This window comes from Oncorhynchus masou, chromosome 18 (genome assembly GCF_036934945.1).
Source record: "Oncorhynchus masou masou isolate Uvic2021 chromosome 18, UVic_Omas_1.1, whole genome shotgun sequence".
In the NCBI taxonomy this organism is placed as follows: Eukaryota; Metazoa; Chordata; class Actinopteri; order Salmoniformes; family Salmonidae; genus Oncorhynchus; species Oncorhynchus masou.
Genome location: NC_088229.1, coordinates 56,069,275 through 56,313,117, shown reverse-complemented (window position 1 = coordinate 56,313,117; position 243,843 = coordinate 56,069,275). Strand labels below are relative to the sequence as shown.

The 243,843-nt window shown below is 43.6% G+C and overlaps 9 protein-coding genes across 16 annotated transcripts; 7 read left to right on the top strand and 2 right to left on the bottom strand.

Annotated features, from left to right (window-relative positions):
• Positions 1–2,284: 2,284 nt before the first annotated feature.
• Positions 2,285–16,755, top strand: tbc1d24 (TBC1 domain family, member 24). 3 transcript variants are annotated; one of them, XM_064923810.1, is made up of 8 exons: positions 2,342–2,391; positions 3,426–3,545; positions 4,811–5,924; positions 7,573–7,731; positions 10,515–10,578; positions 10,968–11,063; positions 13,842–14,109; positions 14,386–16,755. In XM_064923810.1, the coding sequence occupies exons 3-8, from the start codon at positions 4,930–4,932 to the stop codon at positions 14,547–14,549; spliced, it is 1,746 nt and encodes a 581-aa protein (XP_064779882.1). In that variant the 5' UTR covers positions 2,342–2,391; positions 3,426–3,545; positions 4,811–4,929; the 3' UTR covers positions 14,550–16,755. The 3 variants fall into 3 exon arrangements, with proteins under 3 accessions (XP_064779881.1, XP_064779882.1, XP_064779883.1); XM_064923811.1 differs by having other exon boundaries at positions 2,373–2,391; positions 3,436–3,545; XM_064923809.1 differs by lacking the exon at positions 3,426–3,545 and having other exon boundaries at positions 2,285–2,391.
• A 14,750-nt stretch (positions 16,756–31,505) lies between these two features.
• On the top strand, positions 31,506–44,411 carry atp6v0cb (ATPase H+ transporting V0 subunit cb). Its single transcript, XM_064923807.1, has 3 exons — positions 31,506–31,788; positions 42,826–43,009; positions 43,306–44,411. The coding sequence occupies exons 1-3, from the start codon at positions 31,716–31,718 to the stop codon at positions 43,508–43,510; spliced, it is 462 nt and encodes a 153-aa protein (XP_064779879.1). The 5' UTR covers positions 31,506–31,715; the 3' UTR covers positions 43,511–44,411.
• A 1,140-nt stretch (positions 44,412–45,551) lies between these two features.
• On the bottom strand, positions 45,552–51,450 carry nubp2 (nucleotide binding protein 2 (MinD homolog, E. coli)). Its single transcript, XM_064923808.1, has 7 exons — positions 51,134–51,450; positions 49,608–49,726; positions 48,203–48,404; positions 47,812–47,969; positions 47,451–47,561; positions 47,161–47,230; positions 45,552–45,911 (listed from the first exon to the last, which is right to left on the bottom strand). Exons 1-7 carry the CDS (start codon positions 51,147–51,149, stop codon positions 45,772–45,774), a joined length of 816 nt encoding a protein of 271 aa, XP_064779880.1. The 5' UTR covers positions 51,150–51,450; the 3' UTR covers positions 45,552–45,771.
• Positions 51,451–55,018: 3,568 nt separating this feature from the next.
• LOC135504881 (serine/threonine-protein kinase WNK2-like) lies at positions 55,019–69,336 on the top strand. Its single transcript, XM_064923805.1, has 7 exons — positions 55,019–55,085; positions 60,061–60,187; positions 61,346–61,535; positions 61,890–62,077; positions 64,757–64,859; positions 64,977–65,102; positions 66,631–69,336. Exons 2-7 carry the CDS (start codon positions 60,068–60,070, stop codon positions 67,995–67,997), a joined length of 2,094 nt encoding a protein of 697 aa, XP_064779877.1. The 5' UTR covers positions 55,019–55,085; positions 60,061–60,067; the 3' UTR covers positions 67,998–69,336.
• On the bottom strand, positions 69,309–72,936 carry LOC135504883 (probable crossover junction endonuclease EME2). The gene is made up of 8 exons (XM_064923806.1): positions 72,188–72,936; positions 71,794–71,915; positions 71,613–71,705; positions 71,403–71,527; positions 71,231–71,303; positions 70,917–71,032; positions 70,326–70,515; positions 69,309–69,921 (listed from the first exon to the last, which is right to left on the bottom strand). Exons 1-8 carry the CDS (start codon positions 72,660–72,662, stop codon positions 69,766–69,768), a joined length of 1,350 nt encoding a protein of 449 aa, XP_064779878.1. The 5' UTR covers positions 72,663–72,936; the 3' UTR covers positions 69,309–69,765.
• Positions 72,937–74,452: 1,516 nt separating this feature from the next.
• mfsd1l (major facilitator superfamily domain containing 1-like) lies at positions 74,453–80,742 on the top strand. Of its 3 annotated transcripts, none has more exons than XM_064923804.1 (13): positions 74,457–74,675; positions 75,259–75,283; positions 75,521–75,630; positions 75,713–75,768; positions 75,959–76,102; positions 76,326–76,484; positions 76,877–76,992; positions 77,220–77,320; positions 77,701–77,812; positions 78,118–78,255; positions 78,984–79,123; positions 79,246–79,357; positions 79,699–80,742. In XM_064923804.1, exons 3-13 carry the CDS (start codon positions 75,584–75,586, stop codon positions 79,834–79,836), a joined length of 1,263 nt encoding a protein of 420 aa, XP_064779876.1. In that variant the 5' UTR covers positions 74,457–74,675; positions 75,259–75,283; positions 75,521–75,583; the 3' UTR covers positions 79,837–80,742. The 3 variants fall into 3 exon arrangements, 2 of the variants coding, with proteins under 2 accessions (XP_064779876.1, XP_064779875.1); XM_064923803.1 differs by having other exon boundaries at positions 75,183–75,283; XR_010450194.1 differs by lacking the exon at positions 79,699–80,742 and having other exon boundaries at positions 74,453–74,675; positions 75,183–75,283; positions 77,701–77,862; positions 79,246–79,354.
• Positions 80,743–82,974: 2,232 nt separating this feature from the next.
• On the top strand, positions 82,975–189,069 carry si:ch73-103b11.2 (centrosome-associated protein CEP250). Of its 4 annotated transcripts, XM_064923800.1 has the most exons (26): positions 82,975–84,414; positions 91,942–92,019; positions 95,143–95,208; positions 143,457–143,608; positions 148,627–148,711; positions 153,124–153,340; positions 154,780–155,305; positions 156,666–156,813; positions 158,570–158,680; positions 163,047–163,103; positions 163,241–163,309; positions 163,442–163,531; positions 165,954–166,066; positions 166,222–166,260; positions 167,694–168,501; positions 168,600–168,716; positions 169,597–173,472; positions 174,461–174,608; positions 174,723–174,828; positions 180,018–180,177; positions 184,265–184,372; positions 184,463–184,549; positions 184,805–184,967; positions 185,122–185,207; positions 185,419–185,491; positions 187,655–189,069. In XM_064923800.1, exons 1-25 carry the CDS (start codon positions 84,295–84,297, stop codon positions 185,449–185,451), a joined length of 7,563 nt encoding a protein of 2,520 aa, XP_064779872.1. In that variant the 5' UTR covers positions 82,975–84,294; the 3' UTR covers positions 185,452–185,491; positions 187,655–189,069. The 4 variants fall into 4 exon arrangements, with proteins under 4 accessions (XP_064779872.1, XP_064779870.1, XP_064779873.1 ...); XM_064923798.1 differs by lacking the exon at positions 185,419–185,491; XM_064923801.1 differs by lacking the exon at positions 185,419–185,491 and having other exon boundaries at positions 82,976–84,414; positions 154,780–154,924.
• Positions 189,070–192,112: 3,043 nt separating this feature from the next.
• cog7 (component of oligomeric golgi complex 7) lies at positions 192,113–208,421 on the top strand. Its single transcript, XM_064923797.1, has 19 exons — positions 192,113–192,395; positions 192,485–192,707; positions 193,813–193,961; positions 195,716–195,832; positions 196,224–196,392; positions 196,517–196,599; positions 196,715–196,837; positions 197,828–198,026; positions 198,464–198,591; positions 198,925–199,079; positions 199,583–199,699; positions 202,310–202,375; positions 202,566–202,752; positions 203,073–203,213; positions 203,302–203,385; positions 203,631–203,745; positions 204,129–204,272; positions 207,592–207,779; positions 208,132–208,421. The coding sequence occupies exons 2-18, from the start codon at positions 192,545–192,547 to the stop codon at positions 207,756–207,758; spliced, it is 2,307 nt and encodes a 768-aa protein (XP_064779869.1). The 5' UTR covers positions 192,113–192,395; positions 192,485–192,544; the 3' UTR covers positions 207,759–207,779; positions 208,132–208,421.
• A 750-nt stretch (positions 208,422–209,171) lies between these two features.
• Positions 209,172–235,016, top strand: LOC135504875 (ubiquitin carboxyl-terminal hydrolase 31-like). The gene is made up of 16 exons (XM_064923790.1): positions 209,172–210,616; positions 217,610–217,747; positions 218,168–218,256; positions 218,524–218,616; positions 218,867–219,002; positions 222,412–222,559; positions 223,005–223,188; positions 223,375–223,486; positions 223,573–223,667; positions 223,923–224,000; positions 224,299–224,428; positions 224,525–224,644; positions 224,947–225,172; positions 226,869–227,027; positions 229,592–229,744; positions 230,069–235,016. The coding sequence occupies exons 1-16, from the start codon at positions 210,068–210,070 to the stop codon at positions 231,649–231,651; spliced, it is 3,993 nt and encodes a 1,330-aa protein (XP_064779862.1). The 5' UTR covers positions 209,172–210,067; the 3' UTR covers positions 231,652–235,016.
• Positions 235,017–243,843: the final 8,827 nt, after the last annotated feature.

Genomic DNA, 243,843 nt, shown 5'->3' with positions numbered 1-243,843 from the left:
TGGCCTCCTTTTCTCTGTCCCTAGGCCTCTGGGTACGCATCCTGCGGTTGTCAAGGAAACCTGATTCCCCTCTTGAGAACACAATACCCATGGTGCTGCTGGGGCCTTTCACAGATACAATAGAACTCACGCTATTGGGTGACACAGCCTCTTTCAGCCCTACCGCCCAGAATAAAAAGCCCTATTTGTGAGTGGAAACACAACTGAACTGGGGACTCTACTTGCTACTCCAGCCTATTTGAATGTCTTAGAGGGCATAGTATGAGATTTAACACATAAATTAACTAATTTCATTGCCAAAAGCAATTAAATAATAAAAACACAACGTTGTGCCTCATGATAGGCTAGCATATCAATAATATTTCTCTCTATTATTCCAGTTTACTCACACACACCACTTCAGGTCGCACACATAAGACATTTGAAGGACATCTGGCCTTAGAAATACCAAAGAGAGGAGTTTAGACTGCAGGAGACAATTAGTAGTTGGACAGATATAGTATGTGCAGTTCTTCATGCCTGAAGAGGGCAGCATAGTCCCAGTTTTGATAGGCCTATTTCCTGTTGAAGGTTGGGAATGACCCTCCTTTAGGTTATTTTTGTAGGGGAAACTCAACTACCATTAGAATGAGAAGACTAAAGATTATATCCCTTTCAGTTTGTATCCACATGTTTAAAGTTTTTAGTGTAATGAAATAAGGAAATTAAACTAATGTCCCATTACCACCCTCCCCTGATCAGAGGACAAATTTATCAATGTGAAATGTCAATGTCACTTTAATGTCAAAGGGTCTTTATAGTAGATATAATATGGTCATTGTGACAATTGTACCGAAACTGGTAATGCAATTAACATTGAACATCTTTAAGTTCAACTTGGCAAACAAACATCTCACTTAAGTACGTCCGACCTTGACATCAGCACTTGACGTGACACCTTTCTTCAAACACTGCAAGGGTGTGTGTGTGTGCACGTGTCCATGTTTGTGTGCGTGTGTACGTGCCTGCATGTGTGTGCGCGCCTGCCTTCCATAGGTGTGATGTCACAGTGTGTCGGAGCGGAAGGATTTGATGAGCATAAACCCCCCATAAGCTTGGACCTCAAGGCTTACTGGCTTTAGATCCATCTGTCTCTCTCTCCCCACCTCAATCTCTCACCAAACAGTGGTATTCTCTGTCCAATCAAATAGCTCTGAGGTTAAAGCGTGCTATAAAATGTTGGGCTGGCCTGGCTCTGAATACAGCGCTAAATGTGCTGTAGCCTTAGCTCGATAGTCAGCGTCCTATGGATTAGTGTACCTCACATGATATGAATACTGTCCACTCCTACAGTCATGTCTGTTGGACTGATGCCAGCAGCTGGCATGTAACAAAGGCTCCATTAACCAACTCCATGGTCATAGAAAAGCTGGCTTTGAGACAGACAGGACAGGGTAGACCTGAAAAGACAGGTAAACACAACAGAATTACACAAAGAGTAGAGGGGAAGTACTGTTGTGAACAGTGTATTTAATGTATGTCATCATTGTGAGTCATATGAGTGGGTTATCATTCACAAAATACAGTATGTCTAAGGTCTTCTCAGAAAATGATGGATGGACATAAAATGATGAGTGGACATAGCGTGGACATTTGACAATTTGTTTTTTCAGGTTTCATCACACACATTGGCTTGTTGTTGTTGCAAGAACACCAAATGAAGAAATGAACAACATAATGAGAGAATACAAAGCAAAAACACAAGGCCAGAACCATATTGGAGTGGCAATGATGGCCTAATTGAGTTATCTGTAATAACTGTCATGTGCTGGGCGTTGTTTTTGGCGTGTGCTTTTGAGTAGGAGGACAAAGCAGGGTTTTGTTAAAATTGCCTGGGTGCCTTCCAGTCCTTTTTCCAGTGCCCGTAACCACTTTGACAGACATCCAGGCTTGTAAACAAAGCTTGATGAATCAGATGATATTGCCTCTATTCCACCACTCCCAACTGGCTCACTCACAGTAACTCAGATGTTGCCTAAAACAGCAGTGGCGCATCTTGTTTTTCAAAATCTTCTCAAGTTCTTTGCACTCTAATGTTTGGTCATTAGATTTTAATAGTAGGCTAACGGTTGTTTCACCCTGCTATATTATGTGTTTGAATGATTTCTGGACTTGTATATAGCTATAAGGTTTTCCCCATCATTTAAAGCAGATGCCAGTGCAATTTCATATATCGAACAAAGCGTAAAGACTAAAAAAAAAAATGGCATAACAAATCCCATAAGAATTGCATTCTACACTCCGCCATATGGCTCCTGCTAGTAGTGGTTAGAGGAGTAGGGATACTGCGCATGTCCGAAACTGACAAATATGACTGCAGCTCCAACATCTCAAGACATCTGACCAAACCAGGTAGGATAATTTCATATCTTGACAGGTATTTTTCATGTCTTGTCGTTTCTTCAGCAGTTATTAACACATGCGCAGTCCTCTTGCATCGTGATAATATTAGTTAGCCCGCTCGCAATGCAGGTTCAACAACAACCAATGTTGACAGTGAGGAAGAGAATTTGTCTCGCTATCTTGTCGCTAGTTAGCTAGGTTAGCTGGCTGACTATCGCTCTGCATCTGAAGAAAATGCTTTATGGTCGTCGCAAACTATTTTGACGTGATAACTAGCTAGCTATTCTAGCTAATGTTATGCTATGCATTGACCTGGTGATAACACTGATCAGACAATGGACTAATGTCAATTGCTAACGTGAATGGAAGGAAACCGCTTTGTTAGCGTGCGCTCTGTCCGCATTTCTAGCTAGCGCTACCTGTCACCTTTGCCAGGGTTACCACTAACTATCAGTTTTCACGGCGTTCGGGGGTTCTAGCTAGCTGAGCAACTCAATTTAGTCCGTTTTATTCCAGCAATAAGAATGCATTTCTTACCCAGCCCCATATAGCTATGCAGAGTTGTGGTGTCGGCACCTTGTCGCCTGTCAAATGAATTATCCTAGTCAGTGTTGGCTAACTAGGCTGAACAAAAATATAAACGCAAGTGTTTGTTTCATGAGGTGAAATAAAATCCTATCCCTTTTTCATACGCACAAAAAGCTTCTTTCTCTACATTTGTTTTGCACATTTGTTTACATCCCCTGTTAATGAACATTTCTCCTTTGCCAAGATAATCCAGCCACCTGACAGGTGTGGCATATCAAGAAGCTGATGAAACAGCATGATCATTAAACGGATGCACCTTGTGCTGGGGACAATAAAAGGACACTTTAAAATGTGCAGTTTTGTCACATAACACAATGCCACAGATGTCTCAAATATTGAGGGAGGGTGCAATTGGCATGCTGACTGCAGGCGTGTCCACCAGAGTTTTTGCCAGATCATTTCATGTAAATTTCTCTACCATAAATTGCCTCCAACGTTTTTTGTTTTTTTTTGAGAATTTTGCAGTAGGTCCAACAGGCCTCAACTGCAGACCACGTGTATGGCGTCCTGTGGGCAAGCAGTTTGCTGATGTCAACATTGTGAACGGACTGTCCCATGATGCCGGTGGGGTTATGGTATGGGCAGGCATAAGCTACGAAACAACGAACATAATTGCATTTTATCTATGGCAATTTGAATGCACAGAAATACCGTGCCTAGATCCTGAGGCCCATTTCTTTTAAAGTATCTGTGACCAACATATGCATATCTGTATTCCCAGTCTTGTGGAATCCATAGATTAGGTCCTAATGAATTTCTTTAAATTGACTGATTTCCTTCAATAAAATGTAAATCAGTAAAGTCTTTGAAATTGTTGCTCCCAAGTGACGCAGCGGTGTAAGACACTGCATCTCAGTGCTAGAGGCGTCACTACAGACCCTTGTTCGATCCCGGGCTGTATCACTTCTGGCCGTGATCGGGAGTCCCATAGGGCGGAGCACAATTGGCCCAGCGTCTTCCGTTTTAGGGGAGGGTTTGGCCGGGGTAGATTGTCATTGTAAATAAACATTTGTTCTTAACTGATTTACGTAGTTAAATTAAATATTTTTGTTCAGTATAGCTAGCTGTCTTGATCACATTAGCTGTTATCATCAGTGTCCCTTGCTGGCTGATCCTACACACAGACAGTTAATTTAGCATAATAATAATCAATATAGTTATATATATCAATATAGTTAATCTATAGCCAGCTAACTAAAGTCATTTAGTTTTAGCTGGGGGAATGACTCAGCTCCATCTCTGTACCTGGGATTGCAGCCCTCTCTCTGGCTTGAAGTCAGTGACCCAAGATAATCCCATACTATAGTGTGGTTTAGTTCAATAATTCTATCAGTTTCTGTCATGCAACATAATTTTTCTTTGCTGCTTAAAACTATAGACATATTTACCATCATTTGCCCTTAATTGCTCACTCAACCTTTGCCCTGAGACATGGCTGTTTAGACTAGATGGTTGTGACTAGATGTAGTACATCTATGACCAGAAGTCAGTTTTTGTAGCAGGAGAGCATTTTACCTAACCCTATTTCTAACCTTATCCTAACCTGCTACATTAATTCTCCTAATCTGCTATGAAAAAGTAACTTCTGGTCGTAGCTGTATAGTACCTAGTCAAAACCAGTCTCAGCCGGTCAGAGCAACCTTAACCTATATAGCCAGTGTAGGTTGCATATTTTTAGCCTACATCAAAGGTCTTATTCTGCAATCGCTCACATACAGGCTAGCTTATACAAGATTCCCTTTACTTTGTCCCGCCCTCCCCCTGCATTAAGTTCCAAATAGCCTGTCAAGCAAACCCATATGTTTGTAACAATGTTCTCATTCTTTTCCCTTCTCTGTAGTAAACATCATGGGTGGTTGAGAGACACCCTGGACTTATTTGTTGTGAAGAGGACAGAAGGCTAGTTAGGCTAAGCTATACTCAAGACCCCTCAGCCGCAGTCCAGAAGATACTGCAGCCATGGCTGAGGAGGACTACGGCTGCTTTGTGGACTGGACCCAGATGGGGGACCTGGCCAACAGCAGTGGCCCTTCCAAACTGGATGTCAAGGACCCATTGGAGCTCAAGAAGCTGGCCAGGCAGGGCCACTGGGCCAAGAACCACAAGCTTCGTGCCCAGGTTTACCAGCAACTCATCAAGGCCATCCCCTGTCGCACCGTCACCCCCGATGCTGAGGTCTATCGTGACCTCATGGGGGACAGCACAGGTAAAAAAGCCTCGTCCGTCATCCCACTGCCGGACTTTGTGGACGGCAGCGCTGTTCCGCACTACTGCCTCAAAGCAGACGCAGTGACCACCGTCCACCGGGTCATCTCCTGTCTGGCTGGCCAGTTCCCGGACATCTCGCACTGCCCGGCGCTGCCCGCCATAACGGCCCTCCTGCTGCACTTCAGTGCTGACGAGGCGCAGTGCTTCGAGAACATCAGCCGTCTGCTGGCCTGCAACGAGCCAGGCCGACGCTTGGTGGACCAGACCTTCCTGGCCTACGAATCCAGCTGCATGACCTTCGGCGACCTGGCCAACAAGTACTGCCCGGCCGCCCACAAGTTGATCGTGGCCACAGCGCAGGATGTGGTGGAAGTGTACTCGGGCTGGCAGCGCTGGGTGCTGGGCGACCTGCCCTTCAGCCACGTGGCCCGGGTACTAGACGTCTTCCTGGTGGAAGGATACAAGGTGTTGTATCGCGTGGCCCTGGCCCTGCTCAAGTTCTATCGCAAGCAGAAAGCCGGGGCTGGAGCTGGAGCTCAGCCATCAGAGGGCCAGAAACAGGACTCTGCAGAGGTCAAGGCGGAGATCCAGGCCTTTGTCAAAGCCATCGGCTCCAGCATCACCCCGGACAAGCTGCTGGAGAAGGCCTTCTCCATCCGCCTGTTCAGTCGCAAAGAGATTACCCTCCTGCAGCTCGCCAATGAGAAGTCGCTGCAGCAGAAGGGTATCACCGTCAAACAGAAGAGGTGAGTGAGGGCTAGAGACATAGTATGAGCTCTATTGGGTGTAATTGAAATTGGAGAGATAATTTACTTCTAGAAAAATGAATGGATATCAATGAGGCAGTGGACACTAATACCTCTGCTAATGCTATGCTAGCGCTTTAGCTAATGGCAAGGTTCTACGTAGGCCTTCCGAGTGGCGTAGTGGTCTAAGGCACTGCATTGGAGTGCTAGCTGTGTCACTAGAGATCCTGGTTCGAGTCCAGGCAGCCGGCCGCAACCGGAAGACCCATGGGGCGGCGCACAATTGGCCCAGTGTCGTCCGGGTTAGCAGAGGGTTTGGCCAGCAGGGATGTCCTTGTCCCAATGCGCTCTAGCGACTCCTGTGGCGCCCTGGGCACAATGCACGCTGACACGGTCGCCAGGTGTACGGTGTTTCCTCCGACACATTGGTGTGGCTGGCTTCCGGGTTAAGCGGGCATTGTGTCAAGAAGCAGTGCGGCTTGGCGGGGTCGTGTTCCGGAGGACGCACGGCTCTCGACCTTCGCCTCTCCCAAGTCCGTACGGGAGTTGCAGCAATGAGACAAGACTGTAACTTCCACGACATTGGGGAGAAAAGTAGTATTTTTTTAAAGACATGGTTCTAAGTTCAAAAGCCATGAAACAATTCAGAATGGTATGCTACAAATTAGAGGCATGCACTCAAAAAAGAAAACATTTATAAAATGTGCATGACAACTTTAGCCACCAGTAAGGGTCTTGTTGAGAAGGAATGTGACATTATGCATTTTAGCTAACACTAACCATTTTCCTAACCTTAACCTAATTCTCCTAACCGTATGTTGTCCTATACTGCTACAAAAAGTAAATTTTCAGCATCCTATCTAGGCAAAACCACCAGTGAAAAGTGGCTGTCGTTCCTGGCTTTATAAAGCCGGTACGACCTGCTGCTAAAATCATTTGGACACCTGCCGCTAAAAGCATTTGGATAGTTAATTAATTTTCTGTTTTTAGTTCACTCACACTTTTTCCTGTTGTGGCTGTCTGTGTGGCTCTTTTCTCACCATTCTGTTCATAGTTTTCCCCCCCTTTTTTTTGCTGTCCATTTTCCATCCACCGTCGTCTTCTGTTTTCACCTTGACTCCTGTGTCCATGTGTCTACTGCTCCTCCATTCTCCCATTTGCACTTGGCTCTGTTAGTCTGAGGTAGGTGTTTCTCTCTCTCTCTCTCTCAGCTCTCTCTTCACCTATTAATACTTGAGCTGATCTCCCTCATTAGTGATAAATTGTATTAGAAACCGTGTCTACATTCTCTGTAAACTATAATTTAACTATAAGTGACCAGGAAAACACGATTTGGACATAGAACACACTACCATAGGCAAAACCAAGAAAGTGTGCTGGTTTTTGCTTCTCGTTAACACTCAATTGAATAGGCCTAAATAAAGTCCCAGACTGACTCACGCTGTGACCCTTGAGGTCAGGAGTTGTACAGTAACTACAACAACAACCATGACATATCCAGGCAAGCTCAGAAAATGCTATATTAACCTTCCATTACCACAACCTCATGGCCCTACATGCTGTACAAAGACTTTGACTGACCGATCAGGAGTTTGTGTGTTACTGACAAAGTAGTCATCTCCTTCCTGCCCGGTTACCATGGCTACAGGCGCAACGTGCAGCTGGCTCTGAACCCGGACACCTTCTCCTCGGAGGTGGTCAGCGCCAAGGAGATGAGGGACATCTGGTCGTGGATCCCCGAGCGCTTCGCCCTGTGCGAACCGCAGCTTCTCTTCACCACGTCCACCCACGGCTGCAGCCTCAACCGGTACCCACTTTACCAGTCTTTAGCCACCCACTGCAGCCTAGGCAAACCACTAGACCAGGGGTGTCAAACATACCGATTCCGATGTGGGCCGCATGTGTTTTCTGCGAGGAAACGGTCTCTGTCTATATTGGAATACCTAAAACCAAATTAGAAGTTGGTGGAAATGATAATGGACCTACATTTTTATACAGTCTCTACACTATGTCCAGATTGCTAACAGTCACCGAAACAAAAGCTAGACAGTCAGGGAGCATTGACAATTCCATTTACTAGGCTATTTTTGGCTAATTATAATCAAATTTCAGTGCTGTCCTTTGGACCTCAGTGGAGACCGAATGTGGCCTATGGGGGTAAATAAGTTTGGTACCCCTGCGCTCTACAATTTCCTGTACCCACTTTATCCTTCGTCTCAGGTTCCACACCAACCTAACCTTAGAGAGACAACAAAGCTTGGGTTATAGTGACATTTTCATGTCATCGAGATGCTATATCACTGCATATATGCAACATTATCGCTGATATGCGATTAATATTGCAGACATTTATGCCGCAGATATGCTATAATATCGTCGGTATGCTGTAATGTACCTGAGAAACTGATATTCTGCCCACTTTTTTCATCCTCAATGGTACACTTTACCCTGCACTGGGCCCAATTTACCATAAAGCTTACTCTACATTTCGCCACAGTCTTGGCTACCATGCCTACTTTACCACAAAGGGGCAATTTGCAATTGGTACGTCAATTTCTTTACTTTTAAATGTGTATCTACACACTACCGTTCAAAAGTTGGGGTCACTTAGAAATGTCCTTGTTTTTGAAAGAAAAGCAAAAAATGTTGTCCATTAAAATAACATCAAATTGACAGACGCCACACAAGTCTCAACATCAACCGTGAAGAGGCGACAACGGGATGTTGGCCTTCTAGGCAGAGTTCCTCTGTCCAGTGTCTGTTCTTTTGCCCATCTTAATCTTTTCTTTTTATTGGCCAGTCTAAGATATGGCTTTTTCTTTGAAACTCTGCCTAGAAGGCCAGCATCCCAGAGTCGCCTCTCACTGTTGATGTTGAGACTGGTGTTTTGCGGGTACTATTTATTGACGCAGCCAGTTGAGGACTTATGAGGTGTCTGTTTCTCAAACTAGACACTCTAATGCACTTGTCATCTTGCATAGTTGTGCTCCGGGGCCTCCCACTCTTCTTTCTATTCTGGTTAGAGACAGTTTGCACTATTATGTGAAGGGAGTAGTACACAGTGTTGTACGAGATCTTCAGGTTCTTGGCAATTTCTCGCATGGAATAGCCTTCATTTCTCAGAACAAGAATAGACTGACGAGTTTCAGAAGAAAGGTCTTTGTTTCTGGCCATTTTGAACAGTTTTCAGCTATGCTAACATAATTGCAAAAGGATTTTCTAATGATCAATTAGCCTTTTTAAAATGATAAACTTGGATTAGCTGACACAACGTGCCATTGGAACACAGGTGTGATGGTTGCTGATAGTGGGCCTATGTAGATATTCCATTCAAAATCTGCTGTTTTCAGATATATAATAGTAATTTACAACATTAACAATGTCTACACTGTTCTGATCAATTTGATGTTATTTTAATAGACAAAAAATGTGCTTTTCTTCAGTGACCCCAAACTTTTGAACAGTAGTGTGTGTGTGTAGATAGATAGATAGATATATATAGATGAATATAACTTAGAAATGCCTCATGAGCTTAGTTCAATCAACGCTTACCCTACCAGTCCCCAAAATATAAGCTTGTTTTACTCCATTGTTTATAAATGTAATTGTACACAAACACTTCATATCCTAAGAAATGCTTAAATCTATACATTTTGATATCATGGATGGTCAACCATTACATCTGTCTATTAATTTGAGACCTCAATACATTTCTTCAGCCCCGTCCCTCAACTATTTACCAAAACAGTGGCGGGTCTGTCACTTTGTTATTGTTTGAACTGCAGATTTCCTCTTTAAAAGGAGGGGTAAGGGAATTCTTGGACAGTAAGGTCACCCATTTATGTCTTTGTGTTCAGCAGCAATCGAACAAGAATATAACGTTTGTTTAGTGATGAATCAGCAATGGCCCATGTTCAATATTCCCTTGCCCTTGTACAGCCTCGGGTACTAAATCCATCACCCTCAGGCCAAACGGAAGACTTAGTTCAGGGTCATATTCATAGCTCACACAGAAACAGAATCTTGTTTATAGAATGCAAACCGTAGCCTGACACTTTTTCCCCAGGGACAGGTTTTAAGGATCAATACTGTAGGTTGAGTTAATATTTACCCACCTGTATTGGTTTACTGCTCATCAGCTGAGACACAGGTGAGTATCAGAGCTATCCAAAGTACATCACTAGGGGCCATAAAGACTTTCATTCAGCTAGTGAAAAAGGCTGATCTCTGACTTAAATTCACACATTTGTTTTTGTTTTTTTCAATAGGAATGAGTTAACTTTCTGAATTATGCTACATAGAAATCATTGACCAAAGAGAAACTGCAGTATGTTCATAAAACCAAGACTGAATGTAATCTGACCTTGTAAAAAAAACGCATGGAATGTATCGCACTGTAGGCGAAGTGTAATGTTGTTGTCAGTTAAAAGTCACCCCTTCCTTTTTGCTTCTCATCTTTTAAGATGCATTATGATTGTTAAAGGGAAGCTGATGTGTGTGTTTTTTCTTCTGGTTCATTTCACACATGCAAACATGGCCAGATTGTGTTAAGTGATTTGTAATAGAGGTTGTCCATTCCTTTTGTCCCAGGTTTTACGCTCATGTTGAAGGGTATGAGCCCACTCTGCTACTCATCCGGACCTGCGAAGCTGATGTAACGACCTTACACACACACACACACACACACACACACTTACACATTGTGTGTGCATTACCACCCTTGTGTAACAGTATAATGACAACCACAGCAATAGACAAGTAACTCTCAAGCTCACATTATTATGACACTGAAAAAGTAAGCATGGTGTTTTAAGTCTCCAGTTTTTCAATCATATTGATATGGTAAAGACCTATGATTTAATGACATCTATGAATACATATGCAGTATCTACTTTTTATAATACCGAAATTTGAGTGACTAAATAAAAAAAGTAGTCCTTCTTTGCCTTTTGACATTGTCCCATCCTTCTATTTCCTATCCCACTTCTCCCTTTGATTCTACTGTAATACACCCTCTCACCATGCCCTGTATTGTCTGTCTAGGTATGTGGAGCCTTTCTCTCAACCGATTGGGAGGAGCGCAAGCGAGGCGGGAACAAACTCAGCTTCTTTGGGACTGGAGAATGTTTTGTCTTTAGGGTGAGTTGTGTTTACTTAATTTTTCTCGTCCAATTTATTTTTGAGGAGCAAGGTTGAGGAGCAAACTAAAACACACTAAAGTAAAAACTACAATTGGAAAAACTATTTAGGAAACTGAGCGTGAACAATGGCGGCAGCAAACCCAACACCAGCAGTGGTCGGACGCAAAAGGCAAAGCTCCGTATGGGATGATATTGAGTACATTTTTGGAAAGGACGCAATGGTCGAAGGCACTGCATCGCAGTGCTAGGGGCGTTACTACAAACCCTGGTTCGGTCCCAGGCTGGCTTCAGGGTTAAACGAGCAGTGTGTCAAGCAGCAGTGCGGCTTGGCGGGTCGTGTCGAGAGCCATGCGTCCTCCGAAACCTTTGCCTCTCCTGAGTCCGTACTGGAGTTGCAGCGATGGGACAAAGCTGTAACTACCAATTTGATATCACAAAATTCAGGACAATTTATTTTAGTTTTTTTAAATATGGAAAAACCCAACCAACCTCAAAGTTCATCTGAACAGCACCCACAAAGAATGTCAGGATAAAGACAAGAAATTTGGAATTCGGTCAGGATTTGACTCAAATCAAAATAATTGTGCCACATGCACCAAATGCAACAAGTTTAGTCTTGTGAAATGCTTACTCATAAGCCCTTTCCCCACAATGCAGTTAAAAGTAAGAAAATGAACAAATAGATAAAATGGTAACGCAATAAAATAGCACACTAAAATAACAATAACAAGGCTATACAGGAGTGAGTGTACGGCAGTACAAGGTAGTTGGGACGATTGAGGTAATGTGTAGATTTGGTTAGGTGATTGATTGATTGATAAAAGAAGAAAGTCCAGGGAGCCATTTAATGAACTGTTCAGCAGTTTTATGTCTTTGGGGTAGAATCTGTTCAGGAGCCTTATGGTCCCAGACTTGGAGCTCCGATACTGCTTGACGTGCAGGAGCAGAGAGAAAAGTCTGTGGCTGGAGTATTTGACCATTTTTAGGGCCTTCCTCTGACACCGCCTGGTATAGCAGGAAGCTTGGCCCCAGTAGATGTACTGGGCCGTACACACTACCCTCTGTAGCGTCTTGCGGTCGGATGCCGAGCAGTTGCCATACCAGGCGGTGATGCTTTCAATGGTGCAGCTGTATAACTTAATGAGGATATGTGGGCCCATGCCAAATCTTTTCAGCCTTCTGAGGGGGAAGAGGTGTTGTCATGTCCTCTTCGCGACTGTGTTTGGACCATGATAGGTCGTTAGTGATGTGGACACGGCAGTCTCCGCTACAGCACCATCGATGTGAATGGGGCGTGCTCGGCCCTGCGTTTCCTGTAGTCCACGATCAGCTTCTTTGTAGACTCCTGGTGTCATATGAACACAAGTCGTGGACATTTTGTAGAATTGCAGGACATAAGCTTTAAAATGTCATTTTCTCTGTGCTCAATGGCATAATGTGTAGAATGTCAGAAAATGAGCTTCAAAACTGTTCATTTTTCACTCTGCCATCAAGAAGGGTGTGACTGGGGTTTGCCACCTAGGACATTTGTGTGACCGGATCATCTCAAATAGTACTTGAGTACCCCTGATATTTTTATATATTTTTTTACCTTTATTTAATTAGGCAAGTCAGTTAAGAGCAAATTCTTATTTACAATGCTGGCCTACCGGCGGGTGAACTGCCTCGTTCAGGGACTGAATGACAGATTTTTACCTTGTCAGTCAGCTATCCAGCAACCTTCTTATCCAGCAACCACTTACCTGCGGTTGGCCTACAACACATAAATGGCTCTTAGCCTCCCATGCATAAGGCTACTTTCTGTCCCAAACACTAAAAGGGAATATTAAGTCATATGAAATAGAAATGTTTGAATGACATCTAGTAAATCAAGTCTGAAAACTAACTGAAACTGAATTTCAAATGAAAATCCTAAATTAATTTTAAATTTAAAAGACGAATAGAAAATCACAACTATAATAAGCTTGTTGGGGATTAGAATGTTATGAGGATTCTTTTGGTGCGTCCCATATATAATTTTGCCTCCGAGATAGCAATTTGTGACTAAGAGTGGACACCAGGGGGTGCCATTTACAAATAGTTTCTTCATCCACTGTCACAATACTAAGCCTCCTTGTCACCAGTCTGGCCTCCACCCACACTGAACAGAAAAGCATGTCAAGTCCAAAACGCATTATTTCTTCTTGAGTGGTATAGCTGATAATTTAACAAACGGTTTTGTACATTTTTAGAGAGGTTTTGCTGAGTGTATCTGGATCTAGTAATGGCCTTCTTTCAAACTCATTTTCCGTTTAATTATTAAAGTGTTGTGGTGAGGATGATGCACAGCTATGTGCTCTGACCGTCTGCCTGTGAATACCGCCCTGCACAGGCAGAAACACACACGTGCTCATCGGAAACTCCTGTAACTGGAGCCAAACGGTACAGTAGCACTTGATCCTCACTTGACACCACATACATTAAAAATGTTAGTTATTTAGCAGACTCTTCTTTTTCGTACTGGTCCCCCGTGGGAATCGAACCAACAACCCTGGCGTTGCAAGCGCAATGTTCTACAAACTGAGCCACATGGGACAGGAACACGGAACAACACACTGTAAGATGGGGGTCGAGGTCTATTAGGCATGCATGGGAGAAAAAAAACACCAAATATGACAATCTCAGTATCCAGTTTGTGTCTGGATGATTCAAGGTAAACCCCTCAAGTGTGTGTAAATATATGAAAATAAACACTCAAACGTGATCAATGATTGTTATTCTCTGTTTGTCCATATAGCTGAAGCCGGAGATGGAGAGGTATGAGTGGGTGGTGATCCGCCACCCGGAGCTGGCTTCCTCCATCAAGGCCCAGAGCAGTGAGGACCCTGCTGAGGACGAGGCTCCCACAGACAGGCAGAGCTCTGATGACAACAGCCTCCCCGTGGAGAGGCCGGCCGCGGACCCCTCCAACCGCCTGTCACCCTTCCTCTCGGCCCGACACTTCAACCTCAACTCCAGAAACACCTCCATGTTCATGGCCGGCAACGTTGACTCCATCATAGTGGGTGAGTGGAAATCAGTCCTTCTTAACCAGCATCTCTTGTTCTTAATCAAACAGACTGTCCAGAGTGAGTAGATTGTCCTCATCAATGACTGATGTCGACCTGACAATGTTGCATTTAAACTAACATCTAGGAACTGAGGATCCCTGTGGCCCTTACCTGTGCCTCTCTTCTCCCTCAGCGTCTTTTTAATGTTTTATACATCTCTCAGATCCAGTGCACTCGCCTAGATTCAGCTCATTTTTCTGTCTTAACTCCTGCTGTTCTGTCTCCTGCTAGGGGGAGGAGAGGGCAACGCGCTGTACATCGACGGCGAACTGAACCACGGGCGCACAGCCCGCTGCACCACCTTCGATAACCCGCCGCTCTGCTCCACCGAGAGCTTCCAGGTGGCCCTGCTGGAGGTGTGGGGCTTCAAGGACGCCATGGCCTCCGATAGATAGACACATACACACAGTTAGAGATACACACACACACACACACACAAAACCCCACCAAAGGCCTGATGAAGGTACCTGCAATATCAGAACAAACCCCTTTCCATCCAGCAAATTAATTTATCCTTTGAATTCTATACATAAATGTGAAATATTTGTAATTATTAATGTAAAACAAGTATCGTATTCTGAAAGTATATTTTATTTGTGGTAATTTTTTTTACAGATGTTTAATTGTTGTATTACTCTTTTTGTTGACTCATTCGGGGGATTTTAATGACGAAAAGCAGCTCTGTTGTTTTAAAAAGGCTTTGTCTGGCATTTTTATCAAATGCCATGATTTTACACACTCAAGTAACTTGTTTCATTTCTATATTCACTTTATATCCACTCATTAATTTGTGCAATCTGGTTAGGCGCTTAACCAACTGCCAAAATCGTAGTTAGTAGGCCTGTAAGTCTAAGAACATATGCCGTCTACCCAGCTGTCAGAGAACTGGGGTCTATGAAAATGAATTGCACAAAATGAAGTGTGTATTTGGTGAAGAATGTTGAATTGTGGGGTCTTTGCAATCAAAATAGCAGAGTTCAAATAATGCAGTCGTGACCTAAGTCGTGCCAGGTTTCATTGTCTTTCATCAAGCCCCGTTGTGCTTTTCCCTCTGACTGTACATGTCTGGGAGTTATTACTCTATATCAGATTAACTGTGGTTCTGTTGGTGGATACTTGTGTAAACTTGAAGTTTCAGTGTAGCCTGGTCCCAGATCTCATTGTGCCATCTTACTGAACCATCTCCTATGGTTATTCATTGTCCTAGCAAACATGACAATTGGCTATACGGTACAAACAGATCTGGGACCAGGCTAGTTTCAGTCTGGCTGTTGTGCAGATCATATTCTCGCCAGATGTACTCTTGCTTCTGCACACAGCAGTAAATTAGAAAAAAGACTCCTTTTAAAGAATGCGAATATCGTTCTTTGAATGTTTTTATTTAATTTTTTATTGATACTGTAAAAGTGTGCGACGAAGACCATATCCACGTCCCTCCCATTTAGGTTCACAACCTGTAGTTAAACTATGTGTAAGTAATGCAGCATTCATCTGTCTTTCTCTATCCGTCCCTCTCCTTTAACTCTGAAACGTTATCATCCAAAAAGGAGCAGAAAATGTCAGTTATTTGGCAGAGACTCAACTGTATATCATTGAATATCTTTGTTGTGTTGAATCCTCCAGTGAAGTATCGATTTAAAAAAAAAAATACAGATGTATCAAATATGTGAAAGTAATACACTTTGAAACAAGTAATATGTCTGTCATGTTTAATATTCATTATTTTTCACTTTCATTGTTTGTTTGTTTTTGCTAGCTTTGCACGCATGTGCCCCTACCCATTCGACTGTTCTTTCTCCATGACTTCGGGGTGAAAGGAGGGTAGTAGTCTTGAACCCTGTCACATAAACGTGTCAGTTGCCTTTCACAGTCCCAGAATCGAACCATTAGCCTAGCCTGACGACTCGCTCTCTATGCTGCCGCTTCTCTGTGGTTTGCGACACGCTTTAGTCTGAGACTGCCATCATTGAAGTCGTTTGTGGTGACGAGGGGTGTTGTACAAAAAAAAAGTCATCAGCGACTGGATCAGCACGAGCCAATAAGAATATCACAGCCAATGGTGAATTTTCAAACCGCTGCTTTACCCAAGTGTGTTCTGGCTCAACCCATCAGATTCTGGACCAATCAAGCAGCTCCGAATGTATTCACATTCGGTGAAGGGTCAGGGAGGTACTCAGATCCAGACACACTGGGCGAGTTTGCGTGGTAAGGCGGAAGTCAAATAAGTCAAAGGAAGGTATACGACAATGGCAGACATGTTTGCCTTCTTTTATGCCGATGAAATTGATGCTAGTGATATTCCACTTCTACACAAAAGCTGAACGTGATCAACATGTTCCAAGGAATGAATATCCTGATAAGGAAATTAGATACCAGCCCCAAGCTCTTTCACAAGTCTTGTTCTATATTTCTGTGATGGTTTTTCACAAAATATTACCTGGTAGTGAGTGCATAGGCTACTAGAATGAAATCATATCAGTATTTTTGCAGCATATGGGATTTGCTCTGTTTGTCATTACTTCATGCCCTTGTACCTTCCTCATTATTTGTGATTGTGCAACATGGAATTGTAACATATGTCATTAAATGGAGTCCACAAAGCTTCTTACTGTATGGTAATTGATTGCATGTTAGCGTCACTACAGGCTGTAGTGTATTTCTTTCATTCTCAACATTTGTTGATTTTGTCAGTAAGCATGTAAAGAACAGAATTTGATTCAATCACATATAGACAAAACACTCACTGTACAGAAAAGTATTAGACTACATGTACTGTACATCGGTTCACATAAGTTACTGGGTAAACAATATGCACTTGGTGTTGATTCCCTGGGGTACTTGATCATTGAGTGCTGATTTCCTGGACAGATTAAGCCCCTATAATAGTGTAGCCTACAATATGTATTCAATTTTATTCACACTTAATAGACAATCAACACATTTGTTTGTTGACATTATTACAAACCAGACAAATTGTAGGCTATAACATTACAGTAACATCTAGAATGTAACCAGTGCACTGCGAGTCGGGAAGCAAGTTCAGGGAGTGAGTGTTTTAATAAATAAAAGAAACCATGAACATGAAACACACCGATGTGAAAACAGAGTTGGTAACACCTGAGGAAAGAACCAAGGGAAATGACGGATATAGGGAAGATATAGGATGTTGACATCAGCAAACCGCTCTCCCACACAACGCCATACACATGGTCTGTGGTTGTGAGGCCGGTTGGACATACTGCCAAATTCTCTAAAACAACGTTGAGGTGGCTTATGGTAGAGAAATTAACATTAAATTATCTGGTAACAGCTCTGGACATTCCTGCAGTCAGCATTCAAATTGTGCCCTCCTTCAAAACTTGAGGCATCTGTGGCATTGTGTTGTGACAAAACTACACATTTTAGAGTGGCATTTTATAGCCTTTTATTGTCCCCAGCACAAGGTGTACATGTGTAATGATCATGCTGTTTAATCATCTTCTTAAATTTACCACACCTGTCAGGTGGATGAATTATCTTGGCAAAGACGAAATGCACAACATTTGAGAGAATTAAGCTTTTTGTGCGTAATGGAACATTTCTGAGATGTTTTATTTCAGCTCGTAAAACATGGGACCAACACTTTACATGTTGCGTTTATATTTTTGATCAGTGTACATTCGCTATATTGACACAAGTAGGATATTTCATTTATATATGTTAGAAATGTGGATCACATGTAGGTCTATGTAATCAGATTGGAAGGATGAAGATGTAGTTAAGATCTAAATAGTCATCCACCCAAAACAGTAAACATACATTGATAATAACCAGTGGTGACCTCAACCATTTATGAGCATGTAGCATCTTTTTTTAAATGTATTTAACTAGGCAAGTCAGTTAAGAACAAATTCTTATTTACAATAATGGCCTACCCTGGCCAAACCCTAACCCAGACGACGCTGGGCCAATTGTGCGCCACCCTATAGGACTCCCAATAATGGCCGGTTGTGATAGCCTAAAATCAGCCTAAAAACGAAGCAAGGTCTGTAGTGACAGCTCCAGCACTGAAATACAGTGCCTTAGACAGCTGTGCCAATCGGGAGCCCAAAAAACCTCCCAAAACAGAAGGTTGCCCAATGCCTTTGTTCCGACTTCAAGATGCAGTTGGCGAGGAGCAACTGCAGAAATTTTCAGTCGACTGCAAGCGAAAGTTTATGACCTTTGATCAGAGGGTTGTTGTAAAGTTCATGCAGTTATGTAGTCACAAGTTGGATCATTTTTATACCCATAATACAACACAATTTGAAAGGCGGTGACCAACGTTGATCAACATCTTGACAAAAGGGATCTGCTCGAATGCGCCCATTGCGTAGCGTTTAGCCGGAGCAAGGAGTAAGGTTAGCCAGGCAACCATTAGCCCCTCTAAATATGAATGGTTACAACATACAGTCAAGAAACAGTCTTCTTCTAATACATTTTAGCAAAGTCTTAACTGAGTTTAAAAACAAATGTTCAACAGAAAACATTATTGTTGGTGGTCATTATGATGTTGCTCATGATGACTGGGTGGATAAATATCCAACTAGGCATCAGCCTATTGTTTTAACTTAATACTTTCTGCTCTAACTTTAAACGTTGTGATATTTGGCAATCTCAGAATAAAATTTGAAAACATTTGTATTGGTTTAAATCTACAACTAGTCGAGACAATTCAAATCTATAATTGATTATTGCTTGGTATCTTCCAATCCTCTGTATCTTGTCAGTGAATGTGATATTTCCTCAGCTCCGCTGACAGACCATTGTTCCATCCTTCTTTCTTTGGGGTTAATGATAAGAGCTTTTTTAAACCATACTAGAAATGTAACTATTTTCTTTCAAAGAATTAGTATTTCTGTTTACAGTCTAAAGATCTTATCAGTGAGATCGATCTCAATTCTGCACTTTCTGCTATTAGCAAACGGGTAATGATTAAATAAATAAATAAATGGTCTTGCCATCACTTATAAAATGCTAGCTCCAAACAGATTCTCCAAACAGATAGATATTATTGTTGATATTAACAGGCTGAGCAATAAACTTGGTTAAAATGTAGATTAAAAAAACGAGCTTGCAAAACGCCATTGTGAACTGGATTACATACAGTGCATTCGGAAAGTATTCAGACCCCTCGTCAATATACACACAATACCTCATAATGACAAAGCAAAAACGTTTTTTTAGAAAATTTAGGAAATGTATTAAAAATAAAAAACTGAAATATCACATTTACATAAGTATTCAGACCTTTTATTCAGTACTTTGTTGAAGCACCTTTGGCAGCGATTACAGCCTAGAGTCTTCTTGGGTATTACGCTACAAGCTTGTCCTTCTAGAAGGTTCTCCCATCTCCACAGTGGAACTCCGGAGCTCTCTCAGAGTGACCATCAGGTTTTTGGTCACCTCCCTAACCAAGGCCCTTCTCCCCCTATTGCTTAGTTTTGCCAGGCGGCCAGCTCTAGGAAGAGTCTTGGTGGTTCCAAACTTCTTTCATTTAAGAATGATGGATGCCGCTGTGTTCTTGGGGACCTTCAATGATGCAGACATTTTTTGGTACCCTTTCCCAGATCTGTGCCTCGACACAATCCTGTCTCGGGGCTCTACGGATAATTCCTTCAACTGCATAGCTTGGTTTTTACTCTGACATGCATTGTCAAATCAAATCAAATGTTATTTGTCACATGTGCCGAATACAACAGGTGTAGTAGACCTTACAGTGAAATGCTTACTTACGAGCCCCTAATCAACAATGCAGTTTAAAAAAATATGGATAAGAACAAGAGATAAAAGTAACAAGTAATTAAAGAGCAGCAGTAAAATAACAATAGCAAGACTATATACAGGAGGGTACCGATACTGAGTCAATGAGCGGGGGCACCGGTTAGTTGAAGTGGTATGTACATGCAGGTAGAATTATTAAAGTGACTATGCATAGATGACAACAGAGAGTAGCAGTGGTGTAAAGAGGGGGTGATCGGGGGCGTTCCGGTACCGCTTGCCGTGCGCTAGAGAAAGAACAGTCTATGACTAGGGTGACTGGACCATTTTTATGGCCTTCCTCTGACACCACCTGGTATAGAGGTCATGGATGGCAGGAAGCTTGGCCCTGCCTTGCGGTCGGAGGCCGAGCAGTTGCCATACCAGGCAGTGATGCAACCAGCCAGGATGCTCTCGATGGTGCAGCTGTAGAACCTTTTGAGGATCTGATGACCCATGCCAAATCTTTTCAGTCTCCTGAGGGGGAATAGGTTTTGTCGTGCACGACTGTCTTGGTGTGCTTGGACCATGTTAGTTTGTTGGTGATGTGGACACCAAGGAACTTTAAGCTCTCAACCTGCTCCACTGCAGCACCTTCAATGATAATGGGGGTGTGCTAGGTCCTCTTTTTCCTGTAGTCCACAATCATCTCCTTTGTCTTGATCACGTTGAGAGAGAGGTTGTTGTCCCGGCACCACATGGCCAGGTCTCTGATCTCCTCCCTATAGGCTGTCTCGTTGTTGTTGATGATCAGGCCTACCATTGTTGTGTCATCGGCAAATGTAATGATGGTGTTGGAGTTGTGTCTGGCCGTGCAGTCATGAGTGAACAGGGAGTACAGGAGGGGACTAAGCACGCACCCCTGAGGGGCCCCTGTGTTGAGGATTAACGTGGCGGATGTGTTGTTACCTACTCTTACCACCTGGGGCAGCCCGTCAGGAAGTCCAGGAACCTGTTGCAGAGGGAGGTGTTTAGTCCCAGGGTCCTTAGCTTATTGATGAGCTTTGAGGGCACTATGGTGTTGAACGCTGAGCTGTAGTCAATGAATAGCATTCTCACATAGGTGTTCCTTTTGTCCAGGTGGGAAAGGGCAGTGTGGAGTACAATAGAGATTGCATCGTCTGTGGATCTATTGGGGCGGTATGCAAATTGGAGTGGGTCTAGGGTTTCTGGGATGATGGTGTTGATGCGAACCATGACCAGCCTTTCAAAGCACTTCATAGCTACAGACGTGAGTGCTACGGGCCTGTAGTCATTTAGGCAGGTAACCTTAATGTTCTTGGGCACAGACACTATGGTGGTCTGCTTAAAACATTTTGGTAGTACAGACTGGCCCTGCGGCCTTGTGAATGTTGTCCTGTTTAAAAGTCTGTGGAGAGCGTGATCACACAGCCTTCTGGAACAGCTGGTGCTCTCATGCATGTTTCAGTGTTATTTGCATCGAAGCGAGCACAGAAGTAGTTTAGCTCGTCTGGTAGGCTCGTGTCACTGGGCAGCTCTTGGCTGTGCTTCCCTTTGTAGTCTGTGATGGTTTGCAAGCCCTGCCACATCCGACGAGCGTCAGAGCCGGTGTAGTATGATTCGATCTTAGTCCTGTATTGATGCTTTGCCTGTTTGATGGTTCATCGGAGGGCATAGCGGGATTTCTTATAAGCTTCCGGGTTTGAGTCCCACTCCTTGAAAGCGGTAGCTCCAACCTTTAGCTCAATGTGGATGCTGCCTGTAATCCATGGCTTCTGGTTGGGGTATGTACGTACGATCACTGTTGGGACGATGTCATCGATGCACTTATTGATGAAACCAATGACTGATGTGGTGTACTGCTCAATGCCATCGGAGGAATCCCGGTAATTATTCCAGTCTGTGCTAGCAAAACAGTCCTGTAGCTTAGCATCTGCTTCCTCTGACCACTTTTTTATTGATTTAGTCACTGGTGTTCCTGCTTTAATTATTACTTGTAAGCAGGAATCAGGTGGTTAGAATTATGGTCAGATTTGCCAAATGGAGGGCAAGGGATAGATTTGTATGCGTCTCTGTGTGTGGAGTATAGGTGGTCCAGAGTTATTTTTCCTGTGGTTGCACATTTAACATGCTGATAGAAATTTGGTAAAACGGATGTAAGTTTCCGTCAACTGTGGGACCTTTTTTAGACAGTTGTGTGCCTTTCCAATCAATTGAATTGACCACAGGTGGACTCCAATCAAGTTGTAGAAACATCTTAATGATAATCAATGGAAACAGGATGCACCTGCGTTCAAATTCGAGTCTCATCGCAAAGGGTCGTAATACTATGTAAATAAGGTATTTCTGTTTCTTATACATTTAAAAATTTCAAAAACCCTTTTTTTTGCTTTGTCATTATGGGGTATTGTGTGTAGATTGATGAGGGAAATTTTTTTATTTAATCCATTTTAGAATAGGGCTGTAACAACAAAATATGGATAAAAGGGAAGGGGTCTGAATACTTTCCGAATGCACTGTATTGATAAAATTAATCTTGTGTCCTCCAGCATCTTCACAAGGTCCTTTGCTGTTGTTCTGGGATTGATTTGCACTTTTCGCACCAAAGTACGCTCATCTCTAGGAGACAGAACGAGTCTCCTTCCTGAGCGTTATGAGGGCTACATGCTCCCATGGTGTTTATACTTACGTACTATTGTTTGTACAGATGAACGTGGTACATTCAGACGTTTGGAAATTGCTCCCAAGGATGAACCAGACTTGTGGAGGTCTACAATTATTTTTCTGAGGTCTTGGCTGATTTCTTTAGATTTTCCCATGATGTCAAGCAAAGAGGCACTGAGTTTGAAGGTAGGCCTTGAAATACATCCACAGGTACACCTCAATTGACTCAAATTATGTCAATTAGCCTATCAGAAGCTTCTAAAGCCATTACATCATTTTCTGGAATATTCCAAGCTGTTTAAAGGCACAGTACAGTTCATGTATGTAAACTTCTGACCCACTGGAATTGTGACACAGTGAATCATAAGTGAAATAATCTGTCTGTTAACAATTGTTTGAAAAATTACTTGGGTCATGCACAAAGTAGATGTCCTAACCGACATGCCAAAACTATAGTTTGCTAACAAGAAATTGGCGGAGTGGTTGAAAAACGAGTTTTAATGACTCCAACCTAAGTGTATGTTAACTTACGACTTCTAATGTATGTAATGGTATATGTATCTATGTAAAGAAAATAGGGATCACAATGGAAATACACTACATGAGAAAAAATACGTGGACACCCCTTCTATTTTGTGGACTCAGCTATTTCAGCCACACCCATTGCTGACAGGTGTACAAAATCGAGCACACAACTATGCAATTTCCATAGATAAATATTGGCTGTAAAATGGCCCGTACGGTGACTTTCAAAGTGACATCGTCATAGGATGCAGTGCCACTTTGAAAGTCACTGCTAGAGCTGCCCGGTCAACTGTAAGTGCTGTTTTTGCTCATGGAAACGTCTAGGAGCAACAACAGCTCAGCCTCGAAGTGGTAGGCCACACCAGATCACAGAACGGGACCACTGAGTGCTGAAGCATGTTGCGATTAAAAATTGTCTGTCCTGTTGCAACACTCACTACCGAGTTCCAAACTCATTGGCTGGAGGGGTGTAATGCTTGCCTGCCATTGGACACTGGTACAGTGGAAACAAACTGTCTGGAGTGATGAATCATATGCTTCACCATCTGGCAGTCCGACGGACGATTCTGGGTTTGTTGGATGCCAGAGAAAACGCTACCTGCCCCAATGCATAGTGCCAATTGTTAAGTTTGGTGGAGGAGGAATAATGGTCTGGGGCTGTTTTTCATGGTTTGGGCTAGGCCCCTTAGTTCCAGTGAAGGGAAATCTTAAAGCTACAGCATACAATGACATTGTAGACGATTCTCATTTTGGAATGAGATGTTTGACGAGCAGGCGTCTACAAGGTAGGGAGGGATGTTTTTTCTGTTTGCCAAGACTGACATAGTCTATTTATTGTTGTGTTGGTAACACAAACCATGATATTGAAGTCCCCGAAGTCGGTATGCTTTGTTCATTGGTTGTGTGGTTTTTGGCACAGAAACCTGTTGGTGGAGAATTTGTTGCATATATTTTATATATTTAAAAATATGTAATCAAAATGTTGAAAATCTGATTTCCCCCTAGCTGATCATTGTCTGCAGCCGGCTCTGAATGTAGTGTAATGAAACGGGCAGGGAGAGTGAGCTCGTCTGTGGTGGTCGGCGAATGCTCAACCCGTAGCCCTGCGTGGCATGGTCTGTGCCACAAAAGCATGCTAATGAGGCAAAGCTAATATCCACATTTAGAAACACAGGGTTGTTAAAGTTATTGTTATTTGTAGTCATAAACATTATTTTTTAGCTAATTCTATGTGTGTGTGGGGGAGGGGGGGGGGGGGGTTCAATGAATTTCCTCCCAGTACATTTTGTTCTGGCCCTAATTGGTGCAATATCAGCTGATGCTAGAAGTTAGTCATAGGACTCACTGGCAGTGTATTACATCTATTTTCTATTTTTAATCTGTCTCGTGTGGACTGTCATGACAATGCCCTTTATGTCTGGAAAATTACATGTGGTGAAAATGAGTAAGATGGAACAGTTATACATTTGAACTAAAATTACATCAATACTCACTGTTCAATAGCCTGTGAGTCTAGGCTATGCCTATGATACAATTAGTACTTAATCCAAAATGTAAATATTATTAGGATGGATTCACAAATATAAAATCAAGTGGGTATTGACAATTGTCAAAGTTTTATATTTTTAAAAAGAGAGAAGAGGCCACTGCTGAAGAATACAACATAAAATGTCACATTTTAAAAGCTTTCCGGTTTAACACACAGAATCAATTCAAACCGTCACCCCATACAAAATGCATCACAATCCATTTGTTTTCAATGGGTGCAGTTCTTTTTAAACATCCAGAGGGGAAAGACAGACAGACAGACAGACAGACAGACAGACAGACAGACAGACAGACAGACAGACAGACAGACAGACAGACAGACAGACAGACAAATATAGACAGATAGATAGACAGACAGTATGTGGTAGAGTTTAAGTATGTCTTTCCCTAAGTGGCATTGACTTCCCCTTCTTGGCAAGGCCATGCTGTTCATTCAGGATTCTCACCCTGCTAATCGCACATGCACTCCTATTTTTAGCCCCTCCTTTGGGTGTTGGAAGGTGCGGATCCTGAAATTCACGCTTTCCAGCCTCAACCAACCAGTAAGATAGATAAGATGCTTAAGTGTTTAACACTACACTGTGTCTGTCTCCATGGCTGCTGCCCAGCCCCCTCCCCTAGACGAGGAGTGGATGAGGGATTAACGTCCAAACCAAGGGTCTGTCAGATATTTGTTTTGGCTCACAGGGAGAGACAGTGTTACAGGCGTGTTTCCGTTTTCCATGGATGCCTTTTGTCAATAATAAATTGCATCACTAACTGTGCTTTTGCTGTTTTGTTTTATCAGTAATATGAGTTCTGATAACTGGTATATTTGGTATAACCAGAGTCCTTGATTAGCCCATATGGTGCTATTAAATAGAAATAAATAGAAAAGCAAAGGTAAGGCTACTGTGCTAAACTTATACTGTACTCAAATGCACTGTGCAGATACAAATATTCTACTGTTCCTCTCAGTTGCGTGAATACAATAAACCACATCCTGAAAGGATGAAATCTCATAGATTTGAACGAAAGGACGTTTCGTCTTAAATATCTCTTTTATGAAATGTGAGTGATTTTTACTGCCCCCAGTGGCATTATTGGATTGTATGAGGGATATATTTTGGGTTGCATTCTCACACTAACCCAACATTCACAACGGATCAACACAGCACTGTTTTTTTTTATTCCACCTTCCCCTGTTTCTGTAAGGATGTGGACTGTGTGAGGGGATGACAGAGATTCACCTCATAAGACACTGTTTAATGATTACTAATGGTGGTCTTAGGCTCTTATAGCTGCCAAAGCATCACCCAGGTGGGTACTAGTCCAATGCTCTAACACTTACACTGCCGCCCCAATGATTACTAATGGTGGTGGATGTTCACAGGTGGGTACCACTATGTTCCAGCCTACCTACAGAGGAGGAGTAGCCGTGATCTTCCTAGACAGAGGTTCCTGATGAAAAGCCTGTCTGATTGATGTTCTCCCTCCTGGCTGTACCATTGACGCCACCACTCAATTGAACTCCTATATTGAACTGCATTATCATGTAGGTTTGGAAGACCTTCTTCCATGAACTGTCAACTCCCTGAATTCGCTATTTTTTGTTTGTCAAAGCGCTAAATAAATAAATACAGAATTATTATTTATGGGCCAGATGCTAAACCTGAGAAGCTTAGCTCAGCTACTTCCTTAACATTAGGTTTACAGTCCTGAAATTGCCTCTTGCGTTATAGTATCAAAAATAAAAATATGCACATCCTCTGTGCAAATTAATCTACCCAATCAAAAGGCATTTAAAATGTCATATGCCACAAAAACAACAAGTGTAGATTTTAACGTGAAGTGTTTACGTACGAGCCCTTTCCCAACAATGCAGTTAAAAAGTACGAAGTACGAGGATATATATAGCACAGGCTATACACAAGGAGTACCAGTACCAAGTCAGTGTACTGGGGTACAAGGTAGTTGGGGTGATTGATTGAGGCAATATGTACTTGTAGGTTTGGTAAGGTGATTGATTGATTGATTGATTGATTGATTGATTGAAGTACTATGTACATGTAGGTAGGGGGTGAAAAGCAGAAAGTCCGGCTAGCCATTTAATCAACTGTTCAGCAGTCTTATGGCTTTGGGGTAGAGCCTTTTGGTCCCAGACTTAGCACTCTGGTACCACTTGCTGTGCGCATAGCAGAGAGAACAGACTGTGACTTGGGTGGCTGGAGTCTTTGACCATTTTTAGGGCCTTCCTCTTACACCGCCTGGTATTGAGGTCCTGGATGGCCGCCTGGTATTGAGCGTCCTGGATGGCATTTCCATACTAAGTGGTGATGCAGTCAGTCAAGATGCCCAATGTGATGTACTGGGCCATAGCGCACGTTGTCGTGCCCTCTTCACGACTGTGGTGTTGTGTTTAGACCATGATAAGTCCTTAGTGATGTGGACAATCAGCTCCATTATCTTGCTGATGTTGAGCGAGAAGTTGTTGTCCTGGCACCAGACTTCCAAGTCTCTTACCATCTGCCTGTAGGCTGTCTCATCGTCGTAGGCTGTCTCATCGTCGTCGGTGACCACCGTCGTGTCATCAGCAAACTTAATGATGGTGTTGGAGTCATGTGTGGCCTCGCAGTCATGGGTGAACAGGGAGTACGGGAGGGGGCTAAGCACACACCCCTGAGGGTGCCCTGTGTACCGATGTGTTGTTGTTGCCTACCCTCACCACCTGGGGTGGCCTTCCAGAGTCCAGTATCCAATTGCAGAGGAAGGTGTTTAATCCCAGGGTCCTTAGTTTAGTGATGAGATTGGAGGGCACTATGGTGTTGAACCCTGAACTGTAATCAATGAACAACATTCTCACATAGGTGTTTGTTTTGTCCAGGTGGGATAGGGCAGTGTGGAGTGCAATAAAGATTGCATCATCTGTGGATCTGTTGGGGCGTTATGCAAATTGGAGTGGATCCAGGGTGTCTGGGATGATGGTGTTGATGTGAGCCATGACCAGCCTTTCAAAACATTTCATGGCTACAGATGTGAGTGCTACGGGGCAATAGTCATTTAGACAGGTTACTGTGGTGTTCTTGGGCACAGGGAACTATGGTGGTCTGCTTGAAAAATGTGGGTATTACAGATGGGGTCAGGGAGAGGTTGTAAATGTCAGTGAAGACACTTCAAGGTACAAATCTGTCGTTCTGCCCCTGAACAGCTGGTCAGCGCATTGAAAATAAGAATTTGTTCTTAACTGACTTGTACACGTCCTGGTAACCCATCTGGCCCAGCAGCCTTGTGAATATTAACCTGTTTAAAGGTCTTACTCACATCGGCTACGGCAAGCGTAATCAGACAGTCGTCCGGAACAGCTGGTGCTCTCATGCATAGTTTGCTTGAAGCGAGCATAGAATGAATTTAGCTTGTCTGGTAGGCTCACATCACTGGGCAGCTTGCGGCTGGGTTTCCATTTGTAATCCGTGATAGTTTGCAAGCACTGCCACATCCAACGAGCATCAGAGTCGGATGGTTTGTCGGAGGGCGTAACAGGATTTTTTTAAGCGTCCGGATTTGTGTCCCGCTCCTTGAAAGTGGCGGCAGCTAAATGAGGAGGTTACTTGTAATCCATGGCTTCTGGTTGGGATATGTACGTACGGTCACTGTGGGGACTACGTTGTCGATGCACTTATTAATTAAACCGGTGACTGATGTGGTAAACCCCTCAATGCCATCGGATGAATCCCGGAACATATTCCAATCTGTTCTTGCGAAACAGTCCTATAGATTAGCGTTCACTTCATCGGACCACTTTCCTTATTGAGCGCATTTCTGGTACTTCCAGGTTGAACATTTGCTTGTAAACAGGAACTAAGAGGATGGAGGATGCCAAATTTGACCATAAGAGAGCTTTGAGAGCTTTGTATGTGCTTTGTATGTGTGTAGAGTAGAGGTAATCTAGAGTTTTTTCGCCTCCAGTTGTACAGGAGACATGTCGGTAGAAATGAAGTAAAATGGCTTTCAGTTTCCCTGCATTAAAATCCTTGTCCGCTAGGAGCACCGCATCTGGGTGAGAATTTTATTGTTTGCTTATGGCCTTTTACAGCTAGTTGAGTGTCAGCATTGGTTTGTGGTGGTAAATAAACAGCTAAGAAAAATATACATGAAAACTCTCTTGGTAAATCGTGAGGTCTACAGCTTATTATGTGGTATTCTAACTAAGGCGAGCAGGACCTTGAGACTTCCTTAATATTAGAGATTGCGCACCAACTGTTGTTGATAAAGAGGCATTTGTTCTGTCCTGCCGATGTATAGAAAAAATACATTTCCCATGTCCTTGTTCAGCCACGACTCTGTGAAACATAGGATATTACAGTTCTTCAGATCACGTTGATAGGATAGTCTCAAACGGAGCGCATCCACTTTATTTTTAAATTATTGAACATTTGCCAATAGAACGGAAGGTAATGGCGACTTATCCACTCGCCGTCACGGTCTCGATAGATATCCCGCACGCCGACCTCTGTAGCGTTGCCTCCTCCTCCTCCAAGTGACAGGGATTTGGGCCTGGTCTGGGATGAGCATTATGTCCTTCAACTTTGATTTATTGAAATAGAAGTCCTCACCCCAATCGTGGTTAGTAATCTCTGTTTTGATGTCAAGAAGCTCTTTTCGGTCATATGAAATAGTGGTCAAAACATTACTTAGAAAGAAAGTTGGGATCAGAGCAGAAAAACACAAAATAGCAATTGGTCAGGGGCCTGGAAAACGGTGGCCATCCCCTTTGGTGCCATTATAGTTTTTGCAACAAACCCTATGAGTGTATAATGACAGCTCGCTCCTGCTCAGAAACAATCCCTAGCCCCTAAACCTAACATAATTTTACAGATCTGAAGAGATCGGCTGGATAAACAATATGGTCATAGCTCCTCCTTGCCCTCTGATAGGCTTGCCATACTGCTTGAACCTATCCAATCTTCTCAGATCTACACATATGCCTGGGGGGACAGTCACTTTGAATCATGCCCTTGTGAGAATGTTTCACATGATTCCCTATTTTGTGAGTTCCCCCTATCCATGAAACAGATGCACAGTGGAAGTCACTGTCTTTTCTCTGATTAATCTCTACTGTCAGAGACCATGTCTTGCTCGATGAACGTGGATCCACAAATCCTGACATTCACCAACACACACGTGAGCGTGAGTTCATATGACAAAATGTTCAGGCAGGGAGTTGCTGAGTATGCATCACAGATATGCTATCGTGATAAACCTGCCGTAATGGAGGAGAGGTTACCTTTAGCTGCCTCGCAAACATCACAGTAATGAGATTCCTGGATCAATAGCTGTTCAGTCACCCGTGAGAAAATAAAACAGGACACAACTCATATCCATTCAACTATGACCTTTATGTTTTTGATGCATCCTCTTCGTGTGCATCTGTAGCACAAAATAATGTATTTCTCTGCAAGATAATGATAATTGTGAACCTCAAATATGTCAGGTAGCATGTGGGCCTATAGTATGATGCCAGTCGAGGAAAACGTAAACTAGAGAGAGGCCTGTGATGCTGGTGTAGAAATGACATCACGGGTGAAGGGGCTTGGTGGGGGGAGGGGTTGCTCTGACAGCCTGCCTGCCTGTGAGGATAATGGGGATGTAGAGGGGGTGGATGGAGGGATGGAGGAAGGAGGTGGGACTCTGCACAATCTCTCTCTGACTCACACACTCAGCGTCACTCCCTTGCTGTCCTCTTGCTGTCCCTGGCTCTCTGAGCCTGCAGTTGCTGGGAGCGATATAGTGGGATTCTCGGCTCCCTCCCCCACCACACAATCTCTGACACTCACGCTCCACATGACTTCTGCATATCACAGCTTACTGTAAACGACCCTCTCCTGCATGTTATCCAGGTACAAAATGAACAAATTAATTCACAACGGAATTATACGTCTTGAATTTGTGTTATTGTATCATGTGCAAATCACTTTAAGAAATGCATGATTTCAAATGCATTATGTCTGTTTTGGAATGTAGTCACTCAATATCTAGGCTACTCTTAATGAATACAAAATGCATTGAGCCTCACTTCCAACAATGCAAGTAAGAAGCATATTGTTGTTGAGCAATAGTGAGATGTATTTCACTTAATTTTCAAGGAGAAAGGCATAACCCCTGAGCATCCACACCCTTATTTCACTCATTTCATTCCTCATTCTGAAGGAGGGTGAATGCCTAGATAGCAAAGGGAAAGGGTGCGTTCCTCGGCCCAGGCGTTGCTGGCGTATGCCAGATCATACAACGCCTGGATAGGTATTTTAAGCTTCAGCTAACCAGATCACAGGCTATAGCAGTCTGTCAGTCGATGACACCAGTGATGACGTGCATGCAACCGTTGGTTGATGCATGCAACTTCTGAGCATGGGAACGCGACGGTTGTCGCTAGTTACCACAGCCACAAAGTCAACATTTCGATCACATTTTTGGTCGGCATTTAATGTTAAGGTTAGGCATAAGTTTAGAAGTGTGGTTCAGGTAAGGTTATGTTTAAAATCAGATTTTCAGAAGGTAAATTGTAGAAATATGCGGGGTTTAGACATTTGTGGCTGTGGTAACTAGTGACAACCGAACGCCACCAATGCCTGCAGCGGAGCACACCAAAATAGATTAAAATAGGGGATGACCTTCAAAAAATGAAATACAGAATCTGGAGATAAACCATTTACTTTGCATGGGTTTAGTCGTAAATGTATACAATTGTTTTTGTCATTTTAATTATGTTAGATTTGTTTGTTGTTGTAATTTTAATTATGTTTAATTTGCTGCAGTAAATCATTATAGAGTTACTTGTGAGCGCCTCCCCTACACACAGTTGATGATGGGTTTTATCCATATGACCAGTCAGGTGATCTTTTCCACTTCGCCATTTTGTGCTGCTGCTACGCCGGGTATTTATCTGAAGATTCGTGACTAGTCCATTTACATTGCTAGTTAGCTAGGTGTTATTGTACCTTTCCCAGTTTACAGCTAAAGACCATTGCCTTCGATAGGTTTAGTACCTAAACCATTGGGAAACATAGTAATAGCCGTTTTGTATTATTTAGTTTACTGTGTGAGAAAGAATGTCGTCCGAAAGCCCCGAATACTCTCCGTTCTTCGCAGTGATGGGTGCCTCTGCGGCTATGGTTTTCAGCGGTAATTATCACACAATTCAAATACTATCTTTATTAGCTAGCTGCATTTAAATTATACATTGTATGTGTAATTTGTCAATTTTCACAGCATAATTCTCGTTATTGCTTGAAACGAGCTAACGTTAAAGGAGCCCAGGCAGAAACTGTCATTGATGTAACGTTATTTGACATTTTTAATTCACTTTAGCTAGCTAATATACTTGTCCAGTATTTTGCTAAACTGTCATTACCAATAACCACACCTTCAGATCAACGCATTTGAAGTGAGAGTTCGTTCTTTCTCAATTTTAGGCGCTTTTCGTTTTACGCTTTGCGACATGCGCCACACTAAGACACCACCAGATTTGAGCGTAACGTTACTGGCATCTTCGGCGAGTTGGTCATTATGAAGGCAGGAGGCCTATTGATTGTGAATATTGACCATCCGTGTCAGATGTTGAGTATAAACAACTGATACTATGAAGAATACCAGCTCAAATTGGTTATAGATTTGTGCAATGTAACATTAGGCATAACCAGCAGGGGAGCACGCTCATACGATGACAACCTAGGGAATGGAATGCCATCGTTTGGTCCACGTCATACGAACAATTCCATGTACATTCGGGTGATTTTAAAAGGCCACTGCATACGAATTGGGCGCTTGTGGACCAATTGTATAGGCCTCAGATAATTGAAATGGAAATAAACTGCACGAGACACCTTAGATTCAAGGAAAATGGCATTTGCATCAATATCACATGACAATCACATGATTGGACTTGTGATTTGGAATGTTAAAGTAGCAAAGGATTTAGGAAGTGCACTTGTGGTGTAGACCTATAAACAATATACCACTATAACACGATTAATATAGAACATTTAATCAGATTTATGATACATTTGCATGTCTAAGAAGACAAATTGTCAACTAAGTGCAATAATTTGATCTCTGGCTCATGTTCTGGATGGCCTCAGGTCCAAGTGAAGGTGTAGAAACGACGGTCCAGTGATCTTTCACATGACAAATGAGAACAGGGAGGACGATGATGCATCAGTATGGTCTTAGGATTTGTTTTATTGTCCTGTTATGTCTGATGTGTTCACTCAAGCATTTTGAATAATATACTTCCTAACAGCATCCAATTACCAACCAACTGTGCCATTGACTGCAATATACATGGTTTGGACTATCACTAGGCCAAAATTAGCAATCAATGTTTAAACATCCACTCCAGCAATCTTTTTAAACTTTTTTTCCAGTGGAAAAACAATGGCACTAAATACAGTAATGTACACACTTAGACATGTTCTGGAACTTTATCTTTATCTACTCCTGCTGTGATCTGTAAGTGTTAATGTGTAGCTCATACATGCAGAATTACTATCTCACCTCAATTAGCCACAATCTCTAGTTTGAAAACAACAGTTTTTCTGGAAGCTGTGGTGCCATTTTCTTCCCCCCCAATGTGGCCCCAGCCCCCTAGCATTTCGAGTTCAAGCAATGAGCTTCAACCTCTCGCCATATGAGTGACAGCTAGCAAGATGCACGTTGCACCCACAGCAGGGCGAGACAGGTCAATGATGTAGTTCAAAGTATCAATTATTTAGTACAAAAGTATGTGGACACTCCTTCAAATTAGTGGCTTTGCCTCGTTCAGCCACACCCGTTGCTGAACGGTGTATAAAATCACGCACACGGCCATGCAATCTCCATAGACAAACATTTGCAATGGCCTCACTGAAGAGCTCAGTGACTTCCAATGTCAGACCGTCATAAGATTCCACCTTTCCAACAAATCAGTTTGTCCATTTTTTTTTTGTTGCCCTGCTAGAGCTGCCCTGTCAACTGCAAATGCAGTTAATGTGAAGTGAAAACACTTAGTAGCAACAACTTTACAGAACGGGACTGTTGACGCGCATAGCAAGTAAAAATGGTATTTTCTCAGTTGCAACACTCAGTACCGAGTTCCAAACTGCCTCTGGAAGCAACGTCAGGACAATAACTGTTCTTCGGGAGCTTCATGAAATGGGTTTCCATGGCTGAGCAGCCGCACACAAGCCTAGGATCACAATGCCAAGCGTCGGCTGGAGTGGTGTAATGCTCGCAACCATTGGACTCTGGAGCAATGGAAACACGTTCTCTGGAGTGATGAATCTCGCCTCACCATCTGGCAGTCCGACAGACGAATCTTGGTTTAGTGGATGCTACCTGGGCTCGAGCCAGGAACACATCGACAACAGCCACACTTGAAGCAGCGTTACCCATCGCTCCACAGAAGCCGCGGCCCTTGCAGAGCAAGGGGAACAACCACTCCAAGCATCAGAGCGAGTGACGTTTGAAACGCTATTAGCACGCATCCCGCTAACTAGCTAGCCATTTCACATCGGTTACACCAGCCATTAGGCTGATAGGCTTCAAGTCATAAACAGCGCTGTGCTTGCGAAGAGCTGCTGGCAAAACGCACGATAGTGCTGTTTGAATGAATGCTTACGAGGCTGCTGCTGCCTACCATTGCTCAGTCAGACTGCTCTATCAAATAATAGACTTAATTATAACATAACACACAGAAATACAAGCCTTTGGTCATTAATATGGTTGAATCTGGAAACTATTTCTGTGAAATACGGAACCGTTCTGTATTTTATTTAACGGGTGGCATCCCTAAGTCTAAATATTCTTGTTACATTGCACAACCTTCAATGTAATGTCATAATTACGTAAAATTCTGGCAAATTAGTTGAGCCAGGCTATCCAAACTGTTGCATATACCCATATACCCTGACTCTGCGTGCAATGACTGCAAGAGAAGTGACACAATTTCACCTGGTTAATATTGCCTGCTAAACTGAATTTATTTTAGCAAAATATGCAGGTTTAAAAATATACTTCTGTGTATTGATTTTAAGGCATTGGTGTTTATGGTTCGGTACAGTCGTCCAACGATTGTTCTTTTTTTTCACAAATGCGCTTTTGTTAAATCGTCCCGCAGCGCTGCATCGATTATATGCAACGCACAACACGCTAGATAAACTAGTAATATCATAAACCATGTGTAGTTATAACTAGTGATTTATAATTGATTTGATTGTTTTTTGTAAGATAAGTTTAATGCTAATTAGCAACTTACCTTGGCTTCTACTGCATTCGCGTAACAGGCAAACTCCTCGTGGAGTTCAATGAGAGGCAGGTGGTTATAGCGTTGGACTAGTTTGAATCCCCAGAGCTGACAAGGTGAAACTCGTTCTGCCCCTGAACAAGGCAGTTAACCCACCGTTCATAGGCCGTCATTGAAAATAAGAATATTTTCTTAACTGACTTGCCTAGTTACATAAAGGTATAAAAAAATTAAATAATCTGCGCCCAAAAATACAGATTTCCCGATTGTTATGAAAACTTGAAATCGGCCATTCCAATGAATCGGTCGACCTTAAGTTCCAACATCTAGTGGAAAGCATTTGCAGGACAGTGGAGGCGGTTAAAGCAGTGACAGGGGGACCAACTCCATATTAATGCCCATGATTTTGGAATGAGATGTTTGATGAGCAGGTGTCCCCATACTTTTGGTCATATAGTGTAGGTGATGTAGTACTCCATTTTCGGGGACCACTTTAGGCTCGTGAGCTTTTTCAGAACTACTGACTAAAGTATACAAAAGTACCAGAGAAATGTAAGGATAAAACAAATGCTCAAAACATGTTATTTTTATTTCATTTCAAGGAGTAGGCCATTCAATTAGTTGGTCTGCTGGTGCCTTCTGTTATCGGCCTTCCTCTTGTTTGCGGGAACAATAGAGAAACCCCCCCCACACACACACACACACACACACACACACTTGTGCCATATGAGGATACCTGGACCACCTATTGATGTGCCTTAAGTAAATTTGGTGATAAATTAGGTGAAAAGCAGACACTAGTAGGACTTTAATTAGACTATTTCACAAATTTTTGTGCCCTTTATCAAATGACATTGTGTTCTTTTAGCACGGCTTAGGCTGCATGTGGCAAAGCTGATTTTGGACTGATGCAGCATGTTCTAGAAGTAATTGACTCTGCTAAATTGTCATGTTATATAGGGCATGACCTAGTGGGGATTTTAAATCATGCAGCTTTTGCTAGTAGGGCTGGCACATGGTTATGGATGAAGACTGTCATGAAAATAATAAGTCTTAACCGTTAAAATAATATAGATAAGAGATATCTGAGATTTTTTTTTTTTAACCAACAGCTGACTGAAGACAGGAGAGCCAGGCATTAGTGCGGTTGAGTCCGTTTCTGCTGTATCATGGATTCTTAATGTGATAACTTTGTTGTGCCCTGCTGAAACGAGCAACAAATTATTATTTTCATGACGGTCTTCATCCATACCCCCCTCCCCTCCCCAACGTAGCAGCTCACTGATGTGTAATGAATAGAACAGGCTTGGGTCTCCTGAGTGGTGCAGCGGTCTAAGGCACTGCATCTCAGTGCTAGAGGTGTCACTACAGACCCTGGTTCGATTCCAGGCTGTATCACAACCGGCCGTAATTGGGAGTCCCATAGGGCGGCGCACAATTTGCCTAGTATTGTTAGGATTTGGCCGGGTAGGCTGTCATTTTAAATAAGAATTTGTTCTTACCCTAGAGGTTATGTGGGACGCCAGCGTCCCATCTGGCCAACATCCAGTGAGATTGCAGAGTGCCAAATACAGAAATACAAATTTATAAAAATTCAGAAAACAAAACATTTTTTACATAGGTTTAAAGATTAACTTCTTGTGATTCCAACCACGGTGTCAGTATTTTAAAATGCTTTACGGCGAAAGCATACCTTATGATTATTTGAGAACCTAGCCCAGTTGACAAATTATTACTAACAGTAACTAGCCAAGCAGAAGCTTTACAAAACTCAGAAATAGAGAGAAAATGAATCCCTTACCTTTGATCTTCATATGGTGGCACTCAGAAGACATTCATTTACTCTAAATGTTCCTTTTGTTCGATAGTCTCTTTATATCCAAAAACCTCAGTTTTTGTTCAGTAATCCAAAGGCTCAAACTGTCAAAACAGGCAGACAAAAAAATCCAAATTGTATCTGTAAAGTTCATAGAAACATGTCAAACGATGTTTATCAATCCTCAGGTTGTTTTTAGCCTAAATTATCTATAATATTTCAACCGGACAATGTCATCAATATAAAAGGTAAACAAGAAATGCACTCTCTCGGGATTGTGCATGAAAAAGCTCTGACATGTCAGGGTCCACTCATTCAGACTGGTCTTACTCCCTCATTTATAAGAATACAAGCCTGAAACCATTTCTAAAGACTATTGACATATATTGGAAGGCATAGGAACTGCAAATTGAGTCAGTGGATACTGTTAATGGCATTGAATAAACTACAAACCCCCCAAAAAAAAACCTTCCTGAATGTTTTTTTTTCTCCGGTTTTTGCCTGCCAAATCAGTTCTGTTATACTCAGACACTATTTTAACAGTTTTGGAAACTTTAGAGTTTTCTATCCAAATCTACCAGTTAAATGCATATCATATCTTCTGGGCCCGAGTAGCAGGCAGTTTAATTTGGGCATGCTTTTCATCCAAAATTCTGAATGCTGCCCCCTACCCTAGAGGTTAATTGACTTTCCAAGTTAAATAAAATTAAATGTAATGTATTTTTTTTGTAATGTCAGTTGAGTTGAATGAACAGCTGATGAAGTCACTGCACTGGCAGTGGCGACCGATGTCCTTGCACGTCAGATAGCACAGTGATGCCATCTGACGTAAAACAATGACAAGTCACAGCACTTATTGACGTGTACACTTCCTGCTTTAACTTCATTCTTTGCCCCTTCTGGGTACTCTCGCAATGGCTGCCTTCATTGACTTGAATGGGGATGCCCATTATATTTATTATATTTCAATGGCAGCACATGCAGTGAAAAGAATGGTTTGCTATTCAAATGGTTATTTCGGAGACCATTTGGCTGGCCAATTACCTTCATCCAAAATTCAATTTCTGTCACCTTCCAGCTACTAGCAGTTAGGGCTGTATGGGCACTATTGGCTCCTGTACTGTGTGGTTGGGTGGCATCATGCCACCTGTCTGTCAACCTGGGCATTTGTATTGAGTAATAACCAGCATCTTAACCATTTAGGCCTAACTGCACAATTGAGAGCAGGTGTATGACAGCTCATATTTGGGGAAATGTTGTCTTTTTTTATTTTTTCACAACTAAAGTGAATTGGTGACTCTAGCCTTACTGGCTGTATTGTAGTTCCGCTTTGGTATTGAAAATGAAGTCATGGCCTATAGAAAACATGGTTCTGTAATAACGTGGATGAAGGGTGGCCTCAGTTTTACTCCTGTCTAGTAAATTAAGTCTACTTGTACTCCTTTTCGCAGCCCCAAAGTTCAGAAATGTGTATGTCCCTCTCACCTAATGTTTCTGTGAACACTCCATACATGTGGAAACTGATTGCCCTCAAATAGACCATAACAAATATGTGTAGGTATGTAGGAAGCACACTAGCTAGAGGCTAACCTAACTGGAGTCGTATACATGTTTAGTGCTGACTCTGTGCTCCTATGGATAGTGACGGCACAGGGCAGTGCGGGTAGCCCCTGTAGCTGGCAGTGGGCGTGATCTGTGACGGGCAGGGTGGGAAGGAGTGACAGATGGGGAATTAGCCAGCTGAGAGGGCTGCTGGTGGGTGGCGCACCCAGTGGAGGGGGCTGATTAGGGATACCGGTGATGATGGCCCAGCAGCATTAAGCATCTTACAAGGTTTATATCCTACAGGAAACGTGAGCCTGCCATCTTGTGGTGTCTGCACCACCACTACCACCATACTTGAGATTGTGAAACAATATGTAAATAGACATTTTATCTATTGATTTTAAATGTGTTTTTGATCTACTGGTTTGTGTTTGTAAACCATTGCCTATATTGTGCTTCATGATCATTTTAAAGTGCATGCAGCAGCCTCTGAAGACCGTCTCTCGCTTATTTCACTGTTGCCGTTCCCAGTTATTTTCTTTCATGTCTTAACTCTGTGTGAAGGGTCTGCTTTGGCACGGTGGAAGCACCATGATGGAATCCAAAATATTGGTTAGAAGTCTCACTTGTAACAGAGGCATCATGAACAGCCTTAGAACATCACCACCATGAGTTGTACTGTAGAATTTTAACATAATCGATAGCCTAATTTGATAACTGGTTGTTGTGGCTATTTTTCATTAAACGACTTGTTACTTTCTGGTGATAAACTGAGGTTGCTGCATAGGGCTCTGACGATCATGGAATTTTGGATGACTATAATTGGCCAGCCAAATGACCGGTCCGTAATAACCGTTCGAATAGCATACACATTTTAAATGCAGATTTCTCCCTTTCCATGTGCTGCCATAGGAGGAGATTGGGCGTCAAGTCAATGATGACATGATGGGTGGACTGGCGGCCATTGAGAGTGTACCCATAGGCGCAAAGAAGGAATTGGAGTAATGGGTTTACTAGTTGAGTTGCCATGGTTAGAGGTTCCAAGCCCATTCTATTCATCGTTTGCTACAACACCTTGCTCATTTCGGCAAGGGACAACAGTTTAATCACAGAAATTGTCTCAACTGCACTAATACCCGGCTGTCCCGTCTTCAGTCAGATGTTCGTTCCCAAAAAATAAACGGTTATTTTATTTTCATGATGGTCATTGTGCCAGCTCTAGTGGCTGTTCCAAGTTGCTCGTCCTCAGTTACGCTTGCATCATCGACTGGTTAGTAGCGTTTTGGGCTGTTATGTCTGCAGCCTTCACTGCTTGAGGCCTCTTCTCTTGGTTGGTAGTCAGTACAGGCTCTGACTGGCTGTGACGAGCATGGTAGCGATATCCTTCAATGGCACTGGCTGACCCAGTCTACCATAGTGAGCTGTGCTGCACATTATCTCAGTAGTGCACACCCTAACCCTCCTAACAACTACTAGCCTATTCATGGCACTGGAGGAGATGCTTGACTTCAGAATTTATAGTGTTATATAGTCCAAAGTAGGGGCATAAGCATAATTTTAAAATGCTTGACTATTGCAGATGACGAGTTAAAATTTAGCCTTATCTACTGGTGTATTTAAGACCTAAAAGCCTGGTGTTGTATTAAAGTCATCCTTTTTAACTGAGGTGGATTGTGTCCTCCCTACTCTCAAAGCTAATCTTTTTGTGTAATGAGTCAACCTATTGATTATTTACTAGCATTTTTGTTTAGTTTTGTTCTATTACTGCTCATGGCATTTTCTGTTGGTTGGTTCAATAGATTTAGGAGTAGCTTTATATTTTTCCATAACATCATGGAGAGTACATTATATTCTAATGGTTTTATTTACTCCATTTGACCATTTTTGATCCCTCACATCACTACTAAACCCAGATTCAGCTCCACCACATTTTGTTCAGTGTCTATAGACATAGTTTAGGGATTGTTTGCTCAAAATATTGAATTAGATGGACCAGTATGTTGTCTTTTTAATTTTTAGGCTAAATAAATGGGTGCTATATTGCAAAGCAGATGTAGATGCTTGGGCAATATCCCTGGCTTCACTGCAATACTGTCCACTACGGTTTCATCAAGGTAGCTTACAGTTAATGTGCTCTTTAAGACCAAGAGTTGGCTATATTATGCTTCATATTAAAGTACTGATAAAGGGCTGTTTGAGCATCTTTTTCACTGAACATCAGTTTGATTACTTCCGTCTCCACAGTATCTTTACATTGCATAGAGTCTGAGGCATCAGAGTGTAGTAACATTAATGAGTGATCTGGAGGGGGGAGAAAAAAAAGAAAGCTCTTTACCTCTGCAGAGGATTAGGATTAAAGCACAGGGGTTCTGTCTCTCATGCCACCCATTGCAGCAGTCCTCAAACTCAACATTTAATCTTCAGAGAATAAAGCCATGGGACCTTGTCTCCACTAACCTGCATGTTTATTTACATTTTTACCTTAATTTAACTAGGCAAGTCAGTTAAGAACGTTCTTATTGTCAATGACGGCCTAGGAACAGTGGGTTAACTGCCTTGTTCAGGGGCAGAACAACTTTTTTATTTTTTATTTTTTAACCTCGTCAGCTCGGGTTTTCAATCTTGCAACCTTTTGGTCCAACGCTCTAACCACTAGGCTACCTGTAGATCTGGGTCGTGTTCAGTAAAGCACACCATAACAAAAAAAAAATCAAACTCCCCAATTTTTTAGAACACTGATTGTAGTTTTACTAATTCTCTAATTTCACTCAACTATTTCTCTACTGAACATGACACTGGTGGGTATAGTCTCTTGATCTACGGTTGTGTTGGTCTTCCTTAATTAAAGAGCGGGCATAAGGGCCAGCTGTTTGGAGAGGGTAATTCATTGTGCTTCAACATGGAAGTCATTACATTAACCATACACCACCTCAGGTCAGAGTGGGAGCTGCAAGATGGTGCTTTAGTGGTTGTGGCATGAATGATCTACTGTATAGAACCGTTCAGCGGTTGGAAGTGGTCTTGTCTTGGTCTCTGAGGTGCTGTTGTAACATAAAGCCCTTCAGTCTATAGACTTCCCTCTCAAGTGAAATTGAGAAGTGCTTGGCTATTTCGTAAAACCAATCACCAAGACTCATTTGATGGGGAAACTCGAAACCAATATGCAGTAAATGCATTTGGGTATTGGTACTACGTTGTCTTAGAAATTGGCTAGTGTGCGGCACTGCCTGCCTGACCTTTCGAATTTTGTAAATTGTCTCTGGTTTGACATTCTGAACATGACTGAATGCCTCACTCTGCTATCAGAGATGTAGGTCCAGACAGCATCCACTTTAAGTCACTGGTACTCAGGGGCTGAACAACTCTTCTCTATATGGCCTGAGTGATTAAACCTTGCATCGACAGAATGTTGAGGGAGTAGTGGCCTGACAGGTGGCTGGCTGACTGCCATGTGCACATTTTAAGGATTGGCCAGCCACTTCCTCCTCTCTAGAGATTATATCCACTTCCTCATTCTTTCCCGTTGTCGCATAGAGATGTATAGAGGTCACAATGTTGTATCTGTCCTACTATGGTGTCTGAGAGCACGGGCAGTGCCATTGAGATGGATGCATTGTTTGCGATCTCTATGCTACAAAGGGGAAAGAATGAGGGAGTGGATAGAATCTTATTTTTATGATTATCAGTGAAATTTATAAAATGTTGGTTACTATGTATGCAAGACTATAAATGACCAAACACCCAGCTTTTGAGGAGCTGGTTACTGCACTGGCAGACTTCCAGCAATTGTGCTAAGCTAATGATATGCTAACGTCACACTCAACTGCATGCAGAGACTCATTGTATCCATGAGTTTGTCTGACTCTGAGATTTAGGTAATTTATCTACTTTCCCAATCTTGCAGTATTTTTTTTTTTAGATGCACCATTGCATTAATAGTGAAATGTCCATATGGCTCTCTGCCTCATGGTCTGTCTGTCTGTGCTGACTGCGTTCTGCGGGGCCCCTACCGGTTAGTGCTGTCATAGAAATAGAATGGACAGACTCAATTTCTATGCTTGGTGCTGGTTTGTGTCCCTTCTACTGCTGGTTGCCTCTGGAGGGATGTGGCATCCTGCTGTCCTCTGATGTCAGAAGCTTCCTGTGTGAAGAGCCTAATGAGTTTTTCAGGGAGGCGGTGTGATTTAGAACACTGCAGCTCTGGCACCCAGCCATGAAAGGGGTTAAACTGAGCTCCATTCCCTGTTGGGAGCTATGGGTTGAGGCGAGTAGAATTAGCCTGAACCGTAGCTGTAAAGGGGAATGGCTGGTTTGAGAACCGCTGTTGAGAACATCAGTGGCAAGCTGCTATTTTGGGGGGGGGACGTGATGCTGGTAATTTCCTCACACAGGCAGAATTTCCCAGCTTGTAGCCATGTTGACCTTGTTTGTAAAGGGAACAGAAACTGATTACATTACGATCTTCAATTTCAGTTCCTCATGTTGCTCAACCCTGTATTCTACTGTATTTGTACATTGATCTAATCACAGAATGAAGTAGAACACTATCTAATACTCTACCTCCTTTCCACTCCACCAGCCTTAGGAGCAGCCTATGGGACGGCTAAGAGTGGCACAGGGATCGCTGCCATGTCGGTGATGAGGCCGGAGCTCATCATGAAGTCGATCATCCCCGTGGTCATGGCGGGTATCATAGCCATCTATGGCCTGGTAGTAGCGGTGCTCATTGCCAACAACATCTCTGAGAAGGTCACCCTCTACAAGTAAGCCTAACCCCTCTCATGACATCTCTTACATCTAGAAATGTGCTCGAGTTGCATTTCCTCTTTCCCAATACTACAATGTGAGGAACTTAGAACAGGCTGGGAGGCAACTGGTCCGTCAATCCATAACACCTGACATTGACATAAGATCAAATCTTTATACTGTGGAAATTGTAGTTTTATTGCCAAATGTCTTATTGAAAACATCTCTGCTTGCTTTTGTCACTGTTCATTCTGCATCACATAGTAACCCTGTAAATTGTATTGATCCTATTGTAATCCTCTCTCTGCTGTAGGAGTTTCCTCCACCTAGGTGCTGGCCTGAGTGTGGGCTTGAGCGGGCTGGCAGCTGGCTTTGCCATCGGCATTGTAGGTGACGCAGGCGTGAGGGGCACGGCCCAGCAGCCCCGGCTTTTTGTGGGCATGATCCTCATCTTGATCTTCGCCGAGGTCCTCGGACTCTACGGTCTCATTGTGGCCCTCATCCTGTCCACGAAATAAACCACCAACTTCTCCACCAAAATATGTCCTATATGTTGCTGCTGGAGAAAAGAGTAAAACCAGAAATAAAATGTAAAGGAAAAAAAAAAAGGAAAATGTATGACAAAGTTTAAAAAAGAGAGGAACGTGGAAAATAATTACATAATTCAAAATGGCTCCGTAAATATGGTCTTATCTCTACAATGTGTACAGTCCAGATTTGATAGTCAAACTTCTTGTAAATGCGCAATGTAGTGATTTTGTCTGTCGTGTGTGTAAATGTATGGAGATTCTTTTCCCCCCCCTGGTTTAACGACATTCAGGTGCGCCAGGTTTCTTGCTGGTTTCTGCCTCGTCTTAGATCCTCACCAAAGGGCCCCACTGCATTTTTTTCCCTCCACATTCAGTTGGGAGTTCACATGATTTCTGTGTTGTCTATGGGGATCTATTTGTAAAGAGAATTGTATGGACTTAGCTTTGTTTTTTTGTTTTTCCACTGGTTTTATTTATAAAGAATTGTTCAATGAATCTGTTTTTAAATGGAGCAAAACTGTTAAATTCCCTAGAAGATATATATACATACATACAAATATCTATAGATTTAATGCACTGTGGGTTAATTGTGATAAGTGGTTGGAATTCCTCTGGATGTATTAACGTACTTGGTTAAAAATTAAGATTGCCTTTAGTGTGTGACTGGTGGAGTGGGAGTTGTGTAGTTTAATCATTACAAACATTCTTGAAACACTTCAATGTTTTCCTGTAGTACCGCTGTTTTGATTGCATTAAAGGTGTGTGTGTGCCCCGTGTTGGGTCTCGCAAGTGTAATTTCCAAAACTCATCTCCAGCTTCTTCATCCACCTCATCTGTAGATGTATGCATTCTCACCACAACTCTCCCATTAAATGTGCATGGAGCTATGGTTTTTGGTCCAATTCCTTGTACGTCGCCATACTCACTGTGCCATTGTGTAATTCAAATAGGTAGCCAGGTTATTTTAATTGTAGAAATGTCACTCAAGTATTGCAGGTGTTTTCCTTGATTTGGGTTATTTTAAAGGTGATTTAATGTAACGCCAATGCGCTACACTGAACAAAAATATAGATGCAACATGCAATTTAGAATATTTTACTGAGTTACAGTTCATATAAGAATTGGTCAATTGAAAGTCAATAGGCCCGAATCTAAGGATTTCACATGACTGGGGAAACTGATGCCTCTGGTCACAGTGGTTTAAAAATACAAACTCCTTTGCATAGTTCATTGTGCCCTGTGGAACGTTGTCCCACTCTTCAATGGCTGCGAAGTTGCTGGATATGGGTGGGAACTAGAACACGCTGTTCACATCAATCCAGAGCATCCCAAACATGTTTCATTGGTGACATGTCAGGTGAGTATGCAGGCCATGTAAGAACTGGGACATTTTCAGCATTCAGATCCGTGTGGCGGATGAATGGCACGACAATGGGCCTCAGGATCTCGCCACGGTATTTCTGTGCATTCAAATTGCCATAGATCAAATGCAATTGTTGTCCATAGTTTATGCCTGCCCATACCATAATCCCACCACCACGGGGCACTCCGTTGACATCAGCAAACCTGCTCGCCCACACGACGCTGTCCGCCATCTGTCCAGATTTGAAATCGGGCTTCATCTGAAGCGCACTGCTCCAGTGGCCATCGAAGGTGAGCATTTGCACACTGAAGTCAGGTCAAGACCTTGGTGAGGACGAAGGGCACGGAGATGAGCTTCCCTGAGATGGTTTCAGACCGTTTGCAGAAATATTTTGGTTGTGCAAATCCAGTTTCATCAGCTGTCAGGGTGGCTGGTCTCAATGCGTTTCCTCATGAAGACAGAAACGCACTCGTATGCTCAAACAGGACTCAGCTGCTTAGAACGGAAAAACCTAATCATGTTAATTGAAGTTTGTCTAGTGGAAGAGAATTTAGTAATCGGATTTATGGTTATAGACAGAATGTTCAGCTGTCCATTCGTTTACCATAATCTAAATGTCTGCTGGCAGCCAGGTAGTGGTGAAGCGAATTTCACTCAGTTCTGCTCTCAATTAAATATCAGCCCACTTTATTACATTTGTGAGTATTACATGTGGGTAGTTTTCTGAAGCTTTTACATACCAGTAGTATGACAAGATAGATGCAATGTAAAAATGTCTTGTGTGGTTGTGTGTGCCTGCATGTGATAATATATCTCAACATGATTTTACAAAGGCTAAATACTACGATACTGTATTGCTATTGAATATGCAATGGGATTTGAATGCTCAGGGATTCTGTATGCTTGTTAGGAGGGTCTGTGCAATGCTGTTGATGGCACTGAAGGTGGCGCTGTCTGGGAATGTCTGGATGAAGTCTTTGCCCTCCTCTATACTGGTCGTGAGCAGAGGGTCCAGGGGCACAGAGCCTGAAATGGGAAACACACACAATGAGGCCTTCGCAACCATTGACAACAATATACAAACACAAGCAGCTAACACACTGGCCTACTTTAGAAAACAAGACACTATGGTGTCTTTTGAGGTCAAAACTTGAAAAGATCAAATGCTGTTAACATTACATGCAAAGGCTGTGTTCACGCAGGCAGCCCAATTCTGATCTTTGGCCAATAATATGGTATTTTGACCAACCGGATCAGATCTTTTGCTAGTAACTGCGAAATATCAGAATTGTCTGCCTGTGTAAACGCAGCCATAATATACTACATACCATACATACTATCTACCCAAGGGCTCTCTAACCCTCTTCCTGGAGAGCTAGCCTCCTGTAGCTTTTCACTCCAACCCCAGCTGTAACCAACCTGATTCAGCTTATCAAGCAGCTAATTATTAGATTCAGGTGTGCTAGATTAGGGTTGGAGCGAAAACGTGCAGGACTGTAGCTCTCCAGGAACAAGGTTGGAGACCCCTGGTAGACCCAGTAGTCCTCACAGTCGACATCAATGGTACACAGTTCTCTCAAAACCTCTCCATCCACAGCAGTACTGCAGTTGGCTGAGAACAGTGCTGTAGCCTTAAATATGGCTTCTCACCGCTCTGGGCTTTAGCTACATTAGCCGCTTCATTACTCACAGATTGGTTTCCACTCTTACAAAGCATATGGTCGTTGAGTGTTAATGGTGAAATGGTCAATAATATACCACTTAGATTGATCCCCATCGCTTTGACTGAAATGTATCAGCTCTAACCCCCAAATTTTACAAGCACTCCACTGCAATGAAGACCAACCATTTTATCAGTGCAGCTCTGCTGTAAAATGCCTGCTAAATGGCGACAAGCAGTTTCAGAGTGCTGGAGTCGGTTGGGTTAGAGTGACATCTAGTGGCTGTTTAATAAAATACCCATCATATCCCTAAAAGCCGATTCGGAGGCTCCGTACTGAGGGTGTGAAGAGACACATTTTTGAACAATGCGGAGGGCTCCGTATAGCTCTGCATTGATATGATTGGACAGTAGGTGCGGGCTGTACATCCTGTATGAACACAAATACACTTCCTTGACAACTTCTTCACATAAGCTCTGCAAAGTGTAAGATGTATGAATGCCCAGACTTCTGCAGAGGCCGCATCGCAGGAAATGCTGTACGGCCAATGCAGACGCCGGAATGACCATAAAATAAAACACACACACACACACAAAAAAAAAAAATTATTTTACCCAAATATACTGATCCTGTCAACTTGGCCAGCTCCTCTCCTCCTCCCTTGGAGAAGATATTACTGCATTCCTGTAAGCAAACATATTATATTAGAATGGTCAGAACTGACATATGCTGAGATTCTAATATGACAAAATAGTGACACTATACATTTTTAAATGACACCGCTTCAGACTGACGATTGTGTCCAGCGAAATAATGCACATGAAGCTAATCTAAAACTAGCTGGAGACCTGTTTGCAACAAGCACAGATGGTGTGTGTGTGTCCATGCATATTGGAGTACTCACAGAGCAGTGTGGACACACAAATCCACTCATGTTCTCTACAATCCCCAGGATGCGCAAGCCTGTCTTCTTACAGAACGTTATCTCTCTCCTGACGTCCCCCGTCGATACTGCCTGCACAGAATAACAGCATATCTAAGTACAATATAATGTAATTAATACAATGGATCAACCAGGGGGGAGTACAAGTGAGCACTTCAGGAGAAGGGTCGATATTTATCAGAACAAAAGGTTTCCTGTTGCCAACATTTAAGACCCACCACAGTGAAAGCTATTTTGTTTCTCTTCTAGAGAGGAGGCTGATCACTGATTAAATGCAGAGCGCAGTAGTTGACACAACTTCCAATCTTTCCTTGTACTGTACCTGCGGTGTAGTGATCAGAATGGCTCCGTCCACTTTGTGCTGCTTCTTCAGGTTTTCCAGGACGGCCAGGTGTTCGTCTGACGTCCCCGGGGGCGTGTCCACCAGGAGCACATCCAGTTCCCCCCATGCCACGTCAGACACAAACTGCCCAATCAGAGCTGGGACGTGACCATACAGCAGTTGGTGGGGGAGAGAGAGAGCCAGAGAACGTGAGAGGATATTGATGAGACACCACAGTCCCACCCAGTAAGCCCCTACACTCTTCATGTTGATCAAGGGGCGGTATACTTCAAGCATCTCAAAGGAAGAGTGCTGATCATGTGATCTAAACTTTTTTTTTGTTACTGTGGAAGCTCCACCTTGGCCTCTAATAGTCCAATGTAGACTGAGCATACCCGTTTCTTTGGACCCCTCCAGACAACTGCTTCGTCTGGGTCCTCCAGCAGGAAGCCTATGGACATGAGCGCCAGGCTCTTCTGGGCATCTGTGTAGACGGGCACCCAGCCCGAGTCACACTGGTGCACCTCTGGCTTGCCCACACTCAGCATGCGGGGGATACTGGGACCACACAAGTCCACATCCAGGATCCCAACCTGATTGATACATACATACATACATAGATAGACAGACGAGACGAGACAGAGATAGGACAGAGACCACACATGTAGGCATGTGTGAACATGCACATAGTTATGTGGGCTCAATATTCTACACAGGTCCAAAATACCAACCTGAGAAAAAGATACTGTGCAGTCTCACACATACATGGTTGGACAGAAAACTAGGAAATGTGTAATCAGTAACCAATACATTTACAAGACAAAAGGTTATTAGTAACAAAATCCACTTTATTACTCAAAATGAATAGCATAATCTGGTATTGGTATTTTATTAGTATCCCCATTAGCTGTTGCGAAAGCAGCAGCCACACTCATTTGGCAATTAAGTAATCGTGAAAATAATTGGCAACATCAAATGGTTTTGTGATGAATAAGCCATCCGAGTTGAATTTGTCTTTCTGCCCATAATTTCATTTAAAGTAGTTTTTTTTCTCCATCATTCTTTATATAATTGATCTTGGCTTCATAATACTGTTTTCTTTTTGTTGAGTTTCTGCAGTAAGTCAGCCAGTCAAATGTGCAGCCAGACAATCCAGCCAACTTGACAACTGTGAGAAGCATTGGAGTAAACATGGGCCAGCATCCCTGTGGAACACTTTCGACACCTTGTAGAGTCCATGTCCTGACAAATAGAGGCTGTTCTGAAAATGGTTAGGGTTCCCACGTGGCCATATTTCCATGTTACTGCGCTTATTTACAGAAAACAGATGGAAGACTACCTGTGCTAATTAGCTATCTGCGTCTCCGAACATGTAACAGTATAACTTTACGTCCGTCCCATCGCCCCGACCTGGGCGCGAACCAGGGACGCTCTGCACACGTCAACAGTTACCCATCGCTCCACAAAAATCACGGCCCTTGCAGAGCAAGGGAAACTACTACTTCAAGGTCTCAAAGCGAGTGACGTCACCGACTGAAATGCTATTAGCGCGCACCACCGCTAACTAGCTAGCCATTTCACATCCGTTACACAAAGAGACATCTTTCCCCAGCACAGTGGCTATGGCTGGGTCCAAATACCCATGTTTTCGATTCAAACAATTTCATCTCTCTCAAAACATCAGCATCTTCTGTCTTTAGCATAACAGAATGGAGCTGTGTTGACCCATCAAAAATGCCCATTTGATACAAAGATCCTGATGACATACACACACACATGAATGTTATGTCTCCCACCTTCTTGCCTGCGTGTCTTAGGGCCAGGGCTAGCTCTGTGGTGAGGGTGCTCTTGCCCACCCCTCCTTTTCCAGACAGGATCAACACCACATGTTGGACCTGGGCCAAGTTCCCACCTTCTGTGGAGAAACAAGTTAGTGAAATATATGGCCATGAATGTGTAACAGTATACCTTTAGACCGTCCCCTCACCCATACGCGAACCAGGGACCCTCTGCACACATCAACAACAGTCACCCACAAAGCATCGTTACCCATCGCTCCACAAAAGCCGCGGCCCTTGCAGAGCAAGGGGAACCACTACTTCAAGGTCTCAGAGCAAGTGACGCCACCGGTTGAAACGCTATTCAGCGCACCACCGCTAACTAGCTAGTCGTTTCACATCCGTTACAAATGCATGAACAAATACACAGAGAGGGTATGTTCAAGTCCTATTACTGTGAAAGCAGCATTTACTAATTATATCCATTAAATCTCATTACTGTGTGTTCACTGACACTGAAAGATTCTAAGGACCCAGTCACGTTTTATCACGCAGGTTGAAGTTTATTGTCATGAGTCTTGTCCTGGAGGCAGAACTGAGCGATGTCCCCTTTCGGAATGTGAATATTTGCATGAGCTCGGCAAGTATGCATGTCTCTCGTGCATATATTTTTATATTTTGAGCATGCTTCGGGTGATAGAAATCTGAACGCACTACGAGCGCTTTGACAAGTTTGTAAGTATACTTTCATGTGGATATATTGTATCACATTCCTACCGAAAAAAAGTACCAACCAGTAAAGTACATTAAAATATAATTTTATTCAACATTCTGGCTTGTAGAGGTCGTGGCTTTTCTGATTCAAATGCCTTTTCTGATTCAAATGCCTATTTCTGCCCAACGAATAATTCAATACAATTCAACATCAGGTTTCCAGGCAAAGCCGGCTGCAAAGTCAAAAATGTGTTAATTAGTTTATTAAAAAAATTGTTTTCTTGTCTTAATTCAATGTTAATCCTAACAGTGTCATTAGGGTTCAATTTAAAAGCTGATGTTTAGACTTAGTGGCTGTGCCAGCTAGTGATCACTCTGCATAGCTGCCTCCAGAACAAAGATTCTTGACGAAAAACGCTAACCTGCTGTCCATACACATTTTAACCAGTCAAGTGAACGTATTGCTTTGCCAGATAACGAATTGCACCATTAGCCTAGCAAAAATTCGATTTGAAGGTAACTAGCTAGCTAACAGTAGCTACTGAACTTCAAGTCGAGTTTTGGCTAAGCACTGCCACTAGCCTTGCACATGACAGCTTCTCGAGCACATTAACCCACTTATGTATAAATATTACGGTATCTAGCTAGTTATCGAACAGATTAGAGCTAGTTGTTAGCTAATTACCTAGATAGAAGCTAACGTTAGCAATGTGAAAACAACGTGACAGTTTCTCGTTCTGACAAACTCATAATATAAAGATGTCTTATTTTCAAAGAAGGAAGCTATATACACATGCATATTAACTGGCAGCGTAATATGGTTTTCATACCATTGTTTTCTTCCATATTTGCTTTATATATCACTTTTTTGTTGTTGGAGTGTTCCGTATACTTCCGCACTTCGTCACATGAGCACCAAATATCCAATGGAACGAATGGGATTGCGTGTTGCGCTCGCCTCCAGAAATAAGCAAACAATCAGTTGCCTTTACGTCTAATCTGTTATGTGCGCAAGCGATCCGTTTTGAAGTTCAGGGCTCTGAACTAAACTCCTGGATCGAAGATACCTTTTCTTCAATATATGCTAGAGTTAGCTAGCGTCTATGAATAGGCTAGTCCTTGATCATGACTCTCAGTTCTATTACATTATGCAGTGCATTCGGAAAGTATTCAGACCCCTCCCCTTGTTCCACATTTTTTTTACATTACAGCCTTATTCTAAAATTGATTAAATAAAATATTTTCCTTATCAATATACCCATAATGTTAAAGCAATAAACAGGTTTTTAGATTTTTTTGCTAATAAAAACCCCTAGATACATTATTTACATAAGTATTCAGACCCTTTGCTATGAGACTCGAAATTGAGTTCAGGTGCTTCTTGTTTCCATTGATTATCCTTGAAATGTTTTTACAACTTGATTAGAGTCCACCTGTGGTAAATTCAACTGATTGGACATGATTTGGAAAGGCACACACCTGTCTGTATAAGGTCCCAGAATTGACAGTACAAGTCAGAGCAAAAACTAAGCCATGAGGTCGAAAGAATTATCCGTTGTGCTCCGAGACTAGATTGTATCGAGGCACAAATCTGGGGAAGGGCACTGAATCATGTCTGCAGCAATGAAGGTCCCCAATAACACAGTGGCCTCCATCAATCTTCAATGGAAGACGTTTGGAACCACCAAGACTCTTCCTAGAGCTGGACATCCGGTCAAACCTAGCAGTGTCCTGGTCAGGGAGGTGACCAAGAACCCGATGGTCACTCTGACAGAGTTCCAGAGTTCCTCTGTGGAGATAGGAGAACCTTCCAGAAGGACAACCATTTTTGCAGCACTCCACCAATCAGCTCTTTATGATAGAGTGGCCAGACGGAAGCCACTCCTCATTAAAATGCACATGACAGCCCACTTGGTGTTTGCCAAAAGGCACCTAAAGGACTCTGACTATGAGAAACAAGATTTTCTGGTCTGATGAAACCAATATTGACCACGTCTGGAGAACCACGTCTGGAGAAATGGTGGTGGCAGCATCATGAAGTGGGGATATTTTTTCAGAGGCAGGGACTGGGAGACTTGTCGAGGGAAAGATGAACGGAGCAAAGTACAGAGACATCCTTGATGAAAACCTGCATCTGAGCACTCAGGACCCAGACTAGGGAAAGGTTTACTTTCCAACGGGACGACGATCCTAAGCACACAGCCAAGACAATGCAGGAGTGGCTTCGGGACAAGTCTCTGAATGTTCTTGAGTGGTCCTGACTTGAACCCGATCGAACATCGCTGGAGAGACCTTAAAATAGCTGTGCAGCGACGCTCCCTATCCAACCTGACAGAGCTGGAAAGGATCTACCGAGAAGAATAGGAGGAACTCCCCAAATACAGGTTTGCCAAGCTTGTAACATCACACCCAGACTTGAGGCCGTCATCACTGCCAAAGGTGCTTCAACAAAGTCCTGAGTAAAGGGTCTGAATACTGATGTAAATGTGATATTTCCGGGGTATTGTGTGTAGATTGATGAGGGGAAAAAATGTAATCAATTTTATGAGGCTATAATGTAACAAAATGTTGAAAAAGTCTAGGTCTGAATACTTTCCAAATGCACTATACAGTTGAAGTCGGAAGTTTATACATACACCTTACCTTACATTTAAACTGAGTTTTTCACATTTCCTGACATTTAATCCTAGTAACAATTCCCTGTCTTGGGTCAGTTAGGATCACCACTTTATTTTAAGAATGTGAAATGTCAGAATAATTAGTTGAGAGAAATTATTCATTTCAGCATTTATTTCTTTCATCACATTCCCAGTGGGTCAGAAGTTAACATACACTCAATTTGCATTTTGTAGCATTGCCTTTAAATTGTTTAACTTGGGTCAAATGTTTTGAGTAGCTTTCCACAAGCTTCCCACAATAAGTTTCGTGAATTTTGGCCCATTGCTCCTGACAGAGCTGGTGTAACTGGGTCAGGTTTGTAGGCCTCCTTGCTTGCACACACTTTTTCAGTTCTGCCCAAAAATTGTCAATTGGATTGAGATCAGGGCTTTGTGATGGCCACTCCAAAACCTTGACTTTGATGAACCAGACTTGTGTAGGTCTACACTTTTTTTTTCTGAGGTACTGAGTTTGAAGGTAGGTATTGAAATACATCCACAGGTACACCTCCAATTAACTCAAATGATGTCAATTAGCCTATCAGAAGCTTCTAAAGCCATGACATCATTTTCTGGAATTGACCAAGCTGTTTAAAGGCACAGTCAACTTAGTGTATATAAACTTCTGTGTGTTAAATAATCTGTCTGTTAACAATTGTTGGAAAAATGACTTGTCATGCACAAAGTAGATGTCCTAACCGACTTGGCAAAACTATAGTTTGTTAACAAGAAATTGGTGGAGTGGAGTGGTTGAAACACTTAGGTTGGAGTCATTAAAACTTGTTCATGTAAACTTCTGGCTTCAACTGTATATAGGAGTCATTGGAAGAAGGCATGATTTTGGAAGCATAAGGACCTTCTCTTTCATATATGTCATGCCCTGACCTTAGAGAGCCTTTTTATGTCTCTATTTTGGTTTGGTCAGGGTGTGATTTGGGTGGGCATTCTATGTTCTGATTTCTATGTTTTGTGTTTCTATGTTTTGCCCGGGTATGGTTCTCAATCAGGGACAGCTGTCTATCGTTCTCTCTGATTGGGAATCATACTTAGGCAGCCTTTTCCAACCTGTGTTTTGTGGGTAGTTATTTTCTGTTTTGTGTCTGCACTAAGCAGAACTGTTTTGTTCCACTTTGTTATTTTGTTTCAGTGTTCAGTTTGAATAAATTATCATGAACACGTGCTGCGCTTTGGTCCTCTTCTTCAGACGAGCGTTACAATGTCAGTGAGAAATAATATATTTTCTTTAAGTTTAAATTGATACACATCTTTTTATAGGGTTAGGGTTCCCACACAGCCATATCTTTATGTTACAACGCTTGTTAACGGAAAACAATAGGCGACCACCTGTGCTAATTAGCCATCTAGCATGCTCCGAACACCTGTGTGTAAGCGTAACACAGGAAATGTTTCAGTTTTTTGCCGTTGGGTGCACAGGGTGTCTGAGCATAGCATGGAAACTACTTGATGCTGTTAAGGAAGCTTTGAAGCCACATACTACAAGTGAAGTCATGCAGCCTTGGCCTCTATTGAATTTCGCAATTATGATTTCTGTACCTACCCTAGAACCCTTTCCCCCACTCACATGTGAATTTTAATAACTTGCATTTTCTCTAAAACAAATGTTTAAATATCGCTTATGCTTTGGCCCTTGACGTTCAGGAATTCCACCTTTCTCATTTTGGCTATAAAGGTAATTAATTTCCCTTGCATATTTCCTGATGTTCATAAACTTAAATATATTTTTGTAATAGTATCAAATTCTGACAATATTATCAAATGAATATTTATTGTTTGTTCCGAATTCTCATGCTTTATGTAACCAGGGCAATGAGAACATGCATCAATAAGTAAAGCCTGTTAATACTGACACAAATGACACCTACATAAAGCCACAATACAATTTCTACCAGAATTTTATATCTACCCTATTTAGATAGGGAAATTAGCATATACTCCTCCCTTTTAGCACACTTATCCAATCAGTGCTAGGTGTGGGCGTGTATGGGTATTGTTGATGTCTGGCATGCAGGGAACTAGGTCATAGAGCAAGTTGCACCTGTCACACTCAGGAGTCTGGTATAGAAGACCTAACATGCAAGATAGTTCATAAGAAGACAACTATAAGGTAGGAACCTTTTCCTAGTTTAATGAAAGTAGGGGGGCAGGTAGCCTAGCGGTTAAGAGCATTGGACAAGGCACTTAACAATAATTGCTCTGGATAAGTCTGTCTGCTAAATGACTGAAATTTAAATGGCTATTGTGTTATATATTTGACAGTCCTTAGATATCAGTTAAGTATAGCCAGCCTATGTCTTTTATGTGAATAAAAAATGTGAACTTTATTAACAGTGTACAATGACAAATTTCACTTTTGGTTCAACTAACTGTATTACTATGTAATGAATAGATAGGACATCATTAGGGACTTATGGGTTGGAAAACCGATATTTACTTAAATTCAGGGGGAAACTACTTACATATAAATGTTTACTAAATAACCCATTGCATCTTGGACAAGGAAGTAAGCTAAGAGCAATTCAAACTTGGCTCTGAATAAAAATGTATTAAGAAAATAAACAAACTATGTGTTTGGTGCTCGTGCATAAAAAAAGAAATGGGTTGAGCTTGTATCCAGATAATATTACATTAGATTTTGATTGACGTGGCGCTATGGATGCAGCCTGAGTTACTCAGATGACGGCGATAGAGTATATAGGCTAAGCACTGTTTAAGTGAGGCACATCAGACTCTCTTATCTAAACCATTGGCAATTATCTGGTGCACCTGTTTGGACAGCAGTCTACCCAGCTGCTACCTGTTTTCTGTGGAAACATTAGGCCTAAGCAAGGCGTGCCATCAGCTACAGATTCCATGTCAGCTCAACTCCGCTGACCATACATTATTTGACCCCCAAATCAAATCCTTAGCATAGGGACATAAGTGGGCCTCCATCCCCATCCCATTCCCCCAACCCCACCCAGGGGTTGAATAATTTATGATCACATCACTCGATGCAGTCAGTGGGTCAAAAAAACATTATCACTGTTGATCTCGTAAACCGGCTCACAGACTGCAGACTCGCTGCCAAAGTGGCACACTAGAAGGCAGGTCTGATTTTTAAAGGTCAAACTTACATGTGGAAACAGTCCATATGGATCAACAGTACTTCAACCTCAGACAAGGGAGAATGGAATATAGGTTAGCAACTCCAGAGTTCAGTTTGTGTGTTGTTCTGTGGAGCCTATATTTTTCAAGCAGGTTAGGGGTCAGTTCTATTTAAATTCAGGAAGCTAACTGAAATTCCATTTCAAATCAGTTAAATTCTTATTTCAGACATTCTAAACTTCCCATAGTTAAATCAACGTTGACTTCACTGTAAAAACGGACTTTTGCACAAATCAGCTGTTTTGACCACTTCCCCAACAAGTTAAACAAAAACTTAGAGCACATGAAATCTTTACCTATTTTTTTTCTACTATTCAAATCTGGAATCGGATTAGAGAAATATAATTCCAATCCAGAGGTTACTTCAACCAACAAACACTGTTTTATTCCCTCAGACATCATAACACATCATGCACATGCGATAGAACAGCAGAGTATGTACTACAATGTTTTTGTTTTATTATGTTGCTGGATGCTCATTTCCTTTTTCTATGTATTTTTTTTTACCCCCCCTTTTCTCCCCAATTTCGTGATTACTATCTTGTCTCATCGCTGCAACTCCCCAATGGGCTCGGGAGAGGCGAAGGCCGAGTCATGCGTCCTCCGAAACATGAACTGCCAAACCACGCTTCTTAACACCAACTCGCTTAACCCGGAAGCCAGCCGCACCAATGTGTCGGGGGAAACACCGTTCAACTGACGACCATCGTCAGCCTGCAGGCGCCCGGGCCGCCACAAGGAGTCGCTAGAGCGCAATGAGACAATTAAAGCCCCCCTCCCCTAACCCGGACAACGCTGGGCCAATTGTGCGCTGCCCTATGGGACTCCCGGTCACGGCTGGTAATGACACAGCCTGGATCGAACCACAAGTTGTAGTGACGCTGCAACACTGCGATGCAGTGCCTTAGACTGCTGCGCCACTCTGGAGGCCATCATCTCTTCCTTTTTAAAGAACAAAATGATAACAATAACAAATGCGCCTGGGGCGACCAGTAGCGCTGTTTCACCGGTCGCGGATCTCAACTGGGGAAGCACATAAGACTGATTATAATCTGGGTAGTTTGGGTCATGGATGCTGAATGGCTTAAACAGTATTTAACAATATATATAAGTATGACAAAAACTCTTACCATTGTTGGTAACCAGTTAATAATAGCAGTAACGCACCTTGGGAGCTTGTGGTATACTCTGCTTTGCGTCAGGGCATAAGAACAGCCCTTAGGCGTGGTATATTTAAGCAATAAGGCCCAAGGGTTGTGGTATATGGCCAATATACCACGGCTAAGTGCTGTTCTTAGGCAGGACGCAAAGCAGAGTTATTGTAAGAGGTGTGTAACGGGCTGCAGGGAAGTCAGGCGCAGGAGAGCAGAAATGGGTAACAACCGGAGCAGTTTAATGCGGCAAAACAAACTACACCCAGAACAACAAAATACGGGTTGAAATAACCCATCGCAAACCAGTCTGAAGTGCACATACACTTTACAACAAACAATTCCACACACAGACATGGGGGGAACAGAGGGTTATATGCACGTCAAGTAATGAGGGAATGTAAACCAGGTGTGCGGGAAAACAAGACAAAACAAATGGAAAATGAAAGGTGGATTGGCGATGGCTAGAAGACCGGTGACTTCGACCGCTGAACGCCGCCCGAACAAGGAGAGAAACTGACTTCGGCGGAAGTTGTGACAGTTATAATTAAGCAATAAGCGTGGGGGGGGGGTGTATATGGCCAATATACCACGGCTAAGTGCTGTTCTTTGGCAGGATGTGAAACTGAGTTATAATTAAGCAATAAGGCACGAGAAGGTGTGGTATATGGTCATTTTACCACAGCTAAAGGCTGTTCTTACGCACAACGCAACGTGGAGTGCCTGAATACAGCCCCTAGTCATGGTATATTTGTAATGATCGACGCTGGTAGACGAGAAACAAGTACAGGGAGTGAACATTTTAATTAGCAACGGACATGGAACAGGACAAAACAGCGTCTGGACATGAACACATAACGACACTAATGCTGACACATGGAACAAACTGAGGAGCAGACAGAAATAGGAAAGGCAATCAACAAAGTGAAGGAGTCCAGGTGAGTCCAGTGATTGCTGATGCCCATAATGATGGTGACAGGTGTGCGTAATGAAGAGCAGCATGGCACCCACGAGCTCCAGAGAGGGAGAGCGGGAACAGGCGTGACAATATTGGCCATACACCACAATCCCCGAGGTGCCTTATTGTTATTATAAACTGGTTATCAATGTAATTATAGTATTTTTGGGGGGTCATATCCATGGTATATGGTTTGATATACCACGGCTTTCAGCCAATCAGCATTCAGGGCTTGAACCACGTGGTTTATAATGACCATTAGCCTGCCATTTAGCCTACTTATCAACACCAGTAATTATTACTGCTGCAGTGTAGTGCTACAACTACTAGGCCTACTTCTACTACTGGCCTACAGTCACTATTGCAACAGTCACTATTTCCACCACTACTGCAGCAGTGCTGTAAAGTACTTAAGTAAAGTACTATTTATAGTTTGGACTACTTTTACTTCACTACATTCCCAAAGATAATAATGTACTTTTTACTGCATACAATTTCCCTGACACCCTAAATAATGAATTGCATTTTGAATGCTTAAAAGGACAGGAAAATGGTCCAATTCATGCACTTATCAAGAGAACATCCCTGGTCATCTCTACTGCCTTGGATCTGGCGGACTCACTAAACGCACGTGATTCATTGGTAAATGATGTCGGAGTGTTGTAATGTGGCCCTGGCTATCTGTAAAAAAAACTTTTGAAATATAAGTATATTTAAAACCAAATAATTTTAGACTTACTCAAGTAGTATTTTACTGGGTGATTTTCACCTTGAGTCATTTTCTATCAGGGTAGGTTTATACGACTAAAGTGGTATAGTGAAATAAGTGGTATGTATGTATAGGGTACTTTTTCCACCTCTACTGCAGTCACTAATTCTGCTGTTACTTTCCCACCACACTAGCCTCCAACAACTTCGACAAAAAATACTTTTGGACAGCTGAAGCAAGTCACACAATTTTTCTTGAAAAATTACCCTTTTCTAGTTTGTTTAATTCCTGAATTGAAATGGTATTGACCCCAAACCTTTATTTCAGTGCTGTCTCAAGGACTGGTTTTGGGCTCCCGAGTGGCGCAGCGGTCTAAGGCACTGCATCTCAGTGCAAGAGGAATCACTATAGTACTTGGTTCGAATCCAGGCTGTATCACATCTGGCCGTGATTGGGAGTCCCATAGGGCGGCGCACAATTGGTCCAGCGTCGTCTAGGTTTGGCCGGAGTAGGCCGTCATTGTAAATAAGAATTTGTGCTTAACTGACTTGCCTAGTTAAATAAAACTAGTTGCCATCTTGTATTGCCGATAGAGGGTAAGGGGGTAGGGGTGAAAGAGGATACAATCAACCTAGTTTGTGAGATAGTTGAAATGAGCACTTGCTCAGTATTTGAAAAACAATCTTGTCATTTCTTATGCCAAATGACATCCCTATTTGGAACATGTACACCAAAATAAACCAATAAAATCACTGTTGTTTCCAAATGTAATATATTTTATTAGATGCTACATCAATGCCAATGATATTTCAACTTCCCCACTACATGTGACTGAGTATTTTAACTGATCATATCGTTCCCACCAGCAGGGCATATAAATGATTCAAGTTCAAATAGCTTTGTCAAGTTGAACGTGTGTGGTGTGATCTTCTAAACATATTTAGCCTAGTTTCAAGTAGGGCAATGGGATGCACATGTCTGCCAACATAAGTTCACCATGCTGAAATTGTGGGATATAGGTTATACAATTAAATTACTAAGGTTTTATGACAATCCTTTGTATTGTGTATTATTTATGTGATATTTCATAGATTCTTTTTCCTTCCTGTCCCTTTAGAGCGGCCATGCTACGGAGAAGCAGGAACATCCGAGCTCCGCACTACGTGTGGAGTGACATCCGACGAGACATTGACGCCGTGGTACTGGTGAATGACAGAGAAGAGTGGGGCAACGAACACACACAGGTGAGAACCGGGAGAAGGGGGACGGATGGAAGTGGGGGAGAGAGAGTAGTTTATCTTTACCATTGTAAATACAACCTATATTTATGTTTATTTATTTTCCCTTTGGTACTTTAACTATTTGCACATCGTTACAACACTGTACATAGACATAATATGACATTTGAAATGTCTTTATTCTTCTGGACATTTTGTAGGTGTAATGTTTACTGCTCATTTTTGATTGTTTATTTCACTTTTTTTTATTATCTATTTCACTTGCTTTGGCAATGTAAACATATGTTTCCCATGCCAATAAAGCCCTTATATTGAATTGAGAGGAAGTGGGGTAGTGAGAAAGATTGAGTGGGGGAGTGATAGAGATGGGGAGTGATAGAGATGGGGAGAGAGAGAGAGAGACAGAGGGAGGAGTGGGGGATGGAGAAAAGAGGAGTGCAGTGGTGAGATGTAAAAGGAGGGAGGAGTGGCGCGAGGACTACAGGTGGTTCGAAATAATAAATAGAAAGGGTGGAGTGATGAAAGGTAAGAGTGTGGAAGTGTGTGTTTGGGGCAGACCCAGAGAGGAGTTTGGGTAGAGGGGGGGGTGATAAGAGTTGAAAGAGCAATGGGAGAATGCTGAGACAGAGAGAACACGAGGCCACGGCATGATCGAAAATATGACCTGGCTAGAGCCGGTAGTTTTCCATGGTGGGTTCAACTGTCTCAAAATGGCTGTCTCTACTGAATGGGGACTCCTAAGGCATGGATGGTCTGTATTTTTGGCACAGGTCTATTTTTAAATGTTGGCATACCCTGCTTGTGCTCCAATGGGAATGCAAGGGCCTCTCTTTAGGGAAAGGGTCAACCTATAGAAGCTTTAAAGAACCTGAACAAGCTCGGTGCTTTAGTTGAGGCAACCGACTGAGGAGAGGTTGCAGTGCACAGTATTTACAGACTTTTTTAAGCTAGTTTTTGGGTTTGTCTTCATTTAAGCCAAGCTAGTCGGTTTTTGTTTTGTATTTTGTATTTTCTCTTTCTTTCTGAAAGCACTCCGGTTCTCACAAATTAGTCTTCTCAAGTGTGGTTCAGTCTACCTGTTCTCTCAGTTAAAACTAGGGACATTCTCAAATGTCCAACTCCTTCGCCTTCACCATCTCTGTCTATCCCATGTGCGTCAATCAGATCAGCGACTCGGACTCAGAAGTGGATTACCTGGCCGTCACCCCGGAGGTGACAGACGTTGTGCCCGACACGGTGCCTGTGACAGGGGAGTCCTACTGTCACTGTAACGCCCAGGAGGAAACAAGCCCTGGGGCTCTGCTGCAGGGCTTCCAGCCCCTCACTGACTGCCTGTGTGGAGAGGAGGACCAGGGTGTGTAGTGGGAAGGGTCAGAACAGGGTTGGGGAACTATGGATCTGTGTATGTCTTTCAACTTAGTCTGGTCTGTGTTTACTGTATAGGTGAATTAATAATTGTCTCCTCTTTGTACTGTCAAGCAATGTCAGTTTCTGTGTTTTGACTCCGACTGGATGTGGGCTGACAATACTGTGTGCGCAGTATGTGCGTGCATGCACTTGTATGTCCACGTTTTGAATGGATTTGGAGCTATTATGTATATGAGCATAAACCGTATTGCTTAAACAGTGTACCTGGGAAATGTAGCAGGTGTTATCAATGGATGGGTCATGAATTAGTGTGGATAACCATCATATTGTCTCTCTGCAGGTTTCGACTGGGTGTGGGACGAGGGCGTCAAGTCCAATGCAGCGCTCCTGAGCTGTGACAACCGCAAGGTGAGCTTCCACTCTGAGTACAGCTGTGGCACAGCCGCCATCCGCGGCACCAAGGAGCTGACAGATGGACAGCACTTCTGGGAGATCAAGATGACGTCACCCGTCTATGGCACAGACATGGTACGTACGCAAAAAACCATCCAGGCATCCAATTACCCTAAGTGGGTTAACCTTAACCCTTACATGTTTACAGATACTGTAGGCCCATAGTATAGGTGCAGTGTAGACAGGGGTCGATTTGTTAAAAGTTAACAAGTGTCGTGGAAATTCAACGAAAGTCTGTAGGACTGTTGAACCTGTAGAGACTTTTTAACTAAACTTAAGGCGACACGTTATTGTACTCCCAATGGCGTTTTCATTGATATCCCAAATGATTCTAAACCGAAAATTCAACCACTCCCCGAGACTCAGTCAGAAACTGGCTCTATTTCCCAGTTTATCCCGTCTCAGATGAGACTTATTATGGACAGAGTTCTCCATCTACAGTGGACTGATAGACAGTGCCAGCCTAGTTATAATACACGTTGATGCCAGAAAGTTTCCCTCTTCCCTTCTGAATTGGCCGATGTGTTTTATAAATTTGCCGCATTGCCTGCTAATCTTAAAATAAGAGGCATTTAATAAGTGTGAAGCAGAAAGTGAATATCCGACAGAAATTGGTAATACATATATAGAGTAACATTGCTAGTGTAGACTAAAAGGAAAACAATGCCTTCCGATATGGAGAAAGTTACCATGTTTGTTTTTAAACCTTACAATAGGGGTAAAAGCAGAACATTGTTTGAGAGTGATCCGTGTGTATTAGCAGTAGTGAATGAGGGCTGTCAGTGGGGCATTCCCATGGTACTGTTACTTGCCCTCACTGCTGTACCCAGGGAGGAGGAAGCTAGGGGGATCCTGGGGCATTTGTTATGTAAAAGCAGTTAGTTGGTCAATTCTGAGCATCCCTGGGAGGCTTAGGCCTATGACCGGGGTGGAATTAAACTAAAATCACAAGTTATCGGCGGATGCGATGGATTGCGACGCAGCCCATTAAAAACCCCCAGATATCTCCAGTTTAAACTGACGTATTTTGATGGGGATTTTCTTTTATTAGGCCAACTAGATTTCTGCAGGGGCACGGACATCGACTTTAGGGGGTTAAAACAGTTGCAGAGTTTAATGGCGGTGATAGGAGCAAACTGAGGATGGATCAGCATTGTAGATATTCCACAATACTAATCTAATTGACAGAGTAAAAAGAAGGAAGCCTTACAGAATTTTGTCTTGAATACAAAGTGTTATGTTTGGGGCCACTCTTCATACCACTCTTCATATTTTTAAGCTTGGTGGTGGCTGCATCATGTTATGGTTCTGCTTGTCATCGGCAAGGACTAGGGAGAATTTTTTTAAGTGAAAATAAATGGAAAAGAGCTAAGCACAGGCTAACTCCTAGAGGAGAACCTGGTTCAGTCTGCTTTCCAATAGACACGGGGAGGCCAAATATAGACTGGAGTTGCTTACCAAGATGACATTGAATGTTCCCAAGTGGCCTAGTTACAGTTTTGACTTAAAATCGGCGTTAAGATCTATGGCAAGACTTGAAAATGGCTGTCTAGCAATGATCAACAACTAACTTGTCAGAGCCTGAACATTATTCTTTAAAAAAATGTGTAAATATTGTACAATCCACATGTGCAAATCTCTTACTTACCCAAGAAATATCCACAGCTGTAATCACTACCAAAGGTGATTTTTGTTAGAATTTTTCTTGCACTTTGACAAAGCAGACATTTGTTTTTGTAGATTGTTGACAGAAAATTACAATTAAATCTCTGATTCAGAGCGGTTGGGTTGAATGCAGTCAGTTGTGCAACTGACTAGGTATCCCCTTTCCCTATTTTAATCCCACTTTGTAATTTAGTTTCCTGAAATTCATGACATCTTTAAGGTAGGCTATTTCATGATACAGAATTAAATAGGGGGGACATAAAGTTGACTATTTTCACAAATGTTATTCCCCTAATAAATATGTTATAATATTGTCATTTATTATCAAGTATCAATCAACTATCAAGTATCAATTTAGTTAAACATGTTATTTTTCAGAAAGGGATTAGCTCTATTGATAGCGAGAGTCACAGACATTACTCCCCAAGCAGTGTTCTTCTTTTTTCTTTGCTCCTCGACATTAGAAAAACGTAGCTCAGCCTCTGAATATTACAGAGACGACCCAAAGATATCCCCATGTGCATCAGAAGCATATCTTCCTTGTGAAAGCTTGATTCTAGCCTAGGGCACTCTAGCCTAGGGCACTCTAGCCTAGGGCACTCTAGCCTAGGGCACTTACGCGTCATTATAGATCTCTGTGTATAATCAGGATACATCTTTCCCCTTTAAAATCTTAAGCTAACAAGCGGCATTTCTTTCACAAGGTGTGTAATTCGAGCAAGGCAAGGCAAGGCAAAGCAAGGCAAGGCCAACCAGGCAGACAAACAAGGCCAGCCAACCAGGCAGACAAACAAGGCAAGGCCAACCAGGCAGACAAACAAGGCCAGCCAACCAGGCAGACAAACAAGGCCAGCCAACCAGGCAGACAAACAAGGCCAGCCAACCAGGCAGACAAACAAGGCCAGCCAGCCAGGCAGACAAACAAGGCCAGCCAGCCAGGCAGACAAACAAGGCCAGCCAACCAGGCAGACAAACAAGGCCAGCCAACCAGGCAGACAAACAAGGTCAGCCAACCAGGCAGACAAACAAGGCCAGCCAGCCAGCATTTAACATTGTTACCTACTATTGTATGTTTTGTCTTCTATGTAGATGGTGGGCATCGGGACCGCTGAGGTCAACCTGGACAAGTTCCAACACAGTTTTTGCAGTATGCTGGGGATGGACGAGGACAGCTGGGGACTGTCATACACAGGTGAGGAAGTGACACATAAATGTTATGAATAGGCGTTTTATACATAGTATGGATGTGACGTTTTATACATAGTAATTCACTAATTTGCCTCCGGTTTTTATTCATTTCCCATTCAAGGTATGCTTCAGCACAAAGGGGACAAGGTGAATTTCTCATCCCGTTTTGGCCAAGGCTCCATCATAGGGCTGCACTTTGACACGTGGCATGGAACCCTTACCTTCTATAAGAACCGCCGCTGTATAGGTGAGTGACACCTTGATTCAAACTATACTGAACAAAAATATAAACACAATATGTAAAGGGTTCGCCCCATGTTTCATGATTTTAAAATAAAAGATTCCTGAAATTTTCCATACGCACAAATTTGTTTACATCCCAGTTAGTGAGCATTTCTCTCCATCTACTAGACAGGTGTGGCATATCAAGAAGCTGACTAAACAGCATGATCATTACACAGGTGCATCTTGTGCTGTGGAGAATAAAAGGCCACTCTAAAATGTGCAGTTTTGTCACACGACACATTGCCACAGATGTCTCAAGTTGCGGGAGCGAGCAATTGGACTGCTGACTGCAGGAATTTTGACCAGAGCTGTTGCCAGAGAATTGAATGTTAATTTCTCTCCTCGTTTTAGAGAAATTGGTAGTACGTCCAACCGGCCTCACAACCGCAGACCACATGTAAACACATGCCAGCTTAGGACCTCCACATCCGGCTTCTTCACCTGCGGGATGGTCTGAGACCAGCCACCCAGACAGCTGCTGAAACTGTGGGTTTGCACAACCAAAGAATTTCTACACAAACTGTCAGAAACCGTCTCAGGGAAGCTCATCTGGGTGCTTGTCGTCCTTGACCTGACCTTGACCTGACCTTGACCTGACCGGCAGTTCGGCGTCTTAACCTACTTCTTCAGTAGGAAAATGCTCACCTTCGATGGTCACGTGCACTCTGAAGTGTGCTCTTCACAGATGAACCCCGGTTTCAACTCTACCGGGCAGATGGCAGATGACGTCGTGTGGGCGAGCGGATTTCTGCCGTCAAAGTTGTGAACAGAGTGCCCCATGGTGGCGGTGGGGTTATGGTATGGGCAGGCATAAGCTATGGACAATGAACACAACCTCATTTTACCGAGGGCAATTTGAATGCACAGAGATACCGTGACAAGATCCTGAGGCCCATTGTCGTGCCATTCTTCCGCCACCATCACCTCAAGGTTCAGGATCTGTACACAATTCCTGGAAGCTGAAAATGGCCTGCATACTCACCAGACATGTCACCCATTGAGCATGTTTGGGATGCTCTGGATCTTCGTGTACAATAGCGTGTTCCAGTTCCCGCAAACATCCAGCAACTTCGCACAGCCATTGAAGAGGAGTGGGACAACATTCCACCAGCCACAATCAACAGCCTGATCAACTCTATGCGAAGGAAATGTGTCGCGCTGCATGAGGCAAATGGTGGTCACACCATATGCTGACTGGTTTTCTGATTCACGCACCTACCATATATATATATATATATATATATATATATATATAATATAAAACCAACAGATGCCTTTATGTATCCCCAATCATGTGAAATCCATAGATTAAGGCCTAATGAATTTATTTCAATTGACTGATTTCCTTTTATGAACAGCATATTTTTGTTCACTTAAGATTGTTCAGATGGCTGACATCCTACCTCAACTGTAAGGGTAACATTTGCTCTAGATTTACATGAGACCATGTGCCTAATGTCTCGGTCTCTTCCCTTCTTCCTGTTCCTCAGGTGTGGCCGCCACCAGGCTGCAGAATAAGAAGTTCTACCCTGTGGTGTGCTCCACTGCAGCCAAGAGCAGTATGAAGGTGATCCGGTCCTGCTACACGCCCACCTCCCTGCAGTACCTCTCTTGCTCTCGCTTGCGCCAGCAGCGGCCCGACTGCCCTGACATCCTGAACGTGCTGCCCCTGCCCCCGGGCCTGCGCCATCTCCTCCACAACCAGCTTGGCTGGGTGTTCACCCTCAGTAACGGCACCCCCGAGCAGTCTGAAGACTTGATGGAGGACTTGAATGAAGACTTCTTTGATGACTTTGCAGTGGAGTTGCCTGATGACTTGCCTGAGGAGCCTAGTCCATGCCCAAGCCCCTGTCTCAGCCAGGTGCCCACCCTAAGTGCCTGCTCCTTCCCTAGCCCTGTACCCAATCATGCCAATGCCCCTGCCTCCTCTCGTCCAGTTCCCAGCCCTGCCTCTCCCTGTGCCCCTGCCTCCTCTCGTCCAGTTCCCAGCCCTGCCTCTCCCTGTGCCCCTGCCTCCTCTCGTCCAGTTCCCAGCCCTGCCTCTCCCTGTGCCCCTGCCTCTCCCTGTGCCCCTGCCTCCTCTCGTCCAGTTCCCAGCCCTGCCTCTCCCTGTGCCCCTGCCTCTCCCTGTGCTCCTGCCTCCTCTCGTCCAGTTCCCAGCCCTGCCTCTCCCTGTGCCCCTGCCTCCTCTCGTCCAGTTCCCAGCCCTGCCTCTCCCTGTGCCCCTGCCTCCTCTCGTCCAGTTCCCAGCCCTGCCTCTCCCTGTGCTCCTGCCTCTCCCTGTGCCCCTGCCTCCTCTTGTCCAGTTCCCAGCCCTGCATCTCCCTGTGCCCCTGCCTCCTCTCATCCAGTTCCCAGCCATGCCTCTCCCTGTGCCCCTGCCTCCTCTCGTCCAGTTCCCAGCCCTGCCTCTCCATGTGCTCCTGCCTCCTCTCGTCCAGTTCCCAGCCCTGCCTCTCCCTGTGCCCCTGCCTCCTCTCGTCCAGTTCCCAGCCCTGCCTCTCCATGTGCTCCTGCCTCCTCTCGTCCAGTTCCCAGCCCTGCCTCTCCCTGTGCCCCTGCCTCCTCTCGTCCAGTTCCCAGCCCTGCCTCTCCCTGTGCCCCTGCCTCTCCCTGTGCCCCTGCCTCCTCTCATCCAGTTCCCAGCCCTGCCTCTCCCTGTGCCCCTGCCTCTCCCTGTGCCCCTGCCTCCTCTCGTCCAGTTCCCAGCCCTGCCTCTCCCTGTGCCCCTGCCTCTCCCTGTGCCCCTGCCTCCTCTCGTCCAGTTCCCAGCCCTGCCTCTCCCTGTGCACCTGCCTCTCCCTGTGCCCCTGCCTGCCCACCCTTCCAGGGAGCAACTCTGACAGTGAGGACATGACTTTTCTTTTCAAATATCCACTCAGAAATGTTAGATAAAGTTGGCACTTTATCTATTCTGAACCTTTCTATAAATGCCACTACCATCTACTGGTGGAAAAGTCCACAAGAGTGAAAGAGTTTTATCTTAGCTCAGATTTCTAAGCACTTTAAGACTTTCTGAGTGGAATGCTCGCTCACCCTCGAGACTGTCCTTCCAAACTTTCCCCAGTTTGCCTGGCTGTAGGGAAGGGGAAGACAGCCACCCCAATATCCACCACCCCGTTCAAGTCAGATGACTTAGTTCTAAATCTGTTATCCACTGTATGTACACTCCCTATACTGAATGATTGGATCCCTTGATAAAGATGAGCAAAAAAGACACTATAAAATATAATACAAATACTGTGCTATATTGTATGCTACATTTGTTTTATTTTTTACAATATTATTTTATACTAATACTTTTGCTCAGAGAAAGAGATTATATTTAACAAGTAATAAAAAAAAATCTCTAATAGATAGCGGTCAAAATGATTGGATCCCGTTTTCCATGCTGAATCTTTCCAAGATCCTTGATATCCTTCGTCTGCGCTTATGGACTGCTCTCTTCAACTCAAACCACAGGTTTTCAATGAGGTTCAATTCCGGAGACTGAGACGGCCATTGAAAAATGCGCGCTTGGGGTTATTGTCTTGCCGGAAGATCCACTTTCAGCCTCCTGGCAGAGGGAACCAGTTTTTTGGGGGGGGCTAAAATGTCCTGGTACTTGGTAAAGTTCATGATGCTGTTGACCTTAACAAGGACTCCAGGACCAGTGGATGCAAAATAGCTCCATAACAAAGATCCACCACCATATTTTACAGTAGGGATGAGGTATTTTCTGCATATGCATTGTTCTTTTGAAAGTCAAACCCACCGCTGTTATGTGTGGCCAAAGACTTCTATTTTTGTGTCAGGTGACCATTATAGCACTGGTTTCAATCCAAGTGCCAATGCCATTTAGCTGAATCCAGGAGGGGCTATGGTCAGATGACATGAAAATAGGTATTTGGCCACACACACACCAATGGTGGTTTTGGCCTTTGAAAGAACAATGCTGACATACAATTAACATTATCTAAATGTTTTATACTGCGCATTGGTGGCCATGTTCTTGTGTTCTCTAATAGCGCTTTGCTCTCCATGTTTTTCTGATATTTTGCAGTTTCTGACTCATGCTTTACTTATAGTAGCTTATAGTCACCATGTGATGTGTCCTGCAGTAAGATATGTTTATTTTCTTGCCAATTTGTTTAACCTTTCATGCTGAACGCAAATGAATTGTAAAAAAAAAACATGTAAAACAAACATTGTGTTACAAGCATTTAATCATAATTTACTTTTTCATATACAAACCTACTGCCATCCTCTCTTAAATATACAAAGTGCTACAGTACTATACTTCACTCATTTTGATAATCACCCCATGTGCAACCAAGGCCATATCTAACTTATGTAAACTTAAAAGTTCTGCATGTATTTAAGTGTTTAGAAAAGTTGTACACCCAAACTGACCCCAGGCCTGAGGCACTTAGGTACACCCGAGCGAATTGAGTGCCTAAGGTTAAAGATGGAGTTCCACAGGGTTTGGTCCTTAGGCCATTATTGTTCTGATATGCTCCATCCAGCCCATCAAAGCACAAAAGATATTACTAATACTGCTGATGCATAGACCTACACAACATGCCAAAGGGACAATTAGGAATTCATTAGGTATCAATTAGTTACAGTGACGCCAGAATGGTCAACTAGTCCAGGACCAGCTGGGGGTTTTGAGCTGTGAGGTAACGGTAGACTCTGGCTGAGATTTCAGGTCCGATGCGTCTCTCCTTCCCTCCAGTCTTCACTAGTAGGCCTGCCAGCAGCCCCCTCTTCTCTTCCTCAGACTCTAAGCTACTGTAGGCCTGAAGGTGAAACATTAAACAAGTCAACTATCCACATTCAAGACAGACCTGTGTCAAATATAGATTGACATACAGTATAAAAGTATGTATTTAATTTATGCAGTTTGTTGATATCATGTCAGTGATGTGACCATGTCATACGCCAAACAAATTTCAACCTGACCCCAAAGAAAACCCATAACTTCTGGTCATCTACTGTACCAAACTCCTATAGTTTTTTTGCCCTTATATGCAATGAAAGTCAACCCATTATATAAGAGCCATATAAATGATTGCTAAACATATAGCCTGCAGGTATAGGCCATTGTGGTACATTTATAATGAATTGTAGGACTTACATTGGTCATAAATGCTTATGTTATGTCAATGATCCTGACTAAACAGACACGTAGAACGATTGCTACCTGCAGTAGTATCTGCGGTGAGGGGTAGGCTGTGGTCAAAGTGGAGGCCACTGCAGGGCTGACCCTGTTGAGCTGTGTGATCTGCCTGCTCCACACCTCGCCCAGCCCAGCTCCATCCCGCTCCACACGCACCCCACTGGCCCATGAGCCATCCACACAGAACGGCAACTCGCACCTCTCCGTCAGCAGTCTGCAGTGGCGTGGAAAGGCGTGACCACAGTTTAAAGATTGTGCTCTACAGCAATGGACTGCTCACCAAGCCTCGTCAACCCTGGACAGCTACGGGGTTTGCTGGATTACGTTTCAGCCTAGCTCAAGCACACATTAGAATCGAAATCATGAAGTCGATCGGTATCTCAGGTTTGGTACTGCTGGGCAGGAGCAAAAGCCTGCTTGCTTTGTAGTTTCCCCACTGTATCCAGCACAAAAGTTAGTTACCAGACTTAATGTTTAATCACAGTAAAGAAAGTAAGCTAGCGATGCTCAAAGCCTGTCCTCATGGCATGGCAGTAAATGAATTCCAACTGATAAGATTCCTAAGTTGAATAATTCTTAATGATGTGGAATATGAAGAGTTCACTGGGTTCATACTTGTAGGGCCGTTTGGACAGGGCCTTGGTGACGGCACATACATGGTCTGTGACATCCTGCCAGCTGTCCAGGAAGACCACAGTAACGTTCCGGTACAGTTGCAGGAAAACCAATACCTGAGGACAGATGAAGACAAGTTAGGTGAAAACCATCGAGCTCCATGACACGATGGGTAGGAACCGTTCGAGGAGACAAGTACAAAAAGCAGCTTGAAAAATGGTTCATTTCTGCACGACACTGGAAACGGAAAAACCAGCCGCTACAAATGCATGTGTTGAAGTGAGATTGTATAGTATATCAGAAAGAGACCTTACCTCCTCAATGTCCAGATCCTCCATTCCCAACTGAGATCTTTGGCTCAACTCGGGTACATCCCATGTCCCAGTCCTGGTGACAGACCAACATATACATCCAGTCTCTTCTCATACAGGGTGTCTCAAGGACCAAGGTTTAGAGACACATTCTTAAAACAGATCTCATACGAACCAGCTATTTGCGTTGGATCCCATCACTAAAACAGTGACCGCCATCTTGGCATCTCGGTTGAGGCACTCGGACAAAAGCTTGAAGAACGACTCCACTGCCGATTCCTCCCCGTTGCCATGCAGTGTCTGGGTGAACAGAAAATGTGAACGTTCGCTTTGCACACACTGGTGGAGACACCAGGGAATTTGTTGAGGTTTAAAAGTCACTCACCTGTTTGACTGACACCACCATGCCCATGAAGTCAGTCAGACCCAACACCAGCAGAACCTGCTCCTCCTCCAGTGGTCCACTGCTGTCTTTCTCCTGACAACACCAAGACATTATCTAGTCAACCTGAGGGGCCGAGACAGCGTTGTGGTGCTCGTATTGTCTGTGTGTGATGGTATGTTACCGGCGGAAGATCTCTGGTCCAAGTGATGCTGTGAGGGAGCTGCTGTGTCTCAATGCTGCTCCTCCACTCAACTGCAGACAGAGTTCCCAGCAACACATCCGATCCATCATCCTGCAGTAGAGCTGGGGAATGGAAACACACATTTAAAAATGTCCACCATCCTTTAGTTGTGTCGGTGGTCCTCTGATGTCACATCTTATTTACAGTGTGCCTTTGACACGGAGGAGGCTGGTGGGATAAGCTATAGGAGGACATGCTCATTGCAATAGCTGAAATTCTATAAATGGATCGGTATCAAACATATGGAAACCACGTTTATAGCGACGCCCACCAGCCTCCTCTGCTTCAACGCCATCTGAACCCCATCCACCTACATTCACAAAGGACCAATTACCTGGATCAATACAGACAGTCAGGCACTTCAAACAGTTCTCAGGTCTGAGGCTCTTTTGATGCTCTGCAGCTTCTTTTCTCCTTTGTTGATCTTCTCGCCTCTCCTCCTTCTCTTCGGCCCTCACCCTCTTGAGTTTCTCTCTGGCCTCCTTCCTCTCCTCAACTCTCTGTCTGTCTGCCTCTATCTCCTCTTTGGTTCGGCGTTTTCTCCCCGGACTTGCGGTACCGGATCTAGCGGGTCGTGGAGCCACCAATGTGTCACTTGGTTCGGTTTTGGCTGTTGACTTGCAATCTGTGTTGTGGTCTTTGTTGTCCTGTTCGAGACTGTCAGTAGGACTATTGGCCGTCGCTGTTTCATTGTTATCGTCACCGTGATCGGTAAATGCAATGCATTTGATTGAAGGTTTAGTTTCAGCATCGCTTTCGCCCTCAGATTCAGATATCTCCCATGTTTTGGCTCTTTTCAATACGGACATATTTCTATCCAAGACAAAATAATGGAATGCCTTTTCATAACAGAATGCAATATTACACAAACCAAATCTAAGACAGTAGAAGAAACCTAGCAATAACGTAATACACCAGCCTTAGTTTGAACTTCACTGTTTTCAAACTGGTTATATTTATAATGCGGGTTGCAGCTTCTGGCAACAACGTATCACCTTCTGGACGGAGTGATACGAGGTACAAACATCAAATCGTTCTCCGTGCACAATTTCGTAGTCCGCCATAATATCCCAAATCATGGTGACCAACTTACTGTCAGGAGGCTGGTGGGCGGAGCTACAGGAGGACGGGCTCATTGTAATGGCTAGAATAGAAGAATGGAATGGTTGGACTCAAACATTTGTTTTCCATATGTTTGATGTATTTGATACCATTTATTTATTCCATCCTAACCATTACAATGAAGCGGTCCTCCTATAGCTCCACCAACCAGCCTCCTCTGCTGTCAGTATTTAACATTCTATTTCTAATGGTTAATCCTACAGCTATACTGCACGTGCCGTGTGTGTAGGTGTGCGTGTGCAAGACACAAACCATCATTGGATTAGAATTCTTTAACTGGAACAGCAGATGGTGGACAGGCTGGCAGAGACACGTCAGCTGTCATGATCCTTGTCTTAGCTTGTACAGAACAGTACACTTGAGGCATGTTGTTCATAGACCAACTGTCTCTCACAGGTATTTCCTGATTGGATTGTATGAATGATGGCTCAAAACCACATCTCTCTCACACACACACACACACTGTATAAATAGCATTATAAACTGGGTAGTTCGAGCCCTGAATGCTGATTGGCTGAAAGTCATGGTCTATCAGACCGTCTACCACAGGTATGAGGTATGACAAAACATTTATTTGTACTGCTCTAATAACTTTGGTAAGCAGTTTCTAAAAGCAATAAGGCACTTCAGATGTTTCTGGTGTATTCTCCTGAAAAGTGTGTATTTTTATTGTATTTTTTACAGACATAAGTGTTTGGGTTGAAAGAAAACATGTTACCTGTTATTGTAAGTACAAAATTGCCCTCTGAGGTGGTCATTAGGAAGTAAATATGAAAAAAAATGTACATTACAGTAGGTGAAAAACATAGTTGTGGCATCCGGGTGTCCACTACAGAGGACATTTCTTGATAAACTCTACTTTTAACTATTTATTAATCTGAACAAATTATTACACAGTTCTGATAACTCACATAACTATTCCTGAGCTATTCACTTTCTAGAAACAATTTGAATATCAAACTTACAAAAATTATAATGAATAATTACACACACACATGTGATATCATTGAAAAGCCCAGAATGTCCTCTCAGAAGGACAACAGGATTTAATAAAGTGGCTTGTATGACCAAGAATTTTAATGGACCACGAACTGATGTCCACTAGGCACTCTGCGTTGCTTCATGCGAAGAACAGCCCTTGGTCGTGGTATATTAGCCATATATCACACCTCCGCGGGCCTTATTGTTTAAATACAACATTTATAATAACACAAAACTATATAATCTCTTGATTGGGCATTATTGCTTAAATATAACATTAGAATAACACAATTATAACTTGGGCATGTTTCTAGAGCTCCGACTTCCCGACCTGAAATTCATCGACATTCTTGATTTTACCTCGCATTTTTTTATTTGACAATAGCTGGGGAACCAATCCAAACGAGGAACTATGTCAGTAAGGAAGTGACGACGGCGCACGAGGGCAGTGAAAGTTCTTGCCATTACACCTCCGAGCCCTTGCGCGCGTTCTGCGACTTGTAAAGCATCCGTGTATTCGAAAAGTGTCTCACAATCTATCCATATACTTTAAAGTGTGCGCAATCTGCGTAGTTGCAACTTGGAATACGGCGATTTATTGAATAACCGTTCGGTTCTTCCGACCGACATAAACAGAAAACAAATGGGTATTTACGTTTAGGCTACTTTAGTTTTGTGGACCTCGTTTTAACTTACTATGGCGCAGCCGGCAGAGAAAGGTATGGGGCCCAGGGTATTCTGTTTTTTTATGTGGATAAAGAGAGATCATCAAATTCAGAGATCCATTGCCAAGAAACCCCTCTTGAATTGTGCAAGATCACAATTTCTTCTCGTAATTGCTTAGTTGGCAAACTTGGCTTACTGCAAACTCCACAAATATCTTCTGTTTATATTTATTATGGTTATTTATAACATTTAATTAGTTATTGAATATTCATTATGTTGGCCAAATCTATAAAGTGCAGTGGTCGTGTTGTTGGTCCTGTAGCTCACACGTTGTACAAGCTCTTGTTTCCAGCCCAGCATTAACTCAAATGATTCAACAAATGAACTGCTCATCAAAACCCTCATTAACTGACTGGAGTGTGACAGTGCCGGGCTGGAACAAAAAGCCTACACATCCTGTAGGTTTCCAGGACCAGGCTTGCTGACCACTGGCATTTAGCAGCAACGTTTTGTGACATGGCTGTTCGTCACGTGTCATGCATCACACTGTCTTCTCACAGCATACTACCGCTTTCTGGTATTGTTCTTCAACTGTCTGCTCACGTTTGGCTCCTACTTCTGCTTCGACATCCCTAGTGTCCTCCAGGACCAGTTCCAAGGGGTGAGTTGCAGGAGTAGCCTATATAGGCCTTTGCACAATGAGAGTAAAGTAGCCTCTGTCACTCACACTGAATGCACTCATTTCACCACAGAGCTTAACTAATAGTTCCACACATTGACCCTCATTAATGACACACTTTGTGATGGAATCGTGAATTACACCGTGTCAAACGTATGCGGCAGAATCGGGTTGATAACAAAACACTGTTCACCCCCCCCCCCCACCCCCCCCACAAAGAATTTGACGTGTGCCAATACAACCGTGATCAATGGGACAGTGGACTGTGTGGAGGGACTGGGGATGACCCCTCAGGAGTATAATCTGCTCTATGCCATCTATGCCTGGACGTAAGTGTAAACAACCCCTATATATATTCATGGAATAATTAACTATAGGCCCGATGTCTCACTCTTTTCTCTCTGTCAACAGTAATGCAGTGGTGGTTATAATGGCTGGGTTCCTTATTGACAAACTAGGCAACCGCTGTAAGTTGATATTGTCTAGTCTACTCCACTGCACTAAACTGAGATTCAAAACTCTTGACATTTCTAATCATTGAACTCACATTGATTGATATGCTGGAACAACCCATGTTTCTATTCTCTGGTGCATGGTGCTGAATGTTCTGTTGGTTCTCCTAATGTTCTCTCTCTCTCTGTCTCTCTGTGTGTGTAGTTGGTGTGTTCCTCTTCTCCTTCCTGTGTGTGCTGGGGTCAGCCATCTTTGCTCTGGGTTCTCACTTCAAAGGAACAGCCTACCTGCTCCCTCTCATGCTCACCGGCCGTTTGCTGTTTGGCTCTGGCAATGGATCCCTCACCAGTAAGGCCACCTTATTATCTGATTCACACGATAGGCTGCCCTGGTTCCGCATCCACCATAGTTTCTGGAACCGTGCTGGAAAGAACAATGTGAAAAGAAAATGCACGACCCAGGCCAAGCACAGTGCGGAGTGAGGCAATATACTGCTACGGGCCGAGTTCCAATACTTTCAAAGTCATCCTTCCTGCATTTGAGAACTAAGCACCCTATCCCTCCCCCTCAGTTGTCCAGAACCGGATTACAGCGTTCTGGTTCCGGGGGAAGGAGCTGGCCCTGGCGTTTGGCCTGACCCTGGCCTTCTCCCGCCTGGGCTCCGTCCTCAACTTCTTCCTCACCCAGCGGTTCCAGGCCCAGTACGGCATGCAGTGGACCCTATGGGGAGGTAGGACATACAACGGCTGCACTTTATTTAACGGCACATAAAGGACCTGGTATTTATGTCGAAGTGACATGGCAAAACGGTAGAGGCACAATAATAACCTGTGAGACCTTTTATTCCTAAGGATCCATTCAAACAGGCAACGCAAGGCACTTTTTGGTATAAAGTATTTGGAAATTGTGTTGAAATGGGTGCGAGAGTAAATACTAGTGGAAACAGTAGTACTACTGGAATATCAGGTAAATATACTAGTGGGAAAAGTACAGTAAATGAAAAGTGCTCAAATATAACTGTATAATAAAGCAGTAAAGCCAGACGAGGCTGTGATCAATCCTGCATTGTTCACAGCTAAGGGGTGTGTGTGTGTGTGTGTGTGTGTGTGTGTGCGCGCACAGGTGCCTTCCTGTGTGTGCTGGGCTTCATGTCTGCCATCACGGTCAGTGCCCTGGACAAGGTGGGCATGAAGCAGCTGGGACTGGATGGGGCCATTCAGGAAGAGTCACGCAAAGTGGTGAGTTGAATGGGCTTGGGTGGTATTCATAAGATGCCAAACGGGAAGAAACCCGACTGAAACAGGGAGGGACGACCTGAACTTGTCCAATAAGAAATGCTAAAGATATCCTTCGGGGTTGCAAAACATTTAAAAGCATTTTCCATTGTATGCTCTAATGAATAATACAATCGTGTTGACTTGCCTTTGTGCCTATTGACCGGATAGATATGTCTGTGTCTGTGTAGAGGTTTCAGGACGTGAAGCTGCTCTCTCTCAGATACTGGCTGTTGGTTCTCACCATCATGTTCTTCTACAACGGCATCTTTCCCTTCATAGCTGACGCCAGGTATTGATTTACATATGCATGCACAGTCGCACACACACACACACAGTCGCACACACACACACACAGTCGCACACACACACACACACACACAGTCGCACACACACACACACACACACACACACACAGCCTACATTTTCACACTTCACCCTCGGAGACCTGGGTTGCAAAATTCCAGTAACTTTCCTAAAATTCCCCGGTTTTTCCAGAAATCCTGGTTGGGCGATTCTGGATCTTATTCCTTCCTGACTCCAGGAATCTTTCAACCGGGGACATCTGGACAACCTGAGATTTTTTGGGAAAGTTAGCAGCATTTTGCAACCCTATAACTCGCACAGTTGAATATTTAAACAGTATGTGAGTCCTCTTGTCTCCCTTTCCAGTAAGTTCATACAAGACAAGTACAGTGACTACAGCCAGAAAGAGGCAGCCTACATCGCTGGTGCCGTATATGACAGCTCCCTTGTCCTCTCTGCCACTGTCGGAATTCTCATCGTAAGCCTCCGTTACTGTACAGCTGTGTTATGGCAACCTTACCTGAACCAGTGAATACCTCATTCATAAATCCTGCTTTCTGGTATCTGAGGTAGTCACAGCAACCGTCAAATTCTAAACTGTGACAAAGTGCTTTTCAGTAATTGGCTTAGACCCCAAAACAGCAAGCAGAAGTTAGAAGCAGCACAGTGGCCAGGAAAAACAGGCCTTTGACCACCAGATCTGATGTACTGTATATATCTGACTCTCTCTCATTGGTGTGCCTGTGTCTCTGTTGTTGCAATTGTTGTGTGTTTGTGTTGCAGGACAACGTGGGGTTGCGTGGGGTCTTTGCCGTGTCCTGTGCTGTCCTCACGCTGCCTGTCTTTGGCCTCCTGGCCTTCACTTTTGTCCCCCCTCTGGTATCCACCATCTGGCTGGGGGTCACCTACTCCTTCGCTGCTGTGAGTAGCCCTATCGAAGAGTTAAATTGAATATTGTAATGTACTGTCCGGTGTGGCTGTTGGTTGAGTATGGCGCTTGCGACGGCAGGATTGTGGGTTCGATTCCCACAGGGGGACTGGTATGAAAATGTTTAAACTCACTACTGTAAGTCTCTCTGGATAAGAGTGTCTGCTAAATGACAAAAATGTAAATGTATACATTGTGTGAGACCTACACTTTGACTATACTAAGCCTGCTCTCAAGTAGCTCTGTAATCCATTGCACATTCCACCTATTTTTCTACACTTCAGCTAGTATCCTTCTGATTTAGGATGAACACCCTGGGAAGATCTCAGTTGCATACTCCTCGCGTCCTCTCTCCTCGTCTCCGTCTCAAAACCCATTGGAGGAGAAGGTCAGAGGGGAGGGACCTCTGGCTTTCTCATTCAATGGGATTTGGGAAGGAGAGGGGGCGGGAGGAGTATGCAATTGATCTTCCCCCTGTTGTGTTTGGTAGTGTATAAAACTGCTCTTTCGAGTGGACATTTGCTGTTAAGTTGCATATTGTATCCAGGTTGGAGGCGATTCACATACAGTAGGTGACTCAATTGGTCTATCGGCAGTCCCCATTGAAGTGTAGGAAAGGGATTGTCTTGTACTTCACTGTGCATTTTCATTGAAGCACATTACAAATACACTTGCAATGACACACGTGCTCTTTCTTAGATGTATGCGTGTTGTTTTTCAGGCAAGCATGTGGCCCTCTATTCCCCTGGTGGTCCCTCAGGCAACTCTGGGGACAGCTATGGGCCTTGCCACCTCAGTACAGATGGTAGGAATTGGCATATCCAACCTCGTCGTTGGCCAGATCTTGGGAACCAAGTCAAGGTAGAGCTCACTGCAGCACAATGATGATGTGGTGTTAACAAATTGACATATTCTTTTTCTTCCCTCGGCGTAGTGTTATGGCATGTCTGTATGTAAACTGTGCTTGTCTCCTGTGCGGGTAGTGACGCTAAGATCCCACTGTGGCGCTGGCAGCAGATGATGATCTTCATGTTGGCCAACACCATCGCCTGCATCGTCACCTCTGTGGTGCTCAACATCGTGGACCACCGCCAGGTCAGACCAGGCTCACTTTCTTTCGGTCTCCCTCCTCCATTTCCTGTTTCACTGCCACGACACGTGTCCGCTCTATAATGAAACTCGCCCGTCTAAAATAATGTGCTCCTATTGTCCGAAGTAATTCTAGCACTTGAAATCAGCCCATTGAGCTGAAATGGTTTGCTTTCATGTCAAATGGCTTGTTTTTATTAGATACCTAGAGCAACACAACTGTTTGTGTGTCTGTGTCACCTCTGAGGAGATCCTTTAGTCAATGTAACAATGAAGTTGTATTATTTTCTACATTTGTTACATTGTGTTGTTACATCAGTAAATGTTCTATTGTCCTGTATCCTCAGGGTGGGATTCTGAATAAGACGACCAAGAGATCTGGCTCCCCGCCCCCCAGTGGACCTTCAGACAGAGAACCTCTCGTGGAGGGAGAGGAGGGGCAGAATGACGAAGGGGCTGTTCGCTTTCCCTCCAACAGTTCCTAATCACCTCCCTCTCCTCTTAGAGTCTGCCTCAGATAGTTGTACTGAAATTTGTACACAATCGGATTGAATTGTTTTCTTTCTATATCTCTTGAGCCCTTTTTTTGGGGGGGGGGGGAGTTTACAGGATTTGTCAAGTGAAAACACTTCAGGACTCTGCCTATTATCTGAAAATGGAGGTGGTCGGATCCCCTCCCCTCATGGTTCACTAATCTTGAAGATTATACTTATCAGACAGACACTAAATATTGCCTTTTTTAAATCATGGTTTGTGTCAATGGAGCCTTTGCCCAAGTACACGGCTCATGTTATTGAGTGCTACGGCAACAAACAGTGAACAGTATTGAAGTCAGCAAAATCATGTCTTCACACTAAAACAATCGGAAGCTAACTAATGCATGTTTTTGGTTTTGGTCCTTATTTCAGTGATCCAAAAGTTCTCCTTCTTTTATAAGGTTAAACATGTAAGTTGGTTACTAATTTAATCACTATTAATAAGGAGTCAACAATAACCTGTTGCATAACTGTTTTATATAATTCTTTCAGTGATATTTCTGCACATGTTTCTGTGATGCCAATAATGACATCTTTAATTTCAGATAGCAGCAACAATCGCTTCGGATTACATGAGCTCTCTTTTAAATGTATTTTTATTTTTTATATGTGGTTGTGACGTTTGGTGTTAGCAGTGGTCCAAAATGCTCAAGTTGATGTAACATGCAGCAATTTCTTCTGGCAGTTACTGCCTTTCAAATCAAACACACCATTGCTTTTACTACAGGTTTCAGTCAATAGTGACAATGCATGCAGCGGTTCAAGGTCCGCCAGTGTGAACCTTCTATAAGGGAATGGGACCGATTTGCTTTATACTGACAAGCTAGCACAAATAAAAAGGTGTCGCTACAGTAACGACTGGTGTTGTTGTCATAGCTGTATTTTCACCCATTTCAAGGGCTTTTTGTACAACTGGCTGACAAAAAGAAACATTCAGCTGTTGCATGGTGGTTTCCGTCATTTACTGTACACCAAATTAGCACATCTCGCATAATGATTAGTGGAAGAACAATAAAGCCATTCTAGTAGGCCTTCAGCAGATTAACGGGGGGTTATATGATGTCATTAAAGATGTTGACACCAGGCATATTTAAATCATATACGCAACCGTTCAAAAGTTTGGGGTCACTTAAATGTCCTTGTTTTTAAAGAAAAATCGCTTTTTTTTGTCCATTTTAAAATAACATCAAATTTATCAGAATTACAGTGTAGACATTGTTAATGTTGTAAATGACTATCATAGCTGGAAACGCCAGATTTTTATGGCATGTCTGCATAGGTGTACAGAGGCCCATTATCAGCAACCATCACTCCTGTGTTCCAATGGCACATTGTGTTAGCTAATCCAAGTTTATCATTTGAAGAGGCTAATTGATATTTATGTTAGCACAGCTGAAAACTGTTGTCCTGATTAAAGCAGCAATAAAAACTGGCCTTCTTTAGACTAGTTGAGTATCTGGAGCATCTGCATTTGTGGGCTTGATTACAGGCTCAAAATGGCAAGAAACAAAGACTTTCTTCTGAAACTCGTCAATCTATTCTTGTTCTGAGACATGAAGGCTATGCCATGTGAGAAAATGACAAACTGAATATGGTTGCTAATAATGGGCCTCTTGTATGCTTTTTTACCCCATTCAAAATCAGCCATTTCCAGCTACAAGTCATTTACAACATTAACAATGTCTACACTGTATTTCTGATCAATTTGATGTTATTTTAATGGACAAAATGTACATTTCTAAGTGATCCCAAACTTTTGAACAGTAGTGTACATTTAAAATTAATTAAGAAAATAAATAATAAATTTACGGTGTACAGTAGTTATTCTCTGTATAGCCTACCATGCCTGAGCAGTCTCAGGCATTGGCCAGGGAGCCAGAGAAAAATCCGTGGGCAGACCTCTACTCTGTGGGACTGGCTGAAGACCACAGCGCCCTCTGTTGGCATATAACAGATGCTGCACCTGCAGACACAGCGATGTCCTGCAGCAGCGAGATTCAGACACCAGTGTGTATTATTGTTAATTATGTCATTTAACCTGGATCTATACTGGTTTGTCTCATTGAAATAAACATGATTTTATAACAGGGATCTTATGTTTGGCTGGTAATGGTTCTCTATGTTGTGTGAACACAAACTCAATGGTTCACTGTCACTATCAGGTTAGAGTCACAGTTGTTCTGTGGAGTTTAAAGTGCGTTTATATTATAGGTCCAGGCAGACGAGTTCCTCATGACGCTGTCATTAACCATCATAACTGTCATCGACCATCAGCAGAAGAAGCTGGATGGAGCGCTTGCTGAAGCTCTCGTTGAGGGTCTCTCCACCAACCAGGGATGCTCAGAAGTCACACAGCAGTCAAAAGGAGGTCAGGTGCAAAGATAGTTGACAGACAAATTACATTTGACCAATCACAATCAATGATTTCATGTTCCATGACCAATAATTTGACACTATTGTATTTTCTCAATTGTTATTTTGTAGTTGGGTAATTTTAGCGACCCGATAAGACTGTACTGACCAAACACATGGAGGCGCTGTCTGGGAAAGTGGAGCGTCTCCGCAAAGCCAAACGGGAGAACCTCAAAATGGGGTACTTTTTTTTTTTTTAACTAGGCAGGTCAGTTAAGAGCACATTTTTATTTACAATGACGACCTATCAAGGAACAGTGGGTTTACTGCCTTGTTCAGGGGCAGAATTATCGATGTTTACCTTGTCAGCTTGGGATTCTATCCAGCAACCTTTCGGTTACTGGCTCAACGCTCTAACCACTAGGCTACCTTCCTTCAGTGCTGGTAAAGTCACTCAAATGTTTTTCTAAGCTATTGTCACTTGAAAATCTGACCATGTTAAAAATAATTTGTTTAAGCAGGTGTAGGCAGGAGGTCTCAGGTACACACAGTGTGATTTCCAGAGGTCATACCTCGAGCTGTCAACGATGAAAATGTCGTCAAACAATGCACTATATATTTCTCAATAAAGATGAATTCCATGGAATTAGAATACAATTACATCCTATATGATGAATAATGCCATGTATTCTCAAACTCGTTTTGATTGTGATACACTTTCATGTTCAACTAGTTTAATACCACAGGAGGGCGTTACATAGCTACGTATGATTGCACATGCCAGGTAAATTCAGTCTTAATTGATTCAAAGTGGAATACAGAGCCTGCTTTCATTAAATTCCCAATTCAGAAAATGTAGGGTAATGTGTAATATCCAATTGACAATTCCCTGCTACAAAACACTGTTAAAAAACACTTACAATACTACAAACTTGGAATACTCCAACTGAAGCCAAAGACCTTGGGAGCCCACCTAACTTGATCCGTGTTGTTCCATAAAATTGGCAAGTGTTTCTAATATTTTCTATTGGACACACATCAATTGAAGTCTTAGTAGTGGGCGTGTTTCTTTTTCTCATTGGTACGTTTTGCTGACAGTCAACAGCTCATTCGTTTTCAGCACCTCCTCTTCTCTCCGCTGACTGGCTCCCGGTGACTTTGCTTGAGAGTGCGTTTACAGTTTTCAGCGCAAGCTACGTTCTTATGTTGCTACCACGACCACAGACCAAAATGCGTTGGACATGGCTACAAACTACAATTCCTGACGAAAGTTGGATCATTTTGATCATGGAGAATCAATTTGAAGGGAACAACAAGCGTTAGTCACCTGGATATAGCTGCAATGCATTCCGTTGGCTACTTATTTGAGAGATAGGGGAAAAACTGCAACTCCTGTTGTGGTGTTCATGGAGGCTCACGGGACCATTTCAGTGAGCGAGAGGACCGGCGAAATGTCACCTGTGTAGTGTTGTTGTACACCTTGTAGTAAAGTATTTACCAAGACGAGAGTGCGGAGTACAAAAGCCTGGATCCCCATATTCTGCGTCAATTTATAAATTGGCCTGTTCAAATGTGAGCAAAAAAAGTTATCACGACAGCAGCTGCGCTGTGGGAGGTACCTCGCGAGCAACAAGATGATAAGATCATTGATATGACCTACTCCTTTATCCCGTTTAGTAAGCATTAGTCGATTATAATGAGCTTGTAGGTATCAAAGTAAAAGGTGGACGTCGCTGTGGTTTCAAAACACCTTCAATTATGTGCTGGACGAGCTTTTTGATCTGTCTAGGCTACTAAGACATTCAGACAGTTTTTCCATTAAGTAGTTTTCAGAATTTTGAATGAACTCTCATATCGTGTTGTGGAATTTGGAATGACTTTATGTCATTGCCGCACACACCTTGGACCAGCGTCTAGAGCTCCAACGCTATTGACTGCAACCCACCCGGGATAGTAGGCTACACAGGAAGAATTGCGCAGTTTCAGGTTTTTGTTTGTGTAGTCTTTTTACGGGTTCAATTGGCACCCATTTAAGCTCAGCTGGGTATTTCAACCATGTCCTCGAAAGACAATCCATGTCGGAAATTCCAAGCCAACATTTTCAACAAAAGTAAATGCCAGAATTGCTTTAAACCAAGAGAATCTCATTTATTGAGCGACGAAGATTTAAATCAGGTAAGCAAGTGTTGCCATATGTTTCACAGTCATGGGGTCATGCTCATTGGCGTAGCGCAGCTCCCGCTAGGCGTGGGGGGGCCACAAGCTTTGGGGGTACTCACGGAGGTCGGGCCCCAGCCCCCAGATAGCATATAAACACGTCATAAGCCATGAACAAACAATTTAGACAGACAGGAAATTGGCTTTAAAGCTGAAACATTTTCTCTCATGGCAAAATCTGTAGAATCACAGGAAGTTGGCTCAGGGATTCTATAAAGTCGGTACGATCCTTGTCCAGCAGGGAAACTATTTTAATACTAGCAAAACAGTTTTATTCAGCCTTAATTTACCTTTAGTATAATTTTATAAGGGAATATATTTGATTTAGGAATTTTGAAAGTACTTGAAATATTATTGAATATTACAGCCTGGTCTCAGACTAGACTAACCACAGTGAATGTAAATCCGGGACACATTTGTATGATATGTTACTTTTGGTATGGTTACTTAAGGAATAAACGAAAGTAGGGTTGCGAGTTCGAACCTCATCACTGACAACATTTTAACTACTTAACTTTTTTGTTACTTTGCAACTACTTAGCACGTTAGGTTACAGAGTTGAGGTTAGGGTTAGCTAACTCCTGAACTTAACCCTATCCCGTAAACTCTAGCCTAGTTAATGTTAGCTACCTAGCTTGAATTCTTAACATTTAAATCAAATCTTCTTCGGAAAGAATTGACTGCTAGACCTCTTCCACATTTTGTTACATCCTTATTCTAAAATTGATTGAAATTGTTTTCCCCCTCAATCTAAACACAATACCCCATATTGAGGTTTAGGAAGTTTTGCAAAATGTAATAAACTGAAATCACATTTACGTAAGTATTCAGACCTATTACTCAGTACTTTGTTGAAGCACCTTTGGCAGCGATTACAGCCTCGAGTCTTCTTTGGTATGACGCTACAAGCTTGGCACACCTGTTTTTAGGGAGTTTCTCACATTCTTCTTAAGCTCTCAGGTTGCATGGGGAGCGTTGCTGCACAGCTATTTTCAGGTCTCCAGAGATGTTTAATTGTGTTCAAGTCCGGGCTCTGGCTGGGCCACATTCAGAAACTTGTCCTGAAGCCACTCCTGCGTTGTCTTGGCCGTGTTCTTAGGGTTGTTGTCCTGTTGGAAGGTGAACCCTTGCACCAGTCTGAGGGCCTGAGCGCTCTGGAGCAGGTTTTCATCAAGGATATCTCTGTACTTTGCTCCATTCATCTTTACCTTGATCCTGACTAATCTCACAGTCTCTGCCACTGAAAAACATCCCCACAGCATGTTGCTGCCACCATGCTTCACCGTTGAGATGGTGCCAGGTTTCCTCCATGTGACGCTAGGCATTCGGGCCAAAGAGTTACATTTTGGTTTCATCAGACCAGAGAATCTTGCTTCTCATGGTATGAGAGTCTTTAGGTGCCTTTTGGCAAACTCCAAGCAGACTGTCATGTGCCTTTTACTGAGGAATGGCTTCCAACTGGCTACTACTATAAAGGCCTGGTTGGTGGAGTGTTGCAGATATGGTGGTCCTGGTTGCAGATATGGTGGTCCTCTGACATGCATGTACTGTGGGACCCTATATATTGACAGGTGTGTGCCTTTCCAAATCATGTCCAATCAATTGAATTTACCTCAGGTGGACTCCAATCAAGTTGTAGAAAAATCAAGGATGATCAATGGAAACCAGATGCACCTGAGCTCAATTTCGAGTCTCAGACCAAAGGGTCTGAATACTTATGTAAATAAGGTGTTTATGATTTTGAGTGGCAATTGGAAATTTCAGCAAAGTTCCAGTTTCCCAATACAGAAAGTGTACATTGTGCAGTAGAGTTTCCTGTGAGTTAGCCATCTGTCAAATAGGCATAGTACAAAGGTTTAGTTTAATTGGATGTAATTAGTTGTTAGCCCCAGGGTATAGGCTATCATCCTTAAACTAATCTGTGCACGAATTAACTCACTGACATGAAAGAGCACAATGTATGAAATGGCACTGACAGTTTTAAAAGAAGTCAACGAGGAGCATGCATGCATGCATGCAGGATACATTTTGTTAGGCTTGTCAAACACATTGTGGTTGAATGAAAAGCGTATTGAATCAAATCAAATGCATTTATAATGCCATTTTTACATCAGCAGATGTCACAAAGTGCTATACAGAAACCCAGCCTAAAACCCCAAACGGCAAGCAATGCAGATTCAGAAACCCCAACTTAGTACTTTTCCTATGGTGAGAATAGAATCATTGCTTACCTTGCACATTTTACATTGTTGCCATCACCTTGACATAAGAGAGCTGGCTAAGAATGGAAATGGTATAGAATTAAGTTGTTATATTGGTGAGAAGTGCCTGCTCTTTAACAGGGGAGACACCCAAAAAGCCATATAATTTTGATCAGAAGACTACAGGAATAGCTACGCAGTGACAGTGCTGATTTTCTCAACGCTGTACACCATTCGTTCGAGACATGTCAGAGGTTGTTAGGTCAAATCTAGATATTAGTCTTACAGCATGTACAGCCATGGCATTTGGAAAGCTCTTAGAAGCAGGTGGTCCTGACTCAACACTGAAACACGTCATTATGACTAAATATGTGATTGACTCACACACGTTGCATCCACGGACACACGCACACACACTCATTCACTCTGTCTGTGTCTGCTTGACTTTAGGAGTAGTTTGTCTCTTGACTGGACATACATCTTCAACTGTACACAGCGCCACATCTATTCCACGACATTGACACTAGAGACTGACACCTTTAGCAAGACACAACATTACATCTATTCCATGATATTCACAACTGACTGTCGTCCTTGCACGGATGAAAATAGCTCTGTACCAGACTCTTACCTAGTGGAATTCCTGACCAAAAAGGCTATCAAAAGACCTCATTGTGCTACTAACTTGCAAACTCTAGTCTCGTTAGCCAGGAGTCTCATTATCATCAACACCAAAGGCCCAGCACACATTTTATACGAGAGTTTTGCTCCGTAAATCTCAGAGAGCTTTGGTCATTCCTTTAGTATTTGACCCCCCCCACCCCCCCACCCCACACACACTCATCCCATCTAGCCCACATTCTCTCAGTGCGGTATTACATAGTCATTATGATGGGGGGGTTGTGAGATGAACGCACCACACAAATGACTGCGTTTAACCATTGAATGGTAAAAGCTGACCTAAATCCGTCTTGCTCGTCCCTTCTCAGGGGAATTCAGCATAGGCCCCCGGTCTGGTCATGTGAAGAGAGATTGCTCTTTTTCTCTCTCTAAAGCGCTGCTCTCTTTTTCTCTTGTTTTTTTTTACCTCTTCTCATTTTCTAGGGGCAGGGGGTAACATTCTGTAACATTTCTACATTGTCTTCTTCCATCTGTAATATAGTCAGATATCGGCTTAATCGGAATGAACAGCCATTATCCCAGAAATGCCACAATGGATTCCCTACTCAGCCCTAAGATGGTGACTTATCAATATTTTAAGGATATAGACCACACACTTAAGTGGCTATCTGAACTCAGATGTTGTTAGTGTAAAGAGACTCATAAGTTCCTTTTTGTATGCTTGACCTGTACTATACAGGTAACTGCCAAAATAATGGAAACACTTGAGTAAGTGAGGGGTGCGAAGTATATTGAAAGCTGGCACTTCCACACTGATGACTGTGTATATAAATGGACAAAGCCATTGATCACGTGACTTCATTCATTTTTTTTAACCGCTTTTTCGTGATATCCAATTGGTAGTTAGTTTTGTCCCATCGCTGCAACTCCTGTATGGACTCGGAAGAGGCGAAGGTCGAGAGCCATGCGTCCTCCGGAACACAACCCTGCCACGTTGCACTGCTTCTTGACACACTATTATTTGTACCCCTTTTTTGTGATAATGTAGAAAGTACGGGTGACCATTTGGTTATTTGTTCAGCTGTCTTTTATAGTTTGGGGGTAGAAGCTGTTAAGGAGCCATTTGGACTGAGACTTGGCGCTCCGGTAGCACTTGCTGTGAGGTAGCAGAGAGAACAGTCTATGACTTGAATGACTGGAGTCTTTGGCAATTTTTTTTGGGCCTTCCTCTGACACTGCCTAGCATAAAGGTCGTAGATGGCAGGAAACTTGGCCTCGGTGATGTTTTAGGCTGTACACACTACCCTCTGTAGCACCTTATGGTCGGATGCCGAGAAGTTGCCATACCAGGCGGTGATGCAACCGTTCAGGATGCTCTCGATATGCAAGCTGTAAAACATTTTGAGGATCTGGGGACCAATGCCAAAACATTTCTCCTGAGGGGGAAAAGGTGTTTTTCCCTCTTCACGACTGTCTTGGTGTGCTTGGACCATGATAGTTTGTTGGTGATGTTGACACCAAGGAACTTAACTCTCGAACTGCACCACTACAGCCACGTTGATGTTAATGGGGGCCTGTTCGGCCCTCCTTTTCCTGTAGTTCACGATCAACTCCTTTGTCTTGCTCACATTGAGGGAGAGGTTGTTGTCCTGGCACCACACTGCCAGGTCTCTGACCACCTCCCTATAGGCTGTCTTGTCAGTGATCAGGCCTACCACTGCTGTGTCGTCAGCATTGAAGCTGTTCTGACTCATGGTGGTCCAACCCCATGTTAAGAGAGTTTATGTTGCTGTTTCCTTTAAGTTGGCAGTTACCTGTAGCTATCGCTGTTTTGACATTATCTTGCCTTTCATCGCGCCAAGCAGAGAAACATCCAACATTGTAATCAAAGATAAAGGAGCTTTACATTGGATTAGAAATAACATTTAGCGGGGGGGGGGGACTTTTGATCTTGATCAGAGTATATTAATGTGGGACATTTAGCTCTCTCATTGTCACACTCAACAGTGTCCCCTTTTTAAACTTTTCCATAGCGACATGATGGATTTATGGAGTTATAACTGAGCACTTTCCATAAGCCAATTTGATTGTTTAGGTTTAATGGGAGTAGGTAAGCATAAATCCCTTTTAAACATGCTCAACAAAACTCCAGCAATGGCTATATACACAGCGAGACCAATCCAATCCCTTCAGATCAAGTTGGAGCTCAACAGGCTTTAGTAGTGTTGTTGCCTACATAGCCAAAATCTGATTTCACTAACTGCTGCCTGTGTACGAGTTAACTGCATGTTTTAATTTAACACAGTGAATGAGAGTCCTGAGTCTTTTTTTTGTGTTGAAGAGAACAGATTTTTGTCACACTGCTTCTCCCTTCCTTCTCTGCTTCGCTCCTCACTTTCTTGCCCGCCCACTTAGGGGGATCACAGGGAAAATCACGTGTTGGAGGCTATTTCCCCCTTTAAAAAAAGAAGAAAAAAGGCAGTACTGGTGCTTTGGAATGCAGCCAGTTAGTGTGTGCAGCCTGAACACCGCTCACACAGCTGGTCCAAACAGCCAGCCAAAGCGTGCAACTTGTACACAATCTATTGAAACAGACAGCCAGTGTGTCGTCAGATTATTCTGGGACATACTTGAGTAATCATCCAGGGCTCGTAATCATGGCCGAATACCAACCAGGCCCCTGACCTCCAGGGGGCCCACATTTGATTTTGTTAGTCATTCTCACTTGTATCCTATTATGACGGCACGGGTCATTACAAAATGTGTAGAACTTTTGTACAATTTTTTTATTTTTTTTTATTTTTTACAAAGGTGAGGCAGTGCCAAGATGGAGGGTGCTTCAAAACCCCCTGTCAGTCATTTAGTGTGTGTGTGATAGATATAGATAGATATCATATATATCTCATTGGCTGTGATGGTCATGGAATTTTGGATGATGGTTATTGGTCAGCCAAGCGATTCCGGTCAACATAATAACCTTTTGAATAGCAAAAAAAAAACCTTTTCATTTTTTAGATACACATTTTCTCCCCTCCTCTGCTCCTTACTTCATGTGCTGCTGCAGGGAATGGGGGTGTTGGCTAAGCAACCGAAGACTCTCATTTGCTACAACGTCTTGCTTGTTTCAGCAAGGAGCAGCAGTTTCGTGACATAGAGTCCATGTTGCAGTAGAAACGGACTCAAATGCACGAATGCCCGGCCGTCCCGTCTTCAGTCAGCTGTTTTGTTCCACAAAAAAATTAAATGTATATATTTTACGGTTATTATTTTATGGTGGTGTTCATCCACAACCATCGGTTATACAGTAATTATGCCAGCCCTAATGTAGTGTGTGTGTGTGTGTGTATACACAAAAGTATGTGGACACCCCTTCAAATTAGTGTGTTCGGCTAGTTTAGCCACATGCGTTGCTGACAGGCGTATAAAATCGAGCATCTGGCCATGTAATCTCCATAGACAAACATTGTCAGTAGAATGGCCTTACTTGAAGAGCTCAGTGACTTTCAACGTGGCACCGTCATGGGATGCCACCTTTCCAACAAGTCAGTTTTCTTAAAATGTCTTCTCTGCCAGAGCTGCCCCGGTCAACTGTAAGTGGTGTTATTGTGAAGTGAAAATATCTAGGAGCAACATGGCTCAGCCGCGAAGTGGTAACGGGACCGCTGAGTGCTGAAGCGCGTAGCACTTAAAAATAGTCTGCCCTCGGGTTGCAGCACTCCCCACCGAGTTCCAAACTGCCTCTGGTAGCAACGTCAGCACAAGAACTGTTCATCGGGAGCTTCATGAAATGGGCTTCCATGGCCGAGCATTGATTAGAGTGGTGTAAAGCTCGCCGCCTTTGGACTCTGGAGCAGTGGAAACGCGTTCTCTGGAGTGATGAATCACACTTCACCGTCTGGCAGTCCGATGAACGAATCTGGGTTTAACGGATGCCAGGGGAACACTATCTGCCACAATAGTGCCAACTGTAAAGTTTGGTGGAGGAGGAATAATGGTCTGTTTTTTCATGGTTCGTGCTAGGCCCCTTAGTTCCAGTGAATGGAAAAACACTACAGCATACAATGACATTCTAGATAATTTTGTGCTTCCAATTTTTTGGCAAATGTTTGGGGAATAACAATGACCCTGTGCACAAAGCGAGGTCCATACAGAAATGTTTTGTTGATCGGTGTGGGAGATCTTGACTGGCCTGCACAGAGCCCTGACCTCAAACCAAGCGAACACTTTTGGGATGATTTGGAACGCTGACTATGAGCAAGGCCTAAAGGACCAACATCAGTGCCCGACCTCACTAATGCTCTTGCGGCTGAATGGAAGCAAGTCCCCGCAGCAATGTTCCAACATCTAGTGGAAAGCCTTCTCAGAAGAGTGGAGCCTGTAATGGCAGCAAAGAGGGCACCAACTCCATATTAATGCCTATGATTTTGGAATGAGATGTTTGATGAGCAGGTGTCCACATACTCTTGGTCATGTAGTGTGCATTGGTAATAAACGGCTATAACGCAAGGCTATTTCAATGTTATGCTGACATTACTCTTACTGGAGGCTACGCAAGAGTCCCTAGATAAGAGCATCTGCTTGGTGAGTCTTATTAAATCATTATTTCGCCAATTATTTTGTTAACGCTTTCTTTAATCCATCTAATTTTTTTCTTCCCCATCAGGCAAAACCTATATATGGAGGATGGTTGCTCCTGGCTCCAGAAGGAACCAATTTTGGCAATCCCTTGCACAGATCTCGGGTAAGTTAGTTAACCTCTGGTTGGTTTTGACAAATATATTCTAACCCAGTTGTAAACTTGTCGTCAAGTGCATTCACTTGAGATGTCAAAATGTATTGTAGAAGTCCTTCTAGATTCACTCAATTAGTTGGTACGGTTATGCAGAAGAAGAAAGGTCACAACTTTTTCAAAGCACAGGCCTACAGCAATTGATTTTTATGTCACCTCTAAAGTTCTGAGTTCCCAGCAAGCTATTCTTGCGACGTCGGTCTCTGTAGTCTTGTCTCTGTTCTGCCACAAACAAACAGAAATGAATACAACTGGAGTTGCGGTTTGCAGAAAGTTAACAATTGTTAGCTTAGCAGATGGGAAAATAACTGCAATAGTCTTGAATCAGGATGTTTTGACTCGCCTGCGAGTCTTGTATGAGCTCTGATCAAGTTACCCTTTAAGGCTACGCTCGACTGAGGTTTGGAGCCAGAGTGTGACCGTTTAGTCACAATTTGCAACCCTTTTGACTTGGCTGTGCGAGTAAGAACACAGTGAGTGGGCGGCTCCCTGTGGGTGGCATGGTGCGCCTTCTAAAAAAAGACCCCCCTACCCCCCCCCGACCAGCTCTTTCTCAGGGGCTAATGAGCATAATATTGACTCCGTCTCTCTGCTGCCGGTGCCCTGGGGTAGTTTGTAAGACTGACTTTCCGTGTTCGCTCCGATATGATTTTGGAGCGTCCTAAAAGAGGAAGATTGAGGGGGAGTGGGAAAAGTCCCGGTTCTCACAGCCCCTGATGGCTTCCATATGGAGGGGGAGCATCTCTGGAGCCATCGGCCTCAGCCCTGTCAACAGTTCCCACCTCGTGATATCATTCACAGGCAATTTTTTTTCAGGAGGGTAAATAAACACACATGCTGAATTGGAGGTTGAAATGGTTGGCCCATATGAAAGGTTGACGATGGATGTATGGATCCCTGTTAGATTTGAAGTTGGCAGAGGACTCAACTGTAGGTATGGTCGATCCCGTATTGGGGGGGGATTGCTATTACAGTTCCGTTTTCTCTATTTTTGCATATTATGGACACAATGTTGTCAGCTCTTCAACCAAAACATAATATTGCAACTTAAAAAAAAATGTATTTAATAAACAAAGTTATGTACCTGTGTGGAAAAAGTAATTGCCACCACACACTCAATAACTGGTTGTGCCACCTTTTTAACCGCAATGACTGCATCCAAACACTTCCTGTAGTTGTTGATCAGTCTCGCATCCCCGTGGAGGAATTTTGGCCCGCTCATCCATGCAGAACTGGTTTAACTCAGTGACATTTGTGGGTTTTCGACTATGAACTGATCGTTTCAGGACCTGCCACAACATCTCAATCGGGTTTAGGTCAGCACTTTGACTAGGCCATTCCAGAACTTTTAAATGTTGTTTTTGAGCCATTCTGATGTAGCGTTGTTTGTGATTTTCTTTTGGATCGCTGTCTTGTTTCCATGCGCTTCTGCTCACGGATGGATGTGCCTGACATTCTCTGATACAGAGCAGAATTCATGGTTCCTTCAATGATGACATGTCATCCAGGTCCTGAGGCAGCAAAGCATCACCAAACCATCACACTACCGCCACCGTGCAGTTCTTACTGTGGAATGCGGTGTTTGGTTTTCACCAGTCCCGTTGTCCAAAAAGTTCCACTTTTGACTAGTCTGTTCATAGAACATTCTTCCAAGAGGCTTCACAATCTTCCAGGTGTTTTTTGGGGGGGGAGGGGGGAGGGCTTGAGTCGAACTTTTGGGGCGACATGGGTCCCGTTATGTCCGGCGAAAGCCAAACACTGCATTCAGTGGTCCCCCTCTGAGCCTTATATTACAGTTTTAATGGCCTCTGAATTAGTATGATGTTCCTGTAGGTCTGGCTTCGCTGAGGACGCCTATCGGCAGCCCTATTCGGGGGTCCCCGGCGCCCGTAGATCACTAAGCACTTCCCCGTCTTTTATTGATGGATCTCGGCAGAAAACCAAGGCCAGAAACTAAAACACCCGGACAAAACTGGGCATTAAGAAAGGAGGGGTTGGTGGTAGAGGGCTCGTGTAGAGGGTATAAAAGTGTGGAAAACACAGCCTACCATTTATCATATTCACTAAAAGAGAGTCACTGAGCGTTGGTTTCACCCTCAGGTTTCTTTGCATACGTTCTAATACCTGGAACTCCACTCGTGCCTTCAAGGGGAAAACGAGGGAATGAGATGGAACAGATTGGGTTTAAGGGATGATTTTGGTTTTTTTTTCTCTTGTGATGATCCAATCTTCTCCTCAAACAAACATGGACTAACCTGGTTGTATAATTTACACTTGGAGGAGACTTTGGTGTTGGAGGGTTTAGCTACAGTACATAGTGTATGCTGGATGTTTCTGTTTTGGCTGTGGCATGTTTTCATCAGATTCTAGCGGAGGTTCCTTTTAGCGCCAGGAATGTATCCTGGTGAACAGTGATCGCTCAGCGATCATATCTAGGTGGTTTGCTTAAGTCAGTCTCCCCTCTGTTACAGAGTTGGAGGCATTCTCTCTCTCTCTCTCGGTCTCTCTCTCTGTATTTAAGTGACACACATGTCCAGTATGTAGTACAACAGTCTGTCATTTTCAAATGTTGCCAAGCCAACACAGTAGATACCGAATGGTAAACTTTACCCGTGTGTGTGGTGCGTGTCTGCGTGTTGGGGTAATAGTGTTGGCTCAGTCCTGGCTTTGGGATCAAGGACACACTGACTCACTAAATCATCTGCAGCCATGTCCCCGAAAAAAAGAGCTATGAAACCGCAAGGCATGCTGAGGACTTTTCAGTGTTGTTGGGCTTGGGGATTCTTCACAGTGATCCCTGCTTTATAACGTAGCCACTATAGGTTCATAGATTCATAGGCTAACTCCCTACACATACAGTATGTGTTCTATGGTCATTGACAATCCAACCGTGCCTGTATACCACCACTTTCAGAAGCTGCGTTGCGCTTAGCATTTGAGCTACATTGCTTTTACCCAAATCAACAGTTTAAGTCCTATAATAGCATACATATTATGTAGCGTAAGTTGCCCTATCAGATGTCACTATAACTAGCATCTCTAACTCGCTCTCGCTCTCTCTCTCTCTCTCTACAGAAATGGCAGAGGAGGTTCTTCATCCTATACGAACATGGATTACTCCGCTACGCCCTGGACGAGATGGTGAGTCAACTTCCCCGTTAAGCACTAAATTATGTTTTATGATGTCCGTAGTTTATTAGCGAGTTCTTTCTCCACGAAGGCCGTTTTCTTTTTTTTTACACAACCAGAGACGTTTACGCCCAGTTTAGACATGAAAACAGTCTAAATGTTGTGCGTGTGTTGTCAGTCAAGTTGGACACATGCCTTTTTTGATGTTTTCCGGCATGTGTAAGCCGGAGTGTTGGGATTCTGACACTCTCTTGAGGCGTACCTGTGGGCCCGGTGCCACAGGGCTGGGTTGTCAACACTCCGAGCACACCGTCCCTCTGGGGCTAGCATAGCATCACGCTAACATGCTAATTCGTAGAGAACTAGCTCAGTGAGCATGAAAGGAATGCGGGGACACCAGGTGTCACAGATAAGTCTGGTACACAGGTGTGCTTTGTTTTAAGGTGCAAACAAACCTGTGCAACTGACCATGGCAACTTCCCACCTGAGGCATAAAAACGGCAATTTTTAATCAACTTTGACGCCTTTCTGTTTATCAGTGTCACTGTTGGGTATTCTGTATCCTACTACCTTCCCTACCAACGCATGATGTTCTGACCACTTGTGACAACGTTACATGTTGTTAAGAAGGTTGGTCGTGATGACATTACCACGTGACAGCGTTGTGACGAAGTTGCCACAAAGTTGTAATTGTTTCTCTAAAGTAAATAAAGTTGAGGTACCCATATTCAACACTGCCCTCTTAGTACCAGCAGTTTAGCAATTCATATGAGGAGTGGAGAGAGTGGGCAGGCAGTGTATTGATTGGCCCGTATTCCTCTTATCCAACTGCTTGGAAAGAGAGGCTCTTAAAAAAAAAAAAAAAAAAACATTGAACGAGAGGTGAAAACCGCATCGGGATGAAAGAGCACTTTGCTCATTGCTGTTGACTCATTCTCTCTGTGGTGTTCGTTGGTGAGAGATGCTGAGTGTCCTTATGTAAGCGAGGCAGTGGGAAGAGGCCTTTTCTGGTGTGTGTGTGTGTGTGTGTGTGTGTGTGTGCGTACACATTGGCGGTGAAGCTATTGGTATGTGGGTGGAAAACGCATCTCTCAACTCGAAGGGGTCATCAGAAAAGAACTGTTGATCTGTGGAGACCTGTTACGTACATACTAATGCACGCATGTATCAGTGTGTAGGAAAGGAACAGGACATGTCACATTGATCATCCTCTCACCGGGTGAAGCATACCTGAGAGTCTGAAATGAACTATTTCTGAGGTGTGAGTCCAAAGGAGCGTACGTACGGTCTTAAAGACAGCGAGTCCAAAGGAGCGTACGTACGGTCTTAAAGACAGCGAGTCCAAAGGAGCGAACGTACGGTCTTAAAGACAGCGATTTGGATTCGAGCGAGGGGACAAATAAAGAATACGTACGGCGGAGAGGGGGAGGAGGAAAGTGAAAGAAAAAGAGTGTCTCCCACTCGCCCTCCCTTTCCCTTCCTCCTCGGTTAGTGTCACTTCATCTTTTCATCTGCCGTCTGAAAGGAGGATCAAAATGGGTCAGCAACGGAGGTGGAGAGCTGGAGTGCTCTAAATATAGATATGTGAAGTGTAGAACAAGCGATGATGAATACATCATGTTTGAATAATTGTTGGGCCATTTTTAATAAGCGGCTGCAAATTGAGCTAAATAGCTCCTGTATCTGGCACCAGAAGCTAGGCCTTGAAACAGAGCGCGAGTTGCTCAAATATCCTATATTATACTCTCTTGTTGGATTGTAACCTTTATTTAACTAGGCAAGTAGGTTAACTTCTTATGGCTGCCATTCCGTTAACGGGATAATTGTCATCAACAACCCCTGAATGGCATAGCGCCACATTCAAATAATATTACTAAAAATATTTATATTTAATATTTATATAGCAAAACAAAGCGTAGCCTTTTGTTAATCCACCTGTTGTGTCAGATTTTGAAAATATGCTTTACAGCGAAAGCAATCCAAGCGTTTGTAAGTTTAATGATCGCTCGACAAAACATTATGTACACCTGGCATCAAGTAGCTTGGTCACGTAAATCAGAAAAGGAATCAAATTAATCGTTTACTTTTGATCTTCGGATGTTTTCACTCACGAGACTCCCAGTTACACAATAAATGTTCCTTTTAGTCCATAAAGATGATTTTTGTATCCAAAATACCTCCGTTTGTTTGGCGTGTTATGTTCAGAAATCCACAGGAAAAAGCTTTCACGACAACGCAAACAAATTCCAAATAGTATCCGTAATGTCCACAGAAACATGTCAAACGTTTTTTTATAATCAATCCTCAGGTTGTTTTTAAAATATATAATCGATAAGATCTCAACCGCAACTGTCTTTTTCAGTCGGAGAGGGAAAGGCAATGGCAGCCCAAACTCTGTTACGCATACAAAACGCTGCTGGCACCCGGCCATACAATGACGCAATGTTATCTTTCTCGCTCATTTTTCAAAATAAAAGCCTGAAACTATGTCTAAAGACTGACACCTTGAGTAAGCAATAGGAAAAAGAATCTGGTTGATATCCCTTTAAATGGCGTATAGGCAGGCTATGGAACATGGAGTTTTCAAAATAGAGCCACTTCCTGGATTTGATTTTCCTCAGGGTTTCGCCTGCAATATCAGTTCTGTTATACTCAGACAATATTTTGACAGTTTTGGAAACTTTTGTGTTTTCTATCCAATACTACTAATACTATGCATATATTAGCAACTGAGATTGAGGAGCAGGCCGTTTAGTTTGGGCAACTTATTTATCCAAGCTACTCAATACTGCCCTCCAGCCATAAGAAGTTAAGAATAAATTCTTATTTACAATGACTGCCTACCGTGGAACAGTGGGTTGTTCAGGGGCAGAACGACAGATTATAATGTGATTTTGAGGGTACAGGAACCAAAAAAGGTTGAGAACCACTGGCCTAAAGCACATTACGTATGTGGGAGAGGCGAGTTGTGTACCGTCCCTAAGAATTATTGCACTGTGTAGAATAAGGTGTGTGTGTGTGTGTGTGTGTGTGTGTGTTTCGTATGTGTGTTTCCCTCCCTGATGGAGAGCGCTGTATCCCCAGGACATAATGAGAGGGCAGGGATGGGATGAAGGCCTCGGTAGGGCTGCTGAGACCACACTCATCCTCTTTTCTTCCTCTCCATATCAAATATACCCTTCGTCACCCAGCCTCCGAACACTCAACAACATACATGCACTACGTTAGAAAAACAAGCAGCACTGGGCGCACGACTACACAACACTAGGCATACACGTCTAACCACAACACAAGGGCATGGGCAATAATATCATACAGCATAAACGCACTCCAAACATAGGACAATGACATGTACAGTAACGCACTTTAACACAAGGAAATACACACACACACACACACACACTCCTTTAGACTTTTGAGAAATGGGAACGACAAAAAGCATGACGTCTCCTCGAAACCATGAAACCCAGGGCCTGTAGCCACATCAGAGGCCCACCAGAGAGCACAGGGTTGGGTTTAGAAGATGAGAAGGTTGCCCCTGTGTGTGTGTATTTTTTCCGGGGCCTTTAGTTTTTATGGCTCTGGTGTCCTGCATGGCTCTAAACAGGCCCAGATGGGCTGTGGTCCCAACCCGCAGGATGTGGCATCGCCCTGGGGGGGGGAGATCACACGTTCCCATTGGGCGTTTTTGGGGTCACCCTCCACTCCTCCAGGGGTGAACAGTGAACACCCAGTGAGACTCCACCACCATTTTAGACCAGGAGGGCAAGAGTGGCTTTGAAGAGAGGTTATCAGAGGGAGACTGTGTGTGTGTGGAAGGAGAGGGGGAAGATATACCAGAGAGAGTGTGTGTGTGTGTGTGTGTGTGTGGGAGGAGATAGCAGAGAGAGAGAAAGTGTGGGTGGGTGGATGGAGAGTAGGAAGAGTTACTTTCCAGTAGCAGTAGATGGGAAAAAATAGATGGAGGGAGAGAGAGAATGAGCGGAACGTGTCTGCCTATATCAAACATGTGCATCCGTCCTAGTGTATGGTACAATGGGCTTTGTGCTTTAGTGCTGGGTTTGTCGTAGCATAGGCCCCAAAACAACTAACATTTTCTAAGTACATTTCCAAAAGGAATCTGTAAACTTGGAGCTTTATGTTAAAGATTTCATCCTTGTCACTGATTTTTGAAAGATATGAATTCAATTGACATATGAATGAAAGCACCAATCGTGGAACATGCGGTATTGACAAGTTTTGCAAGGGCTGTCTGAAGTTGCCGCGTTGCCTTGGCAACGCCTTTCTGTTTCTTTGTTCAACAGTGCGTTAAATGGATGTTTGACCATGGCATGGGTGAATTGTAGGCTACCAGAGGTGACATTTTTTTTGTTATCTTTTGTTAAAAGAACTAGCTGTTTTTGCAATCCTAAAGCGGCTCAAGAATGTGGTGTGCGAGCCGTGTGTGTGAGCGCTTGTGTAGGACAAAGAGTGCTTGACTGCAGAGTGTGTGTCAGGAACAAGTGTTGCTGGGTCAGAAGTGTTTCAAGGCCTCAGACAGGAGTCACGGTCACCTGCAGGAGTCAAGAGTTGAGTAAGCAGTTCTAGAGGAACATAATGTCATTGCTGAACTTATTTCCACAAATATGGCTTTCACTTTTGCATGGAACATGTTGTGATGTGTATTATGCTTAGACTGCATGAGAGAAGCGCGTATCACAGACACACGCTCCACAATCCCTTATCACACCTCGGACAAAGCAGGTGAGGCGTGGAGATTTTTCGTCTCAGCGGGAGACTCTTGACAACATCACCAGCACACCGCTCGACACCCACTCTCTAATGACCCTCCAGCGACGCTCGACACCCACTCTCTAATGACCCTCCGGCGACGCTCGACACCCACTCTCTAATGACCCTCCGGCGACGCTCGACACCCACTCTCTAATGACCCTCCGGCGACGCTCGACACCCACTCTCTAATGACCCTCCGGCGACGCTCGACACCCACTCTCTAATGACCCTCCTGCGACGCTCGACACCCACTCTCTAATGACCCTCCTGCGACGCGGTCTAAAATGGGCCCGGCCACACCTCCTATTGGCCACTTCGTTGGCTTGGTTCAAACGCACAGCTCAACACCTACACTCCAACAGCCACTGTGTGACGTGGCTTAAAATAGGTTTGGTGTTCATGTTAGTATTCATGCCAAAGAAAGTCGCACACTCCATCTGTAAACTCCCAGCAATTTATTGGGTATTTACCAACGTTTCGGCCTCACTGTGCCTTCCTCAGGGTGCGGAGGGAGGCACAGGGTGCGGAGGGAGGCACAGGGTGCGGAGGGAGGCACAGGGTGCGGAGGGAGGCACAGTGATGCCGAAACGTTGGTAAAAACACCCATTAAATTGCTGGGAGTTTATATATGGAGGTGCGACATTCTTTATTTTTAGAGTTTATTCGCCGTTTGTCAGCACCTCCACACAAACACATTTGTCTGGTTGTGCGCCAGCTCCTGTTTTTAATCTAGTATTCATGCTCAACACACCCACTAACTCGTTGGCATGAGGTGGAGAATCCGACTCGGGTGGGATATCGTTTTGTCTTGCTGCTGCTGTTTTTTTTCTCCAGACGCTGTAGAATTACATCTATGAATGTTATCATATTAGGTTACTTGTTTCCTGACTGTGTTTCAGCTTTTGTATCCTGTTAGGGTAGGCCAGATTCTGTTGCTGTATCGAAAACCATGAATTAGAGCTAGGCTTGATTTTATGTTGATTTTTGCAATCGTTGTTTCTGCTTTGGCGGTGCCTTTTGAAGTTAATATTACATGCTGTCTATTGGGCATGTTGTTATATTGGCGTGTTAGCCTAAGTAACTTCGATCAGTGATTGGATCACCGTTCCCTTGTTCTCACTGGTTCTATCACGGCAGCTCTTTTAAAAGTGTTGCCTTTAGCATCCCGAGGCTAGTAGTCTTATCTAATTCTTCTAGTGTGAATTATGTAAAAGTGGTTGTCGAAGGATAAGGGATTGTGGGGTTGGTCAGAGCCGAGGCGGATCTGATTCTACACGAAGGCCATAGAGGCACCACTAAATGCTGTTCAGTCTCACTTGGACAAACCAAACTGTACTTACTTTTTAATTGCTGGCGTTTGGCCTTCTTTCCCCCTTTTCACAGCTTGTTTGCTTGAACGCACCGCTACAGGTTTTGTGTAAGACCCCAGTCTGAGTTTGCTTTGGCCAAAGATTTGGCTAAAGATTTGTCTGCTTGCCACACGTGAGATGAGATTGTGACACACTGGAACGTGCAAGGCCCCCCCCCCCAACCCCACCATTAAACTGCAAGCTATTTTTAACTGGCTCCAAAAAGCCTTTTGTCTTTTGCCTGGTCATGTGGATACAGGGGACAGGGAGTGCTGCAGTGTTGTTGCCTCCAGGCGATCTGTGGCGGGACATAACTGGAAGCCCCCCCCTCTCAATTAGAGCTGCTCGCTCCCAGAAGGCTTTCGAAACACTGCAGCCAGCCATGGGAAAAGAGGTGAGAGGCGGAGTAGGGAGGGAGGGGGACTGGGTTTATAGGAGAGGGCGCGGGATGGAGTGAAAGAGGTGGTGATGGTGTAGGAATAGGAGTAGATTTGAGAGGGATTTGGTTGGTTGGGGATGTTGGAAAGAGAGAATTCACAGGGATCGAAGGAGGGGTGGGTGGGTGTGTGGAAGAGAAAGGAGGGATTTAGAAATAGACGGGAGGGAAAGCGACCGATAAAGAGGAGTTGGGAAGTGGATTACAAGTCAGACCGTCTATAAGACTGTGTAAGTCTAAACCCAAGTGGTGTTCTCTGCTAGTTTGTTTACAGACCGCGTCAAGGCTTGTTTTGGACTGGGAAGATTGGGTGCGTGAGAGTGCTTTTTAACCCCTGCCCTTCCTTCCCCTGGCTCCAGTAGGAACTGATCTTCTGGAATGTAAACAGCCGCGGCTTACAGTGGGGTCACTGTTCCCGACGTACAAAGCCGCAAAACCATGGGAATACCCATTCACTGGGCTTCTAATCGCCTAGGTTCATACAGTTTGCTCCCGAACAACCACACAGCCCTGCCACAGATCCCAAGGCAGAAAGCTATTGTCTCATACAATGGCAAATTATGTTTTGTAAACATGCCATATTTTTCGTTTGAATGCTCCCTTGCGTTTAAGCTCCGCCATTAGTGGAAAGCCAAATCGGTGACATAATATGCAAAAATAAAACCAAAACGAAGTTTGCCGTCTGTTTTCTTGTGATAAAGGTTGTGTGTTTTGAACATTATCCAGAAGTTATTTTGATAACTTAAAAAGTGAGCTTCAAAGGGCTACTCAGCAAACCAATGCGCTAAAGAGGCCTATTGTGCCCTGCAGATAGAAACTGGGAAATGGGTGGGTAAAAAGACCAAGGTTGAGCAGCCTTGAAGAGAGTCATAACGTATGCTGCTAGTTCTAGTGCCCGTTACAGTACAGTCCTATATACTGACACACACACACACACACGGACCTACTTCCTGTGGGTGCTTTCACACTATTTGTCACTCCACTACCCTCTTCCTGTCTCTCTTTTTCCATCTGTTTAAACCTCTGCTCTCCAGTCTTTCTGGCCTGGCTTTAGTCAACAGACATCCAGGATATGACACAGATAAAGATCTAATCTGTCCCAGTCGTTCACTGTTTGGATACTTTCATCACTTTAGTCAAAGCAGCTCGGTCCAGCCGTGCTTTCTCGACTTACTGCACTGTAGGCCTACTGTCCGTCGGCGAGGCTGACACTGGCTGTCTGCTAAATAACAATGCTAAGGTTCTTGCCGCCAGTCTTTTAGCCCCTAATGGAGAAATTACTGTTCACCCTATATCTCAATGACCCCAGCAAAGTTTTAGAGTAGCTTGTAATGTGACATTGTTATGCTAATGCAATGCAAATATGCTGAAGGTTGCTATGCTAATGCTGTGGCTCATACAGAGACTATTTCTACCAGACACTTTGAAGAGAGTAGTTACTAAAAGAAATTGACACCCTACCTCCTAAAAAAAAAGACTTCCCAAATTACAATGTCTAAACAACATTCCCAGTGGCCAAACTCAAATCCACACACACAGTCCTCACAGTTTACAGATTTGCCCAACACTTTGTCTTTCAATCACCCACGTGGGTATAACCAATGAGGAGATGGCACGTGGGTGGGAGAGGCAGGACTTCCTTCTACTTCATGTGAGAGAACCTATGGAGGCAATGTTGTAGATGTCTTGTTAAGTGGTTCATTGTTTTCACATTATTGTATTCTCTTGCAAGATTCCTCAGTGAGCTAAAGGCCTGCTTCTTTCAAGGAGCGGGACATTAATCCGGACGCTCATAAGAAATCCCGCTACGACATCTGACGAGCCATCAAACAGGCATAGCGTTGTCGTCCTATCATTAACTGAAGACTGATAGTTTTTATCAAAGATTCTCTGTAATTAGTTACTACACGATCAACTGATTAATCACATAACTAATTAACTAGGAAGTCGGGGCACCAAGGAAACATTCAGATTACAAAGTTATCATTTCCTAAAATAACTTTTCAGATATTTTATCTGATCAATTAGTCTTCGAATTAATGAATGATTTACTTTACCTCATGTTAGTCTCATTCCAAACATCGCAAATTGTTGGTTATCTGCACGAACCCAGTCTTCACTATGAGTCATCCATACATCAATTGTCTTAAATCATTTATTTATTACTAAGTAATTCACAGAAATGCATAAACAAACAAACAAACAAACCAGGTAAATGTAATGATAGGAGAATGTGCCCTAGTGGGCTGAACCGGCATGGCGGCTTGTTAGGCGACCCCCCCCCCCCCACTTCCCCTTTTGTCTAAGTCACTACAGAGTGATTCATTTATAACAATTGAAATGCTAATCCTTTACACATTAACACTCACTCATTCGGGAACAATTGCAATGAATATATATATTTACGCTCAGTGTGTTGTCTTGATCGCTGGTGAAAAGTTTGTCTTTCGTAGAATTGTCCGTCTCTCTCCCTCTCTCTGTCTTTGTTAGAGGGGATAGTTCAAAGTGATATTCGTTATAGAATGGATGTTTCGGCGGTTGTCATTCTTCGCGGTCAATGATATCGAATTCCTAGCAGCAGACTAGTAATTAGTATCAAAGACTTGTTCTCATTCTGTTGGTATCGATAGTCTTAAGAGTTTAACCACGTGGTATGTTTAAAAGATTCAGCAATGGTCTACAACCTTTGTTCCTCTCCTAATTCAGCAATGGTCTGCAACCTTTAGCCATCTCGTAATTGAGGTAAGCTCGGTCTGCTGATTGAAAACCCGAAAGAGGTTTTTATTGGGAATGGCAGAAAAGGCTGTCCCAGGATGTCTGACCCTAACTGGGCTCAGGGGCGGTCCTCTGATTTAGTTCAAATCAAAAGGGAATTGTATTTTTCTTCATTAAACAGTCCAAAATCATATTATACAAACAGTATCATACTCACTCATTCATCTTATACAACAATGAGATGTAAACCTCATATCTGAGGCTATTATATAAACAGCGTTATGGTAATGTGGCCACACTGTCTCCCATGAGCTTTCCCCAAGTTGTGACAAATGGACCAGTTCGTAGCTGGATTCTTCACCGATCTTTTATACTTTCTCCAGAACATGAAATTTGTTCGTACCTCAAGTTCTGTGAGGTGGAAGGATTTCCTTTGTCCTCTATGAAAGTTTGCTCTCTTTCTACTATGTGTCCATGAGGAGATCCTCTCAGGAATTTACGACCTCTGACCACAGCAGCTTAGTTGAAGGAGGCAATGGGGAGGCAGGGAGAGGGGGATAGGGTTGCTATACCCAAAGAGGCCAACGTCTTGACAGCGTCAATACAGAACTAAGATGGAATCCTACTAAACTGGCTCTGACAATCATTGAATGTGTCAGGTCTTGCAAACTATCACGGACTACAAAGGGAACACCAGCCGCGAGCTGCCCACTTACATAAGCCTACCAGACGAGTTAAATGCTTGCTTTGAGGCAAGCAACACTGAACCATGCATAAGAGCACCAGCTGTTCCGTACCTTTCACTCTGTGGCCGATGTAAGACCTTTTTAAACAGGTTAACAGACTGATTACCAGGACAAGGGCTGTTGCAGTGACCATATCACTGCCACACCAGCAGTCATGAGTCATGACCGCAGTAAAATTCTAAGTGACCGTTGAGTCACGGTAATCTCCTTTTATGCACTCTGGACAGGCATTAGTAGTACCCAACTCGCCAATGATCATCAGGTGGCTAATGGCATGGTTCTCAGGGCCCTATTGTCCCTCTAACCACAGACATCAATGCAAATTAAATCGAAAATCACAAACACTTATCAAAATAGTATGTGCTTTTAAAACTCTTCTCACTCTGATCAATTTGAATAAAATAAATTCAACAGGTTGAATGGAAAAGATGATCATTGTGGATGCTTCAAAACCTGAACTAAAATAATGATTGTGCAGCTATACAATTCATAACATACTGCATATTACACAAGCAGAAAAACATGTAAAAAAAATTACATAAAAAAGACTGATTTTAAGATATCTTTGGCACATAATTGGTCTAGCCTAAATTAACAAATTCATATTTAGCCTAAAATTATGGTGGATTTGATTTTGAATAGCCTTGTAATGGGATATATTTTATATTTTCATAATTAATAGGCGGGCTCATTACCTTTTTTTTTTATAAAGAATATCTTACCAGTAAAAGTCTCCATCCCATCCCATCCCCTCCCCTCTCTCCTTCATTCCTGTCTCCAGCGTGCACTGAGAGGGGCTGTCAACAGTTTAATGAAATTTGTTTTGTTGTGAAAACATGTTACTATCGACGTTCCTGAACAGATTTCACTTGCTTTCCCAAATGAAGCACTGGGTAGCTGCAGGAACAGGGTTGGAGAGCCTAGGGCTGTGGTGGTCACAAAATGTAGTCAGCCGATGATTGTCAAGCAAATAACTGTCAGTCTCATGGTAATTCACCGAAAATTAACATAAACACATTTAGCATCTCCTGGCTTCCACACACAGCCTTCAAGCCATTTAAAAAAAGTTGAATAAATCCATGTAATATAGCCTACAACTTCACAATAAATCCATTGTTTTCGACAGGTCTAATGAAACATGATATGAAGAAAATGGCTATGCCAAATGGCTGTAGGCTACACTAGTTAATTTAGCAGACAAGATTTGCTTATCATTCTGTGGCATTATTTTATAGAATGAAGAATACAATTGAACAAAAAGCTGAATAAAATCTCAATATTTTGTCAACGATTTGAGGGAGTGCGCACATGCGGCTATTCTGTGAGTGGTTAACAAAGAAATAGATATTCCTATATAGATCTTTAGTTCTGTTGGGCTATATGTTATATGTTAGTAACTTTGGGCTATATGTTTTGATTTTTAATACACTGCTCAAAAAAATAAATAAAGGAAACACTAAAATAACACATCCTAGATCTGAATGAATGAAATATTCTTATTAAATACTATTTTCTTTACATAGTTGAATGTGCTGACAACAAAATCACACAAATTATCAATGGAAATCAAATGTATCAACCCATGGAGGTCTGGATTTGCAGTCACACTCAAAATTAAAGTGGAAAACCACACTACAGGCTGATCCAACTTTGATGTAATGTCCTTAAAACAAGTCAAAATGAGGCTCAGTAGTGTGTGTGGCCTCCACGTGCCTGTATGACCTCCCTACAATGCCTGGGCATGCTCCTGATGAGGTGGCGGATGGTCTCCTGAGGGATCTCCTCCCAGACCTGGACTAAAGCATCTGCCAACTCCTGGACAGTCTGGTGCAACGTGGCTTTGGTGGATGGAGCGAGACACGATGTCCCAGATGTGCTCAATTGGATTCAGGTCTGGGGAACGGGCGGGTCAGTCCATAGCATCAATGCCTTCCTCTTGCAGGAACTGCTGACACACTCCAGCCACATGAGGTCTAGCATTGTCTTGCATAAGGAGGAACCCAGGGCCAACCGCACCAGCAGTACCTAATGGCAGTCAGGCTACCTCTGGCGAGCACATGGAGGGCTATGCGGCCCCCCAAAGAAATGCCACCCCACACCATGACTGACCCACCGCCAAACCGGCCATGCTGGAGGATGTTGCAGGCAGTAGAACATTCTCCATGGCGTCTCCAGACTCTGTCACGTGCTCAGTGTGAACCTGCTTTCATCTGTGAAGAGCACAGGGTGCCAGTGGCAAATTCGCAAATCTTGGTGTTCTCTGGCAAATGCCAAACGTCCTGCACGGTGTTGGGCTGTAAGCACAACCCCCACCTGTGGACATCGGGCCCTCATATCACCCTCATGGAGTCTGTTTCTGACCGTTTGAGCAGACACATGCACATTTGTGGCCTGCTCGAGGTCATTTTGCAGGGCTCTGGCAGTATTCCTCCTTGCACAAAGGCGGAGGTAGCGGTCCTGCTGCTGGGTTGTTGCCCTCCTACTTACTCCTCTACGTCTCCTGATGTACTGGCCTGTCTCCTGGTAATGCCTCCATGCCTTCATGGCTCGTGACCGCCGGTAATAGTCACTGCAACAGCCCATGGTAGACTTTGGGCGGAATATCATCTGTCTGTCGTGCAGCGAAATTACCGGAGTGGCCACCTGACATGAGTGAAAAACTACCGACGGGAAAGTGGCCTCCATTCGCTATTCCAGTGTATACGGATGACATGTCATTTTTATTCTTATCCCCTGTTCATGCCCATTTCATAACGGGCCATTCGAAATTGAAACTAATTTGACATATTAGTAAAGTCAAGATTAAATTGAGAATAGTCTGATGGTTGTAACATTACAGCCTTATTCTAAAATGGATGAAATAAAATGTTTTCCTCATCAATATCCCATAACGACAAAGTGAAAACAGGTTTTTAGAAATGTTTGCAAATTTATTAAAACTAAAAAACGGATACCTTATTTACATACAGTGAGCACCATAATTAATTGGACAGTGACCATTTTTTTTGTTATTTTGGTTCTGTACTCTAGCACTTTGAGTTTGACAATGAGGGTGAAGTGCAGACTGTCAGCTTTAATTTGAGGGTATTTTCATACATATCGGATGAACCGTTTAGAAATGACAGCACCTTTTGTACATGGTCCCCCCATTTTAAGGTACAACAAGTATTTGTTGAATTGGCTTCACAGATGTGTGTCGTTAGGCAGGTGTATTCATTCGTGTCGTTAGTGAATGCAGCAGAGCTGTTAATGAATAGTATTGATTCTAGACTTTGCTATTGCCTTTAGAGGTTGTTGTTGGGTGTGACCACATGAGGAAGACAGCAGTGTCAATGCAAATGAAGCTGGCCGTCATAAGGCTCAGAAATTAAAATCAATCAATCAGGAACATTGCAGAAACCATGGGCATGCTCAAGTCAACAGTTTGGTTCATCATTAACAAGAAAAAACAACTAGTGACCTCAATGTCAAAAGACCCGCGAGACTGAGGAAGACCACTGTAGTGGATGGCTGGAGAATACTCTCTATGGTGAAGAAAACCCCCCTGACAACAGCCCAACAGATCAAAAACACTCTCCTGGATGCAGGTGTAGATGTGTCAGTCTACCATACGTAGAAGACTACACCAGCAGGACTACAGTGGGTACACTACAAGATGCAAACCACTGATGAGCATGAAGAACAGAAAGGTGAGATTACAGTTTGGTAAAAAAGCACCTAAAACAGCCCCAAGAGTTCTGGAAAAAAGTATTGTGGACAGGTGAGACAAAGATTAACATGTACCAGAGTGATGGAAAGAGGAAAGTGTGGAGAGAAAAACAAAAACATGCCCATGATCCACAGCATGCCACCTCATCCGTGAAATATGGTGGAGGGGGTGTTATGGCTTGAGGCCGTATGGCTGCCAGTAGAACAGGCTCACTCGTCTTCATTGATGATGTGACTGCAGACAGAAGTAGAACAATACATTCTGAAGTCAACAGAAATGGTTTAATCTGAGCAGATAAAATAAATGCCTCAACTCATTGGACGGCGCTTCATCATGCAACAAGACGATGATCCTAAAGATACTGCTCGAGCAACGAAGGGGTTTTTGATGGCCAAAAAGTGGAAAATCCTTGACTGGCTGAGTCAATCACCAGATCTGAATCCAATTGAACATGGATTTTACATGCTGAAGAGGAGACTAAAGGCAATAAGTCCCCGAAACAAGCAGGAACTGAAGATGGCTGCAGTACAGGCCTGGCAGAGCATCACCAGGGAAGATACCCAGCATCTGGTGATGTCGATGCATCGCAGACTTCAAGCAGTCATTGCATGCAAAGGATATGCGACCAAATATTAACAATTATTACTTTATTCTACATTATGTTAAACTGTCCAATGTTTTTTGATGCCTGAAAATGGGGGGGACTATGTACAAAAGCTTCTATAATTTGTACACTATTCATTCGATATGTATGAAAATGCCCTCAAATGAAAGCTGATAGTCTGCACTTCACCCTCATTGTCATTGTATCCTTTCAAACTCAGTGCTAGAGTACAGAACCAACATAACAAAAAAATGGCCACTGTCTAATGAATTATGGTGCTCACTGTAAGTTTTCAGCCCCTTTGCTATGAGACTCAAAATTGAGCTCCGGTACATCCTGTTTCCACTGATCCTCCTTGAGATGTTTCTACAACTTGATTTGGAGTCCACCTGTGGTAAATTCAATTGATTGGACATGATTTGGAAAGGCACACACCTGTCTATATATAGGGTCCCACAGTTGACAGTGCATGTCATAGTAAAAACCAAGCCATGAGGTCGAAGCTCCGAGACGGTATTGTGTCGAGGCACAGATCTGGGGAAGTGTACCAAAATATTTCTGCAGCATTGGTCCCCAAGAACACAGTGGCCTCCATCCATTCTTAAATGGAAGAAGTTTAGAACCACCAAGACTCTTCCTAGAGCTGGCCGCCCGGCCAGACTGTGCAATCTGGGGAGAAGGGCTTTGGTCAGGGAGGTGACCAAGAACCCGATGGTCACCGTGACAGAGCTCCACCAATCAGGCCTTTATGGTAGAGTGGCCAGACGGAAGCCACTTCTCAGTGAAAGGCACATGACAGCCTGCTTGGAGTTTGCCAAAAGGAAAAATGACTCTGACCATGAGAAACAAGATACTCTGGTCTGATGAAACCAAGATTGAACTCTTTGGCCTGAATGCCAAGTGTCACGTTTGGAGGAAACCAGGCACCACTCATCCCCTGGCCAACACCATCCCTACGGTGAAGCATGGTGGTGGCAGCATCATGCTGTGGGGATGTTTTTCAGTGGCAGGGACTGGGAGACCAAGGGAAAGATGAACGGAGTGAAGTACAGAGAGATCCTTGATGAAAATCTGCTCAGGACCTCGGATTGGGGCGAAGGTTCACCTTCCAACAGGAGAATGAACCTAAGCACACAGCCAAGACAATGCAGGAGTGGCTTCGGGACAAGTCTCTGAACGTCCTTGAGTGGTCCAGCCAGAGCCCAGACTTGAACCCAATCGAACATCTCGTGAGAGACCTGAAAATAGCTGTGCAGTGAAGCTCCCCATTCAATCTGACAGAGCTTGAGAGGGTCTGCAGAGAAGAATGTGAGAAACTCTCCAAATACAGGTGTGCCAAGCCTGTAGCATCATACCCCAGCAGAATCTAGGCTGTTATCACTGCCAAAAGTGCTTCAACAAAGTACTAAGTAAAGGGCCTGAATACTTTTTAATAAAAATTGTAAAAAAAATTGCACATATCTGAACCTGTTTTTGCTTTGCCATTTTGGGGTGTTGTGTGTAGATTGATGAGAACAAAAACAATTGAATCAATTTTAGAATAGGGCTGTAACCTAACAAAATGTGGAAAAGGGGAAGGGGTCTGAATACTTTCCGAATGCACTGGATGTACATATCTACCCCAATTTCCTCATACTGCTGCATTGACTCTGTACTGATACCCCGTGTATATAGCCAAGTTAAAGTTACTCATTGTGTATTTATTCTTCGTGTTATTTTCAATTTGTCTCTGCATTGTTGGGAAGGGACCCTTAAGTAAGCATTTCCCTGTTAGTCTACAGCTGTTGTTTACGAAGCATGTGACAAATGACATTTCATTTGATGAGTGCCATCCTGGTCATAACACCATAAAAGACGAACAAATCCTTTATACAGCACTTTTTTTCTCCACCCTCTTCCTTTCTCTCACTCTTTCTTTTAACGATTTCCAACCATTCATGGTGCAGAGAAAGCCTGTCTCTGGGAGGCTTTGGCTAGATGAGTGGATACTCTCTCTCACGTATACTCTCTCACTTAATTTTTTACTTTCCCATTACATGCTCTCTCTCTCTCTCTGTGTCCCTTACCCTCCCTCGCTCACTGACTTTCACTCTTTGTCTATCTGTGTCGGTCTGTCTGTCATTCACTCCCTCTCCTCTGTGCCAATAAATCATTTGAGTTTGAGATGGGAGCCAACAACATTGTTTAACTTCTTTCTCCCCTGAACCCCCTCGTCCGACCCCTATAAAGACAAAAATGGTCTGACTGACTGCTCGCTCAGTTTGCTCCAAACACTAGACCAGGACACCGACAAAAGGTTTCATTTGAAGCCTCAGGGCGAAGAGTTTAGCCAACTCTGAGACAAGCGTCTAATAAAGCGAAAGACTGAGGGAGGGGCTAGCTGGAATGAGAGGGGACGGGACATTTTCCCCTCAGGACTTGTGTGGCGGCGTTCATGAGTGACACACACACACACAGACACGATACTGTATCTCAGTCCCGAGTCTGTTTGTCTAGAGGTCATAGCCCAGCGCTGTCAGTGGCCTGCTGTGAATGACTGCTTCTAGCGCTGCCTCTATTTGGCCACAAACTGCTTCAAAACTTAAGTCGCCATACGAGGAAGCTACTTTCCAACATGTGTGTTGATTTAGCTACAAGGCAGTAGCACGTTCATGCATACAGAAATGGCATATATGGCAACCTGGTGATTGAGGGTTCTACCATCTTTTTTGACAGTATGGTTGTATTTGTCTGTGTTTTATGCTTCTGAATATAATAGTGATGGGGAAAAATCTATACACTTCAGTATTGTAATCTTATTTTGGACAATTTTATTACTTTGACTCCAACTATTGATGTGTTAAAAAATCTAAAAAAAAAACATTTTGTTGTTGCTAGATAGCCGTAGCAAATGCTAGTCAGCTCAGCCGTACTTACGCCAGAACACTGGCATGATTCATCATTCAGCTTGTTCTCAATCTTCTTTTTAAATAGTAAGCCAATATGTTTTCAACACTTTTTTTTTATAACCATGACTGATCAATACTCATTACTCATGATCTCTCTCATCTTTCTGTGCGCAGTATGTTTTCACGCTCACAGTATCGAATCGTAGTACCTAATAGAATGAGAATCGCAATATATATTGTATCAGCGCGTAAGTATCGTGATATCGTATCGTGAGGTTCCTGGCAAGTCCCAGCCCTACTGAATAATACAAATTCAAAATATGTTTTATGAGTAGTGCATGACCCTCGATGGCAACAAATTAATTCTAAGTGGTTTTAAGGGGCTGATTTATTTTATATTCAACCGAACATAACTGGGAGGGACGTATTCCAATTTGTAGAACTTTTCATTTTCTTTAGCACTGGATCAGCATATCTTTGTAGACAATATTGTAGACTGGTATTGACGATATATAGCCCAGCCGTACTACCCATGGTATTTTACGGGTTGCGTCTCCGAGAGTGACGGGTGCAGGTGTGTTGTCTGACCTCTTGACCTCTCACCTTGGCTTTAACGGGCTGCTAACCCGGTCAGCTGTTAAGGTCAAGTCACTGCAGAGCCCAGGGTGGAATCTGAAGGCTTTGAAATGAGTTTGGTTTGACCAGGACAGGTCATTATAGATATTAATAAGACTGCTGGAGTACAGTAGTTTGAATTGGCTGATAACCTTTAGTAGGCATAAGCCTATATTTTATCCTACGTTAGAATTGATAGCCGAGATAACGATGTTACTTTTTGACATGGATTGAGGTATTTTTTTTAAGACCAAGTTCCCCCGACCACAGCATTCAAACATTCAACTTATTTTTATAGTTATTGTTTATATTCTTTCACCCCATTTTTATACATAGTGCCAAGTAGTAGAAAGCCACACGACCCCATACGCCAGTTCCTTGGCCAACCCGACAGTCTCATTGTTGTTGGGTGAGCCACTCGCTCTTTAATAACCCACTCCAGCTTCCTTAGGACCGAGCCCAGCATTCCCACTGCCGACGGCCACGGCTTGGCACCTCTCCAGGGCACAACCTAATCAGCTTACCGCTACCTCCCTCCCTCTCTCTGCTCCGCTCCCTCTCCACTCCCTCCTCTGTTATTTTGTTTTTCAAACTCCTTCATTACCCCCCCCCCCTCCCCCCAAACAGCTCACTCTCTTTCCCAAGGGTAGTGCACTGGGAACAGCAGGCTGATGGCTAGGCACTGCAGAACCCTGTTACAACAGGCTATCAGCTAGACACAGACCTGAAAAAAAGAACTGTTACAGCAGGCTAATGGCTAACTGCAACGTACAGGACTGCGTAAAATGAAGGCTAACTGCTATGTCAGGCACAGGCCTACAGATCACTGTTACAGCACTGTTGAGGAATGTTTCACCCTAGTACCAGGGTGTCAAACAGAGACCATAGAGTTCCTAGAAGAGCACATGTGGGTGAATGGGTTCACTAGCCTGACTTGTCTTAATTACTTTATCAGCTCGGGTGGTGATTTGAGTCAATAGTTGGACATGTGCCCTGAGATTTCTGCTAAAGACTCATTATTTGAGGCCTGACTGCACTTGTTATGTTCTGTTATTGCTTGACTGGGTGTAAAATGGTAGACGTGAGCTAGCAGGGGAACTATGATGATTGGGATGTTGTACAAACATGAAACTCGTGTAGTAGCAGTGTGTCCTCTGTTTTAAGCAGTGGAAATGAGAGCATGGAAATCAACGTATGGCCCACTTTACATAATAATAATCAACTTTTAAGGCGCTATTCATTATCTAGACTCTCAAAGCACATTAATAAAGCAACAAAAAAAGACCAACCAATTTTGAAAAACATCATCCATGAGATGGAAGGTAATCAAATTGTATTTGTCACATGCGCCGAATACAACAGGTGTAGTAGACCTTACTGTGAAATAGTTAACTTACAAGCCCTTTACCAAAAATGCAGTTCAAGAAAGAGTTAAAAAAAATAAAAATATTAACTAAAAAGAGTAAATGTAATTAAAAAGGAGCACAATAAAATGACATAACAATAACGAGGCTATATAAAGGGGGTACCGGTACCGAGTCAGTGTGCGGGGGTACAGGTTAGTCGAGGTCATTTGTACATGTAGGTAGGGGTAAAGTGACAATGCATAGATAATAAACAGCGATTAGCAGCAGTGTAAAAACAAGGAGGGGTGTGTGTGTGTGTGTGTGTGTGTGTCAATGTGAATAGTCCGGGTGGCCATTTGATTTAATTGTACAGCAGTCTTATAGCTTGGGGGTAGACGCTGTTAAGGAGCCTTTTGGACCTAGTACCGCTTGCCGTGCGGTGACAGAGTGAACAGTCTGACTTTCGGGACTGGAGTCTTGTCATTTTTTGGGGCCTTCCTCTCACACTGCCTAGTATATGGGGCGGCAGGGTAGCCTAGTGGTTAGAGCGTTGGACTAGTAACCAGAAGGTTGCAAGTTCAAATCTCCAAGCTGACAAGGTACAAATCTGTCATTCTGCCCCTGAACAGGCAGTTAACCCACTATTTGTTCCTAGGCTGTCATTGAAAATAAGAATTTGTTCTTAACTGACTTGCCTAGTTAAATAAAGGTAAAATAAATAAATAAAAATATATTGGTCCTGGATGGCAGGAAGCTTGGCCCCAATAATGTATTGGGCCGTATGCATTACCCTCTATCAGAGGTCAAGCGATTATGATTTTTTTTCAACGCCGATGCCTGTTTATTGGAGAATCAAAAAAAGCTGATACCGATTAATCGGCTGAAAATCACAGAAAATCACATTGTAGGATTTTTAATGAATTTATTAGCAAAATATGGTGGAAAATAAGTATTTGGTCAATAACAAAAGTTTATCTCAATACTTTGTTATATACCCTTTGTTGGCAATGACGGTGGTCAAACGTTTTCTGTAAGTCTTCACAAGGTTTTCACACACTGTTGCTGTTATTTTGTCCCATTCCTCCATGCAGATCTCCTCTAGAGCAGTGATGTTTTGGGGCTGTTGCTGGGCAACACGGACTTTCAACTCCCCCCAAAGATTTTCTATGTGGTTGAGATCTGGAGACTGGCTTGGCCACTCCAGGACCTTGAAATGCTTTTTACGAAGCCAGTCCTTCGTTGCCCGGGCGGTGTGTTTGGGATCATTGTCATGCTGAAAGACCCAGCCACATTTCATCTTCAATGCCCTTGCTGATGGAAGAGGTTTTCACTCAAAATCTTACGATACATGGCCCCATTCATTCTGTCCTTTACACGGATCAATCGTCCTGGTCCCTTTGCAGAAAAACAGCCCCAAAGCATGATGTTTCCACCCCCATGCTTCACAGTAGGTATGGTGTTCTTTGGATGCAACTCAGCATTCTTTGTCCTCCAAACACGATGAGTTGAGTTAACAAAAAGTTATATTTTGGTTTCATCGGACTATGACATTCTCCCAATCGTCTTCTGGATCATCCAAATGCTCTCTAGCAAACTTCAGACGGGCCTGGACATGTACTGGCTTAAGCAGGGGGACACGTCTGGCACAGCGGGATTTGAGTCCCTGGCGGCGTAGTGTGTTACTGATGGTAGGCTTTGGTCCCAGCTCTCTGCAGGTCATTCACTAGGTCCCCCCGTGTGGTTCTGAGATTTTTGCTCACTGTTCTTGTGATCATTTTGACCCCACGGGGTGAGATCTTGCGTGGAGCCCCAGATCGAGGGAGATTATCAGTGGTCTTGTATGTCTTCCATTCCTAATAATTGCTCCAACAGTTGATTTCTTCAAACCAAGCTGCTTACCTATTGCAGATTCAGTCTTCCCAGCCTGGTACAGGTCTACAATTGTGTTTCTGATGTCCTTTGACAGCTCTTTGGTCTTGGCCATAGTGGAGTTTGGAGTGTGACTGTTTGAGGTTGTGGACAGGTGTCTTTTATACTGATAACAAGTTCAAACAGGTGCCATTAATACAGGTAATGAGTGGAGGACAGAAGAGCCTCTTAAGAAGAAGTTACAGGTCTGTGAGAGCCAGAAATCGTGCTTGTTTGTAGGTGACCAAATACTTATTTTCCACCATAATTTGCAAATAAATTCATTAAAAATCCTACAATGTGATTTTCTGGATTTTTTTTCTCATTTTGTCTGTCATAGTTGAAGTGTACATATGATAAATTACAGGCCTCATCTTTTTAAGTGGGAGAACTTGCACAATTGGTGGCTGACTAAATACTTTTTTGCCCCACTGTATTTGTAATAATGACAATTACAACAATACTTAATGAACACTTTATTTTAACTTAATATAATACATAAAATCAATTTAGTCTCAAATTAAATAACGAAACATGATCAATTTGAACTAAATTATGCAAAAATGTGTTGGAGAAGAATGTAAAGTGCAATATGTGCCATGTAAAAAAAGCTAACGTTTTATGAGTTCCTTGTTCAGAACATATGAAAGTTGGTGGTTCTTCAATATTCCCAGTTAAGAAGTTTCAGGTTGTAGTTATTATAGGACTTTTTCTCTCTATACCATTTGTACTTCATATAACTTTTGACTATTGGATGTTCTGATAGGCACTATAGTATTGCCAGCCTAATCTCGGGAGTTGATAGGCTTGAAGTCATAAACGGCACTGTGCTTCAAGCATTGCGAAGAGCTGCTGGCAAACGTAGGAAAGTGCTGTTTTGAATGAATGCTTACGAGCCTGCTGCTGCCTACTACCGCTCAGTCAGACTGCTCTATCTAATCATAAACTTAATTATAACATAATAAACACACAAATACTAGCCTTAGGTCATAAATATGGTCAAATCTGGTTGTATTTCGAAAACAAAACGTTTATTCTTTCAGTGAAATATGGAACTGTTACGTATTTTATCGAACGGGTGGCAACCCTAAGTCTCTAAATATTGCTGTTACATTGCACAACCTTCAATGTTATATCATCATTATGTAAAATTCTGGCAAATGAATTACGGCCTTTGTTAGGAAGCAATGGTCTTCACACAGTTCGCAACGAGCCAGGTGTCCCAAACTGACTCTGCTTGCATTGAACACGAGAAGTTGCACCATTTCCCTAGTTAATATTGCCTGCTAACATGAATTTCTTAACTAAATATGCAGGTTTAAAAAAAAAGGTTTTTTAAGAAAGGTATTGATGTTTATGGTTCGGTTCATTGGTGCAACGATTGTGCTTTTTTCCACGAATGAGCTCTTGTTAAATCATCACACGTTTGGCGAAGTAGGCTGTGATTCAATGACAAATTAACAGGCACCGCATTGATTATATGCAATGCAGGACAAGCTAGTTAAACTAGTAATATCATCAACCTTGTGTAGTTAAATAATGATTATGTTAAGATTGATTTTGTTTTTCATAAACTTATCTTAATGCTAGCTAGCAATTTACCTTGGCTCCTTGCTGCACTCGCGAAACAGGTGGTCAGCCTGCCACAGTCTCCTCGTGGATTGCAAAGTAATTGGCCATAATCAGCGTTCAAAAATGACGATTACCGATTTGTTATGAAAACTTGAAATCGGCCCTAATTAATCGGCCATGCCCTCTAAAATGCCTTAGTCAGATCCCGAGCAGTTTCCATACCAGGCGGTGATGCAACCAGTCAGGATGCTCTTGATGGTGCAGCTGCAGAACTTTTTGAGGATCTGGGGACCCATGCCAAGCTTTTCAGTCTCCTGAGGGGGGAAAAGGTGTTGTCGTGCCCTCTTCGCGACTGTCTTGGTGTGTTTGGACCATGATAGTTTGTTGGGGATGTGGACACCAAGGAACATGAAATTCTCAACCCGATCAACTACAGCCACTTCGATGTTAACGGGGGGCCTAATGAGAAGGTCGGGAACATTCATTGCTTGAGTGGTCATCAGAGGAAGGCGGTCAAAGGGGGATATCAAGCAAAGATGGTCTTTGAAGCAAATCTAGGGGCAGGTAGGCAGCACGGTTTTATCAAGGTGGCTCGCCGTCCCTGCCGTTTGTGTGGCTTCTCTATAATAGGACTCGGATAAGGTTTGAGCTCAGCTACTGCGGTTCATGGACTCTGTAGTAGGCGGTGTCCATGAAATTAAGCACCCACTTGGCATTCATGTGGCGTCAGAAAGCAGACAATGTTTATCATTCAAGATATAAGGTCTTTGTCTTTTCAGTCGACTTGGTTATTTGTATGATGATTACTATGGTGGTGGTGAAGTGCCCAGTTGTTGCCAGCGAGGCAGTACATTCCCAATAAAGCCGGTCAACCCAAGTGCTGTGTCAGAGGACACTGCAGAGCCCCAGACACTGCTGCTTGGCTCCTACCATCTGATCCTGGATCTGTTGCTCAATGTACTGTGGAATCCACTCTTTGCAGAATTGTTTTTGATTAGAAATTAAACTGATTAAATGGAATGTGGACATTTTTGTTGGGGAACTTTTCAAAAAAATAGTTGTCCATCAAACTGGCACTACCATTGTTATTGGATCGTAGTTGTTCTTGGATAGGTAGCCCTGGTGACACAGCAGGTAGCGTCATACATTTTGATTGGCCCGTGTTGTGGAGAGTGGTCAAGTGTCAAAGGCTTCACGCTGGTTATGTGTTTACTCACTGAATATTCCATAAACTAAAGCCAAGCCACCTAGGGGGTTTAGATAAGCCTTCCCTTCCTGTTACCATGGGAACAGGATCAACGGCCCTGACCTAGGCAGTCAATAAAATCAAAACGGTCTCTCTCGCTGTTGCAGATCTCTCTACTCCCATTTCATCCATCTGCCATATTACATAATACAAAAAAAGGAACATGGACCATTGGACACCAAATGTACACATCTTGTAATATGAATGAATTGCTCAGACTATAAAATCAGCAGCAAAGTGTGATAAGTGGGGGCTGAGTGATGAGAGCAGACGGACACAGCAGATGCGTCGAAGCAGGTGGGCGTCAGAACAGTAGGATGGTGAGAGGCAGAGGGAAACAATACAGACAGAGATGCAGTGCCTTCAAAGTATTCATACCCCTTGACTTATTCCACATTTTGTTGCGTAACAGCCTGAATTCAAAATGTATAACATTTTTTGGAACTCTCACCCAGCTGCACAACAATACCCCACCCATACTGACAAAGTAAAAATATGTTTTTAGGAATCTTTGCAGCTGTGAGTCTTTCTGGGTAAGTCTCAAAGCTTTGCACACCTGGATTGTACAACATTTGCACGTTCTATGAAAAAAATGATTCAAGCTCTGTCAAGTTGGTTGTTGATCATTGCTAGACAGCCATTTTCAAGCAGATTTAAGTCGAAGCTTGTAACTAGGCCATTCAAGAACATTCAATGCTGTCTTTGTTTTAGGTTATAGTCCTGCTGAAAGGGGAATTACTCTGTCACTTGGAAAGCAGACTGAACCAGGTTCTCTAGGACTTTACCTGAGCCTAGCTCCAATCCTGTTTCTTTTTAGCCTAAAAAAAGTCCTTGCCGATGACGAGCATACCCATAACATGATGCAGCCATCACCATGCTTGAAAATATGAAGAGTGGTGTTCAAGGTTGTTGGCTTTGCCCCAAACATAACGCTTTGTGTTCAGGATGTAACATTTATTATTTTCCACCATTTTTTGCAGTTGTACTTTAGTGCGTTATTACAAACAGGATGCATGTAATGGAATATTTTGTACATGCTTCCTTTTAACTTCAATGTTGATCCCACTTAGTGAGTAATGGCTCTGATAGTTTTCTCCTAACTGTTTTAAATCCACCATTGGCCTCATGGTGAAATCCCAGAGCGGTTTCCCTCCTCTCTGGCAACTGAGTTAGGAAGGACACCCGTACCTTTGCAGTGATTGGGTGTGTTGATACACCATCCAAAGTGTAATTAGTAACTTCTCGATGCTCAAAGGGAAATTTAGTGTCAGCTTTTTTTAACCCTCTATCTTTCTGAGGGATTGGAAAACCTCCCTGGTCTTTGTGGTTGAATCTCTGTTTAAAATTCACTGCATGACTGAGGGACCTCTGTGGGGTACAGAGTTGAGGTAGACATTCAAATCATGTTAAATACTATTATTGCACACAGTCTATGCAAATTGTGACTTGTTAAGCACATTTTTACTCCTGAACTTATTTAGGCTTGTCATAACAGATGGGTTGAGTACTGACTCAATGGAAAGATTTCTATATGCACTGATTTATCCCAGACATGCTGAGGAAGTAAAATAAGAGGTTAAGAGATGAGCAAGTGAAATGGGGAAAGTGAGGCACCTCTGTCTCGGACGGGTCTGAACAAAAGTCAAGACCCCCCCCCTCTAGCAAAAAAATACGCTATCCACCCTATAGCCAGGAAGCAGAAACGGGTACTATCTCTTACCGCGACACAGCACTAGACTGACTCTTCAGCTCCACTATACACAATGCGTTGTCATTAGCGTTGCGTCAATGTGATGTTCTACCTGCTACACAGGGTGTTTTGAGAGTGGAGAGTAGTAGAGGGAAGTGTCTTTATTCTATTTTGCCTGCTGTACTGTACCATATTCATCGACTTGTGCATAAGTACAATAGCTTTGGCCAAAACCTGGACAAGTACCCATTAAATTGTTGCTTGTGGTTGTACTAAATGATCCTCTACGTTCACAGGTTGCTTTTGTTTAAATTGTGAACCTAGCTAGGTAGGGCTGGGCTATATGGCCAAAATATATCACAATATGTTGACGATATTTGATGTTTTTGAATAATACAAGTTCTAAATATGCTTTCTGAGTAGTTCATGACCCTAGGGTGGCAACACATCAATTATAAGTGATTTCAATGGGGCTTTCTCCATTTATACTGTTCAATCCAAATCCAAACAAATTATTTTCAGGATTTTCCATTTCTGCATTTCCTCCACTTTTATTATAACACTGTGCCACGCAGCGTGATATGGGCAAAAAATCTAGGCCTAGTTAATTGAACTGCCGGAATCATGGAAATATAACAATTATTCTAAGTCTATAGTTGGAATATAGTGGGCGGCATCTTGAATACATTGTTTGACTTGACAAAATGAATAATCCAGTGAGGAATTATTGACAGGATAGGAACAAGTTTTCGTCCGTTTCAAGATGACCCTAATTAGATATTTCATGAAAACGTGAAATGTATCCAGCCAGCCAACATATTCATGCTTCGCCTATTCCTCTCTGATGCGATACCGTTTCACAAACATGCTTATCTAGGCTTACACCAGCACTGGTACCAGGCAGTATTAGCTAGCTAGCTAACGTTGCGACACTTAGCCGCTAATGCTAATCGCTAGTTAGTACCAACACAAATTATTTCAGCAGCACCTTGCTAAGAAAAGACAAACTAGCAAACAGTCGTTTGCAAGACAGTAAGATACGCAAACGAATAGTGTAATTATAGAACGCTTGTGGAATGCAGCATGTCACCAACATTGTTGCATCCGCCTGACCATGCGGGTCGAAGAAAGTGCTCGTGACTCCGCGGTCAAGCAACTGCTCTCTCCTTGAGTGACAGGGGGGCAGGGCTTTGTGTGGCTCGCGGCATACAGCAGCAGGAGGGGGCGAGCGATGACTTGAGAAGCAAACAAGAGTAAACTATGAAAATGGACATTCCACGCGCTGGAGTTGCATATCACATTTAACAAACCAAACATTGAAATACCGTTAAAGGTCAAGTAAAAACTCAAACTGGTCTGTGTCAATACCGTTATATAGTAAATAAACTACGGTATACCGCGTGGTGTGTAGTCGAGGCCATATGCAACCCAAATTCACCTTTATTTTTAATTTATTTCAATTCACAAGATGGCATGAACGCACGTCAGCCATCGAGAATTGAACCTCTGTGATTCTTGAGCTTGGACACTGACCATTGGATGTGACGCAACGCGAGCACAACACAGGCAGTGAAGCAGTTTTCACTGATTTCAAAGGAAGCATTTCCTCAACTGCTGATGGCAATCCGGACACCCGATGGCTACAATGTAGCAGGGCCGTGAGACTAATATTACACGCACACACAGAGAATTCTGAGATATATATACACACACACACACTGACAGGCATGACTATTTATGCTCAGCAACACAGAATCAGATGAATGGGTACAATTTGACAGTTCTAAAGATTCTGAAGTTCTTACTCTGTCAATCTCTTTTCTCTCTTGCTCTGTCACGCACGCACACGTACACCAGAGCTGTAGCAGTTATGTGAACGTATGGAAAAAGATGGCATGACAACACAGGTATTTCATATCTCGCTGTTCTACTAGCTCAAATAATCTTCATCCTCCAACTCACTCTCCTCCTCTTCCTCCTCCTCTGCATTCTGAGCTCTGGCACTCTCCAGTCCTGCAAATGTAACATTAAACCGCCCACACCACTCTCAATGGAGAGGAATGGCGCTGCAATGGAAAGCAGACGTTTTATATGCTCCTCACCAATTCTGCTATTTTATATGGTTTTTCCCTGTTCTTAACATTTCTTTGGACACATTTTGTCCGCCATCGTTTCCTATGACGAGAGCTGTTGCTGTGACCGTGTTACCGCCACACTGGCCGTTATGACCGCAGTAAAATTCCATGTGACTGTTGAGTCACGGTAATCTCCTTTCATACACTCTGGACATGCGTTGGTAGTACCCAACTTGCTAACGACCATCGGGTCCTAATGGCCTGGTACTCCGGGCTGTATTGTCCCTCTAACTACATACATCAATGGAAATGCAATTTGAAATCACATCAAACACTTCTCATGAAAAACAGTAGGCCTATTGTACTTTTTAAAACTCACCTCACTGTGATGGTCAATTTGAAGAAAGAAATTCAACAGCAGGTTGAAGCAGTGTTCAAATGTGGATGTTTCAAAAGCATAACACAAATGGACAGCGTTTTCAAAGGTGAATTCAAAATACCCATACGCACATTAGCGCATATGCATAGGCTTATGAGCCCGAGCCCGAATAAAAATAAATAATAAAGCTGAATTAAAAATGGACAATTTAGGGCATCCCGGGTGGTGCAGCGGTCTAAGGCTCTGCATCGCAGTGCTTGAGGCGTCACTACAGACCCGGGTTCAATCCCAGGCTGTGTCACAGTCTGCTGTGACCAGGAGACCTATTGGCCCAGCATCGTCCGGGTTCGGGGAGGGTTTGGCCGATGGGGATTTCCTTGTCCCATCGCGCTCTAGCGACTCCTTGTGGTGGGCCGGGTGCCTGAATGCTGACTTCGGTCGCCAGCTGGACGGTGTTTCCTCCGACACATTGGTACGGCTGGCTTCCGGGTTAAGCGAGCAGTGGGCCAAGAATCAGTGAGGCTTGGCAGGGTTGTATTTTGAAAGACGCATGACTCTCAACCTTTGCCTCTCCCGAGTCCCATCGCTGCAACTCCTGTATGGACTAGACTGTCTACCAATAGGCTATCATGAAATTGGGGAGAAAAGGTGTAAAAAGTACAAAATATAAATATGACAAATTTGAGGAAAAGTCTGAGTGTGGACTGTATTATTATACATACTGGATGAAATTGTTACCTTTTATACTATGCTCTCTCAGTAATAAAGCCCTTTAGTGGGGAAAAACTCATTCTGATTGGCTGTTGTCTCGTAGCCATGGTTGGGCCTTGGAGGGCATAGGCCCACCCACTTGGGAGCCAGGCCCAACCATGGCTACGCTCTTACCCAGTCATGTGAAATCCATATACTGCGTCTAATGAATATATTTCAATTGACTGATTTCCTTATATGAACTGTAACTCAGTCAAATCTATGAAATTGTTACATGTTGCATTTATATTTTTGTTCAGTATAATTTTACATATGATTAAAGACTAGATTAAATTGAGAATAGTATGATGGGTGAAAATATGATCACTTGTTGAGACAACAGCTGTGTAGCCTGAGGCAAGGAACAGAGCACAAGATTGTTTTGCTACTCAAATCATCAATAGCCTGTAGCCGTACCATGCAGCCCATTATATATGTTGGATTTCTAAGACATTCTAAGGTTTATCATTCACAACTAAAGCTGCCAAATAACTAAATCTAGCATAAAGGACCTGTTTCAAATGATCGTTACCTCAACATAGCTACTTCATATGCACACTCGTTCCATAATGGGGAAAAAATATCCTTTCTCTTTTATTCAGTTCAATTATATTCTTACTGTAAAAGAATGGAGCGAGACTTATACGCGTATCTTGTGAGCTTGAACAAGCCTATGGCATGGAGCATAGCCAGATAACTAACATGCAGTAGGCCAACTTAATACTCTGTTCTTCTGAAATACATTTTCTTCATATCATAATGTTTTCGTTTAGACCTGACTCAAATAAATAATGGATTTATTGTGACGGTGTCTATTAAATCGATTTATTAGACTTTTAGTAGTTGTTCCAAAAGTGAGCATCTGCAGCTTGTATGCGTGACGAAACAGCTGGTGCACAATTTCTAATATTTTCAAAGTCTCGAGGTTCTGCTCGCCTGAGTTAAAATACCTCATGATGAGCCTGTAGACCATACTATTTACCATCTATTTATAACCACAAACTGATGCTGGCACGAATACCTCACTCAATGAGCTGTATAGGTCCATATGCAAACAAGAAAATGCTCATCCAGAAGCGGTGGTCCTAGTGGCCGGTGATTTTAATTCAGGAAACCTGAAATCTGTTTTACCTCATTTCTACCACAATGTCACCTGTGCAACTAAAGGTGAAAACTTTTTACTCACCTTTACTCAACACACAGAAAATCATAGAAAGCTCTCCCTCGCCCTCCGTTTGGCAAATCTGACCATAACTCTCTCCTCCTGATTCCTGCTTACAAGCAAAAACTCAAACCGGAAGTACCAGTGACTCGCTCAATACAGAAGTGGTTCAATGAAGCAGATGCTAAGCTACATGACTGTTTTGCTAGCGCAGACTGGAATATGTTCTGGGATTCATCCTATGACATTGGAGTTTTAACACATCAGTCACTGGCTTCATTAATAAGTGCATTGACGATATTGTCCCCACAGTGACCATATGTACAGTGCATTCGGAAAGTATTCATACCCCTAGACTTTTTCCACATTTTGTTACGTTACAGCCTTATTCTAAAATGGATTAAATCAAAATAAATTTAAAAATCCTTATCAATCTACACACAATAACCCATAATGATAAAGCAAAAACAGAAATACCTTATTTACTTACATAAGTATTCAGACCCTTTACTATGAGACTCGAAATGAGCTCAGGTGCATCCTGTTTCCATTGATCGTCCTTGATGTTTCTACAACTTGATTGAAGTCCACCTGCGTTAAATTCAATTGATTAGACATGATTTGGAAAGGCACACACCTGTCTATAGTTGACAGTGCATGTCATAGCAAAAACCACGCTATGAGGTCGAAGGAATTGTCGGTAGAGCTCCGAGACAGGATTGCGCCGAGGCACCGATCTGGGTAGGGTATTAAAAATGTTCTGTAGCATTGAAGGTCCCCAAGAACAATGGAAGAAGTTTGGAACCACCAAGACTGTTCCTAGAGCTGGCCGCCAGGCCAAACTGAGCAATCAGGGGAGAAGGGCCTTGGTCTGCAAGGTGAGCAAGAACCCGATGGTCACTCCGAAACACAACCCAACCAAGCCACACTGCTTCTTAACACAGCGCGTATCCAATCCGGAAGCCAGCTGCACCAATGTGTCGGAGGAAACACCGTACACCTAGCGACCTGGTCAGCGTGCTCTGAGCCCGGCCCGCCACAGGAGTCGCAAGTGCGCGATGAGACAAGGATATCCCTGCTGGCCAAACCCTCCCTAACCCGGACGACGCTAGGCCAATTGTACGCAGCCCCATGGGCCTCCCGGTCGCGGCCGGCTGCGACAGGGCCTGGCCTCGAACCCCAGAGTCTCTGGTGGCACAGAATTTAGAATATAATTTTTTAACCTGTTTTCTACCCAATTTCGCGGTATCCAATTGGTAGTTAGTCTTGTCTCATTGCTGCAACTCACGTACGGACAATGTGTCGTAGGAAATATCATGCACCTGGTGACCGTGTCAGCGTGCACTGCACCCGGCCCGCCGCAGGAGACAAGGATAGCCCTGCCGGCCAAACCCTCCCCTAACCCGGACGACGCTGGGCCAATTGTGCGCCGCCCCATGGGTCTCCCACAGCCTCCGGCTGCTACAGAACCGATAGTCTCTAGTGGCACAGCTAGCACTGCAATGTTGTGTGTAGATCAATCAATTTGATCCATTTTAGATTAAGGCTGTAACGTAACAAAGTGGAAAAAGTAAAGTGAAAAAAGTGAATACACTGTACATATCCCAACCAGAAGCCATGGGTTACAGGCAACATCCGCACTGCGCTAAAAGCTAGAGCTACCACGTTCAAGGAGCGGGACACTATTCCGGACGCTTATAAGAAATTCCGCTACGTCCTCTGACGAACCATCAAACAGGCAAATCCTACTACACCGGCTCTGATGCATGAGGATTTTATTTATTTCACCTTTATTTAACCAGCAAGGCAAGTTGAGAACAAGTTCTCATTTACAAATGCGACCTGGCCAAGATAAAGCAAAGCAGTTCGACCTATACAACAACAGAGTTACACATGGAGTAAAACAAACATAGTCAATAATACAGTATAAAAATAAGTCTATATAAAATGTGAGCAAGTGAGGTGAGATAAGGGAGGTAAATGCAAAAAAAACGGCCATGGTGGCGAAGTAAATACAATATAGCAAGTAAAACACTGGAATGGTTGATTTTCAGTGGAAGAATGTGCAAAGTAGAGAAATCATGGGGTGCAAAGGAGCTAAATAAATAAATACAGTAGGGAAAGAGGTAGTGGTTTGGGCTAAATTATAGGTGGGCTATGTACAGGTGCAGTAATCTGTGAGCTGCTCTGACAGCTGGTGCTTAAAGCTAGTGAGGGAGATAAGTGTTTCCAGTTTCAGAGATTTTTGTAGTTCGTTCCAGTCATTGGCAGCAGAGAACTGGAAGGAGAGGCGACCGAAGGAAGAATTGGTTTTGGGGGTGACCAGAGAGATATACCTGCTGGAGCGCGTACGACAGGTGGGTGCTGCTATAGTGACCAGCGAGCTGAGATAAGAAGGGCTTTACCTAGCAAAGACTTATAGATGACCTGGAGCCAGTGGGTTTGGCGACGAGCCATCGAGAGCGTACAGGTCGCAGTGGTGGGTAGTATATGGGGCTTTGGTGACAAAACGGATGGCACTGTGATAGACTGCATCCAATTTATTGAGTAGGGTATTGGAGTTTTTTTTGTAAATGACATCGCCAAAGTCGAGGATTGGCAGGATGGGCAGTTTTACAAGTGCATGTTTTGCAGCATGAGTGAAGGATGCTTTGTTGCGAAATAGGAAGCCGATTCTAGATTTAATTTTGGATTGGAGATGTTTGATGTGAGTCTGGAAGGAGAGTTTACAGTCTAACCAGACACCTAGGTATTTGTAGTTGTCCACATATTCTAAGTCAGAGCCGTCCAGAGTCGTGATGTTGGACGGGCGGGCAGGTGCAGGCAGCGATCGGTTGAAGATGCATTTAGTTTTACTTGTATTGAAGAGCAATTGGAGGCCATGGAAGGAGAGTTGTATGGCATTGAAGCTCGCCTGGAGGGTTGTTAAAACAGTGTCCAAAGAAGGGCCAGAAGTATACAGAATGGTGTAGTCTGCGTAGAGGTGGATCAGAGACTCACCAGCAGCAAGAGCGACATTATTGATGTATACAGCGACATCATTGATGTATACAGAGAAGAGAGTCGGTCCAACAATTGAACCCTGTGGCACCACCATTGAGACTGCCAGAGGCCCGGACAACAGACCCTTTGATTTGACACAGTGAACTCTATCAGAGAAGTAGTTGCTGAACCAGGCGAGGCAATCATTTGAGAAGCTAAGGCTGTCGAGTCTATCGATGTGGTGATTGACAGTCGAAAGCCTTGGCCAGGTCAATGAATACGGCTGCACAGTGTTTCTTATCGATGGCGGTTAAGATATCGTTTAGGACCTTGAGCATGGCTGAGGTGCACCCATGACCAGCTTTGAAACCAGATTGCATAGCGGAGAAGGTATGGTGGGATTGGAAATGGTCCGTAACCTGTTTGTTGACTTGGCTTTTGAAGAACTTAGAAAGGCAGGGTAGGATAGATATAGGTCTGTAGCAGTTTGGGTCAAGAGCGTCCCCCCCTTTGAAGAGGGGGATGACCGCAACTGCTTTCCAATCTTTGGGAATCTCAGACGACACCAAAGAGGTTGAAAAGGCTAGTAATAGGGGCGGCAACAATTTCGGCAGATAATTTTAGAAAGAAAGGTTCCAGATTGTCTAGCCCGGCTGATTTGTAGAGGTCCAGATTTTGCAGCTCTTTCAGGACATCAGCTGACTGGATTTGGGAGAAGGAGAAATGGGGAAGGCTTGGGCGAGTTGCTGTGGGGGGTGCAGTACTGTTGACCACGGTAGGGGTAGCCAGGTGGAAAGCATGGCCAGCCGTAGAAAAATGCTTATTGAAATTCTCAATTATAGTGGATTTATCGGTGGTGACAGGAAACACTGTCTTCAGTGCAGTGGGCAGCTGGGAGGAGGTGTTCTTATTCTTCATGGACTTTACAGTGTCTCAGAACTTTTTTGAGTTTGTGTTGCAGGATGCAAATTTCTGCTTGAAAAAGCTAGCCTTGGCTTTTCTAACTGCCTGTGTATATTGGTTTCTAGCTTCCCTGAAAAGTGTGGCAGGGCTTGCAAACTTTCACAGATTACAAAGGGAAATACAGCCGCAAGCTGCCCAGTGACGCATGCCTACCAGACGAGCTCAATGCCTTCTATGCTCACTTCGAGGCAAGCAACATTGAACCATGCCTTAGCTGTTTTGGACAACTGTGTGATCACGCTCTCCACGTAGCCGATGTGAGCAAGACCTTTTTAAACAGGTTAACATTTACAAGGCCGCAGGTCCAGATGGATTACCAGGAGGTGTACTCTGAGCATACGCTAACCAGTTGTAAAGTGTCTTTACTGACATTTTCAGCCTCTCCCTGACCAAGTCTGTAATACCTACGTTTCAAGCAGACCACCATGTGCCAAAGAACGCCAAGGTAACATGTCTAAATGAGTATCACCCATTAGCACTCACAGCTGTAGCCATGAAATGCGTTGAAAGGCTGGTCATGGCTCACATCAACAACATCTTCCCAGACACCCTGGACCCAATCCAATTTGCATTCCGCCCCAGCAGATCCACAGATGATGCAATCTCTATTTCACTCCACACTGCCCTTTCCCACCTGGACAAGAGGAACACCTATGTGAGAATGCGGTTCTAATCAAATCAAATTTTATTGGTCACATACACATGGTTAGCAGATGTTTTTGTGTGCATGTGCGATATGCTTGTGCTTCTAGTTCCCGACAGTGCAGCAATATCTAACAATTCCACAACTACCCAATTAAAATGTCTAAGTAAAGGAATGGAATAAGAATATATACACTACCATTCAAAAGTTTGGGACAATTTCCTTGTTCTGGGAAAAAAAGCTGAATTTTTGTCCATTAAAATAACATCAAATTGGTCAGAAATACAGTGTAGACATTGTTCATGTAAAACGGCTGATTTAAAAAAATATAATAATTGATATCTAAATAGGCCCATTATCAGCAACCATCACTCCTGTGTTAGCTAATCCAAGTTTATCATTTTGAAAGGCTAATTGATCATTAGAAAACCTTTTTGCAATTACTTTAGCACAGCTGGAAACTGTTGTCCTGATTAAAGTAGCAATAGAACTGGCCTTCTTTAGACTTGTTGAGTATCTGGAGCATCAGCATTTGTGGGTTCGATTACAGGCTCAAAATGGCCAGAAACAAAGACTTTCTTCTGAAACTCGTCAGTCTATTCTTGTTCTGAGAAATGAAGGCTATTCCATGCGAGAAATTGCCAAGAAACTGAAGATCTAGCGAACACAACGTGCCATTGGACCACAGGAGTTGATGATAATGGGCCTCTACACCTATGTAGATATTCCATAAAAAATCAGCCGTTTCCAGCTACAATAGTCATTTACAACATTAACAATGTCTAATACTGAATTTCTGATCAATTCTATGTTATTTTAATGGCCAAAAGCAAATTTTGTCTTTCAAAACGAGTACATTTCTAAGTGACCCCAAACTTTTGAACTGTAGTGTATATAAATATATGGATGAGCAATGACCGAGTGGCATAGGCAATATGCAGTAGATACAAAACAACAGTATATACATAAGAAATAAGCAATACAAGAGATGTAAACATAATTTTTTTGTTATTTAACCTTTATTTAACTATGCAGGTCAGTTCAGACCAAATTCTTGAACAGTGGGTTAACTGCCTTGTTCAGGGACAGATTTTTACCTCGTCAGCTCGGGGATTCGATCTGGGAACCTTTCGGTTACTGGCCCAACGCTCTAACCACTCGGTTACCTGCCACCCGTTATTATTATTAAAGTGGTATTATTAAAGAGACTAGCGAACCATTTATTCAAGTGGCCAATGATTTCAAGTCTGTATGTAGGCAGCAAGCCTCTGTGTTTAGTGATGGCTGTTTAACAGTCTGATGTCCTTGAGACAGAAGCTGTTTTTCAGTCTCGGTCCCAGCTTTGATGCACCTGTACTGACCTCGCCTTCTGTATGGTAGCGGGGTAAACAGGCAGTGGCTTGGGTGGCTGTTGTCCTTGATGATCCTTTTGGCCTTCGTGACATCAGGTGCTGTAGGTGTCCTGGAGGGCAGGTAGTTTGCCCCCGGTGATGCGTTGTGCAGACCGCACTACCCTCTGAAGAGTCTTACGGTTGTGGGCGGTGCAGTTGCCGTACCAGGCGGTGATGCAGCCCGACAGGATTCTCTCAGTTGTGCATCTGTAAAAGTTTGTGGGTTTTAGGTGACAAGCCAAATTTGTTCAGCCTCCTGAGGTTGAAGATGCGTGTGGGCGGACCCATTTCAGTTTGTCCGTGATGTGTACGCTGAGGAACTTAACTTTCCACCTTCTCCACTACTGTCCCTCTGCTGTTTCCTGAAGTCCACAATTATCTCCTTTTGTTTTGTTGACGTTGAGTGAGAGTTTTCTACAGCTCATTGTTCAACACCAATCTGAGCTTGTGTTTTGCAATGTATCATGAGGACTTCAACTGTGACAAATACATACATACTCTGGTCTTCACTTGACAAGGAAAGGGCTGCATATAGCCCAGGTAGCTTTCCTAGTATAGTATGTAGCTTTCCTAATAAAATACATTAGGTTTTTAACAAATAATATTCATATTTGAGCTTTAACTGAAGTTAATGACAGACAAATGAACATGCATTGATATAGCCTACTTAGGAATGGTGGTGTAACATTCCGAATCATATACTTTCAGGAGGGATGAATGTTCTGCCTCGTATTTGAGCCCATAATGTATGTCATGTAATCTGTCTTACCAGGCACCCATATTGGTAGGATGTGTGTACAGAGCTCCTAGCTCTGTGTTTTAATCTGAATGATTTATGCACTGGGTTTGACAAAGCCACACATTAGTAAACAAGATTTGTTTTAAATTTGGGTGATTTTAATATAAATTGGAAGGATCAGGATAATTCAAATATAACTACATTTATTGAGATGCTGAGCACTGTGGTTTGAAACAAATGCTTAATGACACTAGATCATCAACCAAGTTGGGTCACCGTTTGGACACGTGCATTGATCTGATTTTCTGTAATGCACCATTTGCAATTCTCAAAGGCCAGATCAATGCCAGTAGGCTGGACAGACCATAATATTGTGACCATAACCATGAACACCAAAGTTCCACTGATTTAACTAGACAATGATTTAAATCACACTACAGAATGTTTTATTGAGTTGCTGGCAGGTAATGGACCATCATGCCCCAGTAAGAAACAGTTGGGGCACGTCCTTCTCCATGGATTGATGCTGAACTGGGTGAGGCGTTTTCTTGAAGAAGTAGGGAAAAAGTCTTCACAGCCAAATCTAAACTAGAAATTGATTAACAGAATTATAGAACACTACGGAAATATGCAGTTAAATCGGAAGAAAATGACTATTTTACCAAAAAAGCTTTTATTGATTGTAAAAAGCATTCTGAAAAGGTATGGAATATAGTTAAGGGCTTACTTGGTACATCTATTTCATCATGCCCATCTAGTGTGGAGGTTGACGAGAGAACAATAACAAAACCAGCTGACATTGACAATCATTTTGCAGATTTGTGTTTACAAAGAACTAATTTACTGAGAGATCATGTAAACACCCATTCTTCCAAGCAAGCTATTGTCCAGTGGATTGATTATCATATTATGAGCAAAAAAACATGCTCTTTTAGTCTACCACTGGTGTCAGTAGAGCGGTTGTTAAACCTATTGAAGTCATTCCGCAATGGTACATCTATGGGTTAGGATCTTGTGGCCAATGTTTTACTTTGCTGCTCCACTAAAATAGAGTTGAAGTCGGAAGTTTACATATACTTAGGTTGGAGTCATTAAAACTAATTTTTCAACCACGCCACAAATTTCTTGTTAACAAACTATAGTTTTGACAAGTCGGTTAGGACATCTACTTTGTGCATGACACAAGTCATTTTTCCAACAATTGTTTAGACAGATTATTTCACTTATAATTCATTGTATCACAATTCCAGTGGGTCAGACGTTTAAATACACCAAATTGACTGAGAGTCAATTGGAGGTTTACCTGTGGATATATTTCAAGGCCTACCTTCAAACTCAGTGCCTCTTTGCTTGACATCATGGGAAAATCAAAAGAAATCAGCCATGACCTCAGATTTTTTTTGTAGACCTCCACAAATCTGGTTCATCCATGGGAGCAATTTCCAAAAGCCTGAAGGGACCACGTTCATCTGTACAAACAATAGTACGCAAGTATAAACACCACGAGATCACGCAGCCATCATACCGCTCAGGAAGGAGATGCGTTCTGTTTCCTAGAGATGAACGTACTTTGGTGCAAAAAGTGCAAATCAATCCCAGAACGACAGTGAAGGACCTTGTGAAGATGCTGGAGGAAACTGTTACAAAAGTATTTATATCCACAGTAAAACAAGTCCTATATCGACATAACCTGAAAGGCCGCTCAGCAAAGAAGAGGCCACTGCTCCAAAACCACCATAAAGAAGCCAGGCTATGGTTTGCAACTGCACATGGGGACAAAGATCGTATTTTTGGAGAAATGTCCACTGGTCTGATGAAACACAAATGGAACTGTTTGGCCATAATGACCATCGTTATGTTCGGAGGCAGAAGAAGAACACCATCCCAACCGTGAAGCATGGGGGTGGCAGCATCATGTTGAGGGGTGCTTTGCTGCAGGAGGGACTGGTGCACTTTTTATTTTATTTTTTTACCTTTTTATTTAACTAGGCAAGTCAGTTAAGAACAAATTCTTGTTTTCAATGACGGCCTAGGAACGGTGGGTTAACTGCCTGTTCAGGGGCAGAACAACAGATTTGTACCTTGTCAGCTCGGGATTTGAACTTGCAACCTTTCGGTTACTAGTCCAACGCCCTAACCACTAGGATACCCTGTTGCTCCACTTCACAAACTAGATGGCATCATGAAGGAAAATTATGTGGATATATTGTAGCAACATCTCAGGAAGTTAAACTTGGTCGCAAATTGGTCTTCCAAATGGACAATGACCCCAAGCATCCTTCCACAGTTGTGCCAAAATGGCTTAAGGACAACAAAGTCAAGGTTTTGGAGAGGCCATCAAAAAGCCCTGACCTCAATCCTATAGAAAATTTGTGGGCAGAACTGAAAAAGCGTGTGCAAACAAGGAGGCCTACAAACCTGACTCAGTTACACCAGCTCTGTCAGGAGGAATAACTGACCTAAGATGGGGAATATTTACTAGGATTAAATGTCAGGAATTGTGAAAAACTGAGTTTAAATGTGTTTGGCTAAGGTGTATGTAAATGTCCAACTTAAACAAATCAACATATACAGTTGAACACTTTTTTGGTTACTAAATGATTCCATATGTGTTAATTCATAGTTTTGATGTCTTCACTATTCTTCTACAATGTAGAAAAGAGTAAAAATAAAGAAAAACCTTTGAATGAGTAGGTGTGTCCAACCTTTTGACTGGTGTTGTTGGTGTAATGTTTCCTGTTAGATACAACTGTACCAAATTAAATGCTGCCTCTTTAAACCCATAATGCAGTAATTTTGTTAAAATTAGTTCATGATCCACTAAATCAAATGCTGCACTGAAATCTAAAAATAGTACACCCACAAACTTGCCATTATCCATAGCACTGAGCCACTGGTCAGTCATGTCAACCAATGTAGTGGAATGGTTTTTGCAATAAGCATGCTGCTGATTGGCTGTGATCAGATCATTTTTTTCCCATGTATTCCCATATTCGTTTCCTCACAATACCCTCCAATATCTTAGAGTGAAGGGAGTAGACTGATTGGTCGACTATTGGCAGGAGTAACGGGTTCTTTGCTATCTTTTGGGATTTGGACACTGTTTAGCCTACGCTCATACATTTGGAAATTGCCCCTTTTCCAGTGACCAAATAATATGTACAGTTGAAGTCGTAAGTTTACATACACCTTTAGCCAATTACATTTAAACTCAGTTTTTCACAATTCCTGACATCTAATCCTAGTAAAAATTCACTGTCTTAGGTCAGTTATTTTTCAACAACTTTGGAAGTATGCTTCGGGTCATGACCCATTTGTAACCAAGTTTTAACTTCCTGACTGATGTCTTGAGATGTTGCTTCAACATATCCACATATGTTTCCTTCATGATGCCATTTATTTTGTGAAGTGCACCAGTGAAGTGCATTTTGTGAAAACACCCCCACACCATGATGCTGCCACCCCTGTACATTCATCTCTAGGAGACCGAACGCGTCTCCTTCCTGAGCGGCATGACTGCTGCTTGGTCCCACGGTGTTTATATACAGACTTGCCAAACTATAGTTTATTAACAAGAAATTTGTGGAGTGGTTGAAAAACGAGTTTTAATGACTCCAACATAAGTGTATGTAAACTTCCGACTTCAACTGTATTTGAGATTCTTCAAAGTAGCCACCCTTTGCCTTGATGACAGCTTTGCACACTCTTGGCATTCTCACCCAGCTTCATAAGGAAGTCACCTGGAATGCATTTCAATTAACAGGTGTGCCTTGTTAAGTTAATTTGTGGGATTTCTTAATGCGTTTGAGCCAATCAGTTGTGTTGGGACAAGGTAGGGATGGTATACAGAAGAAAGCTCTATTTGGTAAAAGACCAAGTCCATATTATGGCAAGAACAGCTCAAAAAGCAAAGAGAAACGACAGTCTGTCATTACTGTAAGACATGAAGGTCAGTCAATCCGGAAAATGTCAAGAACTTTGAAAGTTTCTTCAAGCGCTATGATGAAACTGGCTCTCATGAGGATCCAGAGTTACCTCTGCCGCAGAGGACAAGTTCATTAGAGATAACTACACCTCAGATTGCAGCCCAAATAAATGCTTCACAGATTTCAAGTAACCGACACATCTCAACATCAACTGTTCAGAGGAGACTGCGTAAAACAGGCCTTCATGGTTGAATTGCTGCAAAGAAACCACTACTTAAGGACACTAATAATGTGAATAGACTTGCTTGGGCCAAGAAACACGAGTAATGGACATTAGACCAGTGGAAATCTGTCCTTTTGGTCTGATGAGTCCAAATTTGAGATTTGTGGTTTCAACCTCTTGTGTCTTTGTGAGACGCAGAGTGAACGGATGATCTCTGCATGTGTGATTCCCACCATGATGCATGGAGGAGGTGGTGTGTGGGTGCTTTGCTGGTGACGCTATTGTGATTTATTTAGAATTCAAGGCACACTTAACCAGCATGGCTACCACAGCATTCTGCAGCGATACGCCATCTCATCTGGTTTGCGCTTAGTGGGACTATAATTTGTTTTTCAATAGGAAAACTGCCCAACACAGCTCCAGTCTGTGTCAGGGCTATTTGAACAAGGAGAGTGGAGGAGTGCTGCATCAGATGACCTGGCCTGCACAATCACCTGACCTCCACAATCACCTGACCTCAACCCAATTGAGATGGTTTGGGATGAGATGGACCGCAGAGTGAAGGAAAAGCAGCCAACAAGTGCTCAGCATATGTGGGAACTCCTTCAAGACTGTTGGAAAAGCATTCCAGGTGAAGTTGGTTGAGAGAATGCCAAGAGTGTGCCAAGCTGTCATCAAGGCAAAGGGTGGCTACTTTGAAGAATCTAAAATATATTTTTATTTGTTGAACACTTTTGGTTACTACATGATTCCATATGTTATTTCATAGTTGTGATATCTTCACTATAATTCTACATTATGGAATAGTACAATAGTACAATTCAAATAAAAACTTAATCTTTTTTTCCTTTTATATATACTGACAACTTTCCTTATGCTTTATCTGAAACTCACGCTACTATATTTGTAGACGATACAACAATATATATATACAGCAAGATAAATTTGTTCAACAGGTACAGCAAGCTCCACAAGTAATTCTGGGAAAAATCAGGGATTGGGTTTGGCCTGAACAAAATTGTTTCGAACCTTATAAAAAATATTTTTAAAAACAAGGTTGTTGGTTTGTTCTGCCAGGAAAGGTCAACACAACATGAGATGCGATTTAAGCATGGGGAGAGTACGAATTGAGAAAGTGTCAGAAACCAAACGACTAGGAGTGCAGCTAGGCAACTGCTTATCCTGGTCGTCTCAAATAACTAATCTACAGTATGTCAGTGTCTTATGTCTGTTTTTGTATTTGTGTTTATATGTGAACATGTGCTTGTATTATAAATTGTATTTTAATGTTCAAGGAATCCCGGAAGGTTAGTCCAAATGAGGAGTAATAGAGATCCTAGTAAAACTCAACCATAGTGCCCTCCACGCTCATCAATAATCTTAGGACCCTGGGACTGAACACCTCCCTCTGCAACTGGACTTCCTGACATGACGCCCCCAGGTGGTAAGGGTAGGCAACGCTGACCCTCAACACGGGGTCCCCTCTGGAGTGAGTCCCCGTACTCTCTGTTCACCCACGACTGCGTGGCCGGGCACAACTCCAACACAATCATTAAGTTTGCCGGCAACACGACGGTAGTAGGCCTGATCACTGAGAGCTTAAAGTTCCTCAGTGTCCACATCACGAAAGATCTATCATGGTCCGCACACACCGACACCGTTGTGAAGAGGACACGACGACGCCTTTGGATGTGGAAAAGTTTTAGCATGGAACCCTCAGAGCCTCAAAAAGTTCTACAGCTGCACCATCGAGATCCTATTGACTGGCTGCATCACTGCTTGGTACGGCAACTCCTTGGCATCCGACCACAAGGCGCTGTAGTGGGTACGGCCCAGTACATAACAGGGGCCAAGCTCCCTGCCATCCAGGACCTCTATACCAGGAGGTGTCAAAGGAAGGCCCTAAAAATGGTCAGACTCCAGCCACCTTAGCCATAAGACTGCCAAGATGTTATTCCGGGTCGCTATTTGGTTAACTATCTGCATTGACCCTTTTTACACTAACTTTTTTTTGACTCGTCACATACGCTGCTGTTACTGTTTTGTCTGTCACTTATTCCTAGTTATATGTATATAACTACCTCAATTACATCGTACCCCTGTACATCGACCTGTTACTGGTACCTATCTTTTATTTCAACAAGGAACACAGACTGAGACCAAGGTCTCTTTTACAGCTGGGCCCTGCGTATACATGTTTACACATACAGTATAGGTACAATGATTAAGAAACTACACAAGACACAAACAAAATGATCACAGATGACACAAAAAACACAACAAAAAATACAGCAGCAGATGATTACATTTACACACAGGTTATTCCCCTAACAACACAAGAACCTGCATTACCCGAAACAGTTACAAGCAATACAAAAATAAAAATCAAGAGTCTGAAGTTTAAGTTTAGTCTCCCAGGCTACTCCATAGGCAAGGAGCGTAACAGGAAAAGGCAGCCCATACCCATCTCTGTGGAAATCGCATGGGGCTCAAGTGTAATCCATGCACGCTGGTTTTAGGAATTATATAGGCAAGTATATAGGCAAGTTGTCGTTACGCATTGTGTATTTATGTTTGACTTTTCTATTATTTCTCTAGCTCCGACTGGGACACATCGTTTTGAAGAGTCGTCCAACTCTGAACTCCAAGTCGGAAACTCCTGGCATTTCTAGAGCTCCCGACTTTCCGATCTGAAGATCACTGACGTCATGATTTGACCTCAGACCCCCCCCCCCCCCTCCTCCCGAGTTCCCAGGTGTCTTGCAAGCACCGTTAGTCCTATACTGTAATCATAAAGTTCAGTTGAACCTCCTGAACACATTCCAGTGGGGCGAGGTGAGCAAACGTCTGGATGGGTATACTTGCCCTGACAGCACCGCCTGATATCCACCATATGGCATAGCATGATTTACGGAGGCTTCTGTCTGGCTGGGCTTAATATTGAGGGTGGGTTTAGGGTCAGCATCAAGGTCAGGGAATGAAGTTGATTTATATATAGAAAGGAAGTATGTTGGCGTATTGGTTCGCTGTTTTTGGAGGAGTGAAGTTATAGGACATGGAAACTACAGGACAGGGAGATATTGTGATGGTAATCTCTGGGGGTTGATGCTCTATCAATCTGTCAACTGCGTCACCTGGTCTGTTTCCTTCATGTTTGGGTGTTCATATTCTTCTGGAATGGAGAAGTATATGACTCCATCTCTTTGGCACCCAGTAGCTGCTGGTGTTGGCTTGCTCAACCATGTCTACAGAGTGTGTTTACCCTTGTTGTTGTAAGTCTCCAAGGAACAATTGATTGCGTAATTGGCATTATCAGTTACAACCCGAAAAGAGTACAACCCCAAATGGACCCGATACAACTCCGTGTTCGTGAGTCAGTCAGGACTTCTCTAGTAGTGCCTGGTTGTCAGCACACCCATTGCTTTTAACTCACCTCTTGAAAAATGAGTTTGAATGGAGGGGGAAATATTTTTTGTTGGGGGGGGGTTTATTCGCAATGAAAGTTAGCACAAAGAAAGAATGGGATATGTTGGAAGGAGAAGGCTAAATCTGAAATCCATGCAGGAGTTAAATGTGGTAGCTGTTCAACAAAATACTTGCTGAATAATCAAACAATATACATCGAGGTAATCTATACTGTAATCGACAGTATACTTGAAATCCATTCAAATACTGTAATCCAATTGGAAATCGGGGGGAAATGACATGCCCGTGTTATTGTTGCCAATTCAGCTACTGAAAATGAAACCCTTTTATCATACGTGTGAACAACAGCATTAATGCAAGTGCTCTTGTAACGGACCATAGCGATCAATAACACTATGACATGCAACATACTGTGTCAACCCCTCCCATGTTCTTCTAATTGAGTGAGTTTCCCCCGACTCTCATTTCTGTTTTCAGAAGTAGACCATCTCCGACCTGGAATCCAAAATGGACTTTGCTACATTTCAACGTTGTTTGACTTGACCGCAACTTTCAGTCTGGTTAAACCAGGCTAAACAGACTCTAGCATTGACAGAAGAACACAATTTAGCCTCCAACCCAACAAAAAAATGTAAAGCACACAGCGAGCTGCCAAAGTAAACGCATCCTCTCTTCCAAAATGACAATAGGGGAATAACAAGGCTGTTTTAGCTTTACTCTCCCGGGCCTTAGGGTATAGACTACAGGCCATGGCCTCCAATTTGTGTTGGGTGTCCCATAATCGGAGAATGATCCGTCCACTAATTGACCACTGTTCAGTTTCTACTCAGGACAACACCTTGAGATTGATTACAAAGCGGGCGAGACAGAATGCGAGAACGGGGGAATAGACTGACGATGAGACAGATGGGGAGGCTACTGAGGAGAGGCAGACTGTGTGAGAGAGAGATAGGGAAAAAGACAAGTTGATTTTTTTAAAGTGTGTGTTTAGCGTGGCAGGTCACTGTTCTCAGACCAGAGAAGAGACTGACACCCTGGATTAGCCTGTTGTTGTCTTAACTTCCCGGGAGAGTTCACATGGCATCACTGTTGGGATAATCCAAGTAGACATTAGCCGTGCGTAGAGATGGGCAACAAACAGACGCCGCTGGCACAGAGTATAACAAGACCACACCGGCACCCACTCTTAATGTAGCGTAGCTTCTGTGCAAAGTAATTGTGCCTAGGGCCTAAATGAAATCACACACACAAAACAACTCTTTGTGTGCACTTGAGTCACGCCTGAAGTGGAGCCACTGATCACACCATTGTCTGAACATCTTGAGAGACAGGAAACTGTTTACCCGGTTTATCAAATCAAATGTTATTTGCCACATACACATGTTTAGCAGATGTTATTGTGGGTGTAGTGAAATGCTTGTGTTTCTAGCTCCAGCACTGCAGTAGTATCTAACAATTCACAACAATACACACAACCTAAAAGGAATGGAATTTTTTTGTTTTCTTATTTAACCTTTATTTAACTTATGAAAGCAGGGTTGTTTTTGGTCTCTCTGTGTCTTTGGTCAAATCTTGGTCACTTCCTCGTTAGGAGGTAAGTGGGGTGGCTGTGGTGGTGCTTGTTGACAATCCCACATTGTGTTTATGCTAGTGCTACTCCACAAAGGGCTCATTGTGGAGAGTGACGGCCCAGGAGAGGGGTCCAGGACTCGGCTAAGGGACCGGGGGGGGGGGCGTTTTGGGGCTGGAGGCTGGGAGGAGTTTTGTCCGGTGGAAAGGCCAGACTGTACTGTACTCAGCTGACGGGGCTGGGAGACTGCACATGTGAGAGGAGTCCCGTGCTCGACTGCTCGGTGTCAACGCCGTGCCTCCAATAGTCCTCCAGATCTCCCGCTGTGCTGTAATAGTATTATGAAAGGGATTTTTCATCACAAACTCAATGTTGTGGATTCTTGTTACATGAAAAAAAATTGTACTCTGAGTTTAAAGCTGAGATCTTAAGCGGCTTGGAAAACTGTCCACAGAATTTGTAATATTGTTGTTTTGGCCTATACTCTCCTGACCTCTCCCAAGGACACACACACACACGGACGCACACACGCACACACACACACACACGTTTGTTTACATGGACAGATGGACCTTACCTCCTCTCGCTTCCTCTCCTTCTCTTACTATGTCGCTGGAGCTAAAACTGTACACAGAGGCACCTTGTAAAAGATTGATTCGACAATGTATCCTATGACATACTGTAAACAGCCCATGTTTCTCTTCTCCTCTTTCAACCCCCCTCCCCCCATTTTTTCTCTAATGTCTACGAGTGACAGGCGTCTCAGGCAAAGCTGACGCCGTCTCTCTCTGAAGCAGGAACAGGCCCTCTCTCCCAGCTGTCTGTCCGCCTGCCTGTCAGATTCGGCTGTTGCGCTAGCCCCTCACCCTAGACTTAAGAGCCCTTCCACACACTACAGGCGTTTTTATAGGGCCAGAGGCCCAGGCGAGACGTGCAGAGAAAGTTATAGGATTATCATAATGGCTCATTCTAGGTCTCTGCAAGTTTAGGCTTAACTCTTCTGTGGCGAAAACTCAGGTGTCTGTCAGTCAGTCAGTCAGCTGGAACACACATGCCCTTCTAGCACAGTTCTCTATGAATTGAGAGGGACTGTAGGGGTTGGGCAAACTGGGCCTCTCGACCGCTTTTTGGGCGGGATAACCATAAACTGTCAGTCATCGACTTTCTTCACCACATCAAAGAGCCTCTAGGGCTAAATTGCTCAATGATTGACAGGGCATGGTTATCCCGCCCATCTGGGCTTCTGTCACTTATTCCATCACTAGCTTGACTTGACCTTAAATTTGGCCTCCCGCTTTATCTCTCGGCGTAATTCAGGATCGATGGTGGTTGTAAATCGTCATCTGTGGCTCTTCTGCACTGATGCTTAGGACCTCAGTGGCATTTTGGGTGCCTGTAATCCTGCCTGTTTGTTTTTGAGTAGAGAAGGGCTTGGGGTTTGGGGCTGTCCACGTTGACGCCTGTGTTCTTCTTGGTTGTACACACGCAGCACTCGTCAGTCACGTCCTTTTAAATCCCGCTGCGTACTTGAGTTCATCCTGGGCTCTCCACCGGCTCGGTCAGGAGTAGGTCAGACCTCCCAAAGAAATGCCAAATTCTCCAAAAAATGCTTGAGGTAGTGTTTTTTGTTTTTGTTTTGACGTGTGCATGATTGGGAAGAGTTGGCATGACGACGGTGCATCTCTCTGTAACCCGTGTGTTTATACACAGTGACTTTGTGAAAGATATTTACAGACGGAGCTCCTTCTCCGTTCAGGGTCGTGTCGGCGCTCCACTATTCACTGTCAACGAGCCGTAACCACACACACACACACACACACAACACACAAACCCATAGTGTATTTGTGTTTAACTGCATAGAAGGTGGACTGCTTGGGTGAGCATACACTTAACCAGTTTTGTTGCTCGGCTCGTTCGGCGGTCCCGTTGTTTGTGCAGATTAAAGGATGGAGGAGCCATGTACTCCGTGCATAGCTGTTTATACAGCCCAGCTAGCCATCGTTGGATGAGTGGATTAAATTAAACGCTCTCACTCTCCCTGTGTGATCCTGTGGCCCTGAGATGTTTACAAGAGGGCAGAACAGAGATCAGCACTGTGCTGGGAAATTCTGGAGATCAATGGCATTAAACACAACATGTTTTGAGTTTGTATGCGAGTTTGGTTCCCCAGGTGTGTGTCGGGTTATGTCTGTATGTCTGTGTTTACATCTGCATTGGTGTGTGTGTGTGTTCATCTTTGTAATACTTACTATACTCACTCAGTGATACTCAAATGGTGGGTTGAAGGCCTATGGTTTTAAATTGGGCTGTGACTAGGAACTGTTTATTTGGTGCGTCACAAAGTTCAAAATAATTTTGGGGGGGGGGTAACAGAGCAGTAATGGGTCACTAGCACTATCTGACCCTGCCCTGTCTCCCTCTCTGTGTTCTCTAGCCCAGCACGCTGCCCCAAGGCACCATCAACATGAACCAGTGCTCTGACGTCATCGACGGGGAGTCCAGGACGGGCCAGAAGAACTCCTTGTGCGTTCTCACCCCCGACAGAGAGCACTTCATCCGGGCCGAGTGCCGCGAGATTATCAACGGGTAAGACATGCATCTGGCTAGGGCACAATGTAAGAAAGCTAAATTATTCTTATTGGAAAAGTTCAGGTAATAGGGAGAGGGCAACATCACACAACAACAACCCCTCTACCTACTTAATTTGTTGTGGCGGCCTCTTCGCCCCCATTTACATTCGTACTGTTCTCAGTGGATGTCTTTTGACAAGTGGATGCACAGGTTAGTGTTTTTCATCATGAATCTTGTTCTGGAGGCAGCTCTGCAGAGCATTATGTAGTTGGCACAGCCACAGTCGGATTTTAAACACAACCTTAACCCAAACCTCAACCACACTGCTAACCGTAATGCCTAATCCCAACCTTAAATGAAGACGGAAAAGTTTATGCATTTTTACAATAAGCAGTTTTAACTTTGCAGCTGGCCTATCTAAGAGGAAATCGCTTCGTTCTGCCTCCAGGACAAGACTCATGACAATAAACATCAACCTGAGCCACAAGCAGGCATCCATCATATTGCTTTCACCTATAAAGGGAAGAATAAGAGAGGAAGCCATGGTGTCCAATGATTTCAAATACTGGAGTTCTGTCCTAGAGGTCATTGGACCTGTGGGGAGAAAGCCAGTTAGAAGGAAAGGAAAAGATGGCTAGAGAAAGTGTTGTTGCACAGCCTTGTGGGTGCTGTTCCATTGCTGTGTGAACAGCTCTGCCCCCTGCTGTCTCTATCAGGCAGTGCAGTCGGTGCTCTCTCCCTAATTCGCACTGCAATGACAGTGCACATTCTTTCACTGCCCCCTGCCTCTTTCACTGCCTCTCATCTCCCTCGTTCACTCACCACCGCATTCACTCACTACCTCCTCTTTTATTAAGCCCTCTCACCAACCCCAACCCTTAATACTTGCCTAGTTAAATAAAAACCCAAATAATAATACACTGCCCGACCTTGTACCTCCTGTCCATCCACAGACGTGATAGCACTGCTCTGCTAGCATCTCCCTTCCTCCTGAACACACTCCTGTTCTAGCTACCATTTTATGTCCCCGTACCAACTAGCACACTGTCCTCGCATGTTAACAAACCACCCGAGTCCCCATGCCTCTTTCTCCGTCAACCCCCCCATTTTATAATACACTAACCTTACTGCCCTCCCCTGCAACGTCCTTCACGACCCACCTCTTGACACACTTCACAGTGACTCCTCCCTCCCGCTGTACCTGGCTCTCTGCCATCCTGGAAACATATTGGCCCGGGCAGTGTTATTGCCATCTGATTTGGGGGGGGGGGGGGGGCCAATGACAAACACCCAGATTAAGAGGATCTCTGTTTTTCTCATGGTCTGAATAAGCCTGGTTTTCCCCCCACCCCGCTACCCAGTCTTCCATAGAGGGGGATTAGGCCTGACACATACAGAATGGGGACAGCATGAAAACTCACTTTCAATCTCAAACTACCAGATTATATACTGTACTGTACAACAGCTGTAAAAAAACAAATAATAATATGTATTTTTTTAATCAAATCGTTAACATTTTACAATTTCAATCTTGGCACAAGACTTCCTCCACAATTTTCTCAATCTTAATCTGTACGCTAACTTGCAGTAACATGCTAAAAACATTCACTTGTCCCTCAAACTAAGATCTATGCTGCTGACATTACTATGTTTGTAGGCGCCATGATAGTGGACTTTTAGGAGGTGCTTTACTAGTGGGCAAAGACGAATGCCAGTAGTACACTGAAATGAGATCTCTGCTATTCAATTTGTTGTTGGATTGGTGTTGAATTGCCACCCTGCCAAGGTTGCCTTGACAAAAGCCAGCCACGTTCCTGTAGTACTTTCGTTAGGCCACAGTGTTTTAATATCACAGAGCAGAACCATTGAATAGGCTTTCACACTCACAAGAGGGCCGGACAATGGGGGAATTGATATGGCTTTGTGTTCTGTGCCATGGTGATGCACTTAGCTCTTCAATTAGTCACAACACAACCCTGGCATTGTTTAGGCCATCGCAACCACTACTGTTTTTATCAGCGTTATTCATTCATTTATGGAATAGTTCACGTGACTTGAACGGTTAACTAGTTATCACATTTCTACAGAATAGGTTTGCCACCTCACAAGTTGAACCTGAACTCCTATGAAGATATGAATTAATTCATTGATACTTCCCCAGTGACGCATTGCCACTCCTACAGACTGGACGGGTCATGACTTGGAGCACATTAGCTGGATTGGTGTGTGATTTATGGGGAACAAATGTTGACAAACACCTCCTTCCGTATCCAGATTGACTATTCTATTTGGTTGTTGTGGGAAGTCTTTTTTTTTGGGGGGGGGGGGGTAGTAACCGAAAGGTTGCTAGATCAAATCCATGAGCTGACGAGGTGAAAGTCTGTCGTTAATATCTTCTGCCCCCGAACAAGGCAGTTAACCCACTGTTTCCTAGGCCGTCATTGTAAATAAGAATTTGTTCTTAACTGACTTGCCTAGTTAAATACAAATGAAATAAAAGGTGTAGGACTGACTAGGTGTTAAGAGTCTTCCAAGTACAGTACTTACATGGGCACGGTTTCCCGGTTTAGCGACGGAACTTAAACTCACAGGCGTTTAACCATACATCGTTCCTGTAACTGACGAAGATGTCACGCACATGTTTCCCAAACTAACACCCAGCGAGAACGTTCACCAAGTGCAGATGGGATCAAAGGAAAGGCAGCTCTACTTTCAGATTCGCTTTCTCCCTTCAAATCTGAGCTAACATTATAATTGTTCCACAATACTGACGCCGGATCAGCTCCTAGAGACCTATATGGCTGTAAATATTGAGGTGGCTTATTCGAATGCTTCCCCTATCATATTACAATGATTTGGGACATCATTGTGCACGTATTGTCACACATTATGAAATGTATTGAGGCAAAAATTAGACGGCCTACAATTAGCAAAATGTAACTTATTTAATAGAACATTAAATGTATTTCAATATCATTGAAATAAACTGGGCAAACAATGAAACGTCCTCGATGTCAACTACGTTTATTTTCAGCAAACTTAACGTGTAAATATTTGTATGAACATAAGATTCAACAACGGAGACATAACCTGAACAAGTTCCACAGATATGTGACTAACAGAAATTGAATAATGTGTCCCTGAACAAAGGGGGGGGGTCAAAATCAAAAGTAGCAGTCAGTATCTGGTGTGGCCACCAGCTGCATTAAGTACTGCAGTGCATTTTCTCCTCATGGACTGCACCAGATTTGCCGGTTCTTGCTGTGAGATGTTACCCCACTCTTCCACCAAGGCACCTGCAAGTTCCCGGACATTTCTGGGGGGAATGGCCCTAGCCCTCACTCTCCAATCCAACAGGTCCCAGATGCGCTCAATGGGATTGAGATCCGGGCTCTTCACTGGCCATGTCAGAACACTGACATTCCTGTCTTGCAGGAACTCACCCAAGAACGAGCAGTATTGGTCATGCTGGAGAGTCATGTCAGGATGAGCCTGCTGGAAGGGTACCACATGAAGGAGGAGGATGTCTTCCCTGTAACACACAGCATTGAGATTGCCTGCAATGATAACAAGCTCAGTCCGATGATGCTGTGACACACCGCCCCAGACCATGACGGACCCTCCACCTCCAAATCGATCCCGCTCCAGAGTACAGGCCTTGGTGTAAAGCTCATTCCTTTGAAGATAAACATGAATCCGACCATCACCCCTGGTGAGACAACCGTGACTCGTCAGTGAAGAGCACTTTTTGCCAGTCCTGTCTGGTCCAGTGATGGTGGGTTTGTGCCCATAGGGGACGTTGCTGCCGGTGATGTCTGGTGAGGACCTGCCTTACAACAGGCCTGCAAGCCCTCAGTCCAGCCTCTCTCAGCCTATTGCAGACAGTCTGAGCACTGATGGCGGGATTGTGTGTTCCTGGTGTAACTCAGGTAGTTGTTGCCATCCTGTACCTGTCCCGCAGGTGTGATTTTCGGATGTACCGATCATGTGCAGGTGTTTGTTACACGTGGACTGCCACTGCGAGGACGATCAGCTGTCCGTCCTGTCTCCCTGTAGCGCTGTCTTGGGTGTCTCACAGTACAGACATTGCAATTTATTGCCCTGGCCACATCTGCAGTCCTCATGCCTCCTTGCAGCATGCCTAAGGCACGTTCACGCAGATGAGCAGGCGACCCTGGGCATCTTTCTTTTGGTGTTTTTCCTGAGTCAGTAGAAAGGCCTCTTTAGTGTCCTAAGTTTTCATAACTGTGACCTTAATTGCCAACCGTCTGTAAGCTGTTAGTGTCTTAACGACCGTTCCACAGGTGCATGTTCATGAATTGTTTATGGTTCATTGAACAAGCATGGGAAACAGTGTTTTAAACCCTCTACAATGAAGATCTGTGAAGTTATTTGGATTTTTAAGCATTATCTTTGAGAGACCGGGTCCCGAAAAGGGGACATTTCCTTTTTTTGCTGAGTTTATATAGGCCTAGGCTGTATAGCCTACTGTATTTGTATTTTAAAGCGGTCATCTCGGTTTTCATTTGAAGCATCTTTTTATCCAATTGGTAAATGAGGGCTTTCAACCACACAGGGACTTAACAATGCTTTTATCGAAGGTTCTAACGATGAACTTAACCTTCAAATGCTTTTGGGATACCTGGCCCTGGTCACAAAGAGTAGTCTACCTTGGCTTGAACTTGTTCTCAACTGGCCTACCTGGTTAAATTAAAGGTGAAATCAAATATACAATTGGTGATGAGTGTCCGAGACACACATGTACTGTATTTCACAGACCAGAACCAGTGTTTTCCAAGTGGTAGGACCAGCTGGCAGGTCAGAGCCTGTTTGTTTTCTGGTTGTGACTGGGTCACGTCTAGGAACAGTGCTTTTGTTTATTCAGTGGCTCATGGGAAATCTCCCAAAACCTATTGATGGGTCTTAATTCACACACAAAAAAAAAACGTTTGGGAACCATCAGTCTGGAGTTTTGTCTTGTTTTTATGTTTGTCACTAATGACAGATTTTTGCCCCTTTGATCATCTCTGCAGATGGCAGGAGGCCCTGACAGTCTATCCCCGGACCAACAAGCAGAACCAGAAGAAGAAGCGCAAAGTGGAGCCACCCACTCCTCAGGTACCATGCCCTCCACTCTTAGATTCTAATGAAGTGCTGTATATCACGTACAATGTATTGGATATGTGGTCTCCCTATTGCAGGGCTTCCCAAACTCGGTCCTCGGGACCCCAAAGGGTACTCATTTGCTTTTTTGCCCTAGCGCTACACAGCTGATTCAAATGATCAACTAATCGATAGCTTTTATCGTTTGAATCAGGACCGAGTTTGGGAACCGCTGCCCTATTGTATAATGTACTCCAACAAACTGAATGGTCTTATTGTAACAGGGTGTATGGTGGATATCGGACCAGTACACTAGCTTAAGATGAATCATAACGATTAGGTATAATGGACTGGTTTGGTATGAAGCCGTGTTATTGAATTTAAGAGGCTTGTATGATAACATGACAGACACTTTTGCCCTGAGGAGAATTTAAACGAAATGTCCATGTCAGTACATGCTTACACTACAGAGGTTCTCTCTGTTAGAGAGTTAGATGCATGAAAAAAAGAGGGTAACGTAAAGGTAAGAGGTTTTAATGACTAGATGAAGTAATGGTATTGAATATCCTCCTCTACAGACCACACACTTTGTGGTGCGGTTTGTTATTTTCCTTTCTTCCTTTCATTTTGATGTGATGCCAGATTTGTGGCGGGCGCAGAGACTGGCTCCGAAGCTCATTGTCTGGGTCTTCTAATGGCAGTGGACTGAAACAGACCCCCCCCCACACACACACACACACTGAGTCTAGTAGACACTAACAGCCTCATTTGCTTAAGAGAAAACACAGATAGAGGGGTGACCCTCACTTTTATGCCATGTTGGCCTCCTCAGTCCTGTGTTTCTGAAATCTGCTCTGCACAGCAGTGAGCGTAGCTGCTGTCTGTCTGTCTGTCTGTCTGTCTTGCTTTGTCTAATTGGCTTGTCTGTCTGCCCCCTCTCCCTGTGCCCTCCCTTTACCCACTCGGTAGCAGTAATTACTGGTGCCTGCTGGCAGCATTCTGCACAGAAACCACAGAACAAATGCAGGGGACAAAACCGGGTTAACAGTGCTCTGGATCAGGAAAACCGACCAGTGGGGGCCAGAGTTATTGCTTGTTCCTACAAAACACTGTCTACCTGACTTTCTGTACTTCTCTTTTATATGTATGTACAAGTATGGTATGTGTTGAGTCAATGACATTCTGGCGGCATCCACTTGCAGCTTTACGGTACAATGAGTCAAGGCCAAGCCATGTAATTAAGGTTGTTTACTTGAGCGAGTGATGACGCTTTCATTGCAGGTTCCAGATCGCTTTCCGTCATCGTCGCATCCAGGTCTGACCAGTGTCGTTTGACTGATCTCTGTACCAGAGCGTATAGGAAAGAGCTTGTCACAATAGGTGCATATTCAATGTAAACTGAATGTTTCTCCACTTCCCCATTACTAAAAACGGTGCTAAGAAGCCATTTCCACCTGAAACCTCTCCACCCGTTTACACGTTTCTCACCAGAGACTCCTGTCTGCTCTGTAAATATAGGCACAGAGAAACATCTGTTTGCCTTCTGGGAAGTGCTTCCTAGGCAAATAGCACCTGACAAGGAGAGGTTAAGTCCATTGTATCTTGACAGGCCATTCTGGTGTTGCTGGCTTTTCGTGAGAGTGGCCATAAAACTGTCTTTCTATGATCCTCTCTAGTTGGAAAAAACAACAACCTTGGGACAGAAATGCAATGTTTGCTCCTCCAAATCCTTGCTCCTGGCTATATGGTCTTGAGTAGCAGGGACTTTGAGGCTAGAGGGAAGAAAAAATCTGCTATGGCAAGGGGCCACCGGCAGGACATTAGTGACTCCATGTCCTGTTCCAGGCTTCAAGAATCTTCAACCCTGTTGAGAAGACCAACCTCTGGAATGGACCCCCATAAGGTTCCGTTGTCAGGCCCACCTGACTGTGAAGACTCACTCTTACTGCTAAGAAAAAAATGTGTTATTGTCACATACACACCCTCTAACCACTGCAGTGAAATGTGTTGTTTTACAGGGTCCTGGAACAAAGTGTGGTGTGCTCAAGGGCACACCACACCTCTAACCACTAGGCTACCTGCCGCCCAATAGATCCACCCCTAACTGCAAAGGCTCTGTGTGATTTGCAGGGTGTACGAAGTCCGAGCTGTCATTTTTCCACCAGAGACATGAACGGACATGCTTTGAGTTGAGCCAAACTGGATGTACTTCAATCCTGAATGGCTACACAATCTCAAACCTTAATTCCAATTCCAATCAATCCAGGTGGAGGGGGACCGAAGTGGATACTCTTATACATCTTTCTTGTTTCAAAGGCAGTAATTCAGGGTTCAGTGGCATGCCTCCATATGTGCTGTTTGAGAGGGGATTGGCCGGAGATAGTAAGGTTCTATTCAGATTTCATTATCTCCGGCCACACGTAAACATATCCCAGGGCCTACCGAGTGTTGCAGCGGTCTAAGGCACTGTATCGCAGTGCTAGAGGCCTCACTACAGACCCTGGTTCGACCCCAGGCTGAGTTGCAGCCGGCCGCGACCGGGAGACCCATGAGGCGGCGCACAATTGGCCCAGCGTTGTCCGGGTTACGGGAAGTTTTGGCTGGCCAGGATGTCCTTGTCCCATCGCGCTCTAGTGGCGGGCCGGGCGCATGCACGCTGCCTGTACGGTGTTTCCTCCGACACATTGGTGCGGCTGGCTTCCGGGTGAAGCGAGTAGTGTGTCAAGAAGCAGTGCGGCTTAGGGCCTCCCGGGTGGCACAGTGGTTAAGGGCGCTGTACTGCAGTGCCAGCTGTGCCACCAGAGACTCTGGGTTGGCGCCCAGGCTCTGTCGTAACCGGCCGCGACCGGGAGGTCCGTGGGGCGACGCACAATTGGCCTAGCGTCGTCTGGGTTAGGGAGGGTTTGGCTAGTAGGGATATCCTTGTCTCATCGCGCACCAGTGACTCCTGTGGCGGGCTGGGCGCAGTGCGCGCTAACCAAGGTTGTCAGGTACACAGTGTTTCCTCCGACACATTGGTGCGGCTGGCTTCCGGGTGAAGCGAGTAGTGTGTCAAGAAGCAGTGCGGCTTAGGGCCTCCCGGGTGGCGCAGTGGTTAAGGGCGCTGTACTGCAGTGCCAGCTGTGCCACCAGAGACTCTGGGTTGGCGCCCAGGCTCTGTCGTAACCGGCCGCGACCGGGAGGTCCGTGGGGCGACGCACAATTGGCCTAGCGTCATCTGGGTTAGGGAGGGTTTGGCTTGTAGGGATATCCTTGTCTCATCGCGCACCAGTGACTCCTGTGGCGGGCCGGGCGCAGTGCGCGCTAACCAAGGTTGTCAGGTACACAGCGTTTCCTCCGACACATTGGTGCGGCTGACTTTCGGGTTGGGTGCGCGCTGTGTTAAGAAGCAGTGCGGCTTGGTTAGGTTGTGTATCGGAGGACGCATGACCTTCAACCTTCGTCTCTCCCGAGCCCGTACGGGAGTTGTAGCGATGAGACAAGATAGTAGCTACTAACAATTGGACACCATGAAATTGGGGAGAAAAAGGGGGTAAAATGTAAAAATAAATAAATATAAAAAAACAGAAAGAAAAAAAAGAAGCTTGGCGGGGTCACGTTTCGGAGGACGCATGGCTCTCGACCTTCGCCTCTCCCGAGCCCCATCGCTGCAACTCCTGTACAGATGACTGTAAATACCAATTGGAAATCATGAAAAAGGGTCAAAAGTACCCCCTGGAAAAAAAAAACTTATCCCAAAAATATAGGAAAGGAGGAAAGAGCGCTGCTGACGGAAGTAAGAATTATCAGTATCGCAAAATACTAAGAGTCAAGAGTCTACCTTTTTATTATCCCTGATTACATGCCAAAGCGGATTTGTTTTGTGTGTATGTGTACTATATGTAGTGAATGCAGGTATTGGTAAAAACCATAAATGAGCAGGGACTTTACAGTAAATATACTGCCTTGTTATTAACAAGCATTTGAAGACATTAAGTATGAAGTCAGGCATAAGTCGTCACATCTCTATCCCACAGAATGTTTCCCTTGTCTGTTCTGTCCTCTACAACAACAACAGGTGTGACTGCCATGAAGGAGCTCTTTGTTCTTTGTTGAGCTGTCTGTCTGCCTCTCTTTCACTTTGCCCCTCCCTCCATCCCTCTTAAATCTGTCAATCTGTGCTGTTCTGTAATGAAACAATACTCTTTGTACATACGGTCTCTTCGCTAAACTTTTAATGAAAATGCTAAAGGAACTCTTAGTCATCGGAATACATGAAAAAGCTCCCCCAAAGAAAGAGATGGACACCTGGACTCACGATTCATCTTCATTGTTGACATGTGTAATGATTGCATTTGTCTCTTTCCTCCTCCACTGAACCCTCTTGCACTCTTGTCTTTCCCTCTCTCTCCACTTTACCGTTCTCGTCCCCCCACCTCTACCCCCAGGAGCCCGGACCAGCCAAGGTGACAGTGACCAGTAGCGGGGGCAGTATCCCCTGCCTGCCCAGCAGTATAGCCAGTGCAGAGCGGGTGCCGGCCAGCCGCTCCACACTGTGGCAGGAGGAGAGATGGAGCAGGGCATCCACCATCCCCTGCAGCCGCAGCGCCTCCTGTCTCAGCCAGCTGACCCAGAGCCACCCGGGGTCAAGCGTCACCAGAGAGGGTGAGGAAAGACTGGAGACACACTTTCACCAAAGCACCTAAGCCAATACATTTTTTGGGTGTCAGCATAGCAGTCATTTTAGTTTGGTAACAACAGCCAAGGCAGTTATTGGACACCAATGTTGATATCCTCGCTCTGTGTTTATGTACATACACTACCTGGCCCAAAAGTATGTGGACAACCATTCAAATTAGTGGATTGGGGTATTTCACGTCCGTTGCTGACAAGTGTATAAAATCAAACACAACGCTATGCAATCCCCATTGACCAACATTGGCAGTAGAATTGCTCGTACTGAAGAGCTCAGTGAATTTCAATGTGGCACTGTCATAGGATGCCACCTTTCCAACAAGTCAGCTCGTCATATTTCTGCCCTGGTCAACTGTAAGTGCTGTTATTGTGAAATGGAAAAGTCTAGGAGCAACAACGGCTCAGCCACGAAGTGGTAGGCCACACATGATCATAGAACGAGAATGGCGAGTGCTGAAGTGCTTAGCGTGTAAAAAAGAAATGTCTGTCCTCAGATGCTAAACTCAGTATCAAGTTCCAAACTGCCTCTGGAAGCAAAGTCAGCACAAGAACTGTTCGTCTGGAGTTTCATGAAATGGGTTTCCATGGCCGAGCAGCCGCACACAAGCCTAAGATCACCATGCGCAATGCCAAGCGTTGGCTGGAGTGGTGTAAAGCTCGCTGCCATTGGAGTAGTGGAAACGCATTTTCTGGAGTGATGAACCACGCTTCACCATCTGGCAGTCCAATGGTCGAATCTGGGTTTGGCGGATGCCAGGAGAACGCTACCTGCCCGAATGCATAGAGCGAACTGTAAAGTTTGGTGGAGAGGAATAATGTTCTGGGACTGTTTTTCATGGTTCGGGCTAGGCCCATTGGTTCCCCTGAAGGGAAATCTTAATGCTACAGCATACAATGACATTCTAGATGATTCTGTGCTTCCGACTTTGTGGCAACAGTTTGGGAAAGGCCCTTTCCTGTTTCAGCATGCAATGCCTCTGGGCACAAAATGAGGTCCATACCTCACTTTGTCGAGATTGTCGAGATTGAGATCGGTGTGGAATATCTTGACTGACTTGCACAGAGCCCTGACCTCAACCCAATCAAACACATTTGAGACGAATTGGAACGCCAGGCCTAAAGGACCAACATCAGTGCCCAACCTCACTAATGCTCTTGGGGCTGAATGGAAGCAAGTCCCCACAGCAATCTTTCAACATCTAGTGGAAAGCCTTCCTAGAAGAGTGGAGGCTGTTATAGCAGCAAAGAGGGACCAACTCCATATTAATACCCATGATTTTGAAATGAGATGTTCGACGAGAAGGTTTTGCACATCCCTTTGACCACGTAGTGTACGTGCTTGTGTATTATTTTCTGCCAAACATTTTTTGTAATCTTTCGCTTGCTGTGCTTTGTTTGTGTGGTGCAAGACGGTAGCTCCCTGAGCGGCGGACGCAAGGTGCGAGTGGAGAGTGGCTACTTCTCCCTGGAGAAGACAAAGTCACCGGAGCCTCCCCAGCCTCCCCAGCACCAGCCCCTGACCACCTCTACTTCCCTCGGTGTCCTCCACCACAGGTACAGCCCCTGTGACTCCCCCTCGTACCCCAACACCTCCCTGAACTACCCCTCCTCAGACCCCCTCCCCTCCCCAGGCGCCCTCCTCTCCCCTAGCTACTCCACCGTCAGCTCCTCCCAGAGCTCCCTTGACTCGGAGCCCAGCAGCAATACCCTGAGCTGGGACAGCCGAGGCGGGGCAGGTGGGAATGTTGGCGGTGGTGGTGGGGGAAGAGTGGGACGACCGGGCAAGGACTACGTGGTGCTGTCGAACGTGCCGCGGGCTCGCCGGCTGAGCCACCGCGAGGCCTTCCGCTCGGACAAGAAGAGGGTGGAACTGAGGGCGCGCACACGCAGCCCCGGACGGGAGGAGGTGGCCAGGCTGTTTGGGCTGGAGCGCAGGTGAGGATATTGAGATGACCCACCACACACACGCACATTTATTTAACTTATGCACAAAGGCACTTAGAAGCAGTCAAACCCACACTACACACAGCATTGCTTTGTAAGCCCACCGACTATATTGAATGTTATCACGCATGCAATCGTCAGTGTTTTGGTTTTGTCAACCCTCCACTAAATTCAATTAATATGATCTTCATGAGCTGTATTGGTCTTCTGGCACCACCTAGTGGCAGCAGTCTTCGACATCCTCTACTGCCTCTTTCATAATTGAATTGCTCTCTTGGAGCCAAATGTAAAAACCAACGTATGTTTATTGCTTGCATATTTCCCCCTCTGTCCAGCTCTGTCTACTTTGCTATTTTTTGTGTGTTTTTGTTTTGTTTTGTCTCTTCCAGGAGCTTCTGAAAATTTGCCCTCCCAAACCTTCCGCCTCCGTCCTGCTGCGCCCTGCTGGTTACCGCTGACTCCTGCTTTCTCTCATTCCACCACACACACACACACACACACACACACACACACACACACACACACACACACACACACATGCTCTCACACATTCACTCACAATCTCTCACACGCTCAGTCAGTCACTCACAACTGGTCCAGTCTCCTTGGCTAACGCTGCTGATGCTGCCATTGCTGCTGCTCCTGGGAATATGGTCCTTAATCCTACAATGATCCTCCTTCCTCTCCATCTGAAGTTTGATCTCTTCACATAACACTCTATACTCATCATACTCTATCAGTCTCTTGTGGACCATTTTCCTTTTCTAGTTGCACTTACACATTCTCTCTATGGAATATGTGTTGTGCCAAAATGATGAACCAATGTCGTCATTGATCCAAATGTTCTTACATTCAAACCAGACTGATACTATAGATTTATAGATTTTTGGCACAAAGCAGCCTCCATAGTCCTGCTCTGCTCTTTTAGTCAAAGTACATTGACGCTAGGACCTTGAGAGGATTTGCTCTTTTTTTGTTTTATTTTTGCAGCTCATTTGATTGTGTGTTATATCCTGAAGCATGGCCGACTGAAGAGTAACACGACTTCATCAGAAGAAAGGCTGCAGACGGTTTTAGTAGCAGCAGCTTGAGTGTGTTAGAGCCTCGTGTTTTACTGGAAAACCGTCGGCAGCCTTCTTATAAAAGGCATGTCACTCTTCAGTTATTGGAGACAAAATGCTGTCACTTAAGTACAGCAAGAGATGATGATGCATAGCTGAGGTTTCAAAGACCCTATGTCATGCTGTGTGTGTGTGTGTGTGTGTGTGTGTGTGTGTGTGTGTGTGTGTGTGTGTGTGTGTGTGTGTGTGTGGGTGGTGCTGGCTGACTGCGTATGTGTATTTTTCCACAGGCGTTCTCAGGTGATAGGGAAGTTTGAGTCAGGGGATGGGGAGGGCGTGGAACACATGGATACCACCTCTCCTTCGGAGCCCCCCTCCAATACCGTGTCTGTCCAGAGGCAGGGACGTAGCGAGAGACGCTCCCTCACTTGCAAACAGGTAATGTCCCCCCTCCCTCCCCCCTAACACAAGGCTGTCGTTAGGGGTCATAAACCATACATGGCACCTAACATTAGCTCCAATTTACGGAGAACTCTCATTCATCATAAACCTTTCATAAATGTTTCAGTTGACGTCAATATGAAGATAACCGTGTTAAAATTTATGTGAATACATACAGTACAGTAGTTTACGGTGCATTCGGGAAGTATTCAGACCCCTTGACTTTTTCCACATTTTGTTACTTTACATCAATTGTTTTCCCCCCTCATCAATCTACACACAATACCCCTTAATGACAAAGCAAAAACAGGTTTTTAGAAATGTTTGCAAATGTATTCAAATTTTTTAAAACTATCACATTTACACAAGTATTCAGACCCTTTACTCAGTACTTTGTTGAAGCACCTTTGGCAGCTATTACAGCCTCAAGTCTTCTTGGGTATGATGCTACAAGCTTGGCACACCTGTATTTGGGGAGTTTCTCCAATTCCTCTTTGCAGATCCTCTCAAGCTCCGGCAGGTTGGATGGAGAGTGTCGCTGCACAGCTATTTTCAGGTCTCTCCAGAGATGTTAGTTCTGGTTCAAGTCTGGGCTCTGGCTGGGCCACTCAAGAACGTTCAGAGACTTGTCCTGAAACCAGTCCTGCGTTGTCTTGGCTGTGTGCTTAGGGTCGTTGTCCTGTTGGAAGGTGAACCTTTGTCGTAGTCGGAGGTCCTTAGCGGTCTGGAGCAGGTTTTCATCAAGGACCCCTTTGTACTTTTCTCCGTTCATCTGTGCCTCGATCCTGACTTGTCTCCCAGTCCCTGCCACAAAAACATCCCCACAGCATGAGGCTGCCACCACCATGATTCACCGTAGGGATGGTGCAAGGTTTCCTCCAGACGTGATGCTTGGCATTCAGGCCAAAGAGTTCAATCTTAGTTTCGTCAGACTAGTGAATCTTGTTTTTCATGGTCTGACAGTCCTTTAGGCGCCTTTTGGCAAACTCCAAGCAGGCTGTCATGTGCCTTTTAATGATGAGTGGTAGAGTGCTGCAGAGATGGTTGTCCTTCTGGAAGGTTCTCCCTTCTCCACAGAGGAACTCTGGATCTCTGTTAGTGACCATTGGGTTCTTGGTCAACTCCCTGACCAAGGCCCTTCTCCCCTGATTACTCAGTTTGGCCAGGAAGCCAGCCTTACAAAGAGTCTTGGTGGTTCCAAACTTCTTCCATTTAAGAATGATGGAGGCCACTGTGTTCTTCAGTGGTGCAGACATTTTTTGGTACCCTTCCCCAGATCTGTGCCTCGACACAATCCTGTCTCGGAGCTCTACGGACAATCCCTTTGACCTCATGGCTTGGTTCTTGCTCTGACATGCACTTTCACCTGTGGGACCTTATATTGAGAGGTGTGTGCCTTTCCAAATCATGTCCAATCAATTGAATTTACTACAGGTGGACTCCAATCAAGTTGTAGAAACATCTCAAGGATGATTAATGGAAGCAGGATCCACCGGAGCTCAATTTTGAGTCTCATGGCAAAGGGTTTGAAAACATATGTAAATAAGGTATTTGTTTTATTTTTTATAAATTTGCAAAGGTTTCTACAATCCTGTTATGGGGTATCGTGTGTAGATTGAGGGGAATGAGGTTATAAAGCAAAAAATGTATATAAAGCGAAAGCACTGTATATGAGCTTTAGTGAGTGTTTTTAGTAATATTTCATAGCCAATGGATTCATGTCATGTCGACCCTATATGTTGGGCATTTTCAGGAGATGTCATTGGATGCTGAGAGGGAGCGTCGCGTTCCTGATGTGTCCTGCTCGTTCAACTTCCGGAGGGCAAAGTCCCTGGACCGCCGAGTGACCGAGTCCTCTATGACTGTGAGTGCTGGGCAGTACTTTACTTTGCACAAGGTCACTCCACTGTACTTTATGTTAGGTTACTTTACATTATGCTAGGTTACTTTACATTAGGTCACTTTAGTTTGTGATAGGTTGTTACTTTGCGCTAGGTCACTCCACTTTACTTTATGCTAGGCTACTTTACATTAGGTCACTTTAGTTTGTGATAGGTTGTCACTTTGCGCTAGGTCACTCCACTTTCCTTTATGCTGGGTTACTTCACTTTCCTTTATGCTGGGTTACTTTACTTAACACTAGGTTACTTCACTTTCCTTAACACTAGGTTACTTCACTTTCCTTAACACTAGGTTACTTCACTTTCCTTAACACTAGGTTACTTCACTTTCCTTAACACTAGGTTACTTCACTTTCCTTAACACTAGGTTACTTCACTTTACTTAACGCTGGGTTACTTCACTTTCCTTTACGCTGGGTTACTTCACTTTACTTAACACTAGGTTACTTTACTTAACACTAGGTTACTTTACTTAACACTAGGTTACTTTACTTAACACTAGGTTACTTTACTTAACACTAGGTTACTTTACTTAACACTAGGTTACTTTACTTAACACTAGGTTACTTCACTTTCCTTTACGCTGGGTTCCTTCACTTTCCTTTACGCTGGGTTACTTCACTTTCCTTTACGCTGGGTTACTTCACTTTACTTAACACTAGGTTACTTTACTTAACACTAGGTTACTTTACTTAACACTAGGTTACTTCACTTTCCTTTACGCTGGGTTACTTCACTTTCCTTTATGCTGGGTTCCTTCACTTTCCTTTACGCTAGGTTACTTCACTTTCCTTTACGCTAGGTTACTTCACTTTCCTTTACGCTAGGTTACTTCACTTTCCTTTACGCTAGGTTACTTCACTTTCCTTTACGCTAGGTTACTTCACTTTCCTTTACGCTAGGTTACTTCACTTTCCTTTACGCTAGGTTACTTCACTTTACTTAACGCTAGGTTACTTCACTTTACTTAACGCTAGGTTACTTCACTTTACTTAACGCTAGGTTACTTCACTTTACTTAACGCTAGGTTACTTCACTTTACTTAACGCTAGGTTACTTTACTTTACTTAACGCTGGGTTACTTTACTTTACTTAACGCTGGGTTACTTCACTTTACTTAACGCTGGGTTACTTCACTTTACTTAACGCTGGGTTACTTCACTTTACTTAACGCTGGGTTACTTCACTTTACTTAACGCTGGGTTACTTCACTTTACTTAACGCTGGGTTACTTCACTTTACTTAACGCTGGGTTACTTCACTTTACTTAACGCTGGGTTACTTCACTTTACTTAACGCTGGGTTACTTTTTACTTAACGCTGGGTTACTTCACTTTACTTAACGCTGGGTTACTTTACTTAACACTAGGTTACTTCACTTTCCTTTACGCTGGGTTACTTCACTTTACTTAACGCTGGGTTACTTCACTTTACTTAACGCTGGGTTACTTCACTTTAGGTTACTTTAGTTTATACTAGGTCAGGCCTGGGCAATTATTTTCCATGGAAGGCCACATTAGAATACATTTTTGGCATTGTTCGATAAGCTCAAGTTGCAGATCAGTGGGAGCGTTATCCACATTGAAGATGAAAGGAGAGGAAACTAACAGCATGTGATTTTCCAACACTTTGAAATCCTCAAAACAACGAGAAAACTCACAGTTCAAAGCACGCAGCAGCGATGTATACTTCTCCCGCTGGTCATCTGATAGGGAACAGACTAGTAGTGTCGGAAGGTGGGTGAGATTGTCTGCTTCTACTTGCCGGGTCTGGAGGAGTAATTTTCCCTTGCAGGCTTAGACAAAGCTGTACATCTGATGTGCAAAAAGGCCCTTCTCTTGTAGTTTGGAATTCAGTTCATTCATGAGGGCCATGATGTCCACGGTGAAGGCAAAATCAGCCAACCATCATTTATCTTGCCTTTTGCAGTTGAGGGAAATCCACATACTTTCCTTTCATTTGAAACAACTCCGCAATCTCCGACTTCTGGTCCCGCACCCTTTTTAAGCACCTTCCCCCAAACTCAGACATCTCACGTTTGTGTGGTAGGGGAGGTCTGGATGACCTGACTCTGTCTCTTCCTACCGTGAGATAAACTGCATGTGGTTTAAAGATTTTCCTCTTATGAAGTGTACCACTTTAGTGACTGAATCCACAACATGGCACATTTTCAGAACACATTTACAGAGCACCTTCTGATGAATAATGCAATGCAGGAAAACGATTTTCTCATCTGGGTTCATCTCATCTACTTGATCTTGTATCCTTTTCAAAAGGCCAATGTTTCTTCCTGTCATATTTGGGCACCAATCAGTGGTTTACACTGGAAAAAAATGTCAACTCAGTTCCTAGCTTTGCCACACACTTATTAACCTCCGCCAATAAATGTTTCCCTGTGGTTGTGCTCTTCATTGACTGCACTGAAGCAAGCTCTTCTATACGTTCAAAGTCTGAGGTTATGCCTCGGAAGAATATCAACAACTGCATCACTGATCTCGTCCAGGGCCAAGGAGAAATAGTTGAAATCCTTTACCTTGACTTTCAACTGTTGTTCCATATTCTCTGCGTTGTCCTCAACACGCCGTGTCACTGTTCATCTTGACAGGGAAACATTTTCAAACAGCTATTTCTTTGTCAGGGGCAAAATTGCTGCAGAGTCAATTAAACATTCTCTAATGAATTTGCCCTCAGCCAATGGCTTGCTATGTTTGGCAATTTTGTGGGACAGTACATAGCTAGCTCTCGGAATTTCGTCGTTTTCTGAATGCCGTTTTGTGAAAAGTCCTTGCAACTGAGAAAGAAACTCGATGTACTTGCCCTCTGCTCAGAAGACATATTCCTATATGTCTCTGCTTCATCTGGAAATGTCAGGAGAAGTTGTAGTCTTTCAAGACAGCAATGCTCTCTTTGCACACTAAGCACACAGCTTTCCCTGATACCTCAATAAAGACCTATTTCGATGGCCACTCTTGCTGGAACACCCTACATTGATTGTCTAATTTCCTTTTCTTTGAAAAACTCTTTTTTGCACAATTTCTAGCGAGCTACTATTTGTAACTGTGAAGTGTGTGTCAGCCTGTCAGTCACTGTCTGTCCTTGTTATTTATACGTGCCTTCAAATGTCCCACAAGCAGTGGGAGTTACATCATTACACAAAGGCGAGTATTCATTGGGCTTTTAATCCGAATAACAAATACGTCTCTCTGAACGTTACTATCGCAAATTCTTTATGTGATCCGAGCATAATTCCACGGGCCGTATTGAATCAGGTCACGTGCCACATATGGCCCCCGGGCCGGCCTTTGCCCAGGCCTGTACTAGGTTATGTTACTTTACCCTATGTTACTTAACCTTACCCTAGGTTACTTTACTAGCAGATTACAGGCATGGATCTCAGTGTTACTTAGATATGATCTGGGAACTGTCCCGGGGTGGTGTTAGTGGTCCTCCTGTCAACGTGTGGATGGTATGGCCGAGCTGCAGCTGCCAAAATAGCCCCCCCCCCCACAAACCCCCCTGTTATAAATAGCTGGAGTGAAGGGTGTTAAAGCGCCAGCTCTTTGTGCAAAGACACACAGAGAGTGAGGGAGAGAGGGAGTCAAGTGGAAGAGCGAGTGTGTGTTAATGAGTCTCCACCAGACCGTGGCCGTGCCACACCTGATGAGGATCAACAGAAACAAGGTAGGGGTCGAACGTAGCGCAGTTCCTGTTCGTTGACTACATGGACGGTTTAGTTCTGGTGGTCTAACAGCAGACGTTCTTGGTTTGCTTCGTTGAGCAGTGAGAGTTTGGCGAAGAAGGGCTCACTTGTGGTGGATCGAGTGGTCATTCATTGAGTCTTTCTGTGGATGAAAGCATAGAAGGGGTTCTCTTTCTGCATTGTGATTGCTATATTGAACGAATACAAGTCTAATATAATTATAGCACTAATATAGATATTTTGGACATCTGAAGACTGTAGCAGTTCTGTCGTAATGGCAACTTTTTTTTTATTTTTATGCATTTGCAAGTTTACTGTATTTCAGGGTTCAATGAAAGGTCGCTATTGGGTTGGGTGGGCCACTCTTCCCATTGTCGAATCTGGGTGGCAACGTGGACTGAAAAGCTGTTAGCTGCTGAGCTGTTGGCTGTTTATTGGGAGCATTGCAGTGAGCTGTCTGGCTCTGGACAAAAATCTGTTAGCTACTTTGTTAGCCGAGAGCTATTACATATTATGCGTAAATGACTACCGATAAAGCAGCGAACACTGATAATGATAGCCATGAGCATAAAGCTAGTTGTAAATCGTGTGTCATGAATTGAAGCTGTTGTTTTTTGTTTTCAATGTAGCCAGATCTGTTGAATTTCAAGAAAGGATGGATGACCAAGCTCTACGAGGATGGAATGGTAATATACTTTATTAGCAGAAATCATGGTTGTGTTTCTAAATTATTAGCAGTGCCTTATGACATCTCTCATGGATTTAAGTAGGAGAGTATGCTTTAACAAAACTAGTAAATGTTATATTTTTTTTTACCTCCTAGTGGAAGAAACACTGGTTTGTTCTCACAGACCAGAGTCTACGATACTACAGGGACTCAATAGCTGAGGAGGTAAGACTCATTGAATTACTTATATCCCCCCCAAAAAAAAAAAAAAAGAAAAGACCAAACAAACAATGTATGCAGTGTAATGTTAACACTGCCCTTGACATTTTTCTTTCTCTTTTTGTTGTTTTATTCCAGGCTGCTGATATGGACGGTGAGATTGACCTGTCCACCTGTTATGATGTCACAGAGTTCCCAGTACAGAGGAACTATGGCTTCCAAATCCTTGTGAGTGTTTTGTGGTTGTACTTTGCTCATCTATACCATCGATCAAACCTAAAATGGTAAAATGGTCCGTACCCTTCCCATCTCTAGCAAATTGTTGCTCAGCTGTGACCCTGCACTCTAAAAACAGCATTGACAACATGTGGTGTTGCCGGCGGCATTGGGTTTGGTCATTTCTCTTCCGAAACATTTATTTGTCCCATCGTGAGGGATGTCACTTGACCTGTCATCCCCCTGTGAGAGAGTGACATCATTGGATCTAAGTCTGCCACAGACGTTACCACCCCCCGCCCCCCCACCAACACCCGGAGGCCCTGAATAACATGTTTGTCTAACCTCGCTCATTCAAAAGACCAACCTGGTCTTACGTCGGTGCTTACTCAATGTTGGTGCCTGCGTGTTTTGGAAAACCTATTTTTCTAAAAATAGTTTTGAAGGCTTTCGCCCTAAGCTTTAATGGCACACAGGATGGAATGTGTGACAACCTTCCATAGGAGGAGCAAGGTGAGGATGATTACCTCGCGATGCAACATTTCCCTTGACTATAGGCCAAACACTTGATCTCTTGGCGATGGGCCACATCCGAAACGTTCTCTCTAAGCACAGATGTCAATGCGGGAGACATGCCCAGATCTGAAGTTAGTACGAAGCCCCATGGACACATGACATCCATGTCGCTTCTGCTGTGGGATGGTTGTTGTGTTTACATTGGCTTAGAGCTGGAGCCCGCTCTCCTGGCGCTTCCCTGGTTATTTTCTGTTTCGGGGGTTCAGAAATAGAGCAGTGAGAGGAGATCATTCTCTCTTTGGCTGAGAAGAACACCGGTTTAGTGACAAGAAATGAATAACTCCAGTATTTATAACACCTTTTAGCGCTCTGCATCATGGGCAGACCGGATGGAGGCCAGGAATGGGGCTTGACCCAGTGGGGGAACCACCAAAACAGAATGATGTAAATGAATGGAACATCCAGTAGAAGCCCTGGATGGAGAGTGCACTTTGTTTTTCATTCATCGTAGGGCTGGGTGATATGGCCAAAATCTCATATCCCAATATAGGTAATTTCATAGCACCTATTAATTATGCATATCACGATATAGCACATTTTCTGTCAATTCAGTGAATAAAGTTAAATAAAATGACCAGATGTAAAGGCCTATTTCTTATTACATTTTGAATTATACTCAACAAATAAAAGGTACTTACTCATATTTGATGTGTGTGTGTGTGTGTGTGTGTGTGTGTGTGTGTGTGTGTGTGTGTGTGTATGAAATCTAAAAAGGTAAATATAAAACATTTAAATATAGGCCTAAAAAATATATATATATATATATATATATATATATATATAACCTCGCTCATTAAAAAAAAAATATATATATATATAACCTCGCTCATTAAAATAAAAAAAAATATATATATATAACCTCGCTCATTAAAAAAAAAATATATATATATACACACATTTTATTTATATACACATTTATTTATTTTTGGTGGCTTGCCTGTTTTGCATGTTATTTTGGCATTAATTCCTGTCACATAACAATTTGGTACCTTGGTGTTAGCACTGACTCACGAAACCCTAATTTGTCGACCGTGTAAATTGGGGCCATGTCTTTGCAGATGTAAGTTGTAATGGCAGCTGTTATCTCCTATCTTCGTCATTCTTTGCTATATGGTGGTGCGCGGTCAAAAGTCTAACGCAACATCTGAGTCGGGGGTTTGTTTTGAGCACTCGACTGTACTTTTTTGGGTCTCATCCGTAGACTGTTTCACGTGATTCATACGTAGGTGGTAAAAGAGGTTAGGGGTGTTAGTGGTGGTGTTTGAGCATGTTGTCGGGGCCGGCCTGCGTCAAACTTCTCATACCCAAACCACGTCCATGCGACCGAAGTTGCCCCTCTTTTAGGTATGAGCTCCGTGTATCCGTGCTCTGTGTCACTTTCTCTCCTCCATGTTTATTTGTGTCGTCCAATTGACTAAAAATATTGCCGTAAAGAGTGATTTGCGACCCAACGTAATAAACGGTAGAGCATAATATGAAACGATAGAAAAACGTCTATCGTCACACGATATGTATCGTCATATCGCCTAGCCCTAATTCATCGTATGAATTATGAACCATCTCATCTGAAGAGTACAGTCAATATAGTCATTCATTGTATTCACTGTGCGGTCATTGGGATAAGTTTCCTGTTATGGTGTGAATGCATTGGAGATTGGGAATGAGCACAGGATTCAGTGGGGGTGCGTTTTGGTTGCTCCCTAACATCTTGGTTACTGACATTTATTTATTAGTTAGCTACAACTGGTCGATAGGAGTGCATCTTAAATAGTACTGTTCGTCACCGTCAGCTAGCCATTCTAACACTGTGCCCCTCCTGCCCTGTCGTCCCCTCCTGCCCTGCCCTCCCTTTGTCCAGAGTAAGGAGGGGGCGTGCACCCTGTCGGCCATGACCTCGGGAATCCGCCGCAACTGGATTCAGGCCATCATGAAGAACGCGCGGCCCACCATCGCTCCTCCCGATGTCACCCGGTAAGACTAACACACAGCGTGGGAGGGAGTGTGTCGACACAACCCGCCACTGACAGACATAACAATTTCCTCACTTTTATTTACTCTCACTAATCTCTCTCCTCATCCTCCTCCTCCTCCTCCTCCTCTGGTATTTCCACCCTCTCTGCTTCCAGGAAAAACGTCTCTCTGAAACTGTCGGTTCTGAAACCCAGGTTGGAGCGCTTGTGTGTTGATCCACGTCCGTCCATCCCCCCCCCTCCCCCTTCTCTCCCCGTGATGTAATGGTTCAGTAATGCCTGCCTGCGTGTTTGTCGTCCCGCCCTGTGTCCTGAACATTGAGTAATGTCTCCAAGTAGTACTGCTCAGGAAGCCCGCTGCAGTATGCGCACTACCTGGCTCGATCAGCGTAGAAAACTATTGTAGGTTGATAAAAGGTGATGTATAGAGATAATGAAGAAGGGACAAAATGAGACGTATATGGTAACACTTACAGTATGTGTGTTCTGCTTTGATGAACCATGAAAAGGCAGCTGGAGCACGAGGAGAGACTCGTGTCAGTGCCACCTTGGTGCAAACACTGTCCTAAGTGTATCGCGGCAACAGAAGCATTACCGATTTTGTTGTCGGATCATTTTAACCCCCTGCGCTAGTGTTTCTGCCCAGAGGTCTTGTCTTTCACTGGGGCTCTTCATATGCCTATGGACTCTGTATTGGGTTCAGTGTTTTTTCCCTCGGATTTTCTTCAGCAGTGGTGGCAACGGTAGTGGGGGAGGGGGAGTTGGCGCATTGACATCCTAGCTTTTCCCATAGACCTTCCAGCTGATGAATATAGGGGGTTTAGTGTATAGGGTTTTACCCCTGTTTACTGAACTCACGTATGGCTGTGCTGCTGTCCGACTCGAAGGCGGCTCCCTCGAAACAGGAATGTGGGATATTTTTGGCGTTCCTGCGTAGACAACTCGCGGACTTCTCTTCTCTTGGATTGTACCCCTCTCCCATTCCTCTGACCCACCCCCCCGGAAATAGACTTTACCGTCAGCCCACTTTTTAGGTGCGCACTCCCCATCGCGGTTTCAGTGAATGCCAAGCAGTGTGCAGATGACTGTGACCACATTCCCCCGCTCGTCTACTGTACAAATGGCTAAAGTTGAGAAACTGCAGTGCGCTCGGCTCAAGTCTCGGATTACAGACATGTCTTACGAAAGAGAAAGGCCAAATCTGATCTGAGGCCCATCATGCACTCACTGCAGTTTGGCCCAATTCTCCCAGACTGCTTTAGTGCTGAAATGTCCCAATGCATTCCTCTCATTTGCTGTTGTGGTTTAAGTTTACTTTGTGAGCACAGAGATGTTTTGTTGTAAGTGAATAGTTGATGTTCTGTAGCAGTGTGTGTGTAGCTGAGTTTGCATGGGCTTCTTCAGCACATTTTGAGGGTATCGGCATTGGTTATTAGTCGTTATCTGGGGGCGCAAGATGATTGTAGGTCAGAGATTCTGCACGGTCATCCTTGCTCAGGCCGATCCTCTCGAACGTGCTGATTTGTCTTAACACCCGTACTGAGTGTCTTAAGACATCACTGACCAGTCTCTTTCTCTCTCTTCCTCTCCATTCATTTCCTTCTCTCTCACTCCTCCCATGTCCTCAGCTCCCTCCTTGAGGAGAAGGCCAGAGGGCGGGTGGTGCTGCATCCGTCTCCCCAACCAGGCCCTGACCCCAGCCCCGAGAGCCCCCGGGTGGAGGTCCGGGTGGTCAAAACACAGAGGTCTGTAGACCACGCTCCTGCCACAGTCACCGCCCCCGCCTCGGAGCCACGCAAGAGCCGGGTCCGAGAGCGTAGGCGAGAAGGCCGCTCCAAAACTTACGACTGGTCCGAATTCCAGCCCGGACAGACGGAGGACCCCAAGAGGGACAAAGCACCAGATACTGTTGACCCCAGCTCTGCTTCTTCCTCTTCCACCTCCTCTTCGTCCTCCTCCACTTCTTCCCTGGCGTCCTCCCCCGTCTCCACCACCTCTTCCCCGCCAACTTCCTCCTCTATTTCGGCCCCTCCACCCGGCGGGGGCTCCGCTGTGGCAACCAGGGAGGAGGCAGAGCAGGAGCGGGGGCGGCGGCGGGATGAAAGACCGCAGCGCTTTAAGCAGAACAACCACGCACCCAGCACGGTCACCACCACAATGACGGCCACTGTAAATGCAGTGGGGGCCGAACCGAGGAACCCCGGGGAGTCCCAGGACCAGGGGAGGATGGAGGTCGACCACCCTGAGCCTGGTGCGGAGGGGAGCGGGGAGAGCGATAGCAGAGCCCCCGACGTGCAGGTGGAGATCGAGCAGCGGTGGCATCAGGTGGAGACCACGCCGCTCCGAGAGGAGAAGCAGGTGCCCATCAGCACCACTGACGCCTGCCTCACTGAGAGACTGCCCCCACAGGAGCTAGCTGCCCTGCTGGACAAAGAGGTAGGCTTTTATGTACACCGGTCAAAGCTTCAATTATTCTACTGTGTGTCATTATAATGAGGAACCGTACTATATTCTAATGCATGTGAATGATGCAGCTGGGGCAGACCCAGAAGGAGCTGGCCAGACTGCAGGAGCAGAACAACATGCTGCAGGAGCAGCTCGAAGATGCCAGGGGCAGAGAGCACAGTGCCAGGGAGGGCTACGTGCTACAGGTACCACACGCCAACAGTAGCTGATAATGCAATGTTCGCACTGATGAGAAGACAAAACTGATAGCGTGAGGTTGAGGGTGTCGCGTGTGTGGCGTTTCTGACTTTGTGGTGTGTGTGTGTGTGTGATTCTACTAACAGGTGTGGGGTCTTAGTCTTTTTAAAAACAGATGTGCATGGTTGTGGTGGTCTTGGCATGGTTTTTCGCTAACTGTTTTTACGGAGTCTCACATCTACTGGGGGGGGAAATGATTGGTTTGGATTGATGCCGGAGGTAAGAACCTAGAGGAGCTTTGCCGCTGTGCTTTTTCTTTCTTGTCGTTCTCGCCATCCTGTCCTTTCAGCCTGTTTTTGTGCATGACTTTTTGGTGTTTGGGAGTATGCATGGTTGCATTCAGTTCTTCATTCATTTACAGTTCCATGTTCCCACGTTCGCACATGTAGTGATGGCACGCTGGATATTTGTTCGTATCCTCATCACATTCGCCCTTTCTTTCCTCCAACATGTATTATAATTATGTGTGAGTTGAAATATCAGGGGCAATAGAGACCATTTGACTCGTTTTTAGTTTCGCCATCTATTCACCGTTGAATATGTATCTTGTTCAGTCACTTTATATTCACCAGTTTGGATTTTTTTTTTCCCCCCTTCATTACATTTTAGTTATTTTCCATTTTCACCCTTGAGGTCACCCTGAAAAAGCACAGTGGGAAGCTTGGGACAAAGCTTTTCAAAAGATATCAAAACATATCAAATCTATATTGAGATGGGAATGAAATTCCCGGGTTTTTCCTCATAGCCCCAGAGATGTGGTTCACCGTAACTGTGGGGGTAAATAAAAGATGATGTCACTAATCAAACTGTCTCATCAATCTTTTAAAGAGCGGCACCTCGCCCCCCTCCTCCTCACCACACAGAGCGCCATGGCAACGTCTGCATAAGCTCAACCAAGACCTGCAGAATGATCTGGAGGCCCAGCGACGCAAACAGGACCTGGCCCAGCACCAGGTGCAGACTCTGAGGAGGAGTTACACCGATGCCCAGGACGCCATTGGACGCCACGAGGCTGACATCCAGGCCCTGCAGGCCAAGCTCAGCTCTGCCATGGCTGAGATCCTGGCCAGCGAGCAGGCCGTGGCCCGCATGAGAAACGAACTCAAGCTGGAGCAGGAGCGCTCCCGGGAGCAGGAGGAAGAGTGGGTGCGCAGCGACGCCACTTTGCGGGTCCAGTTAAGGGACAGCGAGGACAGGCTCCGGGAGGTGGAGGCCAGCCTTCTGGAAAGGAGCCAGGCCCTGAGGCATCTGGAGCGCCAGCAGGCGCTGCAGAGGGACCACCTGAGGGAGGTGCACAGGCTTCAGGAGAGGCTGGTGGAGGTGACCGGCCGGCTGAGCGCCACCGAGCAGGGCCAGGCCCTGAAGGAGGAGCGCCTGAGGACGGAGCAGCGCTCCCTGCAGGAGAGCCACGAGCGGGAGAGGCAGAGCCTAGCCCGGAGGCTGGCTGAGGCCGAGTCTGGGCGGGCAGAGCTGGAGGAGAGGCTGCTGGAGGCGGAGCAGCAGGTGGAGGCTCTTCTGAGGGGGATGCGCGCCTCGGATGGAGACGAGGTCAGGGAGGAAGTGATGCGGCTGCAGGAGGATTTGGCCCAGACAACGGATGTGGCGGAGACGCTGAGGGAGAGCGTCCGCAGGCTGGAGGAGGAGAAGGGCCGGCTGACCTGCCGCTGCCAGGAGCTCCTCAACCAGATCTCTGAGGCAGACCGGGAGGTGACCAAACTCCGTAGCCGGCTGGAAACCGAGGAGGCCGACTACTATACACTGGAGCACTCCTATGAGAGGGCGTCGGAGGAGTTCCAGAAGATCAGCCGTGTGCTTCAGGAGAAGGAGGAGGAGATACGGCAGACCAAGGAGATGTACGAGAGACTAGTGGAGCGCAAGGAGGAGGACCTGAACGAGGCCCTCATCAAGATGGCCGCCCTGGGTAGCAGCCTGGAGGAGACTGAGCAGAGGCTTCAGGCCAGGGAAGCGCTGCTCTGCCAGATGGACAAGAGTCTAAGGGGCCAGAGCGAAGCCTGCAGTGCGGAGACGGACCTGCAGGCGAAGCTGGTGGTGGCAGAGGACCGCATTGCAGAGCTGGAGCAGCACCTCAATGCCCTGCAGCTGGGCTATGCCGACCTTCGGATGGAACGCCAACGAGCCCATGAGGGGGCTCTCCATGCTCGGGAAACAACCAAGGAAAGGGGCCAGTCGTCCTCCAACTCCTTGCCAACGAACACAGACTCCTCGCTGACCTTTGGCTTGGGTTCCAAGGTGAAGAGCTCCTCAGACAGTGATGAGTCTCAAGCGAAAAGGCAGAGGATACGGTTTTCCAGCATTCAGTGCCAAAAATACATCCACTCAGAGGACCTGGAGACCAGTAATGCAGACAACACTTCCTCAGACATAAGCGAAGAGATTAGCCAAGAGATCAGCCAAGACTTTCAACTGTCCATGGAGACCAACTCTTCTGATATTACATTCCAGTTCTGCAGTGACCCAGAGAAGTTTATCTCCATCATAACTGCTCTGGAGATCAAGCTTCTGGCCACAGAGGAGAAGCTTAGAGACCTCACCCAGAAGCTTGAGGAGCAGCGGGTGGACCAGCCAGAGGGTCTGATGGAGGGACAAGGCTCCTGGGCAGGGACTGATTCAGAGCTCCAGGAGCTCAATGCTAGACTCGAACAGGAAGAGGCACCCAGCAGTGCCCTCCCTGGTCCAGTTAGTCAGATTACAGCTGCTAAGCACCAATACGCCAAGGCCCTAGTCTGTGTAGAGTCCAGTAGGGAGAAAGTCAGGGGTATTCTAAGTAGTCATTGCCCGGGCAGTACAGGGCTGCAGCTCCACACTTTGTCTGAGATCGAGAATGAGTTAGTTAGTGCAACATTGTACATTAGAGAGGGCGGGATGACATGGAATGAGCACCCATCAGAGGTCACACAAAGTCCAGCCCGAGAGGTTCACAAGAGCAAAGCATCGAATGAGGAAACGATACGACTCTTTGCCAAAACACTGTCTTTTGAGGCAATGGTTTTGAATAAGATGGCTTTTTTGATACAGAATCCAGACTCTGACCTTTTGCAACGTCTTATCGAGATATGTAGAGAGACTGAGACCATCAAAAGAAGTGATGGCGATTGTGTGGCAATTGTTTATGCAGACGTCTTGACCAGGAAGCTAATGTTAGAGAGTGCCTTCTGGGCCGAGGTGGAGAAAATGGAATCCCGTTGTGAATTGATGCAGGGAGAAAGCTCAGATGTTAAGTCAACAGTGGCTAGTATGTCCCTTGAGGCTAATGTTACTGTTATCTATAACACCTGTGTCAAAGCTGAATTATCGCACTCTCTTCAGAGTCTTAAGAGCTTTTATGAGGAGAAGTTCAAAATGCTCAAAAGGGAATTGGCCCAAGCCCATGGGAGCTTACAACAAAGGGAAACTGCTTTGAAAGAGATTATCCAAGCTCCCAAAAGACTTGATTTGACAAAAGTCCTTCAAGACGTCAGTGGTGAGTTTGGCTTTAGTGAGGAGCAGAGTTTAGCTGACGTAAGTGAATTGACTCCCTATATGGAGCAGATTGAAATGGAGGAGGCACAGGATTTGGCTGAGGAAGTAGTGGATAGACAATTAGTGGGAGGTGTGCCATCTTGTAACGTTGACTCTGTTGAATCTCTGGAAGTTGGGCGAGACAACTTGGCCGCTGAGCTAGAGAGACAGGCAGCTATCCTCCACAGATTTTCCCAAGCGATTGAGAGCGGCAGCCATCCTGGCTTAGCCAATATTATCCAAGCAAACTCAAGTTACCAATCCAACCTCACGGGTGGCTCCCTTTGCATGCGCGAGGCGCTTATCCAGGCCCAGGTGGCCTACGTAGCCTGTAGGCTAAGAGCCGACCACGAGCGGGACCTGGTCCGATATCGGCAAGCTGGCCATAGCATGGACGTACTTGTCCAGGAGCACGCCTGCACTGTTGGTGCCATTCGGGAGCGCTACGAGGCCTCCCTACAGGAGGAGCGCCAGGGCTTCACGTGTACAATGGCCTCCCTTCAGGATGAGAACCAGGCCCTGAGAGGGGAAATGGGCCAGCGAGTGGAACAGCTCTCCCAGCAGCAGGAGCGGCTGGCTCTCCTGGAGGAGCGCTTCCACAGGGAGACCGAGGAGCTGAGGCAGAGGCACCAACTGGAGCTGAGTCAGGCGGAGCAGGGCCGGGCCTCCACCGAGCTGGCCCTGATGGAGACCACGGCCGACAGCCAGCGGAAGCTGGAAGTCCTGCTGGTGGACATGGACACCATAGAGGAGCGCCACGAAGGCCACCTAAGGAGACTGGAGGAGCAGTTCCAGGGGCAGATCCGAGAGCTGCAGCAGGTCCACCAGGAGGAGATCCAGAGGCTGCACGCCCACTACACAGAGACCATCCGCTCCATCCAAGACCAAGAGGATAGCGGAAGCAAGGGCGATAGTAGCCCTGAGTCGGGCCACTCTCAGTCTCCACTACCCGAGGAGGTCACCCCATCCACTGAGCAGGCTTGGCCCATGGAGGAAGAGGAGCAGGGTAAGGGGGAGGAGGGTCAGGCTAGGGTGGCGACGGACCCCATGGTAGTCCTGAAGGACAGGATCCAGGAGCTGGAGACCCAGATGGACACCATGAGGGACGAACTGGAGACCAAGCATCTGGAGGGTGATGTGGCCAGCCTGAGAGAGAAATACCAGAGAGACTTTGAAAGTCTAAAGGTTTTTGTTCTTCCTTTCTTAACGTCGTAAATTGTAGTCTTCATGTGGTAAGCCCAGCAGTAGAGCATGACTGAATAGTTGGTTGCGATGGTTGTTATAATCAGTCAAACTATGGGAATTGCAAACATTATTATTATTATTATTAGAATAATTTGTCATGTTCCTGGGTCATTACATATGAAATCAACTGAAAAATCTCCTGAGTGGGGGAGGAGGCACTCTGACCCAGAAATGGCACTACATCCATTTCTCCCATGGGCAAACATTCATGGATACTTTTGTAGAATATGGTAAGGATGATTTGATGATTTCATATGGAACTATCCTATTAAATATTAGTTTGATCTACAACATAATTGTTATCCACAAAGTAGAAAACAATACAAATGACTTCTATTGAAATGCAGCATTGTAGTCACTCATGCTTCAGAACCATACCTTTCTCCCGGTTACTCTATAACCATAATATATTACCCCCACACAGACAACAATGCCCAGTCTCTGTAACACGCAACATTATGTTAAACATACTAAACTCTGAACTATGAATATATGCTGTTTTAGTATCTGAAACCAATTGCAGAAATGTTGATATACACGTTTCTAGAAAGACCGATTCAAATCTTATTCGATGTCCTCTTCTTTGCCCTGATAAAATTGGCTGCCTTAAACACACTCCCTCATACTAACATTGCTTGGCTTCTGATCCCAAAAAATGCTTGCATGACTTTCTCAGATGTAATTCTGCTTGCACTGGTAAATAATTCACCATGAAGACTCGTCAGAGCACATAACACAAATGGGACTGACGTCTCACAGACTGTCCCAAGTTAGATTACTCCGATCGCTTGAGCACACTAAATTTCATCATAAATCTGGTAAGGATAAGGAAGTGTTCTTCACTCAATGATTTAAGGCCTTAATAGCATACTACTACGCCGTGGGGAGGCTTTAACAATGCCAACAGTATTAACCCCTTCTCCCCCAGGCTACGTGTGAGCGAGGCTTCACAGCCATGGAGGAGACCCACCACAAGGTCGTCGAGGACCTCCAGAGGCAGCACCAGAGGGAGGTCTCCAAACTACTGGAGGAGAAGGAGAGACTACTGGCTGAAGAGACGGCCGCCACCATCGCTGGTAAAGATTAGCCCCTGCATTGGCCAATCCCTAGTGTTTGCCAGATTTGGTTGGCTTTTTTTTTTTGCCACCTACAATTGTAATGACTCTGACCGCTAGCTTTCTGTGTTCCAGCTATCGAGGCTATGAAGAACGCACACCGAGAGGAAATGGAGAAGAACCAGCGCTCCCAAATCAGCGGACTGAGCACCGACATCGACGAGCTGCACGAGCAGTATCAGTAAGTCCCTATTTTGGTTAGGAACACAACTGGTACGTAGCAGACCATGGCAGAGATTTGAATGACTGTAGTGAGCTCTACATAGAGAGACACTCAACACCATATGTATTTGAACAAATGTGTCATACGGTGTTTACTCCGACACATTGGTGCGGCTGGCTTCCGGGTTGGATGCGCGCTGTGTTAAGAAGCAGTGCGGCTTGGTTGGGTTGCGTTTCGGCGGACAATGACTCTCGACCTTCGTCTCTCCCGAGCCCGTACGGGAGTTGTAGCGATGAGACAAGATAGTAACTACTAAAAACAATTGGATACTATGAAATTGGGGTGAAAAAAAGTGGGTAAAATTAAATGTAAAAAATCTCTGATTGTATATTAAAGTAGTAAACTGTTTTACTATTTGGTCCCTACAGACACTACAGATATCCTTACAGACATTGACTACATCGTTGCACACAATGAATGACTTTACAAACGTGTTGGATGCATTTGCAGTATGTTTTGGTTGTTTCTGATTCTGTTTTGCCTAATAGGAACTGAAGGGTGAATAATGTTCTGTGATTTGAGTCACTTTTATTGTAATTAAGAATAGAATATGATTCTGAACACTTATACATTATTGTGGATGCTACCATGATTAATACTGGATAATAATGAATGAATCGTGAATAATGATGAGTGAGAAAGTTACACACACACACAGATCAGACCACCCCGCCCCTGTTGTTGGTAATGGTGAGCGGTTAGCATGTTTTATTGTAACCTCTGTTGTTGATAATGGTGAGCGGTTAGCATGTTTTGTTGTAACCTCTGTTGTTGGTAATGGTGAGCGGTTAGCATGTTTTGTTGTAACCTCTGTTGTTGGTAATGGTGAGCGGCTAGCATGTTTTGTTGTAACCTCTGTTGTTGGTAATGGTGAGCGGCTAGCATGTTTTGTTGTAACCTCTGTTGTTGGTAATGGTGAGCGGCTAGCATGTTTTGTTGTAACCTCTGTACTTTTCTCACTCATCATTATTCATTGTTTATTCATGCGTTTTCTTAATCACTGCGTTAGAAGTGTTCCAAAACATCTTAGCTCTTCGAAATATTAATCTACTCATTTAGAGATTGGAAAATGTTATACTGTTTTCAAATTAAACAAAATACAGGTAACTGCTAAAAGGAAAAGCCAATATAAAGTGTTGGGCCGCCAGAACGGCTTCAGTGCACCTTGCCATAGATTCTACAAATGTCCGGAACTCTATTGGAGGGATGCGACGCCATTCTTCCACGTGAAATTCCATAATTGTTTTGTTGATGGTGGTGGAAAACGCCGTCTCAGGCACCGCTTCCGAATCTCCTGTAAAGTGTTCAGTTGGGTTGAGATCTGGTGACATACACACACGCAAACAAACCCTTTAAACCCCCTATGCCCCTTTTGAGACCCCTCTTTCAAAGTCACTAAGAACTTTTCTAGGCATGGTAGCCAAAATGCTGGGCAACTAGGCATTTTTTATACATGACCATAAGCATGATGGGATGATTTAATTGCTTAATTAACTCAGGAACCGCACCTGTGTGGAACCACCTGCTGTCAATATACTTTGTATCCCTCATTTACATCCTTTATTTTGGCAGTTACCTTTTACCTTGCTCTAGTTATGGCTTTTAGAATTTAATTGTTTGTTATAATTACTCCAGTCTTTCTCCATTCAGTTCCTGTTGGGCAAAACAGAACCCAAAACAAACAGCAAATGCATTCCATGAGTTTGTAGAGTCACAAGCTTGATGTAGTCATTGCGTGCTAGGAATATGGGCCCAAATACTACACTTTTAACTACTTTAATACACTATAGGTGGATTTGTCCAAATACTTATGATTTCTTCAAATGGAAGGAGTAGATACATTGTGCTTTCTTTTATAAACGGTAAAACAGATGATTGAAAATACCCTCAAATAAAAAGTGACACTGTACCGTCGACTCATGAAACATTTGATCTCAAATCAAAAATGCTGGAGTATAGAGACAAGTAAAAAAAATGTTAGCTTCACTTTCCTAATACATATGGTGTTTGTCTACTTACACCCATATACACTAATCAATTAAAGCTGACTTGTATAGCTAGACCTTTTTACTGATGCATTTGCCCGTAAGGTGACAGTGGCAACTGGTAAAAGGTCTCTTCGGGGGAGGGGGTGATGTATGCCTTCAAAGTATTCACACCCCTTGACCTTTACCACATTTTGTTGTGTTACAGCCTCAATTTAAAATGTATTAAATATAAATTGTTTGTCACAGGTTCTACACACAATAATTTCAGTTTTTTTAATATATATTTTTTTTTACAAATGTGTTAAAAATGAAAAGCTGAAATGTCTTGAGTCAATACGTATCAATCCCATCGTTATGGCAAGCCTAAATAAATTCAGGAGTAAAACATTTGCTAAACAAGTTACATACGTTGCTTGGACTCACTTTTTGTGCAATAATAGTGTTTTAACATGATTTTTGAATGGCCACCTCATCTCTGTACCCCACATACAATTAATTATCTGTAAGGTCCCCAGTCGAGCAGTGAATTTCAAACACAGATTCAACCACAGACCAGGGAGTACGGCCTCAGAAAGTAGCCTCAGAAAGTAGGGCACCTATTGGTAGATTGATTTTTTTTTAAGCAGACATTGAATATCCCTTTGAGCATGGGGAAGTTATTAATAACATTTTGGAAGGTGTATCAATACACCCAATCACTACAAAGATACAGGCGTCCTTCCTAACTCAGTTGACAGAGAGGAAGGAAACAGCTCAGGGATTTCACCATGAGGCCAATGGTGACTTTAAAACAGTTAAGAGTTTAATGGCTGCTCTAGGGAGAAAACTGAGGATGGATCAACATTGTAGTTACACCACAATACTAACCTAAATGACAGAGTGAAAACAAAGAAGCCTGTACAGAATAAAAAATACAAAGTGTTATGTTTGGGGCGAATCCAAAACAACACATCAGAGTACCCTTCATATTTTCAAGCATGGTGGTTGCTGCATCAGGATGGCTCAACAACATTGTAGTTACTCCAGAATACTAACCCAGTTGACAGTGTGAGAAGAAAGAAGCCTGTACAACAAAGGCACTGAAGTAATACTGAAAAAAATGTGGCAAAGCAATTAACACTTTGTATTCAGAACAAAAAGATGATGCCGACAGACATGGCAGCTCTGCTTCTAGCTCCTAAGCAACTTTGCAGTATTTTTTGTGTGTTATTACTTACATTATTAGCCCAGAATGTTTTTTGTGTTACTACATACAACCGGAAAGAATTTTTAGATATCAGAGCGGCGGTAACTCACCAGCATTAAGACCAGGAATACAACTTTCCCGAATTGGATCCTTTGTTCGTACCCCCCAGGGCAATTGAACCGATCCCAGAGGCTGCTCCAAGATGGCATGCACACCATCTACCACTTCCGGGTATGTTATTCGCTTCAGTATCCGGACAATAAAGTAGATGAGCTTAGGGCGAGGATCTCCTTCCTGAGAGATATCAGGGACTGTAACATACTCTGTTTCACGGAATCATGGCCCTCTCCGGATATACTGTCCCGGTCCATACAGCCAGCTGGGTTCTCAGTACATCGCACAGACAGGAATAAAGAACTCTCTGGGAAGAAGAAAGGCGGTGATGTGATGGTGATAACGTACAGAAACCCGACCTAGAATACCTCACAATCAAATGCTGACGGCATTACCTCCCAAGAGAATTCTCTTTGGTTATAGTCACAGCCGTGTATAATCCCCCTCAAGCCGATACCACTACGGCCCTCAAGGAACTACACTGGACTTTGTGCAAACTGTAAACCTCATATCCTGGGGACGCATTTATTGTAGCTGGAGATTTTAACAAAGTGAATTTGAGGAAAACGCTACCGAAGTTCATTGACTGTAGTACTCGTTGTTGGCCCCGAAGAGTGTGCAAAGCTGGGTGGCTACTTTGAAGAATCTCAAATATAAAATATATGATTCCATGTGTGTGTTTTTCATAGTGTTGATGTCTTCACTATTGTTCTACAATTAAATTAAGAAAAAATATTGAATGAGTAGGTGTCAACTTTTAACTGGTACTGTACATAGACATGGAGTCACTGGTCACTTTAATAATGGCACACTAGTCTGTTAAATGTCTGCATACTACTTTACCCATTTCATATGTATATACTGTATTCTATTCTACTGTATTTTAGTCATTGCCACTCTGACATAGCTCATCATAATATTTATATATTTCTTAATTCCATTATTTTACTTTTGTGTCTGTTGTGAATTGTTAGATACTACTGCACTGTTGAAGCTAGGAACACAAGCAATTCGCTACATCCGCAATAACATCTGCTAAATATGTGTATGTCACCAATAAAATTTGATTTTAATTGTTTGGGGCAAATCCAATACAAAATATTACAGAGTACCACTTTCCATATTCCACTTTCCATAGAAGCATAGTGGTGGCTGCATCATGTTATGGGAATGCTTGTCATTGTTAGGGACTGTGGAGTTTTTCAGGATTAAAAAAAAAACTGAATTGAGCTATCAGGCAAAATCCTAGAGAAAATCTGGTTCAGTCTGCTTTCCACTAGACACTGGGAGATTAAATCACCTTTCAGCAGCACAATATCCTGAAATACAAGGCCAAGTCTACACCGGAGTTGCTTACCAAGAAGACAATTAATGTTCCCGAGTGACCTAGTTACAGTTTTGACTTAAATCTGCTTGAAAACTGATGACAAGACTTGAACATGGTTGCCTAGCAACGATCTTGACGGAGCGAAAAGAATAATGGGCAAATATTGCACAATACAGGTGTGCAAAGCTCTTTGAGACTTACCCAGAAAGACTCACAGCTGTAATCACTGCCTCAGTTTTTTTTTAAAGTTTTTATTTTATTTAACTCTAACATGTGTTGACTCAGTGGTGTGAATACTTATGTACATTTGATTTCTGTATTTAATTTTCAATATTGATTTATTTTTAAATGTTGCTAAAAATATCTAAACATGTTTTCACTTTGTCATTATGGGGTATTGTTTGTAGATGGGTGAGAAATATATTTTCTTAATACATTTTTAATTCAGGTTGTAACACAGCAAAATGTGGAATAAGTAAAGGGGTATGAATACTTTCTGAAGGCACTGTATGTACACGTGACTGTGTCTCAGGGAGGAGCTGCAGTCGATCCAGAGGGAGCTGGAGGTGTTGTCGGAGCAGTACTCTCAGAAGTGTCTGGAGAACGCCCACCTGGCCCAGGCCCTGGAGGCTGAGAGACAGGCCCTCAGACAGTGTCAGAGGGAGAACCAGGAGCTCAACGCACACAACCAGGTACACACAGAACACGCTTTCCGTTAGCCGGCAATTGTTTACCGGCCAAAAATGACTGGGAGAAGAGAAGAAAAAAACATTGCCAAATTACGCTTTTTGTTCATTGATAGAAATATGAGTCATGTAAAGATTTTACTGAGTAACAGTTCATATGAGGAAATCAGTCATTTTAATTCAATTCATTAGGCCCTAATCTATGGATTTCACATGACTGGGAATACAGATATGCATCAGTTGGTCCACAGATATATATATTTTTTAAAGTAGGGATGTGGATCAGAAAACCAGTCCGTATCTGGTGTGACCACCATTTACTTCACGCAGCGCGACATCTCCTTCACATAGAGTTGATCAGGCTGTTGACTGTGGCTTGAGTAATGTTGTCCCACTCCTCTGCAATGGCTGTGTGCGAAGTTGCTGGATAATTGTGGGAACTGGAACACGCTGTCGTACACGTCAATCCAGAGTATTCCAAACATGCTCAATGGGTGACATGTCTGGTGAGTATGTTGGCCATGGAAGCCTGGGACATTTTCAGCTTCCAGGAATTGTGTACATATCCTTACGACATGGGGCCTTGCATTATCATGCTGAAACAGGTGATGGTGGTAGATGAATGACACGACAATGGCCCTCAGGATCTCGTCACGGTATCTCTGTGCTTTCAAATTGCCATTGATAAAATTAAGTTGTGTTAATTGTCCGTAGCTTATACCTGCCCATACCCTAACCCCACCACTACCATTGGGCACTCTGTTCACAACGTTGACATCAGCAAACCGCTCACCTACACAACTCCAAACACGCTGTCTGCCATCTGCCCGGTACAGTTGAAACCGGGATCCATATGTGAAGAGCACACTTCTCCAGCGTTCCAGTGGCTATCGAAGGTGAGCATTTGCCCACTGGAGTCGGTTGCAGTGAGGCTGAACTGCAGTCAGGTCAAGACCCTGGTGAGGATGACGAGCATGCAGATGAGCTTCCCTGTGACTGTTTATGACAATTTGTGTAGAAATGATTCGGTTGTGCCAACCTATAGTTTCATCAGCTGTCTGGTGGTGACTGGTCTCAGACGATCCCATAGGAGAAGAAGTCAGATGTGGAGGTCCTGGGCTGGCATCGTTACACTTGGTCTGCAGTTGTGCGGCCAGTTGGATGTACTGCCAACTTTGGAGGTTTATGGTAGAGAAATTAACATTAAATTCTCTGGCATCAGCTCTGGTGGACATTCCTGCACATTCCTGCATTGCCTTGTGTGGCAAAACTGCACATTTTAGAGTGGCCTTTTAATATCCCCAGCACAAGGTGCACCTGTGTAATGATCATGCTGTTTAATCAGCTTCTTGATATGGGCCACCTGTAAAGTGGCTGGATTATCTTGGCAGAGAAATGGTCACTAACAGGAATGCAAACAAATTTGTGCCTAAGATTTGAGAGAAATAAGCATTTTGTGTGTATAGAAAATTTCTGGGCTCTTATTTCAACTCATGACTCATGGGACCAACGCTTTACGTGTTGCGATTATATTTTGTTTAGTATAACTGTAAAAAATATAATTTAGCTATTTAGAATTTTAGGACCCTTGTTGGTATCGTTTTGTTGGGGGGGGGGGGTTGGGACCCCTGTAGGTATAACTTTTAAAAAAAAATTGTTGCTTGATAAAATAAGGAATTTGGCCTTTACTACTATACTGTAGCCCATGGAATACATTGAATAAAACGTTAGTAAGTGGCAAAACAGAGTCAAAAACTAAATCATAAGGAATAAGGTTTTGAAGTGTCTTTCCTGTATCTAGAATAAATCTTATTTTGCCACAAAAAACTACATCCATACTTCCATTAATTAAAAAAAACGGTACCATTTACATTCAGACGAGTCCCGTGACACGTGTGGGGGTTGTAGAGCAAAACGGAGAACACATTAGTGTTTGTGAGTCATCTTTTCATTGGTATGTAGACGACGTTCCCTTCGGACTGCTGCGCAGAGAAGTACGAGATTGAACTTCACTCAGCTTTCTAGAGTTTACCTTTCAGTTTACAACGTCATCCACGTTTCATGTACTGTGGGAATTGTGCTCGAATCAATGCAATATAAGCCACTTCCAATGTAACATACCGAAAGAAAATGAACTATGCACAAATCAGGCCCGTACTCTACACAGACAGGTGAGCCATAACCAATCATAGCTGCAGTAGGCCTAAATGCATTGCCATATATGGATTTGTGCCATTCACCTTGAACTGGACTGTGTTTACAGTATGAGCGGTCACGAGTAAATGTGCTTGTTTTGAGGTCAAAGCGAGAGCTGCATGTAGCCACCTGTGCACATTTGTTCATATTCAGTGATAGTTAGAGGTTTTTTTTATGTCTTAAAGAGGTGGTGTGAATATTGAGACTCTTGATTACGCTAGTAGCCAATAGAGGGAAGCATGATTTGTCTGATTCGCTGTAATAATGACATAATAATGCATTGTATTTTGTAATGCGATTTCTTGCATCAAACAATGCAACATGTTCAGTCACCACCTTATATCTGAAGGACAAGTGGATAAACAGGTTTAATGGAATGTAGGCCTACATTAAACACCACACATTTGCTGCTTCAGTAGGCTGAATGATAGAGCAGCTTTTTCCATGCTAAAATGTTATGGGATGCATTTTCTCCATTTGTTTTTGATGGTAGGCCACTCTGGATGCCCTAAATTTTGATCAAATAGCCACAGCAGCCTACTTGGCCGCTGTAACTGTAACTTAAAGCGGGTACAGCCTCAGTGTTCACAGACGAGTTGCGCAGAATTTTCACAATGTTCAAGTTTGCGCTGAGCAGACCTGAAATTTGCTCAGTGACAAAAACATTTTTTTTGAGGGAACATTGTTTTTGTAGGCCAAAATCGTTAGGACGCTGCAGACGTTTTCGTGAGAAGCCGATATTTTTTGGGATGTCTCATGGTCTTCCAAACACTGCTGTGGCTCAGTCACCTTCCCGCCACAGATGTGTGGATGCAAATATCAGATCTCTAGTTTAAACTGACGGGTTTTGATGGGGATTGTGTGCTTGTTACTTGTTATGCATGGGTTTGTCAATAGATTTAAGGATTAACAGAAATTAATGTAACCAAATGACGGGGATTAATGGTACCTTTACTACTGATGACAAATGTAATGGAGAATGTAAAAAATAATAATAATAATTTCATCGAAAGGCTAAACAATTCACACAATTAATGTGCAAGAATTGGCGGGAGACAGCTGAGCCATGCTGGAGAGGAACTCGCCTATGTCTTTGCCACTCACCCCTCCCCTTCTTGTCTCAACATTTTAAATTATACTCGCGCATATTTTAGATGCTTTTCACTGACAGCCGCAACTCAAATATCAGCTAGGTCTATTGCCACGCGCACTGCCCAAATTGCGGGCTTCCAAAAGGCATAGGCCTACGAGCTTGTGATTTGAAACAATCCACAGCTATTTTTCTTAAAGAAGCCAATGATCCTCGATTCCTCTGTGGCTAAGTCGTGCTTTCTGGTGAAGTATTTTAAATAATTTTTATTTATTTCTGTATATACAGGAGTATTTATATAATGTTAGCACATTTATTTCCATTCCATTCCCTATTGGATGCACCGTTATGCCATTTTCTTTCCTGTTCAATTGGTTTTCATATCAACTTCCTTTCATTGTCCGGAAGCCAAAGGCACAATCCTAGTTGTGGCATATTTAGATTCCCCCTCTGTCACGTATGGAACCTCTATCAGGTGCACTGTTTAGAATGGTGATTTCCCGCAAATTACATTTTGGCAAATGTTTGAAAATCACGTTCTATTGGCTGCTTCATTACACGAGTTGCATGTGCTGTTAAGACGCATTACCGTGATTTCTGTCATTCTGAGCACCGTGGGTAGACGCCCTAATAGGTTATGCACCCAAATGCAGATGGGTCCGGGAAATTCCAATCTTCCCAGTCAGGTTGTCCGGCGCCTAACAGAAGCCCTGACCCATACTCTGTGTGAATCCTGTTGGCCTTGAAACAGTCCGGATGCCCCAGTTGAATAATGTGAACTCTGACCTCTGTGTGACCGACCCATAGGAGCTGAATAACCGTCTGACCGTGGAGATCACACGCATGCGCTCCTGTTACAGTGGAGAAACGTCCCTGTCACCCTTCACCCAGGGCAAGGACCTCTATGAACTGGAGGTACTGTACTCTCTGTCTCACACACACATTGGCCACACTGGTGTTCTATATTTGATGTCTAACTTTATTTACTCTACATCTCAATTTTAGGTCTTATTGCGTATCAAGGAGTCCGAAATCCAGTATCTCAAACAGGAAATCCATTCGCTGAAGGATGAACTTCAGTCTGCATTAAGGGTATAGAAAAACACACTCTTATCCTCAATCTCTTCTATCAAGATCATGTTAGTTATTCTAAACACGGTTCTTTGAGGACTAACCTTTCGATGTCCCAACAATATAACCTGGAATCCAAAATATTTTGCTCCGCTTCCTCAGTGTTTCACTGAACCGTAGAAAATCAGTTTGGATCCCAGGCTACCAAAAAAACACCGAGTTTGAAGTCAATGGCTAAATCAATGTTTTTTTTTCCCACTTTTTTTTTGTGAACAGGATAAGAAATATGCCACAGACAAGTACAAAGACATCTACACAGAGCTCAGCATCGTGAAGGCCAAGGCTGACTGTGACATCACCAAGCTGACGGAGAAGCTACTGGTTGCCACGGAAGCACTGGGGGAGAGGAACGTTGATGGGTCTGCTACCCCTGGATATGGTTAGTGGGAAACCATAACCCTCTTGGACCCCTATGCATTTAGAGTTACTTGCAATGTCTAAAAATGGATCAGGTTGGTGGGGGTGGGGATGCGCTATGACAATGATTTATTCATGTCCACATGCCTTTTTTTCAACTAATTTTGTGTTTGCAGATATCATGAAATCGAAAAGTAATCCAGATTTTTTGAAAAAGGAACGATCGACTCTCTCCAAGCAAATAAGAGGTGTTAGATCAAAGGTACGCTAATGTGGACATTCCTGATGCAGAAATCCCCCCCCGGGTTTAGTTGTAAATTCAACATATTTGTTCACCATTTTGGAATCGTGTGAACGAGTGGAGGTGTGCACATATAGATTACTGCTGTTAGTGTGTGTTTGCTTACGGGTCAGTCCGTCAATCAATCGTGTTTTATATGTGGTAAGCTTGTCCTCCTGTCTTCCCACATCAGTCCGTCACTGAACAGGTCATCTGGGATAGCTGACACCCCCCTTGAGGGGTGATTCTCCCCCTTACCCCAAGATGTAGGTATAGCATGTCCTTGAGTGAGCATGTCCCACCCCAACCACACAGCATGTTGCGCTCTATTACCCTTGCCTCTCCTCTATGCCCCCCCCCAATAAAACTGGTGCAATGAACTTTCACTTGATGTAGTACAGCAGAAGGCAAGACATGCAGGTCTTTCAGAGTGGTAAGGTCTGCCTTGCAGGAGCATGGGTTCTTCAGTGCCTAGAATGAGTTCAAACAGAAAACACAGCACCTACCCCATCACTGTTTTGGTAAAAATATGTGGAATGGGGCAGGAGAAATGTAACCACTTTCAAATTCATAGATAGGGCTATGGATCCAAGGACTGACCATCCATGAGATCAACATTATACTTTTAACCTTGAGGCTTTTAAATTATTTTTTTTATCGTTTATTTAACTAGACAAGTCGGCTTATTTTACAATGAGTCGGCTTATTTTACAATGAGTCGGCTTATTTTACAATGAGTCGGCTTATTTTACAATGAGTCGGCTTATTTTACAATGACGGCATACTGGGGTTAACTGCTTTGTTCGGGGGAATAACGACAGATTTTTACCTTGTCAGCTCGGGGATTCGATACAGCAACTTTTCGGTTACTGGCCCAACGCTCTAACCACTAGGCTACTTGCTGCCCCATGTTTACTATACAGTGTTTGTTTACAATAATAGTATTTACAAACATTGGATTAATAAAATAGTATAATTTGGGTTCTGACGTGGTACGGTAAGACAGTTGAATGAAGCAGTTGTAAATTATATTATTCAAGAGTAATTAAATGGCGTTATGTCATTATTTTAATAGTACAAAAATGGATGTAGCAATGGCAGATTGGAGCATATCTGTGGACAATGGCTCTAGCGGTTAAATCTTTGGCGAATAACCAAAAGATCGCTAGTTCTATTCCCAAGGTGAAAAATCTGTCTGTACCCTTGAGCCAGGCACTTAACCCTTATTGCTCCAGGGTCGCTGTTGATAATGGCTGACACTGGTCGTGACCCCACTCTCCGAGGGTGTCTCGGGGGGACTTGGGATATGCCGAACACACATTTCCAATTCACACATGCGTATGATAGACACTTAGTACATGTGAAATAGGACAAGTAAGCACCCACCAAATTATTAGTATTACACTTTGCTCTCAGTCCTCTCAAATGTCTTTCTGACCGCATCTTCTCTCCCTCATCATCACCACTGGTTTATGAAAGGGCTGGATTGTCCATCTTGACTCACCTGTCATGTTCTGTAAGATCAGTGGTCATGAAGGAAAGGGAACGAGGAAAGGAAGCTTACTACAGTAAGCCTATTGGGGCACAGCAAATGTACATTTGTGTGTTGCGTGGACTAGGAATTACTAGTCACCTGCTGTAGCTGTGGAGAATACTACGAGTAGGCCAGTATATGTAACAATCCCAGTATAAGCTGGAATGCCATTTTTCTTTTAACTCCTTGAACGTTATCAACTCGGTGATCCTCCTTGGTCAAACCACTGCTTGGGTGTGCAGTTTGGGCTGGAGATGGGGGAAATGGTTTGGATGTCTTTGTAGTACAGTACAAAGGTATCCATGAAATAACTCATGTTTGTACCACAATGAGCCCAGGAAACTTCTCTCTCTTACCTGGTCAGTCAAGGAACTTACATTAACTGTGGTGTTCTGTTGAATAACTTTTGTCTGTGAACTTTTCTGTTTTTATTTTGTCTATACGGCACATAAACATGTCACAATGGTTGTTTTTGTGTTGTATGGTTTTGTGTTGTCTTGTGTGTATGTTTGTGTTGTGTTTTGTCTGGTATGTGTGTTTTGTCTGACTTGCATGACTGTGTGTCATTTAGCATCCCAAACTTCACCAACACACCTTGGGTGGTCGTAATCTCGTCCCCATTTTTAAAATGTCTGTCAGAATGTCAACATTTAGATGACATGTCAGCCAAGTCGATGTTAACTTTAAACCCTACTACCGGTTTCTTTACTGTGATTCACCGACATAACACCCCTAAATAACATATTCTCTAACGGTGAATCCTGGGCTCTTGCCAGGCCGAAAAGTTACACTTGTGGTTATTTATATGAATAATGCTTAACATGAATAGTGTTCTGGCCTTGAAGCCAGACAATATATTGGTTTAAATTTCATTGACACATTTTCTTTCTCTCAGAGCCTCAAAGAGGGACTGACCGTGCAGGAGCGCATGAAGCTGTTCGAAGCGAAAGATTCCAGAAAGATCTGAATATTGTGGACTCTGTTTCTTTTCCACACTTCACTCAAATGAAAATGGCGATCAGACTGCAGAGAGCACACCACCCCACCCTGCCAGGAAGATAAACATACACATTACAACTCTACCGTGATCCTGGACTAACTGCACCCCGTTCGGAATAGAAAGTGCTCTGACTTAATTAAAGTTATTTTTGTTGTTGACCGTTTTTTGATTCATTGAAAGCTTTTTAATATGCTACAGTTTCTCATTTACACTGTTTAATTCTGTGAATATGTTTCACGATTCTTGCAGCTGTCAATCATGGCCTTGACGTGTTTGTAAATGTAATATGGTGATAAGTATATCCACTCTCCTGGGAATTTAAATATGTTTTGGGCTGCATTGCAGTTACGAGAGGGCTTATTAAGGATAGCATTTATCTTCCATTATGTTTTTGGCTTCTCAGTTTCTTAATCCACTGAAATGCCAAAACAGAGGGGTTTGGTTCAGTATAATAATCTGTCCCAATAGGAATCCGTTGGAATATCTGCTGTAGTGTTTTGTTACCACAAACAACAATTGCTATTTCTAATTATGATGTTGTACGTGTTTTAAATAAGTGGCTGTTCCACTTGTTGTAAATAACTACTGGAAGAGATATGTGAGAGTAGGGTTGACCAGGGATTGTGGTGGCATCTGGTGACTACTTGATTTACTTGAGGAAACAGATTTTTTTTCTTCTATAATGTTGATGTAGTGGCTTCAAGGTCAACTATATACCGTGCAACCAAACTTCACGGCTAGGCTACTGTCAAATATTATGGCAAACAACCTAACTCGCTACTGATAACATACGCCTTATTGTCGTGTGAGGTTTTCAGCCCAGAAAGTTGCCCTAATGTAGAGCTTTGCATGACTGTTAATTTGAATTAGTGAATTGATCAATTCCTATAATTTTTCCTTTTGTGTTTTAGTGATTGTTCAGTTTGAGCAGACCTCTCCTCCGTAAGCTTTGCTTTGCTTCACCGCTCTTGTCTTTTTTATTTTTGATGCTGGGAGGGGAAATGTTTAACTGAACATGCCTTTCACTTGGTCCAATGCCCTGACCTCTCTTTAAAACCCCTTTTATCTTTCTGGCTCGTTTGAGTTCAAAGATAAACACATTCACAAAACCTGTGCAGCTATGGAAACACTGTATAGTATTCAAAGCACGCCTTGTAAATATACTGTATGCCACACAGAAGTTGTTTGTGTTACGTTTTAAATCTGTACCTTGCTTACTAGCAACATATACTTACATATGAAAATATATATATGAATATTTTTTATTTTCGTTTGAATGTAAAACGTCAAATAAATTAACCGTTTCTGAACCTTGTGTGATTTGTTCTTGAATTACATTTAGACTCCATTGACACCAAATGTCTGCCATTTTGTTGGATGCTTTTTACTGTTGCAGGGTAAAGGTTCTCCACAGATGTCTTTGAAGTATAACTGCATAACCAAGGGGTGCCTCATCTGGTGAGGTACCTCCATTTTTTTTAATGGACTTTTATTTAACTAGGCATGTCGGTTAAGAACAAATTCTTATTTACAATGATGGCCTACCGAAAGGCAAAAGGCCTCCTGCAGGTACGGGGGCTGGGATTAAAAATAGGGGACAAAACACATCACAACAAGAGACCCCACAACACTACATAGAGACCTAAGACAACACAGCGTGGCAGCAACACCACATGACGACAACAACATAGTAGCAGCACAAAACATGACACAAACATTATTGGGCACAGAGGACAGCACAAAGGCAAGAAGGTAGAGACCACAATACATCACGCAAAGCAGCCACAACTGTCAGTAAGAGTGTCCATGATTGAGTCTTTGAATGAAGAGATTGAGACAAAACTGTCCAGTTTTGAGTGTTTTTGAAGATCGTTCCAGTAGCTAGCTGCAGAGAACTGAAGAGGAGCGACCCAGGGATGTGTTTGCTTTGGGGACCTTTAACAGAATGTGACTGGCAGAACGGGTGTTGTATGTGGAGCATGAGGGCTGCAGTATGTATCAGTGATGTGTCCTATAAGGAGCATTGGTGGCAAATCTGATGGCCAAATGGTAAAGAACATAAAGGTTAAATAAAATAAATTAACTAGGTAAGCCAGTTAAGAACACATTCTTATTTACAATGACAGCGTACCAAAAGGCAAAAGGCCTCCTGCGGGGACGGGGGCTGGAATTTAAAAAATAATAGGGAAGATAAACTTAAGGAAATCCTTTCTCTAATCTCTATGGAGGACCTTGATGATGAAGGAAAGGGTCAGTTATTCTCTTTCCAATTAGAAATGGACTGGATGTATGAAGAGAGGGCAAAAGGGACATTGGTAAGATCAAGAAGGAGATGGTTGGAGGAAGGTGAAAAAAAATACAAAATACTTTCACATTTTTAGAAAGAAACAATTCTGAATTTACATCTACTCATAAGCTTAATATAGATGGCAAAGAAAATGAAAGCCCCAAAGATATTTCAAAATATGTTTCAGAATTCTATGGTAACCTTTATACCAGTAATGCCTGTCCTACTAGTGACATATCTGCCTTTCTAGAGTCTGTCAAAGACTATGCAAAATTCATAGATAAAGACTTCCAAAAGTCTTCTGATGAAATTATTTCTATCAATGAAATAAAACAAATGTATCAGCAAGTTAAAAGAGAACAAATCTCCAGGGAATGAATGCATTATTAGTGAATTCTATAAATTTTCTCAGGATGATATTATTGGATTTATATTTCATGTTTTTAAGGAGGCCTTTTTCTATGACACAAGGCCTCATTTCTGTAATACCCAAACCAAACAAAGATTCTATGATGTTAGAAAATTGGAGACCAATCACATTAGTAAACAATGATGGAAAGCTACTTGCATCTGTCTTTACAGAAAGACTTAAAAAAATGTCTTGACCAAATCATTGATGATACCCAGTCTGGTTTTATGAAGGGCAGACAAATATGTAATAATATTCGACTAGTATTGGACTTGATAGACTACAATATGCACATTATGGAAGATAGCTTTATTTTATTTGTAGACTTTTACAAGGCATTTGATACAGTTGAACACTATTTTATTTTTGAGACTTCAAAGCGTAATTAAAAAACTTTACAATAATAGTAACATCTCTGTTAAATTATCCCATGGAACTTCATAGAGATTCGACATTAGACGTGGAATTAAACAAGGATGCCCAATTTCTCCTTTCTTATTTTTATTGGTCACACAAGTTATGTCACTTCATATAAATAAGGATAGTTTAGGGGTATTCAGATAAAAGACAAAGAGATAAAATGTTTACAATTGGCTGACGACACCACCATTTTTTTTTTGAAAGATCATAATGAAGTCAGGAAAGCTATTGAGTGTGTTAATGCCTTCTTACATGTATCAGGTTTGTCTCTGAATATTAGGACATTTGAATTATTTGCGTTGAAAAGATGTGACTTAAACTCAGTATGTAATATCCCTGTAAAAGATATGGTCACAGAAAGGGCCAACTTAAAATCCTCTCCTATTGTAGAGAAAATTGGAAAGAGATTTAACTCCTGGTTAGTTAATGTTAATATGAGAGATTCTGATATTATGTTTTATTTTAAATCAAATGATAAGGACCCTGATTTAACTTTCCTTTCGTTCATTTGTTTATCTTTCATGGAAGATTCTTTATCCATAAAATGAAATGGGCAGAGAACAAACCCCTTTTCACATGATTTAAGAGAGGATTTAAATATTATTTTGAAGTGATTTGTAAATGTAAAAACAAAAAAGCAATACACACCATAAAAGTATTTAACAAATTGAAAATGAATCTTGATATGTAATACCCCTGTCTGTTAGGTTTATGTACTCTGGTTTGTATATTTCTGTTTTTTTTTTTTAATCCTTCAAACTGAACGAAACGGGAATGGACATACCTTCATTTGTCCAATAGGAACTTGTTTTCGTTGCAAAATAGTTTCTGTTGCAAACGTTTTGCAACACAATCGGTGTAATTAATTCACCCTGGGCTCCATATCCAGCTGAAACAATTGCGTTTATGTAAAATAATATAGACAATCCAGTAATCTGCCAATTTCAGATTTAACATCCACTGTATAGGTTTGTATTCACACGTTTTATATAACTTGTCACTAGTTGTTTTGCAAATTGACCATCAGGAGGCAGGATTTGGTTTCAAAGAGAGACTTCAAGTGTAACACAACTCGTTTTCCTAATTTAACATACAAATACAATAATTCATCTTGAAAGCTAACCTCATGGATGCTTTAAAATAATTGTATTTTTCATGTTCTCATCTTGACCCATTTTCGAGCACAGATCATTGTTATGGGAACGGAACCATTTATAGTCATTTGTTTCTTGGGGAAGATTATTGAGTGAGCGCAAACAGGATATTGCTGTCATCTGTCAACAAAGCAGAAACTCTTATTTTTAGATGTTTTAGTCCATTCAAATCAACTCTGGAGGAGACAATTATTTTGCTCGAACTCTATTTAGTTATTATGGTCATTTCATGTTCATGGGCTGTATATTTTCTGTTCGTTTCTAAACCTGTAATTGGGAAAATTTAAGATTGTTTCAAATTAAGAGAAGCAGCTAGCTAGCCTTGTATGGCCAGTCTATGTTCATGTCACATTCAGAAGTGAAATGGTAAGTATTACTTTTAATATAGTGAATATTATTGGTAGCTAAACAAAGCTGTCTTCAATGTTGTCCAACTTGTTTTAATCCCCACCCAGAATTGTGGGTTTTCTTGACATCACTCATCGCTAGCTACCTGAAGTTTGTTGAACGGCAAAATGGACTTTTCCAAATTTCTGGACGATGATTTCGACGTGAAGGACTGGGTGAATGGGGCCTTCAAGATGCAGAAGGATGTGCCTGGGAAGGCAGATGCACACGCGGCAACGCTGGTCATGAAACTGCAGTTGTTCATCCAGGAAGTCAACAATGCAATAGAGGGTAACTAAGCTTTGGGACAACATCGGGAAACTATTGGTTGGACTCCCTGAGTTGTGAACGATCTGGTGGGTGGCGACGAAAAATAACCATACCACAATGTAGCCGATCCCCCCCCCCCCCCTCGAAAAAACGTATTTGTGATCTCTAGGAACTATTCACCAAACAAAGTGAAACGTGTCCCTCGCTATCAAATAAACGTCTGATTCCAACTTTTGTCTGAACCGCACCATATCCCGATGCTGTCCCAAAGCTAGGGTAACTGTGACATACTGTCAATTTTGTGTCTCAAGTCATGCTATTTTATTGCTGCCTGTTCCCCGAAACTATCAAGAAACATAAGTATTCCAGGTTCAGTTAACTGAACTGGAAGAACCGGGAGTCATAGGCTACAGTAACCCAATAATTGTCCAAGGACCTTGTTATTTTCAGAGGAAGATTGGCTCTGGCAGCCAAAACAGCCAAATATTCAACTTAAATAAGAGTCCATTCTTAATTGTGATACGGGTTTAGAAACATAAAGCCCTTTAATATCATGTCACATCAAAAAATATTTCTACACTTACTGTACACTGTTTTTACTGTACACTGTTTTTACTGTACATGGTATTAACAGACTTCGTTGCAGCTGATCATTTACAACACGTTCTGGTGGCTTTCTTCCATTACACACAGGTGTTCGGTGCATGCTGGATCGCTAATTAGAACAGAACTCTGTCTTCCGTAAACACGCGCCGTAATCTGGAGATATGCGCAAACGTTTTTGACTCATGCCATACGCTGCTGCTGCCGTTTGTCTAACCTGTTGCCTAGTTACTTTATTCATAGTTATGTACATATCTGCCTCGATTACCTTGTACCCCTGCACATTGACTCCGTACTGGTACCCAGTGTATAAAGCCAAGCTATTGTTACTCATTGTGTATTGATTATTATTTTCTATTATTTCTCTATTTTCTGTCACTGCATTGTTGGGAAGGGCCCGTAAGTAAGCATTTCACTGTTAGCCTACAGCTGTTGTTTACGAAGCATGATTTGATGTCTCCTGCTTATCTGACCATTGACGTACACAATGGGAAATATTTGAATTGTATTTCTCCTTGTTCAGAGAGCAGTAACCAGGCCCTGCAGAACATGCCCAGAGTGCTGCGGGACGTGGAGGCCCTGAAGCAGGAAGCGTCATTCCTGAAGGAGCAGATGGTCCTTGTCAAAGAGGACATCAGGAAATTTGAGCAGGACACTGTTCAGTCCATGCAGGTATGGGAGCCATTTGCGTTATAAACGCACATCGGACGGATACCTCATCGAAATTGACTTGCGACTAAGCAAACACACACACCACGCAAATATGCAGCACAGTCAGTACATGTAGATACGTCGAAATACACACAGTCGCATAATACAATATAGTACTATGGTCAGGATATTGTCCTATTCAAGTAGGATAACAAGCTCCCAGTGTGGCAAATGCAGTTGAAGTCGGAAGTTTACATACACCTTAGCCAAATGCATTTAAACTCAGTTTTTGACAATTCCTGACATTTAATCCTAGTAAAAATTCCCTGTCTTAGGTCAGTTAGGGTCACCACTTTATTTTAAGAATGTGAAATGTCAGAATAATAGTAGAGACAAATGATTTATTTCAGCTTTTATTTCTTTCATCACATTTTCAGTGGGTCAAAAGTTTACATACACTCAATTAGCATTTGGTAGCATTGCCTTTAAATTGTTTAAATTGAGTCAAATGTTTTGGGTAGCCTTCCACAAGCTTCCCACAATAAGTTGGGTGAATTTTGGCCCATTTCTCCTGACAGAGCTGGTGTAACTGAGTCAGGTTTGTAGGCCTCCTTGTTCGCACACACTTTTTCAGTTCTGCCCACACTTTTTGATAGGATTGAGGTCAGGGCTTTTTGATGGCCACTCCAATACCTTGACTTGGTTGTCCTTAAGCCATTTTTCCACAACTTTGGAAGTATGCTTGGGGTCATTGTCCGTTTGGAAGACCCATTTGCGACCAAGCTTTAACTTCCTGACTGATGTCTTGAGATGTTGCTTCAATATATCCACATAATTTTCCTGCCTCGTGATGCCATCTATTTTGTGTAGTGCAACAGTCCCTCCTGCAGCAAAGCACCCCAAAAACATGATGCTGCCACGCCCCTGCTTCACAGTTGGGATGGTGTTCTTTGGCTTGCAAGCCTCCCCCTTTTTCCTCTAAACAGAACGATGGTCATTAATGCCAAACAGTTCTATTTTTGTATCATCAGACCAGAGGACATTTCTATGTCGATATAGGACTTATTTTACTGTGGATATAGATACTTTTGTACCTGTTTCCTCCAGCATCTTCACAAGGTCCTTTGCTGTTGTTCTGGGATTGATTTGTACTTTACGCACCAAAGTACGTTCACCTCTAGGACACAGAACACGTCTCCTTCCTAAGCGGTATGATGGCTGCGTGGTCCCATGGTGATTATACTTGCATACTATTGTTTGTACAGATGAATGTGGTACCTTCAGGCTTTTGGAAATTGCTCCCAAGGATGAACCAGACTTTTCATTTTCTGAGGTCTTGGCTGATTTCTTTTGATTTTTCCCATGATGTCAAGCAAAGAGGCACTGAATTTGAAGGTAGGCCTTGAAATACATATACAGGTACACCTCTGATTGACTCAAATGATGTCAATTAGCTTATCAGAAGCTTCTAAAACCATTACATTATTTTCTGGAATTTTCCAAGCTGTTTAAAGGCACAATCAACTTATTGTATGTAAACTTCTGACCCACTGAAATTGTGATACAGTGAAATAATCTGTCTGTAAACAATTGTTGGAAAAATTACTTGTCACGCACACAGTAGATGTCCTAACCGACATGCCAAAACTGTAGTTTGTTAACAAGAAATTTGTGGAGTGGTTGAAAAATTAGTGTGTGTAAACTTCAGACTTCCAACTGTATGTGTTGTCAGTTATACAGCACTAAGTCTTTGGCGTGTGGATTCTGTGTTGCAGGTCTTGGTGGAGCTCGATCAGGTCAAGTCTCGGATGCACCTAGCCTCCGATGCACTACAGGAGGCAGACAAATGGAGCACGCTCAGTGCAGACATCGAGGAGACCTTCAAGACACAGGTGGCGTCAAACCACCTCTAAAACCCTGCTCCACTCCCCTTAGTATACAGTAATATGTAATATCTCTCTGCACTGATTTAAGGATGACCAAATATAAGAGCTGTTTTGGTGCCCTGGCTACCACGCTGTGAATAGTGTGAAGTGAACCTCGTGCACATGCGCAGATACTGTGAGAGAGAGTCTTGCATCTCACTCATCTCAATATCTGCGACGCTGCATCGTGACAGCGTCATTCTACTGAGTCGACTTATAACAAGTGACCAACTTCTCAAAGGCAGAAGACATCCCTCGTTAACGGGAACACACAAGCTCTAGTCATTTTCATTTTTGACTTGACCAAACATCGATTTCCATTTAACCGGAACTTTCTGCCACTACCTTGTTCCCCCAGGACATGGCTGTAATCTCTTCTAAACTGACCGCCATGCAGAATAGCCTGGCTATGCTGGTGGACACACCAGACTACTCTGAGAAATGTGTGCACCTGGAGGCTCTGAAGAACAGGCTGGAGGCCTTGGCCAGCCCCCAGATAGTAGCCACCTTCAACTCCATGTCTATAGGTAAGAGACGGTCTGCAAATAACTTATGATTGGGTTGAGATGGAATGCTCAATCCGTATTAGTTTAGACCGGTCTTTCTGAAACCTGATTCTGACGAGGCTTATGGTTTTCTTTTCTTCTGCAGACCAAGCCAAGCTCTTTGTGAAAGTCTTCACAGAGATCGACCGAATGCCACAGCTTCTTGCCTACTACTACAAGTGTCATAAGGTATGTGTTACTTTATCACTGATTTTAATTTAGCGTAATTGCTTACGTGGTTTATTTTGTAGGTAGGTGTTTTCCAATTGTTGACTTGAATTCTCCTGTGTGTGTGTGTTTCCAGGGTCAGCTGGTGAGTGTGTGGCAGGACCTGTCTCAGAGTGAGCTGAGTCTAAATCAGCAGCTGGCTGAGTTCTACGACACCCTGCTCTCCACCTGGCACTCCCAGCTACAGTGGAGCAGCCAGGTATACTCACACACACACACACACACACACACACATACACAGTCTAGTGCTTTTCAAACTTTTTCAGTGGGATCCCATTTCTTTCAGTAGACTTTCTGGCGAAATTCTTCAAATAAATTTAGATTTATACTTTTCTCATCACAATTAAAATAACCAATAAATACTTTGTTTTACTCAATAAAATGTGTATCTTATTATCTTCTCATTATCTTTCAAAGAAGTTTATATTTTGTCCCGTACAATGATCTGTAATTCACCCCAATTATGTGAAAAACTGGCTAAACACTGCAATTCCCACTCGACCCCGACTTTGAGTACCACTGCTCTGTATCATACCATAACACATGCGCTCCATCGTAACATAACACACACAACTAAGTATCCTTCCCACACTGTATCATACAGCAACGCATACTCTCGGTTAGGGCTGCCCAAGTAATTCAATTCGCATCGAAATTGCAATATTGACATTTGCAGTGTCCATATCTCAAGAGATCCATATCGTATGCAATATTTTAAAACGCCACTCGGCTGCGTCAGTTTTTAAAATGTACTTTGTTTGTCATCTCTCTTCTCTTGCGTCTGCTTTCCACAAGTCTTGCCCCATGTCACTCAAAGCAGCGCGGCTCTGCCTCCTCACTGATCCACTATAAGTTTGCATGCAGTTCCCGTCGTGCAGTCCACAGATTGTTCCAAACACAAATGATGCTGCTTTCCACTTTGCTTCTTAATATAAATATTTATATGATTCCAACCGGTCACCCAAGTGTTTTCATTTATATCACAATGTTTGATCAAATAAAAAAAAGCTATTTTATTTTTCCGGCCATATCATGCAGCCCTGCTCTAGGCATCCTTACTCACACTACCATACATTTACACACCATGACTTACACTAATAGACTGTACAATAAAAATATATATATATATTCAGCCTAACCCCATGCCCCCATATGACTGTATATGAATCGATCTACCCTCCACCACCAGGTGTTTAAGAACCCATACGAGGTGGTGACAGTGCTGCTGATCCAGACCCTGGGGGCCATGGTGCCCTCCATCCCTGTGTGTCTGAGCACGGCCATGGAGCGCGCCCCCCAGGAGCAGCGGCTGGACACCCTGCTGGAGCTTCACCACACCGCTGCCACCTTCGGCAGGAGCCTGGCGCAAGCCATGTTGCCTCACCTGGGTCTGTTCGCCTGCTACTGCGTCTATGTATTTATTTATTTATTTATAGGCCTATCATTTGCACGTTATTCGACAAGTCTGTCAATGCTGAAGGTTAAAAGTTATTGATTTTGCTAAACAGTTTATTTTCATCCTCTGTCCCTTGTTAGTCAGCAGTGAGATTGATGGTATAGATTATAAGATTGTAATGATATCAGCCCCACGTCAAAATACTTGAAAGGTGGCCTTGATTTTGCTTGGAGTTTGCACTTTTGGGACTATTCCATAGGAACATAATTATAGTAGGGAAACTGAAGTATTTGAAAGATCTGCTCATGACATGTTTATGGTAATCTTGATAGTGACGCTAATGAATTGTTTTGATATATATATAGCGCTGAATCCTAACTTGAGCTCAGCGCTCACAAGGTAGACTTATGTTGTGGTTGTACCTCTCAGGCGAGAACAACCTGCTTAAGGTGAATGAGCTGGTCAGTGCCCTGTATGACCCCTACAAACCCTACCAGCTGCAGTATGGAGACCTGGAGGAGTCCCACCTCCTCATTCAGATCAGCGCCGTGCCCCTGGTGAGGCACATTTACATTTTAGTCATTTAAGAGACTTACAGGAGCAATTAAGGTAAAGTGCCTTGCTCGGGGATTCGAATCGGCGACCTTTTGATTACTGGCCCAATGCTCTTATCTGCTAGGATACCACCACACACACACAAACACACGCACAAACCAAACCTTATTCAATATTCATTTCATTTTTTGGGGAAGGCAAGTGGAAAGGACCTTGTGACCATTGACCGTGTACCTCTTGCCTTCTCTCTTCATCGTACTTTTTCTACTCTCTCCCGCTCCTCTTTCTCTGTCCCTCCCTCTTTCTCTCTCTCCTTATTCCCCTCCTTCTGTCAGGAGCGTGGTGAGGTGATAGACTGTGTAGAGGAGCTGAGTCACTCAGTGGGGAAGCTGTTTGGCCTGGCTGGTGCTGCTGTTGACCGCTGTGTCAAACTGACTGACGGCCTCGCCTTGTGTGGCCTCCTCAAGGCCCTCAAAGCCCTCTTCGCCAAGTAATTATACACGACTATACACCTTTTTTTATTTTTTTTATTGTTCATTTTTTGGGAGGTGGAATGTTAAAACTTTTCAGTGTAAACTTAAACGGCATGTAGAAAAGATAATAGAGCTATACAGTATATTTTCTTTTAAATAAGATCATCTTTGAGAACTAACAATCGCCATTCCAAAAATGTCATTGCATGGGGCCTCAATTGATTTTGTTATGTTTGAGTGACTCAGGTCGCATAAGAACATGGCTTAAGCCATGGTAAAATGTGTAGAATTGTAGTAAATTAGCTTTAAAACATAACAGTTTTGTCTCTGCGGCCAAGAGGACACCCACTACTCCCCCAACCCTAATTATGACACCACTGCTGGAAAAAAATCCTAGGGGAAACACTGACAGTTCATACACATACTACACAGTACATGCAGATTTCAATATTTGTGTGAATATTCTGGTTGACTTTTGTCCATTGCTCTCACATATGTGTCTTGGCCAATTTTTTTGCAGGTATGTGTCAGACTTCTCCACTACTCTGCAGTCAGTCAGGAAGAAGTGCAGGTTGGAGGACATGCCCAGTGCTGCTGTGTTCCAAGAGGATTGGACTGCCTTCCAGAACTCGGTCAGGTGGGTTTTGTGTGAACCCAAATCAAACTCTGCTGGCTCTGATATTTTCCTTTGCACATTGTCATTTTCAGGATGCTTCCAACAACCATGGTTAATTAGATGTTAAGTCCCATATTTAGGGGACTGAGAGGTTTTGGACCGGTTCTGACTGACATTTTGGTGTACAAAGCACTCTGTTAATGTCACAGGGCCCAGTGTCTTATTGTACACTACATGACCAAAAGTAAGTGAACACCTGCTCGTCCAACCTCTCATTCCAAAATCATGGGAATTAATATGGATTTGGTGCCCTCTTTGCTGCTATAACAGCCTCCACTCTTCTGGGAAGGCTTTCCACTAGATGTTGGAACATTGCTGCGGGTACTTTCCATTCAGCCACAAGAGCATTAGTGAGGTTGGGCACTGATGCCTGGCTCGCAATTGACGTTCCCATTTCATTCAATTCATCCCAAAGGTGTTCGATGGGGTTGAGGTCAGTGCTCTGTGCAGGCCAGTCAAGTTCTTCCTCACTTATCTCGACAAACCATTTCTGTATGGACTTCGCGTTGTGCAAAATTTGTCATGCTGAAACAGGAAAGGGCCTTCCCCAAACTGTTGCCACAAAGTCTAGAATGTCATTGTATGTTGTAGCGTTAAGATTTACCTTCACTGAAGCTAAAGGGCCTAGCCCAAACCATGAAAAACAGGCCCATACCATTATTGCTACTCCACCAAACGTAACAGTTGGCGCTATGCATTCGGGCAAACATGGTTCTCCTGGCATCCTCCAAACCCAGATTTGTCCGTCAGACTGCCAGATGGTGAAGCACGATTCATCACTCCAGAGAATGCGTTTCCACTGCTCCAGAGTCCAATGGCGGTGAGCTTTACACCACTTCATCCGTCGACTTGGCATTGCACATGGTGATCTTAGGCTTGTGTATGGCTGCTCGTCCATGGAAACCCATTTCATGAAGCTCCCGACGAACAGTTCTGGTGCTGACGTTGCTTCTAGAGGCAGCTGGGACCTCTGTAGGGAGTGTTGCAACCAAGAACAGACTATTTTTGCGAGCCGCGCATTTCAGCACTTGGCGGTCCCTTTCTGTTTTCTGTGAGCTTGTGTGGCCTACCACTTCCCTGTTGGGCTGTTATTGCTCCTAGACGTTTCCATTTCACAATAACAGCACTTACAGTTGACTGGGGCAGCTCTAGCAGGGCAAAAATTTGACGAACTGACTTGTTGGAAATGTGGCATCCTATGATGGTGCCACGTTAAGTCACTGAGCTCTTTAGTAAAGCCATTCTACTGTCAATGTTTGTCTATGGAGATTGCATGGCTGTGTGCTCGATTTTATACATTTGTCAACAACGGCTGTGACTGAAATGGCAAAATCCACTAATTAGAAGGGGTGTCCACATGCTTTTGTATATATAGTGTGTTAGAAAGCCCCATATTTCTGCTACCACTCTGTCAGCAGAGCTGACTTTAAGTGTCAGGTTTTACACCCCGATTTGCGTAGGGAGTGACGTATCACATTTTGTGCCCTATCTAGACATAGAATCGATTGAATTTGCCTCTGAGCAACGGTGCCCAGCCTGCCAGTTAAAGGCAGATTGACGTTTATTGTCGTGAATCTTGCTCTGGAGGCAGAATTGAGCTATTTCTGCTAAATGGGCCAGATGCAAAGTCACCATTTTTGGGCTTCATTTAAGGTGAGGGTGAGGCATTAGGGTTAGCAGTGTGGTTAAGGCTAGGTCTAAAATCAGATTTTATGACTTTTTGGCTGTGCCAGCTAGTGACCACTCTGCAGAGCTGCCTCCAGGGCAAGGTTCATGACAATAAATGCCATATTAAAGGGGACAATCTAGGGACTCCGTCAATTGTGGTTTCGTCTCGCTGTGATATTCTGAGCCAGATTGGGAGCTCTCGAAATGAATAAATGCTAAATAATTTTGTAGAATTGAAACACGACCACTTTCTCTTGGTCACAGAGGGACGAAATGTCTTAATGCGCAAAGCTGAAGTTGTAACGAGTCTGTACACATTCGAATGCGGTTTCTGCTTCGCTAAGAGGACGCTTGGTAGAACATGCTGGGCCGTCAGTTATATGAAATGGATCCAAACTTGTACTGTCACTAAATATGATCATATTTATTTTACAGTTCATTATAAGGTTGAATATTATAGTAAATTGTTTATAATTTGATTGTTACTATATTTAGAAAGCATTTCAGTCATTACAAGCCCTATTTCCCCCACTTTTGTTGAATCGGACAAAAGTCTGATATTGTTTTTTAAATATTTTCGTAATATTTGTACAATATACTTGAGCCTGTGTCCTCAAAAGTGAGTACACCTCAGCAATTGTATACATTTTTTTTTTTACCAGATAGGTCAGTTCCAGACCTTTCTAGAACTATGCAGCATTACTAGATATTGTTTATGGTAATATCATGAAAAATAATAACTTTTGGGTCTATTTAGGCAGAAATCTACATTTTTTTTAATTTCCCCCCTAACGTTCAACCAGGCCAATGCAGCACAGCTCGGCCGGTCATGGCCCGGTAGTATGAAAAGAGTAATTGAACTGTCTGTTATTTTTGCTACCCCGTGTATCCTCTTCATTGCAGGATCATTGCCACCTGTGGGGAGTTGCTGAGACAGTGTGGAGCCTATGAGCTGCAGCTGTCAAACAAGTAAGTCCAATGTCATCGCTCTAGCCGAGTTCCAAATCAACCCCCAGACCCTACTCCCTAGTTACCCGACTCCCCTACTTATATCCCTTCATACTTCCCCCGTTCTCTTGCCATGACCTATAGGTCAATTTGATTTAAGTACGTTTTATTTCAAAGTGCATGGGCCTCAACACACTTTATGATCCTATAGGATCCTGGCCACGGCGGGGAAGTACCTGTCTGAGTCGTACAGCCCAAGGAGCCTGGCGGGCATCCAGGAAGCCAGCTCCACAGAGAGGAAGGCAAGCGGCAGGAACCCCTGGCAGGAGTATAACTACCTGCAGAGGGGCAACATGTCAGAGTACAACAGCCTGATGGGGCTGCTCTACTCCCTCAAGGTATGGATGTTCATACGGGGGGGGGGGGGGATGATGACTTGGCACTGTTAACTTTCCTTTGGGTTTAAGGTTTTTAGCTTGGGTGTGATGTTACAGTAGTTGTCGGTTGTTGGCTAGGATGGGAATGTAGCCTATAAATGGTCAAATGTCCCATTTTTAACTATTATCAGAGTGAAAATACAGAGAGTCTTGTGATCTACGACCTATGTCATTTTTGCTTCAATAAAGGCTTGTAATGCAATTACGTAAGTGTCACTATGTTTTCAGGGAGTTAGGTCTGTTGTGAGGTCTGACATGTTCAAGTTGCCGTTGTTTTGTAGGAGAAGGGGACAGGTAACTCCAGTCTTCTGGCTGAGCCCCGAGTGGCTCTGACCCGTCTCAACCAGCAGGCCAACCAGCTGGCTTTCGACTCGGTCTTCCTGCAGATCAAACATCAACTCTGCTTGGTCTCCAAAATGGAGGTGTGTGTGTGTGCAGTCAGTGAAGCTAGTTTCTGTATGTAAATGTAATGCTTACATATGTTCCGTCTTGTACCACGGCTGTTATCAGAGCCGAGACGCAGGAGGTTTTGGAGAGAGCTATGCTGAAGACCTGCCTACCTTCAGCTTGTCCCCACAGGAGTACATCACCAATGTATGTCTGGCCTAACTATGGGCACAACATCTACAGGTTATATAATTCAAGTCGTAGATTCTAGTGTTATTGTATGTGTATTATGTAATATAACCTGTCCTTGCAAGCTGTCTTTTGGAAAAATGTTTTAGTGGTGGTTTTTCTGCTGTAAATGTTCACCGTTAGTGTTACTATAGTACTATGAATGTTCCAGTTCCGTCAGGTTGTGTTGAGGTGGCTTACTGCCTGTGGTTTCTCCTTGAAAGATAGGACAGTACATCATGTCTCTGCCACTCCACTTGGAGCCCTTTGTGACGCAAGAAGACCCGGCGCTGGAGTTGGCCCTGCACGCAGGAAAGCTGCCTTTCCCTCCTGAGCAAGGTGAGCCCCCCCTCTCTCTTTAATTCGGTCTATCCCTCCATCTGTCTCTCTACTCTTCCCTCCTTTTAGATGTTTGCCCCGCTCTTCTGGTACCTGTCTCCCTTTATCTTTTGCTCTTCATCTCTTCAGGTTTTCCACCTTTTTTCTCTCTTCCCCAGTCCTCCTCTATCTACCCAGTCCTCTTCTCTCTTCTCAGTCTTCCCCCACCACTTTACCTATTGCCCTAAACTTCCGGTCTCTTCTTTCTTTCTTTTTTTCTCTTTGCACACTCCATCTCTCCTCCAGTCTCCCTCTCGTTTGTCCTAATTTCAATAGCTGCCCTTGCCATTTTCTGTGTGTGACTGGCCATGCCTCATGTTGTTTGTCTGTTGTTTCAACCTCAGGTGATGACCTTCCGGAGCTGGACAACACAGCAGACTACTGGCTGGGCTCCATTGCCAGGGCGACCATGCAAACATACTGTGACGCCATCCTGCTCATCCCAGAGCTCACGGCCCACTCCACCAAACAGCTGGCCACCGACATCGGTACTGTACCTCTGTCAATGACCCCCAAAATATTAGGGATGTAACGATTCACCGATAAGCATTGGTCCCCAGTTCAAATGTTGAAGATACGAGTGTGTCGCTCTGCGGGAGCCCAAACCGCTCCGACGTTCAAATGTTACAAATTGCCGGTTCACTAATGTTTTTTTTAATCGTATTGTTTTATTCCGAAAATACCTCATCTGTTGTGACTGACTTGATGTGTCCTCTCCTTCAGTTCAGTAGCCTGTCGAACTTTTGTGACTAACTGCATATGACTGTCAAATAGCAATGTGTGCGCACAGCTGGGAGATACAGCTGCTGGTGCCAACGAGAGGTCGGCCTATCCCTGTTCTAATAGGATATTTGTACATCTGTGGGGCACTTTCAGCTTTCAGAGGCCTGTAAAATGGCTCTCTCAATGTCAAATTATAGGCTTTATTAGTTGAGTGACAACCAATGTAATTTGCTGGCTCATTGTTACCAAATGTGCTGTAGAAAATGGTGTTTTACCGGAGTTGTGTAGCCTGCCAGAGTGGATGCAACTCACATCCAACTGCTGATTTAAGGTTTTCAATCATTCAGATTTTATTTAGATTGTTCAGGTTCACCATAAGAAATAGTTTTGGTAGTTTTGCTTTAAACAGTCAATGTTTTTAGTAATTTTTACATAAACAGGGTTATTTTGTAAAGGACAGCAATTATTTTTGTGAGCTGTGCAAGGTTGCATTCAATAGTCCCCTCCTGTACTCCCTGTTCACCCACGACTGCATGGCCAGGCACGACTCCAACACCGTCATTAAGTTTGCAGACAACACAACAGTGGTATGCCTGATCACCGACAATGACGAGACAGCCTATAGGGAGGAGGTCAGAGACCTGGCCGGGTGGTGCCAGAATAACAACCTGTCCCTCAACGTAACCAAGACTAAGGAGATGATTTTGGACAACAGAAAAAGGAGGACCGAGCACGCCCCCATTCTCATCGACGGGGCTGTAGTGGAGCAGGTTGAGAGCTTTAAGTTCCTTGGCGTCCACAGCAACAACAAACTAGAATGGTCCAAACACACCAAGACAGTCGTGAAGAGGTCACGACAAAGCCTATTCCCCCTCAGGAAACAAAAAGGATTTGGCATGGGTCTTGAGATCCTCAAAAGGTTCTACAGCTGCAACATTGAGAGCATCCTGACATGTTGCATCACTACCTGATACGGCAATTGCTCGGCCTCCGACCGCAAGGCACTACAGAGGGTAGTACGTACGGCCCAGTACATCACTGGGGCAAAGCTGCCTGCCATCCAGGACCTCTACACCAGGCGGTGTCAGAGGAAGGCCCTAAAAGCTGTCAAAGACCCCAACCACCCCAGTCATAGACTGTTCTTCCTACTACCACATGGCAAGTGGTACTGGAGTGCCAGGTCTAGGACAAAAAGGCTTAAGACTCCTGAACAGGTAATCAAATGGCTACTCGGACAATCTGCATTGTGTATGATATTGGGGCCCATGTATTTAGAGTCTTAATGAATCGTTCATGAAATATTTGTTAGATAGCTCTAGATCAATTTTGTACATGGAGCCAACGTGGTTATAAGTACTGAATGTCATTGCTTCTTGGATGCTGTATGATCATCTGGAGTTGGTTATTTAGTATTAAAAAAAATGGAAAACTACACTCGTTTTACATTTTCAGATTTAAAAAAAACGTAAACCAAGAAGCAATACGTACTTACACATTGTAATTAAAAAGTTACATGTAACTGCATTGATGTTGATAGTAATGGAGCATCATCAAGTATGCGATGTCAAATGCCTACTTGCCAAAGCATCAATAAAGTGTATCATTAAGCTTGGCAGGTACTCTACATCTTAATTAGAAGATGTTATCTATTAAAATGTTGACGCTCGATTAACTTCAGTAGGAGATGTGAACTTGACTTGCAAAAGTATCCCCCCCCTCCTCCCTTAATTGGAAACTCTACATGGTAAATGTTCAGTGGTGAAAAATCAGCGTACCAGAACAGAGTTCCTCGTTAGTCGTTGCATCCCACAGACTGTTGACAGATACCATTTATGTTATTAATATGCAGTAGTATCTAACAATGCACATGAATCTAAAGTTTAATGGAATTAAGAAATATATAAATATTAGGACACGAAACCCAGAAGTTTGATGGCCTTGAGATAGAAGCTACAATGTGGACGCCTTCTGGATGATAACTTCAGTTGGAGATGTGAACTGTCTGTGTGGGTGGACCATTTCAGATTGTCAAGTGATGTGTACGCCGAGGAACTTGAAGCTTTTCACCTTCTCCACTGCGGTCCCATCAATGTGGATAGGGGTGTGCTCCCTCTGCTGTTTCTTGAAGTCCACGATCTTCTCCTTCGTTTTGTTGACGCTGAGAGAGAGGTTATTTTCCTGACACCACTCCTCCAGGGCCCTCACCTCCTCCCTCTAGGCTGTCTCGTCATTGTTCGTAATCAGGCCTACTACTGTTGTGTCGTCTGCAAACTTCATGGTTGAGTTGGAGGCCTGCGTTGCCACACAGTCATGGGTGACCAGGGAGTACAGGAGGGGGCTGAGTATCCACCCTTGTGGGGCCCGTGTTGAAGGTCAGTGAAGTGGAAGTGTTGTTTCCTACCTTCACCACCTGGGGGCTGCCTGTCAGGAAGTTCAGGAACTGTTTGCATAATGCGGGTTTCAGACCCAGGGCCCCAACTTTAATGATGAGCTTGGAGGGTACTATGCTGTTGAATACTGAGCTATAGTCAATGAACAGCAGTCTTACATAGATATTCCTCTTGTCCAGATGGGCTAGAGCAGTGTGATGGCGATTGCATCGTCTGTGGATCTATTGGGGTGGTATGCAAATTGAAGTGGGTCTAGGGTGTTAGGTAAGGTGGAGGTGATATGATCCTTAATGACTGTAGCCTCTCAAATCACTTCATGATGAGGACATGGCTAGGGATGCCACCTGCAGCCTTGCGAGGGTTAACACGCTTAAACGTGTTATTCACGTCGGCCAGGGACAACGATACAGTCCTTGGGAGCGGGCCATGTCGGTGGCACTGTGTTATCCTCAAAGTGGGTGAAGAAGGTGTTTTTAGCTTGTCCGGGAGCAAAACATCTGTGTCTGCAATGTGGCTGGTTTTTCCCTTTGTAATCCTTGTTTGTCTGTAGACCCTGCCACATACTATATTATTACCTATTACTGACTATATTATTACTTATTATTGACTATATTATGTCCATACTATGTTTTCAGTGTGTTAGTGCCACACAGTGTTTGTTGATCTTCAACATCTGTCTCCCAACTCCCCACAGACTATCTGAGCAACGTTATGGACGCTTTGGGCCTGCAGCCCTCCAGGACCCTTCAGCAGATAGTGACCCTGCTGAGGGCCAAGCCAGAGGAGTACAGACAGACGGCCAAACTGCTGCCCCGCAGACTGGTGTCCACCATCGCTGCCCTCAGAGGGCTGGACCACTGACCACGGTCACACTCTAAACCGGTAACGGACTATGGACAAAAAAAGAAGCTCTTTTGCTAACTCTGGCACATTGACACTTAAATGTTGATGAATGTACACTGTCTCTGTCACATAAGTCCAATGTTAAAAGTATAGGGCCCAGTTTTTGTTTCTCGTCCCAACACAAATACATTGTCTTTCACCTCCTGTGTTGGTCAGCCTGATCTCAAATGTGTTTACACTTGACCCAAAAACAAATCCAGTCTTAGAATGTAGAGAGAAAAATATCAAATTACACTTTTTTTTATATGCGTTGTAAATATGGAAGTATGTCATGTAAAAAATTATGATCCTACTCAAATCGCTTGTTCCTCACTGTTTTTCTTCTCTATAGATTTGATCGCTACAATTTGGAGTCTGGACCCCTGGTATGACGAAGAACTGAGAAGTACCCATTTGGGGATATTCCCATCATGCAACATCTTCAAATCAAATATTGTAACTGCTTTGGCATCATACTATTGGCAATTCTGTTAGTAAAAAAAAAAGATTATTTTCTATTATGTTACATTTTTGTTCATTTACACTTATATTGGGGTAAATCCGGGTAGAATTGGTTTTGCTTATTTGTAATGTACTGGAATCTCCACTAATTTAATAAACATGTGGCCTTGTTGTCTTCAAGTCTTTGATAATGAAATTAATTGAAGATTCAAGTTCAATGTCTGATTAACTGAGGATGCTGTTGCCACAGCAAGGGTAGTATTGTTCACGTAGGCTATGTTTAACAGTATGAAGGTCCATCTCAGAAAATAATTAATGAACATACTGTAATGCTAGGGTTGGCAACAGGCCAAAGCTTTTTTTTTTTTTTTTTTTTTAATAGACTAAAATCTCCAGGAATTCAACTGAATTTTTTTAATTTAGGAAATACGTTCCCAAGTATTCCCACAGACAAAAAAAGATGTGATCATGTCTGAAATTGTTATTTTAAAATACAATCAGTTTTGGAGCTTAGTTGTGGTCAATTTGCAGTGTACAAATGATTAGAATTATGTTTCCGCCCTGACCATCCGTCGGACAAAAATCGTGAATCTAGTTGCCTACCCCTGGCTTGCCGTAAAACAGTTGCAGGGTAGGCTAACTGTAGTGAGGATCTGAATTTTCTGGGCACCAAATTATCGGAGTATCTTTCCCAATGTAAAAAAAAATGTGTTATTTTTATATTTTAGGCCTAGCTGTGTATGTGTCACTGTCTGATTTCTAGTGGAGCATTCTGGCCTACAGCAGGAAAGTAGAATGAGACAGACCCCAGTCAGCATCACATGCCGCTACCTGCTCTCCTCCAACATGGATCAGTGTTTGGCCGTGACGTCAGCCGTCACCGCCCTGCCTGCCTGCAGTATCGGTGACTCCAGATGATGAAGACAGGAGAAGCGGCCTTGCGATGAATCAGAATTCAGAGGGAAATAAGCCATCACAGGATGAGATACTGCTTTAAACTTGGCGACGGAGGTATCGAACGATGTTCATTTTACGGCGCTTATACGATGGATAGTATTATACCGAATGGAGGGAGCGGTGGACTATGCTTCCCTCCGGGCTTCTTTCTAGGGGCTTTTCAGTTTAAGAGCGCTTCTGCAAGCGCTTCCACGGTATGGGCGATTTAGTGAAGACATCCACGAGTCTATAAACATCAGCAATACAATCGTTTTGGGCAATATCGTGGAATATGTATGTTCTTAAAGATTCTGGAATAGGATTATATAGGTGGAGCTGCGGTTTATTTAATAAAACATGAGCCCCGCTCGGTACACTGTGGTCCCAATATATGGGTTGATGTATTGCTGTTGATGTTCGAGTATTGTGAGTCGCTGATTTTCTAATGAACGCGGATCATTTTGGGCATCCTAAATGTTACACCTGCATGGCATGACCCTAAATTGATAGACTACGAGAATATTAACATTTGCTCGTGCATGGAGACCCTCTAGGCTACCTAATTTAGAGTGGCATGATAGCATCTCCCCATGGAGAATATTTATGCAACCCGACGCAGTGTTTTAATTGAGATAAGAGACATGTCATGGGTCTTTTGTTCAGGCTATAGGCTGCTGGTGATAAGACCCTCAAATGCTCCACCTTTCCTCCAAAATAGTGTTTTATAGCCTACTACTGTCATCATCAGTGAGGAGCATAAATAACATCAATAATTATTATCACTGTGGTTGGCTTTTGTCATTGGGAATGACAGACTGATCCAATTATTGTCCAGAGGTGCTCTCTCTAGTAAGATTTAAATATTGAGAAACCCCAGCCCGACTGTGACCATGTCGAAAGCTGCCACTAAAGAGAAAAAATCATTCAGCAAGAAGCTCTTCCGAAGGGGCTCAGTGCGCTCCGTGGGGAGCTTTATGAACAGAGTTCTCAGGACTCTGTCGACTTTGTCCCATTTCGGCAACGAGGAGCATCAAGATGAAGACAAGGACGATGCAAGTTCCATCCCGGCCACCACTGGCGGCTCTGTCCCCTCCGACGACAGTGACTGTGGCGGGTTCCTGTTTGGGGACAAGGTCCCCGGAGTTGCCGGACTCAAGAACCATGGCAACACCTGTTTCATGAACGCTATCTTGCAATGTCTGAGCAACACGGAGCTATTTGCTGAATATCTAGCATTGGAACAATACCGTGGAGAGGACAACAGTCACGGTACTAATGACAAATCGACTGAATCGAATAAACCGAAGTCAACCAACGGTGTCTGTATCCAAAGAAAGGGGCACCAGCAGGAGTCAGGTGAAGTCACCGAGCAACTTTCTGGTCTCGTCCGCGCTCTGTGGACGTTCGAGTACACTCCACAACACAGCCGCGAATTCAAGGTATGTGGATGCACGCCCTGGCAACTGAATTGTTTTTGATCGCTGTCTATTGTTTGATGGAAATGGGATTAATCCTATGGATTATAAAGTGCGACGGGCGCACACTTGAAAGCCATTCGAATGGTTGGCATGGGTTTGTTGCAATGCAGTACGTGACTAACATGCACCTGCCAACCGTTACAATGTAACCGCACAAATGCAACGGATTGTTTCATTGGTTCGTTCTGTCATGGTGTTACTTCGTTGCAGAAACTCGCGCCAGTTTCATAAATACAGTAAACCCATATCTACTGGTTGTCTGTGGGGACTGAACGTGTCAAGCCGAACTACTGTAGGCCTACTATTGATTCATTCAAAGTGACTGTCATTAGCAGAAACATATAATGTGCAGTTGATGAGTAGGAGTGTGTTAGAGCAGGTAGGCTAGGTGTGTTTGAGAAGAGCTGGCTCAGAAAAGCTGCACACTCAGTCCAGCAGAATGGCAGCCTGTGACCCACGTGACCACCCAGTGAGGAATACATCCAGAGCTGGTGTCAACCAGACTAGTAGAATGGTTGGCCAATCCTGTATTAGTGCATAGGCCTCGGGTGCTTTGCAGTTCAGGAGATATACACACGATTTACTTCTGATGGATATCTGAATGTTGAGAGCACACTCAGAAAGTATTCGTACCTCTTGACTTATTCCACATTTTGTTGTGTTACAGCCTAATGTCTGACCAATCAACACACAGTACCCTATAATGACAGTCAAAATATTATTTCATCATTTTGATGTCTTCACTATTATTCTACAATGCAGAAAATAGTAAAAATAAAGAAAAACCCCTGAATGAGTAGGTGTGTCCAAACTTTTGACTGGTACTGTATATACTGAAATATCATATTTACACAAGTATTCAGACCCTTTACTCAGTACTTTGTTGAAGCACCTTTGGCAGCAATTACAGCCTCAAATCTCCCATCCTTCTCTGTAGATCCTCTCAAGCTCTACCAGGTTGGATGGGGGGCTTCGCTGCACAGCTATTTTCAGGTCTATCTAGAGATGTTTGATTGGGTTCCAAGTCCGGGCTCTGGCTGGGACACTCGGAGACCTATCCCAAAGCCACTCCTGCATTGTTTTGGCTGTGTGCTTAAGGTCGTTGTTCTGTTGGAAAGTGAACCTTCTTCCCAGTCTGAGGTCCTGAGCACTCTGGAGCAGGTTTTCATCAAGGATCTCTCTGTACTTTGCTCGGTTAATCTTTCCTTCAATCCTGTCTAGTCTCCCAGTCCCTGCCACTGTAAAACATCCCCACAGCATGACTCTGCCACCACCATGCTTCACTGTAGGGATGGTGCCAGGTTTCCTCCAGATGTGACGCTTGGAATTCAGGCCAAAGAGTTAAAACTTGATTTCATCAGACCAGAAAATCTTGTTTCTTATGGTCTAAGAGTCCTTTAGGTGCCATTTGACAAACTCCTGCATTGGCAAACTCCTGCTGTCATGTGCCTTTTACTCGTGAGTGGATTCCGTCTGGCCACTACCATAAAGGCCAGATTGGTGGAGGGCTGCAGAGATGGTTGTTCTTCTGGAAGTTTCTCCCACCTCCACAGGGGAACTCTGGATCTCTGTCAGAGTGACCATCAGTTTGGCCGGGCGGCCAGCTCTAGAAAGAGTCATGGTGGTTTCAAAGTCCTTCCATTTAAGAATGATAGAGGCCACTGTGTTCCTGGGGACCTTCAATGTGCAGAACGTTTTTGGTACCCTTCCCCAGATCTATGCCTCGGCACAATCCTGTCTCGGAGCTCTACGGATAATTCTTTCGACCTCATGGCTTGGTTTTTCTCAGGCATGCACTGTCAACCTTATTTAAGCAGGTGTGTGCCTTTACAAATCATGTCCAATCAATTGAATTTACCACAGGTGGACTCCAATCTCCAGGATGATCAATGGAAACAGGAATTTCAATTTCGAGTGTCATAGCAAAGGGTGTGAATAGTTATGGAAATAAGGTATCTGCTTTTTATTTTTAATACATTTGCAAACATTTCTAAAAACATGTTTTCGCTTAGTCATTATGGGGTGGTGTGTGTAGATTGATGAGGACATGTTTTTTATTTAATCCATTTTAGAATAAGGCTGTAATGTAACCAAATGTGGAAAAAGTCAAGGGAACACTTTCCCGAATGCACTGTAAGGTCACACAGTTGAAAGTGCATGTCAGAGCAGAAACTATACCATGAAGTCCAAGGAACTGTCCATAGATCCACAAGATAGAATTGTGATGAGGCATATATCTGGGGTAGGGTATAAAACAATTTCTAGAGTGTTGAAAGTTTTCAAGTGCACAATGATCTCCATCATTGGTAAATGGAAAAATGTGGAACTACCCAGACTCTGCCTAGACCTGGCCATCTGACCAAACTGAGCAACCGGGCAAGAAGGACCTTGGTCAGAGAGTTGACCAAGAACCCGATGACCACTCTGTCAGAACTGCAGAGTTCCTTGGATGAGATGGGGGAACCTGCCAGAAGGACGACAGTCTCTACAGAACTTCACCAATCTGGGCTTTATGGGAGAGTGGCCAGACAGAAGCCACTTCCTGAGAACAAGGTGCACTCCTGGAGTTGGCAAAATTACAGGTGAACGACTCTGAGATCACAAGGCAAAATATTCTCTGGTCTGATGAGACAAGAATGGAACTCTTTGGCTCAAATGCAAAGTGCTATGTCTGGAGAAAACCAGGCACAGCTCATCACCCATCACCCTACCTACCATGACACGTGGTGGTGGTGATAGCCTCATGCTATGGGGCTGCTTTACCGCAGCAGGGACTGGGAGACTGGTAAGGATAGAAGGAACAATGAATGGAGCCAAATACAGGAAAATCCTTGATGAGAACCTGCTTTGGAGTGCAAGTGACCTCAGACTGAGGAGAAGATTTACATTCCAACAGGACAATGACCCCAAGCATACAACCAAAGCAATGCTGGAATGGCTTCAGAACAAGAACGTGAAAGCCTTTGAATGGCCCAGTCAAAACGCAGGCTCAAATCCCATTGAAAATCCATGGAAATACTTGTAATAGATCTTGGGAAAATCTGCAAGGAAGAATGGAAGAAAATTCCCAAATCCAGATGTGCAAAGCTGATACAGGCATATCCAAGACGACTCAGAGGTGCTTCTACAAAGTATTTACTCAAAGCAAAGAGGTGTGATTGTGTAAGTATGTGTATGAGGTATTTCTCTATTTCATTTTCAACACATTTGCTAAAACTTTGTCATTATGGGGTATTGTGTGTAGATGTGTGAGGGGGGGAAATATATATGAATTCAGGCTGTAACAGAACAAAATGTGGAATAAGTCAAGGGGTATGAATACCTTCTGAAGGCACTGTGCACGTCCGTCAGAGCCACAGGGTCTAACAAACAAGACGGATGAAAGAGGAAGAACCACCCAAAACATGCATTGTTAATACATGAATGATCAATAGTTCCATACTTTATTTATTTAACTAGGCAAGTCAGTTAAGAATAAATACTTATTTTCAACGATGGCCTAGGAACAGTGGGTTAACTGCCTTGTTCAGGGGCAGAATGACAGATTTCTACCTCGTCAGCTCGGGGATTCGATCCTGAAACCTTTCGGTTACTAGTCCAACACTCTAAACATTAGGCTACCTGCTGCCCTTACATGTAAACCTATATCAAAAGTATGAATATGTTCGCAGATATCTATATAAGTCCATGAAGGATGAGCTAATCCTAACAAAAAGTGTACTCTTTGTTTCCTGGTAATAAATGGTACAGTAGGCTATAATTCAAATTGACACACAACACGTTTTATATTATATCACCAGGAACCAAAACGTGCACTTTTTTTATGATTGGCTTTTCACGAATTGACTTGTTACGTAGATTTCTGCGAACAGATTCATTATTTTGATATAATGATAGCTTACATTTAACTATTGATCACTCGTGCATTAACGTGTCAATTTCAATTAGAGCCTACTGTACCATTCTCTTGATTAATCAAATCAATTAGCAACAACCTCCAAGTAGACTAGCAGTGGCAGATATTATGAATGGATGGAATCAGGAGCAATGAATCTCACCTATCCGTCGGATCTCCCTAATCAGACAGATTTACGGGGTTTAGTTGAGAATGGCAAAAACGTTTTTGCCACTCAAATCAATCACATTTCTTTTATAAAGCCCTTTTCACATCAGCTGTTGTCACAAAGTGCTTTACAGATACCCAGCCTACAATTCCAAACAGCAAGCAGTGCAGATGCAGAAGCACAGTAGCTAGGAAAAACTCCCTAGAAAGGCAGGAGTCTAGGAAGAAACCTAGAGAGGAACCAGGGTCTGTGAGAACAGCAAATTTGGAAGCAAAGGAGCACGCCAAGGCAACACACCCGGTGAAATCAAGTCAGGGTTCCACAGATTCTAGACATTCTGAAGAGCAGAGATGTTGTGTTCCTGTAGAGGTTTTGATGGACATTGAAATGTGTAGCAGCATCTGAATCTATCAGCTTGTGTCCCAGCAGATTAGCCTGGTCAGCTGTCTTAATGTTGTTTCCCCTTAGGAAGCTCAGGTTACCCTCCCATCATCAGCACAAGAATTCCTTTCAAAGTCACTCACTAAAGATTTCTCTGTGAACCTCCATTTCTTTGCACCAGGGATTTTCTTTCTGTCTATTTCGGGTCTTATAACTACATGTCCTGCTTTACCGGTTCAAAGTAAATATTGGAGGGGAATTGAATTGAACAGGTCCATCCAGCAACACACTGCTTATTCCTGACAATGTTTCTATTTCGGTCCATTTTTCTCCCTTGGTTGTCAGCCAGAGAACAAACTGTCTTATTCTATATAGATTATTCACTCTGGAGTGTAGAGCCACGGTCATATTTATGAAGTTGGCTGTGTTTACACAGGCAGTCCAATTCTGATATATTTTCCACTAATTTGTCTTTTGACTCATCAGATCAGCTCTGAAAAAGATCTTTTCACATCAGATTTGATTTTTTCAGAGGCTCCTTCACTAGATACACTGGACTCTTTTAAAATATGCCCGTTATTTATGGAGAGAAGGTGTGTTTATATGTTTTGTATTGATTGATTCAGCTACATTTGATCAACATAACTCAGCACTTACTATCAGTCCCAACCTTCATCAGTTAAATGTTTGGGTAATTGTGCTTTAAATGGTCTCGGATCAGTTTTTCACGGCAGGTCGCTTAACAGGTCTACCTGGTTAGTTCATTGCAAAGCCGCAATATAAAACAGTTGTGTTCAGAATGTCTGAAAGATTGGTTTTAGCACCTTTGAACTGCCAAGCTGTTTCGTTTTGCTTATTTTGCACAATAAATTTAGTATTTTACACAGTTTTATAATCCATGTACTTTTTTAAGCCATTAAGTGGACAAGGCGATGGCCGTTATTGTCACAATATCTCTGAGCTGGGTTGTTGAGTAAAGCACTAAAAAGTACAGTATACCGAGCTTACACCTAATTTCTTCATGATTTTCCCAGTTTGCGTCATCAGGTTTCTTGGTAACCAAATAGCCGTATTTTACTGGAGCTAACTTGAGTTTCCACCAATTTTATTATTTTACCTGGCAAGTCAGTTAAGAACAAATTCTTATTTTCAATGACGGCCTAGGAACAGTGGGTTAACTGCCTGTTCAGGGGCAGAACGACAGATTTGTACCTTGTCAGCTCAGGGATTTGAACTTGCAACCTTTCGGTTACTAGTCCAACACTCTAACCACTAGGCTACCCCACTAGGCTACCCAGTCGCCCCCATTGACAGTAGAAGGTATAGACCCTTTTCAAATCAAGACCATGTTGAATTGAATATGAGGCTGAGCAGACAGAATAGCTGCTGTCTGAGGCCACATTGAGAACAAAACTTGAGAGCACTTACAACTCATTAACGAGACATGAACGATAGATACACAAGGGGATAGCCCTATCCGTTTTCCTGTACATCGACTGCCCGATCGAGCGATAAATTGTCTATCTCCACTGTCATTGACTAATTAGGCCATTATACAAATGTAATTGTTTAATTACATATCATCAGTAGTTTACCTGGCTGCATTATACTGCAGGTACCATAGGCAGATTATGCAGATGCCTTTCCAGGACTCAACAGCACTCAACCTTCATTTCACCTTGCCGTTTTTCTGGTTAGATATTTTACTGTGGCACACAATGCTACAGTATACGTACAGTAAACATCCTACACCTACTCTACAGTTCTCTTTTAGTATGCACACCGAGGCTTTGGGTTGAGTGCTTGGTCTTTCATGGCATCATGCTTTGCATAAAGTGCTGGGGCTGCAGTGCTAATGGTTTCAAACGGAGGGTTTCCCTGTGGGGTTTACTGGGAGGAACAGCGCTCGGCGTTCTGGTTGCATCGTTGCCCTCGTGTGACATTTGATAGTCAGTGACCAGAGGTGACTACACCTGGCCTGGAGGGATGGCTCTGTCGCCACGCACGGAGGTGTCCTCAATTAACTAAGTCTGTCACTCACCGGGTTATTAAAGTGGTATTTCTTCAGGGTTTCTCGTCGTGATGTTACAATAGAAACTGTACTGTCCAACATAGAGAAAGGAGCATGTTGTTACATTTAAAAAAATAAAAATATATTTTTATTTAATTAGGCAAGTCAGTTAAGAACAACTTCCTATTTTTCAATGACAGCCTAGGAACAGTGGGTTAACTGCCTTGTTCAGGGGCAGAACGACAGATTTGTACCTTGTCAGCTCGGGGATTTGAATTTGCAGCTACTAGCACAACACTCTAACCACTAGGCTACCCTGTCAATGCCTTTTCCAACCAACACTTCGGTTTGCTTCCACTCCTTTACTCCACAGCCATGTCTCAATTTGAAGACGGACCAATCAAAACACAAACAAAAATGATCTGTTTAATGCCTCACATTAACTTGTGACCTTACATTTACCATTCATTTTTGAACTTGTGTTTTTCTTCTTCCCAGAACGTTGTGTCGAAGAGTGCCCTGCAGTTCAGGGGCAACGCCCAACACGATGCTCAGGAGTTCCTCCTGTGGCTCTTGGACAGAGTTCACGAGGACCTCAACAACATCGTCCTGCCCAGCAGCAGACCCCCCAGGAAGGTCACCAACTTTACTTGGGCATGCTTACGTCCGTTACATCAGTTGCAAGTTGGGGATTATAACTCAGACTGTTGAATGATATTAGATATAACCTATAGCCATGTCTGGTAGCATCGCTGCCAACTGTACTGGTTCTGAAGCTTCGAGACTGTGGATTGGTACCTTTCTGTACTGAACAGACAGCATTGTATCTCCTCCAACTGTATCGTCTCGGCTGTATCCCCTTTACTGCATTTCCATTGTTGTATCTCCCTTAACTGTCAATTACCTGATTGTGTTTACTTTGTTTAATTTTTTTTATCTCGTGTTACTCTATTCGGGCGTTAATGTGGGCTGTTAAGTATCTATCTCCTGACTAACTGCTGTGTTACTATATGTCGTCTCTCCTGACTGTCATCTGTCTGCTCGCTGTTTCTGTAGCCTCCGTTGGAGGAAGAAAATGTCCCCGAAGGATCCTCATTACCAGCAGCTGGCTCTTTCGTACAAGAGCTATTTCAGGCTCAATACAGGTGAGTCACTCCTCAAAGTAATCCCCTGATTGACACCCCACTGCACTCAGAATAGAGTTATGATAGATTCGACACGTACTGTTGATAGGGCAGATCCTAACACAAGGGCGCTAGCCAGTTTTCGAATGCTAATTTTGACGACTAACGTTTGGCTCGCTGTGATTGTAGCTTTCACATTGACACAGGCGGTGTGCACTGTCAAACGTTACAGCGGTTTGAAGTGAATATGTTCTTCTTCTTTTTTTTTTGTCGTCTCCACACAAATAGGTCCTCCCTGACTTGCCCTCACTGCCAGAAACAGAGCAACACCTTTGACCCTTTCCTCTGCATCTCACTGCCCATCCCGGTACCGCACACTCGGTAAGGCGATATCAAATATCTTAATAAGGCAATATCTGACACACAAACAGTATACCCCACTACAAATTACACAAAGGCCCGGGTCTTGTTCTGCTGTATTTGATCTCCACTTATAACTGAGTGCCTAACTTGGCAGTGATACACGGAAGGATACCAGAGACAAACCACAAACAGTGTAGAAGCATGATGAGATGATGGTGTTCCTTGAAGCGTGGGTAAGAGAACTCAATTGTCCTGTGTGTCCCTCCAGGCCCCTGTATGTGACGGTGGTGTACCAGGGAAAGTGTTCCCACTGTATGAGAGTGGGTGTGGCTGTGCCTCTCTCCAGCACTGTGTCCAGACTGAGAAGCGCTGTGGCCCAGGAGACCAAAATACCCTCAGAACAGGTACCAAGTCTTTGGTGCCTTTGAAATCGAGCCTCAAAGTGTAAACATGTATACAGATGAACGGATAAGAGACAAGTGAAACTGTCAGCAATGATTGAAATTGCCCACCCTACTAAAAAGCAATCTTCAGCACTATTCAAACTGAAACATAAAATGTCAACACTATTCAATTCAAAACTCGAGGCACTGAGTAGGTACTTAAGTGGTAGTCATGCTCATTCATTATCAAAGTAGGTGTTTGTTTTTTAGGTTCAGCCAATGATAGGGACTCAAGGCCCTTGTGAGCATCTTCATTACAGAGAAATCTATTGTCTCAACCTTCAACAATCCACTGTTTGTGTTTGATGTGTCCCCTAGAGTCATGATGGGAGGCTCAGATCATGTGATATTGTTTGCTCATCCTATTTAAAATGGTCTACTTCTCTGTATAAATCCCGAGTTACTGTGTAATAATTAAGGTGTGTTAATCAATCTTATGAATCTTATATGATTTTCATATGAATAAACCACACACCTCATGCCTAGCTATGTTGGCTTTTCAGTATGAAATTGATTCCCCTTTGAGATTTTGTAGCTCTTTACACTCGTACCCATATACGAGTTGAAAAATGGCAGATTTGGGCACTGATAAACGCAGTAACATGCTATGCATGACGTCAGAGCTCTGGCTCACAATGCTGCATGGGTTTTGACTGACAGACATTCTGAACTTGAGCACCTCTCACGTCAAAAAGTTTCCCCCATCCCTCCCGCTAATTGGGCAACTTTTGAAAATGTTTTGTTGTCTGGGAAATGTGAGGGAAATGCTGTAAATGAAAAGGACTGTGTTTTTTGAAAGATGAGACCTTGAGGATTATAATAAATACCGCTTTGATGTCATACCAGCAAGCCAAATACCTGTGAGTCTAAATGTGCACTTCGCATTTTCAAATCATGGTACCTTTCTGTACAAGCTTCAAATAATATTTTTGCAGGAATCTCCTTGCGAATGATTTTGCCGAAGATTGTCAGAATCATGTCATGTCAGAATCGGATCAAATCCAATTTTATTTTGTCACATGCTCCGAATACAACAGGTGTAGACATAACCATGAAATGCTTGCTTACGAGCCCTTCCCAACAATGCAGAGTAATTTAAAAAAATATGAACACAAGAGGAATAAAATACACAATATACAGTGTCAGCGTTTATGATCACTATGTTTGATGTACAGTTATAAGATGAAATGGTGTCATACCCTGGGTTGTTCTGAACAGAATGAGTCTGTTTGTCTATTGTGGCACACGCACCTGAATGCACTCGATGCCTTTCTAGGCTCACCAAAACTTAGCTAGTCGTGTTCGCAATAGAACAAGCTTTCAAATGATGCCCACCTGACCCAGATAGAGATTTATAATGGATCGTTAATTGCAGGGTTGTGTTCCAAACTTAACAGCTACAAGTGGGCTTGGATAGCTCAAAACAGCACCTTATGTACTGAACAAAAATATAAACGCAACATGAAAAGTGTTGGTCCCATGTTTCTTGAGCTGAAATAAAAGATCCCAGAAATGTTCCATATGCACAAAAATATATTTTTTTACATCTTTGTTAGTGAGCATTTCTCCTTATCCAGGATAATCCATCCACCTGACAAGTGCGGCATATCAAGAAGCTGATATAAAGGCTTGTGCTGGGGACAATAAAAGGCCACTCTAAAATGTGCAGTTTTGTCACACAGCACAATGCCACCGATATCTCAAGTTTTGAGGGAGTGTGGAATTGGCATGCTGACTGCTGCAGGAATATGCACCAGAGCTGTTGCCAGAGAACGTAATGTTCATTTCTCTACCATAAACTGCCTCCAACGTCATTTTAGAAATTGTGGCAAGACGTCAGTGCGGCCTCACAACCGCAAACTACATGTAACCACGCCAGCCCAGGACCTCCACATCCGGCTTCTTCACCTGCGGGATCGTCTGAGACCAGAGACTCAGACAGCTGATGAAACTGGGGGTTTGCACAACCAAATAATTTCTCCACAAACTGTCAGAAACCGTCTCAGGGAAGCTCATCTACGTGCTTATCGTTCTCACCATGGTCTTGACCTGAATGCAGTTAGTTCAGTGTCGTAATCAACGTCAGTGGGCAAATGCTCACCTTCGATGGCCACCGGCATGCTGGAGAAGTGTGATCTTCATGGATGAATCCCGGTTTCAACTGTACCGGCAGATGGTAGACAGCGTTTATGGCATTGTGTGAGTGAGCGATTTGCTGATGTCAACGTTGTGAACAAAGTGCCCCATGATGGCAGTGGGGTTATGGTATGGGCAGGCATAAGCTACGGACAACAAACATAATTGCATTTTATCGATGGCAAATTGAATGCACAGAGATATCGTGATGAGATCCTGAGGCTCATTGTCCTGCCATTCATCCACCACCATCACCTCATGTTTCCGCATGATAATGCAAGGCCCCATGTCGCAAGGATCTGTACACAATTCCTGGAAGCTGAAAATGTCCCAGTTCTTTTATGGCCTGCATATTCACCAGACATGTCACCCGTTGAGCATGTTTGGAATGCTCTGGATCGACGTGTACATCAACACAATCCAGTTCCTGCCAATATCCAGCAACTTCGTACAGCCATTGAAGAGGAGTGGGACAACATTCCACAAGCCACAGTCAACAGCCTGATCAACTATGCGAAGGAGATGTCTCACTGCATGAGGCAAATGGTGGTCCACACCCCTACCTTTTTTTAAGGTATCTGTGACCAACAGATGCATGCACATCTGTATTCCCAGTCATGTGAAATCCATAGATTAGGGCCTAATGAATTTATTTCAATTGACTGATTTCCTCATATGAACTGTAACTCAGTAAAATCTTTGAAATTGTTGCATGTTGCGTTTTATATTTTTGTTCGATGGAGTAACTGGAGACACCAGTTAGTCCTCTCACTCAAACCCTTTTAGTTTTTTTTCTTATGTTCCACCTACCCAAAATGTTTAGCATGTTACTGAATATATCCAGAATATTTTCAGATTTCATTATGAGCAAATGCGGCAAAAAGTACAGTAAATGTAAAATGCACATAAAATCAACAGTGTAATGTTTGGATTTCGTCTTGTGTCAGGTGAACTGTTGTGTCCTCACCTTTGGTCTAATAATTATCCCATGATCACCTACATGTTCCCTTTCAATTGCTACCATGGTGATGCACATGCTTTTCATATTTCTTCTGTAAGAAACATTTCAATTTAGCCCTATCCATATAGGCCAGTTCCCACAAGTGTAAAGGTTTAAACCTTTGTAGGACCTTCCTCCATGGAGGACAAAATGTTACTAGAGGCTCAAATCTTAATATAACTTCATTGAATGAGATTAACCCCATCTCTGTTAATGATCCATGTGTGTTGGCAGATTGTCCTTACTGAAATGTACTCCGATGGCTTTCACCGCTCCTTCTGTGACGACGATGACGACCTTGAGATCATTCAAGAGAGCGACTCCATATTTGCCTTTGAAACACCGGAGTTGTTTAGACCCGAGCAGATCCGGTCTCAGCGAGGTTTGACTTCATGTTATGATTCCTCGTAAATCAGTTTAGATCTGGGCCGGATTAGGGAGGTAAGAGTCTAGATTAGATTACAAATGGATTTAGCAATTGGATTTAATAGGAAATCATGTTAAATCTGGATGTGATTACCTATGTTCACCCTCACTGCATATGCGTGTACAGTATCTTTTGGACCCAAAAAATTGATAGCCCAATAAGAATTGGGTATACAGATATGCGTTCCTATGCCAGAATCCAACATATTGCGCAGGTTAACAGCCTTATTCAACAAATTTGCATCTCACTGACCTGTAGCAGGCTTTGATCTTTGTTTCATTAAACCCTTAGGATACTGTGACCGCAACCGCAGCTTGGGTAGTTTCGATTTAGAACTCAAAAGTTTGTTCATATCGTGCTGTGTATACATTTACAGTATATATACGGCAATGTGTTGCAGGAAGTCCCCATGCTAATCTGAATCAGAACAACTTGAAGTATGGGACAGACAACAACAGGCTACAGGTGTCGACAAAAATGGAAGAGTCAGTGACTCCCCCTCCGAGCCCCAATAAGACCAGCGTGGCTGACAAGATCATTCTGCTGGTGTGTAACAGAGCCTGCGCTGGACAGCAGGGACGCAGGTACACAAAGCACCTCCTCAAGATTTCAACATGAAACATTCCAGTTTAATGTGGCGAAGCAACGTAGCACCAGGAAAATAAGGAACTCAAGGAACATGTTCATACAGTGGAGACAAACTAATTTGATATAGTTATGGTTGGATGTGGGAAAATCGTGTTCTTCACCCTTGTCTATGACGATTCTAGGTTTGGCCATCCGTTTGTGCTGTATCTGGAGCGGAATGTCACCTGGGACGTGCTGCAGAAGGAGATCCTGGAGAAGATGCGTCACCTTTTGCGTCCTGGGGTCTTTGTCCAGGTAGGTGCAGGTTGTCCACACACAGACACTCATTCAACACAGGCACACACGTACACGGTGTAACTAAATGTATTGCTGTCCCTCAGGTTGGGCCCTTCAGTTTGCGTGTAGTGGGGGTGGTTGGAATCACGTATCTCTTACCTCAAGAGGAGCAACCACTGTGCCACCCCTCTGTGGAAAGGTAATGTCACCCAGCGCCACCAGAGGGCGCTTGTCTCTCACTGATAGAGGACAGGTAGCAAGAGTTAAGTTTAGCAAGTGTTCAACCTTTCAGTGGGTTTAGCCTTTTGTTTAACCCTTCCGTGGTTTTTCACACGTGCTAAACCGTCTGGGTTGTTGTTCCATATGTAGCGTACCCTGTGTTCCACATTGAGCTGTCATAGGGCTCAAAGATAACGTTGCATTGGTTTCCTATTTATCCAATGTTTGTCTGCAGAGCGTACAAATCTTGTGGGCCAGGAGGCCCCCCACATGTCAAGATTGTGGTGGAATGGGACAAAGAGACAAAAGACTAGTAAGTGTAATGAGACAAAAAAAACCACTATGCTGAGAGGGAAAGACACTCACCTCTTTCATCATGACCCAGTGCACACATTTAGCATTGACTGGCAGTCACTCATACAGTGAGAAAAATAGTTTTGCTCTTTGAAGAGAATGCGAATGTGAATTCAAAGCAATTGTTGTGACTGAGGTGTCAGACGTTTCCCTAGTTTCTGTTTGTCAACACAATTCGATAGACCTTTCATGGTTTCCTTTGAAGCTTGTTGTGCGACCTCTGGGTGAACTGTCCATTTTGTTGTGTCTGACTGCAGTCTGTTCAAACGCACCGAGGATGAGTACATCCCAGATGCTGAGAGTGTACGTCAACAGAAAGACGGACATCTGCAGCCTCAGACGTGCTCCCTCGCCCAGTGCTTTCAGCTCTACACCAAAGAGGAACAGGTGTGTGTGTGTGTGTGTGTGTGTGTGTGTGTGTGTGTGTGTGTGTGTGTGTGTGTGTGTGTGTGTGTGTTGAGAGCTCCGCTCTGTGTGTTTCAGCTTGCTCCAGATGATGCCTGGCGCTGCCCACACTGCAAGCAGCTACAGCAGGGCAGCATCAAGTTGAGCCTCTGGACCCTGCCTGACATCCTCATACTGCACCTCAAACGCTTCAGACAGGTACAGTACACTACAGACCACCACAATATACATCATTCATACAACTACATAATCAATGTGGATAAGCTCAGTTAGCCTTATATTACCCCAGGAATAAACTCAAAATAGTATTTAATTCAAAGTACACGTGTATAGATCGTATTACTAGTGTATGTCAACACTAATATTATGTTAATTCTTACAAGCTCAGTCGGCATTATAAACTCAACCAATCTGCATTAGCATAGTAAGCATTCCACCCTCAACCAACATCATCAAATTTGTTGCTGTTGTGCGTGTGTGTGTGTATGGTGTCTTCTTAGGACGGAGACCGGAGGATGAAGATGCAGAACATGGTGAAGTTTCCTCTGATCGGGATGGACATGGCGCCCCATATGGTCAAGCGGAGCCAGAGCAGCTGGAGCCTGCCCTCACACTGGTCACCATGGAGACGACCTTACGGGATGGGCCGCGACCCAGAGGACTACCTGTATGACCTGTACGCTGTGTGTAACCACCACGGGACAATGGCGGGAGGTCATTACACAGGTTAGCAAACAACACACGTATGGACACACAATCTAATATGTTCCTGCAGCAGTAGGGCTATAAATTGACAGGGTTGCTGACTCAAATCCCAATGGGGTTACAATGCTGTTCTGCCCTTGAGAAAGCCACTTATTCCATGTACAGTACCAGTCAAAAGTTTGGACACACCTACTCATTCAAGGGTTTTTCTATGTTTCTACATTGTAGAATAATATTGAAGACATCAAAACTATGAAATAACACATATGGAATCATGTGGTAACCAAAAAAGTGTTAAACAAATCAATATACATTTTAGATTATTCAAAGTAGCCACCTTTTGCATTGATAACAGCTTTGCACACACTTGGCATTCTCTCAACCAGCTTCACCTGGAATGATTTTCCAAAAGTCTTGAAGGAGTTCCCACATATGCTGAGCACTTGTTGGATGCTTTTCCTTCATTCTGCTGTCCAACTCATCCCAAACCATCTCAATTGGGTTGATCACTCTCCTTCTTGGTCAAATAGCCAAAGAAGATAGTCCCACTAAGCGCAAACCAGATGGGATGGCATATCGCAGCAGCCATGCTGGTTAAGTGTGCCTTGAATTATAAATAAATCACAGTGTCACCAGCAAAGCACCTCTATACCATCACACCTCCTCCTCCATGATTCACGGTGGGAACCACATATGCGGAGATCACCGGTTCACCTACTCTGTATCTCACAAAGACACTGCGGTTGGAATCAAAAATCTCAAATTTGGACTCATCAGACCAAAGGACAGATTTCCACCGGTCTAATGTCCAATGCTCGTGTTTCTTGGCCCAAGCAAGTCTTTTCTTATTATTGTTGTCCTTTAGCAGTGGTTTTCTTTGCAGCAATTCAACCACGAATGCCTGATTCACACAGTCTCTTCTGAACAGTTGATGTTGAGAGGTGTCTGTTACTTGAACTGTGTGAAGCATTTATTTGGGCTGCAATCTGAGGTCCAGTTAACTCTAATGAATTTATCCTCTGCAGCAGAGGTAACTCTGGGTCTTCCTTTCCTGTGGTGGTCCTCATGGGAGCCAGTTTCATCATAGTGCTTGATGGTTTTTGCAACTACACTTGAAGAGATTTTCAAAGTTCTTCAAATTTTACCAATTGACTAATCTTCAGGTCTTAAAGATATGATGGACTGTTGTTTCTCTTTGCTTATTTGAGCTGTTCTTGCCAAAATATGGACTTGGTCTTTTACCAAATAGGGCTATCTTCTGTATACCACAGCTACCTTGCCACAACACATCTGATTGGCTAAAAATCATTAAGAAGGGGAAAAAAATCCTCAAATTAACTTTTAACAAGGCACACCTGTTAATTGAAATGCATTCCAGGTGACTACCTCATGAAGCTGGTTGAGAGAATGCCAAGAGTGTGCAAAGATGTGTATCTTGATTTGTTTAACACTTTTTTTATTACTACATGATTCCATATGTGTTATTTTATTGTTTTTAAATCTACAATGTAGAAAATAGTAAAAAAAAAACAAGAAAAGCCCTTTAATGAGTAGATGTGTCCAAACTTTTGACTGGCACTGTATGTCTATCGAAATGTGATTGGCATCGATATCCCTGCTCTTTTTTTAGAAACTCAAAACATTCAAATCCACTGAATTATCCAGGTGACATGATAATTGACTCTTTATTCGGTCCTTATTATGTCCTCTTCTGCAGCTCACTGTAAAAACTCCATCGATGGCATGTGGTACTGCTTTGATGACAGCGATGTCCAAGCCATATCTGACGATGACGTCTGCAAGCAGAACGCCTACATACTGTTTTATCAAAGGCGGGCCACCATCCCATCATGGTCTGCTAACAGCTCCGTTGCAGGTAAGAATATATGCATTTGTTATAAAAAAAAAAACGATTTAATTCATGACTTCAAATAAAATAAAATTGTATTTGTCAGGAATACAACCAGTGTAGACCTTACAGTGAAATGCTTACTTACAAGCCCTAACCTACAATGCAGTTTCGTAATAAATTACCAAAGAATCACTGAATAAAAAAGAAAAAAAGAAATAAAAGTAACAAATAATTAAAGAGCAACAGTAAAATAACAATAGCGAGGCTATATACAGGGGGTACCGGTACAGAGTCAATGTGTGGGGGCACCATTCCATAATTCTATGGGATGCAACGTTTTTCAAACAACAAGATGCAACAATGTCATAGATAGTACAGGGCTCCAGACAAACTTTTTCCCCTGGTGGCACTGGTGCCACTAACTTACTTCCCCTGGTGGCACTGGTGCCACTAACTTACTTCCCCTGGTGGCACTGGTGCCACTAACTTTCTTCCCCTGGTGCCACTAACTTACTTTCCCTGGTGGCACTGGTGCCACTAACTTACTTCCCCTGGTGGCACTGGTGCCACTAACTTTTTCACTTGTTGGCAACAACCCTTGATTTGGTCGCATCAAAAACAATGAATGGCGTCACTCAATAGAAAAATGAGTAATCATCATGTTCATTGATAGTGCTTTATTATTAAGAAGTGTATTAAACTACTGAAAAAAATGTAACTCCCACAGCCAAGTCAAAGGGACGCTAAATGCGACTAAACGGCCGTAGTCTGGAGCCATGAAGTAGAAAACCTGGGTCTCATTTGGTTTATGCCTCACATCCAATCTCCCTGTAGATGTCATGTCCTCCCCGACTGAGACACGTGATTTAAAATCATATACATATGTGCACATATAAATGTTTTATACTGTATGTCTAATAATACATTTATGATGTGTATATATACAGTTGAAGTCGGAAGTTTACATACACTTAGGTTGGAGTCATTAAAACCTGTTTTTCAGACACTACACAAATTTCTTGTTGACACACTATAGTTTTGGCATATCGGTTAGGACATCTACTTTGTGCATGACACAAGTAATTTTTCCAACAATTGTTTACAGACAGATTATTTCACTTTTAATTCACTGTGTCACAATTCCAGTGGGTCAGAGGTTTACATACACTAAGTTGACTGTGCCTTTAAAATTATGTCATGGCTTTAGAAGCTTCTGAAAGGCTAATAGACATTATTTGAGTCAATTGGAGGTGTACCTATGGATGTATTTCAATGCCGACCTTCAAACAGTGCCTCTTTTCTGACATCATGGGAAAATCAAAAGAAATCAGCCAAGACCTCAGAAAAAAAATTGTAGACCTCCACAAGTCTGGTTCATCCTTGGGAGCAATTTCCAAATGCCTGAAGGTACCACGTTCATCTGTACGAACAATAGTACACAAGTATAAACACCATGGGACCACGCAGCCGTCATACCACTCAGGAAGGAGATGCGTTCTGTCTCCTAGAGATGAACGTACTTTGGTGCGAAAAGTGGAAATCAATCCCAGAACAACAGCAAAGGACTTTGTGAAGATGCTGGAGGAAACCGGCACAAAAGTATCTATATCCACAGTAAAACGAGCCCTATATCAACATAACCTGAAAGTCCGATCAGCAAGGAAGAAGCCACTGCTCCAAAACTGACATAAAAAAGCCAGACTACGGTTTGCAACTGCACATGGGGACAAAGATTGTACTTTTTGGAGAAATGTCATCTGGTCTGATTAAACAAAAGTAGAACTGTTTGGCCATAATAACCATGGTTATGTTTGGAGGAAAAAGGGGGAGGCTTGCAACCCGAAGAACACCATCCCATCCGTGAAGCACGGGGGTGGCAGCATCATATGTTGTGGGAGTGCTTTGCTGCAGGAGGGACTGGTGCACTTCACAAAATAGATGGCATCATGAGGCAGGAGTGGATATATTGAAGAAACATCTCAAGACATCAGTCAGGAAATTAAAGCTTGGTCGCAAATGGGTCTTCCAAATGGATAATGACCCCAAACATACTTCCAAAGTTGTGGCAAAATGGCTTAAGGACAACAAAGTCAAGGTATTGGAGTGGCTAGCACAAAGCCCTGACCTCAAACCTATAGAAAATTTGTGGGCAGAACTGAAAAATCATGTGCGAGCAAGGAGGCCTACAAACCTGACTCAGTTACACCAGCTGTGTCAGGAGGAATGGGCCAAAATTCACCCAACTTATTGTGGGAAGATTGTGGAAGGCTACCCAAAACATTTGACCCAAATTAAACAATTTAAAGGCAATGCTACACTCAATTAGTATTTGGTATGTAAACTTCTGACCCACTGGGAATGCGATGAAAGAAATAAAAGCTGAAATAAATAATTGTCTCTACTATTATTCTGACATTTCACATTCTTAAAATAAAGTGGTGATCCTAACTGACCTAAAACAGGGATTTGTTTTTAGGATTAAATGTCAGGAATTGTGAAACTGAGTTTAAATGTATTTGACTAAGGTGTATGTAAACTTGCGACTTCAACTGTCCATACAGTATATGTCCTTTGTTTACTCGTCCCAGGTTCGACCAGCTCGTCTCTGTGTGAACACTGGATCAGCAGGTTGATAGGGAGTCGTCCTCCTAGCCAGGCCTCATCTGGCTCCTCCAGACGCACTTCGCTGGCCTCCCTCTCGGAGTCGGCCGAGTTCACTGGGGAACGCAGCGAAGACGATGGTGAGAAACAGCCTCTCATGCATATTTGTCAAGATTTTGTATTTCTGCTATATCAAATGTGTTTGCACAATGATAGTACTTGGAACTAAAATTGATACAAAATATATTGTTACGATGACACTGCAAGCCTTATTTATACATTAGCCTACTTTCAGTTGTTTTTGCAAAGCTGAACAATCTGTATCATTCTGTAATATAATTATATAATATCAGACTTTACTAGCTTGAAACCCACTGATAAAAGAGGTGATGAACATGCACTCAGTCTATTCCACTCCACACCAACGATTTAGTTGTACATCTCTGTCCCCTTCTGTTGAGAAGGCTTCTCTACCCGCCCGGCGGTGCGGAGTATCCAGAGACAGACCTTCTCCTCACGCTCCAACATGGCCAGCCCTCTGGCCCTCAGCGAGAACGGCTCAAAGCCCTCCTGGTCCCTCTCCACCAAGCTCCATCTGCGCTCCAACTCTCCCTCGCGCTTCTCCCTGGAGTCCCACTCCTCCTCGCCCACCCTTGAGAGGATAGGCGAGGCGGTTGATGACAAGGTCTCCACCTCCTGCTTTAGCGGCTCGGCGAAACCCGAGGTAAGGGCTGGAGGTAAGACACCCCTGGTCCTGGATGGTAATGCAGGGGCTAAAAGGCTCTTGGAGCAGGTGCACTCCAAGGCCATTCCCCAGGCTGAGCTGAGGAGCTCCAGCCCGGCAGGGGGTAACAGTAACGGGGCCACGGTCATGGAGCCAGGCAGCCCGGGTCAAGGAGCAATCGCTAAGGAGCCTAAACAACGAGGAGCAGGGGGAGAGGAGGATGCCGGGGCCAGGAGAAACTCGGCAAAGACTGTTGAGACCGAAAAGAGCCCTAAGAAGCACCCGACCACCTCCTCCCCGTCCCCCTCCCACACCTCCTCTGCGACCCACGCATCGTCACCTTCTCGAACCCAAGCCAAGAGCGTGGCGGCCACAGTGTCCAACCCCAAAGAAAAAAGCGAGGGTGCAGTAAAAAAAAACAGCAAGACCTCCTCAGCCAAAACAGCCACCCCCACGAAAAAGGAGCCGTTGCAGACCCCAGAAACACTTCACCCTGAAACAGCAAAGCAAAGGAAGGGAGGCTCCCCCAGGTCCCAGAGTTCCTCGGCACACCCGCCGATGAAGACATCGCCCAGAGGGACGGTGGAGAGGAGCTCCGCATCAGCGAGAACTAGAGCAGCCGAGAGAAGCGCCAGTCGGGAGACGTCGCGGACCACCTCAGTGTCAGAGAGGGGGGTGAACCACGGTGGTCCCTCCTCCAGGGCCAGTGGTGTGTCCCGGGGAGGAGAAATGTGTGCCGCTGGCCGGGGCGAAGGTAGGGCGGGGCGAGGGGCGGAGAGCAGGGCTGGGGGGAGGAGCACCAGCAGCAGCTCCTCCATGACCAGCCTGCGATCGTCCAGTGTGAGCGGGGCAGCGGCCTCAGCAGCGCCACCCAGGGGACCTGGTAGGAACTGCAAGACGGAGGAAAAGGGACTCAACTTCTTCAAGAGTGCCCTGAGGCAGAAAGAGACACGCAGGTCCACGGACGGGGGAAAGCCAACCACGACGGCCAAAGCAGGGACAGGCGAGGCTAAAGGCAACTCGGAAGAGGGGGCTGGGGAGGAGACTGGAGAAGGGGTGGGGAATGGAGCAGCCAAGAGGGCCCAGCAGGGGAACCCAGAGGCCCAGATGAACACACCCTCGGCCAAAGACAAGGAATCCTCCAAGACGTCCAACCCAGCCAAGCACTCTATACTGTCCTCCGCCAAGTCCAAGTCTTCCGGAGCAGAGACGGGTGGAGTGGAGAAAGCCTCTGCCAATGGGAAAAGACCTCCTGAAAAGAGGTTGCCGCCATCCCGAAAGATCCCCATCAATTCTTCACGAACCACCCAGAAGTCCAAGTGAGATATCTTTGGGGGCCCAAAACAATCGCTGAAGTGAAGCTCTTAAGGTGTCTCAAAGATTGAACTACATCTCCTCTTTGGGAGCGACTTTTGAAAAGCACCTCTGGCTTTTCATTGGCCCCGGGTGATTGCAAGCTGCCATACATGACAGTCTGTCCCTGTCCACTTTATTATATAGTAATGGATTGAAACAAAGCACTTTGTATGGATTGCATTGCTAATTCTTTTTTTGACAAATGATTTTAATCAAATGGATTATTATATGAACTGCACATGTAATGACATTTTTACCTGGTTCTTTAGCGTACTTTGACAAGGTTCGTCTTGGGCCGACGTCGAAAGGAACTTGTGTAGCGAGCAAGTGCGTTTGTTAAGCAGTGTAAGGATGAGAATCCCTGTAAATCACACAATAGATCACACATGGAATACTACTCAGTCACCAGATGTAGTTAACGAGCAGTGTTTTACATCTCTGACTTCTTTGTACTTTGAAAACTTCTGGGTCCACTTTCAAATAGTTCAAAACATTCCACACCAGGCAGAGCATCTAAATATATGGAGCCATGAAACAAACACGAATACCTATCATAATCCCAGTTAATAGCTAATTTGATACAGTATAGGTCAGTGGTAATGTATGTCAAATCTCATATTATGAGCTATTAATGCAGGTACATTTGTAATCCCAAATTCACTGGCATTAGTTGTCCAGTACTGATAATCCCAATTTGAGCAACTCCAATTCCAGATTTACATAATGAATAATCCCAGTTTAACAACTCTTGGTTTTCATTTTACTTAAACTCCCAGTATGATAACATAATCCCAATTTAACATTAGTGATTGTGCAACAACATTTTGTTAGCCTATGTAGGACATTATAAGTATCCAGGACTAGAGGTGTGTGTATACCTGCCAATAGCATTAAAGGGACCCATTAGAAATATACAAGGAAGGTGACATCGATCAATGATTTTGGAAGGTTGGGACTGTGGTTCTTCACTCTCCCTCTGGTTGTACTGATTTTGGAATAGTAGTGACATCATAGCGTGACATAATAGCCCCCCAGAGTGCCCTAACAACTCCACTCACCTCTGCCCCCGACTGGTGACCACTGTCACTGCGGGTGGTCAAGGCCTGACAGGGGACCACATTCAGACTGCCAGACATCTCGAAACATTCCTTAAGACGAACACAGGGTCGACGTGGAAAAAAAGATACACTCAAGGCCATCGAAGACATTGCTAAAGTCAATACATGGGGACGTCTTTATAAGATCACCATATATGGTGTGTTTGGATCCGCCCTATCCTTTTCTGTTTTTCTCTGTGTCATCACAGCTTGTGCCTGTGCACATTTTTGGCTTATGCGCTACCAAGCAGATTTCCCGCGTAGAATGCACTGACTTAGATTCAGAAAAGTGATCGCCGTGATGAAATGTATGACAGCAATCTTTGCATGAAATTGCTTATGCATGCATTAAACTATGCAAGCAACACTTGCTAATGTCCACACAAGTAATACTGCTACTTTTGGATGTGTATATATTTCTAACTGTATATTTTTCCAAATGCCTGCATCAGAGAGCATGTTTAGGCATCATTCAATGCTTTATTTGCACATTTTCTTCAGAGTATAATACTTTTTTTTTAATGAATTGTAGGTATTGCTCCTTCACCTTAAAGTAAATCAACTCACTTGCGAATGAATGATTTCTGTATTGTATTCATTTGACTCATGTTTGATTCCAAACCATTTAAGGGACACGCTACCCCATAAAACCTCTGCAACCAAACATCGAATAACTAAATAGAAGAAATACATTTGGAAACAACTGGTATGATTGTGAAATGTCACTTTGTCATGGTTTGAGAGTAGGTACTTTTCAGATGGTTTTAGTGACTGAATCCCCAACTAGTTTATATAATTCATTCATTCAAATAGCCAAAGACAATATATGAGATTATTTTCAGTGGAATACTTTATGAACCTGTTATCTAAATACTGGCTGTAGCTATAATCTCCCAGATGTTTTTCAAAGTGAGATGATACCGTAAAGGGTGATACAGGGGTGACCTTTATCAGCATTCCCTTTGCAACCACACTGCCTTCTGTTGCCTTGTTCAAAACCGCCCTTTCCAAGGAGTACCCTTAAAATCTCACATATACACCGAGTGTACAAAACATTAGGAACACCTTCCTAATATTGAGTTGCACCTCCCTTTGCCCTCAGAACAGCCTCAATTCGCCGGGGGATGGCCTCTACAAGGTTTTCGAAAGCGTTCCACAGGGATGCCGGCCCATGTTGACTCCAATGCTTCCAACAGTTGTGTCAAGTTGGTGGAATGTCCATTGGGGGTGGACCATTCTTGATACACACAGGAAAGTGAAAACCCTAGCAGAGTTGCAGCTCTTGACACACTCAAACTGTTGTGCCTGGCACCTACTACCATACTCCGTTCAAAGGCACTTCAATCTTTTGTTTTGCCCCCTCACCCTCTGAATGGCACACATACACAATCCATGTCTCAATTGTCTCAACACTTAAAAATCTGTCTCCCCTTCATCTACACTGATTGAAGTGGATTTAACAGGTGACATCAATAAGGGAACATAGCATTCACCTGATCAGTTTATATCACTGAAAGAGCAAGTGTTCCTAATGTTTTATATTTTTTATTTTACTAGGCAAGTCAGTTAAGAACAAATTCTTATTTTCAATGAAGGCCTAGGAACAGTGGGTTAACTGCCTGTTCAGGGGCAGAATGACAGATTTGTACCTTTCAGCTCGGGGATTTGAACTTGCAACCTTTTGGTTACTAATCCAACGCTCTAACCACTAGGCTACCCAATTTTATTCAATTGAATATCTGCAGATTTCAACTATTTTAAGACGTATCTTTTTTTTCAACCTCGCAATTAGCTGTTGAAATTCTGATATCTTCCCCTTCCCACCCTTGCACCTATTTCAAATGAAGAGTAGAATGGTAATGGTCATTTTAAGTAGGGAGGCTGTTTTGCTCTGGAGCACTAGCCTTGGTGGTCTATATACAGTACAACAGAAAACTACAGAAAAGCTTCAAATCATATCATGATTATGTTCAAGTGGAATGGGACTTCAATAGAGTAAAAGGTAAAAATGCAAGTCATTATTTATTTTGGGCAAGCGCATGAGTGTCAATTTAAAAAAAAAAAAATGTTTTTTAGTATGCACTTTTAATGACTCAATTCTGAAATATTTTTTTTCTTCATGTTCTTTTAAGGATTCATTACTTCAAAGGGAGAAAGCAATGTTTGTATATGCCATTGGTTTAGCAATGCAACAACAAGAAGATGTCATATAATAAAAAATCATTGTTAATTTTATATTGCTTTGAATGGATTTAGTTTTTAGTTTTGTTTGTTTGTTTATCATTACAGTTCTGGTTTCATCCACTTGGTGGAGCAAACATTTTCCATTACTCCAAATTCTACTGCATGCCAGTTGATGACTTGGAAATAAAGTAACCACAAAACCGAATTTTCCCTTAAAATCTAACTTTGAGTGAATCTCTCTTTATCAAGACATATTATTCTGTCCAATCTAATGTTGTCACTGAGGGGGATGACAGTTGGTGTATTAAACTACAGAGGCATCATTTATTTATAGCTGATTGAATTATGGATATATTAGTTTTGCCCAAGGCTGGGGGGTTATTAAGAGTTAATACACCCTCTTTGTCTCTTTTCCCCTGTAATTTTCATCTATTTCAAGAATCTTTTTGTGCTCTCTGTCTCCACTTATGCCTCTCTCCGAGGGAGAAAAGTGATGAAATCCAACCTTCAGATGAAATTGCTTATTGGGGCTACAACTAGGTCTATTTTTCCCCCACAATCTCGTTGCCTAGGAAATATCAAAATACCATTATACCCTATCAATATGTTTGCTGATCTACCAAATTGGAATAGCAAAACAAATAACTAAATAAGAAAAGAAAAAAAGAAAAAATATATATATACTATATATGGAAAAAAATATGCAAATAAATAAGATTAATAAATAAATAATGAATGAATGAGTAGTATACATATAACCACATCTCTGTTATCTCTGTACACAGATAATATTCTTTCGTGGGGCGGTGACAGTAAAACCAGCCAGCTTAAGAAGCAAACCAGATGTTTTCTCTGAAATCAGAAATATGAGCCACAGCAGCCAAGTTCTTCTAATGCCGAATCAGTCATCTGTTGCCAATTGTGTGAGATCTAAGGGAACCCTATTAGCGATACCTAAGATGAAGAGTTGTCGACTTTTTATCTTGATGTAACACCTAAACAATGACAATATCTCGCTTGTCTTCTGAACACAATGCGTTTAGTGTGTTGATTAAGGTCTAGGAATGCTTTTCCTGGGTTATTGGCCCTCAAATTCTCGACAGGCAATCTCATTTTATTGATCAGTCTTCTCCGGGTGTCTCCTGGGGCCGACTTTAATCCTTGATACTGCTGTTGAGAGACTCCATTTTAAGACACTCTCGATGGATATAACTCCTGGAACGTTATTAGGGTGGGGAATAAAGACGGCTAGAGGTGGAACAGGCTCTTGATTAGCGCCTACGCACTTGTACCAAGATGCATTTCGCTCTCTTGTGAGAAAGGCATGAGTTTGTAAGGAGGCTGCTTGGATGCTGGTGAATTTGTAAAATAAGGTTTATTTGGTCCTGTATGTATGTATGTAAGTAGGTAGGTAGGTATGCATGTATGTAGGAACCCATCTCTCATTGATCAAGCGTCCATCTACTGGTAACAGGATATTGTGCATACCGTTGTAACAGTAGGCCTATATCAGGGATGTTCAACTCGGGTTCTCAACTTACTGTTGAGAGTTAGAATAATAGAATACACAAGGTGCAATTTCGAAATTTGATTGTGCATCAGCAGTCACTCAATTAGTCCATGTCAGGTAATTTGTTTTAGATTGGTCAATTAGTCTAGGAGCCAGCTATCTAAACTTGTACATGGAACAAAAATATAACCGCAACATGTAAAGTGTTGGACCCATGTTTCATGAGCAGAAATAAAAGACCACAAACATTTTCCAGATGCACAAAAAGCTTATTTCTCTGTAATTTTGTGCAATTTGTTTACATCACGAGTGAGCATTTCTCCTTTACCAAGATAATCCATCCACGTGACAGGTGTGGCATATCAAGAAGCTGATTAAACAGCATGATAATTGTGCTGGGGACAATAAAAGGCCACTCTAAAATGTGCAGTTTTGTCACACAACACAATACCACTGATGTCTCAAGTTGAGGGAACATGCATTTGGCATTCTGACTGCAGGAATGTCCACTAGAGCTCTTGTCATAAGATGTCATGTTCATTTCTCTACCATAAGCCGCCTCGAACATAATTTTAGAGAATTTGGTAGTACGTCCAACTGGCCTCATTTCCGCAGACCACGTGTATGTCGTCATGGGGGCAAGCGGTTTTCTGACGCCAATGTTGTGAACAGAGTTCCCCATGATGGCGGTGTGGTTATGGTATGGCCGGGCATAAGCTACGGACAACGAACACAATTGCATTTATGGATGGCAATTTGAATGCAAAAAAATATTGTGACGAGATCCTAAGGCCCATTGTGAGGCCCATTTTTTTTTTACGGTGGCCCCTCATGATGAGTTCCGTTTTTTTGTGGCCCCCACCCCCATCAAAGTTGCCCATCCCTAACCTATATAATACAGCACACACACACATACTATATTATCAACTATGATACAACAGCGGTAGGCCTGATCACCGACAATGACAAGACAGCCTATAGGGAGGATATCAGAGACCTGACTGTGTGGTGTCAAGAACAACAACCTCTCCCTCAACGTGATCAAGACAAAGGAGATGACTGGACTACAGGAAAAGGAGAACCGATCACGCCCCCATTCTCATCGACGGGGCTGCAGTGGAGCAGGTTGAGAGCTTCAAGTTCCTTGACGTCCACATCACCAACAAACTAACATGGTCCAAACACACCAATTCAGTTGTGAAGAGGGCACAACAATACCTATTCCCCCACAAGAGACTGAAAAGATTTGGCATGTATCCTCACAAGGTTCCACAGATGCACAATCGATAGCATCCTGACCGGTTGCATCACTGCCATGGTATGGCAACTGCTCGGCCTCCGACCGCGAGGCACTACAGAGGGTAGTATGTACGGCCCAGTACATCACCGGGGCCAAGCATCCTACCATCCAGGACCTCTATACCAGGCGGTGTCAGAGGAAGCCCCTAAAGATTGTCAAAAACTCCAGCCACTCGAGTCACTGACTGTTCTCTCTGCTACCGCACGGCAAGCAGTACCGGAGCGCCAAGTCTAGGTCCAAGAGGCTTCTAAACAGCTTCTGCCCCCAAGCCATAAGACTCCTGAACTTCTAATCAAATGGCTACCCAGACTATTTGCATTGCTACCCCCGTCTTCTACGCTGCTACTCTCTGTTATTATCTATGCATAGTCACTTTAATAACTTTATCTACATGTACATATTACCTCAATTACCTAGACTAACCGGTGCCCTCTGCACATTGACTCTGTACCGGTACCTGAAAAACATACCCACAGCATGATGCTGCCACCTCCATGATTCACCGTAGGGATGGTGCCAGGTTTCCTCCAGACGTGATGCTTGGCCAAAAAGGCCAAAAAGTTCAATCTTGATTTCGTCAGACCAGAAAATCTTGTTTCTCCATTGTCTAACAGTCCTTTACATGCCTTTTGGCAAACTCCAAGCGTGCTGTCATGTGCCCTTTACCGAGGAGTGGTGGAGTGCTGCAGAGAAGGTTGTCTTTCTGGAAGGTGCTCCCTTCTCCACAGAAGAACTCTGGAGCTCTGTTAGAGTGACCATTGGGTTCTTGGTCAACTCCCTGATCAAGGCCCTTCTCCCCTGATTGGTCAGTTTGGACCGGGCAGCCAGCTCTGGGAAGAGTCTTAGTGGTTCCAAACTTTTTCCATTTAAGAATGATGGATACCACTGTGTTCTTGGGGACTTTCAATGCTGCAGACATTTTTTGGTACCGTTCCCCAGATCTGTGCCTTGACACAAGCCTGTCTCAGAGTGTAAGTTGAAGTGTAACTTTAAAGTTACATATGAGCAATTTCTATATTACTCATTACCTAGTGAAAATACCTACAAACAAAAGAGGAGCTTCTCCTTTCGTCAACTTTAAAAAGCAATGTAAAAAGGAATTGTATTGTTAGATTAATAATAAGATTAATTAGATTAAACAAATATATAGGCCAATTCAATCACATAAAAATAACTATTCTAGTGGTGGTGAGTAGTAGTGTAGATAACTCATTTAGAAAAATGGGATTGTCTTTTTCTTCCTTTTTAACATTACAAGTAAAAATGGAAATCGACACCTCTGTTTCTGTCTTCATCGGTTTCTTTGTTGTAAGCAATTTCCCATCCTGGAGTCTGAGACCTTGTTGGAATCTGGGGTAGAGAAAAATAATGTACCTATGACAATTTACATTACATCATCATGATGATTTCTATAGTCTTGGCCTGCTACCTAGTTAGTTGTTGTGTTATCCAGCTCGCAATAATAGTGCTTGCTAACACTGATACATTTACCAGTGTTTAGCTACATTGAAAAGGAACTAACGTTACTCACAGCATGTTGACAGAAGTGGCTAGCATGCTGGGTATGTTTTACGTAATATCCTTGGGATATGGATACCCTGAGAACAAGGTTTTGGAAAGATAAGACCATTGAATCCACCTAATGTTAGCTAGCTAGTTAACTAGCATGTAGCAACCATTGCATAGCTATTTGCCAGCTTTAGGTAGCTAGCTAATCAAGGTCAATAACTAGCTAGCTAGCATGCTAGCTAATTCCCCAAAAATCTACAGATTGCATGGAAAGTCTATTCTGCAGATGGTAACTAACTAGTTGGTAGGCCTAACAAAACCGCAAGAGAAGCTAACATTAGCTTGTTACAGTTAACTAGCTAACTAACTAAATAACCTACGCTAAATCATCCAGCAGAAATGTATACAAAAAAAACTTGTGTTTTGTTGACGTTTTTGTCTTGTCTACAACATTTTGTTATGTTTCACTATATTGGATCACTCCAATATATTGGTGTCACTCTGGGCTCAGGGACGTCTAGCGTCACTACGCGCAGCGCTCATACCTGACATCCTGAATGAGGCAGCAGATATGCATCAGATATGCTCTCGAGGGACTGGAGCCCACATCTTGGGACTGGAGCATACATCCCTAGGTGGTGCAGCACCTGTGGGACAAGTTTGGGAGGCCGCAGATGAACCTGTTTGCCTCCCTGGGCAATGCACACTGCCCCATGTGATTCTCCATGTCGGAGCCACCAGGGCCTCTGGGCTTGGATGTTCTGGCTCACGATTGGCCATGGCTGGAGCTTACGCACCGCACCCCCCCCCTTTCCCCTGATCCAGGCTGTGATGGACAGGACCAGGATGGCGAAGCATCTTCTGCTGCTGGTGGCCCCATACTGGCCCAGATGACCCTGGTTCAGCCTTCTCCTGTCCCTGTTGTCTGGGACACCTTGGCAACTGCCCCTGAGACCCGACCTGCTGTTTCAGGCCGGGGGAACACTGTGGCATCTGAGACCGCACCGCCTCAGTCTGTGGGCTTGACCACTGAACGGCATCAATGGTCCATGTTAGGACTACAGGAGGGTGTAAGGAACATCATGCAGAGTGCAAGGTGACCGGCTACAATCGCAGCATACCAGTTGCGCTGGCGGTTGTCCTGCTCTTTGTGCACTGGCATTGAGGATGTGCCTGAGTCATGTGGGGTGCAATATGTCCTCCAATACCTGCAGTCTCGCTTGGATGAGGGCTTAGCAGCCTCTACACTGAGAGGGTATTTGGCTGCTATATCTGCCTGCCATGTAGGGTGGATGGACAAGCCAGTGGGGCACCATCCCTTGGTCTCCAGGTTTATGAAGGGTGTTCATTGCCTGCGCCCTTCTAGGACCCGCTCAATGGGGAGCTGGGATCTGGATGTGGTCTTTGCAGCTTTGGCAAAACCTCTCTATGAAGGTGGCTTTCTTGGTAGCGATTACTTCCATAAAGAGGGTGGGTGACCTCCATGCTCTTTCAGTAAGTTCTGAGTGCTACCGGATGTATCCCAAGGGGAGGCGTATATCTCTCCGCCCCAACCCTTCATTCCTCCCAAAGGTTCTGTCAGACAAGCATGTGAACATCCTTTTTGTTCTGTCTGCTTACGACCCTCCGGCAGTGGCAAAGGAGTCTGGGCCTCCCTCCAGCATGCTGTGCCCTGTGAGGGCACTGCCTGCCTATGTGGAGCAGACACGTCAGTGAGAACAACAGACAAGCTCTTTGTCTGCTATGGTGAGAGAGTCCTGGGGGCTGGGCTATCAAAGCAGAGGCTCTCTCACTGGCTCGTGGAGACAATTACGACAGCATACCGCCAGGGGGGCAGGCCAGTGCTGGGATCTGTGGTGGCACATTCAACACGATCCTGGGCTCTACTGAGAGGAGTGCCCCTCGCTGATATCTGTGCTGCGGCCAGCTGGGCTTCCCCTTGCACCTTTTCTAGGTAATAACGGGTAAATGTGGCACCTCCCTCTGCGGTTGGTTCAACAGTCCTGGGCGTCGCCTCCTCTTCTGGGGACTGTACCTGGACCCCCCTTCCATATTGACGGCCCCTGCGTCTCGGTCTCGCGCTGGGACTTCGCCGCTGGCTGGCCAGGTCCCTCCAGCACCGACTAAATCTGGTACGGGTATACCAATATATTGGAGTGATCCAATAATGGGAAACATATCAAAGGTTATTTTAACCATAACTGTTTATAAATGTGCCTATTTTTTTTATTGATGGTTAAAGTAATTGACCCATTGTCAAATGCACCGTTAATTGATTTAATAATTTAAAGTATTTGTTTTTTATGTGAACCGTTTGTGAATTCATTTTTGTCATTGGGCCTGGGCATCAGATACCAGAGCCGTTTATTGCAGAATTGTGTCAATAAGGTGGTTCATTTTAAATTGGCCAACACTTATCACATGGTTTGTGCAAGCTGAAATCTGCGGTCAGAAATATGGTGCTTTTGGATATATGGTTGGAATGCTATCGGAAAATTATATATTTCTCTTTTCTTTATCCCTCTCCCCTTCATCCTCATCCCTCCTTTGTTGGTGCTCATGATTTTACCAACATACTCATCTGCAGCTTCTCCAGAGATCAGATGAATTCCGTTGTGAGTGCATTTTTGCAGCGAATGAAAAAACACAGTCAATAATTCACTTAGATGAAGAGAGAGTACGTCAATTATTCCTCTTCTCTTGAGTCCAAAGATGCGCTACTTTAATTCCTTTTTAATTGGAGATAATAAAAAAAATAGCAGGTCTGAGTGTAGCCCTGCTAGAGTGGCTTTTTAGCTAATGCAATATGAATGATGTGATGCCAAATGGGATAACCACGGCTGAATTATATAACCTGAGGCCGTGAGCATTGCTCAGAAAACAACTTCAGCACTTGAAGACGCAGCAGTGGTGTATCAGGATCAGGACCATGGATAGCTCCTCCGCAGCATCTCTGTGTTCTTTTAACCATTTAGGCCTAAGTAACAACTGGCCTGGCATTGCCCATCTATTCACATTTCTGACTGACCAGTGGCATGTGGAAGTTATTACAGTTTCTTAGAGGCATCTTATTAGGGACAAATCAACATTTACTGGGTGGTGGGCTGGTCCAACTTGTGTTTTATATATATATATATATATATATATTTTAATAATAGTTTTCACATGTATTGTAAAAATATTTGCACATCCTCCCCCCTCATCAAATGTACAAAAGAATGATGACTACCACCATAAATAACAATAACTGTAGCAACCCTGTGTACATGGATATCGACTTTACCACTTCGGCATGGTTTTGTGGCACAGTCGATGCCACACAGGACTAACGGGCTAGATGTTTGAGGGTTCGCCGACCACCAAAGACAAGCTCACTCTCCCTGCCCGTTTCATTGCACTACGTTCAGTGAAGGCTGCAGACAATGATAAGCTAGGGGGGAACTCTGATTTTCAACAATTTGATGATATATTTACAGTACCAGTCAAAAGTATGGACACACCTATTCAAAGGTTTTTCTTTATTTTTACTATTTTCTACATTGTAGAATAATAGTGAAGACATCAAATCTATGAAGTAACACATATGGAATCATGTAGTAACCAAAAAAGTGTTAAACAAATCAAAATCTATTTTATATTTGAGATTCTTCAAAGTAGCCACCCTTTGCCTTAATGACAGCTTTGCACACTCTTGGCATTCTCTAAACCAGGTTCACCTGAAATGCTTTTCCAACAGTCTTGAAGGAGTTCTCACATATGCTGAGCACTTGTTGGCTGCTTTTCCTTCACTCTGCGGTCCAACTCATCCCAAACCATCTCAATTGGGTTGAGGTCGGGTGATTGCGGAGGCCAGGTCCTCTGATGCAGCACTCCATCAATCTCCTTCTTGGTCAAATAACCCTTACACAGCCTGGAGGTGTGTTAGGTCATTGTCCTGTTGAAAAACAAATTAAAGTCTCACTAAGCTCAAACCAGATGGGATGGTGTATCGCTGCAGAATGCTGTGGTTGTCATGCTGGTTAAGTGTGCCTTTAATTCTAAATCAATCACAGACAGTGTCACCAACAAAGCACCCCCACACCATCACACCTCCTCCTCCATGCTTCACGGTGGAAACCACACATGCGGAGATTATCCCTTCACCTACTCTGCGTCTCACAAAGACACGGCGGTTGGAACCAAAAATCTCAAATTTGGACTCATCAGACGAAATATCAGATTTCCACCAGTCTAATGTCCATTGCTCGTGTTTCTTTGCCCAAGCAAGTCTCTTCTTATTATTGGTGATCTTTTGTAGTGGTTTCTTTGCAGCAATTTGACCATAAAGGTCTGATTCACGCAGTCTCCTCTGAACAGTTGATGTTGAGATGTGTCTGTTACTACAAATAAGAAAATAGTAAAAAATAAAGAACAACCCTTGAATGAGTAGGTGTGTCCAAACGTTTGACTGGTACTGTATACTTCTATAAAATATATGTAACAAATTTTCCACCAACAGGTTTCAGTGCCAATGCAACACAACTTCATACTGATTACCTGACTTTGTGGGCTTATCATCA

What these genes read in the sequence shown, in the direction of transcription:
- tbc1d24 (XM_064923809.1), top strand. Translation starts at nt 4,930, where the DNA reads ATGGCTGAGGAGGACTACGGCTGCTTTGTGGACTGGACCCAGATGGGG. An exon ending in ATCACCGTCAAACAGAAGAG is followed by an intron (nt 5,925 to 7,572) that starts GTGAGTGAGGGC and finishes CCATGGCTACAG; the next exon opens with GCGCAACGTGCAGCTGGCTC. An exon ending in TCCGGACCTGCGAAGCTGAT is followed by an intron (nt 10,579 to 10,967) that starts GTAACGACCTTA and finishes TTGTCTGTCTAG; the next exon opens with GTATGTGGAGCCTTTCTCTC.
- atp6v0cb (XM_064923807.1), top strand. Translation starts at nt 31,716, where the DNA reads ATGTCGTCCGAAAGCCCCGAATACTCTCCGTTCTTCGCAGTGATGGGT. An exon ending in TGCGGCTATGGTTTTCAGCG is followed by an intron (nt 31,789 to 42,825) that starts GTAATTATCACA and finishes CCACTCCACCAG; the next exon opens with CCTTAGGAGCAGCCTATGGG. An exon ending in GAGAAGGTCACCCTCTACAA is followed by an intron (nt 43,010 to 43,305) that starts GTAAGCCTAACC and finishes TCTCTGCTGTAG; the next exon opens with GAGTTTCCTCCACCTAGGTG.
- nubp2 (XM_064923808.1), bottom strand. An exon ending in TAAGACACGCAGGCAAGAAG is followed by an intron (nt 48,405 to 49,607) that starts GTGGGAGACATA and finishes TGTATCAATCAG; the next exon opens with GTTGGGATCCTGGATGTGGA. An exon ending in TTCTGATCACTACACCGCAG is followed by an intron (nt 47,562 to 47,811) that starts GTACAGTACAAG and finishes TATTCTGTGCAG; the next exon opens with GCAGTATCGACGGGGGACGT.
- LOC135504881 (XM_064923805.1), top strand. Translation starts at nt 60,068, where the DNA reads ATGCTACGGAGAAGCAGGAACATCCGAGCTCCGCACTACGTGTGGAGT. An exon ending in GGGGCAACGAACACACACAG is followed by an intron (nt 60,188 to 61,345) that starts GTGAGAACCGGG and finishes TGCGTCAATCAG; the next exon opens with ATCAGCGACTCGGACTCAGA. An exon ending in GTGTGGAGAGGAGGACCAGG is followed by an intron (nt 61,536 to 61,889) that starts GTGTGTAGTGGG and finishes GTCTCTCTGCAG; the next exon opens with GTTTCGACTGGGTGTGGGAC.
- LOC135504883 (XM_064923806.1), bottom strand. Translation starts at nt 72,662, where the DNA reads ATGTCCGTATTGAAAAGAGCCAAAACATGGGAGATATCTGAATCTGAG. An exon ending in TGGTGGTGTCAGTCAAACAG is followed by an intron (nt 71,528 to 71,612) that starts GTGAGTGACTTT and finishes CTGTTCACCCAG; the next exon opens with ACACTGCATGGCAACGGGGA. An exon ending in CACCGCAGATACTACTGCAG is followed by an intron (nt 69,922 to 70,325) that starts GTAGCAATCGTT and finishes TTTCACCTTCAG; the next exon opens with GCCTACAGTAGCTTAGAGTC.
- mfsd1l (XM_064923803.1), top strand. Translation starts at nt 74,654, where the DNA reads ATGGCGCAGCCGGCAGAGAAAG. An exon ending in TGGCAATGGATCCCTCACCA is followed by an intron (nt 76,103 to 76,325) that starts GTAAGGCCACCT and finishes CCTCCCCCTCAG; the next exon opens with TTGTCCAGAACCGGATTACA. An exon ending in TCACCTACTCCTTCGCTGCT is followed by an intron (nt 78,256 to 78,983) that starts GTGAGTAGCCCT and finishes GTTGTTTTTCAG; the next exon opens with GCAAGCATGTGGCCCTCTAT.
- si:ch73-103b11.2 (XM_064923798.1), top strand. Translation starts at nt 84,295, where the DNA reads ATGTCCTCGAAAGACAATCCATGTCGGAAATTCCAAGCCAACATTTTC. An exon ending in AGCTCTACGAGGATGGAATG is followed by an intron (nt 163,104 to 163,240) that starts GTAATATACTTT and finishes TTTACCTCCTAG; the next exon opens with TGGAAGAAACACTGGTTTGT. An exon ending in GAGACTTTGAAAGTCTAAAG is followed by an intron (nt 173,473 to 174,460) that starts GTTTTTGTTCTT and finishes CTTCTCCCCCAG; the next exon opens with GCTACGTGTGAGCGAGGCTT.
- cog7 (XM_064923797.1), top strand. Translation starts at nt 192,545, where the DNA reads ATGGACTTTTCCAAATTTCTGGACGATGATTTCGACGTGAAGGACTGG. An exon ending in AGATCAGCGCCGTGCCCCTG is followed by an intron (nt 198,592 to 198,924) that starts GTGAGGCACATT and finishes TCCTTCTGTCAG; the next exon opens with GAGCGTGGTGAGGTGATAGA. An exon ending in GCTTGGTCTCCAAAATGGAG is followed by an intron (nt 203,214 to 203,301) that starts GTGTGTGTGTGT and finishes GGCTGTTATCAG; the next exon opens with AGCCGAGACGCAGGAGGTTT.
- LOC135504875 (XM_064923790.1), top strand. Translation starts at nt 210,068, where the DNA reads ATGTCGAAAGCTGCCACTAAAGAGAAAAAATCATTCAGCAAGAAGCTC. An exon ending in GCAGCAGACCCCCCAGGAAG is followed by an intron (nt 217,748 to 218,167) that starts GTCACCAACTTT and finishes CTGTTTCTGTAG; the next exon opens with CCTCCGTTGGAGGAAGAAAA. An exon ending in TCTACACCAAAGAGGAACAG is followed by an intron (nt 224,429 to 224,524) that starts GTGTGTGTGTGT and finishes TGTGTGTTTCAG; the next exon opens with CTTGCTCCAGATGATGCCTG.